The sequence below is a fragment of the Anopheles ziemanni genome, chromosome X (assembly GCF_943734765.1).
Source record: "Anopheles ziemanni chromosome X, idAnoZiCoDA_A2_x.2, whole genome shotgun sequence".
Classification (NCBI taxonomy): Eukaryota; Metazoa; Arthropoda; class Insecta; order Diptera; family Culicidae; genus Anopheles; species Anopheles ziemanni.
Window position 1 is genome coordinate 14,383,867 of NC_080707.1, and position 286,190 is coordinate 14,670,056.

The 286,190-nt window shown below is 45.6% G+C and overlaps 18 protein-coding genes and 1 long non-coding RNA gene across 22 annotated transcripts; 12 read left to right on the forward strand and 7 right to left on the reverse strand.

Moving 5' to 3' along the window:
- Positions 1 to 34,301: 34,301 nt before the first annotated feature.
- On the reverse strand, positions 34,302 to 34,756 carry LOC131291120 (uncharacterized). The gene is made up of 2 exons (XM_058320311.1): positions 34,703 to 34,756; positions 34,302 to 34,601 (listed from the first exon to the last, which is right to left on the reverse strand). Exons 1-2 carry the CDS (start codon positions 34,754 to 34,756, stop codon positions 34,302 to 34,304), a joined length of 354 nt encoding a protein of 117 aa, XP_058176294.1.
- A 1,271-nt stretch (positions 34,757 to 36,027) lies between these two features.
- LOC131291121 (uncharacterized) lies at positions 36,028 to 36,641 on the forward strand. The gene is made up of 2 exons (XM_058320312.1): positions 36,028 to 36,129; positions 36,201 to 36,641. The coding sequence occupies exons 1-2, from the start codon at positions 36,028 to 36,030 to the stop codon at positions 36,579 to 36,581; spliced, it is 483 nt and encodes a 160-aa protein (XP_058176295.1). The 3' UTR covers positions 36,582 to 36,641.
- A 1,624-nt stretch (positions 36,642 to 38,265) lies between these two features.
- LOC131290885 (phosphoinositide 3-kinase regulatory subunit 4) lies at positions 38,266 to 45,419 on the forward strand. The gene is made up of 7 exons (XM_058320071.1): positions 38,266 to 38,363; positions 38,426 to 38,606; positions 38,692 to 40,668; positions 40,729 to 40,954; positions 41,084 to 42,425; positions 44,973 to 45,020; positions 45,201 to 45,419. Exons 1-7 carry the CDS (start codon positions 38,266 to 38,268, stop codon positions 45,400 to 45,402), a joined length of 4,074 nt encoding a protein of 1,357 aa, XP_058176054.1. The 3' UTR covers positions 45,403 to 45,419.
- Positions 45,420 to 51,192: 5,773 nt separating this feature from the next.
- Positions 51,193 to 51,540, forward strand: LOC131291348 (uncharacterized). Its single transcript, XM_058320549.1, has one exon. The coding sequence runs from the start codon at positions 51,193 to 51,195 to the stop codon at positions 51,538 to 51,540; it is 348 nt and encodes a 115-aa protein (XP_058176532.1).
- Positions 51,541 to 52,349: 809 nt separating this feature from the next.
- Positions 52,350 to 53,490, reverse strand: LOC131291122 (vesicle transport protein SEC20-like). The gene is made up of 4 exons (XM_058320313.1): positions 53,442 to 53,490; positions 53,081 to 53,130; positions 52,836 to 53,008; positions 52,350 to 52,767 (listed from the first exon to the last, which is right to left on the reverse strand). Exons 1-4 carry the CDS (start codon positions 53,488 to 53,490, stop codon positions 52,350 to 52,352), a joined length of 690 nt encoding a protein of 229 aa, XP_058176296.1.
- A 1,582-nt stretch (positions 53,491 to 55,072) lies between these two features.
- LOC131290900 (vesicle transport protein SEC20-like) lies at positions 55,073 to 56,123 on the reverse strand. The gene is made up of 3 exons (XM_058320086.1): positions 55,872 to 56,123; positions 55,630 to 55,802; positions 55,073 to 55,566 (listed from the first exon to the last, which is right to left on the reverse strand). Exons 1-3 carry the CDS (start codon positions 55,974 to 55,976, stop codon positions 55,122 to 55,124), a joined length of 723 nt encoding a protein of 240 aa, XP_058176069.1. The 5' UTR covers positions 55,977 to 56,123; the 3' UTR covers positions 55,073 to 55,121.
- A 1,187-nt stretch (positions 56,124 to 57,310) lies between these two features.
- Positions 57,311 to 63,557, forward strand: LOC131290829 (N-acetyl-D-glucosamine kinase). The gene is made up of 3 exons (XM_058320009.1): positions 57,311 to 57,525; positions 61,987 to 62,423; positions 62,516 to 63,557. Exons 1-3 carry the CDS (start codon positions 57,503 to 57,505, stop codon positions 63,115 to 63,117), a joined length of 1,062 nt encoding a protein of 353 aa, XP_058175992.1. The 5' UTR covers positions 57,311 to 57,502; the 3' UTR covers positions 63,118 to 63,557.
- Positions 63,558 to 63,737: 180 nt separating this feature from the next.
- Positions 63,738 to 65,113, reverse strand: LOC131291123 (serine protease HTRA2, mitochondrial). The gene is made up of 2 exons (XM_058320314.1): positions 64,020 to 65,113; positions 63,738 to 63,943 (listed from the first exon to the last, which is right to left on the reverse strand). Exons 1-2 carry the CDS (start codon positions 65,111 to 65,113, stop codon positions 63,772 to 63,774), a joined length of 1,266 nt encoding a protein of 421 aa, XP_058176297.1. The 3' UTR covers positions 63,738 to 63,771.
- A 1,559-nt stretch (positions 65,114 to 66,672) lies between these two features.
- LOC131291124 (allantoinase) lies at positions 66,673 to 70,975 on the forward strand. Its single transcript, XM_058320315.1, has 4 exons — positions 66,673 to 66,843; positions 66,916 to 67,329; positions 67,398 to 68,221; positions 70,933 to 70,975. The coding sequence occupies exons 1-4, from the start codon at positions 66,673 to 66,675 to the stop codon at positions 70,973 to 70,975; spliced, it is 1,452 nt and encodes a 483-aa protein (XP_058176298.1).
- A 4,220-nt stretch (positions 70,976 to 75,195) lies between these two features.
- On the forward strand, positions 75,196 to 77,102 carry LOC131291125 (sarcoplasmic reticulum histidine-rich calcium-binding protein-like). The gene is made up of 4 exons (XM_058320316.1): positions 75,196 to 75,315; positions 75,426 to 75,650; positions 75,717 to 76,412; positions 76,476 to 77,102. The coding sequence occupies exons 1-4, from the start codon at positions 75,196 to 75,198 to the stop codon at positions 77,100 to 77,102; spliced, it is 1,668 nt and encodes a 555-aa protein (XP_058176299.1).
- Positions 77,103 to 80,855: 3,753 nt separating this feature from the next.
- Positions 80,856 to 87,446, forward strand: LOC131291308 (uncharacterized). The gene is made up of 3 exons (XR_009189298.1): positions 80,856 to 80,957; positions 81,897 to 82,416; positions 87,373 to 87,446. It is a non-coding gene; the product is annotated as an uncharacterized LOC131291308 (long non-coding RNA).
- Positions 87,447 to 88,211: 765 nt separating this feature from the next.
- LOC131291371 (cyclic AMP response element-binding protein B) lies at positions 88,212 to 94,849 on the forward strand. Of its 4 annotated transcripts, XM_058320570.1 has the most exons (5): positions 88,212 to 88,762; positions 88,844 to 88,987; positions 89,933 to 90,101; positions 91,641 to 91,739; positions 93,982 to 94,849. In XM_058320570.1, exons 1-5 carry the CDS (start codon positions 88,346 to 88,348, stop codon positions 94,212 to 94,214), a joined length of 1,062 nt encoding a protein of 353 aa, XP_058176553.1. In that variant the 5' UTR covers positions 88,212 to 88,345; the 3' UTR covers positions 94,215 to 94,849. The 4 variants fall into 4 exon arrangements, with proteins under 4 accessions (XP_058176553.1, XP_058176554.1, XP_058176555.1 ...); XM_058320571.1 differs by lacking the exon at positions 91,641 to 91,739; XM_058320572.1 differs by lacking the exon at positions 91,641 to 91,739 and having other exon boundaries at positions 94,000 to 94,849.
- A 7,595-nt stretch (positions 94,850 to 102,444) lies between these two features.
- Positions 102,445 to 124,833, reverse strand: LOC131291126 (cAMP-specific 3',5'-cyclic phosphodiesterase, isoforms N/G-like). Its single transcript, XM_058320318.1, is given in 10 exon segments — positions 102,445 to 102,516; positions 103,319 to 104,042; positions 104,113 to 104,227; positions 104,342 to 104,606; positions 104,667 to 105,007; positions 105,076 to 105,169; positions 105,243 to 105,642; positions 105,730 to 106,230; positions 113,227 to 114,624; positions 124,796 to 124,833. Coding segments are annotated over 10 exon segments (3,948 nt in total).
- Positions 124,834 to 125,275: 442 nt separating this feature from the next.
- LOC131291407 (thymosin beta) lies at positions 125,276 to 136,412 on the reverse strand. Its single transcript, XM_058320615.1, has 3 exons — positions 136,317 to 136,412; positions 127,911 to 128,309; positions 125,276 to 126,301 (listed from the first exon to the last, which is right to left on the reverse strand). Exons 2-3 carry the CDS (start codon positions 128,164 to 128,166, stop codon positions 126,162 to 126,164), a joined length of 396 nt encoding a protein of 131 aa, XP_058176598.1. The 5' UTR covers positions 128,167 to 128,309; positions 136,317 to 136,412; the 3' UTR covers positions 125,276 to 126,161.
- A 3,518-nt stretch (positions 136,413 to 139,930) lies between these two features.
- On the forward strand, positions 139,931 to 156,841 carry LOC131291127 (uncharacterized). The gene is made up of 11 exons (XM_058320319.1): positions 139,931 to 140,075; positions 141,252 to 141,576; positions 141,701 to 141,936; positions 142,020 to 142,263; positions 142,335 to 142,458; positions 143,277 to 143,375; positions 143,455 to 143,613; positions 147,896 to 147,984; positions 148,512 to 149,192; positions 156,423 to 156,683; positions 156,764 to 156,841. Exons 2-11 carry the CDS (start codon positions 141,364 to 141,366, stop codon positions 156,839 to 156,841), a joined length of 2,184 nt encoding a protein of 727 aa, XP_058176302.1. The 5' UTR covers positions 139,931 to 140,075; positions 141,252 to 141,363.
- Positions 143,991 to 146,077, forward strand: LOC131291384 (autophagy-related protein 101). The gene has a single exon (XM_058320585.1). The coding sequence runs from the start codon at positions 144,113 to 144,115 to the stop codon at positions 144,767 to 144,769; it is 657 nt and encodes a 218-aa protein (XP_058176568.1). The 5' UTR covers positions 143,991 to 144,112; the 3' UTR covers positions 144,770 to 146,077.
- Positions 156,842 to 160,560: 3,719 nt separating the features above from the next.
- Positions 160,561 to 167,046, forward strand: LOC131291239 (uncharacterized). Its single transcript, XM_058320424.1, has 10 exons — positions 160,561 to 160,602; positions 160,686 to 160,735; positions 160,823 to 161,273; positions 162,003 to 162,846; positions 162,915 to 163,049; positions 163,121 to 163,896; positions 164,383 to 164,442; positions 164,519 to 165,102; positions 166,450 to 166,774; positions 166,876 to 167,046. The coding sequence occupies exons 1-10, from the start codon at positions 160,561 to 160,563 to the stop codon at positions 167,044 to 167,046; spliced, it is 3,438 nt and encodes a 1,145-aa protein (XP_058176407.1).
- A 43,091-nt stretch (positions 167,047 to 210,137) lies between these two features.
- LOC131291128 (uncharacterized) lies at positions 210,138 to 219,785 on the forward strand. The gene is given in 10 exon segments (XM_058320320.1): positions 210,138 to 210,545; positions 213,463 to 213,565; positions 213,568 to 214,540; positions 214,779 to 215,246; positions 215,557 to 215,643; positions 217,375 to 217,563; positions 217,684 to 217,869; positions 217,942 to 219,038; positions 219,153 to 219,309; positions 219,722 to 219,785. Coding segments are annotated over 10 exon segments (3,732 nt in total).
- Positions 219,786 to 229,015: 9,230 nt separating this feature from the next.
- On the reverse strand, positions 229,016 to 245,420 carry LOC131291129 (regulator of G-protein signaling 9-like). Its single transcript, XM_058320321.1, has 8 exons — positions 244,998 to 245,420; positions 239,434 to 239,530; positions 238,443 to 239,352; positions 237,836 to 238,204; positions 233,643 to 233,831; positions 233,340 to 233,525; positions 229,561 to 229,842; positions 229,016 to 229,028 (listed from the first exon to the last, which is right to left on the reverse strand). Exons 1-8 carry the CDS (start codon positions 245,418 to 245,420, stop codon positions 229,016 to 229,018), a joined length of 2,469 nt encoding a protein of 822 aa, XP_058176304.1.
- Positions 245,421 to 286,190: the final 40,770 nt, after the last annotated feature.

The following is a 286,190-nucleotide window of genomic DNA, read 5'->3' on the forward strand; positions in this document are numbered from 1 at the left end:
ATAAAGCAGACACCCCGAATCGAACTCCGATATGTCCTGGGGCTTGTATAAGTGTGTGTGTGCCTCTGTGGTAGGACACTTTTTTTACACGGGGTCCAAATCTACTGGCCAGAGGAAAAAGATTAGCTGTTCCGGGATGCGGTTCGAATTTCGTCCGAGATCGATGTTCCCCTCCATTCAACTGGCGTGAGAAACTGGTAGGGGGTGGTGGTGGGGCATTTAAATAACGCACACAGACAGCAACAGTTTGCCAGCCTCACTTCAGCCTAAAGTTCGCCTCGGAAAATGAACGAACGGCGAGGTTATGTTTCTGACTTTTACACCAGAGGTTCCCGGTTGTTCGGTGTTTTCCACCCACGATGACACGGTGCGGGTGCCCTGACCTGACCCTTGAAGGCAAACATAGGACACGCGCACACGCACACACACACACACACCCAGGGTAGGTCAAGACAGTCCCCGTTTGCGTTGTCCTTTGCCGAATGATGTCCGAACAATAAAACTTTTGTGCCCTTAACGAGAGTGGGTCGGAAAATTTCATCATAATTATTCCCACCCTCCCCCACTACTCCCAAATCCGCCCCGGTTCTCGATGAGGCGGAGGGGGGTGGGAGGTAAATCTGGGATTGCCTTTTTGGCAACCACTTCAAATAAATGCTAATGTTATTAAAGTTACTTAAAAAAGTCCTCCTTCCACTCATACACATACACAAGCACACAGCACGGCCGACGAGAACTACTAGGACATCCTCCCCCCCCCCCCCCCCCCCCCCCCCGCTACCGAGCCTCCACTTACACCCTCGAGGGAAAATAACATCAACTTCAGACGATCAACTTCACACCAGGGGTCAACATTTGCGTGTACAGCTCCTCCGCAACGAAGGCTGCCGGGTCCAGAACATCCACCCCTCAACCCCCCCTACCCTCGTGTACCTACCAACCCAGTTTCTCGTTTCAATTCTGCATGTTTTCGAACTGTTCCATCGCTTTCTTGCGTTCTTTGCGATGTTATTTTTATTATCATATTCCCTTTTTCTTCCCCCTCCACCGTGCAGCAGCTGGCATGTTTGCACGCACCCACCCCCCGGCAAAACAGAGTGGGGACAGGGAAAGTTTTCCGGCCCCTAGCCCTTTTTCCCCGAACGGGACCGGGGGAAAAGAAATGCATTTGCTGCAAGAAAATGCACGATGCCATGGTGGGAAGGGGAACTAGGGGACCGTGGCGGTAAAAAAAACTTTGCAGCGTCTTTCGGGAAAAGCTGGCCAGCAAACGACGCCGGGACGCACACGATACGCCGTTTTCCCAGAACGTCTTCATCGGGTCAAACCAAAAGGGAGCGTGAGTAACGTAAAAGAAATATGCAACTCGGCCGTGGAAAACTCGCCCACAAGAACAGCGAGGTCAGTTTCGAAAGGGGGGGGGGGGGGGGGAACCCTCCAACCAACAGCGCGAGTTCTGAGGACCCCAAAAATACCGTACAACTATAAACAAATAATCCCCGGACAGGACCCGGGAGTGACAAGTTTTTCGGGGCTTTCGGATTCCCTCCGGATGGGTGGAGAGGGAGAGAGGGCGAGGGGAGAAACTAGTTTGAATTCCAATCAGGGACCTCTCTTCAAATCATTCGTTCGAAAAACGGGGCGAAAAAAATGAAAGATAGAGGCAAAGAAATAAACTAGCACAAGTAGGGAAAAGCTACACAAACTTCTGTCAAAGTGATTCAATTTCCATTGAGAGCTTCATCAACAAACTCTCTGTGTATGTGTGTGTTCGTTTGGTAAAGAAACTTGAGGAAGACGCTGCCTTTAGAATTTTTCGTTAAGTCTAGTTTAGAATTCTAGATATCCCATATCCTCCAACTGTCGGCCATGTTTCGATCAACTTCCCGAACCCTAGAGACTTCACGGCGAGAAGCCGGAGGAAAACGGGACGCTGGTTGCAATAATTTTCCCACATCCACGTCCGAGCCCATTCGCCATTATCGTAAAGCTTTCAGACTTTCTCCCCCCCCACCCCTCCTCCCTTCGACGAAAAGCGCACGGCGTGGAAAACTCCTGGTCCGCGAGAATCAAAAACCCCTAAGACTGCCTACTCTTTCCCTTTCCCAGCTAGAACTAGAGCCGCTTCCTGCAGCGTGCACATGTGTCCGCCTCTTTAATTTCGCCCGGACACTGTCCGGCCCGGCGAGCGTGACAGGTTACAGGTTACAGGGCCAGGTCTCGGATCCCGCTCGGAACCAAGAAACGAAAATTGAAAAGCTCGCCTCAGATATGTATAAGCCTTTGCAGCCGGCAGCAAAAAAAAAGGAGGGAAGAGTCTCTATCGCCGTGTCTGGAAATGTTCTGCCGACACACACACACCGATCAGCTACATTCCCAATCACGAACCACCGGGTACCCCCGGGTCCGGTACGGCCGTATCCGGGTGGCCGGACTATACGGACTACTGTCCGGTCGCGCGCCTGCTCTTAATTGAATTTTGTGTTTGATCCAAAATCGATCGACGAGAGAAGCGAAGGACGCAAAAAAAAAACGCAGAAAACGAAGCTGGATTAAGGGTGAAGTGTAACCGGGCTATATATTGCAAAGGTAACTCCAGAAGCGCCAGCATACACACACACACACTCGGTCGGCCTATCAACACACGCTTCGATTAGGTTTCCAGTATCTTTCACTCCCAAGAACACCCCTGCACCGTGGGCACTGTGCGGTAGGAAAGTCCAACTGTCAAAACGGTCCGGAAGGAAGGAGCTTGTTTTCTAACTGGACGCTGAACTTAATTCTAACTCCAGCGTAATTATCAAAAATCAACTTTTAAAGCGTGCCATTGAAGAGTTAATGTCAAAGAATTCATACTAATAATTAAAGTGTCATATCATCACTATCAAATGTTCGTTATGGCTGTATAATCACCTTCGTAGCTGAGGTACTAAAACTTGCTTATTTCTTATATAGCATATATGATTAATCTAGCCAGCAAATCAGGGGCGTCAATTCCTCCTACCAAAAGCTTACCTATGAATACGCATTGCGTAACTTTATGCCTGTGGTCAAGGGATCCTAATAACAAACATCGTGTGTGATAGTCAAGTCGATACGATACAAAACGATACATATAGACGAAACGATACAGAATTACATAAAACATTACCACAAAAGATTTATAATAAATAAATATAAATCGGGAATAAATTATCGTTCAGTTTGAAAAGGTATAAAATTTGGATGAAATGATTCATTTGCATGCCGACGAAAAGAAAAATGTTTAACTATAAAGCAAATAAATATATGTTTCACCGTTCTGCTAAAAGAAGCAAAAAGAACAGGTATATTAGCATGACAACTGACAGGAAATATCACCAAATATAAAGCACCACTGCTTGCAAGTTGAATCATTTGAATTTTACATTTACATTTGAACACTTCGAAGAATTAATGCGATTGAGTTAATACGTTTTATATGTTTATTTTACTTGATTATATCAAAGTATTAATAAAGCTGCAATGTTTCACTGCAATTAATTACAGGCGTTGCTAGCTAACTTTATTTCGAAAACGGTTGATTTTGTCTCCAACGCACTTTGTTTTGAAATAGCTCATTAACTCTTTGTATTTGACTTTGTCTCAAATGCATCTGGCTTTGTCTCAAGCTGAAAAACAAGGAATAAATAGAGTAATTGTGGTTATGCCACATTATGAATCCCCAGGAACAATAAATATTCTTATTTTTGTATTTTTTAAAGCTATTCTGTAAAATATGACACTTCTATTGAAAGTGATAGCCATTGCAATATTTCTGTGCGAATTTCATTGCAACATTGCAGTGATATTGCATTGAATTATCGAGATGGCTGCCATTTTCAGCAGAAGTGTTAAATAGTATTTCATTGCAGTGAAATTTATACTATAAATAAATAATAAAATAATGAATATTAAATGTTCGTCACATGAAAATGAGTAAAATAATGTTACTCAACAACAAATTACAAAAAAGTAACTTATAAAAGAACTTTTGGTGGGTAGAGATGAATTCCTCAACAAAAGTCCACGTTTAAGAACTAGACTACTCTTTAAACTGTTTTTCCCAGATAAAAACAAGTTAAACCGAACCATTTCACATAAACTAAACTTTAAGATATATGAAATTTTCCCAGTTTTAGTTACAAATTCAAAATAATCCAGTTTGTAATGTAGTTTGACAAAGCTAGATACACCATGACTTTCATCCCTACATGAGGCACCCGGTTAGCCCAGCGTGCAAAACCCTGCCCGTCGCTTGATGGGCCGTGGCACGAGTGCCGACCCTTTCCCGTTCACACCTTCTTCTCGCGCACGAATAGATTTATGTTTGCCCGGGTGTGAGTAACGCTTGTCGGCCAAGGAAAAGCCGCCAAATGGGGCGAAAAATGGTGCCAGCAGTGACAGCACCGAAAACTGGCCACTCCATCAGCAAAGGGAGAGCAAAGCCTGAAGTCAAAAAAGCACCGGAATCGAACAAAAAGTAGTAATTTGTGAAAATCTTTCGAAAACAACGGTAGGAAGTAGAAATCGTGTGAAACAGCTACGATGCGGTGGAAAAGCTAAAGTGGGAGGGGGGAAAAGAATTACTTTGACAGCAGAATGATTGGCTGCTAAATTACACCACCACCAAAGGTGAGTGGGAAAAGCGTGGGCGTTTTTTTGCTTTGTAGAACAAAACCCAAAAAACACAAAAATAACAAAACTGTGTTCGGAAAAATGAATTTGCTTATCAGTGTTTCTTTCTAATTTATATTAATCGCCATGCGGTTTGCCAGCTTCCCAGGACGAGGTTCACGAATTGGGTCAGCATCGGTGGAAACCAAAGCTAAACTAGCAGGCATCAATCGATTGTAAAATTTGTCGCGCGCCAATCGATGAGGGAAAAGTCGCAGTCGAAAGGAAACCCGCCCCGAAACCGAACCGGGGTGGCCCAATTGGGCACATAAAATGCTCCACTCGATTGCCTCAATTCAGTGAAACCAAGGCACACACACAAACGCATATATATACACACACAGAGCATACAAAAAGAAAGATAGAACCATCAAATGATCGAATGATAAGATGACATTTAAAAGACACCCCTTAAACCGAAACTCGTCCAAAAAACGCTCCGACTCGTCCGACTGCAATGGGGGGGGGGGGACGGTTCCCGTCAGCTTACACTGATATCCGTCCGATGTTTCGTTCAAAATCCCCCCCCTCCCCCCTCCCCACCACAACCACGGCTGGCAATCGGATATTATTTCCCGAACGCTCGGAAAGGATGAATAATAGGGAAGCGAAACTTTGTGGGGAGGAAACCACGGGGTGGGAAGGGACCGAGCGTGCCTGGCTGTAATTTCAGTACTCACCCGTCAACTTCCGACTTCCTCCCCCCCCCTCCCCATCCCCTTCCCTCCCTTCCATCCACTCCTGTAGCCCAGTGAAAATCCCAGTCCCCCAGTGTCTTTCGGAGCGCAAATAAACACAAACCGGCATATCCAGCCATTTGATCGAAGCGATGCCGGGGTTTCAGTGAAAATCATCTTAGATAAGCACTTATGAGAGCAATAAAAACGATGCCGATGGGCCACCCGGAGCTCGTTTTGCTTGGCCGGTCGGGTGCGGTAAAAGAAAAGGGAGCCGGAACGGAGATGGGATTTGTGTGCCTGTTGTATTTTTTTCCTTTTTTTGCGTTTGTTGCCATTTACTTCCGCTTTTCTTTTTTGTTTTTTTCTTTTTTTGTTTTTTTGTTGCAGGCTGCCATTTTCAGACTTTCCCTTTTTTTCGTTTTTAACGTTCCGCTCGGAGCCATCTTTCGGGTCCGCTTTAGAACCCAAGGCCCCGGGACCCGTTCACTCCGGCACCGTGAGTGCTCCCCAAGGGATGGTGGAAAGTACGAGGGTGGGGGGTGAGGGGGGGAGGAGAAACAAAAGCGTAGGGCACCAATTTTGTGCTGAACGAAGCTGAACTTTCGATGGTTTATTAATCGGGAAACCTTAGCCCGAGGGGAAAGTGGGGGGGGGGGAGAGACATTGAACCCAACCATTGGGAGGGAGAGCAGGGAAGTAAGTGCATCCATAGTTTTCGACATAGGTACTGCTCCATTCCCCTCCCCCACCCGAAGGGCAGGACATAAAAGCCGATTAGGGTAGTAAGGACCGAGGGTCCTTTTTTCTTGACCTTTGCAGAAAAAGGGGGGGGGGGGGGGGGAGCAGGGGGAAAGCGCTTTCCACGGTTGCGTTTCGATCGATCGATCCGGACACGGTGTCCGGAGTTCGATGTCGGACATTAGTCACAGTTTAGTTTTTATTTCTTTCGTAGCGTTAAAGACCGGTTGACGCCGAGCAAATAAATACTGAATTAAATTGAACAAATAGAATCAATAAGAGAAACATGACTTTAACAAAGCACAAATTAGTCAGAAACATTTTAACTTCTCTTCCTTCAGCAAGCAAATAAAAAAAGTAATCAATCAGGAAAAACTTGGGAAAAAAATGTATAAAGAGGATAATTGAACAGAACAGTTGTCAACTGTCATAAATTAAATTCAGGACTAAATGAAATTGAATCTTAGTCTGTTTTCACGATATGTTACTTAATGCAAGCAGTGGTAGAACTCGAACATATTCCAACAGAGTATATTAGAAAATGGTCTAAAAACTGGAATCCAAAATGTAATATGCATTTTTAGAAGGACACTTGCCCGATAGTATTAACAAAAATGTTGCATTCTAGAAGACCCGAGCAGCTATAAGTTGTAGGCCCCGACATCATGCAATACAATTTTCTATTTCAAAATTTATAAAACTTCAATTCCGATCAAACCACACATTTTAAACGAGGAAGCAAGTACGAATTAAACTACAAATTTCCTTAATGTTATTTCATTGTAAAAATTTACTTATTTACCTTTTTGGCGAAAGTGTTTTAAGTCGATTTAAAACTAACATTCGTAAAATGTTTGAAACTGAAAAAGTAAGAATAATGTTAGCAAAATAATTATTTTTAGAGATGTGCAGAACTTTTGCTAATCCATGCCCATTGTCCATGTGTCAATCTGTTTTGAGAATTTTCCTCATCTTTAATAAAATCTTTACACTGATGTCTTTTATTTATATTAGTACATGAATCTCATATTTTTACGTATTAAACACGGCACCTTTATTGCATCAAAGCACAATTCAAATGGGTTGAATCTTTATATTCTTCATATTCTTTTTTAATTTAATGCTAATGTTCATATTCTTTTTTAATTTAATGCTAAAGTAAGTTCACAAACTCATCACACATTTGATAAATCAAACAGCAATATTTTGACTGCCCCTATTCAATCTTGACCATTACTATGATTTTCATATATTTTGAGTATATTACATTATCCACATTAATTTTGTTTATGATACAAATAACACATAACCATTGAAGTTTTTATTCTAAATAACCTCAAACCTGTGTGTATATTAAATTTCCGTACAACGAGTTTCAGATTGATGTACTTTGTCTTTTTGACAATTGTTCGCTGCAACTCGTGTTTTGACTGTCAAACAGTTGATTATCAGTGTGGAGATTCGCTGCATGAGAATTTGGTTGTTTAACTTAAAAACTTTATCAAACTACTTTAATAGTTGTCGAGCAGTATCCTATCCTAATGGGAATACAACAATTAGCAGAAATAAATTTGTCGGGATGTTCAACAAAAAAAACTGCTGAAACGGAAACCAAAATTAAACAATCTTAATCTTTCAAATACGCTCGATTGAAACTGTAAGTTTTCTCCAGCAAAGAATGCTTCGGACGATAATGTCCGACGCCAAGTTCGCACGCTAGAAACCGTAACCCTGATTGATGATGCACTTGCAAATAAGACTTCGCCCGTGGGTTTCTTGCACGACAAAGCGTCGCTGTCGAACGCACTCGGAAAGACCGTTCGAGCTCGGGAAAACTTGTAGCAAACTTGCGGCTTGACCCGCCGAACGAAAGCAAATCACCCACCGGATTACTTTCTTATTGATTGCCTTTTTTCGGTCACGAAAGTCATGCTCATTAATTTAAAGTACAGCGAACTGTTTCACACAAAACTCACGACCCTTCGAAGCCAGTTCGATAAACACATCAAAGCGTAGCGTGGTTTTTCTCCCGCTGATTGATTTTCCAGTGAATGTCTTTCGCGGGTTTGCAACAAAATCAGGAAATCCGGAGCCGGGGGTGGGGACTTTCATCGGAATAATCGTGACACAATCGAACGAAATCACATTGCGATTCAATTGCGAAGCAAACGAGCGTCTTCAGTAGGTTTTTTTTCTGCCTTTTCGATCGATGCACTGCACTTCGGTGCTTTAGCAAGGCTTTCCGGGCCCCGGAGGCCGCTTTTCCGCTCGATTAATTTCCTTCAGTGGCTTCGCTTTAAATGGATTGCTCGAAACCACCACCACAAGGAGCCCCCTTTGCGCGAGGGGATTTTCCACCTTCCTTCGAAGTCCACACACGCTGGAACAACCGGGTTTTTCCGGGCACGGGAAAAAAGGCACCCAATTCGAACTGCCTAGAGGACGAAGGATCCCTTCTTCGGCAGTGAGCTCCGATCGTTCAATTTTGCATCTGACTAAACCCGGGCCGGGTTGGAAAATTATCGACATTTGTCAAAGGTGGTTGTTATCTTCCGTTTTCTGTTTCCCAACGTGGAAAAGTGCATTCTCCTTCCGCTTTCCATGCCACAATCAAACCAAGCAGGCAACGAGCCAGCTACCCGTACCACATTACCTCTTCAGGTCGCTTTTTTCCTTCGCCATTTTGAACGTAAGTAAGAGGAACGATAACAACCAACCATATTTTCCGCTGGAAACATAAGCATACCTTCATTTCTTCCCCCCCATTTCGATGCTTTTCATGTTTCTTCGGGAAACAGAAATCACACTCCATCAAGCGTGTGTATTGTAAACACACAGGCACACAATCGCAAGCACGAGAAACAAACAGCCAACCAAATGGTGCCGCCATCTGTCAGATGCCCGGCAGGCATGCGGCACGCTCTGCTCGTCAAGTTCCCTTTTCGGTTAATGTGATAAAGTGCCGGCTCGCAATTGCAGCGAGCGCTCCCGGTTTCCCGTACGTGTTTACATGTTACGCTGCGGTTTAATGAGGATACGATTCCAGTGACGCCGCGAAGTATCCGTACACGCCACAGTTGTTTACATTAAGCCACGCCTTCCGTTCGCCTCGTGATGTTTGACTTGACGACAAAAATATGAACCACACAGCGAAGGTGTGGTTCATTTAAACTTTTTTTTAATTTTATTCCTTCATGGCTTTCGTTAAAATTAAAAAAAAAAGATAATATTATTCATCTTAGTTCTTTCATTTTTCAAAATCAATACCGCTAAAGCTATTCGAGACATCAAAAAATCAAAAAGGATCTTGTTATGACCATCTTAGCATTACATTTATTAGTCAAAATCATGATCAACAGTGGTGAAGCTTGAAAGATTCTTAGCAAACGTGCGAATTTGAACACACATTTTACAGTCGTTGCCACCTATCTTTGCCTCTAACCCAACCATGATTGTCTGGTGTTCATCTGGTTTTGTTTTCTTGAATGTTTTTTTTGTTTCTATCAATCTAAAAATCTAAAAAATTAAGTTATTTAAAATGAATGTAAATATTTATGAAGATAATTGTTTGCTCTTAAAATTATCTAATAAAGCTGTCTACAAAACAAACAAAATTATTAACAAATTAAAAGAGTGAAAAATTTATGAACAGACGAAACATGTGACGTTTGGCAGCTATGAATATAAGGGTATAATCACGAATTCACGGAATTCACCGAATTCTCTGCGGATTACAAAATGCGCAAACAAAAATGTACTCCAAAATTCGGTAGTAATACTAGTAGTAAAGTAGTAGTAGTAGTAGTAGTTGTTGTTGTATTGCTTAGGACGATTGTAAAGTAGTTCTGATAATGGATAGGATACTAATGGGTTCGACTAACATCTTTCCACATTACAGTTGAGTTTTCTTTGCTTGGCAAACTTAATGTTGAATTCTTTATTAAGAGTCGATAGGTATGAGTGGGAATTTGTTTTTCAAAAACCCTCCTCAAGGCAAGAAAAAACTGTATAAGCGCTTAATTTAAGGGAGCTTTATTGAAAAAGAGAAAACTAACCTGATCTATCCAATTTGTAATCGTCTTATAAAATATGAAGATTGATTGATTTGGAAGTTCTACTCAACTTGTTCTCGGTTGACTAGTGAATTTATGGAGATATAGAGGGATTAATAAGAGTGGAGGAAATTTATTAATAGCAATAAAAACGTGTGAAAAATATTTGTAACGACGTGGGATTGTCCGATCAAGCGCGAAGGTAGCTTGACCGTGTGCGTTGGTCGTCTCCAACGCGAACACCTTTTAATGCACTCGACTCCTTCGGCTTTAGTATCAACGTGTTCGGTCCGGGCCGTGACTATGCCGACACCGGAGAAAACAACGTGTGATGCTAAAACCTGGACTTGACGATAACCGAGAATTCGGTCCGCGACGTGACTATGCCGCCAACGGAGAGAGATTCCAGCGAATTATCGTTAAGTCTTTCGGATAGGGTTAGGAAGTTGGCTTTCGGTACGATCGGTCCGCGCCGTGACTACGCCGACAACGGAGAAATCGCGACCGAGGATGGGATAGAACTTTGGATCTTTCGAGAGTTTGGTCCGTGCCGTGACTACGCCGACGCCGGAGGAGACGCTCTCGAATTTTCCTGAGTCTTTCGGACTGGGATAGAAAGGTTGATTTGGTACGATCGGTCCGCGCCGTGACTACGCCGACAACGGAGAAATCGTAACCGGATTGGAATTGGACTCGCGGATTTTTCGGGAGTTTGGTCCGTGCCGTGACTACGCCGACGCCGGAGGGGACGCTCTCGAAATTTCCTAAGCCCTTGGGGTAAGGAGGGAATTGAACTTGTGGATTTCCTGGGAGTTTGGTCCGTGCCGTGACTAGGCCGACACCGGAGGGGACGCTCTCAAGATTTCCTAAGTTCTTAGGGTAAGGTTGCTGAAAGGGTAAAAATAATTAGACCGGACTTCCTTTCCTCTAAAACGTCGAGGTTAAGATGATGGGAACATCCACGAGCCTCGTACCAAGACGGTCAAGGTGACCGCCTCAGATGGATTCCCATGAAAGTCTGATTTTATTCCAAATTTGTCCGTCTTATATACCTAAATGGTTTCTATGGACTAAAGAGCGCGAGCGAGTTAGAAGATCTCGCTCCAGAATCCAGATATGTTTGCATTTGCGTAGATTTAACGTGAATTCCTGTTCCAACTTGTTCATTCATGTTCGTTCGAACATATTCGCAGTTTTTTGTCGAACTTGAAATTGAACAGTGCTATTTGTAACTACATTGTTGTTTTGACTTAGATGCGTATGTTTTAGCCTGACTCACTGACTTTCGCATGATTTGGTCGTGCGTTACTATGTTTCAATTTGAATCTTATGCTGGCCATGTACTTGAACTTATGTCGATCGCGTAAACAATTGAAGATTGTTTACGAGGTCGATCGGAGCGCGACGATCGTCAACGCGCTCTTGCTACGTTCGATCGTTCGTTCTACAATGTTGTTTCGTTGGAATTCGGTTATCTGGATTTTGTACTGGATAAAACATTGTTAGATCGCGCACGCTCGCGATTCCTTCTACAATGTTGGAATTTGGTTAGCTGAATTTGTACTTGTTAAAACATGTTAGATCGCGCCCGCTCGCGATCGTTCGCTCTACAATGTTTTATTGTTGAAATTTGTTTATGTGAAATTTGTTTCGCGTACGCATACGTTCGGCGTCTTGACTTTGTAGCCTTAAGCGATCTCACTTTTCCTGTCTTTTGCTCCCACGCTTTGAGCAAGCCACGTTTTGATTTAATTACTTATGTTTGTCGCGCCATACGTTTAGCGCTGTCGTTGCACGCATGCTTACACATCTCGTTCCCGATGAATCGTATCCGGGAAGTCATGTGTATTTTGGTCCACGATTGTACTTGGTACCGAAAGTAACAATCGTTGCCTTTACCGTGATCTACATGCGCGTTTGCATTGGTGCAACGACAGCGGTAATCGCTGTTTCTATGCTTTGCGTTTATCCTAAACTTTACTCGTGGTTGTTCTGTGTTAGACCAACAACCTTTTCTGGCCAATCCAAGCATATTATGGCCATCTTTGTTGGCTATTTGTTCCTTCCTTTACTTTCATTTTCTTGTCTGTGAGTAAATTTTATATTTTGACATGCCAAATTGAGAACCGATTTTTTAACTCGAACGAGACCTATCGTCCGTCCATAACAATATTGCTTCAAATTTGTTTGGATTTATTTTTACTATAAAACTTAGTTAAAATTCATAGTAATAGACAAACGTTAATGCTAAAGCATACATTAAACAATCTGTTTTGTTGTATTTACACAACAATTACCTTTTTTATTTTCATATTTTCGACAAGAGACAAAAGCCGATGAGTTAGAGACGGAAGCTGATGATCTAATTCAAAGCTTGGTGGGTAATTAGAGACAACACCATCTGCCTTCGAGGTAAAGTTTAGTGGGAACAGCTTTATTACATGCTTGTTTGAATAGTTGCGTTACTGTTGTTTGTAAGTTCTTGTTACATAACGAGTATTTTATGGATTTATCGATCTAAACTTTTGTTACGCTAGTTTACACACTAATTAGACAGTTCTCACAGCTACTTGTAACGTTAAGTAAAGGCTTGCGTTTGCGTAGAAATCATGTGTTTTCTATTTTTTGTTCGAGTTCTTAATGAAGCAACTGTATTTTCATTCCTCGGTAGATCTTTATGGCAAAGCGACGCGAAAAGTTTGCTCGGAGACAATTTTCGTCCGATTGGGAGCGGAGGAGCGTGGGAGGTTCCCCGAATATCATCCGAGGAAAACAGAAAACAGGTTTCCCCCAACACCCACACAAACCAGTACGCGGGGAACAATTTGAAGGGCGAATAAACACTGTCGTGTACGAGCGTCTCGGAGGCTGCGTGCGTGGAAAACTCCAAAATTTCCCTGCGTTAGGGAAAACGCCTCAGTACACCCTGTTTCCTCTCCTCCCTTTCCCTTCCCGTTTGCCACGAGGGCCAGTTTTCCTCGACTGCTGACAGACAAACCGAGGATGATTAATTGCAACCCTTTCGAAAATGACCACGAGTCTGTGCGTCGGAATATGTGTGTGTGTATCTGTCACCGGTGGTAAAGCGCACCGGGCAGTCGCAGTAGCGTTCCCCCCTCTGGTCCCCCGGTTTTGGAGTTTCCCGGACGCTTCGGGGTCAACATGTATCATCCATTAAACCGTGCGTAACCGACATCTCATTTGGGCGTTCGTCCATTCATACCGTGTGCGTGTGTGCGTGTGTGTTGACTCTTTGTTTTTTTTGTGATGCAAAATAGGAAACGATTTCAACGAACCCCCGTCTGCCACTTCTTACCTCGCCCGACAACTCACTCGCTAATGTGCCTATTAGTCTCCGGAGATTTTCCTTTCCATGCATGTCTACTACCGTTCTGAGGGCTCCAAATCCCTCCAAGGTGGCTGTGCCGTGAGTATAGACACAGACACATACACACACACACGTCGAAATAGAGAAGTCAAAGCTACTAACTAAGTAACGTCAACGTAAGACAAACCTGGATAAGGTACGACTCACATCAAAAAGAATCTTCCATATGGAACCCTTTAGTTCTGCTGCTAACTTGTGAGTTCTGCGAAGCGCTATTGAGGTTTTTAGTTATGTAGTTACATCTAATCACCTTTAGAATCTCTGACTGACTTTGAATTCAATCGGATTTCGTTAGAAACCAAAGAGAAAGTGGGGAAAGGATGCAACAACATTTTGTTGGCAAAATTATGCCATTATAAAACATAAAAGTGATAGAGTATCTTCTTTTTGCCTACTTCATGTATGAGTGTTACTTCTTTACCTCTAAATTGAACTCAGAAAATGAAATGAAAGATGCTGAAGAATAGATGTCTCATTTTTCTAAGAAGCTGTATCTTTTATTTAACGTAACTTTCGGAATTAACAGTTGGATTTATTATTCTTGCATTTGCATTAATTTGTCGAATATTAGAACAGTATCTCCCAAAGTTACTATGATTCTGTCTTATGTCATGCAGTATACTTGTTAAACTAAACGCTCACCAAATTTCAAACTTAACTATTTAATTTTTCACAATTTTGCAAACATTTTTCACTATGCAAACTTAATCTACCCAAGATTTGACGTACTCTAAATCCAAAATAACAATTTTTTTTACGTGTTATAATATGATGAATCCTTCATTGAACCAACATGAGTATTTATACGTGCTTAGACCTCTAGTAGGTCATTAACAACTGTTTAGATAAATCTCTTGACCAGATGTCAAAAAATAACATGTTTTTTGTTAAGTTAGTTTTCGAAAACCGTTTTTTTTTATTTTTCAAAAGCATGACATTCACCGTGTTAAGACGTTCATATTTCCTCATCATACTTTACTGAGATGAGTTTTGAAACTTTGGAAGAAATGCGGCTTTCATTTGACACAGTTTTCATATAGGTCTAAAATATTTCCGACGTCCTTCCGATGAGCAAGGAAATAAAAACGGTGCTACATCCCTGCTCGCCGTGTACGAAGGTTTAATCCTTTAAACCAATCGGTTAAAGCGGAGTTTCTTTACACCGCTCGCCCCCACGTACCCTTCCTACTCCTTTCCGCTTTCCCCCCCTTTAAATTTATGCATCCAATCACCGCTTCCTTTAGAACGCACCGGAAGGCAAACTTATTTCACTACAAAATTTCACTCAAGCGCCCAATTTCCACACCGTTGCGAAAACTTGGCTGGAAAAGCTGGCAACGAGGCGGTGTGGAAGGAAGCACATAAGAAGAAAAAAAAAGAGAGCGCTCGCATCAGCACGTCGGTGCGCATTAGCATTTTAGTGCATTTTCCGAAACGAACGAACGAGCGGGGAGGGAAAACAAAAAAAAGCCTTCCACGGAAAACCGGGCAGCAAAACGCATTCGTCAGCTAGCGTCGGGCACTCGAAACACAGCTGGCTGGCCGGGGGCCTCTAAATATGATTTTCCTGAATCAAATGCAAAGTGCACCGGGGGTGGGCGGAAAAACGGGGGGGAGAGGGAAATCCTTACCAAGCGACGGAGGCAGCACGCGCGCGTCTTCGCCCATTTTTTTTTTCTTCTCTTTGTTAGTTTTACTTATTTCATTTTCAATCTCACTCCGTGTCTCGCTCTCGCTTGGATGACCCATTTATGAAAGGCCCGGCTGCGGAAAATAACTAGTACCGGCAGTGATTGCAGTCGGCAGCAGAGAAAAAGCAAAAGAGGGAAGGAAAATCTCGACTCGATATATATATCTTCGCAACTCGGAACGATGATAAAATAACTATGGCGGAACCGTTTTCAAACGATTGCGCCGCTGTGTCTTAATTGAAAATCTTCGAACGGAGAAAATACGAACATTCACACACCCACACACACACACACAATTTCCCAACACGTACAAGCTGTGCCTTTCGCAGGCTTTCAGTTACGAAAATCTTCTTAGCCGGCGGAAAAAGCGAATGCCGGAATGCGATCGGGCGGAAACTGGCCATTCAGCCGGAGCCCCCACACACCCATATATGAGACGATTTGGTTGGCTTGTTTCCACATTCCCCCCTCCCCAGAACTCCACCAAACCCTTCCCAACGTGTGTCTTGCCGTGCTTCGATTTTTCCGCCTAACGCAAACGACTTTCGTCTCACTTGCAACATATGCTGCCGTTCAGTTTTAAGCGCCTTCGATGGCTCGAGACGTCTGCCAAACTACTGTCCCTTCCACACACGTGTGTATCTGTGTACGTATGTGTGGCAAGAGGTTTGGTTATTCCATTCCGGCGCGGAAAAGTACGGTTCGGTTCTTACCCAAGTTCGCAGACGGAAGAGAAGAAAAGTTCGCTCGTAAGGAAAGAAGCAAAATCACATCGCAGGGCGGAAGGCCGGAATGGTGGTGAAACATTATTTGAACAATTTTCCGTTTTAATAATCCGACCACGTTATCCCGCTGTGCTGCGTGTATGTGCGTGGTTTAAGAAGTTATTTTATATGTTTATCTGTTTCACCGATGATAAATAGCTAATTTACATGTTCATTTATTTGCCTCACCCCGGCCAGCTGGGGGAAAACCCATTTTCCCGGTTCGATTTATTTCCGATCAGGGGCCGATTTTTATTGCTGCCCATCGATGTCCACCGTGCGCGAGTATCTGTAAACGATCTGTGCGAAATTGGGTGGGTTTTGTTTTTTTTCGGCCTCTTTCGGCGAACCTTCCTGCATAGAGTTTTGTCCTTCACCGCTCGAGCTCGATCGCTCGAGAAAGATTGTCAAGAAGGGGGACTTAACGATGACGAGATCAGGAACTCTCTCCCCATCATTAACATCATCATCAGCATCATCACACGGTACGGTTGGCTGGGTCAATGTCAGGGTAAACAGTAAAAGCAAACAGTAGGCTCAAACATGAGACTAGAGGCCAAAAAATCCAAGAAAAAATTGAATAACTAATTCATGTTTGCCTAAAAGGCATTTGAAAAGTTTCACAAATATCACAAAAATATGTGCAAAAACAAAAGGAAATCAAGAATTCCCACAAAGACATTCGAACAGAATCACAAATGTTACTAAAATATAAACAGAATTAAGGAAATCAATAACTTCCACAAGGACGTACGAAAAGATTTATAAATATTCCAACAATATGTGCAAATGCTTAAGGAAATTAAGAGTTTCCACAAAGACATTCGAAAAGAATCACAAATGTTTCAAAAATATGAGCAGAATCATAAGGAAATTGAGAACTTCCACAAAGACATCAAAAAAAAATCACAAATGTTACAAAAATATGTGCAAAAGGAAATCAAGTATTTCCACAAAGACATTCGCAAAGAATCACAAATGTTACAACAGTATTAACAGAATTGAGGAAATCAAGAACTTTCACAAAGATATTCGAAAAAAGTTACACCTTTTAAAACAAATGTACGGTAGATTAAAGAAAACAAGAATTTCCTCAATTACATTCGTAACAAATCAAATGAAATGTTAAAAAATATATTTTGGAACAAGTTTTAAGATTTCACACGTTGTACATCATTTTGGAAAGGTAAACCAAAAGCTGTTTTACAAAACTTTGCTGTAAAAAAACTGTTCTAAAAAAAATGAAAATGTTCCTTGTCTAGGAATGGGTTGCTTAGAATGGGAAATTCCCACTATGCAACCGGGAGGGGGGAAAACAAAACGGATACAGGAATCGTGGAACAAAGCAAAGAAGGTCTCGGACCCTCGGAGACTGCCCGACTGCCATCAGATATAACTCTCGGCCCCTCGCTGGGGGATTCACCTTCCGGTTCCGGGACAAGACAAGACATTTGCTGCTGCAGCAACCAAATATCGCAGCTTTAGCAGCAAATGATTACGGTTCCCGAAAAAAATAAACAGAGACAAAGAGAAAGCTAAGAGTGAGCGTAGCGCCAAACGGGAACGGTAAACACTAGAAAAGAAAATCTAACACACAACAACCAGCAAGGGTCACTTCCGGTTCGAACGCGTAGAAGAGTGTAGGAAAACAGGTTACAATAGAAAGAGAAAATGAGAGATAGAGAGAGAGAGAGAGAGTAATCAACAACAGCTCACATCTGCTGCTATATTGGTAGAATACTTTCTACACTTTTGTTTCACTTCGTTGGCGTTTATGCCTTTTTTCTTCACTTCTCTTCTCTATTTTACTTGTGTTTTTCTTACACTAAACCAAGCAGTGTGTCCGTAAGCGCGTTTTGAACCCTTTTTCTTCCCACCCTCACCCCCACCCCTCTCCTCTCCCCCTCACCGTATCGTGTATTATTGTTTGACCCATCGAATGTTGTAAACTTCGGTCGAAAGTCGTCGTCGGGAAAGTGGTGAATGAAAAATAGAAAATAATGGCTGCCAAATAAAATCGATACCGATCGCACAAGGCAGGAACCGGGGGGCAGGCGGAGAGGCGGGTTTGCGGAAAGCGAAGAAAAGCGAACCACACAAACGCCGCAACAAGGTTTAGGAAATTCAAAATCGTTTATCCAATTATTTTTTGCTCCCATTTTTTGCTCTTCTTCGAAGCGCGGTTCGTTCTTGGTGGGGGTGAAAAAAAATGTATTCCTTTACCTTACCCCCCCCCCCCCTCCCACCCCCCTCCCCTCAGCCACCGTCACATGGCGGGAGCGCTATCGGAAAGGAAGGAAATCCACATCCCATTTCGTCAATCGAATCAAATCCAGCACCATCCATTATCCCGATTTTTTTTTCCCCGAAGAACCGATGGTATCAGTCGCAGATAGAAAGGACGTCGACCGAACCGGACAACAATTAGGTGGAAAGCTGCGTGAACATGACGGGGTGCCATTAGGTTTCCTTTCTTTCCCGGTTTGCCAACGGCAAAAGAGTGAACCTTCGACTTTCGGGTTGGAAATTAAACGATTGTCATTGTGAGCATCAAGGAATACGATGGCGAGGGAGGGGGAGAGGGGGGAGAGGGGGGAGAGGAGGAGGGAATGATTGGAATCGGAAAGTATCACATTCTTTGGTGAAGAATAAAAAAAAACAACAAACAAAAAATGGTGTCGATTACAGTCCACTGGAAAATAAATCCCTGACGGGAAATGGTTTGGATTTCCCTTCTCAACCCAACCGAACGAATTGATGCGCGTTGACACACACACACAAACGCACACCTGTGCGGACCTGTAAATCTACGCTTTAAGGGAAGAAAAACGGGGTCCGGGTTTACATGCGGAAACTTTGTCAAACCTCGATGGACATTTTTTGAAAAATTGCGAACAATTGGAGAAAAAACACTCCGCGTTTTCCGACCGAAAAACAAAACACTCGTCATCGTCTCCTCGCTGCAGACACAGAGATTACGGTTTCGCGGATTTGGGTGGCGGGGAAAAAAACGGTATCTGGCTTTGGGTATTCTTTTCCGTTCTATTTAGTTCGTCGGTTTGTTGCGAAATTTCTAGATTGAGGATAGAAAAATACAAACAAACGAAAACAACAAAAAAAAATGAAAATAAAATAAACACCCAAAACGCAAGCCCTGTTGCTCGCCCAGCAAAGCCGAGCCGATGGTAATTAATTAAATTTATTCATTTCCATATTTTCACTGCCAACGTAATTTGGTTTTCCCGGAAAGGGGTCCGTCATAAATCACAAACGAGACGAATTGAAAACCCTTCGCCCTTTCGGTGCGGAAAGCCAAAAACACACCCCCTTTCGTGAGGAGATGTACGAGAGGAGGAGAGGGTGAGGAGGGGGAGCAAACGGAAAGAAGGGAACAATACACATCCAGCCAAGCCAGGTTTCCAGGGAAGGCAGGTTTCGCGCGAGCGAGTTGCGAGAAAGACAACAACGTGTTGCGAAATGTGCCGGGAAAAAATGGGTTTTCCCTGAGTGCCTGAGTGGACGGGGAAAATGGCGGGGAGCTAAGGTGGATTGGTGGATGGTGCCTGTTCCTCGAATTGCACAAACAAATGCGAAACAACGCATCCGCGAAGCCGAGCCAACGGTACAAGAGGAAGAGAACCCCCGAAGCACCGTAAGCAAGGGAGACATTTTCCTATTTCCCGCTGAAATGTTGTTAAAAGAGCAAATCCGAATGCAAGAAAACGAAAACGGTAATTTAAAAACAGCGCGCTCCTCAAGCCTTTTCCTGTCTCCTAAACCTTGTTTTTTTTTCGTTTCGTATTGTTTTCCGTGCACTCTCCTTCCTCCAGAATATAAATGAGTGGATAGGTGAACGACACAAAAAAAAAACGCTAAAGGGATGGAAAACGGGAAAATGGGAATGGAAAAGAAACCGGCACGTGAACCGGGCGACCACACGCGCCCGAGAAGATTAAAGCCGCGGAAAACAAAACAAAGCGCGATGGCAATGACAGCGAAGGAGAACGATCCAACGATGCAAAAATGCTCGACTCGGTACCGCTTCGCTCGGAGGTAGGGTAAAATGGGGCATGATGGCCCAGTAGCGTAATATGCACCTTCATTTTTTAAAGTATTTGCAAGTGCGATTTAAAAAAACACATGAACTGGTGGAACACTACTTTTCAAAGTCTTTCTAAACTAAATTTAAACTGTTCTAAAATTCTAGAAAAAGCGATTTAAAACAGTTAAAAATATATAAACGTTGAAAAGCATACATGAATATCTTAAATGTTCATCAAAAAAAGAAAACTAGCAGAAACGAATTACAATGACTTTACAGAAAATGAGATGTAACAAGTTGAGTTTAAACCTAGTAAAATTAGGCTAATAAACAAAGTTTAGTTTAAAAAGTAAAAACAAAAATTTGTTTAAAATCAATTAGCAAATATACTAGCTATCATAAGGATAAATTACTTCATCTTCTGTAGCCTTCTAATATATTAGTAGAATACTGAATTAGGTTCATGACAGGATCAGAATCATCTGTCATCCACTATGTGAGTCAATCGCAGTTAAAGTATTTGAGTAAACCAAGATATTTAATGGAACATTATATCCAAGCAAACGTTGATCAAATACCCAAATATGTTATTTATACTGAAAAGAGTTTTACTCATAATTCTTACAATTTTGCACCTGGCCTTAAAACATTTTAGAACATTGTTTGAGCACAATCGTCTTTGTTAAAATGTAGTAACATAATATATTAAATGAGAAATTCTCAAAAACCCAGCAAAAACAACACTTTCCAAAATGATACATTTTTTTATTACAAAAGTCCATTGAAAGGGCTAATGAGAATGTATGCTGTCACCCACAATTGTGATGTTCAGCTTGTTTGATGACACTTTTTAAATGAATTTAAGTCTATGTTGTACATGATCTGCCTCTAAGATTGAGCCATTTTGCTCCTCAATGTTCTACAACATGTTTCATGTCGATTCGATATTGAAATTGTTATATTTTTGATATTTTTATGGTTAGCTCTCCAATTATTTTAAGTTGTTCGGCAAGTAGAAGAATTGCCTCATCTTTCCTTACATTCTCAAGCTTCTTTCAACTTCCTTCGACTTCGATCTAGTGTTTTCTTTTCGGTTTATGTTTCCACATTTTACTGTTGACGCTGGCAGAGTGATAGAAGATTTTCTCTTCTTTCCCGTTTCGGTTCGTTTCACTTTTTTTCCACCGTAGTGTTACCACCCAAACCTCGGTGGTGCGAATCGGCGGAGGAGAACAAAAAAAATAATAACGGAACGGAAAAAAAATGGCCAAACGAGAACATCAAGGATTCATTTAAAATAATCAGCGAGACACAAGAAAAGGCTTGCTGCTGCTGCTGCTGAAAGCAATCACTCGGGCAGAATAAACACGCCAGTTGCTCCGCTGGCTGGCCGACAGGGGGGGGGGAGGGGGGTTCTGCGTCCGCTTTTTCGCTTTCGTTGGATTATTTTCTTCCGTACCGACAGGGCGCCGGCTCTAATGCGCTCCGATGGCAAGTAAGTGAAAAACAAACCGGAATCGAAACTCAATTGAATGAATAAGTAATCGCACATTTTCGTGGCTCCCGGACGATGGCAAAAAGAAAAAAACAACCGGCTTGCGACGAAAATGAAGCAAGGCACAACAACGGGGGCCGCATTTTCAGGAAGCAGAATCGGTGTCAAACAAAAAAACAAAGGCGTGAGCAAAACAGGGCAAGCGAAGCGCGGACCAAAAAACCCTCCGGAATAAAGAATCCATTCGTCGTTTTCCCCCCATTCTCAGTATCGGTGCTATTTTTCATCTCGAACCACGGAGGAATTTTAATCACACTTCATCCCAGCACGAAAAGGAGGGTGGTGGAAAATCCAAGCATAACTCGAAAATGGAAAGCTTGGGGGCGCAACGGTGTCAAGATTGCTGCCTGCACGCAAAACTTTCGTACCACACGCTCGGCGCAACCTGTTGGGCCGCCATTTCGGAGTAAGTTTCGGTCGGTTTTGCATTTCCGTTTTCTTTCTTTTTGTTTTGTTTTTGATGGGATTTCTCAATAATTTCACCTTCGATGGAGGCGCCCGGTGCCTTGTGAGCGATGGCGAGCCCCATTAAAGGCGGTCCAGCATGGTTTAATGGGCTCCCGTGCGCGTACACATGCTTTAAAGTGGAAATAAAGTACTGATAGGTGATTTGTTGTACGGTACTTTGTTCCCGTTGTCGGGAGGGAGAAGAAACAACGCACAGGGCAGAGGAGAGTTAGCTTTCGGTACGGCTAGTTGAAGGTGTTCTAATCACCTTCATTCGGTGCTTGGTTTCTTCGCTGCACGATGGATAAATAAAGCAATTTTTCAAGACCAAAATTAAAGGTGTTTTAAATTTATTTTAAGATATCTTTAAAATAAACTATTGGGTCATTTAAATTTAAATTATTACTTCTTATGTAAACCTCTGTGTAATATAGACCATGTTAAAGCGTTTCAAGGATAACGACACCTTTCTAAAAATTAGGTTGAACGCATTTTCATCCAATGTACGTTTAGAAATTTTTGCTCGCTTTTACAAATATTCCTTTGTTTTTACGGTGCTTTTTCCAGGTAGAATGTTTCTAGTGAAACGTTATCCAGTTTAGGACGAAAATTTTATCCTTTTAAGTAGGTTTTTTCCGATTTTTTCGGATATTTATTCTCTCCCCTCCATTTTAACACTTTGTTGAAGGGCATCTTTTACCTAAAAATAGCTGTTGTCACCGAGTTCAGCCACGGCGTGTACGATATACTTGTACCCACCTATTCCGCCAATTGTTTTTGTTTTCTTTATAAATCGGCAACGAACGAACGATCGAAACGGAAACGATGAATCGAACGATTGGACGAAAATGTCCGTCTTTTCGTCGGCAACGTTGAGTCAAAAATAGACGAAGATCTTCGTCTCCGTTCAACAAAGTGTTAATTTGACAACAGCGGATTCAACACGTACACAATTTATTGTGTGTATGTGTAATTCTAGTTTACTCACTACAAAATATAATGATCAATTCCTAATCAATAACATTGAACTACAATAAATCCAAAACAAATTCTGCTCATTGTCATCAGTTTTTGTAGCTTCTTTTTTATTTGATTCTTTAACAGGAATTTGAATCCCAAGTTGTGATTTTTTACTCACTAGCGACTCTTTAACTCACTCACTCACTCACTCACTGTTTTGGTGTTCGAATCTTTGTTGAGGATTCAAAGCTCTGTGACGACTAATAACTCATGCTTACGATTTAAATCGAAAAAGAGTGACTCAAAGATTCGAATCATTGTGAAGGTTGGTCAGTCTGATCTAAATCTCTAAGAAGAGTTGTTATTTTAATCACCATACCATAGCTTTCATTGCTATAAATGACCGAAGTGCCTTGACGGAGATGTACTATAAATTTACAATAATGTGGTCTAGTTTGTTTGCATTTTCAACTAAAAAAAGTGACAAGGAATACTACTTTGCATGTGAGTATTCATTGGAATAGGCTTTTCTACAATCTTTAACAATATCATAAGATTAAAAAGAAACCACTGATTCACTTATTCAGTTGTTTTTCAACATGTAACTTTACTTCTTAAAATATAATTTCAACTAAACAATCCTGTACATTCGTTTAAAGAATTATTACATACCTTTTCTGTACAAATCCGTACATCAAAATAAAATTTAAAAAATTTGAAACTTATCAGCCTTATTTACCAAGTTTATGCATACTATATTTGACGATGTTGTTACTTATATTTAAATAAATCTTGACGTTGATATATTTCATGATATCTTTGTTTTGTCCCATAGCTTGAAAAAACATGTTGTACTTTCGCACACGTGAAATCGATTTTTTTTTTCAATTTTATCCCTCGCCCGACCCATTGTGATGGAGCACAATTTATTCTTGGCAATGCATCCTTGGATTCCAAGGTAATTGGCTGGCCTTCAAGACACCTTCCCGGATGGATAGAACGAGTTAGTTCGCGGCCCAGTCCACCTCATTCCCCCTCCCCTCCCGATGCTTTCGAGACAACTTTCCATCAATACACCATACGATCGGCAGCAAAACTCATCGTCGTGTGGTGCAGCTATTCCTCCACTCCGTTCGTAGCTGACATTGTATTAGCTACCCCTGTTACAGCCCCTACCACACATCACTCCCTTCCTCCCCCGCCCTGAGGTCGATATAAAAAGGCCGAAAATTTATTGTCACACCCCGACGTGCGACACGTCTGAAGGAACGCATCGACCGCCCCCTGGGTTTGCCCGGGATGCAGCACGTACGCTTCCGGTTCCGGCTCGAGGGTGAAGTGTTATCGTGCACCGGCCAGCACCGGGCTACACTGTCCCCCGCATTAATGGCCACATAAATAATGAAAAAACCAGCACCGACCACACCTTGGCCCAGGCCCGTCGGGAAGCCGCTGTGGATTTTCTTTCGCTTCTCACCTGAAGCTGCTCTACTGATGCGCTCAATAGCTTATCCCAATGATTCGAGCGAAACCCCGTTCGCCAGCCGGAACGGAAGGACGTGTCACCTTCGATCATAAATTTGTTTCTAATGGACCACCCAACCACCACTTGTTTGGCGTAAAACCGGATGAAATTCGTTCTCCAGGGGTAACTAGTTGTGATACACGGTCTCTGCACTGACAAGCGACGTCGCGCTACGACGCGCGACCAAAGTAGCTCAGTTTCAGCAGGAAGCAGTTTGTTAAAAATACCGTTCAGAACGGAGCTTAATATCTCTAACTAGCCTGAAGCCGCGGCGAAGCTCGGGGAGGAAAAATATTAATGCTACTAAAGTTTTTATTTTCAGTTCATATTCTGTTGTGTATTCAGGATGCCCACAGACATATCAGTATTTTTTCGTTATTGATTTTACTAACCATTTTTTCATAACTGTTTTTAAAGATGTGGTGTAACTTTTCAAATTCGAGCATATTTTGATTCGTAGATTTCAAATTATCATAACCATTATTAAATCAAAAGCTTAGTGGTTCAGTTTTGTATTAACATAGTCACCCATTTATTTACAGTTTATTTATTATCTGAATCTGTGATTTTTCATTGCAATCGTATCTCACAAATGGTGTCAAGGTGCACGAGAGTTATGTTAGAGGTTTGCTGTTCTTTTAGTCTTTTATTGTGCGAAATAAAGTTTTTCTTCAAAACCAGCGTTTACCCTTCTAAGTAACGATATTTCCTCACGGTTTTCAACTTGTGCTATAGTTCCTCGGCGTCTCTCTTGGTAAACCAATGTTCGTTTCCACTTAGCGTCATTTATAAAAAATTACGTTCACTTTAAAAATGTAGGGTTTTATTGTCTTATCCTCATCACGGGACTTTGAAACTAATAATTACAAAAGTAAAGATTATTTTTGCGAAGAGTGGAAATAATTAGTCAAACGAATAATCTTTCGTTTCATAGTCTATATTACTCGTATCGTTAGCGTTCCTGTTTGGGTTTGTTTACATTTTGTGCAAATGTCGGTTTGTTTACGTTTCGAATATGACATTAACGCAGAGCTCAATAAGAGGAAATCGAGCTAAAACGAGATCGCATATGGCGACAGTTTGGCTGTTTCTACACCTGACATTGTCTAGCACGATTTTTGCGACATTTTTTCCGTATGGAGTTCAGGTCGCGCTTAACGACGCGATGTCGCTGATCAATGTAGAGCCCTCGATAGCGATTGGAAGAGAGAAGATGGCGAGTGAGGGATAGAAAAACTATACATATCCTATCCTCGAGTATATATCATCACGAATAGGAGGGTACTGGATTTTCCTCTACAGGTTCCCTCCCGTTGCTCCTTTCCCCCGCACCCCGATCGATGTTGGATCGGTGTCGGGCGCGAATTTCCACACGCGGTGCATTTTCGTCTTTGAATAATCTGTTTTATATGTACCTCAGTACCATCCTCCCTGGCTACGCCCCTCTCCCCACCAATGCCGACAGTTGTCTGTTGGTAAAACATTTAAAAGCGAAACAACATTACGCTGCCGGTTAAATTCCTGTGGAGGAGAAAAAAAAAATGGGGGCTTTCCAGCGAACGACGTTTGGCGAAACGGGAAAAGTTGAGCTATCGTGCGGGCGATACCGAGTACAGTGGGACAGAACAAACCAACCAAACATTGCAACAACAACAAAAAAAAACAGTAGCAAAAACACACAACCAAAAAAATCCCTACCGAAATACACGGTGGTTTTCCGACGGATTTTCCATCCCACCAGCTAAGCAGCTGTGCGAGCACCCGAAAAGCGTGTGTTTTAAAATCCAGCGCGTGACAAAAACCAGCCCTCCGGCGTTCGGTTTTCCCCGTAGCTAGCCCACCCACCTTTACCCACCTCACCGGTGAGGTAAAGTGGAAAAAGTGTACAATCAACCGAAAAAAGCGGCACAATGCGAAAATTTAATGACCGGTGTTGTTTCGGTATTTTTCCTAGTGAAAATTAGCTACCCGCTCAGCTTCCCCCTCCATCCCGACACGGACCTCACCACCCCCGCTCCGGTTCCGGCTGAAGCTTTTTGACGCGACGCGCAACACCCAAAAAAAACCCCGGTGGAAACGTGGTGGAAAATCCAAACCGAGTTCAGCAAATCCAAACTGTTACATTCGTTGAAATTACCCAAAAGGTGCCTGAAGACCGGGTGGGGTGGGGGGAGCACGGGATGGACACATCCGAATGGAAGTTAGAGAAATAAATTAAATCGCGACACAAACCGGGAGCAGGAGCGAGAGAGAGAGAGAGAGAGAGGATGTTAACACTAGAATCGGAATAGGGGTCATTTTGACCCCAACGCAATTTTCAAGTTTAATATTTTGGCTGAATATTTTTACAAAGCTTTTCTTAAAATTCAAAGTGACATCTAAAACAAAAATTTCAGATTGTTCTGTTCGACCACTTCCAAGAATTCACTATCATTAGAATGCTTTCAAGGGGTCATTTTGACCCCTATTTTTAAAACGCCATAACTTCCTCAATTTTGAAGATATTTCCAATCCACAAATTGGTACTTCTTAGTATATTTGTTGACTATCTTTTGACGTTTTTGGTTTTCCGATGTATTTCTTCATTATTCCGCTAGCTCGGTGTAAATTAAAAACGGATGAAACTGAGGTTTTTTCTGCTTTTATTTATTAAAAATCTATAATGTAAATTCAGATAAAAACAAAAGCAATAGAAAGTTAGAATGTTGAGGAAAATTTCAAAAATAAAGTCATATTTTTGCAAATACAAATAACGGCCTAAATTAGGCTCAAAGATCGGAAATAAAGCCAATTCCCATAGAAATGTATCCCGCGTAACGCTTCGAAATGCTCGAGAACAAAATAACGGAATAAAGCACAGGACGGAAAACCCTATAGGAAAATTTAAAATCAACATCTTTAAGGTCAATTTTTTGCGTCATTTTTTATCTTAAAATATGAAGTTATTTTATAAAGGTAGTCTAACATATAATCACTCTGAATTTACATGATACGTTTTAAAAAAATTGAAGTTGAAAAGGTTTTAAATTCGATTCATATCGATTTATTATATTTTACACCGAGGTACAAAATGGTGAAGTGGTACATCAAAAAATTAAAAACGCGAAAAGATAGTCAACAAATAACAAAACAAACAAAACAAACAAAAAAGTATAAATTTACAGATTTGAAAAAACTTCAAAAATAGTGAAGTTATAGCGTTTAAAAAATAGGTGTGGAAATGACCCCTAAAAAGCATTCGAACAAAGTTCCAAAGCTATATATTCTAGTGTTAAATAAAAAACCAACTTTCGGTGACAGCACACTGAGCCTCTTCGGGGGTGCGGACGAACGTAATAAATCTTGGGACCGTTTTACCACCACTACACCCCCGCGCCCCACCCAAAACCACCGCCCCTCCCGGGGGGCAGGGGCTTTTCCATTCATTCGCTTCCATCATTCGGCCTCGCGGATTTCTCGGTTTGCAAATAAATGGCGCACAATATGTTAACGTTGCCGTGCGCGTTTATTAACCTGACAACGGGGTTAATTTCTATGAGGAGCACAATAGCAGAGGAGACCTCTTTCCGCTTCCATGGTGGTGGAATGTAGTGACGTCACGCCCTTTCCCTTCGATGGTGCAACATTGCTAAAGTGAAGCATTTCCCTCGCTTTTCGCTCGCGCCATCAATATTTTCCCGCCGCTCGGGGCTTCGGTGTTCGTCAGGCGAGGAGGACTTGGCAGAAGGGGGGGCGAAGATGGCGATGCGAACGGGGTTTTTCCATTTCTTTTTGCGCGCAGTTGGCCATGAGATGGCCAAGTTCCAAAGTGCAGATAAAAACAATATTAAATTAACCCGAACCGCACCGAACGAAACTGGCACAGCACACTTTCAGCACGCGTTGATTACACTTAAGAGGCCATTGTTTCTTACACCCCTTCCCCCACTCGACACTGCGTCCCCCCGCCCCCCCTGTTGGCACAATGGCACCGTTCTACTTTTCGTATAAAATGCGGAAACTTTTAAGCGTAGCAAAAACCGCTTGCAACAAGACGCTCGCGGGCGAGATTCATTGACGCCTACCCTCTTACACAGATTTTCTTCCCACGGTTTTGAAGGACACCGAGCCAACAGGCGGGAGAGGAGTGGGAGGGTGGGTGGATAAAACCCACCCCAAAATAAAAGTAACGGAGGTTTATATTTCGGATCGGTTGCTATATTGCGTTTCCAACCCCGGCCTCGCCCGGCGGATGATGGACGCCACCACCACGGCGCATCATTATCATTAGCAGCTTTGTCGTTGTTTTATGTTCGACCAGGCTCTCCGCCCAAGGTTGTTGCCAACGGTGACGAACGTATCCCGCTCGGTCGTCGGTTGGAGGCGGCCGGAAATGGGCATCTCCTTCCGAGCCCATCATCATAATCTTCGGAATTACTCAAACCCTGCACGACCTCGCCCCACCATTTCATCGATGTTACACCTCGACCAACGCACAGCATGTCAGTGCTTTCCCTCATTTTTTGTTTTGTTTTTTTCTTTTTTTTTAATGCACCATCATACATTCATTTTTGGGTTTTCGGGTTTATCGTCGGTTCGTTTTACATTTAAAAAGGATTGGAAAAGGAAGCCACCACCGCACGGGCGCAAGTGTGCACAAAGGTACACTTGCAAAATCGCATCACGTACCCAATTGTCGTTACCGTGCGCACAGTGCGCCCCCCGGTGGAGAACTCGATGGGCAAAATGCATTCGTTTTTTATTGAACATTCATTGATTGGTTTCAATGTGATGTATTGATATTTTAAACTAAGCCATTTATTTCTTTCAAATTCCCTTTTGTTTTTTTTTTTAATGTGGGTATAGTAAGTGTGTGTGCTTCAATTTGAATATTTGACACAGAAGAAATTTGATGCTATATTTTGGACACTATATTTTGTACGCCATTAGTTCGTTTAACCCCTTCACTCGAACCAGGTTCGGGAATTTGTACTGCTTTGTTTATTGGGAAGTTTTTTTTTCGTACGTTTTGTCCGTTCCTTCGTTGCGCGGTGTTTATTTCGAGTGTACCTGCCGTTCTTATGTGTTTGGAAATATTCACTCATTTATTTGAGCCTAATAGATGCAGTTGAATTAAATTTTTGGTTATTATTGCCAAATTCTTGCCGATTTAATTCACAAATAACACCTATGGTAGAACAAAAATATTTTATTTAATCAATAAAATCCCAAAATAATTTAAAGAAGTTTTTCTAGTTAGGTTTTTGTCATAGTTATACCCTTTAAAAAGCGTTACTTTTAAATGTTTGTTATAACAGAAAGTTGGGTTCAACGTTTGCTGCGACAGTTGTTTAACTAATTTCAAATAATATTCATCCATAATTCCAAGAATCTGTAATTCAGTCATAAGCTTCTACTAAAAGTCGTTTGGACATTAAAAATAGGTTTCATAGAAGGGTCAAATTGACGGCTTTTGGCATCGAAAGGTATCTATACATCTTTCTCTCAGTGTTGAAGGGTTTGAAGGCAAAATTTGCAGATGGCTTGCTTTTTTATTGTTGTTCGAAAAATTCTCGCATAACTAATATGTCGCATAAAGGTTTTTTTTTCAAACAAGTAAGATTTATACTATTTCATACTCCGTATCATCCGTATTCAGATTCATAAATCTGAAAGACTCTTTGATTCAATTTTGAAATTGATGAATCTTTGAATGAGAGATTAATGAATCTCCAATATGCATGAAGGTTATAAGAACAGGGAAATTAAACCAAAAAATTCAGAAGCATTAGAAGAGAAGAAATTGGAATTAATATTTGGAAATATTCATCAATGTTATGACACTCGAATCCCAAACAAGTCTTGTATGAATCTGAATCTTGGCAAAAAGATTTATTTCAGTGAATCTCGCCTAAAGATCCATAACAAACTAGATCAAATTGGACGAAATGTCAAATTCGATATCCATGAAGGTTATAAGAACAGGGAAATTAAACCAAAAAATTCAGAAGCATTAGAAGAGAAGAAATTGGAATTAATATTTGGAAATATTCATCAATGTTATGACACTCGAATCCCAAACAAGTCTTGTATGAATCTGAATCTTGGCAAAAAGATTTATTTCAGTGAATCTCGCCTAAAGATCCATAACAAACTAGATCAAATTGGACGAAATGTCAAATTCGATATCCATGAAGGTTATAAGAACAGGGAAATTAAACCAAAAAATTCAGAAGCATTAGAAGAGAAGAAATTGGAATTAATATTTGGAAATATTCATCAATGTTATGACACTCGAATCCCAAACAAGTCTTGTATGAATCGGAATCTTGGCTAAGAGATTCATTTCAGTGAATCTCGCCTAAAGATCCATAACAAACTTGATCAAATCAATTCGACAAAATGTCAAACTCAATATCCACCATCTGGACCACTGTGCCGTACGACAGCAAATGGGAAACGAGTTGGGATTGCGAACATGATCGGTTTCCCGGATCCGGTACGACCGGTCCTGCCTGTGTGTATGTGTGATTCGGACACTCTAGGAGCTTCCGACGCAACGCATTGCCGTCATCGAATGGTCCTAGCGACCGAAAAATAGAGATAGATAGAGAAACAACTAGAACATATCTCTGCTTCACCGCAAGTGCAGTAACACCGATCGCATCGAATTAATGGGAGCAAAACGGCAGAAGCAAAATAAAGCACTGCGACACTCGACACCAAGGTAACGCGAAGCAAAAAGCCAAAAGACCAGCAGAGTGTTGTCGGGTGGGGAGAGTGTCATCTTTCGACGGCCATTTTAACTTGCCCGTTATCGTCGTCGTGGTCGTCGTCGTCGTTTGCGACCGAACTGCGGCGGTTTTTGGTGTTTCGACAGCCAAAAAGGGAAGGAAAAACCGCAGAAACCGCTCGCATCGAAGATAAAAACTGCCAGCATCGCCATCCGGACGCTGCATTTCCGGTTCCGCTGCGATGGATGCTTACTTTTAACTGCGATGCCACCGGCAAAGCGATTGCAAAAGCGCGAAAGTATAGCATTACTGTGGCCATATGTTGTTGCTGTTGTTGTTGTTGTATGTGTGCGTCCCTCCCACCCCGTCCTTTTTCATACACTTTACTTTTTACGATAATGTTTATCCCTTTTGGTCACGCGAGGTGGGAAGACAATCGGAGTCGCAGCCCGAACTGAGAGCATTTTCTCGCAAGTCGAAACACCCGTGACCCACATACACGGGATTGTTCATACCGTTGTGGGTGTGTGCATGTGTGGTATTCGGTTTACTCCACCGACAATGCGAAACGTGGTCCACTTACTCGCCTCCAGTGTATCATTTTATTTTTATTTAAACTCTTTGCCGGAAGCGGTTTCCTTAAGCGTTCTTTGTGAGCGGAGCTTTTAGTTTCGCAAACAACCGGTTCGATAACGGTTTATGCTAAACTGATCCCTTATCTGTCCGACCAAACTCTTCCGGCGTACCCCAACGCCACTGGGAAGCTGGACACAAAACCCGATTTGCACGGGAAGAAGTACAAAGAAAAAAGTTCGAATAATTGAGCGGAGCAGAAGAAAGAAGGGACAAGGGACACACATACACACGCACACCACATTATCCTAGGGTCGGCGAATATAAAATTCCTTCGGCCATTGGTGTGTGGTGTGGCGTGCAAATTTTAGATAATTCGTAAACATTCCACACGAGCCGACGCTGGTAAAGGGAAGCACACACAAAAAAAGCTCCACACACACACACACACACACACGCAGGCAACAAAGGGATGACTGACGTCGGTCTCAAGAACCACCGAGCAACAAGCGTTGGAGAAAGGTGGGGCGAAGGGGGGTGAGAAAAACCAGAAAAGTTGGGCCAGCAAACGGGACTATTAGGATCGCACCGAAGCGATTACGGAACAAATTCCTCCCGAAAAGGCGGGGAAGGGAGGGGGGGGGGGGGGGTTTCGGCCATTCTTGCAGCTGGTGACAGCCTTTGCGAAAAGCCAGCCTCCAAAGATTATTATTTTCGCCCGATCCCTCCCCCGAGGAGGGGTCAGGCAGGGCGCGGGTTCAGGACATTCCCGAAATAATTTCCACCATTGTTGCACACGGATAAACAGTTTTGGGTTTTTAAACTTTTCAAATCACTCTTCTCCAACCATTCGGCAAAAAAGTTAATACACACACACACACGCACGCCTGTGTTAAATCAATGAATGGAGTTCTGAACACACACACATCTTCTTGTAAGACGCGCAAGCATTCGGATGGAAGCTGTGTTGGTCCGCTGTCAATCCAGCTGGCGGACGTTATTAAACGAGTAACGTTTCCGAAGGGCGAGGCGGGAGGGGGATTTACCAGGGGCGGGGACGAACGTGTGAGTGAGTGTCCATAAAGCTTGCCATTGTTAAGTTAACTTTCGAACAGAAAACACATTTTTGACGTAAGTCCTGAAGAAACATAAAACCAGGAGGCGCATTGGTCCTTTCAATGTTCCCCAAAAAAAGGGGGGGAAAGGGGAATGACAGGGTAAGAAGGGGTAAGCGGCACACAAGCGCCAAGAAATAGCTACAACACGCACCGCTCCTGAGGATGGATACGAAGAAAGTAATTTATGTAACAAATGTCGTGCACGAAGGGAGTACTAACGGCGTCCCATCATGGCGTCCTAACCTCTTCCCGTGAGGCGCACCGTGGGAAACGAAGGAGTCGAGGCTTGGAATGAGCGATTGAACCAATTGGTCCCAGGTAATGGATGCAACCGAACCGGCTGCCCATTTATTCGCGACAAGTTATTGTCGACGAGCCCCAGGCAGGCGTTCCAGGTGCTGAAGATGTTAGGTGGCCGAAAACAATGGAGGAACCTGCCGGAAGTCAATCAGGTTCACCTGCGCGATCATAAGGCGATTGATCTTGTAGTGTTTGGAGGCAGGATTTATTTTCCTTCTTTCGCAGCTGGCAGTTGGGTCGAAGTGTTGCCAATTGCTGCAGTGAAAGATTGTCGATTTATTTTGGAAAAGGCCGTCGGTGAGGACTGGTACTGCCTTAGAAGTCTTCTGGCGCCGTTAGCTAGCTGAGCGTTGGTGTATATTTAACTGGTAAAGCCAACAAAGCTAGGGAAGTCTTTGACAGGAAGTAAATAACAATAACACCAAGGTGCTTCATAAGAATTGCTTTTCTAGCGATATCATCAATCCGCACGATCTAAGACGTTGCGAAACCTATCGATAACTTTTCTTTTTGAGGAACTATACTTTCCTAGAGGATGGAAATCGTCGTAGCCTCAACCAGAAGGCCTCTTTTAGGAGCAATGGAACGTTTGGTAAGCTATTGGCTAGCACTCCAGGCAGACTTCACAGAGACATTCCGTACCTGAATTCTCCCAGACGCCGTAGCGGAAGGGACTGTAAACATTTAGTGAGTTCGTGTGTTGGTAAAAACTCTTATAAATAGAGAGCCCAATATTGGGGACATGTGTCTCGTTTTCGAAGAACTGAAACTGCCCATATGATACTTAGACATATCCAATACTGGACCTAGTCGGAATTTGAAACGCTTAGTAGGTGTCTAAGTCCTGGACAGAAGATTGACGCGAAGGTTGCGGTACAAATGGAAGGTATTTTGGGATAGACACTCACAACGCAGATGTACTTTCGTAATGCTTTAAAGTCTTGGAGATTGTGACATGAGTACAACATCCCTACTACTAAGACCAGCTTTTTGTCGATAACAATGCTTTATTTGCCAACGTTTTATTTTCATGCTTCGCTACTCTCGATGCCTTTGCTCTTTATCTCGCCGCTGCACTGCTAGCCACCTGAAGAGCGTTCAGCCCGGCAAGCCCTTGCTGCAGGGCGCCCGAACCGCATACCTTGTACTGCCAGACCTGCTGGTGAACTTCCAGCGCCTCGGCACACGCGTCCAGCAGCTGGGCCGTTTCGGCCATGACGGCCGCCACTTCGGGAGCATTTTCCACCGGCACGCTGGTAGCTCGCTTCGCCAGCACCAACAGCACCGTCTCCTTGTACTGGGCCGCCTGATCCGCCAGCGTCAAGCCTCCAGGGCCTCCGGCCGGTACAGCATCCTGCGCCTAGAGTGGAGGAGCGCAAAGCGCAGGAAGCAAAAATTCAAATTCATCATTCAGATACCCAGCACCCTCCGTCTTCCCCGTCCACTCCCCGCCAAACTTACCGCGCAAACGGCGACGAAAACGCAAACGACGCAAACTACCGATTGGAGATTCATTATGCTGCCCGGTGGCTATATGGTCCGATAACTTTTCTGCTGACTGCTGGCGCTCCTAGCCGATATTCAATTAACACTTCGCCCGAAATCCCGCTGCGAAGCACCCGGTAAAAACTTCCGAACCGAAAGTTGCGCGAATGTAAAGTTTCAACGGAATCGCTCCGCGTCCCACTTTTGCGCTGGGTTTTATTATCAGCTGGCCTGCGTCGAGGTTCCTCCTGACTCTCCCGTACTTTGCCGGATGCGGAATGATATTTTTCGGGACCTGGGTCGGGATGGGATCGAAGATCCTCAAGATGGCACGTGAAGCGTCGTGAGCAAGTCGCTGAGAGCACTCAATTAAATGTTACGACTCCACTTCACTTCGGTTATATAGGAAACTTTCTTCCAATTTGTAAAAGTTCCGCCGCCCCGGGGGCACTCCTACCTACTGCCCGCGCACGTTTTGACTCACCCCGATTGCTGGTTTGTTGAATTTACGATAGTGCTAGTCAGCGTACTAGCAGCTCTCAAATCTGTTATTCGAACCGGAGGTGAGCCGCCTCCACACCGCGCTCCCAGTATCACCAAGCGCGGCTGAGACCGTGGCATTGGGCCGTGTTCCCGTTTTCCCCCTTAGGCACACAACGCATCCTCGCCACCAGGAAGTGCTGGTGTTCACCCTCCCACTGTTATCTTAATCTACTCATTATCGTTATAACTTAAAGTTTATCACTCGGAGACTCGACCCGAGCGGTTCGCCGGAGACGCCGGAGACGTCATTCGGATAGCAACCTATCAGCCATCCCAGGCGAACGAAAGATTTTTGCCTACCATTAATTGTAAAGTTCAATTTTGCGCCAATTTGGCAATCAAAAGTTGTTGGCGGTGTGGAAGCGAAAAAGGGACGGTTCAGGAATGACAAACGTACAGTTTAAGGTGGGCCAAGTCAAAACAGTCAGAGCTACCAGGTAAAGTTGTTCGCTAGAGAAAGCACACAACATGTTGACAACACGCGAAGAAAAACTATTAGCGCAATGAAGGAGAAAGTTTAATCCATCGCAAAGCTAGTGGAACAATGGGTATGTTGTTTACAATTGTAAGCCAGCATACTACACCGCCACACGATGAGATCACAGGAAAAACGGCGACGCTGGCAACAGGAAAAGAAAACGTCGTAAAGCCGATATACAGCAATTGGCTTTTGGTAAACAGGCTATTGTACAGCCCGGCGGGTTGTTTCCACGAGCTGAAGATAAACAAGCCCAAAGGTATATCTATCTCCGGATGTGATGAGCTCACGGTGCATTCTAGTTCAAGAGCCCGAAGGTGTGATGAAGTCTACGCTAGCCATTTTGTTGGTCACCGTCGCAGCCCTCGTCGTGGCACAGCAGGTAAGTTCAGTTTGGGACCTGTGTTCTCAGAAGTGTACAATAATTAGATAATTGTCTCGCGTCTCCATAAGAATGCACCCTACCAGAAGCCGGCATCTTCCAAACCATCGGCCGCTGCTAACCCCGCGTTGGAACAGCGTACAGTCGCACAGCAGAACCAGGCCCTGAACGTGTCCTTCGCCCAAGCCTTCGCGGAAGACACGCCGGAAGAGTTTCATCTGATGGTGGTGGAGCTGTACGTGCGGTGCCAGGCAGAGTTGGACAACTGTGCGGATCTCCTGTGGGAAACCCATCTGCTGCGTGAATATCGAAAGTGTGCCCTCACCCAGCGGCGATTTTGCACGCAAGAGATTCAAGAGCTGCAATCGATGCTGGAGGCACTAGTCGCTGCAGGTGATGAACAGGTGTCGTTGACCCCCGAGGAGGAGGAAGTTTTACGCGCTCTATACTAGTGGCAGTTCCCCATGAATCCTTTTGAATCTAAACATTAGGTATCAAAATTTGATAACATTCATGAGCATAAGGTTTCATCAAAAATAGTAACGAGCCGCAGAACCTGGACTCTGACTAACTCCAATTAATGGAAATAATCTGCACAAAAGCACAATCGTTTTGGAAAATAACAAACAATAAAATATTTAAAGGTAGAAAACCTACAGCAAACTAAAAGCAAAAAATCCTACAGTAAACTAAATTGATTGCAACATCATCAACATAACTGTACGCCGTCAATTGAAAGTTCACAGCAAAAGTAAAGATACGAATACCAGGCGAAAAAGGAGGAATTAAAATTAACTCTTATTAAATGTTGTTAACTGAAACGGTACTTCAAATTTTAAAACCATAGAAAAGAAATCAATAAAAACTAGCTTTTTTAAAAAACTGCCAACCGTCAATTCAGATCTCTAGTTGCTTCAACATCGCTGCAAGAGAAACTTTTTGAGGGTTTTGGCGAGTAAATTTACTTTATTTGCTATCAAATCTATTGTCTATTAATCTTTCCATTACAATACCCTAAGGAAACAAGTTTTCGATAGTTTGAAATGATTTATTAGGAGTACCGTATACCGTTGTTAGAACTGTTTGTACCCATTTTGGTAAATTATCATCTACGTACACATAGGATGCACCGTCAATCTTATCATCGAACCACAGTTAATGAAACAGCAAGGCATCTCTATTACTTCTGTTTCTCACTCGGTGAGAAGTATTCGTTTGAGCAAAGTCAGAGCTGTCAAACTTCTCACTCGTTAATTCTTGCAAACATGAATCAAACAGAAATATGAAGAAGTTAAACTTATCAATTGAGCAGCTGATAACATGTTTTAAACACACAGCAGGCACAAAGTTTTTGCTTTGCAGTTTTAGTTTATTTTCATTGCAAGTTGCGAGTGTAGTCTCGTTTTAGGAATGTATTAACATTTGTTTTATAATTCCTTTTGTAAAGGATGGCCGCAAAATTCACTTTAAAAAACTAAGCGATGAATGACCAAGAAGGTCAAAGTCTCTATAATTTAAATTAAAGAATAACACTTTCAAAAACCTTCTCAGAACTCACAACATCAGAATATCAGTAGGCGCCCGACTCGACTGATGGTTTAAACAGAAGTGATTTTTATTCATACACGAGTGACCACCTAGCTCGCCAAGTGAAATTCGGTGCCAACGTACTTAATTGTAAAAAAAATGTCACTGCATTTCACACGAATAACAACAGAATCCCGAGTTCTGACAGAATAATGAAGGATCCTCACTCGAGTGCCCAATCTCTCACTATTTGGCGCTTCTCACTTCTCACGTCCGTGAAGCTCTCACACCTCACCAGCGTGAAGTGTCAAAGGGCAAAGCAAAACAACCGATGTTACCTGGTATTGTTTAATCGCCTTGGAATGAATGGACAATTTACAAACAAAAACAAAAAGCAGATAAGTGCAGTGTGAGCAAACTCTGGCCCGTGTATCTTTGGGTCGCTCCGCTTTTGGTACGCTGCGTTGTCTCTGGTTAGTCACAGCAGAGCAACGTCTATTTTTCTATTTTTTAACATATTTCATCACATATGTGATACCTGGTTCGGTGGTGCGATTGAGTTGTTGGTGCGTGATTCGAACTTTGTGCGTGAGCCAACACAGCGACAAGATGGGCAATCAGCTGGTTGCGCTAGCACCATCGCAGATCTTCCCCGTCGAGCACTATCTAACGGGAACGTTCGAGTTTGATCTGAAGTTCGAGAAAAGGTAGGCCGGGTGCCCGTGTTTATGCGAATCGATTGCATTAATTTGTGCTTTTCGCTTTCCAGCATGGGCAGCACGCGCTTCATGAAGGTGGCCAAAGTGAAGGTAGACGAAGGGCCGGCCGTGGTGAAGGTGTTCGTGCGCCACGATCCATCGTTGCCGCTCGAGCAGCACCTGGAGCGGATCGAGTACATCCGAAAGCATCTCGCAAACGCGGTTAACTGTTTACCATTCCAAAAGGTTCTGGTAAGTCGCGCGTTAACCGAGGACCCGCACGTGGTGTGAGGGAGTAGAATAGCTGATGTTCATTTTGTTTGTTACTTGCTTCCAGACGATGGAGAAATCGTGTCTCATCATTCGGCAGTACGTGAAGCACAGCCTGTACGATCGCGTGTCGACGCGCCCCTTTCTGACGCTGATCGAGAAGAAGTGGATCACGTTTCAAATCCTGTGCGCCCTGCACCAGTGTCACAAGCAGAAGATTTGCCACGGTGACATCAAGCTCGAGAACATCACCATCACGTCGTGGAACTGGGTGCTGCTGTCGGACTTTGCCTCGTTCAAGCCCACCTACCTGCCGGAGGACAATCCGGCCGACTACAGCTACTTCTTCGACACGAGCCGGCGGCGCACGTGCTACATCGCACCGGAGCGCTTCGTGCGCTCGACGAGCGGCGAATCGATCCAGCCGAAGGATGGGCCGCTCGTCGGCGACGGTCAGTACTACGCCGGCCAGCTGCAGCCCGAGATGGACATCTTTTCCGTCGGTTGTGCGCTGCTTGAGCTGTGGACCGAGGGGACGGCACCGTTCGAGTTCTCGCAGCTGCTCGCCTACCGGCGCGGTGACGTCGACCTGGTCAGCAAGCACCTGGACGGGATCGAGTGCGAGCGGTTGCGCGAGCTGATCCGCTCGATGCTCAGTCTGGATCCGCGCGAGCGCAAGTCGGCCGAGCTGTACCTCGACCAGGAGCGCGGCCGCCTGTTCCCCGAGTACTTCTACTCGTTTCTGCAGTCGTACCTACAGATGTTCTCCACCGTGCCAGTCGTGCCGCCGGATGAAAAGATGGCCCGTCTGCACGGCGACATTGGGCAGATCATAAAGATACTGATAGCGCGGAACGAGAGCGACCCCGAGGGCGAGGAGGACGAGCGTACCGCGTCGGGCGCTTCGTGCGAGCTAGACGACGACGGGCTGATACTGATCACCGGCGTCGTGACGGCATGCATTCGCGGGCTGAGCTTCTGCAAGTCGAAGCTGCTGGCGATGGAAATCCTGCAGGCGCTAGCGGAAAACACCACCTCCGAGACGATACTCGATCGCATCCTGCCGTACATACTGCACCTGGCGCAGGATGCGGCACCCCGGGTGCGTGTGTGCGCCCTCAACACCCTCACGCACTGCCTGCGACTGGTGCGCCATCTACCGCGCAGCGATGCGAACGTTTTCCCCGAGTACATCCTCCCCTCGATTGCACCGCTCGCCGTCGACAGCAGCACCTTCGTGCGCATCACGTACGCCCGGAACGTGGCGATGCTGGCCGAGACGGCGGTCAGCTTTCTGGAGCAATCGCAACAGAACTGCTCGTCGGAGAACCTCCCGGTGCCGCACTACGACGCGGAGCTGAGCGCGCTGCACGAGATGCTGCACCAGACGGTGCTGTCGCTGCTCACCGACGCCCAGTCGGCCGTCAAGCAGACGCTCATGGTGTCGGACATCACGAAGCTGTGCGTGTTCTTCGGCCGGCAGAAGGCGAACGACGTCATCCTCTCGCACATGATCACGTTTCTCAACGACAAGGACGACCGGAACCTGCGCGGTGCGTTCTTCGACAGCATCGTCGGCGTGTCGTCGTACATCGGGTGGCACTGCGCACCGATGCTGCTGCCGCTGCTCCAGCAGGGTCTGACCGATCCGGAGGAGTTCGTCATCGCCAAGGCGATCCACGCGACGACCCTGCTGATCGAGCTCGGACTGATCCAAAAGCAGGCCACGATCGAGTTCATCGGCGAGGCGGCGTGCTACCTGAGCCACCCGAACCTCTGGATACGGCACGAGATCGTCGAGCTGATAGCGACGGCCGCCCGCATTCTCACCTCGATCGACGTCCAGTGCAAGGTGCGCCCCTGGATCGCCTACCACCTTCGCCAGCCGCTGATCGAAATCACCTGCCCGGAGCTACTCCACGACAGTCTGCTCCCGCCGGTACCGCGCAGCATCTACGAGACGGTGCTACGCTTCGGTCCCGACATCGCACCACTGTTCGAGGTGTTGCGCGAGCGCAAGGAAGCACGTCTTCAGCGACGAGACGCCACCGCCACTGCCGCCGCGGCCGCCGCTTCCGCCTCCGCCACCCCCACCGGCCTGCAGCAGCCGCTGCCTTCCGAGAAGGAAAAGTCCGCGACCGTGCAGCAACTGTTCCGGCGGCTGCAAACCGAACTGCTTACCGACGAGATCGAGGAGCAGCTGCTCGCGATGAGCGCCCACCTGGTGAAGCTGCACCGATACCGGCAGGCGGAAACCCGGGCCGCCCAGCAACCGTCCGGTCGCATCTCGCTCGACTACTTTCCCGACGTGATGGACGAGGTGCCGCTCGGTGTCGACCACGGCACGAAGGTGATCGCGGGCGGTGGCGATGCCGGCAGTGGAGGAACAATCAAGGGGGCTTCCCACGAGCCTGGGAAAGGTAGTGGTGGTGGTGGTGGGGGTGCTGGTGCTGTAGGAGTTGGTGGTGTTGGACGCCCGAGTACGAAAAGCGAATCGGATAGTGCACAGGACTGGCAACATATGCTGGGCGCGATCGATTCGCACTCGTCCTCGCCGGCTTCACCCGGCACCACCGTGGGCGAAATGGCGCAACCCCTGGCGTCCGCAGCCACCGTCCCCCCGACCCTTCTGACGCCCGCCACCGTGCCCAGCCTCAGTCTGGTCGAGTACAGTCTACCCGAGCGTGCCACCGGCAACCAGGAGCGGCTGTCCGACTGTCGCCTCGAAATGGACGCCCTCGTCACGAAGCTGCGCACCCGTTACGCCACCTTCCAGCGGCAACGGGAGCTGCGCGAATCGATTCACGCCTCGCCGGTGCTCGCGCCGAGCTGGCGTATGAACGGGACGGCGGTGGCGCACCTGCAGGAACACAAGGCGGCCGTTAGCCGGCTGGCGGCGCTGAAACCGCATGTCGGTGCGCTGTTCGCAAGCGCCTCCATCGACGGTACCGTGCGGCTGTGGGACTGCAACAAACTGGACGGCCAGCAGTCGGTGAACAAGTCGCGCCAGTCGTACCACGCCAACACGCCGCTACATGCGGTGGCCGCTTGTGATGCCGGCCAGTCGCTGGCGGTCGCCGGCAAGGACGGCACACTGCTGCTGCTGAAGATCGACACCAACTCGAGCAAGATGGCGCTGCAGCAGGCGCGCCACCTCGAGACGGACGGCGCCTGGGATGGCGCCCCCTGCCAGCCCGCGGACGACGGCCCCGTGGTGGAGATGCACCCGCTCGACCAAGGCGCCCAGAGCGTGATCGTGTACGCGACGCTGTACGGTGCGCTCGTCGGCTGGGACATCCGCATGCCCGACTGCGCCTGGCGCCTGCAGAGCGACCTGCGCAGCGGCGTCATCACCACGTTCTGCATCGATCCGACCAGCTCGTGGCTCACGGTCGGCACCAGCAGCGGCCGGCACATCTGCTGGGATCTGCGCTTCCAGCTGCCGATCGCCGAGATCAAGCACCCGCACGACGCCCGCATCCGGCGCGTCACGCACCACCCGACCGAATCGTCCTGGCTCGTGTCCGCCTCGCAGGGCAACAACGAGGTGTACGTGTGGAACATCGAAACCGGCCACCGGCAGCAGGCGTACTGGGCCAGCTCCAGCCCGCCCCTCTCCAACAGCAACGCCTCGTCGCACTCCGTCTGCGCCCTGCTGCCCGGCGTCGTCGACGGCAACCCGTTCCTGCTCACCGGCGGCACCGACCAGCGCCTGCGCTACTGGGACCCGGTGCACATCGAAAACTGCGCCCTCATCGTGCCTTCCGCCCGCGACTACACACCGATCAACGTCAGCTACGAGTAAGCTTCACCAACCTTCACTTCCAAACAAACCATTCCATGCCATTACCTTTTACCATCTCCCGGTACTCAAATGCACTTCTTCTAGGATTGCGATCTTGACATGCCTACAAAGAAAGAAAGCTGCTTATCTGTTCAGTTAAGAATGTTTATTTTTCTTAACTAACAGTTTATAATGAATCCCAATCGATAAACAACCATTTTGGATGTCAAAACAGTTTAATGTTCATTTATCTCGCGGTTTATTTGTCAACAATTTGTCAGCGGACTGCAGAACAGATCGAACGCAATTAGCGAAAAGAACTCTCAATCAAAACATACGAACTGATACGACGTTGTTTTGAGAGGAAACCAATTTTTCCTTTTACTGTTCGGTCATGCAATATCGAAATTGATGTTCATTGCTTTCGATGGGAACTTTTGCTCAAACACTTCTTATTAGCTTCAGCACAGACTGTTTGTCGAGGATTTTAGATACTTTTCTTCAGTAGTTTTGAAATGTTTTTATAGAGTCTGCTGCATTGACATGTTTTTGCAAATATGCCTTTGTCAGGGCTCTCAAAAAAACTCTTGCACACCTGAGCAATGCCTGCCAAGGTAATACCAAAGCAATACTTGACAACCTCTGTTTTTCTGTCAGAATAGCTTACCTTGGCATTGCTCATCGCAGTTCTAGTTCGGTAGTGCATCAGAGCGGATGTTAGCAGTGCATAAGTTTCCTGAAAGGGTTAGCGGAAAAGTAAGGTTACGGCACGACCGCGTGGTGACGCCGAGCTGGAGCTCAGGTCAGACAAATCCTAGCTGCCGCACATCTCGTGCCGTTTGAGACAATCAAGCGGACCACGAGTTCTTGTGTCCTGACAACGGAAGGAATTATCCCTCCCGTGGACGGCGGGTGGACATATGGCTATTATAGCCGGTCCTAAAGGACGAGCCCCTTCATAGGAGTTCGGACAGAGTTGGTACGCCTCTGATTACGTGTAAGGGAACAAATTGTTCGACTTAGCGTAGGAGGATATACCCCGACTCGCATATCGAAAGAAGAAGAAGAAGGCATTGCTCATGTGTGAAGTATCAGCGCAAGTTGTCGACAAGTTGGCGACGACAACATTGTTTTAAATTTCATTCTATACTCGTTTTTACATTAAAAATAAACAACACCAGTTGTGTTTGAATGCGAATGGTTGTTTATGCTTGGTATACTGGTTTGTTTACCATTTCTGTACTAGGTAATATTGAATTGTCAAACATTGGCGAGGTTGCAACCAAAATTTTTTGGTTGAGCAAGATTTGGTTGCAAACTTTTCCGACTGATGGCGATACTATAGAATCTGCATATTGGCAGTGAAAGTTGGCGCCAACATTGGCAATGTGTGCAAGAACTTAAAGATTTTGGTATGGGTTTCGCCTTGGGAACAGTTTATTGGAGCTCTTTGGGTACAGATTTTGCTGCAACAGTTTTCAGTCCGAGTTTCCTAAATTCTTTCTATTAGGACAATCAATACGATTTTTGAACACTTGACTTTTTTTTTTATTCTCTACTTGCGAGTGAACTCGAGCATTTAAAAATGTTCACATGTTTTCTCTACTTGTGTTCGGTATCGAAAAGAAAGTGTCCCGGATGGACTCCCCTTTTATCTTCCTTATCTGTCGTTGCAAGCATTCTCTAACGTAAATTGCTTGTCAAACTATTTCTTTTTTCATCTTGAATAATGTTTCCAGTACGAACCGTGTACAACTGTTCACCAGGAAGGGTCTTATAATCTAATTTAACGTATGTTTCAACGTCCATCATAACGTTGATACCCGCGCAATAGATCAGGGATCGGCAAAGTCCGGCCCGCTTACTGATTTTATCCGGTCCGTAAAAAAATTTTAGTGCTTCATACAAAAACCCATTTGAATTTTTTATTGGATTTGCTCGATGTCACGATGTCAGGTTTGTTTTTTCCCAAAACTGAAGATTAAAATTGTTGAACGAAGTGTTTCATATCTGGTGACTTCCTTGTGTACTTTTTGTCGGACTATTTGGCAATCACTTGTTTACTTTGCAGCCAAAATAGCTTAATTCAAGAAATACAGTTTTTATACTCAGTGCGATATAAAGCAAGACTCTCAACATTGAAAACTTCTCGTACCTGAGTTATTCTAACTACTGAGAGTCAGCAAAACCAAAATACTTGAACATTATTTAAGTAGAGAATTTATTTCAAGTACAATTAAAGAAATTAATTAACAGTACAACGAACCAAAATTTATATGTTGGAAAACATCAAAGTACAATGAAACTAAGTATGAAGATGTTTGCAACAGTTTAACGATAAAATTTCAAATATTTTATCTTATACTGCTTTTTAATGTATCTTTTCTATTTACAAAGATGATACTCCATTAAAAAGGGTTTAGTACTACTTTGAAAATATTAAATCATCTTTTGTGATATTTCACTCACGCTTTCGGTTTATTTCTTTATCGTTTTATCTGGCCCTTTTTGGGAAATGTATGCCGACCCCTTGTTTAATGTATGCTTTTCGCTTCATGCCAAAGGTCGAGACTGATAGACGGCACCAAGGTGATCTCGGAGATCCACTACAATCATCACGGCAACAGCAATCCTCTCAGCGCCAACAGTAACAACAATAACAACAACAACAACCATCCCAGTAGCAGCAGTCCCGGGAGCGGCAATGTCGGCAGTGCCGGAAGCAGTAACACCAGCACCAGCTGCCTCCCTGTAGGCCCCGGCAGTGGTGGTGGTGGTGGTGGTGGTGCCGGTTCCGGCGGTGGACCGGATCGGGTTTCAGGACGACCGGAGGGCGGCCTCGGTCGGGTGGATGACGAGTACCGGGTGGGCCCGGAGATGCCGAGCTACGGGCACAATGGCGTCATCAGCGATCTGCTGATGTGCCGCACCGCGTCCAAGCAAACGTTTGTCGTCTCGAGCAGCCGGGACGGAGTGATCAAACTGTGGAAGTGAGTGCTCTCCATAGCAAGTACAGGAAATTTACACCCCTTCAGGAGGATAGATCAAGCTACTCTCGTCATCAAATTTCCTATCACAATCAAAACCTCATCGAAGAAAGGAACGCTATTGCCGTAGATGTCAAACCTTCGCATCAAAGTTGTGTCCTAGACCATCAACCATTTTGCTTTCCATTTGAATTTAGTTAATTTCTCCGAACCAAAATGTTTGAAGTTGTTTTCTTATATATTTTATATTTTTATACACAAATATTGAGTTCAATATACACATGTTTAGCATAATTTAACCCTGTACCGGGTTGTAAACAGAAGAGACCTTAGAAACGAACTGTCTATCAGGTAACTAAAAGCGTACTTTATAAGCGTGTCGTTTACCCTTTATTGGAAAATAGTTAGGTTTAATTTTTTTCTCAACTCCACTAGAAAAAACGTACATGTTTTCAACCAAGTGCGTAAAGCAAACCCAACCCAAACACTCGAACTCGCCCCGTGGTTGTATTTGCTTTACCCAATCGTGCTGTAAAGGATGAACCTGATTCAGATACTGAATTTTGCCCCAACAACCGTTTAGTACATCTTTAGATACTGTGTATTGTTTACTCACCGTTTACGTTCTTAGCAGCTTAGAAGAGCAGTCCAAAGCAAAAAATCCACTAATCCAGATGCGATACAAGGATAGGGATGTTATATGTACTTTCTTTGCAGAAAAATGTATGCCCGCGGGGTTGAACTCATTCCCAGGTAGAAGCAGTTTGATGGCAGAAAGTAGGGCAATCGCTACGATAACCCCCGGAGTAGCTTCTGCAGCAGCCCCCCCATTTAGAGTATGCTTTGTGCGTTATGTTGTGATTTCGAATGCAGACGAAACGTTTACTTCCTTCCTGCGCGCTGGATGGATATCGATGACTGTGAACAAAAATCGAACGGATTAATAAAACCAAATGGTACCATTGTTAGAAAATGCTGTCTTTCCCAGCGAGTCACGCATCCTCCCTTCGAGCGAGAATACAAATTCTGCGCCGTTTGTGGCGCGATCAGTATGCAGCGAGGTGCGTGCCTTTCATTACTGTAAAAAAAAAAACACTAAAACCGCGTTGCGTCACACGGGTGTGTGGCCAGGTAGGGCGCGGGAAGTTCTCGGGAAGGCCCTACCCCGGGATTCCGAGCGCGCGTTTAGCGATTCCGGTATCATTCATTCTGCAGATGTGCCCCCAAAGGCACAGCATTTTCTTTGACATTCATACCTATCGTCCATCATTCTCGCGTGCCCGTGCGGTGGAGGGGAGGGGATGGAGCGAGGAGTCGGTGTCGTTTAAAGCCTACGAACGGATGGACGTGGCTGATGGATGCTCGAACAGTTTTATGGCCCGTCCGCCCCGGTTGATTAGTCAGGCGCAAGAATGAATCGTAATGGAGCACTGGGTTTGTTCTTTTCCCTCCGCCCGGGAAGTTTATGCTGCGACTTTTGCGGACAATCCACTCGCTTTACGGATGCGCCACGGGGGCGGGGGATTTCTCGGTGTTCTTCATCGGCAAACTCATCCCGGTCCTTCCGGTGACGGCCGGGTAAATTCCCCGTGCGGGTACGGTTTGTCACTTCACAGCGCGTGCTCCCGATTTTCGTTCTTGTTTTACGTGTGCTGCTTTTTTTTTGTGCCCAACCAACCTTCTAATATGCCTGCGCCAGACGAGACACCGGCTTCAGCTACGAAAGGAACCGGCGCGTTACGCTTTAGCTCGTTCCAACGACGACGAGTGGGCAGTTAAATGGCCATCGTTAACCTGGGCCAAAAACGAGATTAGTAATTACAATCGCGACGCCCTCGGTTCTGCGGCTCTGCGCTTAATTGGTGATTTGTTTCTTGTTTTTCTCGCTCTGCCTCTCCCTCGCGCTCGTGCGCCCTTTCCAGCTCTCTTGCTTGTGCTTCATTAATTCATTATTCCATGATGCAGTGCGTACCTGAACGCGCACAGTGTGACGGTGTGAACTATTCCGTCCATTTTGGTCTCCTGTACCGACACTCCACTCGTTAGCAAGTAGGGTTACAAGTTGATCCTACTTGTCGCGTACAGAAATAGTTCAAACGTACCGCGGTGGATGCATTTTGCAGACCAAGGCCCCCTCTCCCTTCCCTTTTGGAGATGGATCGTCGGTTAGGAAGTTAGGAGGGCTTACAAACACGCGCGCGCCAGATGGAAGCGTCCGCCAAACGGTGCCGAGCGGGCCCTCGCACTTGTAATCACCATTTACAACGCTTAATTTCGTTTTAATACGAGCCGGTCACTGGACTCGCAGTGGACCAGGCCGTGGCCGGGTACCGGTGGCTTTTCGCGGCCGGTTGTAAACTAACCAGTCCTGGTGGCTGAGGGCACGCAGGCCTTTTGTGCAACCGAACCGTCCGTACGGTGGTTCGATGTTGAGGACGAAAGGCGAAAGAAAAAGTAAAAAATGCCCCCCCCCCCCACCTGAGTGGGTAATCCGTAAGGCGGGCGGCGTGCGTTGGAAGGGGAGAGGTGGCAGCATTAGCTGGGAAATTGGGAACCGGTTTCCGATTTTCATTATTTTTTTTTTGCTCTATTCTTGTTCGGGCTTTTATTATTAGTTTACCACCATAATGCATATATCTCTCGGCCTGCGCAGCATAAGCGCGCCGAGGTGCGCGAGCCGCGACCCTTTCGCCAATCTATTGGCACGCTCTGGGCCATATGCGCTGTATCCGCTCCCCCCCCCCCCCCCCCCCCCCCCCTCCTCTTCTGCATATCCACCGAAAATGTTGACCCGTTATCCGAGGAATGCACGCAGCTGCACAACAGGCTGCACATTGGACCCGGGGGGTGGTAACAATGTCGGAAAATTCGCAATTTTTCCTGCTTTTCGCATACAAATTTGAAAGCTGAACCTATATCGAAGTATTTGATTATGTTTGATCCTCTTTGTGTGCTTTATAAATGTACCTCTTTTACCAACTTCAGCTATTGAAGTTTTCCTTTTTTTCTCGATGAAGATAGTAATGCGACAACCCTGATAATACCGTAATTAATGTGTAAGTAATTATAGTTACAATTAATTCCTCTTCAAATAAATTGAGTTCTGTTAACATTTTTTAAACCATTAAAAGTTGCTTCAAATATTTTAACTTTAAGATACGTTTCGTATGACTGCAAACATTTGGTTGTATCTCGTTTTTAACGATGCTAACGCTCATTATGGATCGAAATTTTATGTTTTGAGTACGTCCCACGAGATGCTTTGATATTGACATAATGAGAAAAGCGTATAGCTGTAGTTCACGTTCCATTTTACAATGGGAAAAAGACAAATGGTTTAAATAGATAGAATCCTTAGTGATAATTTTCTTGTCATTTTATTTTATTTTTTCAATTGATGATTGTAATGACAAGTATATAGTAAAATTCCTGTTTTCATCCCGTTACATGTGCGCATTGTTCCTATAGTGCAGTGTGTCGTACGAAGGGCTTGTTGACTAGGAAAACAATCTCTGCAGTCTGCTCCACTGCACACAGCAGACTTGTTCTTGAGGTGCAATGTTGAATCTTCTGTTTGTCTCCAATGCTAGCCTCCTAACCGAGACACTGGTTTAGAAAGGCGTTTTGCGAATTTAGCGTGCGCCAACCGCAGCAGCTGGATTTGATTGATTTTTTTCTTTTACTAAGATTTGTGAGCCTGACAAACAACATCGACAATCTGCTGGTTGCTCTCCGCGTGGTGGTGCATGGTGACCGTGAAAAGTCGGACAACAAGCGATCGTGAGCGCACGAACCTTATCAAACAAACCCCGAGACCGGAGATTGGAAACGGTCAACACCTCCGAGAGCGGATGATAGTAGGCCAGTCGTGCCTGCATTAGCGTCCTTCAACTCCCCCCCCCCCTCCCCCTTCTTCTCACTACACTGCCAACCCCTTCCTTCACCACGTGGCCATTGACGCTAGGGGGGTTGGGAAGTAAATATTTTGTTGTGAATTTCCGTTCGGGTTCCAAGATCAAGAGCGCCGTATTTTTCGGACGCGCAGAATTGAGGGCAGCCCGGAAACGATGGACCAAATGGTTGGCTTCAAGGGCACCGAACTGCGCGGCTGCTCGAAAACCAGCATGCAATACATACGTTTTTCCCCCATACGAAGCGATAGAATGGAGCTAGTAAATTTACGTTCAGCCCATTTTCCGGACCTAGCTTTCGATAACGCTCCCCCGGGGCTGGCAACGCTGGCTGGCCTGCCTGGTTTTGCCTTTTACTACCAGATTCAAATGAAAGGGAAGTTTGCTGCCGCCGGTTTGATTGCCAGTAGGGAAAGCGGAAGGCGCGAGGAGAAACGAACGTATCGTGAAATGGTATTGCACGAATGGTGAAGGTGGCCACGGTGCGCATTTCCTCGTGCCTGGAGCTCTCGTAGAATTCGGTTTCGAGTAGGAAAAGCTCCCACTCCTACTACTAATGCCTGCGTTTTGCCAGCCCTTTCCATCGGTACCATGATGTTTTTTTCCTCCTATGTTTCGCTTCCCTTTTTACCCCAGATGCGCTGGTTATGGTGGACCAGCATGCCCAACAGTGCCACATGGTAGTTCGTTTAGTGTAGCACCAGTCACAGTGCTGTCCGGTATTGGACCGCCAACTGGACCAAGCTGTCCCGCAAAGACCACAGTGCGTTTCATTTGGCAAAGCCCGAGGAGAGGTTCACATCTTAGCGCACGCACAGCCCGAAGCTACCAGCGATGATACGGCCACAGAAGTCAATATCCTCGTGCGCAACACACGCAACCGAACAGCTGTTCGCGTGGTGAAAGGGGGTGCGTTCAAGCAGGAACAAAACAAAAAGGTCGCGACGCTTCCCACTGTGCAGTGGGGCCTGTGTTCCGGTTTGCCTGGCGGGGTGACCCATCCAGCCGTGCGGTCAACGCACGGTCAAGCTTCAGGGTCAACGAATCCGGAGTAAGTTCATCCCCTTCCACCGTCCAATACCGATACCGTTGCGATTGACTCTTCGTGCGTCTGCACTCCGGCGGACGGCAGAATTGCCCACTGCACCACCTGATAACTGGACCCATTCTGGGGCCCGGAGCCGTTTACCTTCGGTTCCGATTCACACCGAACGCTCTCTGCTATTCTCTCTAGCCCTTCCCCATCGGTGCCTGCGTCGAACTCGTCTGCCGCCCTCGGACCCACAGGCACACGAAAATTACACAAAGAACAAGTGTCTGCGTCAGGAATCCCCGGAGCGCGGGAATGGCGGGACTTTCAGCAATTTGGCGCTAGGACGGCGGGCAAAGCGTACAGGATCAGGTTGGAGCGTCGATAGCGATAGCGCGAGCACGGTGAGCACGATCGCGCTTGCGAGAGAGATCAGCCGTCAGCGTCGCACAGCCATCAGCCGCGTGATCATCCCTATAAAAGCCGCCAACCCATACGGTACCATCGCACAGAGCGACGTCTATCCTTCGCGCGCTTAGAAGAACACGGCGCACGGTGTGCTCCAACACGCTGCCCAGGAGCAGAACTTTAACACGGCCAGCAGTGCAAACACGTTGTGAACAGCGGGGTCCAGCGACGGCAGCGACAACAATCAAACGTGAAAAAATAAACACACAGCCATTCGTTCACACCTTTGGTGCTGCGGTACGGTGTTATTCTTCAATCAGTCACGCCGGTGTCACATTCCAATTCCACACGAATTGCAGAGCGCAGGTGTGAAGCGGTGGCCGCTAACGATCGCCTTCCAGCCGCGCTAGCATCAATTAAAACGGTAACGCCACTCACGAGCACGACGATGTACACACTGCGCCGGTTAGTGATGATGGCGTTCGCCCTGCTGGTGACCATCCTGCAGTGCTTCCCGTGCGGCGCCTCGCCGGTGATGCTCGACAAGCTGTTCGGCTTTGCCGCCTACCAGCCGACCTACTCCGGCGGTGGCTACGGTAGCAACCAGTACGGCTATTACGGCGGTGGAAGCAGCAGTGGCGGCGGCTACGGAGGCCACCAACGCGCGCCAACCTCCTCGCACAAGCGGCAGGCCAAGGGGCGCGACTACAAGGACATCTGCAGGGTGGTGAATCCAGCACCGTATGCGCTACCGGGCCGCGCGCCCTATCCAGCAGCACCGTTCTGCCCGTACTAAGTGTGAATTTCTTGCAAGCTACCGTTTCGAACTACCATTTCCAAAACTTAGTCTTAGATCCGAAGCCTTTAATATAAGTTAAAAACCTATATAAATTAAACAACCGTTTTATTCGACCGGAAGCTTGACGATTTTCCGGTATGGTATTCGACCAGTTTCTCATAAGTTTGGAGCTATGAATCATTTAAAGCTTGAGAGGGCTATACATACTTTAACTAATCTTAGGAATCAATCTATCAAATGAATTAAGTAGCGTAGTAATTTTATTATAATTCATTAGTATAATAAGAGTAAGATTAAATAAAATATCAGTCGATTGCTTTCATGCATGTTTTCAAACATGACCGACGTTTAACAGTAGCGTAAGATCTTCTAACTCCTACCACAGCTACTTATCGAATACAATATGGCTATGATCACAGTCACATTTGATAACGTAGATTCGCATCAGGTACTTATGTTATTAAATTATGATTGATTAAAAATTCTCCTGTAAGTGAGACATATTTTTTAATTGCTTGCACACGCCCTATGTCTTCTAAGGTTCCCTATTCTTCGATTTATTGTATGCTTGAGACACCCTATATTTATTAATTGAAGGCCTTTTTTAACGAAAACGTAGTAAAATAAATAAGGAGTGTAGTCTTTCAATTCATCGAATGAGATCTAATTAAATGGATAGTTTGGAGGTTCACATTTTCATATAATCCCCCACATTCAAACAATTTGCTGGCAGACGTAGTAATCAAACTTAAAATCGTGGTAATCATGTCACAGCGAACACCCAATCCCCTGCTAAAACTTCACCTCTAGAACAATCGACGCGATAAAACATAAATAACGCTGACTAGGAAGAGTGTAAGTCCGAAAGCGGCCAATATTTTATCGGTGCACTCGCGACGACTGTGCTTCCACAGCAACCTTCGTGACAGGTCAATCATTTCGGCCAGATTCTCCTGCTCATTGGCCACGTCCTGGGCGTTCGGGAAATTGACGTGCAGCAAATGCAGCGTTTTCTTGTACTTTTGTATAATCTCGAATAGCTGCTGTGAGATCAAATGCATCCATTCTATGTTGCTTTCAAACAGCATCACTATCGCCGAGCGGCGTACCGTTTTCGACCGTACCTTACTCGTATCCGACCGCAAGGCGAACAGTTCCTCCTTGTTGGCCTTCGAGATCTCCACCAGCTTGGAAAGATTAGCATTCCAAAACGCATGCTGTGTACTTCAATAAAGGAAATAGTAACGATATTTTCAGCCGATATGCTTTCTTAACGTTGCTTCCACACTCACCTGAACAGATGGGAACGATGCTTCTCGACCTCTTGCAGCAAAGTTCTGTCATTTGCATCGTTTGCCAGATCTCCAAACTGCTCGATGCATTTTCGTAGTTCAGCAAGTTTTTCCCGGCCCGCTTCGTTTAACATTTCCAGTTCTTCGATGGTGCCTCGAAAATTGTGGATATCCTGCAACGAAATGGAAATAAGATGCCCATGTTTACAGCTGGATGCAAACTACCTTCCCAAATCGCAGCCTACCATGATGATCGCTTTTACACACAAATGTGTTTGAAGCAATTTCAGCCGCAAGGAATCTAGTATGGTGTTCTGGTTAGCTGACGACATTATTGTTCTGCTCAGATAATACAAAACACTCCACACACAAAAGTCTGCACAGCCCAATGGCACAAGTGAATTAAAGAAAATAGAACCCTAGCACCGCCAAGTTACACCGTTACCCTGTTTCAAAATTATATTCTACTCGCCGATGACACTGCACTGTTCCCTACGATACCAATAGATGGATTGTTTTTTTTGACAGCAAAACCGACAGCTTCAGCGTCAACACAGCCAAATGTCAACAATGATTTGGTTGAACAAATGGAAATTGAAACAACGGTTGACGATACGTTTGTATAATTTGCAATGATCACAAATGTTTTAGGCATTATCTTCATTTAAATAATATCTCGAATGCCCTGTTTATCGCGCAAGTGCTAAGAGATTAGAAATTTACTGTATAATTTTTTTATTTCCACATAGGAAATATTCTTAGCGAGGGAAAAGAAATCAATCATTTGTTTCTCGTGAGCATCCAATTTAGAATCGGTAAGGATAAAATTCCACCTACCTGCTTCAATATGATAGTTTGATGGCGCTCGATTGAAGCATGAAGCTTGAAATTCTTCTCTCTATCTAAATGAATTGAACTACCGTATAAGTTATCACAAATGTTTTATTGATTTTATCTGCATACATTTTTTACAATATCTCGAATGCTCTGCTTATCACGCACGTCGTGGAAATACCTGATAAATTACCAAGTGTTTTTGCTAGTTATACAAACTATATGTCATATATGTCTTTAATGAAAGAGTCTTAATGTTCATCCAGCATCGAATATAGAATCGGTACAAATTTCGAACAGAAAGAGTTTGATGGACCTCGATCAATGCATGAAACGTTACAACTTTAAACTCCAACACCAGCTAAGTATCCAATACAATTCGGTAATGTTAGGCAACGGACTATTGTACTGCTTTTCAAATGAAATACAATCATATTTGAATAAAGTGATAATGATGATGATAAGCCCCATCTTAAGATATTTCTGAGCAGTAAACTAAGCAAATCACGAAGTGATCAAAGACCAACAAGCTCTTTTTCCTTGCGTACAGCAGTACCACAATTTTCTAAAGAAAGAAATCGTGGAACCACTCTTCTGATTGCATGGTCAAACAATGCTCTGTGGCGTGCCTTGTCCAACATATTATTGTAGCCGGTATCTGCAAATTATGCAAACCTTATCCGTGAAACAGTTGGTCACTTCGAAAAAATCATCAATGGGTAAATTCGAGGCATCTACCACGTGATTGCACGAGAGCGACTGATGCAGTTCCCACAAAAAGATCAACTTCTTGATTTGAGTTAAGATACTTATCACCCTTATCCCCGTAATTGCATAATGGATGCTCTTGGTTTTCTTCTTCGTAGACCTAGAATTTACAAAACCTACTCTAGCTCCATGGTTTTGATTCCCTTTTTTTAACAACTGATATTACTAACTATCACGGTTTCTACAGAAAAGGGATCTCGCACAAAAGTATCTGGTGAAACCAACCCAGGTAATAGAAATGCTCTTTTGAACACAAAAACTTATCATTTTACATAGAAAATGTATAACACGCTGGTTGTAGATGTGCAAACATGATTTGGGCAATAAAAAAATAATAACAATAAAGTTTGGCGATTATTTCTCGCTTGGCCTTCTAGGGGCAAAACAATAGATTTTAAAGCTGTAAAAGATAGGACATTCTAGTTAAAATACGCCTGCTGTTTAATCGAGGTATAAGAAGACCTCGATGTAGAAGAGGAGTTATAGTTAACACCTTCAGGCTCAAGCAAAGCAGTACGAAAGCCATCCGCATGCATGGGCAAAACTGTGAAGAGGTTAATACAACAACTCGTAGAACTAGTGGACAAACTAATCGAAGCAGCGTGGCGAAAGATCCATCGGATCATATCGCAAAAAACTATGAATTAACCCACCCAATCCCTGAGGCTTACTAAACCTGCATCCCTAGAATAATCGACGCGATAAAACATAAATCACGCTGACTAGGAAGAGTGTGAGTCCGAAAGCTGCCAATATTTTATCGGTGCAGTCGCGGCGACTGTATTTTTCGAGCAATTTGTGCGACTGCTTTATCGTGCCAGCCGTTTGCAGCAGCTCATCGGCCGTACTCTGCACCGTCGCGCTGTTTGCGACCAGCAAATCCAGCGTTGCCGCGGACTTTTGTGTCGTCTCGAACAGCTGCTGCGAGATCGAGTGCATCCGTTCGGTGACACTTTCATGCTGCATCAGCAGCGCGGAGCTGCGAACCGCTTTCGAACCGAGTGAGCTGGTCGTGTGGCGCTTGCGAACCTCACTCGCATCCGGCCGCAACGCGAACAGTTCCTCCTTGTTGGCCTTCGAGATCTCCAGCATCGCGGTAATATTAGCTTTCCGGAACGCTTGCTGGGTGCTGCAATAGAGGACATCGTTTCGAAATTCCCATCCGAGGTGTTCCCGTATTGCCTGAACTTACCTGAACAGCTGTGCGCGATACTTCTCAACATCTTGCAGAATAGTGCCGTCATTTTCATCGTGTGCCAGATCTTCCAGCTGCTCGATGCATTTTCGTAGTTCAGCCAACTTTTCCCGGCCCGCTTCGTTCAATATTTCCAGTTCAACAATGGTGCCACGAAAATTGTTGATATCCTGCAACGAGGTGGAGATAAAGATGCCCCGTTTAACACTGCCTGCAAACTGGCTTCCCAAATATCATACCATGATGATCGCTTTCACTCGCAAGTCTGTCTCCAGCAATTTCAATCGCAAGGAGCCAAGCGTATAATCCTGATTCATCGCAGACGACATCTTTGTTGACGACATCACATCCGTAACACAAGCACAATTGGGGCACCATCAACAAACACAGTTCCTCGATTGTACCAATGTTCTTTTGCTATTCACTATATCCAGAAAATATACCAATTAGCAAATATGAAACTGTTTTCCACGACAGCAGTGGGGTCCAGCGATGGCTGGTGTTTTGACAGCCACACCGGCAGCTTTGGCGTTGACGAATGCTCGTCGGTAGCCAAATGTCAACAATTAACTGACTGTAAAAAATGGAAATTCGAATCAACCGTTGGCGATGTGTTTTCATCGGCAAAAATAAAGGAACGTGTTTGCTATCAATTACACGTAGCTTCCTAATCGCTTTGATTATGCTAACCTTGCAGCTGGACCAGAATTGGCAGACCGTTACTGACCTAGTTTAGTTGTGCGACGATGACATGCGCTTGACCTTTTCGATTAGGGTTTTTTTTTTCTATTTAGAAACATATTTCTGGGCACGCATAAGATTGTTTATGTTTTTACAGGAGTTTGAAGGATTCGTATTACGATTTGGTAAACAGAAACGTGTCCCCGTACGCGTCGATTACAACCCGTAGTAAAAGGGAAACAAACACAACCCGCACACACACACACGTAGGCATACCGATGGAACCAGCTGTTGCGAGCGGGTTGTGCTCGGAAGCTCAACAAGCAACCGTCAAGAAGACATTTCGCTCACTTCGCCGCGCGTGGAACGTCGATTGTTGTTTGCATTTGTGGCCAGGCGGCGGCAGTCACACTAATCGCCTACACACACCAGCTCGGGGCGCGGGTTTTGTTGCCATGACTAGTTGGGCACGGGCTCGTTCCGGCATCATTCAGTGGTCGGATTCCAGTCCATTCGGACCGTGCTTTCGTAAACAAAACCGAAAAAGAAAACCAAAAACCGTGCGTGCAGCAAGTCTCCCACCCTTGGCTTAGCGGGCTTAGGTAACGCATCGAGCGAAAGTAAACAAACGCCAGCGTGAAAAGCGGTCCAGCCAGACTCCGGCAACGGAAGAAGCGCCCCCCCGTCGGGAAGAAACCCCGCTCCACAGTGTCTGTGATGTTGTGACCCGTTGGCAAATATAGCTCTGCTCGTCCGCTTGACAGCTTTAACATTTGTGGACTGCCGTGGTGCATCGTTGCTATCCGGTTACCGGAGCACGCGTGGTTCCTGCCCGTGCACGGTTCAACGTGTTGTCGCCCTTTACTTCACCAGCGGTCCAGTATTCTGAAGGTGAACGAGAAAAACGAATTCCGGATTTCTTCACTCTCCTTCCCTCCACGCCCCCCTACTTCCCAACCGCACTCAACCGCTATCAACTTATCGAAGACGGTGGCTCGCGTGGCTGCACCAATTTTGCGACCACTACCGATCGGCAGACATCGGGAGAAAGTGCTTGTGAGGCGTGTTCTCCGGGCCAACGCTGCGCAGCGGATATCCGATCGCACATAGTGCGACAGTTGTACGCCAAACGAATCGTGTCGGTTCCAGTGTTCATTCGCAGCAACCAAACTCTTTCCCATCCCCGGCAATGTACATCGGTGGCGTTGAAGGGTAAGTCCCTCTTCCTTTACTAATCCCCTCATGGACAGACGATTTTCCCTTTCGATCGTTCAGCATCAATAAGAAATGTCTGTCCAGTCTTTCGCCTCCGTTTTTCACTTACCCAGCGGCTCAAAAACAAACCGTTTCCAGGGCACACGTTCACGTTGTCGGACAGGCCGCATGTGCATGCTTACGTGTTAACAAGTCTCTGTATTTTTTGTGTTTTGTATTGTGCTTGGCTTCCGTCTGAAAATCGTGCCGTTTTGTATAAGAGGGCGCACCCAGGCGAAAGGCCCACCCCGACGGCCATGTCCTAACGGTCTGCCAGTTTGAAGAATCCCACTGCCACCCGCTGTTTCGTCATACAACCGAAATGCAACCGAACGAGCGTTTCAAACGTCGAAAACTGAGGTGGAAGAAAAAAACAATATCCAACCCAAGCATTTGGAAATGGCGCAAAGCAGCCATAGGCAATAGGTAATGGATGGAAAACCAGCGGCACAGGAGGGAGAAAAGCTAACAGCTGAAGATGGAAAAAGAGTCGTTTCGTAAGCAAACGGCAGCGGTTTCGGTGGAAGAAATTGAACCACGAGGCAAAGCCTTCAATTATTAGAATGTAACGATCGCGGGCAGGCGTAATGTAGATGAAACCGCGAGACAGAACGTCGATGGTAGTCTCAAACAATTTTGAGCAGAGTTAATAAACTGGCGGAGGACCCCTCCTTCCCCGCGCGGCGGCGGATCCGTTACTATCCCTCCCCCTGAAAGTTGCCTTGCTTGGTGCTCGGTTTCAAGGTGCCCCGCTGAATTCCATTCACTTTCATTGTGCGGCCGCAAATTGTATCGCCAATATCGCGACAAAAATTGCCCGCCACAGGTTTGCGCGCTATCAGCGAAACCGGAAAAACGCACAAACGTGCGCGTGTTGGTGTGGTTTTGGCCTACGAACGAAGCGAACCATTTGGTAGACATTCTTTCCAATCTCGGCCACGCTCAGCTAGCCAATTGTAGGCAATTGTTGAACAATCCTTTACCTCGTCTTAGCCGGGGGCTTGGGGGTTTTTGATACGCAAACAAACTGGCCGCTAAGTTGATTGAGGCTGTCGGTATCTTGACCGAAAGGCGTCGCTTGCAAATCAAGGGGAAATTAAGGCTGATCGCACGGCAAGTGGCAAGTAAGCTACTCCATTGGATGAGAACTCGTGTAATTACAAGTTGTCAAATAAAAACTATTTCGTTTTCGTGATTTATTTATTAAACTTAGGACTTATGTTACGAAATTGTTATTCTGTTGCCTCAATGATCGATCTTTTTAATTATTGAAGATCAAACCATGGTAAATTAAATTTCATAACTTTCTGTGTACTTGTGTGAGTCGTTTACCGGAAAGTACTTGCCAATTGCACACCAATTCATCATCATCATCATTGCACTTGCCACTTGCACTTGCCGACGTGCGAATCAGCCTTTACTGCAAGAGCACGACGCGGATATGGTTACCTCGCAAGTAAAGCTACCATAAAGATAAGCCCTTCCTGTCACTACTTGAAGAGTACAAACCAAACAATTCACCCCCAGAAAGGGGAATAACATTAGGCAAAATCAATTAAAAATGCACCCCACCCTAATAATGCAAAGTTATGAAAACAAGGTACTTCAATGCTAATGATACTAATGCGCAGTAGTATCAGGAATATGTATTAGATAGGGTAACAGCGGCTATCGCACAGATTAGCAGGAAAACAAAGAACGTTTATACAGTAAGTCAATTAAGTATCCCGACAGTCACCAAGCTTAACTTTAAACCTTGCTATCTCAGCAAATTAACGATCCAGGACAAAACATTTCACAGATAAACCAACATGATGAGCAATTTGATATTCATTTCGCCAATATAGTGTATTTAATGTGGCCTTCATTTGACCTTTGATAATAGCTTCCGAGTACTCAGGCTTTATTTCTATCATAGTACTTCTACAGAGATCTGTTTAGCCCAAGGTTTTACCATCTACGGCCGGTTGTTCTTTACTTTACCGGGCCAATGTTCTTTACTTTGATCTCGCCAGTGTAAAGAACGTTGCACCAACACTCGGTTGGTCTCAAAATGTTTTGTTTTTCGATTTCCCGGCGTTTTCCCTGTTTGACTAAACAATCCAATAATCGCAAAGGGTAATTCTTACATGTAAATCTGTTTCCCGAAGAATCTCCACAGTTTCCGTCCCAACTAAATCACTGACGATCGAGACGCTCCATTAGCCAAGTTTGACAATTCTTAGAGTATAAAGCTGTTCGTGACTTTTCAAGCAAACTCCTTTAGATCGTAATTAGAAAAAAAAAAACAAATGTTAACGTAATTAGTTTCCTGACGTCAGCACTTGTTTACGTAGTTTTACTGGGCACGTTCATGATTTGCATTAAATCTTTTTTGACACCAGATAACTAGAAATAATTCCTGGTAAAACACTCGATGTATTGAGACTTCAAAAATCCGATATTTTTCCTCAATAGAATCAGGTGTTCGGATACTTTCTTGGTTTCGACTTCGGACCTTTGTGCAGTTTTCTTAAAAACCATGTGAACTTCAAGTAACCATCTCAACTTGTAAAGCGCTCAATAGGTATGCCCTTTACATGTTTGTCCTAGGTCATGTATTAGCTACATTAAGGAGGCTTAGAGGGAAATTTGATGACTGTTACGTTTATGACTGAATACTTGTTTGGCTAAGTGTATTTCCAATGCGCTTGATAAACGCGAGGCTTGATGTACTCCGGCTCGATGGCTATATTCATTAGACGAAAAAGTAACAATCCAATATGGCGTTGAGTGATAATTTACAGCCTGTCCTATCGCAGGCACATGGCGACCACTTGTTCTTTCTTTTCACCCACACCCTTTCGAATTTCGTTCCATATCACGCGAGCACAGAGCAACTTCCGCGTAATTGATGATACTCTCCCGAGCCCTTCCCCACACCAACCCTACCTCTTACGCTAGTATCCACGTCAGTGATAATGACCCGGTGCGAATCTCGTATGGTTTTAGGACCAACCGCGAACAGGGTCTTTCTAATCAACCCGGCTTCGACAATAGCATTGTTTTGCGAAAATCGATGTTGCCGCCAACAATCGATCTTGATGGGCTTAGTGCACCTACTGCACTACTTAGATAGTCGGCTTTGGCTTCCCGCCCTTATCGGGCCGACGGCGATAACCGCCCGGGCGACGATGTCGGGCCTGAATGTCAAGATCGGCTCGAATGACCGCCACGCGAAGAGGGGAAACACAAACGGGCAGAGCGGGTTGAAAGAGTTATGACTCTCCTTCGTGCAAGGAGGCATCATAAAACATGCACAGCGCGAGTCATTTAGATGCAACAACTCCGGGGAAGGGACAAACACTTCAAATACCGTGCGAACTACGACCAGATGGAGTTGCATTTACGTTGAGGCACTTAACGCACATTATTGGGCCCCATTCGCGAAAGTCCTGATTGATTGGATGCATATGCGTCAATCTGTCAAAGGTGTGGACATTAAGGGGAACGTTCCCAGGCAAAGGCCATGTTAACAAGAAGCATCTAAGTTTCAACCCTTCTCCTTAGATTTATCAATAGAAGTAAATATTTTATAGAATTTGGCATCATTCTTCTACGATCGACCGGCAATAAATTAAATGGGTAATTTTGCTGCTCACTATAAACATGAATGCCGAGAAACAGTCGCTCTAAACTAGGGGTCGGCACACGTTTTCGGGCCAGATACCTTAAAGGATAATGTGTTTAACACGTTCCGTACCAAGCGTTTTAGCACAATTTTTAGTACAATTTTTCAAATTACAATTTGTTTATAATTTAAAACTTAAACCGATTGTTTTCGAATGCCAAGCAAAATGTTAGCTTCCCAATAATTTATATAAAATATTACAATAATTTTTATGTTGCATTTTCATTTATTTATGGGTCAAAAACGTTTTAGAACTAGAACTGCTGTCACCCATATTTGGGTGACGCGGTACGGAACGTGTTAAATATTGTTATACTTATTTTCGTTGAATTTTAATCAACATATAAATTTTGGTTTATTGTAAAGTGAATTGATTTTTGATAAATTGTAGTTCAAATTAATCCTGTATACAAATTATTTTTAAAAAGCTGACGTATTCTCTAAGTAACTAAAATTACTCAGTTAACAGTGCAACGATTTCTTTTGTGGTGACTCTCTTCTATTTGGACCAAAAGTGAATTTAGATCAATTGAAAACAAGCAAACAACATCAACAAACATCGATGAGTCCGCGTGAAAGCTTATTGATTTTAGGAAAAAAGTGTTCAGCAACATGATTTTGTTGAAAAGCATAAAAAATGTACCATTGTTTATGGTTTTGCACAGGGGCCCCGCTCATTTCTCTGTTCCTTATTTCCTTTATTATACTGGTTTAACATTACTTTTTCTTTTCCGTTTCCCACTTTCCAGCGGTGCCACGCACTCCACGCTGGTGATCTGCGATGAAAGCGGCCGGATCGTGGGAAAGGCCAAGGGCCCGAGTACGAACCACTGGGCGGTGGGGATCCCGGGCGTGGCGGAGCGCATAGATGCGATGGCGCGGGCGGCCAAGGCGGAGGCCAACCTGCCCGCCGACCAGGAGCTGACGGCGATCGGGCTCTGCCTGAGCGGCGCCGAAGCGGAGGACACGAACCGCGAGCTGGAGAACTACCTGCGGACGCACTACCCGACCGTGGCGGAGCGGTACGTGGTGTGCAGCGACACCATCGGCAGCATCCACGCCGTGTCGAACCTGGGCGGCATGGTGATCATCGCCGGCACCGGCTCGAATACGCTGCTGCGCAATCCGGACGGAAGTGCGCACGGTTGCGGTGGCTGGGGTCACATGATCGGGGACGAGGGTGGTGGTAAGAGGGCCCGCACGAAGCACAGCACAACGGCTCGCGGTACTAATGTGGCTTTTCGTTTTGATTCCCATTCCATGTCGTCGCTCCGAAAGCCTGGTGGATTGCGCGGAACGCGATCAAGACCGTGTTCGACCATCGGGACAACCTGCGGTGCAGCAAGCTTCCGGTCGAGCGTGTCTGGGAGCTGATCCAGCAGCACTTCGGCGTGCGAACGCTGCACGATCTGCTCGACCACTGCTACGGGCGCTTCTGCAAGACGACGTACGCCGGTCTGTGCGCCCGGCTGGCCCGGGCGGCCGTCGAGGAGCGCGATCCGCTCTGCCTGAAGCTGTTCGACGAGGCCGGCCAGTGTCTGGCGCAGTCGGTGTGCGCACTGCAGGCCAAGATCTCGCCCGACCTGCTGCGTGACGCCACCGAGCTCGACATCGTGTGCGTCGGCTCGGTGTGGCTCAGCTGGGACCTGCTGCGGCACGGGTTTGTGCGCGAACTGCAAGCCCGCCACTTCCCGTACGATCTGCGCCTGCTGCGGCTGGCGACGACGATGGCGGTCGGTGCCGCCTACCTAGCGGCGGACACGTACAAGCTGAGCCTGCCGCGCGACTACACCCGCAACTACGACGTGTTCTACACCCACCGGGCGCTTGCCAACGGCAACGGAACCGGCAAGCCCAATGGCAACGGCGTCCCGCTGTAAACATTCCCAAGCCCGCCCTGCTTTCCTTCTTTCTGCACCTACCGTACCTACGTGGAATTTTTCGTTCCCTTGTTTTACCGTTACGCTACGGATGAGATTGATTGTGTGATAAGGAAGGAACTAATTACCGACAAGAAGTCTCCGGCGAGCCGCTTGATTTGTTTGTTTGCATCTTTTCATCTTAAATGTGCTTTCTTCCAACGAACGGGAAGCGCTACACTGTTGCAGTGTGTGCCTGTATGCTCGAAGCAGCTGTAAGAACCTCGAGAAAACCACCGAACTATAGTTCTGCGAGCGAGCCGTAAGCATGCCGAAGCACGTACTGCGCCTATAGAATTGGTTCCGGTTTCCTTTTTAGTACTAGTAGATTTAGTTGATTTGTTGAGATTGTTTTTCATCGATTATGAGTGAAGCAGTAGAATAGTTGAAGCATGATGAGAGAGCGAAAAAAAAGAAATCCCCAGCCCCACTTGGAATAAGTGTGACGATGTGATTTTAATAGAGGCAGTATTCGTTTTTAATGCAATTAAATAAAATCTATACGCAAAACGCACCACGAAGGATTTGCTAACAAACGATCCGATCGCGCGCGCACACATACACACGTACACACGGGGGCAAAAGGTATCCAAATCACAAGCAAACAATTGCCCTCTACTCCGACGCGTCTTCCGGGACTACTTTCACGGTGGTCAGCTGCTGTCCGCGGTGGATCGAGATGGTGAGCGATTTCGTGGTTCCCTGCAGGACGTCGTACACGTCCGAGCTGGTCTTCACATCCTTGCCGTTGATGTGCGTGATAATATCTCCCGGCTGCAGGCCGCCACTAGAAAGGAGAAAAAACGATGCGTCAGTAACGGGAATGCCTATTGATTAAAAACCCCGATCGTGCAAACACTCACACGTGCGCCGGCGACCCCTGGATCACTTTCCACACGAGCACCCCGCCCCGCACTTCGGTGGGGAAGTTGTGGCTGCGCTGCTGCAGCTCGCGCAGGATGTCCGGCGTGAGCGAAAGCATCGTGATGCCGAGGTAGCGCCGGAACGGGGGCCCATCGATGGAAGCGCGCCGACCGGACGGGCGATCCCTAATTTTGCCCAGGAACTCCTTCGCGTGGTCGATCGGTATGGCGAAGCTGATGCCGGGCGTCACCTTCATGCTGTTGATGCCGATCGCTTCCCCGTCGAGGTTGACCAGCGGGCCGCCCGAGTTGCCGAACGTGATGGCGGCATCGGTTTGGATGTAGTTGATGTCCTTGCCCCGCAGACCCAGCTCCTGCGAGGCCCGGTGCGTCGAGCTGACCACACCCGCCGTGACCGTGTTGTTCAGCGCTAGCGGGCTGCCGAGCGCGACCACCCACTCGCCCGGCCGCAGATCGCTCGAGTTGCCGAGCTTTAGCGTGGGCAGGTTGCTGCACTGGATGTGCACGGTAGCCAGATCGGACGCCGGATCGACGTGCTCGACCGTGCCGGGGAAGGTACGTCCGTCCGGCAGCCGCACGGTGACCATCGTGTGCGGCTTGCTGATGACGACGTGCGCGTTCGTGAGGATCAGCCCGTTCGAGTCGATGATAAACCCGGACCCGTTCGAGACGGTCAGCGGTTCGCGGGTGAAAAAGTCCACATGCTGCCGGTCGCGTATCTCAATGTAGACAACGGCCGGTGCGGACAGCTCCACGGCATCGGCGATGAAGTTAAATTCCTTCCGCCTACTCCCGGCGTTGCTCGCACTCGTGCGGGCGAACACCGCCGGCACCAAATCGCACCAGCTGGCCCGGGTTCCCTCCCGGTTTCGTGTTTGCGATAGTCCAAACAGTCCCACCAGCGCTACCGCCAATCCAATCGAATATCCATCGTACCGACCGCTCCTGTCCTCCTGCTCCCTGTGACCGCCTTGGCTGGTGCTCTGAACCGTACGTACGCCGGATTGTAATGGAATCCGGATCGCCGCCAGCACACTTCGCTGATAGTTCACCGCCCGAAGTACGCGAAACATCACAAACGTTTGTACATCTGAAAACACCACCAACAATTACTGTCTGCCGAACGGAGGGATTTTCTCGAACGAAAGGCTTCCTATTTACAAACTCCTGCCCGGATCAAAACACTCACTGACAATTGTTTACGTCAGCCGAACAGCTGGCTACGTGTACGGCTCTGCCTCACGCACACATGTGTGTGCAGCTAGTGTTTAAAGTACAGCATGTGTTCCAGCCAATGTCGATCGTGTTGTGGAGGGATCGTTTCAACACCGTCCGTGCAAATGTATCAATGAATTCATCATGACGATTTAGCATGGAAAAATATTGACACCAGCTCTTCCAGCACGTACAACAACAACGGTTTCACAACGTTTCGTCTATTGCAGCCGTTTAAACTGGTATAAGCGTTTACGTTTTGAAAAACCGAAACGGTAGTGAGCGGAAGGATCTGGTTAACGTATTTCTCAAGGTGATTCCTTTGAGATATAAACGAATGCTTTTACAGAAACGTACCTGTAAACAACAGATATATTTGTGCCTGCGTAAAGCTGCGCCAGTGTTGCATTTTCTAACATTTAAACAACTCAAAACCCATATGATTTTTCACATCCTAGAAAGTGGCCACCGTAGCCAATGGAATCTACCAAACAAAACGATTAAATTAATTATGAAAACATTTGGTCCTTTTCAGTACGTCGTACAGTAAAGATCAGTACTTGGATCAGCTTGCTATGTGCGTCACTACGAAATGCAATCGGAATTGGTCGGTGGTCAGTCAAATGGAACCAACATTCTCCGCCAAATGAAACCGACATGCAGATTTACTTCTACGTAGCGAAGCGTGTATCGGTAGGATGCTGGATGCATTCCAATCAGCGCAGTACTGGAACGTTGTCACGTGTTGCCATAGAACGTGATGAGGCGTTGGCTATATGGAAGCCTCCATGATAGTGTTTTTTGTGCTTCCCAGCCATTCCTTCGAGCGGTTGTTTAACTTTGCCTCTGTTTTGCGTTGTTTGTTAGGTGTATTGTTACAGTTTCGTTGTTGTTTGTTCAGCGTTCGATAGATTCGGTTGCTTCATCGTGCAGATTGGGTTTTTGGGGTGACACAAAACAACAATAAACCGTGACGCTGTAAACGGGACGGCCACGTTCGAAACGTTCAATCCCACCGCGCCGAGTCGGATTTACTCAGCTTGGGTGTTTGAATAAACAGAGTAGACTCTCCGTTGCGACGGAACTGTCGCTTTCCAGCCGCCAGATTCCGCGCCAAATCCTTGGGCGATCTTTTGGAAATTTTCCCTGCGATAATGGCGCATGCAGTCGCTACACGTAGCTGTAGCTACGTGGACCGTTAACAATGTGCGCGATATGGTGCGGTGCAATCCCCCCTTGGTTTCACCAACCCGGCAGCTCGCTGTTTTGCTAGTACACAAACATACTTCGCAGTCCGAAATACGTCGCCAGTTTGTTTTCCTTTGTGGTGTGTTTGCCCGCGGGATCGCAATATGGCGATCGCTTATAAGACTCGGTGGCGGCACGCGGCGATACCCATTCGGCAGTCGGACGTACCATGGAGACGGTGTTCACCAGCAAAAGAATATTCCTTAACAGTGCCAGCCGGGCGGCGGAGGTGTTCGCCGGCGGGTTGGTCATCTCCGCCATCGACGGCAAGGTGACGCGCGTCCTAGACACGTGGCCGGCCGCGGAAAGCTACCTGAGGGAGCACGAGGGCGAGCTGGAGGTAAGCTACTCCGGTTAAGGAGTTCCGGAATTTGGTTTTTGGGTTTCCAAGCTGACCCTCCGTTCCGATTAGCATTTCGACTTTGGTGACCTGCTGATCATGCCGGGCCTGGTCGACACGCACGTGCACATCAACGAGCCGGGCCGGACGGAGTGGGAGGGTTTTCACACGGCGACGAAGGCGGCCGCGGCCGGTGGCTTCACCACCGTCTGCGATATGCCGCTCAACTCGATCCCGCCGACGACGACCATCGCCAACCTGCGCACCAAAATCAACGCCGCCCGTGGCAAGATTTTCGTCGACGTGGCGTTCTGGGGTGGGCTGGTGCCGGGGAACGGGGGCGAGCTGCGGCGCATGATTGCGGCCGGTGTGATCGGGTTCAAGTGCTTCCTGTGTCCGAGCGGCGTGGACGAGTTCCCGCACGTCACCGAGGAGGACGTGCATGCGGCGGCGCGCATCATGGAGGGTAGCGGGGCGGTACTGGCGGTAGGTGCAGTCGGTGTGGAATACTCCCAGGTGTGCTTTATTGAATGTTGGACTTTCCTCCACTCCAGTTTCATGCGGAAATCGACTGCCAACAAGCGGGGACCGGCGCGGGTGAGGGTGAGGGCGATCCCTACAAGTACCGTACGTTCCTGGAGTCCCGGCCGGACAACATGGAGCAGCGGGCGATCGAGCTGGTGTCGCAGGTGGCCCGGCAGTACGACCTCCGGACGCACATCGTGCACCTCTCGACGGCGCAGGCCCTGCCGACCATCCGGGAGACGAGGCAGCACGGGGGCCGGCTGACGGTCGAGACCTGCCACCACTACCTGTCGCTGGCGGCTGAGGACGTGCCGGATGCGCGCACCGAGTTCAAGTGCTGCCCGCCGATACGCAGCGGCGCCAATCGGGAGCTGCTCTGGCGCGCCATCCAGACCGGCGACATCGATCTGGTCGTGTCGGACCACTCGCCGAGCACGCCCCAGATGAAGCTGCTCACCGAGGGCAAGCGGCAGGGGAACTTCCTCGAGGCTTGGGGTGGCATTTCCTCGCTCCAGCTCGGACTACCCCTGTTCTGGACCAGCTGCCAGCAGTACGGGCTGACGCTAGAGGACACGGTGCGGCTGCTCTGCACTGAGCCGGCCCGCCTCAGTGGGCTCGACGCGTGCAAAGGCCGGCTCGATCCGGGCTACGATGGCGACCTGTGCGTGTGGGACCCGGAGGGCACCTTCACCGTCACCGAGAGTATGATCGAGTTCCAGCACAAGGTGACACCGTACCTCAACCGGACGCTACGCGGCGTCATACACGGCACGTTCCTGCGCGGCTTCCCAATCTACCAGCGGTCCGAGCCGGTACCCACCTTCGGCCCCCCGCTGGGCAACATCCTACTCCGGTCCGACAAGACGACCGCCTCGCCCGAGGGACGCCATTCGCCGGAACACATCCACAAACCAAAGCCAACCGTCCGAGGGTCAGAGAACGAGCTGGAAGATACCATAGACCTATAGGTACTCCTAGGATTAATATAAGAATTCAAAAATAGGAATTGAAATACATGTATAATAAGGAACCCTTACCGAAAGATTCCTGCTGATAAATTCGCACACATCACTGCCAAAAACCAATAACGCGTTGGGTCAACGAACGAAGGTTATGGCGGTTATCGAATGGGAAGCTATCGGTCAAAGTTGGGACGTTTCGTTACACAATGAAACGAAACGAAAGAAGAACAAAGCCATCGATTGTAGACACAACACAGAATATATAAGAATGATATTCTAGGCACAGCAGAACAGGCCCCCATATGCCGCTTTATCGTCATCACCGCGTACATCACCGGTTCTCATACGATTAGTCAAGTTATCGCGTCTGGTTTGTACCGTACTTAGTCTATTTGGTCGGGCACCCAACGCTTGCTGGGGGCACCCGATAACCGTGGTGGGCTCGGCCCCGATTGGTCTAGTCACGTTGTTACTGTCGATCCAAAATCGCGAATGAATTTCGATTAATTACGAACCTAGATTACGGCTAACGTAGGGTGAGGCTGAGCAAAATGCACCACGCAACCAAAAATCTTTCTTTTTCTCGCAGTCAAATTAAAGAACAATGCTCGATAATGAATGACGATCGATCGATTCTCTTCCATTTCTTTGGTAACCAAAATTTGACCATGACGATATGAAAACTCTTAAAATATGGTGTGTCAAAACAGGATAATTTATTTCCGAAGGATTTTTTACTTTCTATCTCTGGAGGATTATGAATCGATTGCTTGCAGTATTCTTGAAGTTTGAAACACACTTTGAGGTACTAGATGAATCTCTACTTGATTTGTTCCTAACCGGTTGTTCCCACAATTGTGGTATGGTTCCAATAGTGGTATCGTGTGTCTATAATGGTGGTTGTACAGCAAACTCGGTAAACACTGAATATATTTTGACTGTAAATTATTTTTGAAGCATACTTCAAATATAACGTAAAATGACTAGAATGCATTGTCTTGGTCATAGACCAATGCATTGGAATCAAAGACCAATGAATTTTGCAGTGACTTGGAGCCTTAAGGAATTCGTAGCATACCTGATAAATTCTTAATATAAATTTTGGATCCCTAGTTTATCACGGAGTTTGAAGGTTTATTTTTTGAACACTCCGTAGAAGGTCAAATAAAATGTCATACTAGAACAAATATCGCTATAGTATGTACTTCGATGTAGAGCTAGGATTTACACTACAACCTCTATTGGTACTAATACCTCTATGGGAGAACTTACCCTTCATTTCGGTGTATATTTACCCAACCGGTGCATCTTGCTCCTCTTTCCCCTATATACTCGATAAACCCTCGCTAGTTCCTCGCATGGTCTACTCTCGTATGCTTTTAGCAACCGAGAAGCGGTGGATATTTTCGACGTAGCTGCCCACAGTGTGAAGAGTGTGCTCTCCGGTTTCCGATCACATTTGCATCTGGTAAAAGTGTTCAGAACAAGATTTTAAAGGTTACAGCGACAGCTGTGTTCGCCAACAATTCGATAAGCGGTGAGTAACTTCCAAACTTCCCCCTCAGTAAGTCGGTTCCTACAGGTGTCCATTCCTATGTTAAGCGTGAAGGACACGCATTTTATAGCGTTTCGAATTGCAAGCAACTGCACAGACATATAGATTGTTCTCTGCAGTTTTGTGGCAATAGTAAGGGGATATCGATGTTAATAAAATTTATCACCATCCACAATGAGTTCCTCCCTACAGCTGCAGGTTTGCAATAGTTATTTGATTATCATCTTGTGCGAATCCTACCTCCTACGAGGCTTCGACAGCTTCGTCCCAGCATCCACGCTTTCGCTGATCTTTCTCCTTTCTCCTCCCACTCACGCTCTCGCTCTTTCTCCTTCGCTTTCTTGCTCTTTCTCTCGCGCCTCACGTTCCCGTGCCCCCTCGCCTGCGCTACTGTTGCGTCCGCCCCGTTCCCCGCAAGTGCAAAACCCGTTTAAACACACTGAAACCGTGCCGCCGGGAATGCAGGGCCTTCCACGAGGAAGCCTTACGAATATGGAAGATATATTCATGTATTCACCGAGTCATTCAGCGAGTCGCGCGACATTGTTCCACCGCCATCGCCGCGGCTCGCCTCCCTCTCACCACCACCACCACTACCACCTGGTGGATCGGGCATCGGGCTTCATTCATCCTCCACCTTCACGCCCACGGGCATTAAAAGCACGGGAGACCACAATAACGAATGAAAAAAAAAACAACGCAAAACAACCCCGGCCCCGCGGGTTTGCCTGTCACCCACCACGGTAACGGGTTTCCGTGGTCTTCCCCGCACACCCCCAATAGCTTCCCACCACCACGTACCCCACTTTAAACCCACCCGCTCCAGCCCAAAACCCCCGAATGCGCGCACGGAAAGATCAAATGTCGAACAGTCGAATGATTTTCGCCATGAGCGCACGCCAGCGAGCTTCACTGTCGGTTGGCGGGCCAGCCAGGGGAAAGGGGACGGCAAGGGGGGCAGACATAAGTTAAAGAGGTGAAATAACAACAACAACAACAACAGCAACAACAACACGAATCTTCAAAACGCGAGACATAAATTTACAGTGACCAAGGGAGCCGGCGAAGGGGGAGATTATTCGCGTGGTGAAGCATTTGTAAAGTCATATGCGTTGCCCTACGGGGTGGAATGGGGTTGAAGAGGGGAGAGGGCAGGGGCACCCAGCGACGAAACACAATTTTTTGAGGCTTGACCGAATGACATCCGAGCAGTGGCCGCCGCTATCTGCTCGTATGGAAATGTTGTCAGTGGTCTGAGGTTCTCAGATGTCACCTGTAGGACACGCTGTTCTAATTCAATGAAACCACGAAACTACTTTTTAAGTCACAGAAGAGGATGATGATGCTTCAGATTGCCGATACTACCTGTTTTGGGGTAAAGCGCTAACTCCAGAATCTGGTGATGCCTCACTTTCTCTGCCTTCTTCTATTCGACAGTCTACGGTTTTTTTTTGGAAGAGAAATCTTGAATGAACAACACACGGTGAGCTCACACCATTCTTGACCAGTCTGGTAAGAAACTGTTTGAAACGAGAACTTGTGAGAAGGTGATAATTTAGACACTCCTGACAGGAGAACCTCCTCCGGTTTCGAAGGCTTCTGCTCGCTAAGGGACTCTACTTAAGGCTAATGTACTTGTCGAAGTGTTACTATACTCTACCTCTCGGGAAAACCTCTAGGGAGTTTGCATTATCAGGTCAGGGGGAAGTTTTGCGGTCGCGCAGATATCGCTACTATGCCTCCACTTTTTGCACCTTCTTACACCTCAAGGCACCCGTCGCACCTGCACCTCCTCCTTCTGCTCCTTGCGGGTTGTCCGATGCTCGATACACCGTACGAAAGCTCCTCTCTGCCACAAACCAGTGTTTAAAGGCAAGCTAAGGAGCTGCTCGGGTCCAGTCTAGCCTCGTCAGTGCCTATAGCTCCCTCTCTGTCTCCCTACCGCCCCTTCCACCGGCCAACGATTCCTCGAACCATCTTCCCCCGGGGCTTGCGGTGCTCGGTTTGTCACTCTGTCCTTATCGCTCCGCGAGGTCTCCGGTGTCGCGGATTCCACCCGCTCTTCACCTCCCCCCCCCCCCCCCCCCCCGTCCCTCGTCCTACCTTTCCTCATCCTTCCCGCAATCGTTCGTCCGCATGTTCTCGCGCGATCTTGCGCGATCTCTCCCTCTCCGCGCGCGCTCGCGTGTGTGTGTGTGTAAGACGATTCAAGACGATGTAAGGCTTATTGGCAGCAGCCAGAGGAGGCAGGCAAAACCAAACCAGCCACCGCAACGTTTTAGTGGGATGAAGTTTGCAAGCAAAAAAAACAAGGAAAAAAATATTAATAAATACAACAACAACCAGAAACGATCAGCAACCCTGCCGTAAAGTGACACCGTGCCACACCACCCTTGCGGTGCACCTCACACACACACACACACCCTGTGCGCCGTCGTGCTGGGCAGCAGAAGAAGAAAAAAGAAAGAAAACAACACAACAATAAAAAAAATGTGAAAAAATAAACGCCGTCAACAACCACAAACAGGCACGAGCGGCAGCTAAGTCAAACAACAAAAAAGCAACCTGGTCCCCGAGCCGTGCGCGAACGCGCGGGTATCGAGTATCTCGCGGCGATCCGAGCCTCGGCTCATTCAAATAGTTTACGTCGAACGGACCGGACCGGGTCCGATACGGATAGACACACGTTGCGCGCGCGCGCGCCCACTATTGCGCTAGTTCCCCTCGTGAGACGGTATCAGCCTGCCACCAACCACCACGCGCACACGTTTGGTGTTATCGTTTTAATTCGTCGGTTGGCCAGGTGCGTGTCTAGTAGCAAGCAACCGCTGCAACGAACCAGTGTTTGCAGGAGTAATAGTAACAGTAGAAGTAGTAGTAGTAGCAGAAGTAGTATCTGCAGCAGCCACAGAAGCCTAACAGGCAGCGGTCCTTTCAAGGTGCCGACCACCTGGCGCGCACTATCGATTTCGCGTTTCCTGGTGACGTTTGTGAGAGCTCTTTGCAGCCTGCATCGCCGCAGCTGACTAGTGTTGTTTGGATACCGCGTACATCCTCCCCTATCAGATTCACATCCGTCCCCCCCATAGTCTACGAGACTTGGTCACTGTCGTCGGTTCCGTTCCCCAACGGAGTAGCCATCCATTTTCTCTAACCTACCCGTGAACTTTAGTGAAACCCGCGACAGTAAAGTGGTTTTAAACCCTGCTACAAAGGTTAGTGCCAGAGGTTAGTCGAGGCGATCATGGAGCTACAATCAACAGAGCGCTGGCTTGAACCAAACCATCGGAACTACGCTGAGGGAGTATTCTTGGAACGGTCGGCTAGCTCATCAATAGCAAACAGCTATTTTGGACCGACCAGTCTATGACTAGTGTAGAAGTTACGGCGCATATTCCACGCGCCTCAGCCGCTAATCACAAAGCGCACTTGATACCGCAGTCTAACATAACAAGTATGTTTAGACATACCGACAGAGTCATTCAGCAAACACGACTCCTTGCGCGGCTCAGCAAAGCTGTGACTGAGGGTAGTTCATGTTTTGTATTTGGTCCATCAATGTCCGATTTAGTACTGATAAAGTCGTAACAGTACTATACGATTCTGAGATTGTCCAGAGTACGTTGTGGGTAATTAATCCCAAGCCGAGCCAGACAAGGAGCAGTTGCGCAACTGGGCCCAAGGCAGGATAACTATTCGAATCACTACTGGGGAGGGTGAATTCACTCCAGAATTTTAAGGTATCATATGATCCTCCAGCCTAAACTTCTTCTGTCCATAAGTCGAGGTTTTTTCTATTGAATTTTAAATGATCCTCTAAGTATACTGCCGAAGCGAAGCAACTGCCCCTCAGCAAAGGGGGTGATAAACTCGAATGCTGCGGCCACGCTTCCAGTCACGCAAATGCCACTCGGTAAAACTGGCGCGCTTGCGCCCGTGTCGGTGTTTGCATACTGCAATTAGGCGTACGCGCGCGAGCCACCAAGAAACCACTTTTCCACATTCCACAAGACGGAGATCTCCCTTTCGCGCGTGTGCACACACACACACACACGCACACATGGACGGGCTAGCAATCCTACGGCTCGATAGCACACAGCCCGGCCCCGGCCCTGCAAGTTCCCTGTTTTGTCTGCCCGGAAGGTGTGTAGCTGCAGGATATTCCGCGCACGGGGCAGGGCAGAAGCTGCGAAAACTAGGGAAATCGGCCCGCTGTTAGGTATCCCGCTTCTTCATTCTGTTTACCCCCGCTGGCGTAGACCGACACTCCCAGTTTTCCTGCTGCAATAGCGAAAATTTGCATCGAAAGCAACTTCTTGAGACGACGGCTTTCTTCGGTCCATGTAAAGTACCGAGCTGTTTTTTGTCGTCTCTTTCTCTAAACCTCTACCTCAGGGGGAAGGGGGGAGGTGACATTCGACGCGCTGTGTGTGTGGACAACGCCGTACACACCCAGTTTAATCATGCATTCAATCTGTTCTCGAAGTAAAATGTAAATCCGTGACAAGAGCTATTAAAGCCGTAGCCAGCTGTTTCTAAGCCACTCAGGCGAAGAGCGACTACATTGCAATTAATCACTAGTCTCCGCCGAGCTTGCTCTCCTGCCTGGCCCAACCTGAAGTCAAAACTGGTACTTTGCCCGTTATAGCCCCCCGTCCCCTTCCCCAATTCTTAACTACGTAGTAGCTTCCAGCCTATTTGCCTAATACCCCCCGGTCGGTCGGTCAGGGTATAGTCGGTTTGCTTCCAGACTTGTGCCAAATCTCCACCGCACAGCCATAGGCGCTCATACTGCCGCCTTTAAAACAGCCCAGGTTGCGTCGGGGTGTTGGTCCGAGCCACACTCACCGGTCTCGAATAGTCAGGTGTTCGTTGCGAACGGAGAGAGATAAAACATGCGACGCAATACATCGCAGCATTCAAAAAAGGAAACTTGTTTGGCGAAGGAGCTGGGAATTAAGAAATAGTTTCCCGGTGTGCCGCTGGCTAGGTGGCGTGGACAAGATCTGTGCTAGAACTAGTTTGAGCAAGATATACCCGAGCGAGCAAACGAAAGCAGGGGACGGTTGGGGGTGCAAGAGCGGCGGCTCCTTCGAATCGAGTGGGGCAAAAAAAAATCTGTGTGGACTGGAATCAGCTTTTAACTTCTTCTAACTTCGCTGCCGCCCGCCGAGCGTCCAGCACGCTCTCAGTGGATTCGAAGCGAAACTACCAAACTCCGTCACCTCGCTAATTATATTCAAATTAGTCACCTGCGGCTGCAGACACATTTTGACTATCGTATCTTCACCTTTCCCAGAGCCGGTTACGATGAAGTTCGCGAAGCTGTACAACATGAGGAAGGCACCGAACGTTTGGTGGGTGCCGGCGAAGCTGATGATCCTCGCTGCGGCCATTGTGGTGCCGGTAGCCGCAAATCGGGAGCATAAGGTAGGCAACGAGAAAGACCCTCGCTCGGGTGTAGCCAATGTCTAATGGCTGGAAAATAATAATAGGAACTAACCTAACCTGTGTCCATCGTTCCGTTCCCTTTTCCCCAGGTTCACAATATAGTCCTCTACCCGAACAAGCAGTCCTGGTGCACAACGCGCAACATCAGCCAGGTGATCACCGAACCGGGCTGCAAGCAGGTGACGATCGACAACAATGTGTGCGTTGGGGCCTGCTTCAGCTACTCCATCCCGCACACCGAACCGTCGGATCCGGGCGAAGTGATTGGCCCGTACTGTGACTCCTGTCAGCCATTGAACTATACGCATATATTCGTAAGTTGCTTGAGGAGCCTTCCCACCACCTGATGTTGGCATTAACGGTAGTTCCAATCTGCGCAGGTTAAAGTTGATTGCACCGAGAACCCGAACATGAAGACCCCGTACCTGTTCAAGCAGGTGGAGCTCATACACAACTGCTCGTGTACGGCCTGCGAGGAACAGTCGGCGCGGCGCAACGGCCACAACGGTGGTCACGACTCCGCCGATAGCTCGCAGGAGCACAAGTCGCAGCAAAGTCCGCTGGAATCGGGCGGTGTCCAGGAGCATCACCATCAGAGGGGATCGGCCCACGCGGGGCACACGGCGACCGGATCGGGCGAGTCCGACGCCCATCCCGACAGCGACATGATCCAGGACGACATCCCCGAGATACTGGAGGTGGTGCACTACAGCGAAAACGATACGGATCTGATCCGGCACACGCCGGTGCACGACTTCCAGTCGCATGACAGCGGCACGACGTACATGCAGCAGCAGCAGCTCAACCACTACGAGCACAACAGCCACACGGACAACGTGAAGAAGCTGCTGCATCAGAAGATCACCAAGCTGCTGCACTCGATCGAGGAGACGAACTCGCAGGCCGACCGGGAACAGCTGATCGAGATGATACGCCTCATCAAGGGTACCAGCGATCGCAACTGGGACGAGCTGGTGGACAGTCTGCAGTCGGAGAACTCCATCCTCGACTTTAACCGCCTGCGCTCCGAGCTGGTGGAGGACGAACCGTTGGGTGTGCCGTTTGGCGATCGCAGCGTTCCAGCTGCGTCGGGGGAGGACGCGCAGGATACCGCTAAGAACGGCGAAAGCCTCCAACAGCGGGACGATGCGCCGGCGCGCAAGCAGCACCACGCGCTGCCACCAGAGTACGAAGACCACCAGCGGTTGATGCAGCATCAGTACGACTCCCTGCGTCATCTGCACGAGCACAAGGTTGGCCGGGGTCAGGAGCATGCCGCTGCCGGTGATGCACCCGGCACCGCCTCGGTTGGCGAGGAGTCGTCCACAAAGCAGCAGCAGCAGCACCATCACGCCCATCACGTCGTCGGTGAGCGGGTCGACGCCCATCACCATCTGGAGCGTGGCCCACACGGTTCGCTCGTGATCCGGGCCAACGAGGAAGACCAGGAGATCCACCGAAGCCGTCAGAACGGCCACGACATCGAGGAGAAAATCAACATCCACGCACACGAGCTGAAGCCGAACCACGCCGGTACGGTCGTCACGTACGACAGCCACCATCCGGCGTCCTCGGGAGCGGGCGATGGCAGCAGCCGCCAGCACCACCAGCACACCCAGTCGCACCATCCGCACCACCCGCACCACCACGCCGGACACCATGCGCACGGACGCAGCCACGAACACCGAGGCGCACCGCAGGACCACGTCGACCACGGTCACCATCAACAACCGTCCCACCAGGCCACCGTCCCAGCCGATCCCTAGGCGCACACAAGCAAAATCCAACTCTATCCCTCGTTCAAAACCACCGTTCCTTCCCCCATTCTTCCACCTTTGCGCACCCACCTCTGATACCGCTTTATCTTTCTCGGCTACAGGAAAAGCTCACTGCTAGCATTATTAGGCATGGTTCGAACGTTCGCTTTACAATTACATTAATTTTTCTAGTCGGGGTTTGTTTTTTGTTTTCATAATAATATTAACAACGCGCGCAGTGGCACGCGAAGAAACGATGAGAGAAAAATGAGAGAAAAACAATCACAACGAAAGCGGGAAATGCATATTTTCGAACCCTTTCCGTAGCACACCCGCCCACCCCCACCCTCTTCCACCCAATCGGAACTGGTATTTTGCTTGACGAAACCGATTCGATTGGAAGCAAAAACTGAACGCGAAAATGTGGCTCAAAGCTATTAGGAGTATTTATTACAAAATTGAACAAACCAGAGCAAAAAAAAAGAACAAAAAACAAAAAACAAAAAGGCAAATCAACACAAAGAATCTGTACAGGCGAGGAGTTTTGCTGGAGCGTCGGAATTATATTGTACCCAGAACCAGTTTGTATACCATGTTTATGCTACGCCGAGCGTGCAATATCGATACGACGCTAAATAATTATTTATTACCGCCAACACGGGCACGCTGCTTTTTTTAACTTTATTTTTTCGTACATTTTTTTGTTTTTTTTTTTACTCTAGGGTTAGTCCGTTGGCACGCCGATGCATTTGCACACATTTTATGAAACGTTACTGTCTGACATACCTATTTAATTGACATTGCGCCAAAGGGCGCTCTACCAGCAAACGGGAAGTAAAACAGCATGGTTCGGTTAGTTTTTAGGTGGCACACGGTTCATGGAACCGGTGGAAGGTAGTAAAACACCTTATAACGTACTCGATACATTTGTGGCAATAATTGTCCTGTTTGGTATGAAGTAATAAACGAATTAAAATGAATTCCTTTTCAATTTACTAATTCTTCAAAGCTTTTTGATCTGAACGGTCATTTTGAACGTGCAACTGCTTCGCGCGTTTTGGTACCTCCAGTAAAACATAGATGGCGCCACCACGGATGGACGAAGAAAGTACAAAAAGATGGTGCCGCTACAGTTTATCCTTTCACATAACTCCTTGCTGGTGAAAAGAAACACCTTGATTCGCATGAACAAACATCGTATAAACGTCTCGATAAAGATTCGATAAGTATCTTCCTTATTTGCCCTAACCGGAGTAGATGATGCTTAAAACCTCGCCCTTCCTCGGCGGGACCCCCATGCGACTCTGTTTTAATTGGCTGAAATGGAGCGCAACCGACGATTGAATTTCGAAACCATATGGAAACAACATTGCGAACATTGCCAGGGATCGGGTGGAACCGGTATCCAAGCAGCTACAGCAGAACACGGCCACATTCTGCTGCTCGCGTCTGAGAGAGCGCGAAGGGCGACCGAAATGCTATAATATTGTTTAAAAATAACACAAACATTACGTCATGCTCTGTTGTGGATCGCTAATCAAGTGACCAATAGCGGTGATGTTTTCTTGTTTGACCCGCCGTGGTATGTGTGCTTGGCGTACAGGTGTGCACGGTCACAATGCTGTTCGCTCATCGGTAGTACCATGCGAGTAAGAAAAAATGTGTGCTTGTACTCCAGCTCCTACCATCACGTTCGCACGTGGGCCACATTTGTTGGCCCCCAAGAAAATAAAATAATCTTCATTGAATCTGTTTTATTTTATTTTTCTTGCATTTTAATTCAACTGATGAAAACATATTACCTTCCGCAGCATTCTTCCATTTAAATCCCCAAACCGAGAAGGATGACACATCCGCCGCTGAAATTCCCCACGCTGCACAGTGGGAAAAGGAGGCGCCCACAAGGCCTTCCCCTAAAATAAAATGATCATCTCGCACAACGTGCGCTTTCCTGAAAACCATCCCTCCACAAGCCAAGTGGGAAAACACGCTTGTTTTGTTTATTTTTATTTATTGGTTTTTCTCTTCAACCTAGACCGACCTCCGCCCATAGTGCAAGGTTGTGATAAGCTAAGTCTTGCACTGTCGATGGAGAGCGTACAGCGGTCGGTGGGGCCACCACTGCCTCCGTTGTGGCAAGCGCGCTTCCAGAAGATTCCGACCGAGCCGCGATACATCAACATCGCGTCCCTCAATCCCCAAACCCCATCCGGCCACCCACCGTTCCGAGTGCCGTCCCCATGCAACAGGCCGAAAACCGCAGGACGTGTATGAACACACCGATGATTAAAGGAACGTCTGATGTGTCTTGGAGGAGGAGAAGGAGGAGGGATAGAAACAGAAGAGGGAGAAGAAAAAGCATAATAACAATAAGCAGAAAAGAAAACAGCAAACCCGCTGCCAAGAAAACGCGGCCCGGAAAGCGAATGATCGGTACCGCTGGTGACGTAAGCCGTCGCCGGAGCTTTCACAGGCTTTCGCGGAAGGCACAGATGAAAATAAAGGATGACGTGATCCGCGGTATGCAACGCATGTGTTAATTTGTGCCTCAGACCCGACGCCGGGACCACAGTGTCGGATGGGATGTTTGAAACCATTTGGTAAAGCGATGGTGCGTCTTTGGGTGGCATCGGTTTGTTTGCTCCCATGTTCGACTTGTTGCAGATGTTTGCAGTCTTTGGGCGAGAACGACGCTGGTCACCGCATGTATGCGTTCCAGGGGGGGGTGAGCGGGGAGGGAATTTTGCTGAGGACGCGCATAAGTTGAGGGCGAAGGCTACAAAGGCAGGGATTGTTGAAGCGTTTTGCTAGCATGAAACACTGCTTTTTGCTGCATAAAACACAGCCACCACCGTCGGACGGGTGACTGGAAAGGTCGCTGGTGACGTCATCGGTGATTACGTTTAAACCACCATCCCAACACCACCACCACCACCACTGCCGTCATCGGTGCGGCTGCGTCACCGGGCTTCTCTATATGTTGATTGCCATTTTTTCATCGTCGTCGTCGACGACGATTTCTCAACCTTCGGAACGCGGCGTCGCGCTGCTGCTTCGCGAGCAATCGAAAACGTAGGCATTTTTCACCCCCGGGGTACGTAACGCCCTACTACGTACGCATATGTATGCCTACAGCGTCATGCGGTGCGAGAACCAATGGTAGGTGCCAAACCGGGAGGCGCTGCGTTTCCAGCGTTCCATCGTAAAACCCGTAGCGGGGCTTCCGTGCCAAACAACCGAGGGGTGTGCCGATTGGGCACCGCTGGAGAAAAGCCATGGCATGGCGCATCCGATCGCTGAAGCATTGCGGTGTCCCCCAGCGCTGCTGATGCTGCTGCTGCTGCTTGTAATGCTGCTGCTGCTGCTGCTGGTGATGTAAACGGTATCGATGGGACGTAGATGTACGCGTCAGCTTCGTATGCCGTATCTCGCGCCCGTGATTCCCATCGTGCGCACTCGCTCGCACTAGACAAGCCTGCCAGGGAATGTGCTGGCCACGGGTTTGCTTGCGGGTACGGAGCGAACGTGACGGAAGGTCGTGCGCTGCTGAGTCAAAATGCTGAGCCATCGAGAACACCGAACGCGGTGCGGGTAGAGCGAAACCGGTGGTTGTCTCGGTCGCACGCACGGTACCTGAGCCGACCAGCGGACCGTTCGGCGAGCGAAACGTCTCACTCGTGCGCTTGCTCGGCGCCATAGGCTCGCCGCGATGACGTTCGAGCGTACTGTCAAAAACAACGCCACTGTAGTTCCGTTTCGGTGTTCGCAACGAATATGACGAATTCTCCGGTTTCCTGCAAGCGTGAACCGTCGTCGTCGTCGTCGTCGTCGTCCGTCGTCAGCGTTGCCTGCAGCGTCGCCGTCGTAAGCATTCTCCCCGCAGCTCCTGTTGCTGTGTGTGTTTTATTGTTTTTTTTTGTGCTGCTGCTCCTCTCCTCGCTGCATTATTTGTATTATTATTGCAGCTGTTGGTGTGGTGGCGCCCGTCCCGTGGTACTAAAATCGCCGCGCACACTGCTTTTTTCCTTCCATTCCTGCCCTTTTTTTTATCAGTGCCCTTTCCCACCACAAACAGTGACCCTGTCCGTTCCGCACACTCCACACCCTTGTGTGGCACATACGAACGTACACACACACACATACACACGCGCAAACACTTGGTCGCACACGTACACGTACACACACACACATACAACCGTCCCGATTAAGTGCGCGCTCGCTCGCCACCCACCCAGCCATTTTGCCATTTGTGTGCGTGAACACGTGAAATCCCGCCCAACCACACCAAACTCGCGCGACCTGTCAGAGTTTGTGGTGGATTTTCGTTAACAGTTTGCTTTCGTTCAGGACACCTCCGAGAGGATCCCAAAACGGATCCCCACCCCGGTGCTGCCTTCCTACCTTCCTTCCGTTCCAGTCGTTCGCGTTCGGATGGGCTTTTCCTGTGTCGGTGAGGTTGTTGTCGTGCTTTGCACATCCTTGCCTGCTATGCGTCGGTCCAGCGGGAGGTCCTTTTGGGCTCCTTTTGGGTTGGAAATCAGTTCCGGCCTCGTGTGCGTGTGTGTGTGTGTGTAGTTCCGTCATGTGTTTATGTACCCTTTCGATGGTTCGATTTGTTGGCCCTGTGTCCTGAAGCCAAACAAAAGGACAACGTTGCTTACGAGCACGTGCAAATGTGTCCGTAACAAACAATTACCATTTGAATACCGCCGGAATCAACTACACTGGTGGAACATCAAATGAATTCTTTAACCTTATTCTCCTAGTTTATTTATCTCTTCTTTTTGTTGTTGTAATCCTCAGGTAGCGCACCGAGATCGCATCATCGTGTCGTGAAGTGAAGAATCGGTGAGAGCGAGCCGATAGGTGAGACAGTGACACGGCTCTAGTAGTTGGCAGTGAGGTGCTTACGCTTGCGTGCCCTTCGCAGGACGAACTGTGCACAACGATCCTTGACGTGAAGGTGGTGGTGGTGGTGTTGGTGCGTGACTATCGAAGCGATTAACGCACGCTAGCCGCGTGCAGTGCTAGGTGAATAGGTGTGCTCAATAAAAGGCGGGATTCAATGTCAGCCCCGTAAGCAGGACTTCCATCTATGAAGGATTGATCGAAAACAGCACGGGCAGAAGGGAAGCAACACAAAACACAGACCGTAACCAAGCGTGGTGCAGCTCGACATTCCGATGGCATGAGCCCGGAATCGCCTCCTGCAGTGAGTGTCCTGTGAGTGAGGTTGGTGCTGTTTATCGTGACCCAGTGAGCCTAAAACTTTGTGCTCACTGTATATCCCCGTGTTCCGTGTCAGCGATTTGTCTTTTCCTCGGTGAGTGTGTGTATGTGCATGTGTGTATGCGTGTGTGGCAATATTGTCGAAAATACACGCTCATGTTTATTAAATATACAACCATTTGATAAGATAGCAATGTTATCTGGCAGCAAGAAAAAAAAGGGTGGAACGTCGTGCGGCGAATGGCACAAAAAGGGTCCTCTTGTTTAAACAACTTTTGGCGACCACCGGGTGTCTTCGGACAGCAGAAAAGTCCATCCTGGCTGGACAGAGATACCTTCGAGGCGACTACAATCTACCGTTCAATCAGCCATCAAAGCCGTAATCAGCTAATCAAACACGCTATGTCAAACAATGTCCATCAACGAACGGAATCTAGAAGGGCACCCAACGTTTACTTCTAGCACCGAAAAATGCACATATATCACCATTCCATTGCCTCGTCCACGCAAAGGCGGAAAGGAGAATGAATGCGCTAGAATCGGGCGGTCTTCGTCTAGAACCGAAGCCTCGAAGGAACTTCCGTTAAAAATCATCCCCCACGGTCGACACGTAGCCAGATTCTCACCCCCCGGAGGCGGCTGTGTAGTGGTGTTGGATTGGACATTCCTTCCCAGTGAGATAAGGTTCCCTTAGTGGAGATAGAGACGAGATATGTATCCTCCGTGATTTCTCACGCAGTGCCGCTCAGCTCGCTCTGGTCCTTTTCTTGGTTCCTCACTATACATTGGCAGGACTTTTGGATCAACTTTCACCAGTCGGGTGTATCATTTGCTGCTTCAAACCATGGATCCCTGGGTTTATCATCTTCCAGGAAACCCCTTCAAGCACGGAGTGGAAATTGTCAATCCTATCTTTTTTCTATTTACACCAAACGTACCCCGTAACCCTCCCTAGGGAACAATCGGGAAATGTCAAATGGCTTTCGTTTGTATTTTGTTTGTAAACAAAACGTTAGGCAATAACAAAAAAACGTGTAGCTGCTTGCTGATTATAAGTCGATAAACTTTAATACAAACTAGTTTGGGTACATGGTGTTATGGTGTGTTCGCTAAAAAAAGTGCACCATACCATAAAATGTCCACTTAATTTGAGAGTAAACAAAAAAGTTATAAGAGGCTGTTGGTTTTTGCCTTCTTTTAACTAGTGTGGCATGTTGTGATAAGCAGGCACGTTGAAAATGAATTATGGTTGCACAATTAAGTGTCATACGCTCATAAGAACAAAGTGCATTACTCCTATTGACTGGTGAAAATTTTCCTGTCTTGTACCAAATACCAATTATACGCATGCCTTCCATATCGGCATATTCAAAATTTGGCGATGTAGAAACTAAAAAGAAAAATAGATTCCCAACTAGTAAAATAGTGAAACTATTATTCATCAAACATAATTTCGAGTAAATTTTAACACACTGAGTATGAGTTATGAGTATGTTTCGTGAGGACTACAAAAATGTATAGCGGATTCACTTAAACATTGTGCACTGAGTTTTTAATAATCATCAAAAAATGAACCTTTTAGTTGAAGTTAAACAATACAAGCATAGGTGAAATAGAATCATCTAAATTTGAAAGGTGTTACTGAGCAAATAGTGATGTTGCATGCCAGTTTACTGTGCTACCAGAAAAGCACAGTTGTGATGCTATCCACTTTATTTCAATGAAACGCGTGCGGCTTTCGAAACCCAAGATGCACGCCGCTGCGGTGGACCTATTTTTATTTGAGATCATCACTCCGTGAAGTTCAAGTAACATATTGCGAAGAAGAAAGGAAAAGTATGAATCATTTGAAAACAGACGGATACACACCAACACTTTCAGCTCCTGGCGCATACCGTTGCCGACTTTGTTTTCTTTGGCCGCCCTGGCTACCCTTTTCGGACATTATCCTGGCAGGCTGTAACTGGTGTCGGTTTGAAAGGGATGTTTCCATTGCACCTGAGTCATTCGGTTAAAAATCACCGCGTTTGGTCCAGCGATGGAAGTAAAAGTAAAACAAAAATCCCAAATGGTAACCGTGAGCTGATGAGATTGTCTTGTTTCCAAACCTGCTCTCACTGCTCATACAACTCATGACTCATCACGGTACCAGCACGGGGATTTCGTGCGTGTGTATGTGTGCACCGTGCCCTTGTCAGCTGGTCGGGGCGTGTGTGTGTGTACGAAATTCCACCATCACCGCGCACGGTGACGGAAGGCGGCCGTTGTTGTCGGTATTGGTTCGCTTCGCCCCGCTCGGGCAACTTTTCGAGCCACCACACCATGGGTTCCGGTTGAGGAGGAACGGAGGGCGGAAAAGGGCGAGCGCGGGAAGGTCCGCGCGCACGAGAAAAGCAAAATCTATTTTTCCGCGGTTGATGACGGTCGCAAGCGACCGCTAACTACGTAATAAGTGACTCCCGCGAAACGAAATTTACGAACCACGTATTTTAACGATCATGACCATGCGCTAAGTGGTGCTTCTTCTTTCGTCGGTGCGTTGGTTTTCTTCTTTTCCCCTCTCCTCTGACCTGTGTTACAACTAGATTTTTTTCTTCTTGGTTTCATTGGCATTTTCGTCGGTCGAAGTGCGTTTAGCTGAGTCTTAGTTGTGCCTGACTCGGAAAGGAAACATTTCGCGCTACAATTTCGCTTACCATAGCCAGCTTGGATGTTGTTAGCGAAGATGAAAACCTCTGCCAGGTCTGCTTGTACAGGAAACAGTTTTCTCCTCTCCATATGTCAGCGCAAATGTATCCTGCAATGTAGCTTGTTTTTGGAACTTAAGCTCAATCTGCCAACGTCTGGTTGAAAGGTTGCCCACGGTGTAATGTACTACATCGCACCATCAACGCCATTAGGCGCACCCATAGGGGAGGCTAGCCTACCGTGTGACGTTTCTTTCTGCCCGAGCTGGACTGGATTTTTCAAGGTTATCATCGGCAGGCTCTAACGGGGCGCCTCCGACATACGACGTACTCACAGCCGTACCGCGGATGTTCTCGCGGGTAGCGAGATGAGAGCCGACCAGGGCGCCGACGGCACCATATAGCCAAACCCCCCGTGTAACGCGTACTGCAATGCCAAATCATCTCACTTTCTCACTGGGATGGATTGTATTGTTTCTCCAACACCCAGCAGCAACCCACGTGTGGTGAGCATGGTGTAAATAACGTTGCGCCTCACAGTGGCTCGCATCGTGGACAAGCTTGCCAAGAACAATATGTGAATAATGTAGAACTATAAAGTCGTACCTGGAGCGAACTGTTTAATCCAAACCCTCTAGGGAGCTGTTCGGTTCGATTTGTAATTTTATTATAATTTGCTCGTCTTGCTGCATACTTAAGGATTGATCGTAAATAGGGAATATTTACTTGATGCGGGAGTGAATGAGATTTAAATATTATTTACAAATCTAGACTGCATGGAGTTCCAGGTTTAACTGGACGCTCCATACAGTATCGAATCCCTGGATTGGTTGGGAATTGACAGTCATTCGATCTGGGATCGCACAATTACCTTTTTAAAGCGCCCACTCTCTTCAATTCCCATCAGTGGTATAATACTTCGGATGTTCCTTTCTTCGTACTACTGAAATGAAATAATTCAGAGTCACGTTATTAATTTTAATTTTTTTTCTCAGCAATCAATCAAGCAGAAACATAACTTAAAAGACCTAATCTGATTCTGGTAGCCGATACTGTTGGTCACCCTATTCTGGCAGGGGTGGCTTCAATTTGCGATTGGCTTGTACCTCGATAAAGGGCCCGCATCCAGGAGTAATAGCTCACAGATATGGCCACATGTTTTACTCTCAGGACGAGAGTACCCACCGATAATCCAACCGAATACTCTGAGTTGAATATGGTTCATGGCTCTACAGCTTCCAATCGGGTTTCAGCTAGTGTTATGCCTTATGAATCTTTAATCTTTCACCTAAGATTTAAAACATTGCTGAATATCTCATTAAAAGATTAATGAACCTCGAAAACGAAGCAAAGAATTTGAATCGGAATTGCACAACTCTAGTTTCAGCGTATGCATGCATTCTTTGCTTTCATAGCAGCCAGCACATCCAAATGAAACTCCATCGTTTTATCACCAAAAGATAATACACGTTGCTGCACCATTTTTGATCTCTTTAGTTTTTCACGGGGATATCGGGAAGACAGATTAAACGGATGCCAAATGTGGTTAACTCAAATCGTTTTCCCCATGGAAGCGAAGGAGTATGGTTTATGGTGGTTTTTGCCATGGTAACCGTAATCCTCACCTTAGTACAATACCGCCCGATGCATCAGTCGTAGAGCTGTGCTGTCTTTTCCAAGTAAGGAAATAAAGGTGTTCATTCGGCGCTTACGAAACAAAATTTAATTACACCAGATATCCACTGTGATTTAACAAAACACATCTTTCACACTGGGATTAAATCTTGCACGTGTAGTCAAACCTGCTGTTCACCTATATTATAGGTGAGGTGCAATGTTTCTTTATTAGAAGGATTTTTTTTTCATTTCAATTTTCAAAAAAAGTTACCAATATGAGCCACTGTGCCGCCCGGTTCTAGCAAGATGTGTACTGTGCACAGAGAAATGCTCTGGTGTAGGTGAGAGCTCGAGCTACTGCTTAACGTCCGCGTGAGCTGCGCTCAAGGTCAGGCCCTCCGGTTTCCCCAGCGTCGGCGTGTGTACACAAGAGGCGGAAAATGCCGAGGGAAAGTTTGGGAAAAGCGAGCTGATCCTGACCTTCCCACTGGGCGTTCGGTTTTCTCGATAGTTTTTTTTTATTATGGTTTTCGCTAAGCAGTAAGACCTTGTCCAAGCGCATTGGAAAAGTGTCTTTTCTTATATGGCACCTGTAGCATTTGTGGGAGTAACAAGGCTGCAGGTTTATGTTTTGATGAGTTCATGAGTTTAATGTACTTGCTCCTTGCTGCTTTGACAATCATATTAATTCGTTTCCTTTTCTTTCTTTCATGTTGCCGGTTGCTGATCGTGATGATGATGATAAGGTGTAGCTGGTGCGGCAACCTCAACGACTGGAAAGGGAGCCACACTCCCCTACCAAGGAATTCGTAGCTTAAACCGTAAGCAATACAATCGTACTTTGCCCGAGAAATGGCGCCATTAACACCCGTCTTTGGTCGTATCTTTCCAGATTCGATTGCATCGCCACTCGTCGAACCAGGTGACCAGGGAATGCGCAGACTAGCGAGCAGGCCGGGCAGCACACGGAATGGAAAGCATTCCACCAACCGTCCACGCCAGATGCGCCAGTGTGCGGTGCTGCTGTAGCTGTGCCCGGGGGTAACGCGTATGCCATAGAGAGGACGGAACATCGCTGGACCGGGTTGGCCAGTTGACTGTTATTTTCTTTTCGTTTTTTAACCTCTTCCGTTTTTGGTCCGGTTACCTTTGTTTTTGTGTTTTTGTGTTTTTTTTTTTTGACTTGTGATGTGCCTGACGAGCCACCCTCACTTGCTTCCGTCCGCAGACGATCCGATTTGAAACAAATTTGCCTTAACACCGGGCTCAGTCCCGCTGATTGTGCCCCCTTCCCCTGGCCAGTGGAAGTGAGATGCGGGGGCATGTTGGCTCATAGTGCGTGGTAACCAATCGAGTAGTGGACGAATTATCGGTCCTTCCAGTAGAAGGTGAGAGAAAAAAACGAACAATTACAAACGTGATACAAGACTGTCTACATCAAAGGTTTTGGACAAGGAGTGCGTAAAAGTGCGTGGAAAATCATAAACGCGAGTGTGAGTGTGTGTAGTGGTTTTATTTTTTCTTGCGTTGGCGAACCGCGAAAGTAGTAGGAGAGGCTTTTCGCGAGCAAGCCCCCAAAAAAATACGATAGACTCATTCTCCATTCGTTACTTCAAAGTCGAAGGTGACCAGTTTAAAAACTATCGAAACACAAACGAAACAAACACGAAACGGCAACGAGGACGCCGCTCCAGCGCAGCCGCTACGGATAGGCGGAGTATGGACAGTAGTATGGTCGAGGAGAACGGTTCCTCGGCGATAGGCGATCCGCTAGGTGGTGCTGGTGGTGGTGGTGGTGGTACCGGTCCATCGGCTGGTGGTGAGGCGACCGGCGGCAGTGCTGGACGCGGCCCAGCTACGGGAGCGACGCAGCTGAACGAAAACAGCGGCACCTCCAGCAACGGTAACGGTAGCGGTGGTGCAGCGGTGGCGGCACCGACAGCAGGAGCAGCAGCCGGTGGTGGTGGAGGCGGTGGAGGTGGATCCGGTGGCACCGGATCGGCAGTGACAGCGCTGGGCGCACTTACCGGAGCAGCCGGTACGGCCCACTCCGAAGCGGTCCTAGTATCCGCGGCAACGGCTGGGGCGGGACCAAACATTGTTCAACTCATACCGGCATCGCAAACGGCCGGACAGGTTTGTTCTCGTGTCGTATGGCATCCTATCTGTGTACTTTGTTTTGCTAACGGTTCCCAATTTTCCGTCTGTTTCCCGTAGGCTCAATCCGTTATACAGCAGAACCAGCAGTCAGTTATACAAACGGCGGCTGGCAACGTGCCCATCACGCGGGGCGTCCTATTAGTCTGCAACAAACCGAACTCGGTGATTCACACGACGACGGGCAACTTGCAAACGATACACGTAAGTGTGGTCAGGTTACGCTGGACGCTGGCTAACCGGTTTACTAAGAGTGGCCAAGATAACATATATCCCACCGATTTCTTCTACCATACTAATAAGCAATGCAATACGAAAGCGGCAAACACAATTGTTGGAAATGTTATTGATGTGCAATTTCTTGCAATGTCATGCAAAGCATAGTTTAGGAATAGCATTTGGAGTGAGGATGTTTGGGTTTGCTTTTCCTCCGGCTGTCCGGAAACGTATGTTTACTTTAAATTTAGGTCTTGAAGCTGTTTAAAAAACTTTAGTTACCATGTAAAAGTAGCTACGGTTGTTTACATCTTACATGTACAGGTTCATGATTCCAAGTTTTTACAATTTTACATTACAAACCTAAAGAAAGTCGTATGGATTTGATCTGCGTATGGACGCTATAAAAATGTATAATGATGTATTTTTTAGATTCATTATATTTGAACACGGTTTTGCTGAATTGAAAAATCAAACTTGTTTAACAAACATGCACTAGTTCTAATGTGAGATACAAACCTAATGTTTCTGAACCTGAAATTACAACAATTTCCATAAATAACGTACGTGGATACCATGGGGATTAAGCAACTCTTTACGGAATACTTTCCTATATTGTAGCGCCTGTATATGCAATGAGTAATTGTTGTTTTTTGTAAATCTAGTTTTAATGAAAAGCGCGAAGTCATATGACTTCTCAATATTGCTTGACTTGTCACAAAACATACTGCATACTGCATTCTTCAACATGCTTCTCGAATTGAAGGCTGGCATTTGTTTGGTTTGCCTCTTATTGCAAAGAGTTGGTAACGAATGTTTATTTTTCGACCACGTCAAATTCCACAAATCCATGTTGTAACGATAACTTAAAATATTGATCGGAATACTAATGGTTTGTTTTCCTTTTTCGTGCACCGCAAATCGGGACTGCAGATCAAACCAGAACCGCACATCGGAACCGGATCCAGCGGTATCATGACCGACACGAACAGTGATGACACACTCTCGGACGAGGAGGCGTCCCCGAAGAAGCGGAGAGACCTGCTGACCAGGCGACCATCCTATCGTAAGATATTAAGCGATCTCGGCGGAGCGGAAATCGGTACGTTTCGTGCTCGTCTTTGTTCCACTCTCCGGGCGCGGGTGTGTTTGTGTTCTTCTGAGCCCCGACTCCGTTCACCTCACCGCGCACCAGTCCATATCCATCATCCTGTGTGTGTGTGTGAGAGTGTGTGTACCTGCGCGCTCGTCCTGTCATTTCACCTCGCCCTAGACTTTCTCTAGCCGCCACACTGTTCTTTCCATTTTTGAAATGCCCATACGTTTCCAGCGCCCACAATCGGCGCCCGACTGAAGCAACACGATCGATCACCACCGATTACTAAACCTCAAACACCCTTCCTCTCGTTACTCACACCAACTTCCCATCACTAGCCATCGGCTGTGCCCTGGCATATCTTACTAACACGGACCTCCGGTACGAATCACCACGTAGTCACTGTTAACATCTCATCCTATTTCAATGCAACGCTTCGGGAAGCGAAAAATGAAACTGTTGGTCTCTAGCCACACGCAGAAAACAATGTATATTCGTTTAAACATACGTCGATGGCCTCGACTCCTTGTATACTTCTTTACAACAGTCTGCCACTTCCTCAAAGTGTCGTTTAAATGAAATATTTTTTGTTATCGATTAATCTCGTATTCCATACTATTATTATTAATACTATTTTGTTCCTTTCGTCAAAACTACCTAAGTCCTGTAAGTTTGTTCCGCCTTTAGCAATGGCGATTTCGTATTTTGGTTCGTGCCTTGAGTAGTTTTTGATCTGTGACCTTTAACCATTGCATGCCTTTCTAGTAACTTACTTGGTTGTTCCAATTAGATACTTATTTTTCCATAGCCGTAGCTCGTAGTAGATTGGTTTTGAAAGTCGAACCTTTGCGGTATTCATTTCGATTTATTAGCAGTAGTAGATTCAATAGAAAATAATCTTCCTTATTGCATAACGGCAGAGTTGCATATTAGCGTCGTGCAGAGGTATTTTGACTGTTTTCCGTTTCCGGTCGTAGCAGTGTTGCAAGTATTGTGCCCTGCTGTAATCAATCACCTCATTCGAAAAACGCCTCGCCTCGAAGGACAACTCCAGCAGGCGATCGAAGCGTCGAAGTCATACTAAACCATCCCCTTCAGCATCATACTTTAGAAAATCAGCTAGGGTTCATAAAAATGGAACCATCGGTACGGATACAAGACATTGCCAAGTACAGTAACCGCACGGGGACGCGCGCATCCTCACCAAGGAGTGGACCATTATCCAGCACATCCTAACCTGCGCACCACCAACCGAAATCTGTGCAAGCAATTGCATCGTACGACATGCAGCACACATCGGTTCACATCTCATCCGGCATCTTTGATTTTTTTTCTTCTCCCGTTTTGTTTGTTTTTTTGGTATGCCCCCGGACGATCCTGAAATGCCTAAAAACCATCCCGCCTTGAAACACATCCCGTTACAATAATTGCCTGAAATTTCTATTACCACAAACTGCGATCCGCTACTACTACCACTACTACTTCTACTGCCCCAAACAACAACAACAACTACAACAACATCAACAACGACAACTACAACCACAGCCAACAACCCGAGCGATGGTCCCGGACTGCATACGATAACGACCCCCGGCGGCGGGGTCGTCCAATATTCCCAGCCCCAGGAGGGCATATACGTACCTCGTAAGTATGATGCCATAGCGTTAATTCGCCGACCCTCTGTTCCGCTTTTCCCCAACGTCAAACACACCCCTTTCCTTGCCACCACTCCTCGACCGAGTTTTGTCAGTCGTTGTTTTTTTTTCGGGCCAGTGCTTTAAGCCGGCACGGCCTCCGACCTCCCGAACCTGTTTGTGTTTGGTAGTTTGTCATCTTGTTAATAAAACGTTCTTGGTGTGCATCTGACGTTCCAGCTTTGACGATTACACATGGTACTGTACCGTATTTTAGCGAATTAGTTTCTATCAGTAACTTAGTGTGTAGCGCCTGTTGATAATTTATCTTAGCTATTACTACACTTTTACTTTAGACACGTCCGATTGGAAGGACGCTGAATGCACTTTATTACGTTAATCAAGCACTAGAATACAAAGGCGGATAATTTAAGTGGATAACATTTTCTTTTATGAATATTTCGAAAACAGGTGAATAATTTTTCAAACAAAAATTAGGCATTAGTTGGAATCCAAAACTCTCTACTCGTACGCCATAGATCGGCAAGTTTAACATATAATTTTCAAAACGCTATGACTTCATCCTTTTGATTAATTTAATAATTGAACATATTTATTTCTACGATTTTTCAGGTCTTTAAATAGACGTTGTTTCGTACACCAATTGGCATTACTATTTGTTTTTTGTTTTTACTACAACTCTGAATCACCCGCTGCTCGGAGTATAGGAAAAAAATATCGCACCGAATATAAGGTTTACCTTTATCCTCGAACTTAAAACCACAAACCGCGTAACGGAATAGACAAGCAGTACATAAAATGGAAAAGAACCCAACTAAACTGTTAAAGTTTAAAGATACATAACTTTAAGGACAAACTGTGGTTTTATTTTCCTTCGAAAAATATTATGTTATAATTTTTGCAACTTGTTTTTGCATACTTTTTGTCACAAGCATTATGTTATTTCGCAAGTTATTTATATTTTTTATATTCATTTGATTTGATATGACGAACGTTTTGGACTCAGTGCGTTATTTAAGTTAAAAAAAAATACGCTACTAAAAAAAATGAACACTAAATGCTAAAAGTAAGACAAGAAGTGTACGAAACAGCAGTCATTTAAAGGTTTGACAAATCTCCAAACAAGTCGATGTTTTAATGGTTCGAAAATGATCAGCCAAATTATGGTTCAAAGTAGTGTGTTCTAGTGCTAAGTGCAAGGTATTGCAATGTTTGTTTCTTCTTTGCACCGTTCAAACGATGTCCTTAGTTTACAAGTTGTTCGTATCAACTGAACAGTTTATAGTTTTCCTGTTGCAGTAGTTAGAGTTCTTTTGATAGTTCGTTTCCGAGGAATAAAAGAGCGAGGCAAACCTTGCTCTTCGATGTGGGCTTAAAACGTCCCAAAGCAGGATCAGTGATGGTGGCCCTACTACCTTCTGCTCCCCGACACACTCTCCCCAACCAACGGTCCTGCTTTAACACAGCGGAACTCATAGTCTGCTCCACGAGTTGTTTTTACTAGATGTTACGTATAATGCTGAGTTTGTTTTCTTTTCTTTTCTTTCTTTTTATTGTATTTTTTCTTTCTTTGAACCTTGTTTTTCCTTTAAACCATTCTGCATCTTCTACCTCCCGCCTCATGCACTTTTGTTATGGTGTCTACGCGCTTCTTCAAACCCTTCCCCGACTAATCGTACGCCCCTAACACACACGACACACTATCTACAAACACTGCACCCACCTTCTCGCCCCTTCCCCAACACTTCTACTTGGTGGTGACTTCGTCTCGTGCGGAAACCTTGTTGTTGCAAACATCCGCTGGGCTACACACTGGAACACAACTCGCGCCATCCATACCACAAACACGATGTGTCAATGTTGCTACCGCGCTCCACATCATCCGATCTGTCCGAAACCGCTCCACCGACGACCGCAATCGTACTGTTTCGTTTTCTATACATGCATATCATATACTCCGGTCCTTAACCTCCGATCCTTTCTCTCCTCGCAAAACTAATCCCCAACCGAATCTCATCGTCTTTCGGTTGCGTTTTCGTTTGTTGCATTTCCGTAAATCCGGCAAACAATCGAACGTCGTAACCATTGGGCGTGGTGAATGCGGTTTCCATCTGCACCTCATTCCGTTCTCGCGCTGCTTCTCCCCTCCCCCCCCCTTAACCTCCCCGTCCCCGTATCGCAATGCGCGATTTCGTGCTACCTCCGCTCGGCTCGGTTGTTGTCCTGAGAAGATATTTTTCCCAACACAGTCATGGGAGGTAACGTGCAGCTGGAGGACCAGTCCCGCAAGCGCGAGATGCGGTTGCAGAAGAACCGGGAGGCGGCCCGCGAGTGTCGGCGCAAGAAGAAGGAGTACATCAAGTGCCTAGAGAACCGGGTGGCTGTGCTGGAGAACCAGAACAAGGCCCTGATCGAGGAGCTGAAGTCGCTGAAGGAGCTGTACTGCCAGCAGAAGAGCGACTGAGCGGCGTCCGGCGGTACAGGGCGCCACCATGGCTAGCAGCAGCAGCAGCGGCAGCAGTAGCATTACCAGTAGTGAGGGCACCAGGCGCACCATCGGCTTAGATGGTACCGCGCCGGTGTCGGAGGTGCAAGGACATGGCGTTTCAACAGCGGCAGAGGAAAGGAAACCAAACCGGAGAAGCATGGGCGGTAGAATCGGTGGCGGGGCGTCGACGTTGAGTGAGCGGAACATACCCAGCGGAACCATCTCTTCCATTGACCATGGGACGGGACACGCCATGCGTCCTCCCGTGCCCGCCATACTTCGATACTAGTCAGTTCTGCAGCGACCAGCGAGAGTCTAAGTGACGGAACTCAGAGCCGACATCAAGTAGCGCGCGCAATGATCATGATTTTCGGATGGACCGTTTGCGGATAGGTTGGCTTCACAACAACACAACGACGACCCCTCCGGCATTTGCCAAAAGCCACATTAGTACAACGTCCAACACTTGAGATGTACAGTTGAGATACCCTCGATATAGTAGTACCGACGCTGCCCCCGAACTCTGCGGCGGTGCGGAATGGAATTGAGCGAACTGCTTTCCCAATTCTGGAACCATTTTGATTGACCTAATCACAGCACATATATACACACACACATGTCGATGTTTGTTCCGTTTCATTCGTCTCGGGCGGGGGATCAAAACGGATCATTTTCATCCTCCACAACCCGCGCCAGCGCGTAGGAAGAGAAGCGACGGTCGACGAAAGGCCCGAAAGGAATGGTACAGTTTTCACTCATTGTTGTGTCGTGCTCGTTGTTGTTAAAGAAGAAAAAAAAAGCAAAAACAAAACCCCGGATCTTCCTCTCGGTTGGGATCCACCCCCTGTTTTGCGACGTGTTTTTATATGTCCGATGTTTTATGTGTACATAGGTGATAAATCAAATGTTAAAAACAAAATGATAAACAAACAAACAAACAAAGCACCTGCGTGTGGTGGTGGTTTCGAGCTCGTCCAACCAGGATATGGCGAGTTATTGAAATTAAAGCGTCATTTAAGTTGTAGTTAAGCAGGAAAAAGGAGAATGAAAAACATACAAACAAAATCTTGAATTAACGAGGGAGGAAAATGATTCAACCATTCGGACAAGGTGAAGACTTTTACGTACAATTACCAATGACAGCTCCGCGAGCATGTTTCTTATCCGGTTTGCGTTCGAGCTGTGGTTTAACGCTGTTTGTTGGAAAAAGAAAACAAGGAAGGTCAATCGCTACTGCACGATGTACGCGCGTACTGCCGAGCTAATATTGTATATCGAGGGCTTATTTAATTACGTATTTTAGCGTACCACATCCAGAAGATGTTGCTTACCACTATGCTTACAAAGATCACTATGTTAATTTTTTACATTATAGTCTAGCTCTATATGATTACGACGATAAATTACTGTTCTTGTTAGTTTAGCCTCATGTCTAACGTTTATGGCGAGAGTTTTCTTTCCGTTCTTAATTTCTTATCTTTACCCGGTTCGCCCGAACAATCGTCCTGTGGGAAGGCAGTGTGCAGTGCGAGTAAAATTAGCTTACAAAAAAAAAAAAACAAAAAACAAACAAAGGGAACGAGGCAAAACAAGGTGTACAGCTTCACGTGGTTTTTGATATCAAACACTTTACCTTCTACACTTTCGTAGATCCTGGATTGTTGCCTTACGTTGTTTGCATTTTGGGTTTTCACCGAACGCATGTTGTGGAGGGAGGTCCCTTGGCGCTTTAGGGATCGTTTGACGCTAGTTTCTTGCGCCCTCTGCGTGAGACGATTTCGGCATTATTTAGGTAACGTTCTCTTGCATATAGAAAAGTATGGATTCGTTATTACCGTTGCGCCGGACGCGCACAGAGAAGGCACCTCATTACTTCGTTCATTGTACCAGGAACATGGGGCATAGCTCCACAGTGTGTACTGTGCGAGTGTGTGTGTGTCCTGAGTGTACCTCTCTACGCAATAAAGCACACTAACGCCGGCACTAATCCGAGGCCACAAGTGCGTACATTTTATCAGCAGCACCAGAACGTAAACGCTCGAGAATGGATGTATAGGAAAGTTTTCTACCGGAAGCGCCGTACTAGGAGAAAACCCGTGAGCACGTGTGAGAAGCAAAACGGAAAACAAACAAAAACAAAATCAAAAACTAAGCCCGTCAAGCGAGGTGGCGAGATATGAGGGTTAAGGTCCTTACGAATTGTAACGATAGAAACACTGCACCACGGGGAGAGTTGGTGGTGGGGGGGGGGGGGGTTCACATGGGTACCGGAAGCAGATAAAACCGCCCCATAGTACCCAATCCACCCCGCCTCCCACCCGTTCCTTTGTTGAATGGTAACTGGAAGGGTGTGTAAAACGTGTATAAAGTTAAGCAAAAGTTGTGTAACGACCGACGACGACCGACGCAAGAGCGGCGTTTGCCGTCTTGTTTGTTTGAGCTTAGGTGTCTCGTTGGCGAATCGCTGGCCGTGTAGCTGGAGCAGGAATATATTAGTAGGCCAAGGTCACGCGAATGTCCTCGTTCGGTGTGGTGGTAGTTTGCTCCATGCAGTTACCCTAGTATGTAACGAATGAAACGAAAATAATAAAAAAGAAGCAGCGATTTGATGGACAGCATAGCCATGGAAGCGGGATGAGCACACGAGGGCGAAGGAGTTGTTGTTTGATGGCAAGGTTAGGATCCCTCCCCCCAAAAAAGAGCCCCACTGTCAGTTTCTTCTTATTAATCTGCATGTGGTGTATGCAATCTTTGTTATCTTCTGTGTGTTTGTGTGTGGATGTGTGAAGTGTGTGTGTGCGTGCGTGCGTGTGTGTGCGCGTGTGTGTGTGGGTGTTTGTGCATCGTCCTTGAAGTAATGAAGGCGCACACCGTTTGTCTCAATCCTTTGCAAAGATGTAACGATAGTATCGTGGCGGTTACTTTAGACAGCCGATCCGATTTAGGGGTGTTTGAGTAGTCGAAGCCGACGTCGGACGATATTTGATTGGAGATGTATATTTATTTGCTATTGGCTGAGCAAGCAACCACAGACAACGGCACACAACAGCACATCTGCTGCGAACCCGGGCCCGGGCAGCACGAGTGTCGGAAGCAAGAGAATCAAACCAACCAACACTACTACAAGTACTGGCAAGCGCCCTATATTGTCACAGAGTTTTTTTGAACGCTTGGCGATGAACATGTCATATAATGTTTTCAGTGTTTCTGATATGTAGAAAAAATAAAAGAAAGGGATAAAAAGTACCACTTAAACAATAAAGAATAAACCAACTAACGAACGAACAGAGAAAACCCTATTTTGAAACGTTGGTAGCAGGTGACGGTTTAGAAATCAACTAAACTTCTAGCGCAGCGGTTCCGGCGATGGCCCCTTACCGCTGTGAGAAGCTAAAAGCGTCGTAGTAAACGGAGTCAAGAGGAGGTGTGCGTAATGCGTTTTTACACCATGTTTTAGCGAGGAATGCAAAAATCGAACCACAGCCCGTAAAGGGCGGAGATGAATGGGAAAACCAAAACAAAAACAAACTGAAACTCCCGCAACCACGCAACGGGCAAGGGGAGGACGAAGAAAATTAAACACAATTTGTACATCAGTTAATCTTGGTGTGGTGTCCACTTGGTGGGCGGTTCAAGTAAAAGATGCAAACATTAACAAACACAAAACTACCGTTTGGCGTCCTCCACAACACTTTTTAAGGTGGAAAACTGTACGTTTGCGATGGACGAGAAGTTAAGATATGAAAGCAAAAGAAGAAAAAAACCACGAGCTGAAAAATAGGGCACCACCCCCCCAGTAAAAGGAAAAATTGCTAGAGGAAATCGAGTCGGCGGAGGGGGGGGGCGATTGGAACTCGAAGCCCAGGAGTGCGTAAGCTGAAAATCACGAATTACCTTTATCTTTATTGCAGAAGCTAAAGTCTGGAATAAATAACGAAAGAAGCATTCAAATGTACTTACGCGTGTGTGGTTTTCACTAAATCCAGCGACCGGTCCGAAACCGTTGACCCGATTGTGTCAACGGATAGTGCTTTAAATCGTACATTTCTCAATGTAATTATTTGTTTCGTGTTGTCTTAATCGACTCGGCTTTAAAAGTAGATAAAAGGTACAACCTTTGACTTCTCGAAGAATGCTACGCTTGATTTACGCACATATTTTCTCATTTCATTGTGGTTTGTTTGATGTTTTACACAGAGTTTTTTTCTCATTTTAATAGAAATTCATGCTCTGTTCCATTTTTGACAGCGAAATGTTTCATGCACCTCCACTCGACGGTGCGAAATCATAAGCCGTTGGTGTGGTTGTGTTTTGTTTTCACCTGATCTTTATTTAGCTCAATTATGTAGTTTTATAGATCTCTCGTCGCGCTGTCCGCAGAGTAATGTTTCGATTTCATTTCTTCATGGATTATTTTATGCTCAGCACAACTTCTATTTCCTTTGTTATGGTGTCGTGTTTTTTTTTTCTTCATGTTTCAGCTAATGCTTCTTTTTCTTTCTTTCTTTTTTTTGGGGGATTCCTCCGCCAATCTCCATGTATATTCTTTGGTTCTTCGCGCGAAGATGACAGAAAAGGACTTGCAAACGGTAGGGCCGTGGCTCCAATACCAGGGATATACAGTGGAGTTAAGCGCGAATTGTTCAAAGGTCCTCGTTCGTTTAGTTTTTTTTTCTGTTTGCCTTTTTCGTTCTTATTAGGTTTACCCGGCCGTGCCTAAACGTTGTATTTCGCCTTGCGTGGCAATTCCAGTGTTCAACTGTGAGTATACGCGCGAGTTGGAAGGTGAGCCCCTCGGTCAAACTTCCGGCGATTTGCGATTTCGAGTTGGGTGGTTTTAGTTTGTCAAGTTCGAAGGGAAGGATAATGTGCATGAAACAGAGGAGGCCGAGACAGGGATGTAGTAGGTGCGGAGAGGATATTTGTCTTTCACATGTGTGTATGTGTGTATGTGTGTGTGTTTGTGTGTGTTTATGTGTTCGTGTACGTATGGTTCTGAGCTTTCGCTAACTCCCGGTTATTAGGACCTGCCTGATGGTGGGAGATCTTATAAATATTTTTATTTGAATAATTAACTTCTATGAATTTTCTTTTTTCACCATTCGCACACTCTCGGTTGTTTTCTCTCTCTTTCTCTCTCTCTCTCTCTCTCTCTATCTTTCTCTTCTCAGCAGCCTTCCCTCTGGGCCGTACTTAGATGTATTGATATTGTTTCCTTTTCTCTCACTCGGTCGCCTTTTCCAGCCGCGATTTGCGCTCCAACAAGTATACATTTACCCAACATCAGCTTCCAGTATTCCCTTTTTGCTTTATTGCCTCTCAACGTTCAGTGCAGCGAAAAGGACTTTTCTTCCGCTCTTGTGCTATGCTACTATTATGCAATGTTTGTATGTTTCTTTTTTTCGTCTTCCTCTTTTTTATGTTAGTCTCGATAATTGTTTCAATTTTCTTTTTCCATAGCATGTATATTTGTATATATATATATATATATAATATGTATATATATCGCCACAACCTCTGCTGCTCCATGTTGCTAGCTCTTTGTTTCTATGAGTGAGTGGGTAGATATGCCTTTAACAGCTTCTCATATATCCTTTTGTGTGTCAGGGTGTGTGTATGTGTGTGTAAGTGTGTATATATACATAAAAAAACACAAAACAAAACTCCGGCGTGTAACCTAGTCGCTTTCGGTAATACTTTGAATAACATGCTTAACTGAACCACCACTTTAACACAAACAACGGGTGATACAAACTGCTTTTTTTTATGCCTCTTTTCCATCTTGTGTTTTCTTGTTTCCGGTTTCGTAACGGTTTTCCCTCATCTTCTTCTTCTTCGCCTTCTCCTTCCACGTCTTAAAAAAACATAATTACACAAATCACAAATCTGGCGGTCGTCAGAAACGCGCCCTAGAAGGAAAGGTTTTCCTCTTCAAAATAGTATATTTTACATTTCCCTATTCTCTGCGTTCGTCTGCGTGTTTGCCTTCATTTTCCTTCACTGTGAATGTGTGGGGGGAAGGGGGAAGAAAGGATTTTGTATCAATCACGCTCTTTCCCAGCCCTGTTTCATTTCGTTTTTCCCAGCGACCGATTGTTTTAGCATAAGATTTTCCTTTTATTGTAGTGTTTCGTCTTAACGCGCCACTATTCCTCGTTTTCTCGTTATCGAAGCCTGTTTGTTTAAATGTTCTTTTTTTTATGTGTAGTATTCCGTTCTACCCAACTAACGTCCTGCATTGTCCCACTCTAGGGTCTATGATACAATGCTTCGCGCTAGACAACAATTGTGTTAGATATTTTCACCACACCGGACTTTTGGATTTACATTTATGTTTGGTATGGGGGGGTTTTCCCCACCCTCCCGTTCAGTGTTCGCTCCAATTTCACTAAGTATAGCTGCTCGCATGCATGTCGGAAGAATCGTAAGACAACCAACATTGATTTCCTGGAACTAGATGCAGATGTTTTGTTCTATACACATGTACCTATATACTATAGTCGACTCTGTGTAGAAGCGCTCGAACCTGCATGATTTGCGTCGTACTCAAGTAATATCCTGCGTCGGTACATAATCGGCTAGGGCTTGTTTGTTATTATTACTATTATTTTACTTTATTTACTTATTTGTTTTTTTGGTTTGTTTTGTATTTTGTTGTTTGTTTTATGGCTTTAGTTTCAGCTATGTTCTTTCCAGAAGAAGCAGCATGTTGTCGATTCTATTAAATATTTCTATTGACACAAATATAATGACCACTGTGTATAGCTTTGTCTGCTATCTGCCTGTTCCTACAGAATGTTCCTCAACGCCTAGTCTCAGCTAATGTGTTTGCTGCAGCTATCCACTTCCAAGTTAAATATCTCTGTTCCTCTGGCACAGTTCTGCTCTGTATGTTCCTGTTATTTGTTGGTTTTGTTTACTTGCTTTAACAAGTGAGGGTATTATAATTGGGAGCGCGGAAACGATACACTTCTCGACACTGCCCCATACAAAAGGTAAACAACACTTTGAAAAAAGCGAAAAAATGGCTGGCCGTCTCGACGATCCAAAACGACGCCACCTACGTGTCGAGACGATGCGCGGAAACGAAACGACGCGGCTAGCCATTTTTTCGCTTTTTTCAAAGGTGTTGTTTACCTTTTGTATGGGACCGCGACGAGAAATCTGACAGTTCGTATCGTTTCCGCGCTCCCAATTAAAATACCCTCAAAGGTTTACTAGAGTACGGTTTAACACCCATAGGAGCCTTCTTCTTTCCCGCAGAAGAAGGCTGTTTTGTATAACGATCTGTCAATTGCTCTTAGCCGCCGTACCCCGCGTCCTGTGTGCATCCGAATCTTTCCGTCGCGCTTTCTCCTTCGTCCGTACTCCATCATCGCCGCAGGGCCCACGCACTCAAGGTAAGCGTGTTGAAGGATTCAAAACCCAACGTTGTAATGTCCGAGTGGACGACAACCGCACATGCTCTTACCGTCCGGACTTCGCTCGCGTCTTACCAGCACATCTCCTTTTCCTTTTTTTTTTTTTGGTTTTTGGACGTTAACGTTCTTCTATCCAGCAGAAGACATCTTGAACTACATTAGTGATCTGTGATAGTGTATATGTGGATGTGTTTTTGTGTTTGTGTAGGTGTGTGTGTTTCCCTTTTTCTTTTCTTCTAAAGTAACTATAGTGCCTTGGTAACGGTAGTCGACCCTTCAAGGGCGCTGAGCATCACGGAGCTTCCTTCGGTTGTACTGTTTCTTTTACATGCCCTTGGCATTGTTTTGGTGGTGTTTCCGTCACCATCCTCATCTGTCACAGCTGCTGGGCCTCCAGTGCCAGCTCGATAGACCGTGGTCAGTACGACGGCAGGAGAAAAAAACCCTGTAACCAATAAGGGAGAGGGGGGGACCGATGCTGCACAGTTGGGAGTTTGGGGTTCGAGTACTACGAGGTATCGGAAAGCTAATCCTTAATCGAATAACAACAACGTAACGTAAAGTCGACAGCGCAGGGCCTCCTCTATTAGTTTGTCTGTCGAGTATCCCTGTACACTCTCCTCAGCCGTACCGCGAGCCGTCTGCCCGGCTGCAAGGATCGGACGAAGCGGCTGAGATGTTCAAGGTTGCATTCCATTCCTGGTGCATAAATTCGTATCGTTTTCGCTACGCAACAAACCATCAGGTGTGTGTGTGTGTGTTTTGTGTATGTGTAGGTGTGCTTGTTACTGAAGCTCCTGCTCCGAACCGGCGTTGTCGAATTCCATCTCGTCTTCATCGTTCTCTGCTAATGTCATCTGTGTAATCGAAAAGAGAATAAGAAAGTGAGTAATTGAAGTCAGTGAGTTGTACAGACCTTATCTAACTAGAGTTTAACATACATTGATAGTTAGCTTTGCACCTAGGTTGTGCCTTATGAATCTCCTGGCGAGATTAGTTCCTTCATTAGAGATTCAGCCGAATTGAATCAGGAATGTTTAAAGATTCGAATCACGAATCTCCAGATATCAAGCTCTAACTCAAAGATTCAGATTCATTTAATCTATGTAAGTGTAGTTCAACTTCATAAATCTGAATTAGAGTAAGGATCTTTGGATCAGATTCATTTCTGTGAATCTTTAACGAAATAATCTTTGAGGATTCATGATTCGTTGGGGATTCATAAACTGATGAATTCACGAAGATACCTATGTCGCCATGCTCCGAAGGTTTGCTCGCATTATAAATGACTAGGTTTAAGTTGTTTGTAGCATTTTGTATGAGATTTTGACAAATCGCGTCGAAGCAGGATTTATGATTCGCAGAAGATTCATTAACCTCTAAGGAATTATGAATCTCGTAAGATTAATGAATCCGGATGAATGCCGCAAAATTCATGAATATTTTAGACAAACATTCAAATGAATTTGGATTTGTCGAGAGATTTATTCTGATTCAGGAATCTGAATCTGTTTTACACAACTCTAATCGGAATCTGAATAACCGATACAATGTGCACACATTTAACCTGCCCTCTCGACTCTCTACCGGTTTGTACCTGACGTCCAGAGGATGTGAGCCGTGCTAATCTCTACGACATGACGGTGTCGGTGAACTCACCTGAAAGCGTAACCTTGCGGCGAGTGCCTGCGGATCGATAGGCATTGGTTCCTGCTCGGTCCTGACGTTGGCCTGTCCGCCGTCACCGTCGTCACCGCTGTTAGCGGCATCACCACTGTCCCCGCTTCCTCCCTGGTTGCCCGAGTGGGCCGCCGGTGCGTCTCCCGGTTCCGGGTCGGATTTTTCCTGCGATGGCGGCGACGGTGGTGGTATGAGCGCCTGGTAGTACGCCCGGTTCTCCTCCAGCCGGTCCAGAATGTCCTGCGCGTCCGGACGCACCAGCTCCGCCCAGGCCTCCCACAGCGGGTGCACGATGTAGTCGATGAAGCCGACCTGCGAGCTCTCGACGGTTGCGGAGCGGCGGTCGCACATCGGCGACACGTCCATGCCGGCCGCCCGCTCCCGGTCGCCCTGGCGGAAGAACTCCTCCATCAGGCGGCGCACCCAGCGCCGGTAGAGCGGCAGTGGCTTGGTGGGGTTGCTCAGGTCCGCACAGTGCACCAGGTTCTGCAGCACCTGGATGCGGTCGGTGTAGCTGTCCAGCAGGCGCAGCAGCACGCCGCCGCCACTGCCGCGCGACTCCGTCGGGCCCTGGTTGCCCGAGATGGCCACCTTCTTCGTCTCGACCATCGTCTTCAGGTCCGCCAGTAGCGTCATGTGCTTGGACATGTCGGTCGACAGCACCATGTCGATCACCATCTTGCGGAACGTGGCGCGCTGCTTCCTACGAGCAACCACAAAAGCGGGGGTTTAGGATTTTGGGGGGAAAGCAACCCTAGTTCCGGTCTACTTACTTCGGCAGGTTACGTAGGATGTTGCAGTCATCGTTCTGCATGAGCTTGAAGGCAACCGCCAGATGGTGATTCTCCAATACTGATTCATCGTTATACATAAGGGCCAGCTCGGAGCCTACGAGAGGAGGGTGAGAGACGAATAAGAATATACCAGGAAGGTGTATCTCCACCAAACACCCAAATCTCTGCCTCCGGACTGGACATAGAGGACTAAGACGCAAATACTCACTAGAGTTGATGAGAAACTGGTTCGTCAAGCCGGGATGGTCGACGTCGTGGATGCAGGCCGCAACGAGGGCGGCGCACACCTCCAGCGGTGTAAACACACCATCCAGCGCAGGACTGTGCAGCAGCGCGTGGGTGCTCTGCGTGACGTCGGCCGCGTGCAGCGAGTTGTGGAACGGGTTGTCGGCCACGTAGTGGTCCTCGACCGTGCTGACGAACGCCAGCAGCACCGTCGGTGGTATGGTGAGTGTGCGCGGTATGTTGCGATCCTAATCATCAAGGTACTCAGGTTAGTAGAGGTCGTAAGGCAATCCGCAGATCGAACCTACCTGAAACACCGTGTAGGCCACTGCGGTAAGCGGACGATTGCCGCTGAGCGTGCCGATGCGGAAGATGTCCACGCCCCACTGGTCCACCTGGCTGAGCAGGGCGCCCAGCTCGGCCTCGTCGGCCGCCGTTGCCGTCGGTACGCCGTACGGGGGCAGCCGCTCGGCCAGACTGCTCGCCCCAACGCCTCCGGCGGCCGCGCCCGAGAACGAGTTCGTGTGCTGCAGCGGGCGCTTGAAGCCGCTGATCTCCGACATCCGGCCGGCGACCCCTGCCTGGCGCCCAATCAAGGCACTTCCCATCGACATCGGGGCGGACGGCACATCCGGCTCCTGTTGCTTATCTGCAACAATCGAGGTGATAACGATAAGATTATGCCAGTGTTGTTCGCTTCCCGTGGTTCGAACCTACCTAAGAACGTTGTGCAGATGTACTCGCTGATCTGGTTGCCCGACTTGCTCGATTCGCTTAGATGTGACAGCTCCTTGTTTAGCAGTCGCTTGAACTGCAAACACACACACAGAAAACAAACCGCTTAGTGAGACCCTTGGATTAGGTAAGGAGTGAGCTGCGTGTACCTTTAGCGAGGCCATATCGGAGACGCTGCGGTGCGTCTGAACCGTTTCCAGCTGCTCCAGCGACCACTCGAGCTCGTCTATCGTCTCCGAGGTGAGCTGCCGCAGGTCGCTCTCTGCCTCCGTCTGATCCTCGCCGCCATTGCTGCAAAAAAAGGATCGTCCAACAAACAGTCCAGTGAAGGTATCTGTCTCCTGAGCTGACCGCACGGGAACTTACCCATCGGATGAGGTGCGTGGCGGTTGGTCGCTCTCAGCCTCAGCTGAATCTGGCAGCGCGGACGAGAGGGCGTACAGGTTGGCCCGCACCGTCCGCAGGCTGGCGAGAATTTGGGCGAACGGGGTGACGATCAGATCGTCGTGGTGTCCTCCCGAGCCTCCACCGCCCGATCCACTCATGACCCTATGGTAAGTGTAATAGGTGGACACACCGTGAGACGTCACTAGTGGAACAAGTGTGTGTGTGTGTGTGTGTTTGTGCTGGACTTACGTGGTTCGCTCGGTGCTGGTAGCTGTCACCATGGTGGTGGCGGACCCGATCACCGTGGTCGCACCGCTGGACGGAGACGAAGTAATCGACGTCTGGACGACGGACGGTTCCTCCAGCGTCGGTTCCTTCAGCTGCAACGAGCTGTCGCGTCCCATGTGCGCCCCGGAACCGCCGGACGCCCCAGTGTTGGTGTTAGCTCCCCCGCTGCCAGCACCGCTCGCTGCACTGGCGGCGTTCGAGGACGAGGCTCCGGATGTACAGCGCGCCGCCAGCAGCGACACCGACGACACCTTCGGCGAAATCTCGAAGTCCGAGTCCGAGCGGTACAGGAAAGACTCGCGCCGTTGGGGCAGGGCGGCGGACAGGAGCGATCCCGGACCGCCGGGACCACCATCGCCGGACGGCAGGAGCAGGGGCGAGCGGCGATTCGTGAACCCGCCCGCCACGCTCATCACCCCACTTGCCGGTCCACTGCCCGATCCGTCCGCATTGTCCATGAAGCTTCGGAGCGTAGGAGAAGAGCGAAGGAACGTTTATGTAACGCACGTAACATATCCCTTGCTTGCCCTCAAGAACCACAACCCACAAGAACTAACAAACAAGCATAACATCTCGGGTCAGGGAACATGCCCCGTATGCGCGACGGGTGTTTGTGTATGAGCGCGTTCCACCCAGTGAACCCGTCCCCCGATGCGAACCAAAGTTTATTTTAATAGATTTCGCTGTCGGATGCCCCCACTAGCCCCCCCCTCCTCCTCTTCCCTTCCCAAGAGTCATGGACGCCAAGGGCCGCGCGGGCTGGATTCATTCATTTATTTATATATATATACATGCATCATAGGACTCAGGCGCAGTACGTATGTGGCAGGGTGCAAAACAATGGCCGCAACCCGTCGCACAACGTATCAATTACCGAACGCGACGGAACGACGCAATAGGCGCCGCAGCCGCAGTGAGCGCAAACAAACATCGCCCCAGCGTCGACAACCGTCGGCGTGTGTCGACGACTGGCGATCCGCGACTCAGAAGATGCGGCAGGCCAATTCTGTTCTGTTTTTGGCGGCACGGAATACTTCAAAGATTTCAATTGTTGTCGTTCACCGGCCAGCAGCCGAGGAGCTTGAGCGCTCTTACATACCGTGGCTATATGGCTGATGATGATGATGCTGATGATTATTATTATGCCTGGTATTTGATGTAACTCGCTTGCTAAGAAGTTCTCAACTTCCCAGAATACCCAAAGGGGGTCGTCTAGTGTTGTGCCGTAAGTTTTTGACTTCTTCTCTGTAACTTCCAACCTCGAAACTTCAAAAGAAACCCTACGTCAGACGTTAGTACGGTTGGAGGTTCCTCAAAGTTTTGTTTCAAAAGTGTCGCGCAATCATATACCGCAAAGCGGGACGGTCGGCGACGACACAGTTATTCTTGCGCTTGCCATTTGGACGTAGTCCTCGCTGCAAGCGCGATACAGCTGTGCACAGAAACTGGGCAGCGTCCCCCCTTCCCTCCCTAGAAATAGCCTCAAGTTTTGACGAACAGTGCTAGAGGAACGCCCAGCAAGCGAACTATAATGATGCGAAACCTGTACGAAGGTAATTACGCTCGTTCCGAGCCGCACTCGAGTTTGCTCAAGCGGTCCAGACCGTGTTTAGGACGCTCGCTCGTTCGCTCGCCTGCTAGATTGCCTCGATAGAGAGCGGGCCACCGGATGCGGGCGTTTGATTGCCGGTTGTGCCCCGTAGCCGTAGCTTCCATTAAATGGCAATCAGCGTATCAATGAATTTTTCGACGCCGAACGAGGTTCCCGCCGGCACACGAAATTTGAAAATTAACTGGCACCGGCCCGACCGGCAATCGGTGTAGATGGGAATCGGTGTGAAGCGGAGACGCGTTCTACACAGTGTATAAGGCATCAGCTCGGCAGCTATTCTCGCCGAGCTGCGCTGGCTGTTTGATGGTTTTCACTCAACACAACTGTGCCCTCCCGTCCCTCCCACGGGCTGAGTGTGGCAACACTCCACACCCTGCCTTGGTCCCTGCCCCTCGCTCCCTCATCCCGGGTAGTAATTCTCACAGTTTAAACCGCTGATGGCCGGTAGGAACATGTCCAAGGAGCATAGCCGGCCCGGACCGGATCGACGACGATGTCGCCGCAATCATTCTTGACGCGCGCGCTGATGAGCTAAATTGCGCCACGCACGGTTGGTGCTGCTGATGACGCTGGTGTAGCTGCTGCTGCTGCTGCACCTGCTCCTCGAGCGTGGCGACACTGTCGCCGATAAAGCTGCATTCGTTGCGTGCTCTTGACATTGCGTTGCTCGCCGCCGTCGTGATGGACGACGAGGTCGACGACGCGCTGTAGTGCACCTGTTGGCGATGGTTCTGCTGAATGCGGATGGTGCGATATTCGCCACACTGTGGCCGGGCGGGCGGTTGAGAGCTGGGCTCCATGGGAGCTATCGGGATAGGCTGCTGTTGTACGTGGACGAGCTGCACCTTCGCTTCAGCTGGCTCGCACTAAGGGTCTCCAGGATCGATTCCTAGTGGTCCCCGAGAAGTACGGGCACATTTGTTAACAAACACGCACGTACACAAAACACACACACACACACACACACACACACACACACTTCTGAAATCTACGGACGAAACGAGTCCCGATATATCCCCGTCCCCCGGGGGAAAAAGGTTTGTTCTCTGCGACACTCTGCTTCTTAGTCCACTGTTGACTGAACTTTTCAGGAGAAGGCTGCTGCTTATGATAGGAGTACTCGACCGCTTTCCTGTGTACTATGGCGTATTGTTTCAGTGGCCAGCTAGCTCCTGATCTCTGGCACGACCTCAACGGCGGTCCTCTCTCGTCCGGCCGACGGACGGAACTCACGGCTCCCGTGATTACCGACCGGGGATGAACCGAACCAAAGAACCAGCGGGCGGTTCTGAACAAAAACCAAACCCGCGTCCATGTCTGTGTGCTTCGGTCGTTGTTGGTGTTCATGTCGCAAGCATCGGCGGTGCACAGCGGGACACGCGTGGCGTAGTTCTATCGAGTCCCGCGATCCTGCTCACATCCGCCCATCGCCACCTCCCCCATGTCTATGCTCCCCTCCCTCCCGGCTAGCCGGTGGTACCTTACGGATATACAGCTCCCCGCCTCAACTCGAGGCGAGCGCAACTACACACAGCGCAGCCAACACAACAGCTATATTTAGAAAAATTTTCGACTAACTAGCTGACGGAGTGTGCGTTCCCCCTGGTACCATCTTACCAACGACCCTATCCTGCTAGCCGGGCCCTGCGTGTAGCGACCACCGCTCCTGGGTGCGCTCCCGTCTGCGACATCCAGTCCGAGTATTCCGAGCAGTGTTTCGGATCGGTGTGTCACCATTCTACAGCATCCCATGCAGTATTGCTTCTTCATCGTGTATCTCTCTCTCTCTCTCCCTCTCTCAGCCTATTGGTTTACCCATGCGTCACTTAAGCTAATCGTAACCACGGACCCGGGACCAACGAGGGGTTCCAAAACGGTAAGACACATTCCACATCGGTCCATTTTTAAACGATCGCAAGTCATCAAACAAACGCGCGGCTTGCCGTCGGGACTATCTTCACGATCGTCCTGCCAGCCCCGGAGTTCCCTTTCCCCGCTCTCCACTACACAGCTGTGCTGTTCATATATCTGGCACGGGTTTCATCGGTACCATCTGTTTTCGTCTGCGCTCGTCACGCTTCCGGCGAGTTTGTAAACTCGTTGGACCTGCCAGCTTGTTATAGGACATTTTCGTAAACAGCAAAACTATTCCCACGTACGGATCAGGTATAAACCTCGTATGATACGAGCACGATCGTGTCGTTCGAGCTTCTGGCGAGTGGTTCATTGATTGCAGACGCCGTTTTCGGGGAGCTACCATGTGCAGGTAGTTTATGATGCTAACTAACGCTGATCGCAATGCACTGGTACCGCTGCTCATGATGATGATGCTGATGATGATGATGATGATGATGATGATGATGATGATGATGATGATGACGTACGTGCGTTGGAAGATTCTTCGAACGTGGAATTGATTAGCATAGTGTCCTCGTTGCTCGTCACCGCCACCGAAATGAGCTAAACATCGTGTCGTTTTGTGTGCACACGACACGCCAAACATACCAATGCAGTGGCTTGGCCGTGGATCCTCGGCGCTTGTTGCCTCCATTGCCGGCTCCACCAGCCCCTCCGCCTCCTCCACTGCTGAAGAAATATTTGTTACGAAACATGACACCAGGATGCCGTGCCGATGCTCAGCACGCAGAAGTACTCAGAAGTACTCAGTCCACTGCTACTTTGCGGTTATTTCAACGAACTTTTAAAGTCTTGCGCAATCTGATTTGGAGATAGACTCGAATGCTTCTCCATTAAGGACCATAGGTCCTGTGTCTATCCTCTTCCACACTTGACACCTGCTCCAAACTAGCTGTACATCGCACACACTTTTTTTTCGTTATCTTGGCACAAATTTTATTTCGAACGCACAGTTAGTCACAGAACTCCCGAAGCATTCGCCGCTGCGGCCAATTTGATGGACGATCAGGAATAGACTTTTGATTGCTGGCTAACAACGTCTCCTGGTTTGGGTACGGTCACTTTCTTTTTCACAAACGTTCCAACTGGATGTAGAATCTCACAAACACATGTGTACACTTTTTGCTGGGCATGTTGGTATTCTTCGGTTTTTTCTTATAGGATGGTACCGCAGAACGACACCTTTGGGGGTGGGAAAATATGGGTTTGCACGTCGACACTCTGATGTTCTCGGTTGAGAGCGGGATGATATCGGAAATTCTGTGTAGCCATCCGATTGGGTCCCGACCAACCAGACCCGCTGGTGTTGATGTCGAACTTCAAACGAGCCTCGCGTTGAAGCCTGACGCGAGTCGCCCCTCAGAGACGCACAAGATCCTGGTGCTCTAGCGCTCCGTGCGCACGGCTACAGCGTGGCGAGCCTGCGGCGTCTCCATCGTAATCGGAGCGTCTGAGCGCGGGACTGAGGCCTCCGCCAGCTCGGACCCGAAATCATCTAGAGCAGCTGCCAGCGACAAACAAGGCGTTGCTCCGGCCCCGCTCCAACTCCCCCCGGCACGCGGGAGTCCCACGGAAACGTAAGTGTCCAATTAAAACAGATCACCCGCGCTCGCACACGCCATCCAGCCGCCCGGTTAGGTTGTTTTGCGGGTGGGAAGCCCAGCGCCAGAACGAACACAAAAGGGTTCCCGAACTACTAATCGATAGCACCGCCGTCCCCCCCGTCCCCCGCCGTTGCCTGTTCCGGCGGCGACGCGGCGGCCTGTCCCGGGTTTCAGCTTTTTTTTTTCTTTCTGTTTTGTCGAATCCGAAAACTTCATCGACGCATCATCGATGATTGCGACGATTGTAATTCGCGCGCGCGGAACGTGTGTTTGTTGTGTTGCCTGAGAGCGTGAGCGCGCCCTCGCCATTGAAACCCAATGGCCGGCCAGCTGCTGCTAGCAGCTTCCCGCCTTTTGTTTCCCACGTGACGTCACCGAAATCCGTTCTGCTGGAAAAATGCTAAAACGCTCCGGCGGCTCTGGCGCAGGGGAGTGCCTTTTGTTTCGTGCGAGCACACGACCGAGCCCCGAACGTGCCAATTAGAGTCGCCCGAGATGCACCGAACGCTGTACTCACATGTGTACACGCTGTGTTTGAGAACGTTATCATTATCCACCGGCTGGAGGGTACTGCGGTTCAATCGTTCGCTTCCAAAACAGCGAAGCATTACCTCGCACACAGCGACGCCTCGCACTGCCTTTCACTAGCATTTCTTTTTTGCAAAACTTCTCTACTTATTAGATCGATGATTTAATTCCTTCTCCAATGCCTTGGATGCCTCAAAGCAGAGTGATTCGCGTCTTGCAGGCTATCTAGAAATGACGTCCCGTTTTACAATGATTTTGAAAATCTAATTCCTCCCCTGAATAATCTCTGGTCACTGATCCACCAAACGACTCTTCAGTTTAATCAACGCTCAAAACACGGGAACAGCATCCCTCAATTTACGATGCGAAACTCGCACGTACGGTAGGGTGGGGTAATATGCACCTCGAAAAGGGAAAAGGGCAAAATATTTCACAGGTTATCGGTGAGGGGTATCTGATGAGGAAAAATACCAAAACCAAATATTTTACTACCCAATTGATCCTTCAGCCAACATTTTGAAGTGCTCTATATTTCACGCGCCATTTTGAATTGTAGGGAAATATAGGTAAAGTAATACGGGCATAAAAAATATTTGATTGTTTTTGACTATCTCCAGAGAAGGTGGACCGTTTCAACAAATTTAGTAAAATTCGTTTACAAAACCTATTCTACACCCTTTTTGTTGCAATGAATCATTCATCGTATGACTCAATATAGGATGTCGACAGTTGAGCCTTTGTGAGCTTAGGATTGGCTTAATTTTAGAAAGTTAAAAAATTATTAAAAAGTTGGACAACCTAGAATGTTAAACCGTACACTTATACAGGTACAGGTGCATGCTACCCCACGCAAGCCGGTGCATATTACCCGAGGTTGAGCATGCTTTAGTTGCATCTTGACAATCAAACTGCAAAGATCATGAATCCATTTCATTTGAGTTCTTTTTAAAATAACATCTAGAGATGCTTCGAGCACCGGGGGTTACCACCTTGACGGCGTGGGTTCGAATCCCAATCGAGACCGGACGCTTCCCTGTATTTCATTGCAACATTCCAGTGATCCAACCAGGTTGGTTAAGCATCGAAATACTGCAACGACTGTCATTTTCAGCTGAAGCGTCAAAGGTTATTTCATTGCGGTGAAATATTGCATTCGACTTCTAACTTCATATAAAAACAAGCCGCGTGCATTTTGCCCCATGTTCCCCTAATTCGCATGGCAAAAAAAGATCTCCATTTCGAGCGTCGGTACAAGCTATATCAAAGGTGGAAACAAACTTCGTTGTAGCTGTATACGGTCAAAGAAACAATGGTAACATCTTACTAGTACTACTATAAAGGTTAGTGTTGTGCTTATGAATCTTTTGGCGAGATACATTCGTTTGAATCTTTCACCTAAGATTCATCCGGATGGATTCATGAATCTTTCGGGAATCGAATCTTCAAACCTTCATGAATCTTTCGAAACCTTAGTGAATGTTCATGAATCTTTCATGGATCGGTCATGAATCTGTTGTTCATCATCTTTGCAACGATACTTATCAAAATTGGTATTGCGCAGATGGTTCAAGTGATGCTGATGAACTTCCTCGTTCGATTGCTGTCAAACATCGGCTTTGTTTACTCGCGCGGTTAAGTGGCCTGCGAGTCACTATGCCATTTTGACAGCTGCCCGTTTCATCTACCCGAGTGGTGTTTGTATCTTAGTTCACCGATCGTGATTGGGGACGATCTTGTAGCGGTTCGATCTTGAGATTGTTGTGTGTGGAGCGGGGGGAGGGGGATTTGTTTACTTACCGAACGTTAGCTAGTGTATGCCGCCGGTTCCGGTGGTACTTGGGGTGGGCTGGCGGGGGTGGCTGAGGGTGGTGCTGTTTGCCACTGGCCGCCTGCTGGAGGTACTTGCCCGAACCGGGGGTCGTGGCCAGTGGCGTCAGTGGCACGGTGAGGGTCGCTTCGTCCGCACTATAAACGTCATCATGCTCCTCGTCGTCCTCGTCCTCCTCCTCTTCCTCCTCCTCGTCATCGTCGTCCACCTCCTCCTCCCTGCCCTCGCCGGTGAGCGTCCTGGAGGGGCGGCTATCCTCCTCGTCCTCCTCCTTCACCTCGCCACCGCTACCTCCGGACACCGTCCCGTAGCTGCCGTTCCGCTTCCTCTCCTCGCGGATGTGCGGCAACGATTGGGGATGTTGCTGCGCGGACCCTCCCCGGTGTCTCCCCGCTCGCCCCCGTCCCCCGAGCTGGTGACGTGCTGGCGGTCGACCACCGCTGGCCGCTCCAGCCCCCGCGTCGACGCCACCGACTACCAGCGGTACGCTGACCCGCTGCTGCTCGCTCCCGACCTCCAGCTCCTCTACGTCATCGCCCTCGTCGTCTTCCTCCTGCTTGGCGAGGGCAGCCTGCAGCCTCCGCCCTCCAGTGCCTGCCACCCTCTGGTGCTGCTCCTGCTGCTGTTGCTGTTGCTGCTGCTGCTGCTGGCCATCAGGCGTCACTGCCAGCGCCATGGCCACCGTGCGGCTCGCTCCCACTCCTCCTCCAGTGGCGTTCGACTTCCCGCGTTCCGCCAGCAACTCGCCTCCACTCCTACCACCGCCGCCGCCGCTACCGGCGCCGCCGCCACCGACGCCGTCGCCCCGGTTCCGGCCGCGGCCGACGCCGGCGCGCTCGTCCACCTCCCCCCGCGGCCCCCGGCTGCCGGTGAGTTCCTTCGCCTGTCCCTCCCGGCCGTCGCTGCCGCTCGCCCCACTACCACTACTGCGCGCGCTCCGTCCTCCTCCACCGCCCCCTCCGCCGCTGCTGCCGCTGGTTCCTCCGTCGCCTCGACACGGCAAACAGCAGCGGAACAGTCTGGCGCTGGCTTTGCGGCCGGGACTCGCTTTTCCGGCCGGCTGGCTCGGGCGCCGCTCGCTCGCTAGCGCGCGCGGCTCGTGGCGGGCAAGCAGCAGCTGCTTGCACTCCTCCTGCCCCGTCGCACCCTCCACCACCTTCCGCTCCTCCTCGTCCTCCTCTTCCCCTTCGTCGTCGTGGCGGCCTTGCGCGTCGAGAATGGCTACGTGCCCGTGGCGAACCGTGCGAACCGGACCACCGACGCCTAGGTCCAACGAATTGCTAGCGTGGATCGAGACCGATGTGCGCACCACACATGTGTGACCGGACCTCTTCGGCAGAGATGAGCGAGCAGCGACGCGGCGACAGCTGAAAGAAGGAAGAAAACAAACGTTCAACACACACCGTTCGAAACCAATACTCCGAGATTTAAAATGGTAAGCATTCAAGGCTGGATCTAATGCAGCTGTACTGGTGTATGTTCTCGCAGATTCAACAGCCCCATTTTGTCTCTAACCCACTCATTATTGAAATAGCGCATCAGCTTTTGTCCCTAAGGCGACCATTATTGTCGCTAGCGCAGTCAGTTTTGCTTCATAGGCATCTATTTTGGTTGTCTCAGATTTCAGTTTTGTTTTCCTATCTCAAATTATAGTTCTTTATCATGAACACTGTTGTTAATATATTAATCATGTTACAAGTGGCTTACGGAAATAAAATAATTGTTTAACTTTTACTTTAACTAGCATTTCTGACTAGTTTTAAAACACAGATAAACAGTACCAGGTAGTGAAAGTCCAACTCCTGATCATCATCCTTTACTCTAGAGCAGATAACAACACGAAGGTTAACAGAAGACTTTTTCCGCTTTTCCTCTTTACTTACTTAAGTGGAAGAACGATAAGTGAAAATGTTTGAACATATTTCAGACTATACAAAAAGTAGTTTGCTACCTATTTAATAACAAATGGCAGTTTGTACGCTACCAAATAGTAAAACAATTATTTCCTTGTGATTTATAACAAAAAAAAAACTTGTTGTAATCGCGTCCGAATATTTGTTTTCGAATGAAATGTTTCGAAATATGCCTAAATAAAAACACGGTCTAATTTGTAAGCATCCAACTTCGGTTGCCTACCACTGTATTAATATTAGTTAAACCTTAGAGCTTAATTATCTAGGAGGCAAAATTATATGCGCTAGCGACAAATGCTAGGTTGCGCTGTGCCAAAAGCAGATGCCATAGATGACAAAAATTGACGGATGGTGCTATAAAGTATTATCAAAAGTTTCTTTGAGGTAGAGTTTGCGAAACAGCTAGTACAATAATTAAGGCACCCCTACAGTTGCCACAGGACCAACAACTTGTCTCAATAAGAGAGGCGAAATTCAGTGCACCTAAACCGGCGCCCAACAACGCGGTGGAAGCGAGTTTCGGGGCACTAGGACATGCGAGAGTGTCCTTAATTCCAGTGGTGAAAAGGGTTACTTCACGGCACGGATTGCTCTTGGAGCGGCAAAATAAATAGCTTTAATCACGACGTTAATGCACGGCCATGCACCCATGCCGTGCAGAAGACTCCGACGATGTGAAGAAGACTCAGCCGCAGAAGACCTCAGAAAAGCGAGCGAGCGAAAAAATGGAACAACAAAACTGAGGAGCAAAACCGAAAGAACGAACACCGGCAAGGATGGCGGGATGGGAAAATCCCCAGCATGCAACACTGGTTGCACGGATCGTGCTCGCTTCACTGATTCACTTCTGACTGATATTGCCGAGGACAGATGCCATTACATTGAAAGCGTTGGAGCGGGGCTGAGGAGCGGGGGGAGCATGTGGTTGCCACAGAGGTGGTCCAATGGCAGATGGCTATAAACACGAGAGTGAGCGGAGGGAAAAAATGAACGAAACGTCCTAACTGTTGCGCTCTATAGGGGGGAACGCTGGTGGTTGATGAGCTCGATAGTATCGGAGATAGGTAGGAGGTTGAGACAGAGTGTCATCTCGGTTGCGGTGGGAGGCAGCGTTATTCGAGGCAACTAGGACGAGGTCGTGCAGGACAGAGGCAGACACTAGCGGTACGCCGGAAGAGGAAGCGAGTCGTTTGCCTTATCCCAAACGTGCCAAGAGTGTGACTCCTGTATGCGCGACGGTAGCAACAGGGGTTCGATCCTTTAACGGTAGCCAGTGTCAGCAATCTGCTGGACCCGCCACCTCGCACCTGATGCTATCACTTACGTAACGAAATTCCGTCTCGCGACTACGCGATAGGCCCCCCCAGTCGCGGGATATAGTCCCGGTATCCCGAAGGGCGAACAGGGCCAATCCCAAATCACACCGGACACCGGACACGTACGCTGCACGCACAGGCACTGATCACCACCACCTGAGATCACGCTCCGTCGCTCTGCTGAATCCTTTCCCGCTGGAATGTCGGACACGCAATGAGACGGTGCTGTGAGTTTCCCGGCCTCCCGAGCCCTGTCATAATAGTTCATCGGCTCAGCCGCCGATCCGATCCAGGCAGAGAGGGTCTGCTCGGGAGCAGGCGCAGGGGAGGGGAGGGGAAATGGCGAACGGTGAAAAGGTTATAAAAGTTGGGAAGATTCTGAAGGACGTCACTGCTTTTCCTTCGTGGGAACACGGTGGATTTCCCGAGAATGCAGGGGTGAGGGGGAGGGGTGTCACGGGAGGAACCGGAGGAAAACCGATGCGTTTGCGCGTGGACGGTGTACCACACGGTGTGTGCGTCTACTCCTCCGTTTCCTGTCCCGCTCGCTCTCCAGTGACACCTTCAAAATTTAGTCCGCTTTCTCTCTCTCTCTCTCTCTCTCTATCTCTATCTCTTAGACACACACACAGACACACACACACACGAACACACTCTCGCTCGCCTAGATGTTGTTATCGCTTTCCTTCTTCTGCGAACGGTAGTTTCTCCGACCGTACCTGCACCTGGCAGCTCGAGAGGGCAATAGAGGAAGGGGGGGAGGGGGGTGGGGGTTCCTTTTTTCCCTGGGACCGTGTCATGTCGCAACACCTTCGGAAGCCCCTAGCAGGGAAAATCCCGGCGTTGCCGCTTTGTTGCTGCCCTTTTTCCGAGTAACCAAACCCTGAGTCAGTTTCCAAGAACCTCCGGAGCCTGCAATCTCTGGCTTGCACTGGTGACGGTGACCCGTTACACCATTTGTTGTGCGCTAGCAGACGAAAGTTTGCCATCGGCAGGGCTTCCCAGGTGCAGCTGCTGCCAGTGTGTAACCACCGCACCAGGGAGGATCAAAAGTAATTCATGGCCAGCAACAATGGACGGGTTCCTGAGGGGGAATGTCGGTGACGGTTGTTGCGTAAACCACCAAACACCACCAACTTTGCTACGGGCTCTTCCATCTCTCCCTTCGAGGGTTGGCTCATCTGAAAACTTTTGCCTCGAAAACTTCGCGTGGCAGATTCGTTGCCGCGCGAAAGTCCAAAAGTCATCCAGAGACACGCGCAAAACTTTGTCGCCTATCCATCCAGCCAGTGTGTTCAGTGCTAACAGCTAGAGCGCCCCTACATGGACCTTCGCGAAGCGCGGCTCTTTTCGGTATCCTGTGTGGCACGTGGGCTCGTCCAAGGTACATCGTTATCGCGGAGAATCTCCTCCGAATTTCGAGACGCACGCTCGCTCTCTATCTCTCGCTGGTCGGAGGACTCTCCATGCTCAAACCGTGCCCATAGTCGCACACCTATCTTAGGCTGTTGCGAGCTATTCGCACCGTAGTACGTCTGACCAGCGAGTCACGTTCACGTGAAACCACGGCGGAAAGCGAAATCCGTAGTCCACCGAGCTCTCGAGCCAGGAGCGAGACCTCTCCAAGACTCCGGACGTACGCCAGTACATACCCATACCCCCGCCCCGCTAGCCAGCCATCGCGCCAGTGTGCCAATCGTTACGCAGTATCCTTTATTGCCATGAGCATGCAAAACCCCAACAAGGGTTACGTCCACCAGGCATTTGTTACTGTGACCTATTCGGTAACCTCGGGGCCAAAGTTCGTTCTAACAGTTTTGTCCTCGGTTTCAGCACACCACCCCCCCCAGGTCCACTTTCCCTGTTAGGGTCGCGTGCAATACAATGGACGGTGAGGGTGGGGTGTTGTGCTTGGTTCGTCTGTTATATGACACGCCAGCAAATTTGAGGGTTCAACCAGGTTCCTCCTTGATGTCTTGGAATTGTTGGTGGCTTTGCGAACGGGGTTTTCTGTTTGTTTCTTGTCTGGAAGAGGCTAAGGCTGTTGGGAAGCGACTCCCGGTTTCGGTATATCCAAGAGTACACACGGAGTTCAAAGGGTGCCTTCACAGCCATACCCCCGTCAGTATCTAGCTCTTTTCAACTCTACCCAACAGCCTCAGTTCAATCCCTTCCACACGTTCCGAAATGATTTGCATTCAGCAATTCGACACCCCTTAGTGGGAGTCGACCGGGGTCTGCCTACCTGCTCCCAGCGAGGCGGTGTGTGTAGCAGCACACGGTACGCCGAACGGGAATCGGAGCTGACGCTGATTTACACCTTGCTGCTGCCGTTGTTGGCCGTTCCGATTTGCATTGTTTGGGATTTGATTGCTTCGTGACGTAGTAGTAGTCTCTCCCGCTTCTTTCTCTCGCTCTCGCGCGCACTCTGCGTTCTCCCCACCCCCCCCCCAGGTCTACCTCTGGTGCTGGAGTGTGCGAGAGATTCCGGAGTTCGCTGCCTCTGCTAGAGTGGAGTGGCACCGCCGGTATGGTTGGATGGGTGTATGGTGTTGGAGGCTCGATCTTGTGAGCCGTTTGAAAGATGAATGACGGGGTGCTGGAGGGTCCTCCCAAATATATATGCACACAACACAAACACACACACACACACACACACACACACACACACACACACACGTCTCCAGTGAAACACTAACCTTGCCGAAGCGCCAAATGTCCTTTGGGAGAGAGCCGCCCGCTTGTCTAGCCCGCCCGTTCCGCAACTGCTCCGGTATGTGAGGGTCCGGACCTGGAGCGCCGCACCGGATCCAATCGGAGGAGGAGGTTCCGCAGGATCGCCAACTCAAGATCGTCAGCTCGGAAGCCGATTAGAGCCGATCGACAAACCGTTCCCGTCCCCGAGCCCCTACCCTCCGCCGCTGGATGGTTTGCACCCTCCCACACACACACACACACACACACTCCTTGCGTCTCCTCGGAGGAGGACCACTCTTCAGGTTGGGGTTCCGTTTTTTTTTTTTTGCGGATTGTTTCGGCCGGTTACCTGCTGAAGGTGAAGGTCTCTTCTTTTTTGTGGTGCTTCTTGATTGAGTATGGTGTGGGTGCCCGTCGCCTTTGTGTCACTGTTGGATCGCCCCGCTCGGTTGGCTCGGATCAGGTTGGATGCAGCGGTTCCGTTTCCTGCCCGCCCCGGAGCCCTTGTTGCTTTCTTTTCTTTTCTCTTCTGCGCGTTGTTTTTCTTTCGAGTTGAGATTTCGGTGTGGACCAGCCAAACCTAGCACACTCTGGCACCAAAAAAAAAAAAAAACACAAAAAAACACCGCACCGCACCACACCACACACAAACTGTTTACGCTTCCAGATAGGGTTTCGCCGATAGGGGGCGGCGGATGATGGCGGTGGTTGGTTTTCGTCCGGAAAAACACACTGGAACGGTGGTTCTTCTACCCGTGGTGGCCAGAACACCCTTGCCCACCCTTGTGGGGTGTGGGGGGACGGGGACGGGGTACGCGCCCTTCGGAGGGTAGGCTAGTGTCAGGCCGTCCAGGCCGATTGTTTGCTCCCGCGGGTTGCTCGGACCCGTACACCACAGCCGTGACGTGAAGCGCGTACACCTCAACAACCAGCACAAAGTCGAGCTCGAATGGAACGGATGGAAAATTTGTTGCTTCTTCGGTCGGGTGGAAAACGGGGCGCCTGCGCACTCGCCACCGAAATCGGGGCCTCGCTCGTTCCTCGTGTAGGTGTGTAGGTGTGTGTGTGTGTGGGGCGATTTTTTCCTCTCTCTCTCTCACTCTCTCTCCCGTCACTTGCTTTTCCGCTTGCCAGCCTTTTATCCTCCCCCCCCACCGCTCTCGTTATTTCCTTCGCTTCCGTTTGGTCAACCGAACGGTGTGGGTGGCCTCCGGTGGCGGAAATGACAGATATGGCGGGGGGGGAGGGAAGAGGAGAGGGAGGCGAACTGTGTGACACTCTGGAGTAAACGGGGTGTCCAAAAGGAGGGAGGAGGCAGAACTGGGAGTCCCCCCCCCCCCCCGCGCAACCCCCGTTCTAACTGGATCCGTTTCGGGTGGCCTATCCTACTTCCCTTCCCCCCTCCCTCCCCTCCCCGTCTTCACGCACCAGAAGTCCGCCGTGTCTCATCGGAGACAGTTCGTATTCCATTTTATAATTGATTTCACCTGCGTTTCAGCCGAAAGGGTGGGGAGCGGAGGGGACTGTGTGCGAGATGTATCCGGCAAGCGTGGGTGGGGAGGGAGGGAGAACGGGGAAAGGTCCTTGAGGCCTGCGAATGCGTGCGTACGAAGCGTGTAATCGGCTTCGATTTGTAAATCCCACCTCAAACGCAGGAGGAAAGCACCCGGGAAGAAACGGGTGGGATGGGGGGGGGGGGGGAGGGGAGGGCAGAGTCGCTTTCATTTCCAATGTCCAAACCACGGGTATGTGTGTCTCTATCTCCCCGTGTGTGTCTGTCGGTATGTGACCAAATAACCGAAAATCCCCCAAAAATAGAATCCCACCGCAACGGCGTCCTCTCCCCTTCCTCCTCCTCCTCCACCGTCCTTCCAAACCATGTTTCGTTCCAGGCCATCGGCACCCATCAAACCCCTCCGGCGGCACGGGGAGACGTTTATATTTAAATAGACAGATGAAAAACGAGCGTTATGAGTTACGTTACCCGAAACGATGAAGCGACCGGGTTTAGCAAACGAGCTCCGTTTAAGAATTTTAATCAACCGAAATGGTGCGCAAATGAGCGCCAAATCGCCTGCGGGGGGGGGGGGGGGGGGGGGGGAATCGAACGATGTCCACCGTCACCGAACCGAACCAGGTCCGGTCGGAAAGGCGGGGGGGGGGGGGGGGGACGATGTGTTCTGGTGACACCCGACCAAAAACCTGTTGGTCCATTTCGTTTCACAGCTCTGGTGGATGGGGAGAAGGGGGAGGGGAGGGGAGGGGATGGTGCCTTGCTTTGGCGGGAAACCGACCGACCGACCGATCCGTTCTTCGGGGTACTTTCCACTTGCTGCCGGTTAATTTTCCTGGCATCGATCCAATCAGTCCGCAGCCTCCTCGTCTTGTCTTCCGCAGGTGTCGTGCGAGAGGGGGGAAGGGAGCTAAGGGGGGTAATTGTTACCATTTTCCGTCTTTTCCACCCAAAGGCCAATAAATCCGTTTCCAAATTTTTCCAGTAACCTCCCAACGAGAAATTTTTGCGTTATTTTGGCGTAAAAGAATTCTCTTTACACTTGACACTTTGACAGCAGTCAAATGTCATTTTTCTCAGGAGCACTTCCGGGAAAACTTGTATGCAACTTGCACGCAAGTTTTCCCGGATGTTTTGTCTGGGGCACTTCCGGGAAAAATCTAATTTTTTCAGGATTTTTCCGGAATAAAAACCTGAAAACGATGGTGATATCATTGTATTTAAAAATGCTAAAATATAATTTCAAAAAATATATTTTCGGATAATTTAATTCGTTTTACTTACCTACTTCCCATATATTTTCGGATTGAAGTCGATTTTTCGAGCGAAAAAATTCAATTTCCCTCAAAATTTTCGCAAGTTGCATGCAATTTTCACGAAAATTACACCGTAAAAAACACGAACAAAAATTTGCGGTTTTTTTGGCTAAATTGTATGCAAGTTACACGAATTTTTTCCGATTTTTTTAAAACTTGCATGTTAGGTTTTTCAAATTTTTAAACAAAAATCTTCGGTTTTCTTTACAAACTTGCATGGAAAGGACACGCAATTTTTCCGATTTTTTTAAAACTTCTATGCACGCTTAATACAAGTACTTGCATGGAAGACTTGTGTCCGTGACTTTCCATACAAGTGTCCAAGACTTGTGTCCGAGACTTGTATCCGAGACTTCCCAAGGAGAACCGTGCTGCACTTTCCTACCAAAACGTACATGCCTACCAAAAAAACACCGTGTTTTCGGCACAATCGCCGTCCGAAACGTCATGTGCCTTCGATTGTCAACATTTGTTTGGTTTGTAATGAAATCGAAGCAACTTGTTCGGGAACGCGAGTTAAGAATAACGCTTGCGCGGGTTTTTGGGTGTCGGAATCGGAGTGAAGTTTATTGAACAATGTTTTAAACATCATGGAACATGGTAGGAAAAGGGCAGGAAAGGAAACAGGAAGAGACGATGACCCTGTCGAGGCACCCAAACTGCAACGCAGCGTTAATAGTTGGTCGGTGGTGGTTGGACATCGCGGCGATCATCGGTTGTTACGATGTAAAGAGAATTGTTTTACACTTCTTTTCAGAAGTCGGTTTTCACCTAGACTGCATATTAAATCTGCTGCAAAAGAAGGGGTAAAGGAATTCTCAAAAGAAGAGCGGGCAGTTGTTGAAGAGAATTCTTTTACGCCAAAATAACGCCAAAATTTCTCGTTGGAGTGTCAAACGGGAGCACCGAGAAGCTCAACTGTCAACTCAAATCGTACGATCGGTGATTTGACATCCAGATGGCGCTAGTTGTACGAAGCTCCATGCGGTATGCTTTTGAAAACAACATTTAACAACACTTCTGCGTCCGGTACTCTTCCGTTTTTCAACTTCCGTTCTTTCACCCGCCACCAAATGAATAATTCCGCTTTTTGTTTTTGTTTACAGAATGTTTATTTCATCAGTAAGGTAGAAGTGATAGTTTTTAGCAGTAGTACATATATTTGCGCCGTTTTTTGCCGCTTCCGCGTCGTTTGCAAAAGGGGGGTTTTGTTGTTCTCGTTTTTCCTTGTGGGGTGTTTTAGAATTTTCGCGCGCGCATACACATCGACAAACCCGCAGCGGGACATACACACACACACACACACACACACATATGGGGTGAGGGGAAAGCGCTAGTTTGTTTTTCCACGCGCGCCGTTCGCAAACCAAAAAAAAGCTGAGTGTGTGTGTATCTGAGGGGTAGGTGTCGGCTTGTTTTTCCTCACTTTTCGTTACGAAATACTAGCACATAATAATACTTTCCAAAATTTATATAAAAAAAAAACACAAAAAAACAAAAAAAAACAGTACACACGCACACTTTTACTGTGTCATGGGCAAAGCGCAAATCTAGCGGAAGAAAGTGTTTTGGGAAACGATTGAATCTGCTCTCGGGCGTTTTTGACGAAGCGGTAAGATACCGGAAACACACAACTCCGATAGCAAACAACCGTTTGGTATGCCTCGCACTGAACAATATAGGCAAACCGAAAAGCTAACTAAATAAACCCTACTTTTCCCTACGAACCTCTGTGTAGTAAACGCACGCTAGTAGTTCTTTGGAAAGTCGCCAAAAAAAAACGGAGGGGAAACAAAACAATACATAATGCCAAAAAGAAAATACTAACATCAAAATACTGCAATAGTTTACATTATCATCATCATTGTGATTGAGAGAGCGAAGTAAAGGAGAAAACAAAATTACTACCTACAAAACCTACTTCATCTTTGCTCGAGAATGGAAACGTGATGTTAAGTAGAGAGAGGAGAAAAAAAAAAAGCATTCGTCTCTAAATGCGGAATGCCGAAGGTTCTATTCCCGGGGTGTATCGGGAAGGAACAACAAAGCAGGGGAAAACGCAAAAGGGTGGTTCGCGCGCAAAAACATAAATGAATAGCCACAAAGGAGGCTGCTGCTTGAGAGAGGCCCAACCGTATTTTTGTATCGCTTTTCTATAAAATGCCCTTCTTGTTCTCAGTCTACTACCTTAAATAGTTTCGTGTTCCTTCGGTTACTATTTCTCTCCCTTCCTTATTAAATGCACACGGACGCAACACCCCGTCCCTACTGAGGACGGCATTATCCGTTTTCAACGCCTTTCTGTGTTTGTTTCAATCGCGTTTACGCTTCCGCTACCTTCTCAACCTACAACGGATTTTTCGATGGACTGGCGGTTTTCCACATTCTGTTTTTCCTTTTTTCTTTTTAATCTTTGCTCCCTACATAAGTAGCTGTTTTGACCGATAGTCTTTTGAAGACGATGTTCGTTCTTGTGTCCTGTATTCGTGGTATATGTATATGCATCTCTCTCTTCATCTCTCTCGCAAGCTGTGAGCTTCTTCCCTAGTAATTGCGGCGATTGGACAATGCGGATTTGTGTGTGGGGGGTGGGCGGCGGGTGGTGCTGGTGCCTCTGGCCCCCAAAAAACCCCCCTCTTCCGCACCAACCACACATTCGTTTGATTTTCATCATTGTTTTTCATTTTTAGGCGATCTGTGATAAAATTATTCCATTTTTGTATCCCTTATTATTTGATAATGTTTCTCATATCCTCATTTTAAAATTCGCTCGCCAATCCTACCTCTCCGGTTTTTCCACCGTTCCACGATCAAAATGCATGTTCACGTACTCTCGTTTCCTGATCTATCTTCCTTTTGTTTTTTTAGTACGAGGAGAAGTAGTATAGCTTTATCACTCCTTACATATTAATATCTGCTTCGTTGAAGAAAATTGCATAGTATCAAACATCCCTGCCCTCTCACTCTACCTTCCCAGTTGCTCGCCCGCCTTCCTCCTCCGGCCCATTCGGTTTTGCTCATTCGCTTTCTTATTATGTTATGCGGTAGAAAATATATGCTGGTTGTTCCTTAGTTCACTACTTCTTTTCTTGTTGCCATGGTTCGTTTCGTAATGTGTGCTCCTTTGTTTCGCATTACCTCTGCTTGCTCTACAAAGCAATCAAAACAGTCTTTTTTTCTTCATTTTAATTCGTGTAAACGTGCTCAATAATAACTCGTCGGCTCGAAATCGCCTCCCGAACGCGCCATGGCTCCCTCCTCCCTTTCTCGAGTGGAAGTGAAATTTAGGAATTTTTGGCCCTTTATAAGTTTATGCCACCGATTTCACCGGGTAAGCCACAACATTATATCGTACATCGCCGAACTTTCGCCGCGATATATTTTAGGTAAAGTTTAAGATAAAAAAAAACAGTGTTTGCAAGGCGTTCAACCTTTGAGGTCTTCGCGGTACATGGTCTTGGCAGGTTTTCGCTAGATGAGGAAAGAAAATGGAAGTTGAGTTTTGATTTCTTACAATCCGTACCGATAGGATAAGTCTATATACGTTGCTTCTTCCTGCACGTGTGTTTCACAACTGGTTATTCGATTACGGCTAGCATAACACCGTTGAATGAGCTTTTTTGAAGTGATGTTCGGTTTGAAGTAGTGATGGACCCTCCTTCTTCTATTCTGCTACCTTCAGTACCGGTCGCGCTTGTGCTTTTGCGACCGTCCACAACCTTTTCATTCAACACATACGTTTTAGTCTTTTTCGATTCGATAAAAAAATTGGTAAAGATTGGTTTTCAATGTTACACACCGCAAGTGTTTGATTACTCTCGTTTTTTTCTTTGTATCGGTTGTTGTTCGGCAACCAAGGAACCGCGATTTCGGGATTGACTTCTGCTTCTCGGCCATCATCTTTCGCTACTGCTGCTGCTGCTGCTTCTGCTGCTGGTTATAATTTTATTTTCCTGTTTTGCTGCTGGTGCTTTGGCTGTGGCGCTGCCCAGCCCCCGTTCCTCTTCCTACCGCCACCACTGGTGTGTTGTTGTGGCCGCCTTACACGGTTGGAGCTTCGGCCAAGCGTTGGCAAAGCTCCGGAACGAGACGCGGGCCTGGTGGGGCGTGCTGCTGTGTGGAGGGGTTTTTTTGGCGTGCGGGAAAACTTTAGGCGCGCTTCTCCTCCGCGATGATTTCGGCCGTCGGGAGCGGATTCTTCTCGAGCGTCTCGGCGTGCTTCAGGCGCGACGTGTCGAACGACTCGATGCCCTCAATGAAGCGCTGCACACCCTTTTCCGCTTGGATCGCTGGAAGAAAACGAAGAGCGAGCATGAAAACAACACGCGGGAAAGGTGAAAATCTATCGGTATCGTAAGCAAACGAACCGGTACGAAACGTCGGTGCTACAAGAACGTGTATGGAAAAAGAAGCGGTTAGCGCGAGCTGAAATTCGCAACCGAATTTTCCCTCTCCCCCCATCCCCTAACGAACGTCCCGAGGGGAACCATACCGGAAGATACGAGAAGGAGTAGTGTGCGTGTTCATAACTCAAAGAAAAAAAGAAAGAAAGAAAGAAAGAAGGAAAAACGGCCGAGAAGCGTACAGGAACAGGTGCCGGTGAGGTTTGCGATCGGTTTGCGAAAAATGCGAAGAAGACAAACACCAATCGAAGCTTGCACTGCACGGTGGCAATGACCGCACCGGTTGTCTAGCTTCATCAAATTTCAACATCTTAGCGAGCGTCAGCGAAGTGAAACCAATGCGAGAATTAGTTCGCAGTGAGCAGGAGGGAACGTAACCAAAATAAAATATTCATCTACTTCTAAAACGCGCCACGTGTTTCCTCAATACTAACTATTTTTTGACTGTATCAAACATTACAGGAAGCGGTAGAGCATGTGCTATAACTTTTACAACCCGGTCCTGGAGGGCACAATATTCATTCCATGCAGCTTCCAATAAAGAATTGAAACATATGAAGGTTCCAATTTAGTCATCCAATTTGCACGCTCTCTTAAATTTTAAAACGTACCTCATCCGACCATCAAACAAAACTATGTTTTTATGACATTATAATTTTTAATGCCCAGTCAGTCTTGTTTTGAAATAGCACGGAAAGCAAGATAAGTATATGCTTGGAGTTAGTACAGCATACTGTAAACAAGAAATTTTATTCCTTATAGGCAAATGTGTTTTTTGCTAGAATCATCTGCAAGCTTAATTATTTGACTTTCGATAAAATTGTTTGTTTTACAAGGTTGAAGCGTGTTTCGATGCTGCTTTAATATCGCACGAGGTGTTAATAGAGGTAAGATCCATAGACGAGCCAGCTCTCTTTGTTGACATAGTTCAAGGTCCAAAGACCCGGGACGGGGTTGTCCGGCATATTTTTCCTAACTCGTCAAACATCTGCCCCGGGTGGATCAATCAACGACTCGGCGAACAACGAAGATACATTCTGCTGGTGCACGTGGATCGGCAGCTAAGCAGATGTAGATAAGAAACGTTCGCATACCCGAAGGTGAGGGATCGTGCATATTGCTCTTACTATCAGCATACAGCAAGAGTTCATGTCGACCATCGAGTAGTGTGCATTCCGTGCCGCAGCACTGCGGGATCTTCAATAGCAACACGTCCCATGATGATGGGTCTTAATCAGCGCGCTCTGCAACAACTCATTGGCATTGGAGCACGTCTGCGTCGCGAACGAGATGAGCAACGTTAGTTCGAAGCAGAACGAAGAAGCAACACTGTGTGTTGTCGCAGCAGCGCAGCAGCAGCATTCCATTCCGGTGACGCTTTGCGCCTGAAATATAGCCTCCCTCTCCCCGCTTTTTTTCCCAGTGTCACATCGTGACGTGCCTTGCACGCCCTCCCCTCTCCAACCCTTTAGGTTGCGAGCTTCCCCCTCATTACCTTCCTGGTCCGGTAGCGGGTTCTTCTCCTTGGTCTCGGCGTGCTTCAGGCGGGACGCGTCGAATCCCTCGATGCCCTCGATGACGCTGCGCTGCGCCTTCTCGCACTTGACGTCGGCGGCGGTCGGCAGCACGTTCTTCTCCTGTGTGTCCGCCTTCGCCAGCGTTTCCGGGCGGAACGACTCGAGCTCGCTCTTGAAGTCGGCTCCGACGCGCGGGTACGAGGCGGGTGCGGCTTCCTGTCCGGCGGATTCCATCGTGTTTTGCTTGGTTGGCTGGGTACGAGAGGTTGGTGGTATATGCGTTTTTTTTTTGCGAAACACGCGTGGAAGAGCTCGGTTTGGCTACAGGTCTTTCGTCTCTCGTTCGCTGGATAACCCCACGACGCTATTTGGTGTCTCTGTTGGATTTTAGGGGAATAAAGCGAAAGAAGGGGAAAAAAGGAAACAAAACTGTTATTAGAGATCTTTGTGGCTGGCTGACGGTGCGATATACATGTTTGGATGTTTGCTTCCTTTCGTAACCTCGAAAGGGACGCGGACACAAAAAAGGCAGCAAAGAGGCAAGGCGAACAACTTGACAGCCCTAACGAACGCGCGCAGCAATGGCAAAGTGCGCACAATGCTCTAATACTAGGCAATCGGTCTCCAAAAAGGCAAAGCCATCACATTTTACATTCCCCAAGACCGGTTTTCTCCAAAACTGCCACTCCGAGGGCTCTCGGTGCTGCTGTTAGAGGGTACCATACTTCAAAAACGCTGCCCAGGACCCCTAGCAGTTCCCTCGACGATGTTGGTCAAGGTCCATCCGACCATCGCTTTCTCCTCCCATCACGCGTCCTCTCCACCGTCGTCATTGCACAGTGGCGTCGTGGACGTTACCGTCGTGCAGTGCGCGCCAATTGAGGGAAGAAATAAAACGTTAAGTATCAGCGCGATCAGCACCAACTGCTGAAGCAACGCACATATATGGCAAGTGGCGGGACCACTGTTGTGTCCGATGGACCGGACGGACGGACAAACGACGTCAAGCTTTTGTAGTGGGGTCCATAATAGTGATGTGCGTACTGAGTAAGAATGAGGGAGTGAGCAGAACTCTTATTATTGAATCTATAGATTTAATTCCCAACGGACGGTTTTTATATCGAAATCACAAAGTAGTGAATAAGTTAAGTAAAAAAGTTAATAGTTGCCACAGCGATTCTAATTCAAACTTAAGAGTGGTTAAAGAGTTTAAATCGGCACAGGATCGAATCCCAATCAAGGCTTCAAAAATCCCAAACTGCGGTTTGAATTTCAACCAGAGTCTTGGACCCATAAGAGTAATTTAAAGAGTAAAAACTACCTAGCCTAGTAAGAAAGTATGTTCATGATGTCTTTGGCAAAAAAAAAAAGTATCAAAATGTATTTGTACTCATTCATCACGCATTTTCCGTTGATATACATTGTTTTAGTACACCTGGTTAGGATTCGAATTCCTGATAGGGATTCCAATCCCTGTTTGGGGTTTCGATTTTTTATTACGGATTCAGATCTCTATGGCGACTAGTACCTCTTGTACTCACTCTTGAAATTCGAATCGCGATGGCGACTTGCAATTGTTTTACACACCGATTCATTCGTTTGGGATGTGAATCCCTGCTAAAAATTCGTGCCCCTGTTACGTGTAACTGAAAGGTTGGAATCATCGCGATGACTGTTCAGTGTGATTCAAATCTCGAAAAAGAGTTGTTATTCTCATCACTAGTCCATAGCACAGTCGTATTCGTTGCGCCCAAACATCGCCATCGGTGCGCCGCAGCAGTGTCGCATTTAATTGCAATCTGGTGACGAACAGCGTGTGTGTGTGTATTCGGATTCGTCTGGGACATGGTGGAGAATGTGGTTAGGTGATTCACCCAGCCCTTGTCCTCCGTTCCACCGTGGTCGTCGTCGTTGTCCGATGGACATGCTGGCAACACACCGCTGCTTTTCACTGATTTATGCCATTTATGGACATCTCCAACCTCTAGGTTGTTTTCGAACCGTCTCCCCAAACCCCCCCTCCTGCCCCCGTCTCCTCTCACTCGATCATTCTCTCTCTCGATCCTCGTCCTCCTCCAGGTGGTCTTGCCTTTTGCGGCGCACGCACATATGTACGTGAAATTGAGGCTTGTCCCCTCCGCGAGGCCTTGCGTCGCGTTTTCGAGGGACGCCACTCGTCGTCGCGCTCGTTTGCCCATTCCGGGAAACTGGGGCCTTCACAGTCCTGCCCGCCGCACCGACACCGATCTCTGCGGCGCTTGTCCGCGGCTCGGCGGCGGCTCGATTCGGCAAAAGGTGTATCCGCGAGAAACGGGTCGAAAAGACCGGAGGGTTTTGCTCGCGTGTGTGCACGACGGTGTGGCCGTTTCGTTTTGTACACTCCCACACGGGGATTGTGTGACCCCACGGGGAGGGGACAAGCGACGGGGACGAGAACGACAGACTGTGTGAATGGGGTGTCCTTTTTGGAAGGCGAAGTTTGGGCACACGGGAGAGAGTCCCAACAGCAGCAAGCGCGGGAGACCTTTAGCCTTTCAATTCCCAAAACCGTGAACTTTCGCTAGAGACACACAAGAAGATCGACCTCACACCGAAATGGTCGGGTACATCACACACACACACAACGAAAAGAGAACGGGCTATCAAAATACCTTACCATAATGGACGGAAGAGGACTCTTGGCGATGGTTTTCTCGCTCGATGCGTGAAGCGAGCTTCGAGAAAGAGATCTGAACGTGTCATTGGGATGCGATCAAACGATGACACACATTACACGAGATAAAAACCCGACGTTTGCCCAATCAGTTACATCAGAGCAGCATCCCCAAGGTATCCTAAACAGTAGTGACCCTAAAACGACCGGGTGGTTGTTAGTCTCGCTCTAAGACCTGGCGCAACGTTTAAGGCGACGGTATTTTACCAGATTTCCATTCGAGTACCACATGCCGACCGGACCCATCTAAGGCTGGGCAGTCAACATGGTGTCGTTCACGGACAACCGGTGTACAAGTCACAGACCCCGGGAGATGGAGCTAACGGGCCGCGTTGGATCAACAACACGCACATTGGATGCGTTAAGCCGTTCGCCAAAGCGGCGATCCATGAAGAACGCTTCGGCTCTATATGTCGGAGAAAAGGCAGCCAATTTTATTGCACAAAACCGACGACGACGACGACGATGACCCCATTTTTTTCTGCCTGTGTGTTTGGTCGACCGAAGGCGCCAGGAGGCACCACCTTTTATCATCACCACGGGTGAGAGAGGGGGGACAGGGCAGGTGCAGTGCAACCCGGAGAATACCGGTTATTTTTGTGGGCTCCGCCCGCGCCCTTCCCGTCTGCAAGCATATCTCTCCCCCGCGCGCGTCCACAAACCAGTGCGGAAGAGAAACGAAAGAAAGAAAGCGGAGCCCTCAGCACCCCAATCGCGGGTTCTAATTTATGACCAATTACCGGGACCTTCGCCTTCTTCCTTCCGATCGATTGCATTTTCGCTGCCTTTTTTAAAAAACGTTGGTAATTAGGCATGGCGATTGACTGTGGCGCTGTGGATGCTTCATTGTTAACTGATTTTGTGTGTGCTTGTGTCCCTTTTACAATGGATTCTTCTCACATTTTCTAAACCCATCGCTTTCAATTGATTCTTTTTAGCGTTATACGACTCACTACGGCGATAGGGGAGATATCGAATCTGGATTCAAACCGGTGCTGACGCGGTGACACAGAATGTCCTGTGAAATATGCATATGCCTTTACCCGCTCCACCAAACGGCACTACTTCGTACTCGATGGCGTATGATCGATTTGATGATCTCTCGAGATTGTGATTGGCCCGGTTCGCTTTGAAGAAGTTTTGCCTTATTCTGTTTCCCTTCTTCACGTCGCCACGCAACAGGGAACGAACAACCGAAGCACAAGAAGCAACTGGAACCTCGGTACAGCGAGTACAAGTAGCCGTTAAAAATGGGCATTGCTAATGAAGCCCGAATCTTGATCGCGGTGCGCACACGAAGAGAACCGACCGGTGTATAGCTGAAAAATTAATGCAACACTGTACACCAGGCGAGTCCAGCGGGCAGAGAATGTCCATCATCATCATCATCATCGGAGCATCCGAAAAAAAAATGGGAAGAAGAACCAGGGGGTGTTGCCCGGGAGAGGGTGGGAATGGCGAAAAACGGAAAATTAATCCGAATAATAATCGGTAAGCACGCTTGAAAGAGCTGAGAAGAGAGAGAGAGAGAGGGAGAGAGGCCCAACTATCACTGTACATATAAAAATATATAAAAATAAATATATATATACACCTTTACACATCGATCGTGTTCCTTTTTGCTGCACTCTTTCCCTACCCCCACCCTTTGCCGCCACAAGCAACCGTTTTCCATCTTTTCCTCTAGGTTTTTATTGCCTACGTCTATCTCTCAGCTTCCCCTTTCGCGTCGGGCGAATCGTGATGCGAAACGGACCAGAACAGCGCGAACCAACAGCGAAAGGCTTTTTGGACGAGATGGACACGCCGGGGGGGCAGGGACGAGTTGCTGCTAGCCGAGTGTCCACCCTCCCTCCCTCCCTTGCTGCATCCATTAAAACCCCTTTTGCGAACCCTGGGATGTTGCGGGATTCCAACAACAGCCGCGCGTCCGGTCAACGTGTGGTTCCTTACTTTCTTCTCTCCCATATTCGTGGGCGCCCAATGCGTTCCACCCCCCCCCCCCCTCCCACTGCTGGAGAAGTCACATCCGAAAAACGGCGGCCCGCGTGACTCATCAGCAGGAAAAGGGCATCGACGCATTGAATAACAATCCTAGGGCTCGAAAACGTGATTTGTGTGCCTTGCTGCTGCCTCCACCGGGAAAGAAAGCAAGCAAGAAAGGGCAGCAAACGTAAAAAAAAGACCCCCGTTACATGTGGCGCAACCGTATAGGCCCGAGTAATCAACACACGCAGCTTGGAAAAAGAAAATCGTAAAGCGGACAAGAAAACACAGTGGATAAAAAAATATGCTGACGGGGAACTGTACCATATAAGAAGGGAGGAAGAAAAAAAACGCACAACATTGGGCCGCAAAAGAACACAAACATGCTTCGCCTGTTCGCATGACCGAACCCTTGCTTCTTATCGTCGCATACACCACCCCATTCACCGCTCCCTCCCTCGCATGGCCACAAAATAGTTCAAACGAACGAAGCAACGTTGGAAGCGGTCCCTTTATGTTACATGATGTTTTTAATTTTTATATTATTAATTGTTATTTTAATTTACAAAATTAACTATGTGCCGCCACCGGTGGTGGGGGAGTTGTGAACGTAAGGTTCGCGGGTGTTGCCAACGAGAACCAATTTCATTTTCTCATTTGCAAGATAAGGGAAAAGAAAAGAACGTCCCGTTTGGCGTTCTCTTATAACCCAAGCGGGGATGTTGAAAGCATATATTTCATTTGAAAAAAAAAAAACACAAAAAATACTCGGCCGACTATTTGGACTGGAACTTATATTGACCAAACATGCACGGCCCGTGAATCAATCATCCGGAAAGGAAAACAAACTGAAACCGACTTGAAATGGGGACGGATGTATGCGGGGCTTGCCTCGCCGATCGACAAAATATATGCCCTCGCGAAACGAACTTCCAAACCCTCGTCGGCTCGTGGGCGCGGTTCAAAAAAACACACCTTCCGATAATTTCGCTTGTTCCGTTTGGCGGATGGCGGTGGAATCAACTGGCTAACCGACCCCGAGAACACGTCATCCCCGTTTCGCAGTTCAGCCTGATAACAACCTCCCTTTTCGCTGTGCAATGATAGGGCGCAGTGATTCGAAAATGCAGCTGATGATCGTGTTCCATCATTTTACTTCGTGGTGGAAAGGGGAATAAAACAAAGTGTCCCAACCACTGGAATAGAACAGAGAAAAGTGTGTTTTAAATAAGTAATGTTGTTCTTTTTTTTTGTCGCCGAGCGCAAGGCCTTCAACATCACATAGTCTCGCCCGTTTCCGGTGCGGGAAGATCACGTCGTTCGCGGTTGCCTCTTGCAATCCGATTCCGCCGAAGCGGCCGGAGGGCACAGGTGCATCCGAGACAAGGAAGACACACGGGATATTGCTCGCTGCGTGAGTGTGTATGTGTCGCCTTCCTGTACTCCAAGATGGTCTTGTGTTTTCGGCACGGGGGGGTGGAGATGGGAGATGGGGGTGTCGATTTTGCCGTCTCGAGTTCCACAAGCTCGGTGCAGTATGTATCTCTGCTGCGGTTTGTTCGTGCATCGTACTTTGCCTTTTCCTTTTCATCTTAGCTCGTTCTCATTCTCACTCGCTCACACACACGCTTACCTTCTCTCTTTGCGACCAACGCCCTAAAATGGCTTGAAGGAAACACATGTGTTATAAGAAGGACCTACATTAGTCACAACCATACTGGACACTGGAGTGAAGTGTGTTTCGACGACAGTGGGACGAACGAAACCCAAAATGCCAGTAAGAACGGGGTGATGATATTTTTCCTTGTTTTCTTCGCAATCGGACATGGAACCATGTGTGCAAACGGATGTTGTGTTTCCATGGCCGTTCGCCATTATTTTTGTTTGCTTTGCTGAACCATATGGGGCGGCTCCGGCAAAAGGGTTTTCCCTCTTTCGATGTGGCAACGATATATGCAACTTGTAGCCAAACGCGTCCCGAACGGTGGAAAACCCTATAGAACCGGGGGCGGCTAGGGCTTGGTGTGTTGTATGTTCGTGCAAACTGAAACACATGCATCCCGAGCTGCATGCAGGAGGAGACATCGAGACACATGCCCGGTTTCCGGGCAATGCCTTTGGCGGAGGTTAAAAGGAAAAAGAGAGGAAACATAAACCCACCACTACTTGCCAGTGCAAGTGTGGAAATGGAAATCTGGACATTCCACGAACTGTATGCACTGTGTATGCTATTGCGTAGTGGTGAGACCGTGGTGGTTGCAAATGAAAATGTCGAGTTGCTTGACTTCGGGAAAAGCGCATTTGCCCAAGAAGAGTGCAGGGAGTGCAGGGAGTGCAGGGAGTGCAGGGAGTGCAGGGAGTGCAGGGAGTGCAATGCGCGCGCGCTTGCGTGTGTGTGGGAGTGTATGTGATGCACGGAAGCACCAGTTGCAAGCCCACCAACTCGCCGGAAGGACCGGGAGACACAATGCGATTGTCCTCTGGTTCAAAATCAATAAACGCAATCCACTTTCACTCGCCATTGATCGTTTCAGGGCGGGAGGGGGGTTTTGGCAAGCAGACTAGCTTGAATTTGATGTGAATGGATTTTCATCGGGTGGCGCACAACATTCGCAGCGAAACGGTTGGTTCGTCTTGTTATTTGTTTAATTGTCAGAAAGCACAAAATGAAGCACAAAGAGGGCCCCTCTTCCAATATGACTCACTCCAGCCCCGACCAAGAAACGGGCACACAAACACACATGTGGCGGAAAGAAAGGGGCGGGAGGGACAATGAGGCCAGTTGATGAGTCACCCTATATGCACTCCAGCACCAAAATTACACCCCACCCAGTGCTGGGGAAAGTTAGGGTGGAAAAGTAGGCAATGAAGAAAGACGATCCTCGCAAAAAAGACACCGACACACACAAACATAAAATCATACTTATGTGGCGCGCGGTGATGGGCGAAGGGGCGGAGGGCAAGTAGAACATAAAAAAGTAGAATAAAGAGAAAAGAGAGTAGTTACATTTTGTTCTTCTTTTGCCATCGTTCATGCTTTTCACGATTTTTTCCATAAATTTTACATCGTTTTCGCTCCGCTACGCCCGGAATGCATGGACGGCGTGTGGGTGCCGGCCATTGCCGGAATAAACCAAGGGTCTCCCCCCTGCACCCTCATTTCTTTCCCCATTCCGGAATAGGATGGTTTTCCATCGTTCTGCCGGAGAACACGCCATTGCGTTATTTATCCTTCCTTTGTGTGTTGCCGGCATATGCGCAAACTCTCCGATCAAATTCGCACATCTGCACGCGCAAATAAAAAAGCCGGCTCGCCGGTTTGGAAAAAAGCGGAAACTAAAGGAAGATAGTAAAAAAAAATAACAATGGAACACTCCAGGTTGCGTTGGCGTGTCCGGCAGACTTTTTCTTGGCCCGCGGGCGATGTTCAAGTAAAGAGTACTGCTTTAGCTCCACACAGCAAAGCTACAAAAATGGATCGTTCCATGCACATGAAACTTCAACTGAAGCACCAAAGAAACCGGCGAAATTAAATGAGTACTTATTTGCTTCCCCCTCGAAGCAAGATGTCTCCAAACGGTGAACAAGTGGAGATCCAAAAGAAAGATAAAAAACATACTAATCCATCCAACGTACTGGTATACAAGTGAAAATGATAAAAATTGAGAAAGTATAATTTGCTTACATGGTAACTTCGAGTTCCGGGCTGGCGAAACTAAAAAAGGATGCGTCGCTTGATGAAGGGTTCTTTTAACGTTTATATCACAAATGCTTCACTGCACTGGGGAACACAGAGTAGATTAAAAAAATGGATTGAATAATTGACAAGAAAAAAAAAGATGCACTTTCTAAAGGGAAAATAGACTGATCGAATGTGGCTGGTTAATTTGAACTGAGACTGAGAACACTGACTCGAAAGCAAGCTCTATCTACCGGGGGAAAACACTTAACGATTTGTTGAGAAGACAAATGCACTAACGGGTGTGGAAAAGCTAGGTTTTCGGTTGAATGTTGGCTGGCTCTTCTGCTGTTGCTGCTGCTGCTGCTGCTCGCCGTACTAGTCCGGATGGAAGCACAATTGCAAATGGTAAGCTGACGAAGCCGGCCGTTGAATACATAGCAGCGGGCGAGGACACCAATACCGGCGCAGAGCCATTGGTTCTTACACTGCAGGGCACGCATCCCTTTGGCGGCCGCTAGGCTGCGGTGTGCGTGCAAACGGTCCGCTCGACGGCGCGTGCTGGTGTACGTATGACCCCTAGTCGTTGGGTAACGTTTTCAGACGTGGATCGAATGGCTGGACAAACATGGCGACCGCCGAGCGACTTCGAGCATAAATTTACGTTGCTGGAGTGCTACCGGTGCGCTTGTTTCATTTTTTCCTTCCTCCTTTGGGCCCTCCCGATGTGTCACGGCTGGGTCCGATTGATGGCAATTTAGGGCATCGCGCCGAGCGCGGCGAGGCCAACGTTTTTTGATCATGCATCGAACTGGATGTGGATGGAGGTTTCGTTTTCGCCACCGGTGAATGCATCCGCCAAAAACCAGTGCATCGATTGACGGAGAAAAATTTGGTTTCTGCCCAAATGCATCTACGGGACTGTACGCCTTCAAGGACGCAGGATGGTATGTATTTAGAATTTATTTTTTCAGCAACTTGCTTGAAGCATATCGGCTAGCATTACGGAAACAAATCTACACCATCTTTTCGGCTGGGAAGAATAGGAAAAACCTTCCATTTGCGCCGAAGTTTCCATTCCGGGAGCCGAATAGAGTATTCCACGGTCCATGTGGTCGCACACACTGTGGGCACCGAAGGGGCAATGGAATTATTAGAATTGCAATAAAACGCCTTTTGCTCATTGCCTTCAAATTACGAGCCATATCCATCCGGTCGAGGTAGCGCTGCCCAAAAACCAAAAAGAACAGAAAAGCCCCGTTCGTTCGGGCGCCGATGGAGGTAAAAAACCACGGACAATAAAAAAAAAAGAGCGCCCAGGGCTGGTGGACGCAGGAGTTGTTAAAACTATCGATGCCTTTTCGACGGAAAATAGATACAACATACAGGCCGAGGCACAGGCGCGCAGGGCAGGTTACCTTTCGCTTTCTTCTTATTCTCAGCCATTGGTCAGCTTTCTTGCTGGACCCGGCAGTGCAGACTTTCTTTCCCCCCCGTAAAATTCTAAGCTCGCCTTGAGCGATGCATTCATGCGAAACGCGATATGGACGAAGGAACTACGGTGCGTTGCGAGTGGTTGAGCTTATTTGAGTCAGTTTTCGGGGGGGTTGTTTTCGTTTCCAATTCTTCTGCTTCAATTCTGGTGGCATTAATGATGCTTATCGGCAATACACTTTGCTATGCGCTACAACTAAACTAACCGTTAGAACGAAACATTTAGCACCATTATGTCCCTATTTTTCTATAGAAACTTACTTGTCCTCGTTCAACTTGTTAAAAGTTAAGAAAGAGTTGCCCAAAATAGGGAAGAACTTATAATTGCACCTCAAAGGCATTGATAATGCGATGTGCTTTAGGATAGTTCGTTCTGTTGCTCTTTTATAGCCGCTACATTGACTCATTGGCCCGACTAGCAGCTGCATTAGGAATAATATTTTGTCCATAAAAAGAAGAAAGGTCAATGCAATCATGCTCGGCACATTTTCCCACATGGTCAGCGTTCGCTATTGGTGAATAGTTTAGCAAGACTTGCTATCGGCAACTTGCGGTCTAGATGGCGATATGTCAAACATTTATCCAACGTTTAATCCAACAGAATCAATAACACCAAATATTGGCATCCTATTTGGGGAAAAAAAGGAAAATATCTAACTGTCCTTTACGACAAAATTAGAATTCGCAAACATTTCTAAGCAGCTAAAAGAGTTCGTTTTGCTTAATGCATATTTCGTAATATGCTGTTTTAGTTTGTTTTGCTGTGATAATACGAGAATTCGAAGGTAGTGCAGATTTGGTAACGGCCACAGCTCCACTGCGTCTGTAACGGCTTAAATAATGCCCATCGAGTTATCATTGTAAAATTTAATCAAAAAGGTTGCTTTAAAACTACTCATTCTTTTCAATGTAGTTTTCCGAATAATTAAATGTTCAATGATTTTTGTTACACCAGGTTTGTAGTTTCTTCCTATTGAATTGCACAACAACAGAATAAACACGTGCCAAGTAGAAATATGTAAAATAGATAATATATACTCACGGAGTGGCTCATATACTTATGCAGTATTTCTGATAAGAAATAAAAATTATACATTGAACATTGATGTATGGTGAAGGTTCTTTACTCATTTTTACTTTGTTTCCATCGTTTCTTAAAGTTATACCCAATATTAATTTCGAATTAAAAGCTCAACAAACAAACAGCTTGACAGATTCATGAATCTTTAGAGAATCGGAAAGATTAATAAAAATTTGCTAAATCGTCAATGTCTAAAGAATTGAATATTGCAAGATTCATGAATGCTCGTCGATGTCAAATTTGCACGCTATGTGCTATGAAGGTATTTAATGCTCGAGAGGACTCAAATCATGATGTTCTAATTCTTATAAACTTTTCATAACTTACAACATACTATTATGCAGATGTTTGATTTACACAGTTACCTATGTATGTTATGCCTAGTTATTTTATGTTAATTATGATATGGTAAGTTTCGCGATTGTTAATAGTTGGTAGACCACATGGTGAAGAGGGCTTTTTCTGTTTAACAAAATTTACGTACACCGTTCACACGTCGGCATAATTTTGTTTTAGTCCGTGCCAATATGCATATTGGCGACGTAGATATATTTTTTGGTGGCATGATTTTGTATTTCGTGCGCGAGAAAAGCAACACTGGTGTCTCAAGGACAAAGTAGAAAATCATACCGCCGACGAAGAAATTTGCGAGGTCAATTCCGATGATTTGCTCATGTAGACGGTGTGTAGCTTTTAGAAGAGTTGTTGAAAGTATACGTAATATTCAAGAAAGAAAATATAGCAGTAAAAGCTACCAGAAAACGGTGATCATTGCTCGGTGCAGGATGTTTGAGTGTTTCAATGTTTTGCATTGTTGCCCGGAAGCTGGTGGGCTTTGCATTGAGCATGTGTCTGTTTCCACGTGATGTGCGTAGGGAACTAGAGCTCGTGTGTCAGTGACATGAAAAGCGGGGCCCGTACGCGTTCGGGCAGTGTTCGAGCAGTTTCGGCAGGCGCGCTGGTCAGGTAATCGAGTAGTTTCGTACCCGACTATCCGACAGCCGTTTCGGACTGTGTGGCCTATAGCCTAGAGCTGGTTGGTTGTCAGACGGGTATGTGGTCGCGTGTAATAACATAAAGGCAGCGCTAGCCCAGGAAGGACCACCGAGAATACCCGCGGCCACCTGTCCGGATAGGTCTGACGGACCGTGCGTTGAAAGTGCATCGTGGTGTGGTGTCGTTTTTAAAAGGTAGCCGATTAAATGTGCCATCAATCAAATGCAGAAAACGATGAGATTAACGGCGAATAACAAAGCGCGCTAGAAAAGGAAATAAGGAGAAAAAAAACAACACGCTGCCCATATCTATTTTGATCCAGGTGTCACAGACCGTTTCCCGTAGTTTGGTAGGGTAATGCTGTTCGATGCTGAATGGTAAACAGTATAAATACGACTTAAATCAGCCAAAACGGACAAAGGTGCGGTTGGCTCGTGCCGTGAATCCTTGGTGAGTTGCGATAACCTTCACCTTTTTTGTGTTCTCCGCCTCATCGCAGATTGGTTTCAGGGGTTAGATATTGTTGTTACGATCGACAGTGACAGTGTACTTTCGGTGCTGCTTTCTGTTCCTTCGCCTAGGCGCGCACGTTGTGTGTGTGCTTGTAGGTGTGTGTGAGCTCGTGCGTGGTACACAATAGATATCTCGAGACGTTATCCGTAATGTTTAAAAAAATGCTCTTACTAAGTCCTAGAATACCGAGCGAAATATCCTAACCGCACCATGCTGTTGTAAAACGCGTTAAATTCACGTGAAATGATAAACTTTTCCATACATTGACATGGGATTTGCCAGTAAGCTTTTTCTCGCACAGTGTGATTATGACAGTAAAGGGAAAGGTGCCTGTCTCATAAACGGCCAGTAAATGTTAATGTTTTATGGCTTGTGATTGAAATAACTACCCGTTATCGGCAGCATGTTTCAGCCATAGGCTTGCATCAGCATTTAAGGCTGATAATGTTGCAAAACTACCCATTTAAGAAGAAATCCGTCACAGTACCGTGTCTGATGGCGTTGTAGCCCCGTACGTGTGTAGGTTAGCACCTCCCCGGGGGTAACGTTTTGCAAAATACGCTGTGAAATGTGTGTTGGTGCGCTCGAGCTAGTTGATGACTTTTTTTTTTGGGTTGTAAAAATCGGCTGACAAACAAACAGTAGGCGAATGGGAATATAAACATTATACTTTCTCGGGTCAGCACTTTATTTGCGAATGAAATGCTTTCAATGAAACAAAGATGGCTTAGATGAGAGGGATAAATGGAAAGAAAGCTTCAACAACCCTAGCACTACAATCAAACTTCCTTTATCTGCCGTTTGGCATTGAGTGTTACGAATTTCACAATCAATCCGTCAATTATACCACCGTACAGGAAACCATCAGGATTATCCCTATCGGTCAATGAGATAAAGCAGGTGCGAGTGCTTTCTCCTCCAGCCCAGGCGGACCACCCCAGCTAGGGAAGTAGCGACGGTCGGGCCTGTATGGGCAACGTGGGCATCCGGTCAACGGGGCCTGCGACAAGCTGCGACCGCAACGACGACACTGTAACACCAGCACCACCGGAGTCGCACGGTACGAACCGGACCTCGGAATGCGATAGAGCCGACCACACAGGGAGGGATACGGTATCGGCATCGGAACAACACCCCGACCAGGCAGGGCAGACGGCAAAGAGAAAGGCTGTGACGTTCCAGGTACGGTGTTAATGTTCCCTCTGCTTTTCATTTTATTGCTCAATTTCACGGGGATGCTGCTGAGGGTTGGTTTATTTTAATGGTTTACAATCGGCTTAACATGTCAATGTTGTTCACCTTTTAGCTGCCCCCATCAGCTGACGACGCGCACGTGAGTTGGCTCCGGTTGCGGTACCATGAGGCAGTAGCCCGTCTTGCTCGCACCGAGTGGCTTCGACGCACCGTACCGGTTCTGGCCAATGCACTGCACGCTGCCGGTGAGGTCACACCGTCCAACCGAACGTGCAGCGAGCGAGGAGAACGCTCCCGTCGAAGGGCCCCGTACCGGGTGCGCCCATTGGCACGTATTTCCCGTCGCCGGTACGCTGGATCCTCCGAACTTTTCTCCTTTTGCTATTTGTGTTTCTTGTTAACGCGTCTGTCTGGTGTCGTTTTACTTTCAGCTGGCACCAGAAGACGCTGGTCAGTGAAACGCAGCTTCTTAAAACCAGCTGGCCGGTACGACAGACGGAACAGCTCTTTCTACCCGCCTTTCCGGTGGACGAACGGCGTGACCGTCGCTACGGAAACCGCGTGCACGTGGCGAACGGTGCGTTCGGGCGTGTGTTTCAAGTTTGCGAAAGTGCGGCCGCGGAGCAGACCACCCGTCCGTCGCAGTATGCACTAAAGGTGTATCGCAAGTCGGATGTATGTAGCACATGATTTTATTCAGCTCGTTTTGTGTAAGCGATTGTTAAGACGTTTTTTTTTGGTTTTAGATTGTTTTCTCCGACGCGGTACAACAGCTCGTAGATGAGGTGAACATACAGACGATCTGCGGTCATCATCCTTTCATTGTGCGCTGCGTTGATTTCTGGCAAAGTCGAACGCACATTTTTCTACGTAAGTCGGGTGGAGCTCGATTCATGAGCAATCTTTTTCTATCCCTATTGCTTTTCCATATTAGATCGGAAAACTGTCAAATCATCTATTTCGAAACATGTTCAAACAAACGTGCTACACACAACCAAAAGACCTAAGTATGATTTTGTAAATAACACCTTTTTAAAGCTTTAAAATAACTTCCGATTAATCTGGATTAACTATAAACTAATTCGATTCACGAGCAATCTGTTTCCACCCTTACTGCTTCTTGATATTAGATCGAAAAGCTACCAAATTATAGGTTTTGAATCTTGTTGCAAATGTCTTTAAACAAACATTATGTTTTTGCAACAGGTGTGACTCTCAACAAAAAAAGTTTATTATGATGTTATTAAATGGCATCTTTTCAAAACTTTAAAATAACTTTTTCGGAATAGAATGTGCTAGCTGGAAAATGTGTATGAAAATCTCATTTTGTATTGTTTTTTTAGGCAATATGAATATACATTTTGATAATTACTTGTATCGTTCAAAAATGGCGTACACATATAAAAAATTGAAACAGATACAGATACTGCTTATACTTTAAGTCTTAGAGTAATCTTACAAAGTCCATATTCATATTTGCCTCTTCATAAAATTTTATACCCGTGATATGTCAGAACTTCTTCAGGACAAAATCAATCATCATATCCATATTTGCCTCTTCATAAAGTTTTATACTCATGATATGTCAGAACTTCTTCAGGACAAAATCAAAGGAGAGAAAAAGAGAAACAAAAATAAGTTACGATTGCAACACTTAACTTTGTTTTTCCTTTGATTTTTGCTTACAGTTTCCAATTATTACGGCAATGGAGAGTTATTTCAGCGGCTGAAAATATTTTGTTCCGAGCTCAGTCGGCTGTATGTAGCAGAGTTGGCGCTAGCGATCGGTAAGAGGCGTGCTTTGCCATTCACAGAGGTGGTAAGGAGACTAATATACAGTTTCTAAACACACCTAATTTATCGTAGATTTTCTCCACAACGCTGGTATTATCTACCGCGACCTAAAGCCGGAAAATATACTGCTCGACGACGACTATCACATCAAGCTGATCGACTTTGGGCTGAGCAAGTGGCTTCGCATCGGCAGCCGCACTTCGACGCTCTGCGGCACTGTACAGTACATGGGTAAAGGAGGCTCCCCCAAAAATACGACGGCATAAGGCTATCGTCATAGGCTTAGGCATTTTTGCTATTATCACCACCACCACCACCACCACCACCACCAACGTCGGTGCACAAAGTTCTACAATCCGTCGTTTTCTTGTGTTGTGTACCGCTAGCGAACCGGCAAATACCCCGAGCCGGTTGTCATTCAATAATTAATTTCGACGTTCCGATTGCTTGGTGCACTGTTGAACGACGTTTTCGAACGTCTTTAAATCGAATCGTCTTCATTTCGTCGTGTAGATAAGGTGCTGCAACGAATTCGCAGAGTTGTTTTTTTGTGTTTGAACGGCATGTTCGAATGTCGACAAAGGCAAGCATTTTGGTTTAAAAGCTATTGCCTAGCATTTCTTGGAACTTGTTGCAAAAATCAAGGTAAAGATAATTTTTGAGTTGATTTCGCATTTTGCTAAATCGACCTGGTGGTGATTGACGGAAGGCATTGGGCCACGATTGCACCATGAACGCGCGCTCGCAGACGTTCGACCTGCGCATGGAGGGTCGCCAGGTGGATGAGGCGGTGTCGAGCATCTTCCACACGATCCTGTTCCACCGCAGCTTGGGCAAGTTTATGTACACCGGCGAGGCGATGTACTCGATCGGTACGATCGGCTACCGGGATGTGGACTGCGACTTCATCGACTTTACGTACGTTTGCTGCATGTCGCCGCTGCTCGAGCAGAAGCTGCGGCACGAGATCGGCAACTTCAGCCGGCAGCTGCGCAGCAACGACAGCGGCGGCACCGGCCAGATCAGCCTGGAGTTTTTCCAGCGCAAGAAAACGCGCTGGCCGTTCCAGACCGACTGCATCCCGTGGGAGGTGTGGACGATACGGCTCGAGCTGATGACGCTCACGAACGAGGACGATCGGCTGGTGTGCCGGGAGCGCGTCAGCGACATGCTCACCGACAAGATCTTCTGCATCACCGAGATCATGAACCGGCACGACTACGTGCCAAAGATACCGAACCAGGCCGAGCTGGATATGGTGTTCGACACGAGCTACCCGGACGTGCAGCCGTACCTGTTTCAGTTCAAATTCAGCACCGCCGGTCCGACCGCGACGTCCGTTAGCAGCACCATGAAGAAGTTGATAAAGGAAACGCTCTCGTTGTGACTAACACGCCGACGCTCTCTCGTCCGGCGGCGGCGATTCGTCCCTCGAACTGTCTCCATCGAACGATCGCTCGCGGGCCTTCCGATCGCGCCACCGTCGCAAACGCTATCCGTGCGTTCGACGTTCCGAAGCAGAGGCTAAGCGTAGCTACGGCCTTGGCGTTGCTTTGCTAGACGCTGCATGTACCACAAACTTCGACAACAACCATAGCATAGCGCTAGCCACACATAGCGAACTTCTTGAACGGCGCTATGTAAAGTGATTCAGAAAGTGATACATTGTCGAACATAACTGTTACAACACAAATGGCAGGACTGCCCCGTGGGAGAGCTAGTTGTTCGTGTCCGCCTGCCGACTGTCTTACTCAGCTGGCAGATTTTCTTTTTTTATTTCTGAGCAAAACAAAACCATAATACTGATACGTTTAGCAAGCGGACTCAATCAAGCGACTCACTTTTTCGTTACTGCTTTTGTCGGCCTTACATTACGGTTTTATCTTAAGCACACTTAAGTACGAAGGCTTTGTCTAGGAATACTAAGTAGAAACCACAACTTTACAACAACCAACACGAACCATAGGTGAGACTAGATGTTAAATGTTTATCCAAAGATTTTTTCAATCACTTCATCCAGCCCTTGAAGGTGCAGCGTTAAACGTGAACCGAAAAGAAGGGAAAGGGTGAGATGAAAAAAGATTAGTAAAGCGCGATGATGAACAGAGGGTGAACGCTAAACACACTCTTTCTCACAAATCAGTGGGTACTGCCCCGGGTTTACAATATTGGTAGCTTTAGTGTTGAAAACAAAAGAAAACAAAAAACACAAAAAAAACAACATAAAAAAACGAACTCACAGTCAGGCCAAGGCAAATTTAGTCCCATTAGGCATTATTTTAGTTCTAGTAAGTGTATCTGTATATGTTGGCCGTGTTCGGCAGCAGCATTATTCGGCTTCATGTCGTCCCACCTGCAAGCATACATAAAAAAAAAAAACATATTAACCATACAGTAACAAGATGCCCCGTATCTGTAGAAATTTAAGGAAACAAGGATGTGAAACCCGAAGCTAAAGGCTCCCCACCCCCTCCATATGGGGAAGAGCCGGGAATGCTTTCGAAAGCAAACGAATGCCCCAACTCCAAATCCCAAACGCTACGGCTTAATGGATCACGACGCAACACAATGCCCCATTTTTACGTTGTACTACGTCTGCTTTTTTAAGCAAAGCATCTTATATCAATCAAATTAGCTTTAGATGTTTTTTTTTTAGTTTTAATTGTTTCAATCTCGGTGAATTTACTGTTAATAGTTTGCTTGGGTGTTAGTATACGCAGAAAAGATCATAAAACATAAAGGAAATACGTTTTCCGGTCGAATTAACCAAGAGCTGTATAACATTGAAGTAACAAACGTACCCGACTACTTTATCGTCGTCGGGCAGGCTGTATCCACACTATCTGTAAAAAAAAGTAATGATGTAAATAGTTCGTAAGTAGTACTGCACATTCTGTAGGCAATGAGGAGGGAGGGTACAGGTGAGCAGCCCCTTTGCTCTGCCCATCGGAAGTGAGTTGAATTGCGAAAGGTCCTCAATGTGAAGACGGCCCCCTTAATAGAAATAATCGTTGACAAAGGAAATAAAAGTGATGCCTCAACACATGATGATGAAACTGGAAACCTTAAACCCGACGTCACGTTTTCTTTCTCCAATGCCACGCGTTGTTGCTTCAAGTCACTGCAAAGGGCGCACCACGTAGATTGGGAGTGTTAGGATTTTGGTTATCCTTGAGGCACCGTTTTACGACAAATGGTCATAGTAAACAGATGTCGTGGGAGTATGCGTTAACCAATGGAACGTTCTGCGCGCCAAACGCGGATTATTAGTGCAACTCATCCAGTGTGTTTGTGGGCTGTGTATATAGAATAGTTACGCGTTTGAAAGGAATGAAAAAGATCGCACCGTGCAAACACTTGGAAATGTGCCGTGTTATATTAGTTTCTTTCCGGACGATGGAGATCTTACAAATTTGTTATGGTTCACTTATTAAAAGTCAGCGGGTTTCATCGACTAACTATAAACTAGGGAGACGAGTTACAACATTACGGAAAAAGTGTATGTGAATGCAAACGAGACCACAGCACATCTAGTTCCAATTTATTCTACGCATAAACCATCACTAGACAATAAGCAAGCTTCTGAAAAGGATAAGCGGTTTGATTCAGTGTGCATCTGTGGAAAAGAAAAACAGCCATCCGTAGGGCTTACGTTGATTCCAATACATCTAATGTTACTAGCATCATGAAAGCATTCAATTCGAGGCTTGTAGACACATGAAATGTTCCACATGTTTTTTTGTTTGTTATTTGAATTTATGTTTATTGCTTTAGCCTAGGGCACGCTGTTGAATATTCAGATTGACTTTACCATTTAGTTTTTATTGCTACAGACAAGTGATATAGTGATGATTTGCTTTTATCGGAAATTGCGGAACATCTTATTTGGTTTTTGTATTGTTGGTCAGTCAAACAATTGGATAACAAAGCAATAGGTTAGCTTACACAGCGGTGGTGGGGATTGTTTCTAACCACAGTTTAAACATGCGATCCACTAGGGCTAAGAAGACTGTGAACGGGTGGAAATATGATATGCACCTAAAGAAACCGGATCATCGCTTGCAACTCCATGCAAGCAAACTGATATACAGGAAACAAAGAAAAGAGAAATATGCGAAACTGAAAACGATTCCCGCCTGTGTAGGTTTAATGAAACCCTGCCGAATAGTCCCCGTCCGGTCCTTGACTTTCTCGTGTGGCACGTCGGTAGTAAATGTTCCGAACATTCACCTCCCACCTTGGTGGGGACTTTGCCCGACATCGGTGGGTGGATGGTGCACCGTTCTATTCTCACTCCGTATTATCCCGTCGGTGCGGATCAGTTACTACTCTGGCCTGACGACTTTTCTGTTTTCAGGTAAGTAACTGCCAGTACTTGTTGATTTCTAATTCTTTTCATTATGTTTGTTTCTTTCGTTTTACCCCAACCCTCCCACTATTGCGGCACATTTGGCGACGGACGGGTCGCATCCTGTTTACTGATCCCCCCCCTCCTCCCCTGGTGGCAAACCAGCGCCGGAAATAATACGCGGTGAACCGTACGGGCATGCGGTCGACTGGTGGGCGCTGGGCGTACTGGCGTGCCGGATGTTCACCGGGCAGGTAAGCTGTGTTTCCACTGGACGTTGGAGAATAAACTCCAAAAATAACCTAATCCTATATTTTGCCTATATTGAACTTTATAATTTCCATATTTAACACCAGGTCGTTCGGGTGATTTAAAATTTTTGCAACGTTCCCTTGCCACAGCATTTGTTCTGACAGATGTTTGTAAGTTTTACAAACAGTTTCACAAGTTATCTGGCCGTATTTATGTGGTCTATCAATATTAAAGCCGAACTTTATTTCGCACCGTTTTTTAGGAAATATTCGTCTTAAATGCTACTGGTCCATCCACTGAAAAGTTGCGAAACTGATTGTAATACCATCCCAAACTGGAAAAAGCTTGGTAACCGACGATGTTAGTGGTAGGAACGAAAAACAAGGCTGGCCGCTGTTATGCCGTTCGCCGGAATATCTCGGAACGAAAACATTTATTGGAAACCATTCTGGGTGTATTCGAAAACAGGGGGAGGAGGGGGGGAGAGATACCGGCTTTCCGGTCAGTCCGTCTGTTAAACCGATAAAAGATCTTCGCCTATCGGAGTTCGTTCGTTACACCGAGCCGCGTGCAGAAGCTCGCGGTTCGCACAGATTTAAGTGGGTCGTTTCTAGCCACTCCCAAAATGATACGCCTTCGTCCAACGAACTATTGGCTCTCCACCCGGTTGGACGCACCGTCGGCTGCTACCGGTTCCGGGGTGGATGAAACGGGCGTGACGTTTTCCACGGCTGGGGCGGCACTGTTGGGGGAGGTTTCCACGCTGGTCGTGCTTTCCGGGGCGGGGGCGGCGGAGGTGGTGGTGGTGGCGTTATCCACAGCTTGTACCGCGGCCGAAGAGGATGTTTCAACAGCAACAGCAGGGGCAGCGGTGGTGGCCGGGCTTTCCACAGCGGGGGCAGCGGCGGTGGTGACGGCGGGGCTCTCAACAGCAGGAGCCGCGGTGGTAGTGGGATTTTCCACGAGGGGCACGGCGGTGGTAACGGGGCTATCTGCAGCAGGAGCAACGGTGGTTACGGGATTCTCAACTGCAAGGGCAGCCGTGGTGGTAGGGTTTTCCAAGGCCGGGGCAGCGGTCGTGGTGGGATTATCCAGGGCAGGGGCGGCCGGGGTAGAGGTGCTCTCTACCACTGGAGCAGCGGCGGTGGATGAGGCTTCCAAGGCAGGCGCAGCGCTGCTCGCGGGGCTCTCCGAAGCAGGGGCTACGGTGGTAGTGGTGGGGTTTTCCACAGCAAGGCCAACGGTCACGGCTGCAGTTGCATTTTCCAGTGCAGGAGCCACCGTGGTGGCGTTGCTCTCACTATCGTCTTCCTCCTCCTCCTCCTGCGGGGCCGCCTGTTCCTGAGCCTGTTCTTCGGTGTCGCGCGAAACATCCGACTCCGAATCCGTCGTGTTGGCCGACTCCGGCTCGGCAGCGGTCACGTCCAGCATCAGACCCGTTCCGGCTGGCAACGATGGCCTCATAGTGCCGAGCTCCATAACGGGCCCTTCCTGCGGCATCGGTTTTGCCCGACAGGTTTCTATTACCACCAGCGTCGCGAGTAATAACTGTAACATCTTCATGTTTGAGCAAAGGCTGCAATAGCAGATGGGAAAACAATGGATGTTTAGATGTAACTTGAACCGGAGAAATGTCAAAAAAGATCCCGTGACAATGGGAGAGTGATAATTGCAATGAACCATTCGGGACGTTTTGCTTCAATTAAAACGTGAAATGAAACCGTATTATTTCTTCGCTGGCGCTTAAAGCCACACACACACACACGCACACAAGCAAATTTGCGAATTATCAAACGTTTAGTTTAATTTTTAACACACGCCGTACAAAATACTAAGCACACGGTAGGAATGAACTTTCTATAAAGGCGTTCGAGTACGGCATTCCTGGGACACATTTGATTGAAACGGGACAAAAGCCAACCGACACAGATGGACAGATCCTAATTGATAAAAAAAAAAGTGGAACAAATCTCTTCTCTGCCCGGAAGGCGGACGGGAATCGCGACTCTCGGCGACAAACAGTGTGGAGGTTCTATTGGCATTTTTCGACACACGCAAACACAATGCACACACCATGAACACTGTTTTGTGGTTGATCGTTGATCGAGCCTGGCCGTTTGGTGGTGTGGTTGCTGGACGTGGAGTGCTGGAGTTGCGCACCAACTCCTGGAAACAATCGGGAATGCTATCACGCGGGATGCTGCTACCATCTATTGCTTACCTTGTATTAACTTTTTTCACTGTCTGGGTTTTCGCTGGTGGCTCTCCGCGGTTTTGCAGCTCTTTTCGGCTCGATCGCTCGCGGACGTATTGAGTTCCAGCCAGCTGGCCACCACCGTATTTATACCTTTTCTCCGCCCGATCGGGACGGGCCGCGAGCGAGACGGCTAGCGGTTGCGCGCGTACAGAAGTGTGCAGCGGGTCGGCGGGGTTTTCGGTACCGGTCGGTGCGGTGCAGACCAAATTAGCGCCGAGTGCAGCTTTCGTGAATGGGCTTCGCGGTGAGAAGGGCAAAGGACTAAACCGAATGAATTAGGAGTGTTCTGTGATGTGTGTGTGTTCCGGGCGGCGTTCGAAATGCTGGATGTGGGTTCAATGGTTTCAGGCGGGTGTGAAAAGTGAAAACTCCAGCGAGTTTGTTCCGTACGCACTTAAGCTACCCGCAGTTGCGTCGTCCTTTCCGGGGCAATTTGTGACAATGGAATCTCACTACCTAGGGAGAGCCAGCCTGCTTTGTCTAGGTTCCGTCCGGGTTGATGGCACCCTCACTTCCTTGATTTTGGTCTCGGTGTGCGTTTTCTAACCTAACCTCCTTTTTTTTCTTCTTGCGATAGGGAAACGTTGGATCTCGATAAGGCTTTCAAGGATGGGAAATGTGTTGATTTGAAGGAAAACTATCGCCGGATGAACATTTCCCAACCGAGAGGGAGTGATGTTTTTTTCCCACTCAACCGACCGATCAGTGACCGGCAATCTCCATCGGGATTAAATTGAGCGCCAGGAGTATTTACCGTGCGCAAACGCTCGATGGAATTTTCCCACCCATCAAACAAGCAAACAACCAACATTTGTCCACCGAATGACGAGCCGTTGTCCAGCGTGGGTGTTTGGTCGTCAAATAAGGGAAGGTGTCCGGGAATAGATTGTTGAGACAACCGCGCCTTATTATTGTTAGATTGGCCTTATCGGTGGCATTCCGGGTTTCTCTTCGGGTAGCGAAGGCGCACAGCAACGCAACCGAAATCGCCACCGAAGGTCGACCGAGCACGGACGAGATCGGACAAGATGCTGCTGCTGAAGATGCGAGCAGCACGCAAGCAACAACCATACACACACACACACACACACACACACACACACACGCGTGCCGCTCGTGAGCTCGTCTTTATCTTCGATCTCTGGCAGGCCTTCGGATCGCGGGCTAATATTGTTGCATTATTAGCTTCATGCTGCGGTACGCGAACCGCCGCCTGTGTGTCGCTCGGTGGAAGAGGTTAAACGGGAGGTTGCCCACCACCGCACGATTAGCTCGCGCTGGTTGTGTGGGATTGTGTGGCTCGTTTGTAATGTTTTTTTTTTCTCTTTTCCCTCTTTTCCATCTCAAATAATTTGTTCGATTGCGTACCGCCGTATCTTGCTTCCCCGCCCAGGGCCGATGCACCGCCCCTCCTCCCAGCTGCATTAGAAGTCCGAAGGTCTTCACACTGTTAGGAAAAACGAGCGCGAGCGCGCGCGCGCGATCGAAAAAAGGGCGCAAATCGTGAAATATCGAATGGTCGTGGCTCACGCGGTGGTCAAACACGTGTCAATGGTGATTATTACGGGCACATCATGGGCTTCTGAGGGGTTGTTTTATTTAATTCTTTCTTGCCTCCTTTCTTGTCATTGTCGTCCCCGCTGATGGGTAAATAATTATTCCTTCCTCCCTCCTCCGATTGCATTTGGTTGGCGCAGGAGGGCTATCCTAAGATGAGGCGGTGTTACGCAAGCCGCCAAGAAGCCGCCGTTCGCCATAGCTCGGTCTGACCGAGCTGGGCACCTTCGGCTCTGAAGGAATTTTCCAACCAAACCTAACTCAAGCTATTGCTTAGATTATTTGTATCTATACAATGCTCAAGTTCCACCCGAATTCATCGGGGGTTTGCGTTGTTGCGACCAAATTCCGTTTGTGTATCCGGAACTCCTGGAAGAGACTACTCCCGGGTGAGTAATGTGAGATCTATTTGCTTTGTGCTTTTGAAACTAGCTAGTATTTAACGCCTAATGAAATCTACACCTCCATCTAGTGATTTTTGAGGAGGAACAACGACCAATTCACCCGGTGAGGAATTAGAGTACCAGTATCGTTCCAGATCACGAGCTGACCAGTGCCTGCATCGTCAATTCCCTGGCATAGACCTCATTTGAGCTAATTGATGATGGCATTTTATCACCGGGACTTGGATGGCGCTTGTCGCTGCTGCTGCCCGAGAGTTGCCCCGCCGACGAAATCCAAGCCCAGGATGGCCTGGAACTCGGCGGAACTGCACCGCCAGTGTCCGCCGTTGGCCCGGATGTAGCCACGGCGTCGAACGGCAATTGACGAACGATGCGGGGCCGTACAGCGCTCCGTGTCTACCCGTGTGTGTGTGTGGAAGGGGGTAGGAGAGAAAAGGCACACACGGACACGGAATTGAATTTAATAATAATAAAAATTTCCGGTCGTTATTGAATTATTTTGCGTCGTTGGAGTACGGGCCCCGGCCGGGCGATGCCGGTGTCTAGTGCCTATATGTGCATTCTTCGGCGCTCGTTTTCGTTTGATGCCTGCGATGCTGGGGGTGGAGAGTGGCTAGCGTGGCAACGGGGGATGTGTGTCTGGTCAGTGACCAACCCCAGTCCCCCGAAAGAGGATCCGGAGCGGGTGCGTTTAGGGCTGGTTGTTGTGTGTGGCAGTTCCTGCCGTATGCCGCTTGGCCCCGTGCAAACCCTCCTCTTTTTCTCCGTTTCGCTCTCCGTCGGTCAAGAATGTAAGCCGAGGTTCGAGATCGCGCGTCTTCTTTGCCACTCGTCTATGACCTTCTCTCGTGACGGACACGCACGCACGTACCGAAGCACGTCGCTTCCGGAAGCTGGCAGCTGTAATTACCCACCGAGAGCCCCCGCTCCCCCCGTTCGGAAACCCGGGTGACCTTGGCCAAGCGGTACTCTTCGGAACCGTTCCGCCGAGAGGTAGGTGTGGGCTTCGGGAGGGGGGGGGGGGGGGGGGGTTGGGTTGGTGGATAGGGTCAAGAAAAGGCTTTTAAAGATGAAAAGGGGAGAACGCAAACGGCCACAATTACGGCGATTTCCCATCACCGATCCGGGTCTTGCATGTGATTTTCCACTCATCAGCATCGCTGCACCATCATCATCTCCTATCCACATCTCGCCCTGCACAAGAGTGCTCATTGATCGATCGGTTGATCATTCCCAGCCCCCCGACCCGCCCGAGCGGGAAATTAATCACCATCCTCTTCGCACCCCGATCGAAATCTTTGCCCCGGATGAATCATGCAAAACCGGCATCAAATCGGCGCTCATCAGCTGGCGGTTCAACACTCGTCGCTCCCTTCGACTTTGGCCCCGTTCTGTCTGCATGTGAATACAGATGCATATATATTAGATTAGCCAGGGCGTCAGGGCCGGGCCCTCATCGAGCAGCAGAAGTTTCGTTCAACTTTGGAGCAAAAGTTGCGGCACCTCCCGAATATAGGGGAAGTCGAAGCAATACGCACCTTCTAAATGTCAGTTTTTATTGAAATTGTAACAGCATTTCTTTTATCACGAAATCAAAATCAAAACCACTGTTGAAACATCCAATGGTTACTAAAGCAAACCTTAACAAGGTTTTATTTTATAACTCACACTTTGCAGCAAATGATTAAGCATGTTAACCCAAACAGGGGGAGGAGAGACTTGAGTATTCATTTTACTTTCTAATGGGACTATTTTTTGTATCATTTTCTCTTTTTATGGTTTTAAATGTTTGCAAATTACTTTTAGTATTTTTCGTAATTTTATTGGATGAATTTGGGGATCAGTTAGATGGCAATACTTGTGTTTTTCAATGTGTTCAATAACCAAGTACCAGTGGTTTTGCAGCGCACTGTATACCAACATATTCTTGTTGTTCATTAGCCAACGAAAAACACAGACATCTTTTTTAAACCACATGAATAACTTCAACCGTGGATCAAATATTTTTAGAAGTAATTCAGACAAACTATAGTAAAGCCTATTATACAAAATAGATTGCAAAGCGTATGGACAAATTTGTTGTGAACTTTAAAGGGACCTGGGAAGAATTTGATCGTACACACTTTTAAAAAAACTGGTTTACAGTGCACGAAAGCGCATTCAGCAGATTCTGAAAGTCATTGGAGGACACATTAAAGTTAAAAACACGTTTATTATAATTTATCGTTTTGTTTACTTTAGAAAAACTAAAGAAGTCATTTCATCTTGTCACTATATTTGTCGATACATACTTTTATCTTTTTTCATTAAATGTTAAACTGTTTGTTTTCTGTCTGATTCGTTAGTGTCATATGCGATATCAACAATATGCGAAAAATAATCACAATCGTCGAGGTGACCACTTAATCACGTCGGTCACTGTAAGTTGTAAACTTCAAAAGTTGACAAAACACACAAACGAACGAGCTTTAGTTAGTTAATTATGCATTATTGTGTCCGACATGGCAAGAGACACGAGCAAATGCGAGTGCATGTTGGCCCCCTCCGGTCCGTAGCGCCCCAGCTTCCCCCTACAGAGATGAGATTTCCCGATGCTCAATGAAGGCTTTGTTAAACTGCTGCTCAATGAACTCGCGCCCGCCAGCAGCTCGCGTAAGTGGCTGATACCGTGGCCTCCCGGGGAGGACGAATCCATCGAACCCGGGTGTTAGGGCATTCGTTTCGCTTCCCTCCTCCTTCCCCACCGCCTCGCCACATGATGCACCCTTCCACTCCCTGTCGCACCGCGTGACGTACGCTCATGGAGACGTGTCGTGTTCGATGTGTGTTTGTACCGTTTCATAATTCTCGTTCAAGTGCATTCGTTCCCCCTGAAGAGCGTCGGTGGTGTGTTGCACTTCGTTGCCGTTCGCTCTTGCTGCAGCAGCCCGCCGCCAAAGGTCAGCGCTTGCCATGGGCTTGCCCTCACGATGGCCCCCCGCTCGGGAGCGGCTCGTTAGGCGGCAGGATTTATGTGACCGAACGGATTTATGCTGGCTTGCAACGACGCCGACGACGGCTATGCTGCCTGCATCGCGCTCGAGCTGTGGATGGAACGGTTCGAGCGATTGCTAACACGCTCCGCGCTCTTCCGCGCCAAGTCAAGTCATGATTTTGGCCCCAATTTGATGAAGAGTTTAAGGTGCGGAGAGATCGCCGACTGACCACTTCGGCGATTGCGGTTCCTCCTTGCATCTTTGAGGCCAATATTTTTCCTAATAATTTTCAATGCTCTAACAGCATATGAAGTAAAGTAAAAAACACGAGTTTTTTGTTGGCGGGAGTGGCCAAATTGTTACTCAAAACAAGAGTACGCTAAATTGCTGCTTCACTTTAAATACAATTCTTTATCATTACCTCTTCAATTTTATAATTTTAGAGTGGTAAACTTTCCATAAACAATGATGTAGACCAGGGGTCGGCATACATTTCCTTAAAAAAGGCCAAATGATTAGAAAGATACCGAAAGCGCAGGGTCGGGATACCTTAAATGATGAGTTAATATGTCAAAGTAATATTTAACCCTTTTGAATAGAGTATCAGCTTTTAAATAGTAAACTTTTATTAAAAAAAATGGTGTAAGATGAAATATAAGAAATTTCGAAAACGATCAAAAATCAACGAAATGTAGTATGATTCATTTAGTTGAATTTGGATCGTTTTTAGCAAATGTATTTTGGTTCGTTGTAGTGTTAATTAATTTGTTTGCAACCGATTCTCTACTCAAATTATTTCAAAGAGTTTGGTTTGGAATATATCGCATATGACTACAATAATGCGATAAAAAACTTTCATCTAACTGATATCGAGCAATGCGTTTTTGATATATCATGTTAGACGTTGCCATTCATTTGAAAAAGCTGCACACCTTTTTCTTTATAAAAATCATTATTCCTTCTAAAACGAGGTACGTGTTTAAACGAAACGAATTAATAGAATAAAAATTTACGCACATTATTGGATAAGGTGTATGTACTGCTTTTGGCTGTCAGATAAATGTTGTGATTCGCCATAAGAAACCCTAATTTTTGTAGTGTTTTGATGCATCATACCCTTTCATAGTTTTTACAAATACTGCGTCACTCTGAGCCTGTTTGAATAGTTGAACAAAGTTTCGTCTTTATGATTTCCAGACAGTGTTGTGGTCAGCTTCTCACTCGCTTTACTTCCGTCTTCTTTGCAGTATCCTTTTGACAATCTGTCGCGGTACTTGTTGGAACGTCCCGGTGACGGAGCAGCCCAAGAATCGGCGACTACCTCAACGGAGCGACCAGAGCCCGCTTGGATACTACCGGAAGCCGTCGAGCGACTTCCGCCAGCCGAGCGGGATCTGCTTCAGCGGCTGCTGCAACCAGCGCCAGAGAAGCGACTCCGGTCGCTGCTGCAGCTGCAGCGTATCGCCATATACCAGCACTACCGCTGGGATGACGTGCGCAACTTTAAGGTAGGAACATTAAAACCATCCTACCGGAAGCCTGTTTAATCGATTGCTTTTCGTTTCTTCCCTCACCTTCCTGTTTGTAGATGAAGCCGCAGTCGTACATGCAACAGAGCTGTGGAGAATACGAGACGATGCAGGAGATGTTTCCGGAGTTCCAATGAGACACACCGGCCATCAGTATCGACGCGTGTATAGAGAAGTGAAATAAACCGATTTGCAAGCAGAAAGCGAACGATGGTGTTGATGTTTGTTGTCGTTGGCGGTGAAAGATGTACCGAGCCGGTTCCTCCGGAGCAGTCCGGAGCAAGTGCGCCTATTGCGAAGACACAAGATGACGCGTGCGCATTCACCTGGTTGGACTTCGGTCCGGAGGCTGCGCAATATGGAGCCGGCAGCGCCGTAACACAACGCATTGCTTCTCGCGAGCGCGGATATTATTGAGGCTACAGGTTTAATTGTCTCTCGAGTGCGCGCCGTGCAGAAGTTGAAGGTGATGGTGCCGTCTCTCGATGCGCTGCGTTGTGCTATGATCGTCGATGCGCGATTACGCTCGAGAGGCGCGTGCGTCGAAGAAGGACGTCGCTCGAGTGCTCGAGAGGTCGCTTTCTTACGACGCCGTCTGGCGGATTGCAGTACCCGCCGTTGTGTTGTGTGTTGGCCCGTGCCCAATTCAAGTGTGAACGGAAGCAATTTGGCGCGAGTTTCCTCCGGTGGTTTGGTTTTGTTGTTTGAGGTTGAGCACGATTGCTGAGCTTTGGGTTTTTGGCGGTCATGGGCGCACTCGAAAGAATGCCACGATGGAAATTTGGCAATCCAACTTCCGCGTCTCGAGCTCACCGGCTGGCCTTTCGCTGAAGGCAGCGACAGTCCGCCGAGCGGTCTTGGTATTTTTTCAAACTTGCCGATACATTTGATCGAGCTTTTTTTTTGGGGGCAGAATTTTCTTCATCAACTCATTCGGAGCCATCAGAACCGAACGTCAATAATGGGAAGCTGTCTCCAAATATATTGCGCCTAGTTTCTATAGCCACACGTTTATGGTGAAGCTTGTAAACTTGGGGGATAAAACTTCATTTCTCTTGATAAAACGTTTAAATTAGATTTATTTAAGAATAGAATTCAAATCTTAATTGACAACTTGCAACAAACAGTCCATAATTAATCCAAATTCATGAAGTGTCTATTCGACTCTAAGTCTATAATAGTCTTAGTGACTATTTAGTATAGCCGCACTTATGGTGTTTATTGGATACATGTCAAAATATTCATTTTTCTGAAGACTTTCTGTATTTTAATAATCAATGGCTCATCTAGCAATGCTCGATAACCTGGAAAATCCTTTTAGGCATACATCCAACCAAGTTCTTTAAAATCTCTCTCTACTCCCATCCTTAAACTGCCACTTTAAGATCAGTAGTACTATTTTACTGCTTTTTGTTGGCGTAGATTCCGCCGAACAATGATTCCCCAGATGTTTTCCACTGGATTTTGATCCAGTCATAAGAGGTATAAATTCAACTCTTTTCCGAAGCACTTGATGAATATCTGTTTGATTAGTACTTATTTATTTCATTTTTATTTTATTGTTGTTTCCTTAAGCTTTCGGAAGGAATTCTTACACGATTTCAGGCATAATATACTCTGTTTTGATATATTAGACACGCCAATGAAGATATTCTATTACCTCATTTTGTTTTAAATAGCTTGTTTTAGCTTAAAAGAGCGGCGATGGACCAGGCTTTCGCCTTTATATTTCCTTCAACGTATCTTCTAGACTAGTCTAGAGCCATTTGTGTGTTTTGTTGAAAAATAGATTTGTTTTCATAAGTTCTTTACCATTTCAATGTGTGTCTTTAATTGTATGTTTGCACCTTTAGTTTGAAACCTTTTCGATATGTATGATATAAGTGTGTAATGGAGAGATTTTCAAACGTTTCTTAAGGTTCTCACTACTTAGCAGAAATGGAAAGTTGCATCCGAAAGCTTTTTGTGCGAGCAAGTGTCGGTCGGTCTCTTGTATGCCAGTCTTGTTACCCGTTAAGCTTTTCCGATTTCCTTTTTCGGTCCTATGCTCCGGGAAAAGGGATTTTAGGCAAGTGGTATCATATTTCCGTTGGCCTTGATTGACCAATTTCGATAAATTGCATATGTTGTCCATCGTTTGTCTTGTTTGGATGTGTTTTTCCCTTTGTTTTCGATTTTTTTTACGGTTGTTTGTTCCGTAAATTAAGGGAAAACAAGGTTTCGTTCTCTAGAATCATTTAGATTAGTTGTCCAGGTAAACATTTATGCCACAAAATCTTTCTGATACGGTACAGGGTATAGATGTAACTCCTTGCCACTCTCTTCTCACACACACACACTCTCTCTTTCTCGTTTATTTGCCCCCAAAGTTCCACTGGATTCCGTTCCTCTCTCGCGGATTTGCCCGGAAAATCATCCCTCCGCCTCCGGTAGTTTCCCCCCCTCCCCTACTTCCCTTTCTCTTTAACGTCAGGAAAGCTGTCAAATACTGTTTGATTGATGTCTGGCGTCTTTTCGGCCCAGGGAAATTTGTTTACGTTTTTTTCTGCCTCACAGCTTCTGTCTGTTTTTTTCTCTTCTCCCTCTTCTTCGCCACCTCCGACGCAGTCGCGAGAACAAAAAAAAAAGCTGAAAAGGGGGAAGAAAAACCCCGTCACCCAACGCGGGTGGGAAAACCCTTCACCAACACCGACGCGTGCGGGTGTGTGGAACGTAAATAAATCCCACAAGTGTCGCTCGTGGGTTTAGGCTGTACCGAGGGTCGCGTCTCTGCCAGCTCTCTGGCGTTACGAGGCTGGACGCTTCCTTAGTGCATTTTCCCGAGTCGTTGTCTTTTTTCGCATAAGCAAAGCAAAGTGGTGGTGTGGTGAGGCCATTTTAATGGCGCCCAAAGAAAATTGTTGACGCTCCTGGTGCGGAGGTAGGCAGCTCGAACGAATCGATCTGCTGCGTGCAGTTTCATGCGTTTTCCATGCTGCTGCAATGGCCGAGCTGAGGCTTGCATCCTTCGTTTTCCTGTGTGCTGTCTGTGCGCGCGCGCGCACGTGTGTGTGAGTGAGGGAAAACTGACAGAAACGGACGGCGGCCGTGCCGCGAGTGGTAGTGCGAGAGGCATGGCAGTCTCAACAGGGTGGTAGCAGCAGCAGCAGCAGCAGCAGCGTTTTGGCAGTGCACCAGAGTGCAGTGGCTCTTTCCCCCGTTCGGTGCCACATCCCCAGTGGAAAAATTTGCATACTTTCCATTTTCCGCCACGCACGGGCACAGGGGGGGAAGGTCCGGACGTCGCGTCCTGGTGGGGTGGAAAATCGCTCCGCCTCGCGCAACACCGTGTCTCCACCGTGACAGCCGTTTTTCTTTGTTCTGGTAGTGGGACGCCAACAAGACTCCAGTCCGCGCAGTCCGGAGTGCCAAAACACCTGCCAGCTTCAGAGCTTCGTCCATCAAGCAGGTGCGATCCCGTAAGGTGAACTCCATTAGACCCCCGTTTTCGGCGACGAACAGAGGGTCCAGCTCATATCCCGTTCCTGGATCCCGCGAACCCGATTAGTATTGATTTTGGCGAACGTCAGACGACCGGAGCAGCGAATAAAATAAGAGAAAGAAAAAAAAAACACACACACAGTGCGAGATGCGTCCCAGCTTCAGCAGGCGTCAGTGAGAAGTCCCTTTTGCCAGTGGGTGGGCAAACAGTGACAGTGTGTGACAAGGACGGAAAGAAAGAATGGATGCTGCGAAAGGCACTCGGTGTCCGTGCGGGGGGGTGTGAGTGAAGACAGAACGGCGTTTTGGAGTACCTTCGTATGAGTTCGGTAGCGAGACGAGGGAGCGGGGAATCAACCAAACCGGAGCGGAGACGATGGCAGGCCAGGACTCGTACGGCTTCGTTGGGACGTGGGAGGTAAGAGCGTTTGCCATGCGGATTCCTCGAACGTCAACATGCAGCCTACGACTCACCAACAACGCGCTACCTCTTTGTTTCAGATACTGGAGTCGCATCTCGACGGCACCGGGGAGAAGCTAGGTCTCGAAGGGTAAGGCTAGACCTCCATATGGCTACGGATTGTTTGTGCGTGAGTGCGTGTGTGTAAGTATGTGTTTTTTTTCCTCCAACTCCACAGCATCAAGTTCCGCCTGGACGAGATGGGAGATATCATATGGTACAACGATCTGATCAACACGAACAGCCGGAATGGTGGTGGTGGTAGCGGTGGTGGTGAACCGGACGGTCAGCACCGGTGGAGCTCGGCGCTGGACGGGTCCGCCTTCTGCCCGATCAACGACTCGGCGGCGGTACTGTTCAGCTGCGAGACGTTCGAGATCGTGGAGCTGTCGTCGAACGGGCCCGGGCTCATCTTTGGCGCGTACACCGGCCACAGCATCGAGTTCCGGACGAACCTGTACAACCCGGGCGAGCGGATGTCGCTGCGGTGCGACGGCTGGTGCGAGCTGCTCTGCCAGCGGGTGAAGGACGACCAGTCCGTCGGCCAGGAGGAACCGTTCACCCTCATATCCGTGCTCGACGACGGCAACTTCTGTGATGTGACTCTCAAGAGTTGTGATAACATGATCGTAAGTTCCCTCAGACGTCCTCCTCGTCTGATTCAAGAGACGTAGAATTAAGTCTCTTACACATGTTCACCATTCTGGCATCTTCTGAACATATTCTGCGTACAGTGATAGCGCGAGGATAAACCATACCGGAACTCCTGAGTTCGTATCTAGAGTCCGCAACCTCGCGGTATTTCTTCTCCTCGGTTGATAGGTTTCAGTAGTTCTCATTTAGAGGCAAGTCCCTCTAGCTCTTCTATGAAGTTATCTCATAGCTTCAACGAAAGGCGGAACTCTTTGTCCGTGACACAATTCTAATACAGTCCAAACCTGACCTTGCTTAAGTAGTACCAGTTTAAGCATCAGAACTCCGGTTTATCGAAACTAACTGACGCGGCAAAGTCAAAAGTGTAGCTCTATTTGTCTGATACCTCAATGAAAGACAAAATTATTTGCTCGTGACACAATTCTATTCCTCTCAAAAGCTGAACGTGCTAATGAAGAACCATTCTAAGTCTTAGAACTTTGGTTTATCGGATCTAACTGACGCCGCAAAGCCAAAAGTGTAGCTCTATTTCTCTGACACTTCAATGATAGGAAGAACTCTTTGTCCGTGACACAATTCTATTCCTCTCGAAAGCTGATCGTGCTCAAGAAGAACTATTTGAAGTCTCAGAACTCTAGTTTATCGGATCTAAATGAGGCTCTGATATCGCTTATTCATATCTTCCTCCTCGTTTGACGTTCCAGTACAATGTTCACTCGCCGATACTGCGTCTGAATGGGTTCGACTGTAGTAGTATGACAGCCGCCTCGACCTACCAGCATCTGGCCAGTCGTTTTGAGTGTGCGGAGCAGGCGCAGGCACTCGCCGCCGCCCATCCGCCACTGATGAAGATGTCGTCGGTGCCGTGTGCCCGGACTGCGCGCACTAACAGCAGCGCCGCCAGCCCGTCCCGTGCGTCCGTGCTCGGCCTTGCGCCCACGTTCAGCGTCAGCGCGAGCGCCACCCCGAGCATGCACGCGACCGGTGGCGGCTCGATGACGATCCTCAATCCCAACTTCCTGCTGCCGCCGACGCTCGAGCCGTACAACCTGTCGCCGAAGCAGCTGACCCACATATCCAACTCCTTCAACTGTTTGGCACCGAGCGCCGGGGGAGGAGACGGTAGCGGCAGCGCTGGATCAATCTTCCTGGACGTACCGAAGCGTCACCAGCAGGCATCCTGCTCCGACTCGAATCTGAACGTCGACCGGAACGTGTTCTACTTTCCGGACGCGGTGCCAGTTTGCCGGGGCGTCAAGTTTAAGCCGCCACCGTCATCGCCGTTTCGGGCACGGAGCCCGTCGCCATTTCCGATAACGTCGTTGGAAACGCCACCCTCGTCACCGCTCACTCCACTGTCGGTGCTGGGCAACATTCCCTCGAAGCTGCTGGCGACGATCCTCCACTGGCTGTACTGCGAGTGTCTGCCGGAGCAGCTCGACGAGGACTCATGCATACAGCTGATAAACATGTGCGAAAGCACGACACCGCTGAGCCGCATGATCGAACCGTGCAAGAACTACCTGAGGAACATCCAGCTCAAGAAGTGTAAGTGCTGGTATCATGCTACCCTTGCCTGTTGCCACTAGTTCATCCCCTCACATTGCTCCCATTAGTTGTCATCGACATCATCAACGATCTGCACGACAGTCTGAACCACCTGATCCAGATGGTGAATCCGGGTACCATTTCCCACAGTCCCTGCGTCCTCTGCCAGGTGTTCAAGGAGGGCGTTAAAGAGTGTCTCACTGGTGAGTATTGCTACCTATTACCGAGTGGCATAAGAGATTTGACCTACTGGTTTTGGATATCCTCACCGCAGCGATCGTAAAGCTGCTGCAGTTCTGTAACATCTTCACCAAGGACGCGACGACCTTCACGCGGCAACAGCGACACGAAATCATCAAGTACGTACGCACCCGCATGCCGATCTATCTGTCGCAGGTGCACCAGCTGCTGCAGAACGTCAACCTGGTGCTGGGCAGTCTCACGCAGGAGGACCGCAACGACCTGGTGTCTTACCTGGTGCCGGAAATAACGGGCGCACTGGAAGTCCTCAGTGCGGCCGTGTCCGAGATTAAACTGTCGCTCGAGAAGGTGTGCAAGGATTTGAAGAGCTCACAGCAGCAGCAACAGCAGCTTTCGGACGGCGGAGCCCAATGTCGGCCACCACCATCCGGAGGTCGAATTGGTGGTGGTGGTGGTGGTGGTCGCACTGGCCAACAGGGAACTCGGTCGGCGGAGCGTACGGCTGCGAGCAGGGCGCGTACGCGTAGTGCCGCCACCGACCAGACCCGCCTCGGTCAGAGCTCTTCCGAGTCCGACCTGAAGTTCTTCCTGTACATGTACGAGGTGAAAAAGATGCGCGACATCTATGGGCGGGTGACGAGCACGCTCGAGGTGCTGCTGCACAAGAAGAGCACGTTCAACGAGATGAACCTGCTGGACCAGCATCAAACGGTGCGGCGCAACCTGGAGCAGCTGGCGGTGGAAGTACCGGCCGCCATCGGGCAGCTCGAGGAGCTGTGCGACACGATCGACGAGAAGATCGGCTGGAAGGAGTTTAAGTTTTGCTTCAAGTTTCTCACCAGCCAAGTGGTAATGTCTCCAAAACCCGGAACAGGAGCTAGCTTGAATGCGTATATAGATTCGGTAACGTGAGTCAATCCAGTGTGAGTGAGGTGTAGTGGAGAGTCAATTCTTTCATTTACCCAGGATGGATTTGTTCACTTAGAATGATTTAGCTCACTTAGATCCATTGGCTCACTTAGAATGGTTTGACTCACAGGACTGATTTGACTCACTGAGAGCGATGTGCCTCATTTAGAATGGTTTGACTCACAGGACTGATTTGACTCACTGAGAGCGATGTGCCTCATTTAGAATGGTTTGACTCACAGGACTGATTTGACTCACTGAGAGCGATGTGCCTCATTTAGAATGGTTTGACTCACAGGACTGATTTGACTCAGAGTGCAACAGTTAAAGAGTTAACCTACCCCTCACCAACTCTTGATTAGTTTGCACTTTACTTGTTGGAAGGAGTTACTCTAAAAACTGAGCGCCTATTTTCCGCTTTCACAGAATGGTATTGTCTCGAAGCTGTTGGAGCATAAATCTGCCTTAAACGATGCGATGCTATACGTGAGTTGTGGCGGCTGGAGGTATTCCCGTAGCTCGTACCTAACCAACCGTGCCCTGGTTCCTATTTCTCTCGCAGATCTCCAACCTGGTGCAGAAGGAACAGTTCACCGGTGCGCTGGTCGAGCTGGGCTTGCTCGATAAGCGCAGCGTGGAACCGGCAATACTGCACGAGTGCGCCAAGAGACGCTGCACGGTTCGGTCGAGCGGCCAGCGGCAGCTGGAGTACGCGACGGTCAAGGTGAACCTGGTGCAGAACCTCTGCGAGCCACCGACGGCATCGCACAGCAGCCTCTCGAAGAACGCGCTCAAGCTGCTCCACTCGGGCCAGCTGGCGGACATGGAGTTCGAGGTGATAGTGTCGCTGGCGGACCATCAGAACGAGAACGTCGCCTCCACGTTCGACTTCAGCCCGGACGATAGTCTGCCGCTGAACGGGGCTGGTGGTCAGTCCGGGTCGGGTGGTCGCACTGGCCGCGCGATCCTGGCGGACAACAGCAACACGGCGGTCGAAATGGACGTCGGCGGCAGCGGCACGAGAAGCACCGGCATCGTCAAGGGCTCGCAGTCGCACTGCTTTAAGGCGCACCGTGTGATAGTGGCAGCCCGGTGTGACTGGTTCAAGAAGGCGCTCATATCCGGCATGCAGGAGGATATTAATCGGTACGTACGATGGTGTTACGCGTCAAACTCCCAACCAACTCTAATACTCCTCTGGCACAAACAACACGAGTAGTTGATAAGCTTGGCCTAACGCACTTTGAAGACTATCCGTGGAGACCTTATGTTTGGAAAAGTTATCTCGTGGCTCGGTTAGTCCTATACTATAATATGCTTGGTGTCCAAATGAGTACCCTGAATTGTCACGATCAAAAGTAAGGCAACTCGTACATGCCTGTTCGATCCTATAAGGGTCTCCCACCAAGCCAGCTTCTAGGTCTTACTTCGTTCGAGATAACGATCAGCCTATTAGTAATAAACAAAACGGCTCCAAAACCCGGAACAGGTTCTGATCAACTCCAGACATTTTTGGAGCCAGCTCCGGAGCTGTTGGAGCGCCCCGTAGCATCATTCACTAGTACCTATGTTCTGGATAAATGTGACGGCTGATTGGCTACTGATGGGCTACGATCCCCTGCTTGGGAGTCTTTGATATTTCAACACTTTCGCTGGCCGATTTGACTCCCAGAAGAGTTGAGTTTTATGAAGCATTAGGCAAGATTTACTCATTTGAATCTTTAAAAAAAAAATTCATTCTGATTAATTTTTAAATCTTCATTCAAAGATCACTGAATCTCAAGATTCGTTCAGATCCATTAATCGGAATCTCAATAACCCAACTCTAGTTTCCAATCTTTTTCTTTCACTCATTTTCTAGGAGTTTTCCTTTCCTATTCTAACCATGAATTTATTGAGCAGCCTGGCCCCATTTCAGCTATCTCGCCAATCTGCTTGTGTTTATTATAGCTAAGATTATATTATAGGGGTTCCTGGGGTAATACGCTCCCCTTAAGGAAAATTATTGAATTTACAATTAAGTGATTGTTGATTTTATAAATTTGTTTGGTTCATTAAGGTTAAACCTAACAACCTGTTAGGGAATGTTTGCCTTTTTTTGCTAAAACAAAGGTAAATCTCTGATTTCAGTAAACAGAATTAAGCTGGCCATGTATAAAACCAACGATTTTTGCACAATTTATTCCTTCGCGGAATGGTTAGTGGTTTCATTAACCCCTTCATAGGCGGATGGAATTTGTACTGCTTTGCCTTTTGCTTTTGTTTCTACTTTCGTACGTTTCGTTTCAAACACGTTCTGGTGTGTTTGTGAACTTTTATTCACATATTTGACCCTAAACGATGCGATTGAACCAAATTGCTAATCCCAATAACAAATAATACATGAGCCACCGCTAGTTTGCGTTAGTTGCTAAGCTGTATTGCATATAGCCTAAGAGATCCATTAGTAAAATCAATTAGGTAATCAACTAACACGGCTTCCAATCTTTGCAGCAAGATCATCATCTACGACACCTCGCCTGTGATATTCCGGCGGCTGCTGCTGTACTTGTACGGCGCCCCGGTCGACAAGTCGGTCGGCGTCGACCAGCTGTGCGAGCTGATGCTGCTGGCCGACCGCTACTCGGTCGACAATCTGAAGGCGATCTGCGAGGAAACGCTGGTCGCCTCGATCGACAGCGACTCGGTCATCTGCCTGTACGGCATCTCGGATCGGTTCAACGCGGGCACGCTCAAGGCCCGCTGCCTGTCGTACCTTTCGCAGCACAACGAGCTGACGCAGCGCGACATCTTCCAGGAGCTTCCGTTGTATCTGCAGGTACACGCGCGCGCGAGAGAGATAGAGCAAGACCGAATCCAAAACAAACCTTCACGCCGCTCAACGTCGTTTGCGTTTTTTTTCCTTTTTCTATTCTGCAGAACGAAGTGCAAGAGCTGATCCGCTGGTGTGGCCGGGCTCCGGAGCCATGGTGCGATCGGCTGGAGCGCTCCCGGTCGGAGCGGACGCGCCACTGCCTGAAGAGCCCCTCCAAGGCATCGAAGTCGTCGTCGTCATCGAGGTCGCGCAAATCCTCCCCGTCGTTCATGTGACCGTGATCGCGCAGACGATACGGTGCGGCGGCGGCTGTGGTGCCCTCTGGGGTCGGCAACCCCAGCGCGGCCGCATGAACCGAACAAACCATTACATTTACAACCAGCTGGACAAGGGATTAACTTTAAGTATTTTATTGTTACCGTAGGTAGAGATTAAAATTTTGCGCGAACGGACTGCAATCGGTAGCTATTCACAATATTTTTCGAACGGAAGTGTACACACACACAAAGACACACACACACACACAGCGAACTGGGAGAGCGTTAGTGATTATCCTTCAGGAGTTCTTCTTTGTTTGTTTTTCCTATTCCAAGCCAACATTGGCAGACTTCTTCTTCTTCTTCTTCTTGGCGTAACGACCTCTTGGTCATGCCTGCCCGTTAAGGGCTTACGAGACTTGTTTCCCTGTTGTACGTGGATAGTCAGTCCTCTCGTACAGGGGAGGGTCCGGTCTCGGTTGGGATTCGAACCCTTGCCGTCGAGGTGCTGAGCCTCGGCGCTCATGGGCCGATTTTCTAACCGGCGCTACCGCTCGGCTGTCGCGGACCCCTGGCAGACTGCTCGAACGAAATACTAAGCTACACTCTTTTTACAAATCTTAGTGTAATTGTGTAATTCACCTCCAATCCCCTACATTCCACTTACCACTATCGAGATGCATCAATGGAAACTGATATCCGGCTAAAAAGCTGACGTCTGCAGATCGTAGCACCACGCAACACACACGCGCGCTTTAACACTAGTTGTACCAGCGCATCAGTTTGTTCCAAATCTGGTTTCCAACGCATTGATTTATCGAAAAAAAAAACTAAACAAAAAAGCTCTTGTCTATTTAGGTCAACGTGTGCATTTTGCAAATTTTTGAAAAGTCGTTTGAAAGATACATTTGTACTCTTTCATATGATGTTTCCATTGTGGCTTTTCTCACCGCGCTAACTCGGTGTAAAGAGAAAAAGATCGTGTGTTTTTCACTTCCGAAGGAAAACCGATAGCTTAGAATAAAAACAGTACACTAAACTTCCATTTCGAACTTTTTTGCACGTAAAATGACGCGTAAATGTCCCAAATGTTGTCTGAAAATAAAAACTATCTTGATTAGACACAAAGTTAAGAAAGGCCCAAAAATACTTGCGTCAAATTGACAAACGTGGTATGATTAGGCATGTACTTTTGCTTGGTGTAATTAGTGTTAAAGGCACTTTGAGCAGAGTACGGAGTTAGTAAAACATAAGGTAAACTTTAGAACACCTTTGCATTCCGTTTATCAAACGAGATTGTGGTCGGTTTCGGCTGTTCTAGGGCAAAGGGCATTGTATAGATTAAACTTGAACTGATACGTTAAGTGAACAGACAGCCAGCCGACAGTCCAGGATCCTTCTTAAAAACTGTTTGTTTGTGGGATCATGTCTGTTTGTCGTGCGTTTGTGTGTGTGTGTGTGTGTACGTTTTCCAGCCATTCTGAGGCCCTGAAAGTCGATTGGTGGGGTAAGGGTAAGGTTTGTTCGACGATTTACTTCGACCTTTTGTTGCTCGCCGTAGCGCCCTATTTCCTTCGCGTTGTAGCCGTGGAAATTTGGTTCCGGCAGTACCGATTGTACCGATCGATCGATCAGATGCTAAAGATTCATTGACGAGATAATTCTGTACCGAATAATAAAATGTTTTCCAATACTGTACGTTGCGTGTTCACTGTGATTGACATCGTAGGCATTTTTCTATGTTGAGCGCGGAGTTTTAAAAAACCAAAAAGGCAAAGGGTGGCTTAGCGAAAAAGAATTGCCGACCCCCGAGATTTGTCGATTCCGTTTGTATTGAACTTCCAAAATATACGTGTCATATACACCCACAGCGTTTCTGGCGTTTCGTATCATTGCTCCAGCAATCTCGGTCCGGTTATTATGATGAGTGATGAGATTAACAATTCTTTTTACCAAAGATTTAATACTAAATATGACTATAATTTATGATTAATCATTAATATTGATAACAACTTTTTACAACTAATGAAAGGTAATGATAGCCGTGGCAGTTCACGTGTCAAAGATTTGAATCAGAGTGAGCAATGATGATTCACTCTTTTATAATTTAAAACGTATAAAATGATTTAATTGTCGTCGAGGAGATTTGAATCTTTAACAGGGATTCGAATCCCAAAAAGAAAGAATGAGTGAGTAAAAGAGTTGCTAGTCATCCTAGAGATTCTTATCCCAAGTAGAGATTCGAATCCCAAATAAGGATTCCTAAATAAGGATTCGAATCTCAAGAGTGAGTAAAAGAGTTGCTAGTCGCCATAGAGAGTTGAAACCGTATTTGGGATTCGAATCACAAATAGGGATTCGAACCACAAATTGTATGTGTATTCATATATAGTTCGTATATTAAACCCCAGTTTGGGATTCGAATCCCAGTTTAAGATTCGAATCTCAATGGCGACTAGCAACTCTTTTACTCACTCTTGGGATTCGAAACCTTATTCGGGATTTAAATCACTACTTGGGATTCAAATCTTCACTTGGGATTCGAATCTCTATGACAACTAGCTACTCTTTTACTCACTCATTCACTCTTTTAGGATTCGAATCCCTGTAACAAAAACTATTCATTAGGATTTAAATCAATCATTCATTAGTAAGATTCAACTCAATCATTCATTCTTACTCAGTGCGCACATCACTAACAGATGCTGTAAAAGTTTCAAACAAACACAAACCCATCGAGAAGCAGAACCCCGGTCAGCGAACCATCGATTAAACAGATGGAGACGCAAGCAATGGTGCGCTACAGCCAACCTCAACAACGATCTGACTTAAGGGTTGCCAAATAGAGGCAACTAGAGTTCGCCGATGTGGTGGAGAACATGCCAGAATAGAGCAAAAACCTATATAACGCTGTCCAAGCGATGGAACGTCTGGGTGGAACTAGGCGCCTCCATCGTAGTCGCATGTAAACGACACTCTTTGCAGCTGAGTGTAACCCTTTTGGAAGATGCTTTAGCGTAAGCAAGGGTTTCCCCGGGGTAGGTGAGGGAAAATTGCGGGACAGTCGGACGAAACACTCCATTGGGAACCTAAAAACATTCACGATCACGTTGCATCGGAAAAGCAAGACGCGTAGGTCCAAAAAAGAGATGGGAGAGCTCGGGAGAGTCTGAGATCTTGGAGATGGAAATGTGCATACGGAGCTGATAAACTTTTTGGTCTTGGGCACGGGATGTGGAGGAGTGCGCGAAGTGAGATGCACCTAGCGGATTGAAATCCATCCAGAGAAGCCCGTTATCTTGATCTTGGTTGCGCTCTCGTGACCGGTTTTATCTAACACAGCTCCGAATGCGAGATAACGCTGGGGGGTGGCGAGCATCTTCCACGAGATAAAAGTGTTGTTGTTGTTGGCGAGCGGACTGACTGCGCATGGGCGTAACCTACTTGTTCCCGGTTCGGAGGTAGATAGTGTGGAGCTCGGGCTGAGGGGGAGTTAGGGCATGCCAAAACCGGACCTATGGCTGTGGTAGACTTGACGTTTATGGTGCTGGAGTTGAGGTGCCGTCTGACACGAACGGAACGCCACTCCACACGGGTGATGTCTTAAATTCCCCAATATTTCTGATGAACTCCCTGGTGAGATGTACCAGACGGTGGTTTTGGGGAAAAACCTGTGCCAAGCGTAAGGACTTGTGCTTGGAGGGGCACATCCGATGGCCGTATACCTATTCGTGGCCAGCCGTCGCTGGAATCCACTTAGGTATCCTACCCAGGCCTACTCAGAACAGACATACCAGACCCTGCATAGGTAGGGGTGGCCCTTTTTAAGGGTTTTTTTTTGTGCTCAGAACTCGCCGCTCGGAAGACGGGACCTTCGCTCCCTTCTTGGGTGAGAGTCCACTCTCTCTCTCTCTCTCTCTCCCTCTCTCGCTCTCTTCCGGCCAACCGCAGATACTGGAAGATGAAGACACACACCGTTTCGCTCGCGTGAGAGTGACTGTCAAAAGGAATGAAAAATAAGACAGAGCAGCGGACACACACAGACACACACAGCGGCGTGCCGTTGCGCACACGAAGCACGAAGACACACAGGCACGGCCACAGCCGCACACGGTCGGCTGTCGGTGTAGAGAAGGGCCGCGCACTCGAAAAGGGCCAAGCCAAGGCAGCGGAAGCCAGTCAACCAAACCAAAACCAGTCAGTCAGTCAGCCAGCCAGCCAGCCAGCTAGGCCAGTCCAGCAGTGCAAACCCGCGCCAGTCGGTCGGTCCACACTCCCGGGAGGGTTGACAACGCGTACCGCGGGTGTTCTCCCCAAACAGCAAAAAAAAAAACCCCCCCAGTCGCGACTTCCAGCTCCAGAGCTCGGGACGTTTACATAATCCGCGATCCGTCGGTTTCCGTGCGCTTCGGTGCGCCGCGGGTTAGTGTTTGTCAGACGGGGTGCGGGGGTGGGGGAGGGGAAGAGGAGCCTCATTGTTGTTGTTGTTGTTGTTGTTGTTGTTGTTGTTGTTGTGGTCGTTATTTGTGCGTGTTTCTCCCCTTCCAAAAACGCGTGTGGTGTTCCGTTTCCGGCGATTTCCTCAAAAACAGCATTCAGTGTCCAACACAAGCAGAAGGGGGGGCAGGCAAGGACAAGGCTCGTTTTGCGGACATTGTGTACGTGTGTGTGTATGTGTGTGTGCCCATCCATCGGTGCATCCGGACGACGTTTCCGCAACCAACCTCCGAACTTTGTGTACGGGAATGTGAGCTGCTGCACCAACCTCAATCTCTCCCTGTGTGCGTGTGCGTGTGTATGTGTACCCTATGTATGTGAGCATCCAGCTCGCCCTGTGCGCACAATGACAAAATGGTGAGGGAGCTGGCCTGCCTTATTGTTTCTAGGAAACCTCTCTCTCTCTCTCTCTTTCCTTCTCTCTAACACACACTCTTCGCTTTACGATGGTAACCAAGGGGGGCTCCAAGGGGGGGGGGGGGGGGGGGGGTGAATCCTTGCGGAATGCCCGGTACCCGGAACGGTACCGGAACGATGGGGCCAGATGATGACGCACGCATGTGTGTATGCGTTTTTTTTTTTTGCGTGCGGCGCGTTTGGAGAAAAGTATGTTCGGAAAATCTACCAACCGGAGAGAGGGGGGGGGGGCGGGTTTTCGCATTTCTTACACGACGAAGACGGACGGGGGTGGGGGGTTGTTGTTTGCGTAAGCGCGTGGTCTTCCCTCCCCCTCCTTCCTCCTGTCCACCCTGCCTTCAGTGACGTCCCACAGTTTGGTGGAAATGACGGTCGGACGACGGAAAAGCTGCAGCTTCTCAAACCCCCGGTTTTGGAAAACCCATCGAACACAACCAACGGGGGGGGGAGCTTGCCTCGTTCGAGCTGGGTACGAAGTTTTTCCCGGCTAGAATAACCATAAGAATCCTCCTCCGAAGGAAATCCGGTGGTCAAAGCGAACGATGCGACCAACTTTGGAACAACCACCCTTTCTACGGCGAATCGGACCAGCTTCTTCTTCCTCCTTCTTTTGTTTTCAAGGAAAACGGTTCCGTTGGAAGGCTTTTCTCCCCGTTGGAAAAACCCAGCGCCATCTGTGTCGCTCGACAGTTCGCTGCAATCTCGGCGCGGGTTCCGGTTTTTCCTCGCTGTCAAGGAGCACAGGTTTCGAGCCGATCAAAGATTAACCATTAAGCAGCATTTCCCTCCACCCCCCCCCCCTCCCATCCCTGCCTTGTTTGTTCAAACCCCCTTTGCGAGCCGCTTTCCTCGCCATAAAACATGCAATTCGATCCAACAAGCTGCTCCTTCGCTCTTTGCGTGCTCGTGGTGCACGTATTTATTCATGTCCAGATCGATGCGGCCACTCTCGGGCCCGCACGTCAAGGACGAACCCCGTTTGCCATTTGGAAAATCTGTCTACAACGTTTTTCGTCCCCTCCCTCCCTCCCTCGTGGGTTTTCTTCCCTGCCTTACTGTCCCCAACAAAACAAAACAAGAAAAATAAAAGGGGAGGAAATATGTTATGAAATAAGAAACAGAATGGGATGACTTAGGGGGGACAGGAAACGGAGAAAGAGAAAGAGAGAGAGGGAGAGAAACTGAGATAGAAAGTGTTCAATGGGAGAGGTTCCGTGAAGGCGAAAGAGGATCCGCCTGCGGCTCGGGGGCGATCTTATAGGTCATGTAAGATTGCAAGCAGGTAATTCGGGAATCGGTGCATGTGAAAAAAATATATGTGTGTTTGAGTTTGTGTGTGTGTATGTGTGTGTTTGTCATGTGCAAATGGCGTGCAGCGTTCGTCTTTTCAATCATCCGATCAACCCTCGACGCGATGGAGGCGCATGGTGCCTCTCGCAAACCCTCCGCCACACACTCGCGCACGCACACACACACACACACGCAACTTCAATCAACCATTTTTCGAAACGTCAAAAAATAAGAAAGCAACAGCAACAACAAAAAAAACATACCTTCGATGCGCCTTCACGATAAGTGACTTCTCCTTGACGCTGGGGATATATACCGTATGCGTCATAATGTTGTAAGCACCATTTAGCAATAACAAAATTTTCAAAATATTCTCAACAATTATAAGATGACTTGATGTGAGTTTGAATTTGAGTTTTAAGATGTTTTCGTCTTAGGAAATTCAACATCAATTCTTACATCGTTCAACCCGTAGCTCCCGAAAGCGGTTGGTAATTATATGAGGATGTTTTTTTTCGAGTCCTTGACTTCATCCCACAATCTGGCTTTATGATCCTCCTTCTCGTAAAGGGATTGACATTGAGTTCCTTTCCCATTTTCCTCATCGAACGAACTAAATTCCGTTTTCGATTTTCTTTTCTACTGATGCGATAACCATTAGAGTCCAAACTGACCACGGATGCCCAGTAGATACATTGGTACGAGTTAAAGATTAAGCGAATGCAAAGAAAGTCAAGGATCTGTATGCCCAGGTCAAACAGGAACCATACAAAGTTTCGATCTACATAACGGAATGTTTCAAGGGGTAAACAGAAAGTTTCATTGACACAGGGGATGGTTGAAGACGCATCGGGGACTTTGCAACCACCCTGGGGAATGTTTCAGACAGCTAGGGGACTCGTGCAAACCCACCGGGGAACTTTGCAATCGATTAAGGGAGTAGCTCATCGTTTTTGTAAGTCAATGATCTTCCAATCGTTAGTAAGACATTTGAAAAGCGTTTTTAAGCGTTATTTTCAACTGAAATACTAAAACATTTTCTTATTGTTTACCCTTTTTATTGGGGGATGTTATGGTATTTGTGCAAACAAAAGATCCGTAGTAGCAATCATGAAATGCCACACTGATGGGTAGCATTCGATGCAAGGTTCTCCATGTTTACCGTACCGAATCCGTTACTTGACAAACGAGTGTAAACAAATGGATGTAAAAACCGAAGATACCAATTTTAATTGAATTAATAGATGAGTAAAAATACACAGTAATTATATTTTCTTGTGTGAACGTACCGGTGCGGATCAAAGTAAACAAATTACAACAAATGAGGGCTTTTGTGAGAACTTTTACCCTATGTGTACGTGGATCGTCATTCCTCTCGTAAAGGCATCTGAATTTTACTGTTGACATAAAGATGCTATCCGCTCTTGTAATAACGCAAAGTTTTACCAAATTAGAGTAATGAACATCACTTGTTGCAACTAACTGAGCAAAAAGTAAACAAACAAATCTCATATTTGACATAAAAATATCAGTCGAAAGCAAATCGTAGCCTGGTGCCGATTTTCTGACAGCAATAGTTCTGTCAAACGCGATTTGACAATATCCTCAAAAATCTAAAGACAGTAATACTGGTCAACTAACCGGTTGCAAAGCTCCCTGGTGGGTTTGTACGATTCCCCTAGCTGTCTGACGTATTCCCCTATATGATTGCAATCTTCTCTCTTCCGGTTGAAAATATTCCCTATGCTTAAAAACAAAAGAAACAAGCTTGCAAGCAACAACCAGTCCATTACACAATCTTTAATCATCTCTTTGAGAGATGTAAGTTAATTTTCTAGTAGCTGTCATCCTGTGAAGGAAAATCTCTACGCATATAAATATTGTTATCACAATAAAGCTTCAATTTCCTTAAAAAAAGAAATCCTCTATGTTTTAAAATGTTATAGATAGAAAACCTCTGTGTTAGTACGATGGTGCAAACATCATTACGCGCACGGTAGAAAGGATGTTTCGAATTTCTTGAGACAAAAATTATGGAAAGAGAGCGACCATATCCGGTGAGACCGGCAGAGAGAGAGAGAGAGAGAGAGAGAGAGAGAGAGCTGGGAGAGAGAGAGAGAGATGAGAAGTGGTAGATGGCGAGAGAGCGCAGTATCCAGGATACAGCCGATGATGGGAAAAGATGAGAAACTGACAGAGAGTGAAAGAAAATTGCAAAGCAAATGCAGCGGGAACAGGGGGCAGGTGGGAGGAAAGAGCCAGACAGAGGGGTGGAGATAGGTGAAGGGGTAGTGGTGTGGAGGTTAGAGCCTTGGTTTGACATTGGAGTCCTATGTCGAGGCGACGTCCCGAGCTAGCTGAAATGAAACCAGATTCGAAAGGACCTCAGGACCTTTCTCGAGCCCACGTTCACTCATAAAGAAGGGAAGAGACCTGGGAGCCTGATTACCGGACGAATTGCTTAACGCTTGGTCCAACCGAGGGATGTTTACATTTCCGGTCTCTCCGGACGTTTCCAGCAGTTCGTCCTGGACGCGCTGACCTTGGCCATTATCCTTTCGCCCTTTCCCACTGCTAACTGCCTCACCGCACTCGGCGCTCGGAGCCTTCATCAGTCCCGGCACCAGTGTGGCCATTTTGTGGCCGCCGGAAAACTTGTGCAAGTGATAAAACCGGAAACTAATAACATAACGCCAAGGCGAGCGCAAGCGAACCGGAAAAGTGGCCACCCCGCGAGCCCGGGGGAAAACTTTCAAGTTCATCCGACCGCATTGTCATCCATTGCCATTTCGAGTTCGATCACACACACCCACACACACACACACGCAGCACTCGCACGCATTTAATCGAACTAAACAGAACTATAAAACAATTGCAAACCGAGCGAGATGTCGAATGAAGTGGAAAGCGGAAGATAAACATAAAGTAGAATAAAATAATAAAAGCAAGCGAAACGGAACGGACCGGGGGGAGCTATATAATGAGCTGGCTGTCGGGAAAATGCTCCAATGTGTGTGTGTGTATGTGCCCGACTATCGATGCGGAAAATCTTTCAAAGTTCTAATGAGCGTTTCGTCGTCGAGCGTCGTCGAGCGTTCAGACCGGGTTGCCTAGGACCGTCTAATCCTGGCGAACAGCAAACACACTCACACACACACAGTTCAATCGAGTGACAAGAGCTCACTTTTCAAATTAGTTTTGAGCTTGAAGGCCCCCTCAAACCGCCAACCGGGCGGTTTTGAATTGAACCATCCAATCGTTGCACCGGAAACGGAACGAAAGTCCGTTCGTTTTCGGTTTTGCGAAATGTTTTCCACACGTTTTTCCCCCCGCCCCCAAACCTCCCTTCTCGATGCATCAAACCACAGCACATATAGCAATCGAAAGATGCTCCGAATCCGTAGGCGATCGCACCGAGTTTTGCAATATTGATTCGTCGAAGTAGCGGTTCCCGGTCGGTTTCCCCGAGCGACTCGCTTTTCCATTTTGCCAACTGGCCAACCGGAAAAATTGGCCAAAAATATACCGCCGATCGGGGGAGAGAGAGAGAGAGAGAGAGAGAGGGGAAAGGTAAATGGGAATAAGATGGGTAGATGATTGCGACCGAGCAGTGGAAAACGATAAACATCCATTAGCTGGGCAGGCGGAGAGTGCGCTCGGAAAAGCTGGTTCATTAGCAGGCAGCAGGCGGCATTGATTGATTCATTGCATGTTTGCCCGGTTTGGGTACCGACTAACGAGTCGGAAATCGACAAGCTGTTGCGCTTTTCATAAACACATCCACACCTCTCCCCACCATCGCGCGGCAGGTGCATCAAAGGTGTTGGTGGTGAAAACGGGTTTTTTTTTTATCGCACCAAGAATCGTCTAAGGCAGGGGTCGGCATACATTTCCCAAAAAAAAGGGCCAGAGACGATGAAAAAGATACCGAAAGCGCGGGCCGGATACCTTAAATGGTGATTTAATAGTTTCAAAGTAATACTTAACCATTTTAAAGTTACATTTAAAAGTGGTTTACGATAAAATATAAGACATTTAATCACTAAACTTTTTAAAACATGTTGATACTTCTTTTAGCTGAATTTTGATCGTTTTTAGCCAATACATTTTGGTTCGTTGTAGCTTTAATTTATTTGTTTGTTTACGTTTCATTATTTGTTTATTGAGTTTTAAATTATTATTATAAACTAATTTGTGTTAATTAATTGTTTTAGCTCAACTTAAATTATTTCAAAGTTTTTTTTATTTTGGCTTACTCTCAGTAGTGAAAATAACTGAACTACGAGAAGTTTTCAAAGTTGTGCGTCTTATTTTATATTGGTATCGGTATAAACACTGTATTTGTTGATTGTAGTTTTTTAGGATGCAAAGTAACGTTTGCATCAAAAATCAAGGGACACATTTTGATAAGTTACATCTTTGAAGTACTTTACAAAAAATATTCCGAAACATTAGCCATAGATCGTAACTTTTTTTGAATTCAAAGTAAACGAGTTTTTGGTGCCGGATTGTAGATAAAACTTATGAGATTAGATTGGATACAATAGAAAAAGTCTATTAAAAAGTATAGGTGGAACTCACTTGATATTGAACACCTCGCCAAACACTTGTTATTGTCATTTTTGGGGGAAAAAAAAGAAAACTGGCCTCATGACAACAAACCAACCCGATAAAAGTTGAAATGGGTTTTTGTATGAAGCACTAAAGTTTTATTACTGCCTGAATAAAATCAGTTGGCGGGCCAGACTTTGCCGACCCCTGGCCGACCCCACACGCACATGTGGCATTACAACCGAAGTGCGCGTCTACTAAGCGGCTACGCGCTTTGCCCGACCTCGCTTTGATCTGTCACCACGGAGCTGTCAAAAGTAAGAACGATTGTTGAAGGCGAGCAAATGCCACCTAATGGTGGAACATCACCCAGGAAGGATTAGTTGGTGCATCTTCTGCCCATTGTGAACCTATCGGTACATCTTCGAGGAAAAGAATCTTAACGCGTACATGAAGCAGTTTGTTTAGGAATGAATGTGCTTTACAGGAGGGTGGGTGGACTAGTTCTTTTTCAAAGTACACACGTTGCCAACATCACGTCAAGAGCAGTTGATGTTGTGTCTAAGGTATCAAGTTTTGAAACAGCGGATCAGCTTTTGTTTCTAACGCATCTGAATTTGTCTCTAACTCATTTGCTTTTATCTCTTATCGAAAACGTGAAAATGTTTTTTGATACGGACAAAATGCAAATCAGGAGGCAAAACCAAATGGAAACGAGACAAACTCAGATGCGTTAGAGACAGAAGTTGAGTACAGAAAAAGATAGGCGGTAACGACTGTGGTTTTTCTGTGTGCGCTTTTAATTGCTTCATACTTTCATTTGCCACCAATCAAATTGTTCTCTGTATTGTTGTACAGTTTTGATAATTTCGTTTAAAATTGAATTGAGATTAACATTTGTTAACATTCTCATTTTTGTGTACACGTTTTATCAGCGAACAATCTATTTTTCATTGACGTTATTCAGGTGAGGACATTCCCGATCCCTCTATTACGAAGTAGATGTTTTTAGCGTTTCATACGCTTTGTTTGATTGTGCAAGCTAATTGAAATCGATGTATTTTCAGTTTTGGATACATATAATAAACAAAAAATTAACAAATCAAATCACAATCGTTGCTGGTTGTTCAACTTGGTTTGATTTGATTCGTTTTTGGTGGTTTTTCTCGGTTTGAAAATAGAGCAAAACTTATCACCAATTGTTGAAAGTGTTTCCACGGAGTAATTTTCACAAATGCAGCCGGAAATACCACAACAATGTGCTGCACTTTTGCCTGAGTGTTGGGCACTTTCGTATATTGGTGGTTTTGGTGCCAATCGAAGCTGGTGAGTTCCGGAAAATGGTGCATGCCCTCGGCCATTTCATTTTCCCATCACTGCTACTGTGACATAACAACATTTTCAGACAAAAGTGAGATCGTTAGTAATTAGTTTGAAGCATTTAGCAGTTGTTATTTAAACCTTTTGATGAATTTCTAATTTTCCAGTCAGTTTAATATGAATTTATGAGGTTTCTAAGGGTGTAATCTAGTTTTGAAACTCATCTGCGGTCCACTAAATATTTAAACTTTAAATTCTGTCCATAAACTAGAGCAAGTGAAGCAAAGGAACGAAGAAGCAATAAAACTTTGTTGGAAACTTACCACTTTTATTCCTAAGGCAGTAGGAATAAACAACTTTATTGATCAATCAAGCGAGTAGAGCCGCTGTGATAAAAATCGTGTTTTGAAATAGATCGTTTGAAAAGTATGTGTGGAGGAACTGGACTATTTCAAAACGAAGGATTTACTGAGGGTTCTTGTTCAAATTGCCGTGTTTGTTTTGGTTGGTATTCTAAAGAACAGCATGCAAGAAGTGTGGTAACTAGATGATTTAGTAACCATGAACAGTATAAAACTTATTTTGATTGGTTCAGTAACGTGTATTTACAAGGAAACGATGATTGTTAAACATATATAAAGACTTTTGGTGTTTGATTTGGAGATGTAACATGCCAAAGAAAGAGTAATAATGTTAACCCTTTGCGCTCGAGAGCGTTTTCGCCTAAGCCCACCAGCAACTCGTGGGGAATTTGACCAAATTTCGGCGGATTTAACGGTGCGCGGACTGAGCCGCCGCGGTGGGCCCCGATCCCGCAACGGGGCCTGAATCTTCAAGGTTTCCCTTCATATTTAAACAAAAATTATATAGACTTCATCATTTTTTTTAAAAGATCGACAAGTACTCAATTGTAACCGGCCAATTACGGATATGTTTACTGCATCTTATAACAATTTTTGCCAAAAACCATGACGAAATAATCGAAGGATGGTGCGGTATATAATCAGAGTTGAATAGTATCAATTGTAAAAAAGCAAACATTTGCATAAAACCCACAGAATTTTGGAATATGTCAAGCATAGGCAGTTTCAATGCAAGCAATGCGTTTTTGACATGTCCTTTTAGATGTTGCCATACATTTGAAAAAGCTGCAAATAGCGTAGAAAAAGTTTACAGTTATGTAGTTTATTCATGAATTAATCGTAAATATAAAAATGTCACTTTGAACGATGAAGCGCGTGGATCAAGAACTGCAAATTGAGTAAGACTTGATCGGCTCACCAGCTTCAACCGGCTTGGCGCCGTAGCAGCGCCGCTCGAGTTGGTGCTACGCTACTGTTGGGCGCCGTATCGGCGCCGCTCGAGTGGAAAGGGTTAAAAAAGAATGTAAACTGTCGGGAATAAAAGAAACGAAGATTCAAATCGTAATAAAAAGGAAGCTAAGCTACCGAAGCAGATGATTCATCAATTGAAGTTACACCCCTTATAGTCCAGGCCACTCTTAGCGTGGGAGGAAAACAAAAACCCTTATCCAGTCATTCTTATTTTCCCGGTTTTTCCAAAGTCAACCAAGCCGGGCGAAGGAACCGTGATTGAGCTTGTAAGCACTATAGTTTCTTCGTTGTTTACGTAACCTGCTCTAACGCGCGAACTACAGCCATCCCGCGGGTCGGTTAAGTGCCATTTGGTTCTCGACCACCCTAATCCTCCCACTCACCTCCGTTTCCTCCACCCTCAGTTGACGGGGGTGGGTTGGTGGATTTGTTTACGCGAGCCAAGCGAAAACCTCGTGTGGAAATCGCGTTTGCGCGCCCAGTATAGCTCATGCCAACATGTCAGCATACCGTGCTATGTGTGTGTATGTGTGTGTGTGAGTCTTTTATTTCGCTAGCATTGGCAAACAAATCGAATGATGGTCGGAAAATCATCAGCAAAGAATTTCTCATCGCGTTCTGTTTTTTTTTTCGACACATCTCATCCACCCCTTGGCGGGGGTAGGGGGGGGGGGGCTCGGAAAAACACGCGTTTTCTTTTGTACACACTTATGCTGTTTGTCGTGCCGTGCCGGTGCGCTCTCGGAAAAGCGTCTTATTTTTGCCGTGAATACACGTTGATTTGCATCCTTTGCCGCGCTTTTCCTGCGCAAGGGAATGTTTTGTTTTTCTTTTCAAGTTTTTTGTTTTATTTTTCCAACCACTTCTGGCAATACGGTCCGTAGTCTCAATAATTTTCAAATCATGAACGGATCGTAAACAAAGGATTACTGTGTAGTTAACGGGTAAAAAAATGAAATACACAAAAACTATATAAAGGTTTCTTGTAAATAGCTAACGTCGCTGTTAAAAGCGATTGATTTCAAAATGGCGGCTATGCTGCATTTGTGCAATGACGCTTTTTTGTTCAAGGTCAGGTGGCCAAACAAACGATTTCAGTTGTGTTGAAGTTACAGCAGCCTGTTTTCTACGCGTTAGAATTATTGCAAGAGGTTTGGTAGAAGGTTATCAAATAAACAAATAAATAAAGTTAAAAAATAACAGTTTAAAATAACATTTGATAAGGGACACACATTTTGTGAAGTTAAAAGACTAATTTATCAGTGGGAACATTTATTCGACAAAGGAGAAATCAACATCTTTCTTTAAAAATTGTTATTTTCATCATACACCAAATAGATGTTTGGTTTCAATTTTCCAGAGTGGAATCAACAAGAAAATTTTTGTTGATTTAATAGCATGGCAAAATCACAAGATTTATTTCTACACATAACTTTGACAAACTGCTGCTTAGTTTTCCATGTTTCAACTAGGCTAGAGTCTAAATCAATTAGCTGAATACAATTTCGGCTGTTGTTGTTTGAAATGGCAATTAAGGTAAATTACAATAAAATACTTTTTAGACAAAATGAAAATTAAATTGGAATAAGAAGTAAGTGAACGATTTCGATCAAATATTTTGTGTAAATGCCGTTTTGAAACATTTTGGTTATCCAATAAAAAAAAAGCTTCTAAAACCTGGAGTTTATTTCAACAAATTGGTTCGTACTTTAAACAAAATAAAAAGTAGAACACGAAGGTTCTATTTTTATACGAGCTAAAATCCAGGGCCCAAGTTTGGTAAAACCGGTTGGAAATGTGTAGTCTCTTTTTATTAAATGCGAACCACAAAAAGATGGATTACCAGACGAACATTTGCAAATGATTCCGCAAGTTCGAGTGCAAAGGACGCTTTTTCCGTGCAAATGTTTTGTGATTTTGCGTTTTAGATTCCGCTTTTTTCAACATGCTTGCCATCTTCACCTGACATGTTTCAATCACGAGGCCCATAAAATGCATCGGGATTTGTAGTGTGATGGAGAGGGGTGGTTGAAGGGAGGGGGGAGGGGGGGGGGGTTGTTTGCACACAAAAAAAGCACCTAGCAGGAAGAGAGGAAGAAGTAAAGCAAAATAGAAAAAGACTCGCCAATGCTAACAATAATCGGCTCCGCATCTCGGAAGGAAAACCATGAATAGCGCAGGCGAAGAGCCGGGGGGGGGGAAAGGGGGATGGAAGGTTGAAGATGTTTGCCGAGGGGAAGTAGGGGCGGGGGTGTGGCGTTCATTTTCTCGAAGCTCGAAGCGTCGGGGCGAATAATTATCACCATCGGTTTGGTGGAGCGAGAGAGAAATAGAGAAGAGAAGAACTGGAGACGGTGGTAGTTGTTACTTCGGCAACATGATGTTAGTTTTCCACCCCCTTTTTCCTCTATTTTTTTCTCTCCGGGAGTTAGTTTCTTTTTTGTTTTGTTTTTTTTTCTCGTGTTTTTTTTCCTTCTCGTTTCGTTTGTTTGTGCGTCCATTGCGTTGTGCGATGTTTTGAAAATCGGTAACGAGTGTGTGTGAGTGTGTGAGAGAGAGAGACAGATATAAAGAAAAAGAGGGAGAGAGTGTGTGTTAGAAGGTGTTAAGAACCAGCGACCATCACACAGGCGTCGTGTGCTGGATGGAAAGCAATTTTCCCTTCCGTGTCGTGTGTTGGTTGTTTGGAACGGAAAACTGTGTTGCATGTTGTGCAGCCTGCATGCAGTGAGTGATCGCGAAACGGAACGAGATACCCAAGAACGGTGTGCGTGTGTGTGTGTGTATATGTTCCCGATTTGCATCGGACCGAGCAGATAACGAGAGCTTCGCTTTTTGTTCCGATCCCGGGCGTCTGCGTGGCGAAATGCAATGAAGGGGGTGGAGGGGGGAGGTGTTAGTGTGGTGCGATGCGCGCAAGTGCACCTTAGCGAACTCTGTAAATCTCTGCGGACCACCACTCCCCATCCTCCACCCCCCCCGGCTAGTCCCGTCTCCTTCAGCGGGAAGGCGAATCCTGACGGTTTCGAAAAGCGGAAGCGACCACCACTACAAGCAAAAGGAGAGGGGGCCGGGCGTCCAGGGGGCGAAACAACAATGCGCCCGACTCCGGCGCACGACGACAGCTATCAACACACACTCGGCACACGGGGGCGTCGGACCAACACCAGCACGGCTCCGGATGCTTCAAAACGCGGCGCATCGAGCGGGAAAAGTGTCATTCCAGTGCAGTGTGCCGTGCGGTGTATACAGTTGCAGTGCTAGTTGCAGTCGCTGGTTGCAGAGCTATTGGTCGGTTCCCTTTTGGTGCCTTAGGGCCCGGGAGGAGACCCGAATCCCCCGCCCATTTACGCTTTTCGACCACATTTTCCCTTTACACTGTTTTACGTTGCGATTTTACCCTAAGTGAAACTGCCTGAGTTGCGCCTAGGCGTTGTAAGTGCATAGGGCACACATACAGTCTCCCCCCGAAATGGCCACCCACCTGCATCAATCAAACAAACCCGCTGCGGCTTCGGGAAAGCCTTAAACCCGCAACAATCAATTTTGTGCAGCACTTCAACAAACACCACAACAGTTCTTCTCCATTTTCCCGCTCGATCGCGATCGCTTTTCCGAGTGTCTGCCCCCGTTTGACACCCTAAGTGCCCTAACAGCCACTTCGATTTCCTTCTACTTTCTTCCACGGTGTTTAGCGTTTTTTTGTTTTTTTGAAAAGGAAAAGTTTGAAAAAGAAATTAATCACCATCGCTCAGCAACAGAAAATTGAAAGGAAAAACCCTCAATTCCAAACCCAACAAACGTCCCCTTAACCCCTCCCCCCCATCTCATCCTTCTCACGCAAGCAACGAAGAACGCTCGATCGTTGTGTTGTTTGGTTTGGCGGGAAAACAAGGCTCCCGAACTCCGTTTTCCTCGCGAAAACAAAACTCCCAACCTTTTTTCCCTACCCCGAAGAGTGGTTGCCTGCGCCAGCCTTGCTAGGTAGTGTGCCCGTGTAGGTGTGTACCGGTGGATGGTGTAGAGACGACGACGTTCAGGACGGGCGGCGATATGCAGTACGCTTGAATAAGTCGGTAAGTAAGATTGCAATGTTTTCCGCGAGTTTTCCCTCATTCGCACGATCCGTTGCGATTTTTTTTTCCCACGAGTTCCAGTAATTTTTTCCCAAACCGGAACCGAAAACTCAAATCGCTTGCCGATGATAATATCCTCGGATAGGGTGATATTGTTTTCCTTTCAAAAAAGGATATGTTTTGTATAATTACCTTAAGTTTGATCGGGTTTCGTCATCTACCTGGTTGAAAATCTGCAAAGGAAAAACCAACAACTAGAATTATTTATCACATAAACAAGTATTATTTAATTTTACTGCAAGTATATTTGGTATACTCTGATATTGCTCCATAATTCCTAATTTTCAAAATTAAAGCTTTGGTAGAATATGTTTTCATTTGCATTCAAATCATTCTCCTAAAATTGAGCAGAGAATTTAATTATTGAATGTCCAGTTTAAATACATAAACGACCATGAAAAATCAAAATATCACAAGCTAATTTACTTCATAGAAAAGATCGTAATAATAGAAAAGATTTGAATTTGTTTAAAGAAGCAATTGAATGAAGAAGTAGTAGAGTAGTTTCCAATGCTTGCTCCGTTTTTGAATTTGATTCCATAATGAAAAGGAAGAATTTAAAGATTGTTGAGTTTCTAAAGCTGTATTTACAAAACGTTGCAAATAAGTGAAATGTGAATGGCGTGTCACATTATATTGTTGATGGATTTTAAATAGAAATAATTGAAAATCCTCTTCTTTATATTTCCCATATCATTTAACAGTTGCTATTAGATATTTAACGTAGCTAGAAAAAACATCGAAAAATATATAGAATTTATACCTATCGAATAACATAAAGACCATGCAAACATGTGGGAAGCATTATAAAAAAACGCCCAACTTTGGGCATTAGAAAGCAAACAAACAGTTTACTTTTACATTATATAAGAACAGTTTACTTCAACAGTTTATAAGAAAATGTTTACTCTTACTTTTACATCTCGACTTATCGACTCAATTGTATTACACAAAAGTAGAAAAGATACATTAGATTTTATTGGTAGATAGTGCTTATATTAAATATCACTGTCAGAACCAGAACGATTTTTGATAATGATAATGAATCAAACAAATTTGGTAAATAACGAACGAAGCCAATCACATTGGATGTATTTTATTTAAACGGCGAAATAATTTTCTTGAATGAAAAAAAAAAACCAACAAGCTAAACCATAAGATGGTCATAAAATATCAAATATTTTATACTACCAGTTAAAACTTGAATTTTTTGCTGTCTTGTTTTGATGATATTTTACAAACTCTTCGTTCAATTTGACGCGAAGTTGGAAAACATTTATTTTCACATAAAAGCACTTTGTCCTTTTTCGAGCAGTTGCCTAAACAAATGTATAGATAACTTTCTTTCAGAGCTTTGAAACAAAATTTCTCCTTTTTCAATCAAATAGTTTTAATTTCTGTTTGCTTTCCTGATATTTTTAAAAAATATTTAATAGTTAATGGTTTCAAATTTAAAAGTATTCCGATTCTTCTGATTTTCTTTGCCCGAGGATGGTCATTTTCAATTCTGTAGAAAATGTTGCTTTTCCCCATTAACTTCAGTTGTTCTTTCGTCAGAAGCCAAATGTTTTCATTTCCCTTAACCTGAAACATATAAGCTAATAAATTATAATAAAACTGGTCCTATTTGCTCGTACCGTGTAAAATAATTAGTTATCTATCCTGAAATGAGAACGTTAATGGAATGTCTCCTCAACTTGTACGACGCGCGTGGAAGAACGCTTTCATAGGGAGGCTTTTCCGTTCTTTCCGGGAGGCCACCCCAATCAATAGCCTTTCCGGCGAGCGGCACTTTGCCGATGATGCCATTAGAGCGGTCCATGTTTGCTTCCCGGACATCTCCGATCAATGAGGCGTCGTGGTGCGGGAAGCGAAACAAATTAAAAGGCTACAATGAAGTCGAGGGGTGTGTGCCGAGGGGCTGTGTCGGGAGCACAACATCCGTTTCCTCCTGGCGGTAAAAGCAACCCGCCGGCCAGCGAGTCGCGCCCGTACCCGCGACAGCTTGTCGGATGACAAGCCCCGAAAGAATCTGTCACCGTCGCCGCAAAGATGGCCACCGACGGGTGTGGGGGTTGGGGGAAAAAATGGTGCCAACATCTCGCACCTCATTGTTCACGGTGGTGTACGGTCTACGCCACGCGCCGTTTGTTCGATTTTCGCGTTTTGCACCGAAAGAGCTAAGGCGTAGTATAGGAGACGAACCTGTCTCGAGCGAGTCGCGCGGGTTTTTGGGAAAAAATGGCCGGAAAACCACCCCCTGTCCGGTCACGTTTCCCTCAGCACTTCATTCTCTACCGACACTTTTGGTGTGTCACTTTTGGGGGAAAAAAAAAAACCCATGAGTTGCAGAGGAGATAATGGATGTTCGCCATCGCCATACGAGGATCGGGTTTCCCCAAAACCGGGACGTGGAAGCGCTCTAGCGTTCTATGCTCTCCCTATTTACCAGCTAGCACCGAACCGAAGAGTTCAATGTCAGCGTTGTTATTTTTTCTGGGTTTTATTTTGTTTTTTGCAAGACCCTATAACCAAGGACACTGTTCGTCGCATTGTAACTGAGGCGGAGGAGGGGAAAAGGATGGTAGGGAAAATGGACCGCACGTGTCACTCTCTATCTCTCTCTCTGTATGAGTGTTGCGGTGCACAATAGCGCATAACGTCCATCATCCGTCGTCCATTTGAGCCGGGAAATCAGAGAGGAGACACAATCCTGGAGGCCGAGCGTTGTCAGCAGAGGCTGCCTCGGGTGCCAGGGTTTCGTCCTGTTCCCAAATTTCTGCCAGAAAACACCAAAACACCCGAATTGACCGCAAAGACCAGTTCTTGGTAGTTTACCAACGAGAAGCTAGAAGATAAATTTGAAACAACACCGTTGACGTCCAATAGTTGGGTACTCTGGAGACCAGATTTAAAATAATATAACTTAAAATGGTATAAACATTATTTGTTAATGCAAAAACGTCAGAAACAATTTCGAAATGAAACCGATGTGTCCGACTAGGAACAAATGATTGTTCGGGCATAAATTGAAGAGGTTAAAACTCAAAAGGAAAATTTTCTCCTGGAAATGGTTTAGTATTTGCACTGGGAAAACTGATCTTTGTTGAGTGAATAGATATAAGAATGGAGTATGAAATGGTTTCGAAACTAATTGATGTTTAACCAATGTTGCAAGAATTACATTCGTTCTAAAATGTTTTAATAGTATTTGTAACAGGTATAATATTCTTCAGACAATGTTTTAAAGTATTCGTTTGATAAATTATTTTTTATATTAGCTGAATCATATCTCAATTAACAATCTTAAATGAATCAATAAATCAATAAGTTAATCATGCATCTCAATTAACAAATTCACATAAACAATTTGTTAAAACGTTGAGCAATTTTTTTTATGTTTTCAAATAACACAACTAGCCTAAAATAACGTTAAGAGCCACGTCACCCATTTTGCGGGTGACAGCATCGCTTCTCTTTTCTAATGTTGATTCTTTTCTTCCTCTATTCCTGTTTTGCTATTACGATGCCTTATTTTTGCTTCCTGTCAGCAATGCCCTTTTCTTCCCTGCATGCCTCTTGTTTATAGATTTGTTTTTAAATGCGTAGTTTTTGTAATTTCATTTTATGTTTTCCGTACGTGTGGACAAAATAAAATAAATAAAATAATTAAAGTTAAATCAATCCTCATCAGATACATAACAGTTTTAGCTTGTTCATAAATTGCATAAAACAATCATCAAATTTATTCAAAAGAATTGATAGTTTTTATTTTATTTATTTTATTTATTCAAAAGCATTGATAGGTAACGTGTTAACGTTGAGTAATTAGTTATTAAACATTTCTGACCCATAAATAAATGAAAATACAAAATAAAAACTAGCAAAACAAAACAAGTTCTTTGGGAAGCTAAGTCATTACTTGGCCTTCGAAAACTGTCGGGTTATTAAATGTTATAAACAAATTTTATTAAAAAAGATTGTACTGAAACAGTATGTAAAAACGCTTGTCGGTCAACGTGTCCTATTAAAAACTGCTCAACTTTCATGGAAAACGCTTGTCAGTCAACGTTTTAAAAGCAAACGCTAACGAACTGCAAGCTCTTGGATACGATTTGATGAGTGCAGATTTCATTTTTAGTACATTTTTAGCACAATGAAGTTACGTGCCGGGTCGGGATGCGTTGCTAGAGCGCTTGGTTCAATCGCTTTCCCAACGCCGTTTCGGTTTTTCTTTATCCACTCCGTTACGACGCAATATCTCCAATTGCGCCGTAGACGCTTCCTGCTTTGGTGCTGGTTTTCGAACAGCGCGTTCAAGAAATCAGCCCACATTTACTGCCAGGAAAGCTCTCTGCATCTTGCTATTTTATCGCATTACGATGCAGTTGAATAGGTTTGTTTGTTCTTTTTATATTTTCTCTCCTCAGCATCGGGTGTTCGATTTGATGCGCAGAAAGGAGGGATGGGCTGGATGAGTTGCATCGCAAAACGCCATAAATAGTTCGCCCCATCTCGACAAAGGCGAAGGCGGAGGGCTTCTGAAGGATTTCGGATCAAAAATGGCTTCCTTCGTCCTCTCAGCAGATCCTCCGCCTTTGCTTCGGTCCTTCAGCTGCACTCGAAAGAGCGATGAGCTGCCTCTAGTGGTCTGTTTTTATTAGCTCCCGGGCCGGTTGACGAGCGATTTTAATGCTGCACATTTGCATGGCACCTCGTTTATGGTACCTTCTTGCGAACCGATCGTTCCCTCGTGGCTCGTCAAGAAACGGCTGCAACCGGAGCGTATCGAATCGAAGCCACAAACCGCTTCCGGTTGCGCCTCATTACCCGCCGCAATTTCGATTCGCTTCGGTTTAACGTGCGTGTTTTAAAACGTCACCATGGATTGCCTTGCCTCGTCAACATAAAGAACCTTATCGTTGGAAACACCTTGGTCACAATCAACTTAGCAGGTCTAGAAGTAAAGAATGAAGAGGAAAAATGAACTTTTAACGCTTGACAGGATTAGAATTGAGCTATCCTAACCCTAGCGCGTTCTGTTCTTAATTGATTTGGTGCAAAATCTCACATTTTTGGGTGCTTGATGATTAAGTATTACGTGCAAAATTTATAAAAAAATTCAGAATATCAGAGATTATTATAATTAATATAACATTGCGAGTAGGCGGTTCTGAAAAATTTGCTGCTTGATCTTGCGTTGAGAAGAAATAAAGGTGGTTTTAGTTGTATCTTCAATTTCAACGCATAAAATGAGCCTGATACTGATTACAAGTGGGTAGCATCTCGCATATAACACGTATTATTAGCTAAAAAGTAGGTACCTAGAACATCTAAACATGTAAGCGATGCTATACGAAGGATTTACTTGATCTGCACAGATTTATATTTTTTTTGGCACCGTTCATTTGTTTTCCCTTTTGATATTTACAATTTATTGTTCTAAGACTATTTCTACTTCTTGTTCATCTGACTCTTGTTCTCTTGTTTTGGATCATACTTGCTCTTTGATGTCTTTGACAGTTAACTCATATTATGTTATTATTAAATATAAAAGCAAACTGAATGAAGCAAACCAGCCGACAGTTCTTTTAACACGTTCAACGCCGATTGCTTTTAGAACATCATTTTTGATGAAATTTGGTTTGTAAAACAAATACTGCGATTTGTTTTTAATGCGAGACCAAGCTTTCCTAAGGATAAATTTGTACTTTTACCATAACCTCAGTTTTGTTTAAATTTGGTAGTAAAATTTATGAAACCTACGTATGAAAGACCTTTCCAAAAAAATATATGTTTGTCATTGCTGTTGTCTGCTACGATATAAGTCCAATATTAGGCCTGATGTTGGTTGCTACTGTCACCCGCAAAATGGCTGACAATGGCAGTCAATGTTTTGAACAATAACAAATTTCTAGATAACTGTTGGAATGTTTATCAAAAAGGTAATCAATATTTTCACCATTCTGTATGAACTATTAGAATGATTTCATCCTTCCTCGCAAAAAGGTGTACTAATAATTTAGTGTAATGTATTTATGTAACGTTATTAAGCTTCCGGAAAACAATTTGGAAGTTCGTTGAATTGTTTTTGAATGAAAAACTAACTTGTTTATTTTGAACCAGTTTAGAAACAATGAAACAACTAGCATAATTTCCTGTTAAAAACGCTGCACTCGCCTAAAATTGCAATCTACGAAACTGAAAACAAACAGTTGACTCTAACTCTTCTGCGGATAGCAGCGATTTGTTTACCTTCCGTGAAGTTGTATTGCACCGATCTGCGAGTGACTTTGGCGGAAACTTTGCGCACGAAACTTTCCCAAAAGCTTGTCCATATTTACGGCTCACCGTGAGACCGTGTCGACAAAATTTTCCGAACCCAAAAGTCGCGCTTTGGATACTCACTGCTTCGCTGGAAGATTGATTCGTGCGTGACGGTTCGATTGCGGGTCAAACACGTGGCACGCAACCGAAAGGTGGCGGGGGTTTTAAGCTCGTTTTCCTATGCAATTATTTGGGAAAACTGTAGCCTGTATGAGTAGAAAACTGTTCCGCTAATGATCAACTCGAACCCGGAGAGTTTCATAAAACTGAAAACCACAAACAATGCTGTTTTTAGACACAGAAACAGATTCGTTTTGTTCACTTGATCATTATGTGTGCTACCCATGTGCCTTTGTTAAGGAAAATGCAGCGGAAAATAATAATTTTCCATCTATGCTGCACCGTGGAGGCGAATGTAACATTATCGTTTTATCTGTGGTTTTATTAACAACAAAGTTGGCTGTTGCATGTTGTTGTATGTTTGGTTTTCGTTTAACCATTTCAAATTATCAACTGATCAAGTATCACCGATGCGTTGCCGACATTATCACGTTGTGCCTACGTATAGTGAATATAATAGAACCGCGTCGGAAAAATCCAGCATTCATTCTCACACCTTGCAAGCGGAAAATGCAGCGACGATGGTGGTGGTGTTGGGGTGGGCAGATGGAAAAGCTTGCGTTGTCCGTGGTTGCGGGATCCGCAGCAGCTTAATAATAGGCGCTTTTCCGCTCGTGTGGCGAATGTTGCTAATTATCAACTTTTAATGCGCAACTTTTTGCGCGTTCGAAAAAGAAAATGAAAATAAATAATAACCATGCATCAACGCGTACTAATGAGCACAGCAGCATACAGGGTGAGATTCTGATACTGCGGCCTATGTAATGTGAGAATACGAAAGCCGCTCGCCGACCGCTTTCCAGTCCAGTTTTCCACCGCAAATCCCACGCACGGAAAAGGAAATAGCATTTGTACCGTTCGACCTGCGTTGCGTTTTTCGATTCGGACGCATTTTCCTTCCAATTAGCCCAAGGGTGGTTTATATTTTACCGTTGTTATGTACCAACTTTGTGGAAAATGGTGTCCAAGCGTTCACATGTTGGCTGGAAAAATGGAAGAGTTGAACGCCGGACCACCACGCGAACACCAAAACTAGTTTTCCGTTCCTTCTCGAGTGGTTTCCACCGAATGCAAACGTGTTTCCTCGTTTTGAAAGCGGTTTTAGTTGTTGGTTTTTCTCACTTACGGTAGTTTTTCTGGTTTCAATTCGGGGAGTGGGCTTTCGGGGTTTTTATAAAGCACTTAGATGCGTGTTTCAATACTCTTCCTTCGGAAAAGTGAATCATTTCATGATGTTTCATGTGAAATAGGATGGAAGAAATAAAGCAGTAAATGCATTTCAAAACAAAACCAAACAAATTTACATCCATCAAGTCAGCCATTTTCTACATTTCCTTCAACTTTCCGAACAATTAAGATAGTAACTGCATTGACTGTTGCATCAATTTACCTTATTACACATGAAACATGCGGTTAAATCTAATTCATTTTAAAATAAGGACAACATTTTCAGGTATAAGTAGTCCTTTAGGTAAAACAACTGAAGCAGTGATAATTAAATTTAACTAAATTAGTTTAGCATTTGCATCAACTTCAAAAAATGATGCATATTTAAAAACATTTAAAGTATTGATTGGAAGCGACAAGAACTATGTGGGAATTTAAGCAACAACATTTTGATTTAGATTAACTGAAGAGGTTTTTAACTTGAGAACTCTGTGAAATTGCGGTATTATTTGATTATTATACATAAAATAAAAGGTTGAGCTGAATAAGGTATTTATAAAGAGTTAAATGAAATGTTCTCTATTCAATCAGCCTTTGACTCTGATACACGTATTGGGTGTTATCTTATCACTACTTCTCACTTTTACTATCAATTACTACTACTATTTGTACTACTCGTATTGATTACATCTCTTTAACTTACAATTACTACAATTAGTATATTAAAACAGTTTTGCTATTATTCACACTTCTACTAGGAAACGAAAATTAATACTTAACCAAAAGTAATAAGCCTCTTTCGACTTAAAAACTTACTGAACATTTAGAGAGATAAAACCTTTCACAGTACGCAAACCGAAGACGGTGAGAGTTTTTGAAACTAAGTTCTGAACCTTCTGTTGAGAAATTTTCCTGGCACCCTCACGATTTAATTGACGCTCCATCCATTGGAAAAACAGCTTGCCCCCGCGGGCAGGCAGGCGTCGATGTTTTTATGGTGATTGTTACGATTATGGTTATGATTATGATCGCACCACCCCCGTCGCCGTGAGGAAGGGGTGGGGGGGGGTAATGGAAAATTCGTACATTCATTGAGTGACGAAAAACACGCAACTGGTCCCGAAAATTGCATTCCCAGAACACCGCCATTGGCGAGGGTGGGTGAAACACCAGGCGCTTCCATCGAAAATGACCAGGCGCCTCCATCGAAAATGACCAGGCGCCTCCATTGCAGTACGCGAGGAATACGAAACACTCGCGTCAACATTCGAAATGGAGTTTGTGCATTTCGTTTCACTTTCGGCAGAACATCGCCATTCCGCAACAGCTTAGCTTTTGTTTACTTTAAAATTTTTAAACTTATCGTTAGTTTATATGCTAGCTTTTAGTGACGCACCACACTTTGACGATTGTTTTACCGTGTGTGAGGACTTGTGTGTGTGTATTCTACATTACGAACTTCTCACAATATTATTATATCCATCATCTTGCCAATGAATGCTTTCCAGCCCGTTGCGGTCACTCAGGGAAATTAAATCAAATCCAGAGCAATCATTTCCTTCCCCTCTCTGCCCTGCCCCCGACCGACTGTGGCAAATGTGTGTGTGTGGGCACACTGCACTTCGGTGCAACATTTAACTGGATCAATTCCGATGATTGGGAATTCCAAATGGCACCACGTGGGAACGGGAGACGGTGGATGCGGTGCTGCATTCGATGTATTAATTACCGACAGCACGGTTCCTTAAGCCGGGGCAAGCTTTTGTGTGTGTGTGTGTAAGTGTGTGTGTCAAGGCTTGGAATATTACTTTCGCGTTGCAAAACTGGGGCCCGAGCCAGCCTCGATGAGGTATATTTTTATCCCTAGAGCCCGTGGCATGAAGAGGTGTGACGAAGGGGAAAGAGAGGAGCGGTGTGGTAGGGGGGGGGGGGGGGGATGTTTCAATCGTCATCCCGTTTGCCAATTTTCCGATGGCGACGTCCGATGTACGCGGGTGTTTCGATGAGAAGCTTGCGTGCCGTTCGCATCATCGAACGGGTTGTGGATGCAATCTTATATCAGACGGTACGACGATGTGGTTGCAGGCTAGGGGATTGGCACTGGCAGGGGGGGGGGGGGGGGGGGGGGGGAGCGAGGTGGAAAGAAATATGAACTCTTCGCCAAACCAAACAGTGATGCCCACGTTCGCCAGGAAAGTGCTTTTCGTTCGCGGACGTGTTGTCGCCGCCATCTCCGTCCATGTTCTCAAGCCGGGGGATGAAGGTGGGCGAGAGTGAGCGAGAGAGAGAGAGAGAAAGAGAAAAAGAAGAAAAAAGAAAAGTTTTGTAGAACGTTGCTCGTGCGGAAGGATTCTTTTCCTTCCGATGATCGCGATGCGAATTGCAACGGTATCCTTCTCCAGGCTCCGTTTTTGCTGGAAAATTAGTGCGTGTGAGTGTATGTGTGAGAATGTGTGTGTTCGTGGATTGCGTCGCTTTTCTCTGTACCTTTTTTCTTTTTTTTCCATTTACTTTCCTTTCCATTCCACGCAGATGCATTTCTCCACGGCGCTCCATCGACGTCCCGTCGAGAGGTGTTTTGGTTTTTCCGTTCGCAAATGTGATGTTTGGACGCCGGACCATCACACCTGTTGCATTTTAGAGAGTGTCTATGAGCCTAAGAGCGCACGTTTGTTTGTGTTTGCTTTCGTTTTATTTAGTTTTTTTTTCCTTTTTTCAATAAGGTGGTAAAAACAAACCCCTTGTTATTAACAAGTGTTTTAATGTTCGTCTCTAAAAACAAAACTAGCGAAGATTTTAGAACGTTTCTTATACGTGTTACAAGTCTGTATCGTAGTAATCATGTATTATACTTGTGGGGATATACTCTTATTTTCATAGGTAGCTGATTTCTTAATAGATTTCCTAATACTTCAACGAGTTTTACTATTAAATGCACCAAGTATTTGTTTTTGTGTGATGCCTAATCATTGCTTAAACGTAAGTTGAATTTTTTTTTTATGTATAAGTTGAAACAAAAACAGCTACACCTCTCGCGGCTCTAGTTCGGGTTGAAATCAGACATTTTCAAGAAATAAAAGCTTCTACTGGCACGAAATAATCACTCATCTTGATTATGTCATTCTCGAACTTGATTTATGACATTTTGAAAACGTCATAATTGTACCACAGTTCTGATTTCAAAACGTCAGTTATTTATTGACCTAATATATAATTGCAAACCTCCTTATTACACCATTATTTCTTCTATGTAATGGTAAACTTTTTTTTCCGAGTAGATAGTTTTAAGCAACACACAAATAATAGTTAAGTATAAATAAAAAAATGATTTAATTTTTCATCAAACAAGTTCGATTGCTTAATTGTGGCATTTCTTTGAAAAGTTAGAAATTACTTGTTCCAGAATTTTATACATTTTCTCGTTATCCACCGTCTTATTTGTTTTCCGTCGAACATCAAACCTTCTTTCTTTTTAAATGCTTTAAAAAAATTCACTCAAGTGAAATTGCTCCCAATTTCTAGGGTTTATAACTCTGACAGTTAGTTCTTCAGTTTAAGCAACAAGTCAAAGCTCCGGTGTTTTAAAATCTGCTTACTTGCCAATAGTTTCATGCCAACAGTTAGTTCACTATTTGTTGCTTTATACTCAACACAAATGTTCTTTTGTTTTATTTTAGTTTTGTTTCGCGTTCGAGAATCAATTGGTACGAATTAAGATAAGAAAACAAACGTATTCTTAATTCTGCAAGAAACATACCGCGTGGGTAATTGAAAAGCATGCACGCACGGCTGTGATTTAAGCACACACACATACACACACACACCTTTGTTTGCAAAATTAGAGGAGAAGTGTGCTTCGGAGTGCTTTTTGTTTGTTGACGATGTGCTTCTGCTTCTGCGATTGTTTTTTTCTCCTATCGTTGTCGGTATGATTTGCGCATTTAGCGACAAACTCTTCCCTGTCGGACTGCACGTGCCCGGCCTTAGTTAGCCGTCGTTTTAGCGTGGTGTTGGTGTTGGTGGGAGGGGGGATGAAAAAAATGGTGACGGAAGAAAAAATCCATCCCGAACGTTCGCGCCATCGATCGAACAAGTGCGTGCAGTGGCGGCCGTTTCCGGTCGCCTTCCAATGCAATTATTAGAACTTCTCAAACCCCCGTCCAGACACCCCCTCCCCCCCCCCCCCCACAGCTCCTTTGGCACGACGGAGGGCCGTCCGAATCCTTGTGTGCGCTTTTCCACGAGGCGATCGGTATTGCGTTCCTATTTATTTTCACGCTCGAACGGCCACCGCTCAATCAATTACCTGGCGCGTCCCTCGCCAGCTCTGATTGGCTCGTTAGGATGGAGGAGCAAGTAAGGGAAACAAAGAGAGAGTGAGAGAAAGAAAAAGAAAAAAAAAAGAAAGTGCAACAGAAAGTCCTCTCCAAGCGCGGAACCATTCCGAAAATAACATCGGGGTGGTAATTTAGCAAATAAGCGTGAACAGCACACAACCCCCCGCCCCCGTTGCCATATCGATGGAGTCCATTAAGGCGGGGACGCTTTTCCGCCTGCTTGTTTTTCCTCCTCTAAGGCTGGGACTAGTTTACCTCACTCTCGTCCGACAATGAATCAATTTATTTTATACTTATATTCATACCCAGAAACAACAAACTCTCGATGATGATGATGATGATGATGATGGGATGCTTGGAACGGGATGAGAAGAGAGCTCAGCGGGAAAACACTAACAGCATTTAATTCGTTGCATTCAAGGGGAGCGGGGTCAAGGGGCGGGTGGGGTGGCAAGGGTATTTAATTTGCCATTTTAATGGTCTATAAAGTTGGTACGTTCCGTGGTTCAACCGAGACAAGGCTCGACCAGCAAACAGAAGCAGCGGAGGGAAAGAGGGAGCGATACACGTCATCATTGTTTTATCATGCCTGCGTCGGTCCATCTTCCTTGGGTTTAGAATAGGGGATGGAAATGCAACTAAAGGGTTGGTTCCTTATTGTGTGGCGGTTATCGGTGCAATCGCTCACTTCGCTTTGTCTAAGGTTTGTCTTCTGTTTTTTTTATTGTTGTTTTTGTTTATGAAATATGATAGGATAAGGAGTTGGCTTTAGCTAGAGGGACTTGTGTGTCCACTCTTTAGTGCCTTCGTTGGTATATTTTACAGCTTTCGGATTAAAATTACACCATTACGGTTGCTTGATCTCATTCCGCTTGAGACAATGTGAGTGTGTGTGTGTGTGTGAGTAAAGGATAAGACGTTATGACACGCAACCTCCTCTGCGGTGGACTACGTCATCCTTGTCCACTGCTTGCCTTCTGGTGGTGTTCGTTTCCCTCAACTCGTTCTCTTCAGCGTCGTGGACAAGAATTGTTCGAATGACATTTTCAAGGTCACTGTTTACGGGAATGAAAAAAGGCATTACTTCCTATGTGCAACTGCGCTGGAGTGCAACACCGTCGATGGGAAGCTGGTCGAATCCATCTCCCACGACCTGCAGTCCGCCATTAATCGGTACTAGCTTTTGATGCCGGCCATGAGCGGACGTAAGGATATACCAGCACCCGTCACCATCACCAGCATCGTTTGATGCTCGGAACGTAAACAAAAGCGTAAAGGTTTGATCCCAATTTGAACGGTCCCGGGACAAATGGCACAGTGTGCCCACCCGTTGCCATTCGGTGGACAATTGACGGTGCTCGATTTTGGGAAGCACCAACCCAAGTCAAGTGTTTGCGATAATCGAGTTTTCAAGACAAAGTTATTTTGACCAAACAACGGCAATCTTGGCCGGTAATTAAACGTCAAAATACAGAAACGTCATTCTCAAGTTTCTTTCCGCTAGACATTTCCTCCTCATTTTTGTATGAGCCTCCAAAACCTCCTCATTTTTGTATGAGCTGAGACAGGTTGACAAAAATTAGAAGCTTGAAAAAAACAAATCTGCTCGAAAAACTGCTCGAGAGCTCGAAAAATCTCATAATCCAGTATCAGCTGGCCTCGACCCTTACAAAAAATTAGGAGTTCTTCGCGTTGAGAGGTTTTGAAGGGAAAGCGTGGGTTGGCAATGCACCCTTTCGACATATTCCTTCCATTCGAAGCACGTTATCATGTTGTTTTTTTCAATCGATCGAGCACAAGGAAACTGTCAAATGGAATCAAATTTGTTGAGGAAGGAACGGTTGTTTTCATCCTTTCACTAATTCCGTCCCCGATTTTTGGACGGTCTGGAATTGATTTCATTATTGTTCTGCTTTAGAAAAGTCACTTCCACAAGTGACTGGACATCGTCACGATGTGGAATAATGAAGTGATAACGTCTGTTTAACATACACAATAACCCAGTTTTGGAGGGAAACAAATCACTAGTAAAAGAAACGACTGAATTCTACAAGCCTGTTTCAAACTGTCCAATAAAAACCTTTAAACCAGTAAGTCGGAAATCTACGAACCTGCAAAACGCTCCTCTTAGTCTTGTCAATATAGGTAAATCAGCTTTATATTTCATAATTTAAGTAATGCTAGCTGTAGGTATTTACATAGTCAAAACAAAGACAGTAAACTAAATCGAACCTCTAATGACGTTCTGGAATGAGGTGCAGTGAGTCAGAGGGGTGGTGAAAAATAACGCTTACACCTTAACAAGCTGACTGCCGTACTATGTTGGTACATTTGCTTAGAACAATCATATTTGATAAAATTTGGTTATAAAATTTATCAAAGAGGATACATTTTTGTAGTTACCATAGCCTTATGTTATATAGATCTTACTGCTATATTAGTGTAAAGGGCGGATGTTGATTGCTACTGTCAGCCACGTACCGGGTGACATGGCAAGCGACCTGTTAAACGGCTTTGAACAGTTTGGCTTCATTTGCCGATTAGTGTCGCCGGGTTTTTTTATATTTTCTAGGTCCACTTCTCAGTATTTAATAATTTTTAAAAGTTTATCCATGAACGCTAAGATTCTTCCAGAGAACTAACTCCACTTCAGAAGAGTTTGATTTGGCGAATAAGATGAACTTGTCATAGCCAATGGTCCACCGTTCGAACCATTGTGCGCGTCGGAGCGGGAAGTGATTGCATCATCGCATCATCGCGCCTGGATGCAGCTGATCCGTCAAAGTTTTTAATAAACCTCAAGCGGCACATATATCTTACGTCAGTTAATAACGTTGATGTAGCGGTAGTTTGATGAGCGCCGCTCAACGCCTTGACGAGGGAAGCGAGGACAATATTTTATATATTTAGATATAAAATGCCGTCGGATGCGATGCGTAGGAGCGTTTCTCGGAGGGATCGTTAACCGAAGCTAGTGAAGCACGCGCTTATCGAGTTGCATTGGGTTGTCGTTAGCGAGTCGGCAGGCAGGAGCTAGTTAACCGAGCACCGAGACGCTAGTTATTAGGCGCAGTGAAGCGAACGTTTATAGCCTCTCGTCATACAAAAGCAAAAGCACGGCCCGGAACACGGACGTACACACAGTGGCCTAATGGGAGCGTTGCCGCCTTGCTTCCACCTGACCGCACCGCACGTCTGCTGTCTTTGCTATCTTTAGAAAACCCCGGAGCAGACCCGGGTTTCTTTTTCCGAACTTCTTTCGATCGAGCGGTCCGATTGTCTGTTGGGGACACGTTCTGCCAGTGACAGGCGCACACCGACCGAACAGAATTACCCACCACCGTATAGCCGGTTGGGTTTGTTTTCCCAGAATTGCACCGAGCAAGTGCCAAAGGAGCTAACGGGTTTCTGGAACCCGATGGATCTTTCACACCTGCTCTCACCATGTGTGTGGTGTTCCAGGAAGTAATCATCGGACACCAGAAGCCGGCGATGATGTGTTGTTCGGGCAGTTTACCAGCTTCCCCCTCAAGCTCGTGCGAGCGGGCGGTGCAGCAACAGGTGCGGTAAATTCCTGGAGCTGCCCCGGGTACGCCGGTAAACCAGCTCAGCGGAAAATCGTTGCATAGCCATGGTGATGGAAACGCAACGCAAGAATCATCCGAACTCTCTGCGGGAATTACCACAGCCTCGAGTTATGCCACAGCCACACCGTCGTTTGCTTCACTTCCCGGAAAGCTGGCTACATTCCATTCCATTGCCCCGATTGGGTTGAACTTTGCCGCACTAATCTGAACATCTACCGGATGACTAGTTCTTGCTAACCTTTCTTTCATTAAGTTTTACGTTCTTCTGATTCAGGTTCATCTGGCAGGAAGATCTATTAATATTAAGCTCTAACACGCTGATTACCACACTGTTTTCGTACAGCTTTTTAGTTTAACACGTTGACTGTCAAATGTTTTAAGCACAATTTTTTAGCACAATCTTGTTGTGTGTATTACATTTATTAAACCAACGATTTTTGAAGCCTAGGCAAGGACTTAGCTCCCCAAAGAATTGATATTAAGTAATACTATAATCGTTGTGTTGCTTTTTCACTTTGTTATGGGACAAAATCTTTTTAGAACTAATGACAGCAGGCTATCAAAAATTATGGCTATGCCATTCAACGTATTTGTCAAAATTTAGTGGTAACATTTATCAAACCAACGGTTTTAGGAAACCAAGCAAAGACTCTGCTTACCAACGGATTTTTGTTTGTGATAACCATAGCTCACTTTTGCTTTAGTCCACTACTATTTCAGTGCAAAGGACTGATAAGTACTGCTGTTACCCCAATTTGAAACTTTCCACGAAACTCATATAGTATTGCACTAATTTAGCGGTAGGCTATAAGAAATGCAAAAGCATACGCTTATAAAAGTTTCGTCGTTATTTGTTTAAAACGTAGCCTACCAAGCGTGTTTAGCACACTGTTTTAGTACAAGCTTCTTTTTTTTAATAAAATTTGTTTGTATCATTTATTAAACATAGCTTAACTTATTTATTAAAGACTTAGCTTCCCAAAGAACTTGTTCTGAACATTACTAGAGTTTTTATGTTGCATTTTCATTTATTCATGGGTCAAAATCGTTTTAGAACTAATTGGTGCTGTCACCCGCTATACTACTTTAATGAAAATACTTGATGAGGATAGCTGTTGTCACCCACAGTATGAGTGACGAATCAGTCAACGTGTTAAAAATCATTGGACCTTCCTCCTTTTTCGCATTGTCTCACAACGGATAAAACTTTTCATTGTGTTCTAGTTTGTTTACCAAGTGTGCGTTTTTAGCGAAAGCTATAAAGTTAATTCACTCAATACTTACAATGACAGTTCGCTTGCGTGATTTAGCAAGTCTTACATTCTAGAGTCATTTTAAATTGGGAGACTTCTAAGCCCAATTGTTTCTTGTTCCATCTGGCAAACAAGACCGAACCGTCTCGTCTTCTAACATACAGTTTGTTGTCAACTCAACTTTCAAAAGCAGATACAAACAATACTGCGTTAAGATGTCTATCATAGGCCAGAACTGGAGGAGTTGCGATTATTTACCTCATACGCTAGGATTGAATACAAACGGACGTAAATAATTGTTTTGTCGAGCCTATTTAAGCTTACAAATCTTTCAATCTCCGAGTAGATGAACCTCATAGTTATTTGATTATTCTGAATGTAGTTTTCGATAGAGCAGTTAATTTTTGTTCAAAAAGAATCTATCTCCAAATAGAACCTGACACTTATGTAGAGCTAACCACCAGGAATATCCTTGTTCAAAGACCATGGCTCATTTTGGTAACGAACTGTATAACCATTTACCTTTTGCTCCTTTGTCCTGTAGAGTTTTGATCTGAACACAAACAAGCGTAACAGAAACCGCTATATATTATTTCCATATCAACTGGTTTCTATTATCAACGAATAAAGATCGATTTGCAGGTCGGGAAATCAGCTTTACAAACCGAAGCCTGAACAACGTTAGTGTTTCAAGTCCATGCTGAGACTATTATTCGATTTGTTTATTGTCTCTAATCTCCCAAAGGATTTCGAATCTCAAACGAAGCTCGTAGGATTTGGTTGTATCTTAAGAGGAAGAGCAAGCGAGTGTTGATGAAATATACCGCGATATACTACACTCGATATTCTGGTTGAGGGTCTAGCTGTCTGCAATCTGCCCATAACTGAGTAAATATGTAGCTGGCGTTGGCGAGTAGGTTTTGCGGACATTAATGTTTCATCGGAGCTGGTATCCGTCCAGGGTACAGGTCTTTCGTGAAAAGAATAGAACATTTTCATTACGTCAAGCAGGGGCGGAAAAACGTTGCCAAACACACACAAACACACACGGGGAAAGCAATCTCAGAGCGGCCAGGAAAACAAGGGAAAATGGGAAAAGACATATCACGCTCACGAATCTATCGATTGCTGCTATCCCTGTGCAGGCTGGTTGTTTGCAATTCGCTTCGCCTTCCAATTTGCTGCCCAACTGCCTCGCCCCTTCCCGCCCCTTCATCCACCACCACCCACCACCGTCAGTCAGCCGGTTCGGTTCGGTTTGGTGGAAAATGAATCCCGGCTTTGGCGAGCGTAATGGGACCATGAATATTTTACAACCATCCATTTTGTTTCCATTCCACGCTCCGCGTGTTTGGCGGTTCTGGCCTGAAAGAAAGTGGACCGAGGGTGAAAACCGAAAGACACACACACACATCCCGCTGTTTCATTACTTATTGTCTTGTATCAGCACGGCGGTTTGCTTCCTTCCCGAAAAGCGCTTCCGTTCTCGAGTGGGCTGAGTGGGGGGAGGGGAGGAATAGGCTTCTCGCCCCGGGGCACGGTGCATTCCAGCCCTTAACTCATTTTTCTCCGAAAGAAGCCGATTGGAGATACGCCCCTACTCACGGTGGGGATCTTTTTTTCGTTTCAACCCGCGAACGAAAGAAAACGGTAGCCAAAAAGCCAGTCAAAACCTTGAAGTCGCCTTTCTTCAAATGGAATTCACTACTCGAAAGCTGCTCGCTTACATTACCGATTTTATTTCCCTGGGTTTTCCGCAGGTTGGGTGTTTGGCGAGTGATTATATATTTCTGGCCGTTTGTAATGGACCACCTTTAGCTTTGCACTGGCTGAAAAAGAAGCAAAAGAGGTTTGCTCGTAGGTTCAACAATAGTGGGTTTAGATAACAAACAAACAAACAAACAAAATTACTCGACAGTGGTGAAGATACTTTAAAATGGTGATATGTGGGAGGAGATTACAATTAAAAATAAAAGATCAAAACGGTTTGAATGAAAAGCAAAGGCGGATCATAGAGTTAGCAAACTAAGGAACTGCTTGAGAATATACTTTTGAATGAAATAAAGAATGGGAAAATGCGCGAATGATCGAACTTATCTTGATTGTGCTTTTATGCATAAAAGGTACAGTGGTTTTTGGATGAAAATATGTGAATGATGCACAAACGTAAATTAAGAGATCAGTGCAAAAATTTCCAAGCATAACAAGTTAGTGGAACGATTTTCAATTGTCAATTTTAAGTGGAATAAAAAAAGGCAATACATAAAGAAAAAATATAAATTGCTTGTCAATTTGGTTCACAGAAAATGATATTGAGGGAAAATGATTCTCTCGAAAAGTTATTGATGGTTTCCTATGAAATAAAGCTGTGCAAATGAGGCTTTTGGCAATGATTTTTTTTCAATGCAATAACAAGAAGAAAAAATTGTAGACGCATGGAGGCGCCCAGTAGTTTGTACGAAAAATACGTTTTATATTAAAAACAAAAATCGAGGCCATTAATGGCGGGTTGTTTATGTGCACCTTATCTTATAAAAACTAGTTGGAAAATACTTTTGGCACACAAAACTAAACTATTCGTAGGATAACTTTTAACTGGTGACAATTTGCCGATAATACAAGAATATACAATAGATAACAATATACAACAAAAATTAATCAATTGTTCACCATCGTCATTTTGAAATAATAAGGTTTCAGAATAGAAAAGTGAGGCTGTCTCATAGCTTGAAATTGAGTTAGACCCATTGCTATATAATTTTAGTATTTGCAGAGGTGGATATACCTACGAGCGGACTGAGCAGCCTAACTGGTTTCTTACGATATTATTTTTCACTTATGGGCTTCACTTTTGGATATGGACAGCGAGCGAGATCAAATATATTTTTTCTAGTTTTGATTTTAGTTTGCTTTGCTATGGCATTATTAATTTCCTTCTTTAAAGCTTTTTCAGAATACATTTTCTTTTGCCTTGTTTCAGTGTAATCTTTCCGTTTCAAGTGCCTTTCTGCTCAATGCAATCCAAATTGATCAATGGAAATCGATTTCAAATGTGTTGTGCAAAGATGACAAATTAAAGTACCAATGAAAGCTACTTATTTTTTACAAAAAATGCACCCTTTTAACAAGAGAACAAATTTAAAAGTAAAATTATTTTGATTTCATATGGATTGAATATTAAACTATTCTATACCTTCCTTATACTTTTTCAAGTTAATTTCTGACGGTTAAATGAATCATCAATCATCATAGAAGCAAAATTAAAGAAGGGTGTTGTCTATCGATGGTCTATTTCGTGAGTATATTTAACGATAATTATCTTTCATTACGTCCGTTGGAAATGTGTTGGGAATTCATCAGATGAAGAATTGAAATATTACTCGAGTTTGAAATGTTTTAAAAGTACAACAAAATATCATTTTCAACTGATAATTGCGAAGGTTTGAAGGAAGAAAAAGACAATTTCATCAAAATCCCCTCAAAATAGATGTTTGTGAGGTTTTGTAAAGGCTTCGAAATCAACTAGCATGGTTGGTCTGGAAAACATTGTATCGGTTCTGATTCTGACAATGAGAAGCTATTAGAGTGTGCCGTTGTGTGTCCAACTCATTGACATTTTGCGCCCTTAGGCGTCCAGTTTTCCCGCAAGCCGCTAGGAATTTGATTAGCGCGTGCGAAGGAAATGCAATACCGCACATGGTGAAGTTGTGCATTTCGCCCTTTTGGGGCCTTTGGGCCATTGTTTTGGACCGCGTGGCCTTTCGCGTGGAAAATGATGGACGTGGGTGACGTCCGCAGTCGGCTCGGGAAACACACTGACGCCCACGAAATGGTTTGACCAGGAAACGTGCCCGGAGCCCGTTCGGATATGAGTTCAAGGCCTCCGAAACTCTGGCGATGACAAATCGGATCCATCACACGGTAAATGTAGCGAAACGTCCGTGTTGATTTTGACTGCAAACAAAGCGCTGCAACTGCAACTTTGTGTGCAACATCCTCCAACGCAGATCCCGCGAACCGGGGCGTCGAGCACTCTCCGGGCATTCCGGGCTGGCTAAAAATAAACTCCATCCGTTTCGCGTCGACCTCGGCATCGACAGGTACGACTTTCCCCTGCTCGGTGGAAAACATCAGTAGCGATCGTAATCAAATTAATCGGAGTTGCCCTTGACAGCGCCCAGAGTGGACCATCATTTGCTATATCCAATTCAATACTCATCCATCAGCTGCAGCCTTTTTCCCGAGCTGGCGCAGGACTGCACCGAAAGCCAATTATCTACCACGTTCGAAGCAGCGGAGAACCATTCCCGGGAGCCTGTTGCATGTCATTACGGTATGCCTCGGTTGTTCCGGCACATTAGGCTCGTATGGTTGAGCTTGATTGCGTTTTACTCGATGTTGAAACGCGATAAGAATTGTTTCCTTTTATTTCAACGTAATGCGAGGCTTCTAACCTTCCAATAAAACCTGTTTGTGGTTTGATTTGAGCACGGCTTTCAGCTCAATTCTACAGCTTTGACACACGTATTTCTTGTCAAGGGAAGGTCTTGTTTGTGCCTGACTATAAGAAAAGGGGGAAATTGAAAAGCCCTAGAGAAGAAACAGGTTGCCTACCTCAGAGATAAACATCCAAGGGAACACCTGCGAGAATTGATTCATATCAGTTTAATTGTTTATTTCGAGCTGTCAATGGTTTTCGATGAGTCCACTGTAGTTGCATTGTACAGCATCCAGTGTTTTGTTCTCGTGGAAAGCTACCAGAGGTAAACATCACTCATGGTAAACCAATTTCAAATGTGTTTACTTGTACAAATACCTTGATGCTTTCAATAAGTATTGCACAGCGGTACTTCTATAGAGAGGGTGGCGGGTTAAAAAAATTAGGCTTTTATTTGTTTCACATTGTCGTTACTCTATACGCAAGCTATTCGTAAACACAGATTTCAAACATTATCTTATGTTGTTCGTTCGTGACGTTCCGTCTATATATATATGACATTTATTCATATAAATATACTATGGAATTTTATGTTTTAGTGACGATTGATTTTTGCAAGGAAACATTTGGTAGACCAAAAGGCATTACCATTAATAACAAATAAAAAAAAGCTTCAAAGGGGTTTGACATGGAAGTGCACATGGGATAAATACGCACTTGTTTTTCGACAAAATGTGACAATTTATAAAAAAAATGAGCTTTTTCTTTTCCATACTGCAGGTAATTAAAAAACAGCTGGTGCTTCTGGCCGTCAGAATCAAACGGTATTACATACACCATGAAATAATAGTAATATGAAGTAAATAAACTAATGTTAGGCAGTAGAAATAAAGTGAGTAGTAAACAAACAAGTGAAATGTTGGGACTTATTTGTGCTTCCGGATACGAAATTGTGTCGAGCTGAAGGGAGGTTTTGTTTCAAAATACAAATCGACGATGATTAATACATTGTTTACATTTTGTATGGGGGTTTGACAGGTCGCATCGAGAAATTTGACAGATCACGTCGTTGTCTCATGATAACCACAATAGTTTGCTTGTGCGACTTGCATCCCGACCAGCGCCCATTGTGCATTGTTCAATGTACGTTCTGGCTAGGCAACAGGTGTTTATTAAACATCGACGTACGTTCCCATGTGTCGCTGCCCTCATTCACGATTACTCAGTGAGTGATCGCAGTCGCATTCATTTCATATATCGATCCGCACGGGGACTTTCCCGCAAACGTGCCGAGGTTCCGGCTTTTTCGCCGTCATCAATCAGCGTGCGTTTAAATTTCCCAAAGGCAGCGTAAACATAAACACCGACGCCGGGAAGGGGTGACCGGCCAAAATGGCGTGGCGATTGATCCGAGACGTTGCCTGGCGCTGTGTCGACAGTGACACGTCTGACGTCTTTGGCGGAAGAGCGCGCCCGAACGAAGTGACGTGCTCAACGTAAGTGGGTTGAACCTCGCGCTTCTCGTGCCATGTTTATACAGTGTCGCTGGCGATGGATGACGGCCCGGGCGGAACGGGAAGATCTGCAAATAAATGAAAACGGCCTAGCTCAGGGTGCGAATCAAAGTTGAAAAGATCCATAAATAAATATCGCCCAGGCATTGACAGAAATGCACTATGTCTGCACGTCAATGACAGAAATAGTGCCGAATTTGTGTCTAAAGTCCTTCGCCGTATTTCATAGTCAGTTCTAAATAAGCTTAGCAAGTGTTTACTCGAGGAAAGTGCGAAGGAGCAGGTGGTATAAAACTTGAACTAGAGAGAGGAATCTTCTTTTCCAATCATCTGACAGTTTAAACTTGATAAAACACTGACATCAAGTTTATTCCTTCACGGATAAACTGTGTTTCTGACAGTAATTTGTTTCTGAGTTCAATTGATCCTTTAATTCAGCTCAATCGAAAATCAGAAGGTATTCGGTAAAGGTGATACAAGATAAACCGACACATTTTTGACAGAACAGGGCAATTTTAAAACACATGAACTAAAAGAATACATTTATTATGTCCCCTATCCTATGTGATACATCGGATTTACAGGAAAATCACAAAGAACAAAACAGAGAAACAAAAAGATAAAACATAGCAAACCGAAAATAGTCAAAGACATGGTAGGAAAGTTTTTCTGGGTGTAGAATAATAGATACTGCAAAAACATAAAATAATAATAAAACCGTATAAGTATCTCTAATCAATAAATAACTGACTTAGTGCATTCTGCCCCATGATTTTAAATAACATGTGCAAAGAATTTTCTTAAAGCTAACAAATAGGTTTTACAAATAATTTAGATGTTTAGTTTCATTTTCGTATGTTTTGTTTATAGAAGAGTTTTGTCGCTTCACGGGTGTAAAAGACAAATTACTCTTATTTTGTAACTGGTAATAGTAATTAACCCTTCCACGACCAAGGGAAATATTTTTCCCATCTACAAAACTCGTTACTGTTTGTTCAACTATTATCAAAATGATACTTTTGAAACGAAACATCAAAGAAAACATTATGTCAAAGGCCTCAAATGTCTCTCTGAACGAATAATCAAAAATGAACTATTAAAATTAATTGCCCAAAAACCAAACCATTCGTGCGTTCAACCAACAACAAAAACTTTGTATTTGGCAAGTTGATGAATTTATTATTTTTTAATAGAAATGGCTAAGATCTTTTTCTTAGAATTTTTATCATGTAATTTGTAGTGGAAAGCAAACAAAAGAAATTCCGATATCATAATTATACTGGTAATTTAATTACTTTTATGGTTTATAGGGTAACATATTTCCCATGAAATTATAAAAAACCTACACATACTGCATGGTTTTTTTAGTTGATATTCTCTTATTTTACACCCCAAATAGCCAAAATATTTTGTTGTATTGACAATTTTAGGCTTGAATAGCTTACGGTCGTGAAAGGGTTAATATCCAATTGGATATACTCATTCTGTTAGAACCTCCACCTAAGAATTTAACTCACTTTATTTGATGACTTTTTGTTGGTTTATTCGGGTTCTAGGTTCAATTTTCTGGTTATCAAATGAGACTTTTTGTTTTAAACATAGATTTTTGCACCTGTCAGACGTTTTAAGTATTGAGCTTTGCATACCTTCAGGCGGAAATGTGAACCAGGAATAGAAAGACGAGGACCTTGGCCGGGACCTCATTTACCCTTTGATTGAAACCTTTTAAACAACATTGGTTAACTTGTTGAGTGCCTTTTTTAATGTGTTGTTTCCTTCTGTGTGTTTTTCTCCCTTTTTTTCGCCAACAGATACATGTGGGGGTGACATCGAGATGGGCCAGGGGCTCGTACCGTCAACTGCAGATCTCTTTCTGTTCTCCCGGTCGCAGCCCTCCCCGCTTCCGTGTCGTACTGACCTCGCCTGCCAGCGGTCGAAGCGGCGAGCGCGCACCAGCAGCGAGGGCAGCAACGTCGGCAGCCGGCGCCAGCGGCGGTCACCAGCGTCGGGGCGAGCGACCAAGAAGGCGGAAGGCAGCTACGGTGCTCCGGTGCGAACGCCTACCGCCCGTCGAGGCGGCAGCCCCACAGCCAACCTACCGCAACTACAACTACTACAGCTACAACTACTGACAGCAGCGCGTGCAGCTGCTCAGCACCAGCGCCGGTGGCGAACGCCACCACGTTTGACGTTTCCCTCCCGGCTACACGGTAGGATCGGCGGGTCGACGGGCACAGGGACGGGACTCACTCAACGCTGCCCTCCCGGTTTCAGATTTCTCCTCTAACGCACACACCATGGAGTTTGGCTAGGAACGTGATGCGGACTCTGACCAGCGCTTAGGTGACATCTCGTGTTTTTCGGAAGAGAGGAAGGCGCTCAAGGCGGCAAGATAAAGAAGAACTAACAAAACCAACCAACCAGCAGACACACGCAGACAAAGTACACCTTCCAATAGACACACAAACACATATACACACACAAACAAATACTCTTCAACGAAGCCAAACACTCCGTTTCAGCGACGAATTACAATCACACAATCAGATAGAACGTCCTTGCCGGAAGCCAGCAAACCACTTCGAATTCCCATCCGCTGCTTTTGACTTCCGCTGTCGACATTCCACTGTCGACATTCCCTATCCTCCAAACGATAGCCGTTGATTGGCCGTGTTCGGCCTCGGCGGCCCCCTCAGCAATAGCTGCGCAACAGCAACTGCCACAGCGAGCACCACCACTGTACCACTGAGAACAACAACACCACCAGAGGAACTCCCTCTTTAGGACCTCCTCGTTTTTGTGTCCGAGAGCGGGCGGCGTAATGACGATGGAACCGCCGGACGTCGTCCTGTCCCCGGAGCGTCCGGAGCCCAGTGCCAACGCCAGCGCCACCACGACCACGACAGCCCTGCTGCAGCTCCAACATCGACCGCACGCCCAGACCCCGCCGGCCGCGTTCCATCTGGCGGCGGCGGCGGCGGGGGGCGGTCAGGGCGCCGGTGGCCAGGGGGCGGGCGGTAGTCGGACCAGCGTCCTGCAGCCGGCCCAGCTGACCAGCATCGCCGTTCCGACGGCGCTCCTGGCCTCGACCGGCCAGCTGCAGGCCGCCGCTTCCAGCTCCACCTCGCACACTCCGGCGACGCTCGCGCCCTCCAGCGCATCCATGTCGAGCGTCACGCAGCCAACACCACCCATCGAGCGACTATCGCGGCCAATGGCCTTCGATAAGGTAAGGTGGCTCTGCCTATCAGTATTCTAATGATTCGATCCGCCAAGTAATATTTTAAGTTTTGTCGTGGTTCTAACGATATGTTTTACGTGGCACCAGTGGTGCAGCGGTAGCGCGATGAAACACCACGCCACAGGTGTGGGATCGAATCTCGAGACTGACACCCTCTGTCACCGATCTATAATATACCGTCTTTTGGTCTCAGTAACTCTCTTCGGAGAGAGGCCTTGTCTCACGACAACTCACGAGGTTGTTGTGCCTCATAAAAAAACGATAATGTTAGTGTAGCCATCATAGAGTCTCATCTCAAGAGTAAAACTTCTTAAATGCTGTGAAAAAACCTTTATAAAACCGTTTTAACACTCAAATCTAGAGTTGTGTAGTTCGGATTCAGATTCATGAGTTTGAATGATCCTTTGCATCGTTTTAGAGATTCATGAATCTTTTGTTTCATGAAAAGAGTTTGATTGATCCTTTGCATCGTTTTAGAGATTCATGAATGGTCATAGAACAGAAAACAGATGCGCATACACTGGCTAGAGAGACTCCTTTTTTTTGATCGCATGATCCACGCCAATTAAAGAATCATGAAGATTCGTGAAAGATCCTTGAAAGATTCATGAAGATTCATCAACGTTTGAAGACTCGAATATCAAAATCATGAATCAATCTGAACGAATCTCGGCTAAAGATCCATTAGGCACAACTTAGGGTATTTTCAAGATGCTATAACTCTTTCAGTTTTGAGGATATTTCAAATCTGTAAACGGCTGCTTTTAAGAATTTGTTGATCATATTTTAGCGTTTTGTTCTTTTTTAATGCACCTCTCCATCATTCCACTATCTCGGTGTAAAGCGAAAAAGAGTGAATTTGAGTTCTTTTCAACTATTAAATTTACCAAATGTATAATATAAACTAAAACAAGTGTGCTCTAGAGATCAAATACACAAAGCAACATTTCAAAAATAAAGTCGTATTTTTGCGATTACAAATGATGTTGTAAATTGTCCTCACGGATTGAAAGTAACCCCAAATTCAAAATAAAATTTCAATGATGAAATGTAATATTGTTCTTTGAAACATGCTGAAGCGCCACACAAATACGAAAACATTTGTAATGTTGTTTATGAGATTTCATTAATCAATTTGGTTGAATATTCCAAACCAAATCGAATAATTATGTGAGTAAGAATGGATTAACGGATTTGTTCACGATGTTAGGGTTGTTTTCTTCCTAAAAACGAAGATTCAAATTGTTGAACGAGGTGTTCCTTTTATATGATCGTTTCAGTTTATTTTTCGTTCTCTTGCACACCCCTGCTTATCGTGAAAATCTATGCTGAGGTAAAATTATCAGCAGTTGTTAGGTTTCATCTCTTCCACAAGCTGATTTCTCTAATTTACAGGTGATCACAATCCTCTTCTTTGGACGAAGCAAAAAGGATTGCGTTCGAACCCTTTTTCATCCATTTTACCAGCTTTACAAAAAAAGGGTTAAGTGCCAATCGATCCACACGGCGGCAAAAAAGATTTCCCAGTTAAGCTCGTAACGGTTACGCGTGCTATGAATATCCATCAATTTACGGACGTATTGCGCGACGTTGTGGCCCGTGTCCTGTTAAGGACATCGGTTTGGTCAACATGCGTTAGGGAAAAAGGCTGCCGATGCTCGACTCGAAAACTTTTTGCTCGGATCAAATTTTTGTGTGACAAAAATCGAAGCAAAAGAAATCAAATTTCGGTAATTCAAATTCAATTTCAACGTTCTGAATCCTGTATGGAATGAATGCATCTTCGAATGACGGATTCATGAATCTGTACTCTTGCTGGTTTAATTGTTTTTCGGAATTGGTTCTGTGGCCAAATGCAGTTGGAGGTTCGTGATTTTTTGGCGAACCATGAAGGCTTAAATGAATTAATTTCTAGAGATTCCATCGCTCTTCATCAAGTTTTTTTTTAATTTCTAGCAAAACTGGGATTGTCCTTCCATTCATTTGAACGCTTAGTGAACGTCAATCTACTGTTGACAGCTTCATAATTCCGGGGATGCTTGTCAATAATGGCGCAGCAAATGGTGACGAAAACTTCGCTTGCGCGTGCCAAACGACATACCGAGCATTCCGGCCTAATCATCCACATACATCCATACACACACACACACGCCTGGGAGATTGTGATTAATTGGATTTCCAACGGGTTCCATTTACGTGCAAATGTGCATCAATGAAACATGGACGTCGGCCGTCGAAAGCAAGCAGAACGTGTATTTGGTAGTGTGTGAGCAAATCATGGATTGGATTTTCTCCAATTTCTGACGGTTCTAGACATACTTCCAACCTCAACACGCTCTTCTACTCCTACCCACAAACATCGATTGGTATTTGCGTGAATTAAAATGCAAAGATACTGAGTGGTATTTTGTTTTGTCCTATTTTGTTGGATCGCAACTGAACCTGCCTGGAAAAGGTTGTTCTCGAAAGTCGGTGACAATAACATCATCTGCATGATTTAAACATGATTAATTCGATCGATGCAAAGCCAAGCGCCCGCAGGAGGAGTCGATGTGAGGATCTTGAAGGCTTCACTTTATTTCTCCTACATCGGCTGTGAGGCGCCAGTGTGCGTAGAAAGAAAACAATTTGTCAGTCGCCATATTCAGTCCAGCGTCAAGAAGGGAATATGCAAAAGGCAAATCCTGCATTGACACTTCATTATACGTGCATCACATTAATCATGTTTAATGAAGACAAAAGGCAAATGGAGTGTCGTACGGCTAGAACCGTCTCCTAATGCATTAAACAAGCACTCTGATCGGCGTTCGGCGTTGTTTAGACACGCAGAGTCGTGTTGGGATCCCGATTTAATCGCCGTAAATGATAACTTCTACTTCTTTTGTGTTGTGTCTTTCGTCCGTAGATGGAATCGTTGGTGCGAGAGATGCAAGACCCCGAAGCCGGCGTCCCAGTAAGAAGCCAGAAGCTGTTTCTAACATCTATCCCGTCTGCGTTCATGGGTAAGTACCCATGGCAATGGTGGGTTTCATCTGTGTTAATCGTTCCCGCCCTTGTTTGTCTCCCTCGTTAGGGTACGATCTGATCGAGTGGCTGATGGAGCGACTCAGTATCGAGGAGTCGGAGGCCCTGAACATCAGTAACCAGTTGTGCCAGCACGGTTACTTCTTCCCGGTGTCCGACTCGAAGACGCTGATGGTGAAGGACGACTCGTCGCTGTACCGCTTCCAGACGCCGTACTACTGGCCGTGGCAGCAGAAGGCACCCGACCAGATCGAGTACGCCATCTACCTGGCGAAGCGGTCGCTGCGCAACAAGCAGCGGCACGGCCTGGAGGACTACGAGACGGAGGCGCTGGCGAGCCTGCACAAGAACCTGAAGGGCAAGTGGGACTTCATCATGATGCAGGCGGAGGAGCAGGTGCGGCTGGCGAAGGAGCGCAAGAAGGGCGACAAGATCGTCGGGGACTCGCAGGAGCGCGCCTACTGGCGCGTCCACCGGCCACCACCCGGCCAGTTTACGCCGCTAGAGCCCTGCCCCATACCGTCCCGCGACCGGCAGGGCAAGCCGCGCAAGCGCACGGTCGAGGACTGGCAGCGGGAGGTGGACATCCTGAAGGCGTCGCTCGGGCGCAACCGGGTGAAGATGTCGCAGGCGTGCGAGAGCCTCGCGTCGTACTACGAGACGTTCAGTGAGTACGATCCGATGATGCAGCCGCCGCTGCCATCGAACCCGTGGGTCACCGAGGACGTGAGCTTCTGGCAGCTGAACAACCCGGTGGTGGAGGTGCCGACCGAGAAGCGCGTCAAGCGCTGGGGCATCTCCATCGAGGAGGTCGTCTCCGACCCGACCGGCCTGCAGGAGTTCACGCACTACCTGAAGAAGGAGTACTCGCACGAGAACATTCGCTTCTGGATGGCCGTCAACGATCTGAGACGTTCGTCGCACTCGCAGATACCGCGCAAGGTGAAGGAAATCTACGAGTAAGTGTCGACGACGCACCCCAAAACAGTGCCGCTCTATCAGAGTTGGGTAGCTCCGATTTAGATACGTAAATCTGAATTACTCTTTGTAATGAAATGTTTCAATAGGCGGAGGGAACATTTCCAAAGTGTAGGGAATATTTCCAATCGGTAGAGAGAACATTGCTATCATATAGGGGAATGTATCAGATAGCTTCAATGCTGAACCGGTCTCATTTGCGGTTTACTTTCTCCCTAGGGAGTTCCTGGAGCCGGGTGCGCCCTGCGAGATCAACATCGACGGCAAAACCATGGAGAAAGTCCAGCAAGGGCTGAAGAATCCGTCCCGCTTCGCGTTCGATTCGGCCGCGGAACACATCTACATGCTGCTGCTGAAGAAGGACTGCTACCCGCGGTTCGTGCGCTCGGAGCACTACAAGAGCCTGATGGCGAACGCGATCCAGCCGTCGCACAAGAAGCGCTTCTTCGGCTTCGGCGGCGGCGCGAAGAAGAAGGGCTCGACGTCGGCCGCGCCGAACCCGTCGCTGCTGACCCAGCTCTCCACCGGGCAGGGCGCGGGCGGCAACGTCAACAGCCTGTCCAAGCGGCGCGGTAGCGACCGCAGCCTGTCCGGTTCGGCGCACGAGCTGGCCATCTCCGGCGTGAAGGACTGTACCAAAGTGCCACATTCTCACAGCCAAAGCAACCTGAGCGACATTCCGTACAGGTGAGGGGAGGCGCGGGCCCTTGCCACGGGGAAGGGGGTTTGTCTGCTGCTCCACTCGACACACAAACACATACACGCGTACTCTTAAGCTCTGGCGGAAAAGGGGTCCACCATTGGAACCGGAAGTTCACCTCAACCCCTTACGGACATACACCATCCATAACGTACACTCTTTTCTCTTTCTCTCTTTCTCGCTCTCTTTTTCTCTGATGTTTGATTTCTTGTACACGGGTGTTCCACGCGTTTGTGTGTGTGTGTGTGTGTCTGATTGAATGTGTGCGTGTGTGTTTGCGTGAATGGTTCCTCACAGCGTATCGATCTACCGTGGTGATATGCCATCCGGGGTGTACGAGGGTACCTGCGCACCCGTCAGAGGCTGCGAGCGTGGCAGGAAACAGTAAGGAAAACCACATACACTCCCCCTCCAAACATTCACACACACACACTCACTTCTCTCCTGTTCGGTATCTGTATCTCTATCCCCAAGTCTCCTCTCCTATCCGGCTAGGGTCAAGACTTCTCTCAATCTCCTATACTCAATTCCTTACTGCTGTGAGCGAATCCTCTTGAAAAAACAGCAAACCTAAGCTTTGATATGAGTTCGACTCCATGCGCTTCAGACGAACGCATCTCGCGATCGTTTTCCATCGTCTCTGTATCCGCTTTTCCAACACTTTTGCCACCTTTGTACTGTGCCTTTCCTCACCCTGTTCTTCTGTGGTGTTTGCTGCTTTCGTTAGTATTATGCTTAGTCTACCGAGAAGCTCCCCCGTTAATCCCTACTCAACAATACCAGCTTTCTGTTGACACATTGACTCATCAATCAAAACAAGATCGGATAGAGTAACTTTGTAAGCTTCTACTACTCCCGGGGGAAGCCACTTACTTTCTTCTAGAACTAAATGTGTGTCAACTTCAAGCTCCACGTTAGGATGGTTTTGTTGTTTGTTGTGTCGTTCCTGTTTTCCTCTACTGTGATGCACCGTTACTGTTTGACAGCCCAGCAATGAAACAAGAAAACATCAACGGCGCAAACGGAACTACTTTGTAAATACATTTCTCTACTCATCTATCGACGATGTGTACGTTCTATCTTCACCTCATGGCTATCAAACAAAAACAAAACTAACAGAACATAGACTAAAGCTCTCGAAAAGAGAGACACCCTTTGGAATGAAATATAACTTGAATCTGCAGCGAATAACAACCTATCGGTTTGGATTTAGAGTTCTGAACCCGTTACTTTTCGGTAAACTCATCTATTCCAGTTCGGTTAGTTTTCTATGTTCGGTGTAAATATGTGTTGTACATATCGGAGACCGCGTTTCGTGACCCTTTCCACCTTCATTTCTCTGTTGGTCTCCCAAGTCAAAGTCGGTCATTGTGGATATCCTGGTACATGCGTGTTCATCCCACAAAGTAACGTGCGCACTCTTTACCATATGCTTTTTGTTACATACTGCTTCTTCTACCGCTCATCGAAGTACCCTACCAATCCAACGTATGTCGAGCGTTTGGTTTTTGTGTTGGTTTTTAAGTTATTTCCCCCGTCCTTCAATCCAAAAGCATCTCCTAGTCAGGTCCCATCAAGGGTTTGTACCTTCCGGCTTTGTTTGAGGATAATCCACATTTGTTTGATTTGTTTCTGAAGTTAGCAACGCAAAACCAACCCGACACTTAGTACATCACTGGTCATAACTGAATGTTTCCGTTACTCCTGTGAACTTGGTGTGCCCTCTTAGTATGTTCAAAGGTTCAAGCATCTGGATGTCCTCTAGTCTACCACACATTGTACTGGCTATCCTGGCTCCCTCAACCACCATCTCTCTATCTTTGTCCCTCTGTATCTTTCTCGGTGTGTGCGTGTGTGTGTGTGTGTGTGACTCTCTCTTTCTCTGTCTCAGCGTAGTTAAGCGATGTTTCGTTCCGTGTGGGTTGATGTAATGGTGTCTCCTCCTCAGTTAGTTACGTTGTGAAAAGTAATTGTGTTTCTTCTGCCACGGTGGCGAGCGATCTTTTCAACTTCCTTTCGACTCTCACTGTTCTCTATCTCTCTTTCTCTCTATCTCTCTTCCTGTGTGTGTTTCTATCTTTCTCTCTCTCCTCCTACTCGTTCCGGTAACTCCAGGGAGGTGGGTAAAGCCCTCGGAACGACCTTAGAGGTAACACTGGAGGGTGCCGTGTCGGGCGGTGGGACCGCCTGCTCGGTGTGTCCGTGGGAGACGGTGGTCCCGGACAAGCCCGGCACGGAGTCGTCCGTGTCGGTGTCCGTGTGCCCGTGGGACGACAGCGACATCAAACCGCCGGCGAAGACCGAGTAAGCAGTGGCTGGAAGAATGGTGGACGCGGCAGTCCGGATGAGAGCATTCGCACACTAACTGTGAGTTTTTGTTTGTCACTTTTTGTCCCTCTGATTGTTAAGCGCCAGCAACAGCAGCAGCAGCAAGTTGAAGCAGTTCAGTGAATCCACGCACGGCGCGACGGAAATCACGGAGGTGTCCGAGCGGATGAAGCGGTCGTGTGGACTGCGCCAAAACACGCTGGACAGCGACTTCCACAGCACCAAGCGGCTGGCTCCGGTGGTCACCGAGCAACGGAGGGCTTCCATGACGATGGCTCCGAGGTGCGATATCCTCCAGGTAGCTCGTGTGTGTACTCTCTCTCTAATCGTTACCTCTTTCGCTCCATTCCGCAGACTATCCGATCTGCAGTTCTGCCTGCGAGCCAACTCGGCGGGCGACGGCGCGACACCACCGGATACTGCCGGGCCACACCTGTCGTCGTCGTCGTCCGTGCGCGTATCGCAGGGATCGCTGTCGACGAGCTTCGAGGAGAAGGAGGAAGGATCCGAGCCTGCCGGGGGTCTGGTGCCGCCCTGCCCGGAGGCCACCATCGCTGAGGAGTGCCTCGGTGCGCCCGGAATGGTCGACGCACCAGGCGATCCGGCAAGCGAACGCCATCCGGAGCGGTACCGGCAGGCCTCGGAGGAGGAAGATTGGAAGCCGGTGGCGCTGGGAGGTGGGGGAAATCGCGACCAGGACCGCCCCCAGCGCGCACGGCCCCGAGCGTCTCAGCTCGCTACTGCATCGTCTATACAGAATACTACTATTACTACTACTACTACAACTACTACTACTACTATTACTTCTGCTAATAATACTACCGCTACTACTACTACCACTATTGAGCCTACTACCGCTTCTAGTTGTACCCATAATAGCCATAGTCTGTCGTACAGCGGTGGGGAAGATGGAGGCACCGCACAGGTGGCTGCATGTTCCGCCACCCACACAACCATGACGCCGAGCGGTTCCGGTGCGCCGGCCTCCGTAGCGGTTGTCGCGAGGCGCCCGCAGTACGACTCCGGATCGGCCGGCGGAACGCCGAGAATCAGTGTGATCTACGCCAACTCGCTCGAGCGCGACGAACCGAACGCTCCGGAGCCGGAGGAGTGGGAAGTGCGGGAGGGGCAGCAGACCGAGCCCGGGACGGCGGCCAGCGTAGCCACGCAAACGATGGACGTCGGGTCGGTCGGCGGCGGGCAGGCAGACATGTCGCCGCTCAACGAGGTGGAGGACGATCACTTCTTCTCGGAGTCGCTCCGGCCGCAGGAACCGTGCGAGTACGATCTCATCAGCGGCGATGGGCTGCTGCCGGGGTGTGTTGCGCCAGCACCAACACCGGCCCCGTCCATTGCACCGCTGGCCGAGGTCGAGATGGATCCGCCGGACGACGAGCCGGAGGATGGCGAGGAAGAGGTACCACCGCCGGAGCAGGAGGAGTCGACCGAGGTGCGCAAACCACAGCCGGCGGTGGAGGAGCAGCGGGAAGGGGAGGCGGAGGAGCATAGGCATGACCGGCCGTCGGATGCGGGGGAGCCGCCCGCCCTCGCCACTACCTCCTGCACGGCGGTCGTCTACATCGACGATCCGTTTCGGCGCCGGAAGCGCAAGGAGCGCACCAAGGATCGCCCGTCCGAGCTAGAACTGATACGCGCCCAGAAGAGCGAGGAGGAGAACAGCGAACGGAAGGGCGGTAACGCCGTCTGTCCCTGGGATGACGAGTAAGTGTGACACCTACGTGCTGATCCAATCACTCTACACGATTCAATCCGCTCCGATTGCTCCGAGTCACGCTTGGCGCGAGTAGTGTTTAGTCAACTTCTCCTGAATCCTGTCCTATACTTTAGAGCGTTAAAGCTGTTCGGCATCTGAATACATTTAGGCCTAGCTTTAGCTTAACACAGAAACATTTCGTATCTTATTTGAATGTAATGTTGTTCAAAACACAATAAGCCAAAATGTTGACAAACATTTTATATCCTGGTTGTCTTCAGAGATCTGATTTCCATCAGAATAATTATTCAGCTCGTCACATTGCATTTGATTTACACTCAAGATTTCTATCCCTCGATATTTATGACATATGACTGGAATCGCACGTACCTCAATATCTGTTCTTTCTCCCCGCGACAGAGACGAATCGGCTGCGGACGATGCACCGTACGTCAAGACGTACTCCACGCTCGGCTACCTGTAGGGCCTCCATTGGAGCCCCCGGGGAAGGCCCGACGGGAGGATCCAGCCGCGCAGCAACCATATCCAGATGTCACCCCGGAGTTCGTCAAGGAACAACGCTTTCGAGACACAACAGCAGCGGCAACGGGAAACGTGGCACGTTGTCACCACGCGGTGGACTGAGCCAAACTCACCGCAGGGCAGCGTCGTCGAGCCCTTGGTCGTATTCTGCTGCACCGTTGTGCCCTCAAAGAGGTGTTTCTGTAAAACTGGCGACAAGCGGTGGCTCTGCAGAACGCTCGTTCGGGAGATCCTTCTCAGTGGGGGGAGAAAGATGATTGCACTTCACTATTTAGGTTCACTTGTGTTGGTTTAATCGGTTGTCTTACAATTGGTTAAGGTCTTGTTTATCATTTTCTGAGCTTTTAGTACACAGCTTAAACGTAACTGATTCCCATCGGTCACGTCATTCGTGAACTCTTGTCTGCTTGATGGTGAGCCCCATGAAAAGGACGATTGTTTGCGGATGGCAACGATGGTTGGGATGAGAGCGAGGAGTTGGCCCGTAGGTTATGACAATGTTTGTGCGTGTGGCTGGCCTTACGTCTGAAGCGAGGCGAAGCGTATCGATTCCTGAGAGCCAGCAGAAATGGCGACGCGCGAGGACGGTCACGACAGACGGCACCACTGCTGGGAAACGAACGTCGATGCATACAAACCGTGTTGCCGAACGGGGAAGGAGGGAAGGTTAGGGAGAGGTGTAGGTCTGCCCTCTCCGCCTGGACTCTACAGACGGCCTGCTAGACCTTTGGAGCGTCGAGCCCATACACCATCAATGGCCGTTCTGTTGCGGGAGAAGATCACCCATCCACAGCTCAGGTCTGGAAGATTGGCGGAACCAACCTCCCGATACCGTTCTGAACTCCTCCAAGCTCAGAGCCCCAGGGGTTTTGGGGCTTGACAGCTGGAGCCGTGAGGCAGCCGGTGTCCGGAACCGAACACGGTTGGCCAGTCTTGTGTGGACTGTCCACGCCAGCGGGCCATTTCGATCGGCGGTGGAAAGCACTCGCGGGGCTGTTTGTGACAGTTGACAACACTGATCCTTAGTGGAGTGTGTGACTGACACCAGTATCAGTAGCACCAGGCAAGGCAGCAGCAGCAGCAGCAATAACCCTACCAAACAGTAACATCAGTCTTCCGAGCCGGGTGGTCGGTCGCTAGGTCGAAAAGGTAGGGGAAAGGGTGTCAGAACGTACGAAACGACACCGGCCACCCCGCGCCCGTGCCATTCCCCCACCCAACGCGGTCGGTTTGGCAGGAGTGCAATAAATTCTATATCTCAAAACGTAGTGAGCTCAGCAACTAAAAGGCAATTCTTCGAAACCAATCTCAAGGAGGCATACACACGTAGATGTTAGGGAATAGGAGACATGTTCGACGCTGTAGTCACCTTGGTTAGCGTCCTATCCTGGACAGTGTTTTGTGTGTGCGTGCGCGCAAGTCCGGCGAGAAGTATGGCGGCTCGTCAAAGGATGGATACTTGACTAAGGGAAAGTTGACAGCTGTCGAGTTTGACAGGCAATGTCAACCGCGGGGAGTGACAAGTGCAAGCGAAAGAGGAGAACGTGCGCCCGTCAGCAGTCATGCCTGCGCTACAGCAGAACAGTGTAACTCTACCAACATCAAGCTCCCACCCACACACACGCACACAGCAGTAAAAAACGTCAAAATTCGTGGTCGAGAGGTGTATTGTTTGCCGACGGGCGCCATGGAGAGGATCCTCGAAAGCAGGAAGGAAAGAAGGCATTGCGGGCACGATTCTGTTTGCAGTTAGCTGTTCTTTTCCCAAAAACCAAAACACTAGCCAAGTAAGCGAAAACCCGCAACGCAATAAATGTCGAATATCGAATGCACCGAACACTACCAGCGCTAGGCTAAAACGTAAATCCAAACACCTGAACAATCGTTGACAAACGTTCGCTTGGTACCTGTAGGAGTATGTAGCTGTACATATAGGCAGTAGGGTTGAACTACTTTTGGGCAAACGGTTGGCAAAAACGACCCCAATGTACATATAGCTAACTGAAGAGCCCTCTAAAGCAGCTTCCAACATACGGTGATACACACACACACACGGTCGGCTTAATGCAGACCCCTCTCGACCTCTCCAGCTTCTTTTTGACGGCTCGGGGAAACCCATTGAGTCGCTAACGAGGAAGGAGTAGGAACTCAAAATATAACAAACAAACACATAAACTACTTGCATAAAGTAATAAGTAAATTAATCCAGCATAGGCTTAGTATTAAACATAAAGGTATGTGACTAGAGACATGCGCAGACTCGTGTTCAGCCTATTAGAGCCGATCGCGCACTTCTACTACTGTCTCCCCCAACCCCGACACCATCTTCCACTCGTCTCCTCTAGCATATCAATATAATCACAACCACTACAAATTCGAAGTTAGCATTAGAGTAAAGAAACACAGGATTCCTTCGAATACCTGGTGTTATTTCCCCACTTAAAACCGATCCTCTCCCTCCCCTTTATCACCCTTTTAACTTCATTGTTCTTATCCCTACTTTAACACAACGTTGTAACGCACACACTTACTCGTAGGTTGTAAGCTAGGTACCTTAATATTACCGGATGCCTCATGAAATAACCGAAATGCAATAGCGACCGGGGTCGAGGGGTCGGGTGAAACTATCTCAAGTACATAAGCTTATACGAGGTAAATAGCTAAGTCCAGCAGTCAGCAAGCATTAGTACAGTTAGTGTATGATGTTATCAAGTTATAAAGATTTTAGGCAAAATTAAGAATAATAATCATAAAACTTCCCACAAACGCACGCACACTTCAAAAGCAAATGCAAAGTAAAAGCGAATACGAGGCAATGTAATACAATCACTTTAGCGGTCCGCCTAGTTAACGTAGTAGTTTAGGGATCCCTGAAGGGATCTTATACGATATATACTTAGATTAGGTGCTACTGAGATCTCAGGGTCGTTTAGCCTGGATTAGCCGCGCGAGTCGGAAGAGGGGGTGGAATCGATGTTGCGCCTGCTTTGGGCACCCAAGATCCAACGCCGCCGCACGCCAAACTGAGCCCCATGGCCGAGGGCGAAGAACACTTCCTCCAGCCGGGTGTAAGATGTTTAATTTACCGTGGTATACGTTTTTAAAATGGCGGAACGGTCTTCGGGATGTTTCGATTCCGTAGAAGACCTACATCTGCGCTATTTGTTCTTCACTTATATTATGTTTTTCGTTCAGTTGTCAGACACCTTCAGAATACCTACTTTCCTCGGAGGAACCCTAGCGAGCGTCAGAAAGAAACGCTCGTAACGTCGCCAGTAATCGGTTTGCCGCTCACATTGAATGGTCAGAGCATGGTAAACCATCGGAATCAACGCAGAAAGACCCAACTTCGGGGTAAGTGACACTGGAAAGCTGGTGATTGAGCTGCAGGTGGTGCGCTCACATACTCAGAAGTGGCCAGCTTCCGCCACGTGGAGAATCTCAAGCAACAGAGAACGTCTGGGATGATAATAAACCCAGACGAATTACTTGGATAAGCAGGAAACGAAAAAAAAGGTTACAGTCCGAACAGGGCGGCAAGGACGGGAAAGAAAAGAAAACCAAAACACACCACATATATTAATGTAAATGGTCGTTGTTTTAGATATAGAACTTAATGCCGCCAAGAAAGCAAGAAACGCAGCAGCGCAAGAGAGGATGAAATGAATACCTAGTAGAGAATACTGTTTTCTAAACTCCCCTGATAGCAAAACTCTTTGCAGCCAATCATGCACGGTCTGATGGCCAGAATACTGCGCAATGCTAAGTGGCGCTTCTATGCCGATAATAATGCTAACAAACGAATAATTATAATATTGAAGAGTTAAGAAAACAAAACAACCAAAACAAACAAAACAACACAATAGCAACAGCGATCGGAGCACGATCAGGACTTAAAAATAGAAACAATACCACGCGTACAATAGATCACCGATGATGGCTCAACTGGCACTGCTTGAGGGTGGAACAAACTTAGAATGTTTAAGGGAAGTGAAAGAAGGTAGATTTATTTGCCAAAAAAACATTTCTACTAATCTGTTATTCAGTTTGGCAGCTCCGTATGTGTTATCTTGTAGTTGTACGGAGCGATTTTCCTTTCGTTTATGGCAGTTTAGTTTAGAATTTTCACTTCGCAAATTCAACTGTAAGTTCATTGGTTCGACCATTCTCTCTACACTAAGTATCTTAAGTCAACCTGAAAACCTACCATAAACGCAACCTACCCAATCAGCTTTGGATATTCACGCTGATAAAAACGATTAATTCCGCACAAGAAAAAAAGAAAATATAATAAACCTTCCATGTAACCGAATATAACTAGAAGAAAGTGGAAGCGAGAAAACAAATACAAAATGTACCGATCATGACAAATTCTCCCCACGGTAGAAGAAAACAATCGCACACACAATCAGTTTGACAGATAAATTAATCCTGCTTATCTAAAGATCCGATGCGCATTTTATTCCGTACAGAAGTTTCGTTACGAAGCGTGGAAAGTTGTTTTAGGAAAGTAGAATGAAAGAGAGAGGCAGAGGAGATGAAAAGCGTCTTAGCTGTGTATGTCCTTACGCTCTCCAGCTGAGCCAGATTTGTGCATTCGAAACGCTTTTACCATACGCACAATGGAGGGACACTGTGAATTTATAACGGCAAACTAACGAACACACACACACACACACACAGAACATACGCAGCCTAGATATAACAAACCCTTGCAGAGCTAGCCCATAAGCATGGCGAAAGCTATATTGTTCTGTTATAAGTAAATGAAAATATTTATAAATATATGAAAAGCGATGAAGAAAGTAACAAATAAACGAAAAAAGAAAACAAGACACGAAGTACTCAGCTGAATGATAAGAAATGAACTGGAAGGAAAGCCAGGGTTGGGTCCCGCCAAGCAGCATAATGTTTTTCGTTACAGTATCAAATAAGTAGAAAAACAGAATACAAATAAACACAAAGACAAGAAGGAAATAAAAAGGATACATTGTCGAGAAGTAAATCATCAACAATAGTGACGAAACGTGTAAAACCGAAAAAATGAGGAATAGTAAACAAACAAAAAACACACGAAGAAAGTAAAATTAGCCACCGGATAGGATGTTACTAATTGATACACTTACAGACAAGCATACTCAGTTAATCTTTGAAAGTAAAACAAACGAAGAAAATAATAGCAAATAATAGCGGAATGATAACATTTCACACCAAACAGGTGACCGAGCCTTCTCCCCCGCACTCCCGCCCCATGTCATATGTTTCTGAAGTAGCAGACAAACAACTCACAGCTTCCCTGTTAAGACAAGACACCCACCTGTTTGAACTACACAAAAAAGAAACACTTCCATGCGACAGCAAGTAAAGTGGTAACTGAAGGGAAAACCATGTTCAACGCCTTGTCCCCAATTCTTTACCATTTGTGTTTTCTTCTGCAACGTCCGTCTTGTCCCTCTATGAAACACCATGGGGGAGGGGAGAGGGTGTCGGTCGCGACGACGGGTGGATCGATTTGAAACTTTTCATGTCTAGCTGACAGTTCGTATTCGTAAAAGAGTATTAGTAAACTTAGAGAAACATGTGGGACACGTGAGGCGATGACCGGTAGAGCAGAAGCTGCATGCCTAATTGTCAAAGAGGAGGTCATAGGGGTACGCTCGGGTGGACCATGTGATTGCGATTGTATTTTGTGGCTGCATGTGTGCGAACTGAAGACGGTAAAGGGCGGAAAATGGCCAGAGAGCTCGGTGTTGGTGGGCGATGTGATTAGAATTAATGGATTGTTTTGGAAAATGTATCTTTCGATCATGGCGAGAAGGAGTAAGTGGTAGGCGATTGGTAGGGGGAGAATATTGACAAAACGAGGGTATAGGGCAGGCAGCAGGAGGCGGAAAAAGTTTTAATAGTGAGAAACAAAAAACCGAAGAAACCTACCCGCTAGGAATCAAATATATAAATTAATGAAAAGCATAAAGATATATATTAAAGAAATAATAATGTATGTACATATATACAATTTAAAAGAAGAAAAAGAAGAAAAAAGCTATAGAAGAAAGCGACATGAAAGACAGTCACACTTAAAAATGAGAACACAGAAGACAAGGCGTACAGTCTCCCGTGGGTCTTTTTCCAGAGCATCAAGCGATTGTTTCAACACTAACTAAGCCTCACCACTTGGTCACAGTACGGAATAGGTTTAATCTTTCTCTTTCTGATTGATATTCGCAAAAGTTTCCCTATCTTTTGAAGATTAACCCAACTTTAAATCATCAATGAAACCTTAATTGTGTTTGATGTAATATGTGTTGCCTTTCCGGTGGCCAAATTTTGGTGGAAGCTTTTTTGTTTGGTATAATTATTGAAAAATTATGCTAAAGAGCTGAAGGACTCACGGGAGATTTGTGGGCCTGCTCAAAATTATAGATACAACTCCACAGACCACAGCTCATACTGCAGATAGTGAATTACTGGAGCAAATAATACGCCACACGCTACCAGACTACAGACAAACACCCGATCAGATATACAAACTCACACACAGAAACACATTGGATTGATGTTAAAAAGCAAATTTAAAACTTACCGCTGTGAATGTTACAACACAACAACACTACAAAAACGAAAACAAAACAAAGATGTAAATTTGATTAAAAATCAAACGTCGTGACGCGCGGCGCACGCCAGGTGAAGGTTGCAGCGGAAGGGATGAGGTAAGGGGAACGGCGACTCTGGCCTCGTCGTGCAGAGGCATCAAGGTGCAGTGTACAGCGTGGTATCTATAAGAGAAAAGGAAGGAGGGAAAGCAGCCAGTGAAAAACAGCAAAATCAAAACGAAGAATTGAAACCAAACACTCCAACAAACCCTTGTATCTTGAAGTGAAAAAAATACAAAAAAAATTCATTCCCAAGTACTACTGAAGGATCCCCGCGGATAATGGAAAACAATTGAAACGCAATTGGCAAATCAGATTGGAACGTACACCGAACGAGGCAAGCATGTAAACAACTCATAACACATAAACCTAATTGGACATTGGACTTATTGGACGCGCGGAAAGTATACGACGCGTATACTGCGAATCGAGGTTAAATGGGCGAAGGTAAACGGACGCGAACGGAGTGAAGGCGGACAGCCATGGTTTGAGCAGAAAGAAACGGAAAAGATGTGACTATTCCAACGTACAAAGTTAATTGGAGACGAGAAAGAGAGAGAGAGAAAGAGAGAGAGACAGAGCGAAAAAGAAAGAAAGAAAGAGAGAGAAAGAGAAGGAGCGTGTAGGAAAATAGAAACGAAAAATCAATATATCATCATGTTGTAGAAAGAAATCGAATAAAAGATACAAGAGAAATGTAAAAACCGGAGCAATTTATCAATTTACCGGAGCGGGCTACGGTATGGAAAGATTTGTATGGTGGATTTGGGAACCCGATCTGACTCAACAATCAAGCACAGTGGACATTTACAAACATTTCCCCCTCTTAACCATCACTCCTTACATCTGTATACCTTTTTGGGAACTTCAGCATAGGAGTAAGAAAAAATGAGCTACTGTATCTGATCAGTTCTACAGTTCATAACTACCGTCAGGATTGGACCACGTCCAGTCTTCTTTGACTGTCCTGACCCCGCACTGTCAATCTGACCACCGGCGCTCCAGTTCCTTGTGCGGGGTCAATTCTGGCCGTTCAATTGCAATTGTACGGCATTTAGCGAAAAAAGTGCACATCTAAAATGTTCGTGATTTGATCCGAACACCAGAGGCGCCACAGTAGCGTGCTTTCCTTGGCCCAATTTACTTATGGACAGACTTTAGGTGGAATTTCCAAAAAAAGCGCTCACACACTTGTACGCCATCCCCACGGAGGCTTTCGGAAGTCATTGCCAGGGCCGCTGAGGGTGCCACCAAGATCGTGGATTTTCTTTCGTTTATCTGTAGTTCTATGTCCAAAAGTAAGCAACAGTAACTGGGTCGTTTGTTGTTTTTTTAAATGTATATCTTGTTGTGTCTGATCCTTCTTAGATTCAGGATGTGGCGGTGCGTAAGCGTTAGAGAAGGCGCAAATTATACGTAACACTCCAATAGGTACAGCTACTACCAAAGGAAGGCGGAGTCAACATCAGAGCAGACGAACAGAGAATGTGTGCTTGCTCGCGCACACAACTACTTTTTGTCATCCGAACCGGGAGTCACTCGAGTGATATAAAAGGCTGCTTGTAACTGCAGTTGCGCATTGCAATGGTCCGATCAAACTTGGTACCAAAGATGACAAAAAGAGGCCGTTGCGGGATCGCCGCCATATAGTCGGTGCAGCCGCACGCAAAATATATTAGTGCGAGTGGGCTGCCAATCGATCGATGTGATCATAAATAAAGAGTTCAAGAAACATGTAAAAAGTGTCTTCTTTCTTGCAGGCAAAAAACAAGGCGCTGCGTTTCAATAACTCCACAACAAACAGGCATTCATTTTTCATAAAAAGAATGCACTCCTGTCATGGATGGGTAATCGAATTTCACTAGTTTATCAAATGGGCATACCTTTGGGGTGAAGTAGATCTTAATAGTTGAAAAGTGAATTTAAACTACTTAGATATAAATATGTAATACCACATGAGAGAAATGAGAATTGAAATGTGATAATAAGAGATTTATTTAAATTTTTTTTCAGAAGCGACGGTAGAAATACTTAAAGAAAAACAGTTATATATGGAATATATTTTCTCGATGGAGACGTCCAATATTTCGCGAGTTGCCATGCCGGTTTAATATTTTTTTTTAAATTTTCGACTCCGTGCGTACCGGCAAGTAAACTTTGCATACCATCATAAAACACATCTTATAGTCTGGTAGACACATTCACATATGGTACACCTGGTACACACATATCTTATAACCCGGTACATACATACTCATATTTTATATTGACACCTGTTAACTCTCAAGATGTGAAAGTTCAATTTATCTTATCGTCGAGCAGTTATTTTTTACGTTTCATAGAATCTTTTGAAATCTACATGCTTCCGAACATGCTACAAAGGTATAGCTGTTCGAGCCAGTCCGGAACTGCTAGTCCGGACTTGCTCTAACAGCACCTGATAAAGGAACTAGGAAGTAGATAAGAGAGAGGAAATATATAAAATAGGAGAAAAGTGAGAAAACGGTCTTTTTTTCTGTTACAAACGAATTCTGGAAATAAAAAAGAGAAATTTTGGGTTGTTTAGCCACCAAAGAGCAATTTGCGAAGATTTTGCTTGAGTGAACCGAACGTTTGTAACAGAATAGCAAAACCGAAGCAACACCAACAAAAATAAAAAAGGATAGCTCTGTTGAGGCTCTTTCTCTCATCAGGCTGAGATCTAAATGGATGCGCGGTGCAGGTGTTAAGCTTGGAGGAGACTTTTTCGTTTTTGTTAGTGTTGCTTCGGTTCTCTCTATCGGTTCGGGACAACTCTTTCGGTTTATTTTTAACTTTTAATTTTTAATATTTTTATGCTTTTGCTCTCCTTAGAGCCATGGTATAGGGATATTGTGTATAGAAGAAGTGGAGATCGCTCGTGACGCGGTCTATGTCGTGTTTTTCCTACTCCAATTTCCGGCGACAGCGCACTTGAAACAGCGCGTTGCCCGAATTGCCTGGTTTATCCATGTTGACCTTCCTGGATGACAATCTTCGGCAATGTTGGGCTGCTGACAAGTTGAGACAGGAGCAGATTCGGACCTTTCCTCGTCTTTCTCATAGATTATCGAGAGACGTCGCTGCGAAACGCGCTCGGATGACCAAGATGGCTGGTCAACGATAGCTGGTGGGGACGCGACCACCACCGGAGTAACTCGCAAGCGCAACTCCGATCCTTCCTCTTCCTCCTCCTCCAAGATCGTAGGCAGCAAAGTGTGCGACACGTTCTCGAGCGACGACGACAGACACAACCCGGCAGTAGCTAGTGGCATCGCTCCGCCGATCGGTGGGTTAGCTCGCAGCCAAACCTGGAGATCAGACAGCCTGCAACAAATACGAAAAAAATAAATTCTTCTTCTTCTTCATCTTCTTCTTCTTTGGAAACTTCGTATATGACACATCTTCTATGTTATTATATCTTCTATCTTCTTTTATATATAGTTACGTTGGGCCACACATGCCAAACGACACCGCCAAACGCCACGTGTATCACCGGAAAGCACCACGCGCTTCACCGGTTCCCACGAGTAAGCAGCTAGGCTCAGTGTTCAAGCTAGGATCAACATAGCTTGAGCGAGTCTAGCGTTTATGGCACTCGCTTCTATTCTGCGACGCATAGGACAGCAGGAGTGCAGAAACGAAATTATTATTATTATTATTATTATTTATTTAATTATTTCATCTGCCACCTATTGGGTAAACAAAACTTAAAATTAAGATACAAGAAACAGGGCCTTAAGCACTACAACCCTAGCTCAGACTAACAAACAAAGGACATGCGAGGACCAGAAAAGATGCTGCTGCAACCAGAAGCAGAAAAAAGGCATAGAAAAATTAAGGCAAAGCAGGAGTAGAGGATATTGAAGAGCGGAAATTGGAGAGGGACGAGTTGAAATCGAAGTGATCGGAAAGATGGTTGAAGTGACGCATAGACATCAGCAAAGGGTCGTTATTACCGACACCAGTGCGACGGGCATGAACAATAAATTAAATGAAAAAATAAATTTTCAAAACAACAGTTTTTCCTTAAACGTACTAAAAAATAAAAAATAATGTAAGTTAAATGACATATGTATTTATGTATCAGTTTTTTGTTTTTGATCATTATTCGCATTGCATCGAGATTGCTCTCAGTTCGATCGCCATCTACGATGCTATGCGAATAATGACAAAAACAAAAAACTGATACATAAATACATATGTCATTTAACTTACATTATTTTTTATTTTTTAGTACGTTTAAGGAAAAACTGTTGTTTTGAAAATTTATTTTTTCATTTAATTTATTTTATACTTTTACGTATGACATGAACAGAGAAAACAGGATTTATTCTTTTATATGAAAATTGTCATTAAGTTAGTTGAGTCGGAGTGTACTTAAGGAAGGAGTAGAAATCCACTGCCTGTTACTGCAGGATCTGGCGCAACTCGTTTTGCTTTGCAGTGAACAGGATCGCGATGTCCGAGTACCACCCCGGTGGCAAAATCAGCATACTTTCTCATTCTGTTCAATTGACAATTGATTCCGCCAGAATGAGAAAGCATGCTGATTTTGCCACCGGGGCAATTTGATAATCCTTGATAGGAGTAAGAGTAGGGCTGCATTCTGTTTTAACGTTTGCTATGAGCACTGAGGAAGTGCTCTCGTTCTTCAGCACTGCTGCGAGTGAACACAACATGCGATCTCTCAATGTCACACAGCGCTCTCCCGGGAGAGCTGCTGAAGGAGACCAGCACGCTATCTGTTCAAGTGGGCCAGAACGGGATCGCCAACGCACAGTCATAATCTGGGAGCGAAATATGCTGGTGTTGCTGGCACACTCTTTCATTACTGATCTCCTGTCTTTTATCTCTGTCCGATTCAATTTTTGCGACATCCGGGAAGGTGAATGCAAGAAAACTGTTTAATTAAAAAGAGGAGCACGCGGTCGAAGGGATCGGGAAGGCACGTAAAAGTCGACGCAGACAAGCAGCGCTGGGGCATCAATCTCGCCCAGGATAACTCCAGCAATGAAGGAGGCCTGAGTGGAGACACGCCTATGTTCCAAAGAGGGAAGACCCAGTAGCTGACACCGGGACGTGTACGAAGGCATCTGCTGGACAGAACCCCCGTACAAACGAGCAACAGCAAAACGGTTAAATGTCCTTTGGATCCTCTCGAACCTGGCGCACCAACCAGCACCCGCAGGGTTCCAAACAACACAAGCATACTCAACAATGGGTCGAACGAGGGCACAATACAGGGCTTTTAAACAAAGAGGAACATGGAAGCCTTGAGACAGATGTCTTATCAGGCCTAAAGTTTAGAAACATTTACTTAGGACCGCTTCATAGTGCAGGTTGAAAGTAAGCCTGGAGTCAAGAATGACACCAAGGTCACGAATGGACTCTACACGTTGAAGGTGGTAACCATACACAGAATAAATCGCACAAAAAGGAGATTGGGAACGGGAGAAAGAAATGACAGAACATTTCTCAGGACGCAGGGATAAAAAGTTGGCGGAACACCACAAGTAAAATTCGTTCAAGAAATCTTGAATAACAATGCAGTCAGAGAGATTGGCAACAGGAAAAAAAATTTTGAGGTCATCTGCATAGAGAAGATGACCAACATGGGGAAGTATAGGACAAAAATCATTGATAAACAGAAGGAAAAGGAGAGGACTCAAAACACTACCCTGGGGAACCCCAGAAGTACAAGCAATAACACTAGAGCGGGAGTCGACAAGTTTAACCCTGCAGGACCGATCAGACAGATAAGAACAAAACCAGGCAAGCAGGGAGGAAGAGAAACCAAGTTTGTCAAGCTTAGCTAATAACAATGAATGACAAACATGGATTATATGTATGGTATAGTTATATGGACGGCAAAGCTACATACCAACTGAGAGTGGTAGTGTAGCGAGCGATCGGTTCTACTATAAGTTGCAATTTAAGTATAAAACCGACTGTAATCGTGTAATAAATGCATAACGAGCTAAACTTCTAAACACAAAGTTTGTTCACTCGTAACTGGCGCAGCTTGCGAACTACAAAAATGAATACAAGCTACAGTGAGTGGTTCCCGCATTTTGCATCAGCGACTTAAGGAGATATCCACAGCTTGATTTGGGGATCCTACAGGATCGCAAAAATCGCTCCAGCAAGACAGCAGATACAGCAGATGGGCAAAATAGCTTAAATAGTATGTATCAAGAAATCGCAGTTGAACAATTGGTTGTGCACGGCCGAAAAAAGATTGAATTTGTTTTAGAGCCGCGAGGGCACAGATGTGCTAGAAATGTACACGAATGCTATTATTGATAAAATTCAGGGCCAGCCAAAAGATTTGCTCTGCATGAGTCGTAGTTTCTAACACGGGAGTGCAGTATGTTTCGACGAGATAAAACAGATGCTTCTTAACGCTCTATCGGCAACAAACGATATTTTATCGTTGAATACGCGACTTTGGAATAACAACATGGACGTGGCATCAATGTTGCTAGTGAAGAGGCCGATCTTGCACTTATCACGTATGAACAGGTTAATACGGATGGATTAACGGATGGCCCTGGAAACAGTGTAAAACAAAAATCATCTAAACCCAGAGGGTTTACCTAAAACTCGTTGGATTACAGGATCAATTTGAGGTTATCCTCCCAAAGGCTACGGGCTGGTGAAATCAAATGGTAACCATTAAAAAATTAATAACAAAGAAAATATTTATATCTCATTCCCTCAGAGAACATTTCAGCTCCCAAAGCCTAAGGAACGGCAAAACACAGAAGTACCAGCGAGCAGAACACATCAGGATCCCTGTTGAGTCGCTTTCCGACACTCACCTCGGAGCCATCACGGAAGCCCTCCGATGCTCAGTGACCGCTGGAGCCAGCCGCTTGGTGCTGTGGAAGTCGCTGTCCAGCGTGTTCTGGCGCAGTCCACACGACCGCTTCATCCGCTCGGACACCTCCGTGATTTCCGTCGCGCCGTGCGTGGATTCACTGAACTGCTTCAACTTGCTGCTGCTGCTGTTGCTGGCGCTTAACAATCAGAGTGACAAGAAGTGACAAACAAAAACTCACAGTTAGTGTGCGAATGCTCTCATCCGGACTGCCGCGTCCACCATTCTTCCAGCCACTGCTTACGCGGTCTTCGCCGGCGGTTTGATGTCGCTGTCGTCCCACGGGCACACGGACACCGACACGGACGACTCCGTGCCGGGCTTGTCCGGGACCACCGTCTCCCACGGACACACCGCCCAGGCGGTCCCACCGCCCGACGCGGCACCCTCCAGTGTTACCTCTAAGGTCGTTCCGAAGGCTTTATCCGCCATCCTGAAGAAGAAGAACAGGCTAGAGGCACCCGGATGTCTTGATCTTTTGAACACACTCAGGCACACCGGGTTCACAACAGTGGCAAAACATTCAGTCTTGTGTTTATGACGATGCCCATGAAAACTCCTTCGATGATACTTTTCTTCTCCCCAACGGTACATCGTAGGGTACGACGGAGATGAAGGTGAGACGACACTTGAGATGCTTTCGGCTTAATGGCAGGGAAATGAACACAAAAATTATGGTTCAGCACACGTTGGAATCTATGAGATGTTGATGAAACAGAACACAAGCAGACAGACTTCCCCAATAACCACCGACTTCGATTCGGCAGACCAACTGTTAGATGAAGATGGGAAATGTCATGCAACGGTATGTCATGCAACACATATGCACTGAAGATAAAAATATAACCACCCCGGTGGCAAAATCAGCATGCTTTCTCATTCTGGCGGTATCAATTGTCAATTGGACAGAACGAGAAAGCATGCTGATTTTGCCACTAGGGCAAACTGGAATGTGTTGCCAAGGAGTAACAATTCAGAAGTCTGAATCCAATCCGACAGGATGTTAGGATCTGAAGTTCAAGTTCTGTCGTTTTAAAGGTTGTTTAATTCCAAATCTTTGTATTTATTGCTAAAGATTAGCAGAAGTAGATAAAAGATACATACCGTCGGTAATTAATGTATGTATGAAATGCATGAAAAGAAATTCAATTTTCTTTCTCGAAATTCTCGAAACACTCATCCCATTGCATTGCACTGATCGCCATAGCAATCAGCTTCCTTGGGGAAAATGGAAGGATCGCTATAACAACCACAGTTAACGTGGGGAAACCAGCTCAATTGGAGAAAAGGAAAACTGGGTTTTCGAAACCGTTTTAAATTTCGGGAAATGAAAAGGATAACAAAGAACGACGTTGGTCCCGGGCATTATGCGTTCGGTTGAGCAGGCATATCAAGGAAACACCAGAATGATAATGTATCACGGGTATATGCACGGGTAAGCTGCTTAGTTTGATCGAATCACTTTTGCTGTGTGTTTTCGGGTAAAACACCAAAAACACAATTCAAAGTGGCCTGGAACTTCACACAATAACGAAAGATGCTATACGTAGACAATTTTAAGCAAAATTTTTTTAAAACTTTAGATGCTTTGTTATGGGACAGTGCCTTTGCCTTTCAGGTTCTATGGTTTGATTAGTACCATATTATTACATAACAACTAGTGTTGTGTGAAACAGATTCAGATTCATGAATCTTCATGAATCTTTGAAAAGAATCAATGAATCTGAATCTCCATGTTAGAGATTCATGAATCTCCAAGATTAATGAATCTCCACGATTCACGAATCTCCAAGATTCACGAATCTCCAAGATACACGAATCTCAACGATTCACGAATCTTCAAGATTCATGAAACCCGTCTTGGCTAGAGCTTGAACAGAAGCAGCAAGAGAGTTTGTGTGTGAGACTGTTCTAGGTGCGGCTTTTGCTTGTACACTGGAAATGAATTTCGTCTGTTGCGCCCGAGCATCGGCTGCGAACCCATACGGTCAGCTTCTGCTCCGCTTGCCTTGTCTTGTTCGGTGCTGAACAAGGTGCTTACACCAAACTAAACAAGTGGCGAAGGTTCATAGAGCATCGAAGTCGAGGTGTATAGTTGTGATGTCAAACACCTGATAGGCCGGGAATACCAAATAAAGTTTGGAAACGCCTTGTCAAATCCGGTCAAATCCGTGCACGTCAGGCGTTCCACAAGGCAGTAACCTGGGCCCGTTACTATTCCTTCTCTTCGTTAACGATTGGGCTATGCCCTACCGAAGGGCCGTTTCCTGAAGTTTGCGGACGATATAAAAATGTTTTCGCCGGTTCGCGACTATGGCGAGTGTTCAGCCCTGCAGTCATCTCTTATCTCCTTCTCAAAATGGTGCCACCTTAACGCGCTAGTCATATGCGCCGAAAAATGCTGCGTTATTTCTTTCACTAGAAGCTATAACCCGATCATAACTGACTATACTATAAATGGAACGCTAATTAATAGGGTTGACGAGGTTCGCGACTTAGGTGTTTTACTAGATGCTCGTCTTACTTTTAACTCCCACTATGAGGATACCATCAAACGCGCCAATAGAACTTTAGGGCTAGTATTTAAAATCACCAAAGAGTTTGACGATCCTATGTGTCTGAAAGCAATCTTCTGTTCCCTATTCAGGTCCATCCTAGAGTATAATAGCGTTGTGTGGTCTCCATATGCCGAGACCTGGAAGACTCGGCTCGAAGCGATCCAGCGTAAATTTAGCAGAGTTGCGTTATGCCCGTTAAGATGGACCAGCAAACCAGACTATCATACTCGTTGTTTGTTATTAGGATTAGAAACTCTCGAGAAACGCCGCAACGATGCTCAGACTATGTTCATAACCGGTCTTTTCCTTGGTAACATTGACGCTCCAAAAATCCTCGATCAATTATCGATTTACATTCCACGGCCTAGTCTTAGACAGTGCCCCTTTCTGCTGGTCGATACTACAAATTCTCTATATGCCTACAACAGCCCAATTTTACGCATGATGAGACAATTTAATACTGACTATAGTTTCATAGACTTCGACTTACCGCTAAGAACCATTAAAAACCAGCTCAGGTATAGATATGTTATGCGTTCGTCCTAAAACTGTTAAATGTGCACTAATGTAATATCTCACCCGGACATGTTAAGCCAACAATGGCGGACATGTACTAACAAAATAAATAAATAAATAAATAAATAAATAAATAAATTAAGCACAACACAACACGCACAATAACAACATATGTTATAAGTATGACTGCAGGTCATCTCACACAGGCAAATCAAGCCGGGTAAGACAAATGAAGAAGAGTGTCCTTTTCCAAACCAAAACAGGGCCATTTGTGTTTTGCATTCTATGTATGTTATTGAGTGTCCAAATCAACCGTTTAAATTGAATTGGGTAAATACTGGAACAGCTATTGAGCCAGGTGTTTGAACTTCATGGGCAATCTACCGGAATTTTCTGAAAACGTTATTTAGTAGCTATCTAAAACCAGGCAGGTTTTTTGACATATTAACCAATTCCCGATGGGTACTAAATTATTATTGCGTATAGCTTGACGGTAGTTACGGAATGTTGACCAAGTTCTAATTTATGAGAAATTTTGAATGTTCTTTTGCAATTAACCTGTTTTATCGGGCACCACACTTAGAAGGCACAAAAAAACCGGAATTATTTGTCAACATATTAGTTAATTAATGGTGCTTGACAAATGACGAGTATTGTCTCTGATGATAGTTAGGAAATTATATCCAGCCAATGTAAAACACATCTATCAGGTAAAGCCTTCAGTGACCTACAATTCCTCTTATTGGTCCGATAAATGTTTCATTACATTCAACCATGAGCATGTAATAAGCCAGCCAGTGAACCAATATCATATTAGAATAACCGGGATTTGGATTTGGCCTCTGATTAGGGGGGCTTTGGTTAACTGAATTTGCCACAATTTTACTAGATATTAATGCAAAGTTTTTCTTCAACATGGGCGCGTGTAACCGGGCCTTTATACCTAGTGTTCTGTAAAATTATCGTTATATACGAGACGAATGTTTTGTTGTTCAATATGCTTTCTTTTGTATGGAAATTGCAAGTTATTTTATTCAAAACAAACTCCTAACTCTTGGATAACTCTTTCGAGACTCTTCCGGAAACTTATGCACGTTTTCTCCAAATTGAATTCCAAATCAACAAACATCGAATCTAACACAATGAGGAGCTGTATGTTGAATGCATTTTGAGCCTAGTTGGACAAGAAAAGGTTAGTGGGAAGCAGCTCTAGAGCGTTCTAAGAACTCTACTGATGTAAGATGATTCACAGAAAAATGCTGAACAACAAGAAAGGTATAGAACATAATGATTGCATAAAAGAAAGAGACAACATTGTGGTGGCTTAGGTGACCCACATAATTTTTTTAAAGGAAATTCGCACATAAATAGGGATGTTCCGTGTCTTTTGGACAGGCTGTTGACGTTGCCGCCCGCGCCCTGCCCGGTGGAGAGCTGGGTCAGCAGCGACGGGTTCGGCGCGGCCGACGTCGAGCCCTTCTTCTTCGCGCCGCCGCCGAAGCCGAAGAAGCGCTTCTTGTGCGACGGCTGGATCGCGTTCGCCATCAGGCTCTTGTAGTGCTCCGAGCGCACGAACCGCGGGTAGCAGTCCTTCTTCAGCAGCAGCATGTAGATGTGTTCCGCGGCCGAATCGAACGCGAAGCGGGACGGATTCTTCAGCCCTTGCTGGACCTTCTCCATGGTTTTGCCGTCGATGTTGATCTCGCAGGGCGCACCCGGCTCCAGGAACTCCCTAGGGAGAAAGTAAACCGCAAATGAGACCGGTTCAGCATTGAAGCTATCTGATACATTCCCCTATATGATAGCAATGTTCTCTCTACCGATTGGAAATATTCCCTACACTTTGGAAATGTTCCCTCCGCCTATTGAAACATTTCATTACAAAGAGTAATTCAGATTTACGTATCTAAATCGGAGCTACCCAACTCTGATAGAGCGGCACTGTTTTGGGGTGCGTCGTCGACACTTACTCGTAGATTTCCTTCACCTTGCGCGGTATCTGCGAGTGCGACGAACGTCTCAGATCGTTGACGGCCATCCAGAAGCGAATGTTCTCGTGCGAGTACTCCTTCTTCAGGTAGTGCGTGAACTCCTGCAGGCCGGTCGGGTCGGAGACGACCTCCTCGATGGAGATGCCCCAGCGCTTGACGCGCTTCTCGGTCGGCACCTCCACCACCGGGTTGTTCAGCTGCCAGAAGCTCACGTCCTCGGTGACCCACGGGTTCGATGGCAGCGGCGGCTGCATCATCGGATCGTACTCACTGAACGTCTCGTAGTACGACGCGAGGCTCTCGCACGCCTGCGACATCTTCACCCGGTTGCGCCCGAGCGACGCCTTCAGGATGTCCACCTCCCGCTCCCAGTCCTCGACCGTGCGCTTGCGCGGCTTGCCCTGCCGGTCGCGCGACGGTATGGGGCAGGGCTCTAGCGGCGTAAACTGGCCGGGTGGCGGCCGGTGGACGCGCCAGTAGGCGCGCTCCTGCGAGTCCCCGACGATCTTGTCGCCCTTCTTGCGCTCCTTCGCCAGCCGCACCTGCTCCTCCGCCTGCATCATGATGAAGTCCCACTTGCCCTTCAGGTTCTTATGCAGGCTCGCCAGCGCCTCCGTCTCGTAGTCCTCCAGGCCGTGCCGCTGCTTGTTGCGCAGCGACCGCTTCGCCAGGTAGATGGCGTACTCGATCTGGTCGGGTGCCTTCTGCTGCCACGGCCAGTAGTACGGCGTCTGGAAGCGGTACAGCGACGAGTCGTCCTTCACCATCAGCGTCTTCGAGTCGGACACCGGGAAGAAGTAACCGTGCTGGCACAACTGGTTACTGATGTTCAGGGCCTCCGACTCCTCGATACTGAGTCGCTCCATCAGCCACTCGATCAGATCGTTCCCTGAAGAACCAAGGAAACATAGAAAATGAAAGGAGAAGAGAGAGAATTCGGAGTGGAGAAAGAATCCTTTTCAGTACCTACCGGTAAACGCTGCCGAAACAGTGGTCAGACACATCTTCTGGTTCCGCTCTGGAACCCCCGTTTCGGGGTGAAGCAACTCTCGCACCAAGGTCTCCATCTACGAGTACACAAAGCAAACACCACGCTAAAGCTGATGTCCTCGTTTCAACGCCCGAATAACGGATGTCATTATTACACCCTCTATCATTGCCACTGTTAGCACGACAGTTGTTTACTAACACACAGTGCAGAATATTCCGAATCACCAAAGACCAAAGGACTGCAGCCAAGAACAACTCTAATTACCCTGTTATGGAGTCTCTGCAACTTGGCTATATGTGTCGCCATATCCAAAAACAGGCTAGTTCTACAGAAGTCATTATCTTCTCAACGACTATTAAAAAATTGTATTAAAAATTATTGTTCTGAACCAAACATGTTCATAGTGTTCTTGAGAGGTATAGCTTGAATAATTTGTTTTAAAAATAAGCGATGATTATACATGAATCGCATCTTTTCAAATGCATACCGCCATGGTATGGTGTGTTAGAATTTATTTAAGTTGTACACCCAATAACTTGTATCTTAAAGGCTGCTCCGCACGCTCCGTTTGCATACCATTTTCAGTTTGCGCAGTTTTAAGACGGAATGGAAATGTTGCAATTGTGAGGGTCCAGACGGTACAGACTTATTGGTGTTTTCACTCAGTTTTTGGTGATATCGCAATGGAGGAGGTTTTCCTGTGGTCGACTTTTGTACAACAACTCAGAAGAATCGGAAGTTCACAGTGGTCGCAGAAACGGCTTCTAAAAAGGCGGGACTTTTCCCATACTAGATTATTGTGTGAATTACGCGATGAACCTAATGACTGGCGGAACTACTTGGAATGTACATAGACAGGTATTCTTACTATAATCAAACAAAGTATTTGTATGAGAGCAGCAATATCACCACATGAAAGGCTTTAACTTTAACATTTTTAGAAACCGAAAGAAGTTATAAAGACAATGAATTCACAACTATTATATCGAAACAATCGTTGAGTGAAATCATACCCGAAACATGTGAAGCTCTCTTCAAGGTGCTGAAAAGAAATTGATTACTCGATAGTAAGTATAACTACTATTGTCTAAGACGATTCAAGATCTTATTGACTTTATTAACTTTATAATTCCAGTTTTTATTGTTATGAGCAAAAATGCAAAAGAAACTTTAGTTGAGGTCCTCCCACATTGGTTGGAAAGTAGATATGTAGTTTGAAGCAGTTTGTTTGTGAGTTAGTGTTTCTGGGATATAGTTATGTGGCATAGGCTGAGTTTGTGGCATTCTCAATAGATGCGGCATATTTTGTTGGCGACCATACTGTCCATGCATTGAACTAAAGCTATCCTGTCGGTGGCAAGTCATGTCAACCATTTGAAAATTTTTGGTTAGCGTACCCATCTCTGCTTCGAATAAAACGTCAGAAATAAGTTTCTGAGCGATTGCGTTTTGTGTACTTGGGACGGCTCTTAGTTTATTTCCCACATGTTTTCCGAACACCTGAAATGTATCCTCTGCCTGTAGTGCTTCCAGTTTCTCTCCTACCAATTGCATTGCCTCAGTTGTACTATCACTATTCTGAACCTTCTTTCTCTTATAAGTTGACTTGTATGAGTTGTTGTCAGAATAGGGAGTTGATTTTTCAGTTAATGGAGTAGTAGCAGTCAAGAAACTGGGCTCACTATCAACACAAGTTTCATGCACATCTCCATCCACCTGGAAATATTAAACAAGTATTATAGTTTATTGACGTTATTTAATAACCAGATTAGTAATAACAATTATTAGGGCGTATTCCGAACGAAGTCGTCAAAGGTAATTACCTTTGGACAGAAGCGAGATAGTGCCATACAAAGTGCTTGAGGTAACTCAATCTTGCGGGCTGGGAAACGATCATTAAGCCAAACATAAACAATCGTTTTGAGTGAAACCTGTTGCAAACCTATAACATCCGTCCAAATAGACGATCGTCAAAGTAATAGTCAGTAAAATCGTTTGAGCTCTGCCATCTGTGAGTAAATTTGTCGAGCAGTTGAGTTAACGATCGTTATAGGTATCACATAAACTTAATCTACAGCAATGACGACCGTTTAGTTATCGATGACAAAAGAGTAGTCGATAACGCCAACCTAGCGATGAGAGAGCGTCCGATTTGATCATTGATCTACCTACACAAACAAGTTGAATCGCGCGACGAAAAATCTAATGAACATACACTAGTGCCAACCGGTATTTTTGCCTACTATAATAGTAGTACTAAGGCTGGTATTTTATTTTGAGGTAGTGGTATAGGTAAATATAGTTGAATCGTACGTACGAATAATACCAGCTTATGTAAAACAATCCCGGAACTTTTGACAAGAGAGAACGCGACCTTTTTTCGGCGCGCCAATGTTGCTACCGATAACGGCGAAGTTAAACTTAACAAGCCCAAAGTGCTTCCTAACGATGCCAAACAAAAGCCTTTCGCGTGCAATTGACTGCCTACTACCGGCAAAGAGCAGCTTCATACGGACGAACTGGCCCTGAAAACAGTGTAACACAGATCTGGTCAAACGATCCTGTAGTCGATGTATAGTTTACGCATTTTGTTCTCAAAATAAAAAAAAATCTAATATTTGTCAACACTGCTTTTGGTTTTGGTTGGCATTGCTATGAAGCTCTTTGGGATTGTTAAGTACAACTTTGGTGTTTTCTGTAGCAACATTGCTTGTCGAACGTTCCGGGATGTTTTAAAATTAGCCATTACAGGTGAACGTCGATTATCCGGGGGTGTCGGGACCGGGAGGTCCCCGGATAATCGAATTCCATTGATAATCGAACATATACTAAAATACGCTTATAATACCTGGTTTGAGTCTTGCCTAGTTCACTTTTGACCAGTTCCAGTTAGGCAGCGCTCTGTGAACAGCCCAACAAACCAGACAAACACGACACTGTTCGAAGGGTGCTCTGCGAATTGTCGTGAAGAACTGTCACTCATCCAAGCAGCAAGGTAGCACAATACACAAGGTTTAACATTTCACAGTGGGATACAGCCCTGCACGACAAAATCAAACTGTTTTGTTCTGTGTCGTGTTTGTCTGACATGTTCGATGCAGGTTGACAGAGCACCTCCATATGATTGCATGGGTTTGTTCGTTTTTTTTGTCGTGTTTGTCGTGTTTGTCTTGTTCGATAGCCTTAGTTGATTAATCATAAAACATGTTTGAATTAATTTTTTATGGTAATTTTTAATGCTAATTTCGATCAGACAAATTTTATTTGACACTATTCCTAAAAAAAGTTGTGAACCAACCTGATATTCATGGAAACAATTCAACCCGGTTGTGCAGATGTCAGTTGCAAGACACCCGGATAATCCGCCCCCCGGATAATCCGCCCCCCGGTTAATCCGGCCCCGGATAATCGACATCCGACTGTATTATATTATAAGGAAAGCAAATACTGGAAAATACATTTTAAAAGATTTCCTGTGATTGTAAATTATATTTCAGGGATTTTTGTCCATTACAAAAAGCGTTCCTTTAAAATATAGTAACGGCTCATTCAAAACTATTCCAGTTCACTGCCTACTACCGGCAAAGAATAACTTGATACGGACGAACTGTGGAACTAGATACGGAAACAGTGTATAGAGTTAAGGTTGGAGGAGTTCTTTCTGGTCCATTTGTCGGGTGTACCTCATGGGACCGTCTTGAGTCCCCTCTTTTTCTCATTTTTCATCGTCGACTGTCCTGGAGTTCTACCAACTTCTGCTGGTTGCCTGCTGTATGCGGATGATGTAAAGTTCCATCTTCCTGTATCCTCGTCTAATGTTGATACAAATTTTCAAGGATGTTTTTTCTACTGAGTGTGCCACCAACGGCCGTGTTCTGTGCGTGTCTAAATGTTGTGCTATCTCGTTTAGTCGTTCCTCGGATAGACTGATACACAACTATTATATGAATGGTTTGCCGATTTGCGAGTGTCATTTGTTAAACATCTTGTGGTGTGGCTTGATGACAGCCTATCTTTTGGGTCACATTTCAAATGGGTTATTGGGCCTGAAAGCCCGAATGGCTTTCGAGATTCGATCCTCTGTACCGTGACCAGCGCTGTACTACTGCTGAGTGCATCCCATCCTGGCGATTGGTTGCGTCATCTGGTCTCCCGCTGGTGTCATTCCACTGAATAGGTTGGAGAGGGTGCAGAGGAAGTTCACTCGTTTCGCCGTGAGGCGGCTTTAGAACCACACCAGCGCTACCTTACCTCCCTACCGCGCGATTCCAACTTCTAGGGCTAGACAGTCTCAGCTAACATCCACTCTTTAACATTGAATCCTCTTCGCTGTTTGCGGCTATTCCTCTTTATGTACCGTTCTATCGACTCTATCGTTACTTATCCTCACCCACCGTACACTATTCGCTCGACCCACGGCGGTGAGTCCTGTCCATCCAACACAGCGCTTCGCAAAGTGAGTGCTTCTTTCCTGTGTAACCATGGTCTAATGTAATACTCTGGTCTGATCGTCTAGAGCATTTTGACAAATCGTCGATAGAAAAATAAAAGAAATTGTTGACAGTCCAGTTACTTTTGTTTACTTTTTGATTGGCCGTGTGTTGTGTGGAGTGCTGTTGCGGTTGTGGTAATTGTGTCGGTTGTAAGTAAAATTTTGCGTATTTTGAGCGCACACAAAGGCAGATTTGCAAGGATGCTGCTCACTGCCACGGTTATCTGGCCGTCGGCGATCGGGAGTACTACGTCCGGAAGATGCTGTCTTGGTTTCTTAGGCTACTGAATATGACCAAAGATCCCGCGTTGCATATTGCTATTGGTGAGGTGTTTGCGTACACGTTGAAGGGTCTTCCAAAGTGCGAAATGGTCAACGGAACAGTAGGCAATGTGGACGACGAAACGCTGTCTTGCTTTTTGATAAAGCTAGTGAAGCAAGTGAATGAAGCACATGCCTATCTGAAGCAGGCTTGTGCTATCTGGTTGCCGCCGAAAAGTGCAGAAAGTTGCTGCCGATACGTAGTTGTCCGAGAAAGGCGTTCTCATCAAGATACCGGATGAGTAAGGCTGGGTCCTCCAGAAAAGGGAAAAATTTTCGTCAGTGCTCGTCGTTTTCCCTTTGTTTATAAACAATATTTGACACTTGAGTATAATCAATATGGTGGACATGAAATCCCCTATTCGATAACCGTATTCATTAACCGTGTGTGTAACGTTCAGCAAGAAATTTTAAAGTTTATTGCTTCATTTCAAAACGGAAGATTGAACCTCAAAATAATTAAAGAAAAGGTATCGCAGAGTTTTTACTGTGTGTCACGGGTTTTGTTGTCTGTTTGGCGTAATGGTCGTTTTGTAATGGTGTAATGCCACACAATTATATAGCTCTGGCAAATATTTGATTGACGGAAAACGCGTAGTTCAACGTAAATGTTTTATTAGGACAAATTTATAGGGATGAAATCTCGCGTAATTTGATTACTCCGTCAGAACTATGACTTCACCTAGCACAACCAGCTCTAAGTTCAAGGCTTACCTTGACTGTGTCTTACCTTATTGAAGGCCATTGGCCGCGATAGTCGCTCGATGGGTGGTGTCGGCTGCGCGACATTCGAAATGGATGCGCTGGAGGAAGCGAGTGTCTCCGGAGTATGCGAGATCGAGCTGGAACCGGCGGCCTGCAGCAGGCCGGTCGAGGCTAGGAGCGCCGTCGGTACGGCAATGCTGGTCAGCTGGGCCGGCTGCAGGGCGCTCCGGCTGTCGCTCGCTTCCTGTCCACAGGCCACTCCACCTCCGGCGCCATGACTCTCTCCCGCCGCCGCCGCCATATTGAACCCGACTGGAGAGGTCTGGGCGTGTGCTCGATGTTGTATCTGCCGCAGAGTTACGGCGGTGCTAGTGCCGCTCCAGCCGGCAGCAGAGTCGGCACTGGGTTCAGGACCTTTTGGTGAAAGGATGACGTCCGGCGATTCCATTGCCAACACTTACGCTCTTCGGGGTCGCAGACGTCGCTCACTCTAACTAGGCCCGACAATTTGTCCAGCTGCTACCCCGAGAGATGTAGCTCCTGGTGCTGTTGTTGTTCTCAGTAGTGCAGAAGTTTGCTGTAGAGAGTAATTATAAATCAATTTGCTCGGTCATTGTCTCTATCTAGCATCCTCCCACCATGTAACCTGAATATAAATGTTGCAATTGCAAGTAAGAATATACAGACAAACAAAATGCAATGCCTCATTGACAAACCCCCATTTCAATAGACGAATAAAAGCCAAAACAACAGCGCGCCAAACGACGCGCGCCGTAATAGTCTTGCGAGTAAACGAAATCAATCTGCACCGATGTCATATACGGTACGAGAAAGCGTGCAACTTATAAACAGTTCTGTTTTGTTATGAAATTCCGTGTCCGATGACCTGCAAGTCATATGTCAGAACGAGATCTATCCGCGCCGACCCCGGTGGCAAAATCATCATGCTTTCTCGTTCTGTCGGTATCTATTGTCAATTAAGAGAATGAGAAAGCATGCTTATTTTGCCACCAGGGGAGACGTCATTACGCTGAGCGGAGCTTGCCAGTCGTTGTTCACTGTCAAATATATTTGAGCGAAAACGTTCAAGTGGTGTTCGCGAGCGTTAAACGATGTCGTTTCCTGTAGAGCAGGGGTCGGCAAAGTGCGGCCCGCGGGCCAAATCCGGCCCCCCAAATGATTTTATCCGGCCCGTAAGAATATTTTAGTGCTTCATACAAAAACCCATCCCACTTTTTATCGGATTTGCCAGGTTTGTTTTTGTTGTGCTTCTATGTGGGTGTACTTTATTATAATTAACGTTAGCTTATACTTATGGTAGTGGTGGCTGCGGAGTGGTACGTGCGTTCGCCTTGAGTGTCGCTGGTGAAAAGGGGCGAACGACCACGCTATCTCCAGCTCGTGTCATCTCGCTGATGACGTATGATCGGCATGCATTTATACCTAGAGGTACACTGCTCCAGCCTCCAACAGTTTTCTTCCCAAAAATGGAGATAAAAATTGTTTAACGAGGTGTTCCTGTTATATGTTTACCGATAACATTTTAAATACTTTATCTTTTCCCACTTTTTATGTAATTTTGCTATTTAGAAAGTTCCTCCCTCCTTTACAAAGGGTTTGAAAACATTAACGCATCGTTTAAAGTATCCGGCCCGCGCCTTCGGTTTCTCTTAGATTATCTGGCCCTTTTTGGAAAACGTGTGCCGATCCCTGCTGTAGAGGACTGTAATCAGGAGGAGTATAGAACGGTTGGGTAACATACATGGCATTTGCGAGTTCATATTGCGTTGAAGATGCCCTAGGACGTATAGTGCTCGGCCTGATGTTCGAGTGCAACGAATGATCAGCTTCCAATGTAGGATAAGAGGGAAGAGTTGTTTTGGACGATAACTATTTCCCGCTGAGAACTGATTTATGTTTTGTGGGGAAGAAAATCTTGAATCTAAGAGGATTCTCCAGACCTCTGAAAAAGTTATCCAAAGCGTTTTTCCTAAAATTGTTTATATGCACCGTGTAGTTAGTGGAATATTTTGGATTGGATTGGATTTGCATGATTATTGCCGTTTGTAAATCATTCACCCTGCTAAAGTCGCAACTTAATGATTCTGATGGTTTTTTTTCCGAATCATGGTTTATTCGTTATCCAATATTTTATGATTTCTTTTGCCCTTAGAGTAACGGAGAAGAGTTTTTTTAATTGTGTTCCAATTAACGGCAACCCCATTCGAATCCAACATCGCTTCAGCATTAATTTTCCTTCGAATTGTACCCTAAGTGATATGATACTCGACGGAATCGAGAGGGAAGCGTTCGTACATTTTCAGTCCATTTTCCAATTGTAGGAACGAGTCGGGCTAGAAATGGCACCGAGGCACCGTTTAAAAGGGGCTCATTTTGTATGCCGAAATGTTCATTTTGTGTTACCTGGTTAACACCGTAGACATCGTGGGGTGACGGTAAGGGTGGCTCCCATTCAACACCAAATTTCAACAGTGGTAAAACTACCTAACAAGTATCAGTTTCGTAGCAGTTGTGCTTTAAAAAACGATTGGCCTTAATCACAATATGCAATTTTACAATAAAATAATGATGTTGCTTGACTCAAAAAGTACGCATACAACTACATGCATACATACAGTGGCGGATCTAGCTCTTTGGAGGCCCTGAGCGGAATTGTAGTAGGGGCCCTGCAAAGAATAACTCATTGTAAAAATTCAGACTACCGAGTACCAAAGGGATGGAGGGGGGGAAGGGAGATGGTCCACAAACCCGCTTCATCGATCACGATTAAAAATGAAAAATAAAATGTTACGATAACGCAATAAGCATTTCTTTTTTGTAAGAAAATGTTTAACTTGATTTAATTCATGTTGTATTTTTCTCTTTATGCATGTTATGATGAATAACATTTTTATAAATTTCAGTCAAAAGTTCAGGGGACATATTCCATATAATATTTTAAAGAGTTTTAACACTGGCTCGTATTCCTTAGCCCTTTGTTATGATATAGATTTTACATTATCACTAACGACATAGAATGTGTGAATTACGAATTCTTCTTTGATTGAAAAATTGTGTTCACTGTTTCGTGTCGCTTACGCACACGATTTTCTTCTGAAATAACTGAACTAAAAGATCACTCGTTAGCTGTTATTTCTACATTTGCGAAATCTGCGCGAAAACTCTGGATGAACGTTTCTAACGATTGCAAAAATACTGATCCTTGCAATAGTTCACATTCAACTGTTTGAAGCGACTTCCTTGTAGCATTTATTTTCTGAAGCAGGGTGTTCCAAATTACGGTTATGAAAACAACCTCATATTTACTCATTTGTTGGAGAAGCGCGTTTGTTTCATTTATTGTTATTGCTTTTTCAGCTCTATGGTTTAAAATTTCTTGCAATGCATTTTTGATTTCTCCATACCCGGTTTTTAAAGCTAAGACCGCATCGCCTCTAGCTGACCACCGAGTCAGAGAGCACCTTTCCAAAAACTATTATTGAATGATTGTGTTCTTTTTCTCAATTTTTTCTGTTAAAACTTTCCAACGATGGGTTGAAGAGGAAAAACTGCGTTTTTAGCTGGAAAACTTACATTGTTGCCTTAAAATTGTTGGCTGTAAAGTTAACAATTGAATTTTATGAGTGATTTGCATATGATATATTCCACTGACATACATAGTAGCACCTGCGCTATTCCGCTTAATGCTTGCGAGTAGACTCAAGTATTTACCAGACATATTTGATGCAACGTCAAATGACTGTCATCTACAATTTGCAATAATTTTTTTTTTATTTAACACTTCTTGTTTTAAGTAAGACGAATTATGTTTATCGGTCGGAATAAATCTCTAAATAACTTGATAATTTAATAGTACTGAATAACATATTTGCTTTAGCACTTCTCTTCAATAATTGTGTTCCTTTCCCCTTTCTTTTATTAACTCCCTTTCTCGGTAGACCTAGCCCAGTCACGCTGCGCTCGCTGCGGGCGCGCCGCCGTTTCATACTCAATTCTTCAGTCGAACTCATTGGTTTATGCTGTCCATCTTGCCTAGTTTAACCGATTAGTTCAAACCATTACAGCTTCTAACGCAAATTCAACGATTTCAAATATTCAAACTGAACTGATGTACCACCTATCGCATAATTTTCAGGCGCAAACATGGGAAAAATGGCGACGATGCGGCGAGTAGGGGGCCACTTTGGGTTTTTACCAGAGTTATTTACTTAACATCTTTAACTACAACGAACTAAAGTTGTGTCGAAAGCCGTTGTTCTAAGCACTTCCGTCACCTTTTTTTCTTTTCTGGTTAGGTTCCTCGTTGCGACTGGCATTGCAGTTACTATTCGAACTCCACAAATGATGGGCAGTTGCCATGGCTATGTAATGGGCGTCTTTGCATGTGTTGGAACAGAAAAGATTTCGAGCCAGAGTTTGCCTTCTAGTATCGCTCTTGTTTATAGTTTTCGTTCATCCCATGTTGTCTATTTTTGTGCTATTCGCAACCGTAGACAATCCGAATACACTCCAGTTAAACGTTGTTACCAGAGAAACTAAGCGAAAACTTTGGCCACAAATATAGTAATGTCCGAATACAACGTACTGAACGTGGGAAACATTCAACTAATCTAGGGTACGAACACTGTCACACGGATCACGCTTCACAAACTTGAGATCATTATTTATGCTGCAATATGTTTTTTTTACTGGATCTGAATGACCCGGTTTGAATCAATAGTTTATAGTTGATCAACATTGTACGAAGGAGGGTGATTTCTATCGAAAAATGGATCAAAATGAGAAATGTATGCTACAAGCCTTTCGATAACATCGATTCGATTTCAAATTTCCTAATCCTGCATTCGAAATTAACTCGCATGATACAAGCTAAGATATCCGAACTATTTTCAAAACCACACAAGTGGTAAACAATACATAGAAACCATTCTCATTCTTCTCCGGGTAAACTGGGGGCTTCGGCTAACCTTCGACGGTAAATAGATATTACTTCACTACACAACTATTTCCGCATAAGCCACTTGGTGTTACCAGTTGTTTTTACGTTTCCACTGCAATGAAATATATTATCCTCTTGAGGGATTCAATTCCACTTCGTTACGGCTTTTGGCCTTCTGCACACGCGCTTATGACCGATTTTTTATATGTTGGTTTTCCTTATCTCATCCGTGCTCGCGAATTAACAACATCTTGTTAACGGCAGACTCAATATTTTTTACTGGAAAAAACGCAAAAGTTCATATCCCCCAATGTTTAACGCAAAACACGTCAATGCTTACTAAACCCCCTTTTTTGTATAATTGATATTAGCCAATTAATAATAAAAAACTTGGCGAAAAATCTATGTAATTACTAGAAAAATCCTTATGCCATTCTCCACAATTTTGCTAAATGTTGCATATTACAAATGTGAACGCTCATAACTTTTCACCAATGTCAGGTCAAGACAACTTCCAAGATTCTACGTATGATTCGGCATAAAAACAAATGCAAAACCAAACACAACACAAACAAACGTAATGGAAAATTCCCTTCACATTGGTTTCTCGAATAACACGATACTCGGTTTTTTAAAGTGTTTTGAAACACATACAAAACGCGTACTCATTTTAATCACAGTCAGTCACAAACAAAAAATCGAAGTCCCAGATGCACTTAACAATCAAAACACAATGCACGGTTCACTCATTTTCTAGCAAAAATTTGTTTCCTAGCTGGCAAAGATTGATTTGACTTCTGACAGTATCGACATCAATAATTTGAAAAGTGACACTAGCTATCTAATTGAATTTGAAAAAAATGCGAATGATTGTTAAATTTAACCGTAATCCTATTTCTTTGAAAACTAAAACAAACCCGTCCTCAAAACGGTTTTGGTGTGAAATGTTTCAGTTTAGATCGACGTTTTAAAATTGTCCGATTCTTAGAACGATTTAACGATTCACTATTGCAAAAGATTCACTAGCGCAGTGGAACAATGTGCTCAACCCAACCTGTTGAACGTTCCATTCAGATGTATCTAACTAAGTCTAAGCTTCGTAAAACCAACCCAACAGCGTCTGCACCGACCTTTGCGTCAAAGTGAGCCGCGTAGACTCCAGGACACCAGCAGTGAGCACCAAGTCAACTGTACAATGCACTTCCGAGCTGCACGGCAAGCTACACAGGAATGACACTTATGCCGCTCGCTGCATCGCGTTTTGAGCATCCGGAACACTCATCGTGTTGAGCCGAGTTCCCATTGTCTACGAAACGTAACCGATTCCTCTCAACCGCTTTGTATGAAGCCATCTCACTTCTGTTCGGACTTTTCCTCTTCACTGCGCTTGATTTCTCTAGTCTACGAACTATTTCGAATCGCTCATTTTTGCATGCACCCCTACTCGTTGCATTACCGCTCCTATCAACGTGCTCGGTCCGATCGGAGGAAGGAGTTCTGTGTTAGCGGATTGTTCGATTCTCGCGCTCGACTCCAAACTCGGGTACACGAAATCTCGGTCCGATGATTCTCTGTCATCGAATGGAAAAATGATTGAATTTTTACGACTCCTATGCTATGCCCCTCATGCATTGTCATTTCACCGCATCGTCAAAGTAATTGATTAATTGTGCCTCAACCAGTTGCAAGCAATAAATGAAGAAAACGACAGTTAACGCGATTTCCACGGTTTTGAAAAAACGATTCCTACGAGTAGTCTTTTTTCCGATACATATCACAAAGTGTCATATACACTGCGTCCCAAAATGATAGCCTCACCCAGTTTTTTCGCTCATAAGCTATTTTAAATGATCGCAAGGTAAAATAAACGACAGAAACATATTCCTTAATCTAAAAGAAATGTGTTTCACTTCTAATTTATCAGAAAAAAAAAATTAATTATAACATTTTGGTCAAAAATTTAAAAAATGGAGTGTCCCATAATGATAGCCTCACTTCAAAAATCATTCAAATTAACAAAGCAATCCAGTTCCTAGCTACGTTATCAGTTGCCAAAAGTAATTTTTAAGTTCTCTTACTTTAATTTGTAATTTAATTTGAACATTGGAAGCAGAAAACAACTCTAGGAACGAGAAAAAAGTCAAATTGATGCTTATCGCTTTAATGGCAAGTCAAATCATGAGATTGTTGTGCTAATAAATAGATTCACAAACGTCATTAACGATTATGTAAAAGATTCCAGTTAATATGGGCTTCAGAAGTCTCCTGGTCGTCTTCAAAATCTTTCCTCGCGTGATAATCGGAGGATTTTTTAAGTTGCTTTCAATGCAACCAAAGGTTGCCGTAGGACAAAACACGATTTCTGGTTGAATGTGCACAAAAATGCTGTGTTGCGAGCTTTGAATTCATGTTCTAATATTGTAAGAGAGTCCATGAAGAAAGTTTCTGCCCTCAAACTTCACCAAAAAGTCGCGAGATTGGAGTTTGCTACAGAACAAATGACATGGAAGAATGAGTGGAGAAACGTAAGTTATCACTTTGTAGTCTTGTTCAAATTTTAAATTATTAATTCATGTTGGGTGGATTATATTGATGAAAAAAAGTTAAATATTGATGGATCGGATGGTTACATCCATTACCGGCGAGATTTGAGACGAAAGCACGATTTTTCTACCGTCGCAATTTTGAAGGTGAATCGGTGATGATTTGAGCTGCGTTCAGCGGTCTTAGTAGAAGTGAATTGGCCTTTATACCAACACATATGAACAGCGATATGTTTATCGACATCCTGGACAATCATTTAAAGCCTTATCTGGAAAATCACAACACTCAACAGCTCATTTTTGAGCAAGAAAATGCTGCCGTGCACGCAAGCAAGACAACAAGAACTCACCATGCACGATCTAGTATCGAAACAATGTCTTAGCCAGTCGTTTCCCCAGACCTTAATCCAATAGAGAATGTTTGTGGAAGGCTAGTTCAAGAGATTTATGAAGATGGGAGACATTACGAGACCCTAAAGGACCTTAAACTTGCTATCCGAAATGCTTGGCGCTCCTGATCAGTAAATACGTTGGAAAAATTATCGAAGAGCATGCCATCACGAATTTTCCAAGCAATAAATCGTAATGGGGGACCCACTGATTAATAAATCATGATTTTTGAATCCATTTATGCTATTTTTGTTGATAATTTAATCAAAATCCTAAGTGAGGCTATCATTTTGGGACACCACTGATTTGAGTTTCTTGGCGCTAAAGGGGTTTTTCTCTCGTTTTCTTCAACAATATTTATGCAAAGTAGTCGTTTTATACTTACAAATATTTGTGATTTTTTTGGAAAAATTTATATGCTCGGTATTCGCCCTGCACAGAAAAAACTAGGTGAGGCTATCATTTTGGGACGCAGTGTACTAATGATAATTGACGTACTCAGATGATGGGAGGCCCAATGAATCAATGATTGGAGTTGAGCGAGACACATGCAAAAGAATGTCCTTTTCTGCGCCAAAACAAGGGTAACCAAAAAACCCTCCTAGAGCCATTGAGCGAAAAACACTTCTTTGAACAGATATTTCAATTGAGAGGCTAATTAGTTTCCAAACACTACGAAACATGCGCATGCATAATAAAAACCTACTCTTACAAGGAAGCCCATTTAGTAGGTATCTAAAACCATTGAAAATGTAAAAATGTGTTAGCAGCATGGAACTCATATCACATTTTATGATCATGTGTTTATTCATTAGCAGCATGTAGAGCTAAATGAAATAAAAAAATATGGAATTGAAACCACATAAAATTTATCACTCCGATGCCTGCTCATGCATTGTCAGATCACCCTTTCGTCAAGATAATTGATAAAGTGTACCTCAATCAGTTGAAACCAATTAATGCAAGTGTAAAAAACGACAGTTAACACGATTTCCACGGCTTTGACATTTCCTATGAGTTATCTTTTTTTCGAAGCACATATCAGAGACTGGCATGCACTAACGCTAATTGATGAATTAAATATCCGGAGGCGCCATGAAACAATAAATGGTCTACTCGATTTCAAACCTTCCAGAAGTGGTTGGGAGGTGGAGAACTAAGTAACCTTCGTCAAATTGACGATTTTAATTCACTCAGCACTTGTACAATAAGCTCTTTATTTAGAGTGAATGATTTCATAACCCCATGTGATGGATAGAGTATCCTTTACTGTGTGAAAATTGAAACTATATTTGTTTCTTTATTGTAGCACCGGAAATGTCCGAGAAAGTAATTTTTTAACCATTTATAAGGTAACGTGACAAATGATGCAACCCTATAGGGATAAACCTTGATTTTTTGCAGTCCATTGCAGGTAAATATCAAATGATCCTCTATTCTCTTTTCTAATTGTTAAAAACTAAAAACGACATCAAAAGTCTTAGATTACTGTTAACAAAAATTATATATTTAAGTTTAAATAAATGTGCTGCTAATTAAAATGTGTTTTGTTACAGTAAATTTCACAACATCTGTTTCAATATTAAATATCTAAAATTAATCATTTGTGTGTTGCAGATGCAGAATATGTGAAAACTTGAGTTAATTTAGCTAGAACAGTGCACTACTACATACATTTGCGCGAGGCCAAGCCACGCGAAAACTATACCAATAACGCGACCTACCGCAGAAACGAAACGAAAGTTAAAGCAGAAAAGGACACAAGTAACGAGCTGCAACACGTTTATTTCGATTGTGTATTGCAAATGCAGCTATGTGCGAGCACTAGCCAAGCCGTCGAAGACTGCTCGAGTTCGCTCCTCCTCATCTGCTACAGATAGTCGGTGACGAGTTGTTTTTATTTTTGCCAATCAAAACACCTAACATTCATAACGAGAGGAAGTGAACCTTTTCTGCTTCCTTGGAATATGAGTCCTTGCAAGGTTACACTGTGCAAAAAGTTAGCTGCTAGGTAATGCACATGCCTACCATGTAGAAAATAGAAAAACCGGAGCGAGGCAAATCAGGATAAAAAAAAGCAACTGCGACTGCTCATTATTGACATTCGAAATGCACGGCGAAAGATGAACCTGTTCGAACTTTTTAATTAGACGAGTTATCAAGGGATGTATCATAGGTGACGTTGCATTGATTTACAAGCCAATGTTTCTGACACTGATTTTCAACTAGCTTGACCTCCCGGCGATGCTCGGATAAGAAGGAGGTGAGAAAAGAGATTCGGTTTTTACTCTTTACTTAAGAGTTATGTTTGAATTTTATAGTTAAAATAACGGCATAAATAAAAAGGTTGATATTTCATCGATTTCCCCGTGTTGAATAACGCCTGCTGTACAACTTTGGTGGATACGCCTTGACATATCGGCACATGCTTGTTTTGTTTGTGACAGTAAAAATTAGTCTCAATTGTACAATTTTGGAACAGTTCTAATAGCCAAACAGCATAAGCAGATCACGATCTCCCATCATTGCTTGAATCTCCTCGATACAGGAATTTAAGTCATCCCAAACGGTTTCAGACGAACTGAGGTTGGTCCACCAAGCTTTATTTGCTCCCATAAAAGCTCGAGTGATGCAAACGTGTGCGTATGCGGACGAACAGGCGATAAGGACACCACCACAATCCATGTAGGCATCATGGAAAAAGCGATGATGGTACCGTGTTAGCGAGCCCGGTCTCGATTACCACGCGAATGTCGAATGCTGGTGCCGTTGAAGTCGTGTTGGCTTTAAGCAAATTTTAGGCCTATCTTAAGCCTACGTGCGATGCTACTTCGTCTAACATCCATTCACATTAGGGCCTATTACGTTTCTCGAACAATTATGGTCACTTGATCGAGTCGACGAAAGTTTCATCGATTTTTTTCCAAGCGCAACTGTCAAACTGGTGTAAATCTACTGTTGCATTTTGTAAACAATGAAAAATCTGTGAAGAGTTTGGTGTGTGTTTTTTCTCCAATTTAAAGCGAAAAGATGTCTTCGCATTACGAAAACGCTATAGTTGACTTCGAATGTGTTTTATGTATCGGAATTTACTATTGGAACTCCCGTGTTTCCTAAATTTTTAGACAGATTGCTTTGATCGACAAAAAAGTTCTCGAACGGAAGCCGAACGAAAACTCGAAGATGATTCTCAAACGTTTGAGTTTCGTAAGGCCCTATTATAGCAGTATCTGTTCAATTGACATTTGCTATCAACAAAACGAGAAAGCGTGATGATTCTGCCCGCCGGGTATAACCCTACATGTAGTTGTTGATTTTAAATTTGTCCACGCCATCAAGGAAAGAGCGCCTATACACCCAGGACGCATCGGTGTTTTTCATAATACATTTACCATATGTCTCATTTAGCATGATGTCTAATGTATTCGAAACGTCTAAATCTTGCCCCTTTTTTCAACAGCCTGGTAATAGTTAAAAGGAAGACGAAAATTCAAAGAGCAAGAAAATACGCGTCTGTTTATGTCAGCTTCTACAAATGTTGTTGGCGCGTGCGAAGGAAATGCCGCAGGTCATAGCCTGATTGAATGTTTTGATTTGCAGCACTACGTTTTGCCACCGTCTACCCACCAAGGCGAATCTTGGGGTTGCCGAGAAACGGGACTAGTGTTTGAAAATAAACTACATCCGTTAACGAGACACTCGACAATCATGCTACATTCGCAGATGGACTTTCTTACTAGGCGGAAAAGCATTAGTAGCGATCGTAATCCAATTATTTTGACCTGACCATGACTTCTTATCAGGTAAAGGTGAAGTTGGCGGGTATGGGAAACAAGGACCAACCTGGGTGAACCTTATGGTTGCTAAACTCAACTCGTTCAAATCGAAATGCACGTCCGTCAGATCCACGATTTCAAGGGCACTATGCGCAGAAAGCCAATTATCTACCATCGCGGAAGAGTCTCTTAGCCAGCCTGCTCCGCAGAGCATTTCTAAAAGCCTGTTGCATTTCATTACGGGATCCAGGTGCGATTTGACCGACTTTCACACGAAACGTATGCCTCGGATGCCCAAACGCGTAAGCCTCTTACGGATGAGCTTGATTGACGGGTAGCAACCTAAAAACAAGTATTGCTTGCGCCTACACGCTCGCGCTCAATACCAGGTGCGTTAGTTTTTGTGAATCTATTTTCACTCGCCAGCCGAAAAACACATTTTCACACACTTTGACAGTTGAGTAACCAACTGACAGCATTTTACCGTTTGCAATGGCTGCTTTGCACTTCATGTAAATTAGTTATTGGCCATTGCTATTGCCTTTTTCAAAAGGGATATTGAGGGCATGTTGGGTTGAGATGTGCGTGGAGGCGTCGAGTTTTATTTTATCCTAAGATTTTTAGCGGATTTACACGTCTGTTTGCTGAATAATGTAAGGTTTCAACATAATGGCTGAAATTATGATGTTTATGTTCCTTGCATCATGTTTAGAATATTTTAATTACTTTCTTAAGCCAACTGCTGCGGACGTGAGTTCGATTTCTAAGGAGTAGGAATCTCCGTCACACAAACAACAGTACTCACGCAGTCGTCATATCAAAACAACCCACTTTTTCCACTTTTCCGGATGCTAATGAAATACGACTCCCCTGACAAGATACGAAGTCATGCTTGTTTACAACGCAGTTCTCCTTTAATCTTCATTTTTCAAATTATCGAGCATCGAGTTTGACTCTACGCTAGTTGAGCTCTACGAGTTATACGGAGACCCCACTGGCGAACAGTGGATTAGACTCGCCAGGCTCCGGCGCAGTTCAGGCAGCCCTTTCCTTTTAGGCTGCTTCTAAGGCCAGAGCAGGCGTGGTAGGCCTGAATTGAGGTGACAAGATGAAGTAGACGAAGCCGCCAGGGCAGCCGCGATACGTAATTGGAGCAGTTTGGCGCGCGAACATGGGCGAAGAAATTTTCTTGACTTGAATATCTCTTATAACAATTTTTACAATTTTGGAAGGCAACTGCCGGCAGCTGTTCTTTGGCGCCGTGCTGTCCCGGATGACTCTCAACCGCTGCAGCCGATAGAGAATGCATCGTCCGTATCACATATCCCAGCATTCTGGCGCTGTGCAGAGCAAGAGGCCTCTCAACAGATGCAGCCAAGAAGCCATACCCCGAATCATCTATCCCGGCATTCTGACGTTGAGCTGATCCGGACGCAGAGCGGTACAGTCGATGGAAAAGGCATCTCCCGGATTTTACACGGAGACAGGACGGACATCTTAAGCTTAAACATATTGTTATCGTAACGAATAGTAATTTTGTAATAGTAATTATTGTAATTTGTAATTCAATGTATATTTATTGAAATAAACGAATATGTGCATTGAAATTATGAATTTATTATTGACATTATTTGAATAATAATTAAATAACAAAAATGGCTGCCTCTACTGCTTATGTGTGCGTGAAGCAGGTGTTTACATGTGTGCGTGCACCCATCGGCTTGTACTGACGGTCTTTCGTGCTTCCGTTAGACCCGATTGCGGACCGTCACCAAACATTGACAGATTTTGCTGGTTGAGTATGTCCGAACTGACTTAGCGATTATGTGAGAGAGGGGTCTGAACAACTACTTTCGCATAGCTCGCGCATAGCAGGACTAGCTTACAACGCATCCAGTCAATTAGAACTCGAATCTCATTGCTAGTGTTTACGGATCTACCACTACAAGGAAACAAAACAAAACATACAGTGGCAAGTGGGGATCGTTATCCGAGGCAGAGCTGGTACTGCGCCTTTCACGAATCGTCGCACGCATGAAAGGGTTCTGCAGTACAAACGAAAGAAAGAAGAAACCTACACGTGGGGAATAGTGATCCGCAGAATGTGCAGCGAGTGCGGCACGGATGGCATGGGGAGAGAAGGCATGTGTGCCGGACATATGCGTTTTTCTGTAAGCTCAGGTAGCGAGTAATCAATGCAGTACTCTCGGCTTCTCTGAATTGTTTTATTCCTGTTTGAGGGGATTTTTCCTATTGGTCGAAACAGTGCCCAATTCGCATGACAATAATGTGGTAACATTTTGCGATATAAAAGTGCTTTTGCATTTATGTCGAGGTGGGCTTCAGTTAAAGGGAAAAATCCTGTGCGCCAAGATCAGGCACTGGCCGAACAGGGAGAGGGGCAGATTATATCGTTTCCAATTTTGAACTTTCAATTCGTATTTGTATTTTAACCCGCTCGTTCGACAATTTGCCGACACAATAGGTCTACTACAGAAAGACCTAGAAACTGTAATGGGGACGGTATGGAACATTCAATAGGGTGGTAGGGGAACCAGGGACTGTCGACGGGCCAGGTACCTGGCCTAAAAAACCTAGTTTGTGATAGTAAAAATTAGTCTCAATTGTACAATTTCGGAACATTTCTAATAGCCAAACAGCATAAGCAGAATCACGATGTCCCATCATTGTTTGAATCTTCTCGATACAGGAATTTAAGTCATCCCAAACGGTTTCAGACGAACTGAGGTTGGGTGCGGATGTAAACAACCCCAAGGTAAAGGCATGGTGCACGTGTACTGGGGCAGTGGTCAGCCGTTCGTAATACCGTAGGGTACTGGACTCGAGATTCGATCCCACACCTGTGGTGTGGTTTTTCCTCGCCCTACCGCTGCGCCATGGGCACCGCCATGGGCACCCATTGTAAAGTTTGGTGTATAGAAATAATTGGATACTCAGATAAAATTGATTTCAGTACCTTCGGGCACTAACCACCTTGTCTTTTCTCGAAACAGCTATTGGAAAGTGTTTGGATTCGCGAACATTTTCATCAGAAAAACCATGCAATCATTCTGCTGTTGGAATGTGCTAGAAGAACTAGAATTATGAAACACCACTCTGACGATTTACAATGATACATGCATTTATTGTTTCATAGTTGTATGGAAGTTTATAGTATTTATTAATCTGAGTAAGTAATTTCAATAAAAAACGCCTGTGATAAAATTATGCATACATCTACTTTTGCTTCATTACATATGCCATCTGGCTAAAAACACTTGTTCAATCCAACGGTTCGGGGAGCTCGACAAGAAATATACAGTCGCTAGTTCCATATACATCGAGGTATGTAAGAAACATTTACTAATACTGATATGAAAATCTCCATGCTTTCAGAAAAGGGAAAATCTACCGCAATGCGTAGCAACCACTGCAATGACGCAGCATAGAGGCGTTGGTGTTTGAAAGAGCAAGAAAAAATTGGACGTCAACAATTAAAAAGACGTCTTTTGTCGTGACGTTTACAGCATGTAATTGAATGTCTAGAATCATTACATGTATACATCAACCTTTATGGCAGTGGTGTCAAACTCAGTTGACCCCGCGGGCCGCATTTTCTCCCAAAATAGGGGTACGGGCCAAAACGTAACATTGCATTCACGGATTCGTTGGATTTATGAAAATGGGTTCTTATCTGTGTGCACTTAACTAAAGAATTATAATTTACACTTTTACATTTTTGGTGAATTATAATACTTCTTATAAATTTTCTGTGAATCATATCCAACTTTTTAATTTCACGCCTATTTATGCCGTTGGTAAAGATCAACGATTTTACACAGATTTTTCGAGACAAGCAAATAACTCATGTGAAGAACAAATTAAATTATACATAGATGTTCAGCAATCAGTTGGCTGTAATAATTATGCACTTTTACTTATCTGAACTCTCTACCAAAAAGCACAATATTGTTTAATTGCAAAATATATTTTAAAAAATTAAAAAACGATTGCATTCCTTGAATGCGCTTCCAACAGAGTTCTTGCAGCTCACCGTTTCTAATGAATGAAAATGCTTTCTAAAACAAATCTTAAGGAGAAGCATACATAAGCTGGTTGAAATGCATTCTTGGAAAAAAAAAAATTATTATAAATTATTTAAAATTTAATTCAATTGCAACCATGTTACCGATTTGTGGGAAATAGCTTTTAATCCTGAATAACTTGTTTTCTAAATGAATCAAAATTAAGATCACAGACAACAAACGATCATATTTGTTGTATCGAACTCAGATCGAATATAAAAAGAGAACTCTGATTTGATAAAAAAGAAACAGTTTCCTCTGCGAACTTCAATTCATTAATTCATAAAAAATATCTGTTCTATTCGTTTTTTCCGGTTTGAGCAATTCAAAAAAAAATTCTCTCGATCTCGGCGATTCAGGTTTTTACATTGTTGCTGATTGTCACAGTAAACCCCGTTGCTTTGTTTATTATTATAAACACTGCTACACATCTATAATTTCATTGCAAAAGCTCTTGTAATTCATCTGTAATTTCATTGCGAAAGCTCTTGTAATTCATCTTAAAAGTAAGTTTATTTAAGTATTTAAGTATTTAATCTGTAATCTGTATTTCAGCATGATGTGAATCTATGGTGAGTATCCCTTTCTTATAGAAATTGATTAAAATGTACGGTGGTTTAGTCCTCTTGCTCGAATTCAAAGTTAGTGAAACCACGTACACAAAAGATTTTTCCATTCAAACGAAAGCCAATACTAAAGGTTCAAAACTTTCCATGTATTGTTTCAAAGGGGTCGCGGGTCGCATCCAACGTTCTCGCGGGCCGCATGTTTGACACCTCTGCTATATGGCCTGTAGGAGTTCACACATAGGATACTATAACCACCATAGAGGAGTTGAAATTCCATGCTTACTTCTTGTATCAAGTAATTTATATGTTACATCCACCAGGTGTACCTGCATCTACTACGGGCTACCAGTATTGTTGTCGTCAAACTTAAGTGGCTCAGACACCAAAGAGGAGAAATAGTTCATCAGCTTGTTCTTTAAACCCATCGAAATGCTGCCAACTGTTGGCTGATCGGCAAATACGATCCAGCTTAAGATTCTTCCAGCAAACGTGATCCGGGTAATAACGCTTGTACATCGCGATGAAAGCCTTCAAATGCCAACAAACAAATCCTCCGGTCGTGAACGCTTGACGTACTGGTCTGAACGATTTGGTTTGTAGTTGCATCCAAGTGAGATCTGTATCAGGAGAAATAACATGGCGTTAGTATCAGTTTCATTGTAACTTACCATTCCTCTAATCCTGACTCCAGCGATCGCATGGATGAAGAATGTTTTCAAATCGAGAACGGTTTCGAGTCAGATCACGTTTGGTTAGTCACTTTTTGTGAAAGTAGGAAAATAGAGAATGGAACAATGTTATTTTAGGGTAGGCAAAGCAAAATGGTGGTAAAAAGTAAAAAGGCCCTGGCCTTTGTTTTTTCGATCGTGGTTACTCCTCTTATGCGACAATATACCTACATGTTTTTCACAAAAGTATAACAAACTTCCTTCGACAGACCTAGCTCATATACCTGTTCCCTTTTGAGGCTCTCTACACAGTCAAATTCTCCTTCCTACAATAGTAATAAAAGTCAGCGATCATATCACATTCAATTTAGAAACTTGACTCCGTTCCAGTGTGCTGTTAAGTGACATACCTCCCACTCTGCTCACCATTTGCTATTTCAGGCCATTGTCATTATTGAATTACTTGTTTAGTGCTTGTTTTCATTAAAAATTCACCACAGTTTAAATTTAAAGTTTAGTTAAAATTTTAGCAGCTCAATATTCATTTCATCTAGGCACTCATAACTTTCTATTTGTGTTTAATTTTATCAATCGATTGTACTTACAATAAGTATATCCGAAATTGTGTTCGATCGTGCAAGCTCAGCATCTTGATCATTTATTTATAAAGTATGGTATTTCACGATTTCCACAGATTTTTGTTCAATCATATCTTGTTTTTTTACCAGCCTTCTCAATGCAGTAATTAGTCTTAATATTTTTATAAGTAACTCCTTAAAAACTTCATCATTTTCCCAATAAATATTCGCGACATCTTGAATTAGCACAAGGGTCATTTGTGTAAGAGTCTTGTACTCCGACGATTTAAGTTTTTCTGCATACATTTTGACAACACCCATCAGCCAGTCGAAAGATTCATGCATGCAATCTGGCATGATTATATCCACTCGATGGGAGACACTAGCGGATTAGAAAAACTATAAATTATTAAAATATGATCACGCACACTTAGACACCATTTGAACAGCTCCTTTCATTTAGTCCCAATGAAAACCGTGGATGTTTACCCACGTACTGTATTATATTCACTTAACATGTATCTTTAGTTTCAAAAGAGTTGTCCGATTTGTTTTAACATTATTTGAAATCTAATGTATGATGATCAAATGAACAATCAATCTTTGAAAAACTAAGAATTTTATGCGTTCCTAATTTGTAGTTTTAATAATTTTTTTTAAAATATATGCCACTAAACGAACGGTAACTTTGTAGAGCGAAATGTTGCAGCACTCCAAAACACCAAGTCCTGACAACGGTTGATCATGAAATGCTATGAAATGTAGGAAACAATTTCAAGGGCAATGGTGCCAAGTTCCGTTTTTTTTTTATTTTACAGTTCGGCAACTGCGCCCTCGTTTCTACAGGCAGGACATGCAAATGCACATTGGAATGAGAGTGCGCACTAGGTCAAAGCAGATGCACCACGAATTACCGCGAGGGAGAGAGTAGTGATACTTGTACTATGTTCTTTACCAATTAACCATTAACGTGTATGGTATGTATGTTGGAAAAGCGAAATATATGATCGGTGGAGCAATATTCGATTGTCAAACATTGCTTTCGTGTAACCTTTAATGGGAAACTATGATCCGTAATAGTATCTAGGATATGGTTGAGTAAACCATTCAAAGCCATTGTTAAGCAAGGAGGACATTCATTGTCTCATGGCGTCACCGAAATTTGAGTACGTCATCCGTCATTAGTATAGTAGGAGGAGCAACTCCATGATATGCCTTCGGGTATGCTCGTGTTTTTCAAGGCCATAGTAATGCCATTGGGGCAAAATTATTCCCCTCGTCTATTTTATATTTGTTCATGCTGGAGCACTTCGGCAGCAATGGCTAAATGTTATTTTTATCTAGCAGGACATGCAAATGCACATTGGAATGAGAGTGCGCACTTGCACGATGGAGCGAAGCCGGGATAAAAATCAAAAATTCATTTTTGGATTTCAGCAAAATGAAATATGTTTTCTTAAACTACAAGATGAAACTAAGAAATGACGCAAAAACTAGAGCCTCTGTTCTTCCAGGTTCTGAGAAACAGCCCGTCAAAGTCAAGATTTGTGAAAATATTGCGTGAAAAATTGAAAAAAATTCACCAAATTTGAAGGTCTGTAACTCTTATAATAATGGCCGGAATTGAATTTCAAGCACAGTTTTGGAAAGGTATATTATCATACTTTAAAATTGTTGACAGTTTAAGTAAACTGGAATTGAATGTCACAAAATATTAAGCATTGTTTCGCAAAACTCCTGGAAATTTTTTCATTTTTCTGTTTTTAACCTTACGCCATCGCTAAGGATTGTGAAAGATTGTAATATGATGCATACCCACTTATAGTCTAGAATGTTTTGTAACAATAATTGATAGTTTTTTTTGCGCATACGCGCGCATCTTTACGTTATTCTGTACTTTATATGTGATGCTTATAGTTTATCACCTACTAGGCGTCTCCATCATGCAATATGCAGCATCATGTGTGGCAAGAAATATTTGAAATTCTCATTCAATGAAACATATGAAGTAGGGTAATGGTTGAACATCATGTAAAAGGGGAAAGACAAGCCAAGTCACCGGCATAGAATGAAATTTGGTTTGGTTTGCTTTGAATGTATCAGGTCGCTTTTACTTGTTCTGCAGCTCACAAACCCATCATGTTATACCCAAAGTTCCTCGGACTAATGTACCCTACACTAACATTTTGTTTTGTTTGTACCCTTACCTGTAAAAGTTGAAGTTAATCTTCAAGAGTTGGTGAATCACACTGCGTGTAGAATAATTGAAATGAAAAAGCAGAAATCTTGCGGCACCTTTCATCTTCTTTGTGTGATTCACTAAGCGTCGTAATATTGCGCTCGTGAGGCATTGACGGATCTAGTGAACACAGCATTTACAATCAACTGTTTCATGGTTCCGGAGAAAATACTGCATCAGACAGTGATTTACTAGTATCGGCATTAACGCCTATCCGTCTTTCGTTCATTAGTGATGATTCAGACATCATCTGGATGAAATTGATGTCCCAAAGTGTTTAGCTTTGGATTTCGTCTACTGTTTGTATAACTTTATCTTTTGACTCTTTCGCAAACTCGATAACAATTGGCCGGCAAAACCTAATAACCTAAATAACCAGGTTAGTTCCTCATACAATTCAGCTAAATGAAACAAGTTATGTGGCAGCAAACTATTCATATTACATGAGTTTAATGATGGAACAATTTTGGCATATTTAACCGACACTCTGTCTATGAACAGTGTAGAGCACTTAGAAAATGGATTTCTTGCAAATCCTGAGAATTTATCTTATGGAATATCTCCACTGCACTGTTGGATGAGATTTTTCGAATGCTTGCTACACATTTCGTACAGCATTGAATTTAATAAATAAATGAATGAACATTATAAAAACATGTAAAATGATCGAAAAATTTGTATTGGAAAAGATGTACAAGGAATTTGGTGTTAAAGTAGATGAACCAAGGCAAATGGGTGGAAATAGTACGACGGGAAATGTTTGTCGTCGGGCTTTTTCAAACATAGAAAAATTGAGCGATATTTTGCAAATAGAAACACAACTTATAGAAAGGTTTCGAAATATTTTAATAGCCATCAACTGTTCACAGTCTTTAAACCCAAAAAATATAGTCTTTATTCTATATTGTCTAAAGTCTATATTGCAAAGACACATACATGTTTTACATACATCATTACAATTGGTACAAAATGCCTTCTACTGTCCATAAAGTTCTTGCGCATGTAGGTGAAATCATTGTAAATGCCCCAGCTCCATTGGGATCCTTAGCAGAGGAAGCAGCAGACGGTACAAATAAAATATACAGAAGGGATAGAAGAAAACACGCCCGTAAAATGTCACGAGAATTCAATATTAACCACATGTTTTGGAGAGCATTACAATCATCCGATCCATACATTTCAACAATATCTCTGGCTAAACCGTTGAAAAGTAAAAAAACAAATCCCATACCCAGACGCAGTAACAACATTCTTCGTAGATTACAGCTCCTCAAATAGTAACAGACCCTTGCCAATTCAAAACCAAGAAGACGATGGTACAAGTTCAGAATATCCAGATAGTATCTCTTCGTTAGGAGACATTATGTCCGCGTTAGATGCCTTAAATATCAATTATTTTCCAGATAACAATATTTTGAATGAAAGTTTGTTGTAAATGTAGTTTGTTTTAAATCGAACTAAAAAAATCTTTAAGTTAATATTTAAAAAAAATTGAAAAAATAATGCACCCATCGAAAATACCAAAAATATATGGTTTTTGCAGCGCCACCTGGCGGGATTGTCCAGGAACATCATAATTTCGTGTAATATAATAGTATTACACGATATTACAAAGAAAAAATTGCAAAACATTTGATTCCGAATTTTATCCCGGCAATTTGCTCTTTTCGCTCCATAGTGACTTGGCCAGTGCAGATGGACCCCGAATAATCGCGGAGGACAGAGTAGTTACACTATAACTATGTCCTTTACCAATTCGTCATCAACGTACAACGCATTCGGTATGTCTATAAGTGACTCAATATGTTACATATGAACATTTTAATTTATCTAACAATTATAAAATAATATAACTACCATCTCAATTGCTACTTCTTCCTAACGAGCATTCACGTCATAATTTATAGTGCGTTTATTGTTTTTTTTTCGTTGTAAACAAGCGGTATGCCTCAGAGATGACTAATTTTTTATTCGTAGCGTCTCCGGGCAGTTAAGTACGCCATTCAATTATAATTAATACGTTTCGCTCTATGGTTTGACTGTGTGTGAAAACCAAAACTGCTAGGAAGCGTATTTCAATACCTCGGTGTTCAATTTACAATTATTGTCAAGATATACTTCACCAAATACACCCGAAGGGTGATATGGCATGCATCAGACAATGGGGCGAATCATAGGGTAATCAAATTAGGCAGGTGCTTGGGACCCAAGCTTTCAAGGGCCAAAACTTTTAAAAATATAATTTTTGGTGAAATTATTTTTATTTTTGCTTGCAAAAAACTTGCTTCTCTTATCAAATGCGTGATAAGTTTGTGAATTAACTTTTGAATAAACAATATGAAAATGTGAAAACTTATCAGAGTTGTGTTTTGGTGCAGAAAAGGTGCGGTGTTGTTATGGGAAAAATATGAGATTGAAGCACTAACGTGAATTAAAGAGATCACAAAAAAGGTTTTATTAAAAGCGAGGAACAAGCACATGGGGAGCTTTTTTTAATTCGTTGTAAAACATACTAACGAAGTGGGATTGTAGAGTCCGCAGGCTCCATGGACCATTAGAACAGAAATTTCTGCAATTTGATCTGATGGAAGCATCTTCCACCTTTCGTAAAAATATGTGTGCGTGTAGCAATCCTGGTTGATTAACCAACATGTAATAATTCGATGATCCGTGATTTCGGACTCGTTATTCATCACAATGTTAAACGCTACACGAAAAAAGTGATGGTAGTGATGATGTTTTTAATTAAATAAGTTGATAGTGTAAGTCGAATATCATTCTTAGGACAAAAGTGTAATATTGATAGATTATATGCAAAAAACGCTATGTCTTCCAATTTTCCCATTTTCCGGCATTTCATTTATAATTTTCAAACTGTTCATCTTCCCCAAATCTTGTTTGGGAACAGCAAGGAACAAATCATCCCTAAACGTCGTTAAGATTGGCCAAGCAGTTACTTAGTTTTAGTTGTAAATTGTAACTTTGATTTTATTATATTGAAAAAAAACCATTTTAACGAATTCACCTTTCCGGATTTTCCTTTGGGAATTTCTAATGCTGTTTCTAATGTTTTTTTTCTAATTCTTTCGTCGATAAAAAGAAAGAAATCATCCACAGGCATCTTCAAGATTGGCTCAGCCGATTTTGAGTTCTAGCGTTCCAATTAAACATTATTTATTGTATAAAAGCGAGTTTTCTGGGTTCCAGGATTTCGCTTGGAAATCTTAAAACATTAAATTTTTATCAAACAGTAAATTTTTTTATATGGAAAAAGCCGTTTTGACGAATTTTAAAATTTTCTGGCGTTTCCTTGGGAATTTTTAAGTTTAGTGTTTTCCTAAACCTTCCTTGGGTTGAAAGGAACAAATCACTCGAAGACATCGACAAGCATCCCAAACAAACAAACATTCATTTTTATAGATTTAGATTTATCGGTTCAAGATAGAGAAGTAGCCCAACCATAATTAAGTGCACATTTCCGATTTCAAGAGTTGTATTGAAGACATTCGTGATGAAAATTCGATCGATCTTTGATTTATTCAGCGTCGGGATGTGCATTACCTAGCAGCTAACTTTTTACACAGTGTAACCTTGCAAGGACTTATATTCCAAGGAAGCAGAAAAGGTTCACTTCCTCTCGTTATGAATGTTAGGTTGTGCTGTACCAAGCATACACGCAGGCGCAATTACCAAAGTGCAGATTAAAATAAGCTTAAAACAATTAACATTTCAAGCTCCATTGCAGAACTTAATCTTCCAAGCAAGTTCTAAGTAGAATACAATGTAGAATGCAATATGGCATGCAACACAATTGCAAGGCAAGATAAAACGCAACGATGCAACGTAATCACAATCAAAGCCAAACGGTCATGTACGCATATTGTAACCTGATATTGTTTACCGATAACAAATTCAACCACGAAAAACCAAAATAACTTTACACAGTAAACCAAATGTTAAAGAAGCAATGCATGCGTAGTTGGGAATGCGTGTTCCCACGCTTTCAAGTGCATACGCCCTTAGGTAGCATACGACTCGTCTCAAAATGACACCGCGAGATAATTCTCACGATTTCGGGTGCACATGCAATCGCGCCAATAAACAACATACAGTCGACTCTCGATAATTCAAACGTTCGATAATTCGAAACTCTCGATAATTCGAAGTATATCAGTAGTCCCTTGGAAAACTCTCACTATTTCGAATAAAAACAATACGATTTGGTACACTCGATAATTCGAAGTAAAATTCAAAGCTAGTTTGCTCTCTTCACGCGGTAATTCGAAGCTGTACCCACTCAACTCGCAACAATTCGAAGTTCTGAGCAAGTTGAAACGTGGTAGAACGCGTCACATTGTGGGTGCCCTGTAACACTCTGTTGAATGGATACGAAAATGTTCGTCCGAATCAGACTACATGGTGTAGACGGGCGGACGGACATATTTGGGGCACAACTGATTTGTAGGAAGGTGCACAAAGAAAAGTAAAGAAAAAACAGTTAGCGAAAACGGTGGGTAAAGACATAGCGTAAATCAATACACGCATACTTATATCCAGTTCATAACTCAGCCACCGTAGCTGCTTATTTCCTACCACTCTTGATAATTCGAACTCTCGATAAATCGAACTTTTTTCTGGGTCCCTCCAACTTCGAATTATCGAGAGTCGACTGTATTTAGTTCAAGGGCAAAAGAACGTTTAGAAACGCATTCAAATACAATGTATGGATTCCCACACTTTCAGGTAAAATAATGAACCCCAAATTAGGCGAACGAACATGTTCGATCATGATAGGCACGTGTAAGATCATATTAACCAAACTAACCAATCATAATTAAGTAAACAGGAAGTTAGCCAGACAGTAAATCGATATCAAATCTATAAACGACCAATCAAAATTCAGACAAACAAAAGTGTTAAATTCATTATTATTTTCTTTATCAAAATTCTTAGAAATTCAGAACATGACCCGTGGGAACCCATTAGAAGTAATCCAAAAAGAAATGTTAAACTTAAGGAAGAAATTGTACTATAAATAAAGGGCCAAAGAATGATCGAACAGGTCTCAGTTCAGTACAAGTCTCAGTTGAGCAGAAGTCTCAGTTGAGCAGAAGCCTCGAGGCACTGCAGTTCACGACACTCAGTTCCGCAGAAACCTTGATATAGTGAAATCTCCCCAGCCCGCAAGATTGAGTTACCTCAAGCACCCCAGCCCGAAAAATTGAGAGAATTTGTATGGGGATTCTCCGTCTCAGATCGGCTGCGATCGTCGGTTCCGGATAGCTCGCTTGTAAGCGGGAAGTCAGCACTTCAGCACCCGAAGCAGATTGATAAAAAAAAAACAAAAAGCTACACCCACACCCACCCACACCCACACGCTTTGCTATCGTTCATATTTTTCCCTGTTTCTTATCACACGTTTCTACTTCCAGAACGGATGGTCAGCTGTAGGGTTCTGAATGAATGCTTTGACTGGCCAGTTCATTTCTATTTTTGGATACGAATCGAGTGATAGAACCAGGGAAGGTATGAAAAGTTCTAGAGTAAAGCGCGCTACCGGTTAGGCTATTTGATAGTGGATTCCTCCCGCCGTTAAAACTGCAACATAAACAATGGCCAGCGGGCGTGCGGTTTTGCTTTTGCCTGTTCGCTTTTCTTTCGCTTTCTTCGCAGTGGTTGCAGCGTTTTGTTCGCAACAGCTTTTTATCGAACCTCCGCATCGGTTTTGTTTTACCCACCGATACGGCGTGCGTTTTGATTAGATGTTCGTTGACCATGTGAATCGAACTATTTCGGATTGATTACTTTATGAAATTATGAATATTAAATCGATCAGGTATTTGGCAAAATGGTGAGAATTTTTTTTTGTGTGATTTTGTGACGCGATATGAACTGTAAAAAAAAGTAATTTTCCGCTCATTCAAATAAGAAGGTTAACTTTCCAGTGAATAAAATGGATCTTGTAGCGACAAGTTCAAGTTATGTTTCTTACTCTACGAAGCAAATGTATTTCATGTTAGATTTCTTATTGTCTGATCTGCGAGCAAACATTTTCCGCATCACGATAAATTCAACAAGAAGACAGAATCATATTTCATGTTGAATTATCAGTTGGAAATCAATCAATTGATTTGAAAAATCGATCGCTGCCGTTGGCAAAATTTTCAAATCTAGAAAGCGATCGGCAGTTCGAACTGCCGGAGCGAACATTCAATGGACCGGGTGTGTGGAACCTGAAGCGGCGGTGTTGGGACGAGGTGGGGAATCGGAAGCTTTAAAACGACGAAAATTCTTCAACCTCGCTGGCCCGACTGCGTTGATAGACGCGGTAATGGAAGGAGGTGGAGAGGAGGATCCTCTATCGGGTCTGGCGAAGTAAAAATGGGTGACTCGGAAGAATTGATGGACGAGGGAAATGGAGCACGGCGAAGAGGGGTAAAAACCGAAGGTTCGTAGGCTGCTTTCTAGTGGGCAGAAGCGAGATAGCGCCATACAAAGTCCCAGCCCGCAAGATTGAGTTACCTCAAGCACTTTGTATGGCGCTATCTCGCTTCTGTCCACTAGAAAGCAGCCTACGAAACTTCGGTTTTTACCCCTCTTCGCCGTGCTCCATTTCCCTCGTCCATCAATTCTTCCGAGTCACCCATTTTTACTTCGCCAGACCCGATAGAGGATCCTCCTCTCCACCTCCTTCCATTACCGCGTCTATCAACGCAGTCGGGCCAGCGAGGTTGAAGAATTTTCGTCGTTTTAAAGCTTCCGATTCCCCACCTCGTCCCAACACCGCCGCTTCAGGTTCCACACACCCGGTCCATTGAATGTTCGCTCCGGCAGTTCGAACTGCCGATCGCTTTCTAGATTTGAAAATTTTGCCAACGGCAGCGATCGATTTTTCAAATCAATTGATTGATTTCCAACTGATAATTCAACATGAAATATGATTCTGTCTTCTTGTTGAATTTATCGTGATGCGGAAAATGTTTGCTCGCAGATCAGACAATAATAAATCTAACATGAAATACATTTCCTTCGTAGAGTAAGAAACATAACTTGAACTTGTCGCTACAAGATCCATTTTATTCACTGGAAAGTTAACCTTCTTATTTGAATGAGCGGAAAATTACTTTTTTTTACAGTTCATATCGCGTCACAAAATCACACAAAAAAAAATTCTCACCATTTTGCCAAATACCTGATCGATTTAATATTCATAATTTCATAAAGTAATCAATCCGAAATAGTTCGATTCACATGGTCAACGAACATCTAATCAAAACGCACGCCGTATCGGTGGGTAAAACAAAACCGATGCGGAGGTTCGATAAAAAGCTGTTGCGAACAAAACGCTGCAACCACTGCGAAGAAAGCGAAAGAAAAGCGAACAGGCAAAAGCAAAACCGCACGCCCGCTGGCCATTGTTTATGTTGCAGTTTTAACGGCGGGAGGAATCCACTATCAAATAGCCTAACCGGTAGCGCGCTTTACTCTAGAACTTTTCATACCTTCCCTGGTTCTATCACTCGATTCGTATCCAAAAATAGAAATGAACTGGCCAGTCAAAGCATTCATTCAGAACCCTACAGCTGACCATCCGTTCTGGAAGTAGAAACGTGTGATAAGAAACAGGGAAAAATATGAACGATAGCAAAGCGTGTGGGTGTGGGTGGGTGTGGGTGTAGCTTTTTGTTTTTTTTATCAATCTGCTTCGGGTGCTGAAGTGCTGACTTCCCGCTTACAAGCGAGCTATCCGGAACCGACGATCGCAGCCGATCTGAGACGGAGAATCCCCATACAAATTCTCTCAATTTTTCGGTCTGGGTCAGTTTAGAACTGAGCTCAGGCTCAGTTCCGTCCCCGTTCAAGGACAGCAAAGAAGTTATAGTGAAGAATAGACAAAAGGCACAGTTCGATCAGTTTAGGCAACTATAGAAACGAAACCACACTTGTGTTTTATTTCGGGACAAAGTCTCGAGAAGGAGGAAGGATGGGTTTCTTACAGGTGCATAGTGATCAGTGAATTCCACCACGAGTAAAGGGGCATTCTACAGTCAGCAGTGAAGCTGCTAAGAAAGTGATGTGAAGAAGAATATGAAATATATCATGGCAACCGTGATGCCGAAAGTTCACGTGTAGATATATTATCATAAGAAATAGGAGTGAAGAAAATATGTAATATATCAGGGCAACCGTGATGCCGGAAGTTCACGCGTAGATATATTATAATATTACAAGGTGTTTTGATTGGCAAAAATAAAAACAACTCGTCACCGACTATCTGTAGCAGATGAGGAGGAGCGAACTCGAGCAGTCTTCGACGGCTTGGCTAGTGCTCGCACATAGCTGCATTTGCAATACACAATCGAAATAAACGTGTTGCAGCTCGTTACTTGTGTCCTTTTCTGCTTTAACTTTCGTTTCGTTTCTGCGGTAGGTCGCGTTATTGGTATAGTTTTCGCGTGGCTTGGCCTCGCGCAAATGTATGTAGTAGTGCACTGTTCTAGCTAAATTAACTCAAGTTTTCACATATTCTGCATCTGCAACACACAAATGATTAATTTTAGATATTTAATATTGAAACAGATGTTGTGAAATTTACTGTAACAAAACACATTTTAATTAGCAGCACATTTATTTAAACTTAAATATATAATACCTTGTGTTAGAATTGCACATACTCTACAACTATCAAGTGTCGATAAATAGCTCTAATCAGATAGTGATGAACGAAGTGTGTTCTGCTCCACTATCTACAGATCTCCTCAATTTTAAATGCCGCGTGTGTCCTCGAACTTATTTTTGTTAACAGTAATCTAAGACTTTTGATGTCGTTTTTAGTTTTTAACAATTAGAAAAGAGAATAGAGGATCATTTGATATTTACCTGCAATGGACTGCAAAAAATCAAGGTTTATCCCTATAGGGTTGCATCATTTGTCACGTTACCTTATAAATGGTTAAAAAATTACTTTCTCGGACATTTCCGGTGCTACAATAAAGAAACAAATATAGTTTCAATTTTCACACAGTAAAGGAAACTCTATCCATCACATGGGGTTATGAAATCATTCACTCTAAATAAAGAGCTTATTGTACAAGTGCTGAGTGAATTAAAATCGTCAATTTGACGAAGGTTACTTTGTTCTCCCCCTCCCAAACACTTCTAGAAAGTTTGAAATCGAGTAGACCATTTATTGTTTCATGGCGCCTCCGGATATTTAATTCATCAATTAGCGTTTGTGCATGCCAGTCTCTGATATGTGCTTCGAAAAAAAGATAACTTATAAGATGTCAAAGCCGTGGAAATCGTGTTAACTGTCGTTTTTTACACTTGCATTAATTGGTTTCAACTGATTGAGGTACACTTTATCAATAATCTTGACGAAAGGGTGATCTGACAATGCATGAGCAGGCATCGGAGTGATAATTTTTATGTGGTTTCAATTCCATATTTTTTTATTTCATTTAGCTCTACATGCTGCTAATGAATGAACACATGATCATAAAATGTGATATGAGTTCTATGCTGCTGACACATTTTTACATTTTCAATGGTTTTAGATACCTACTAAATGGGCTTCCTTCCTTTCGTAGTGTTTGGAACCTAATTAGCCTGTCAATTGAAATATCTTTTCAAAGAAGTGTTTTTCGCTCAATGGCTCTAGGAGGGTTGTTTTGATTACCCTTGTTTTGGCGCAGAAAAGGACATTCTTTTGCATGTGTCTTGCCCGACTCCAATCATCGATTCATTGGGCCTCCCACCATCTGAGTACGTCAATTATCATTAGTATATGACACTTTGTGATATGTATCGGAAAAAAGACTACTCGTAGGAATCGTTTTTTCAAAACCGTGGAAATCGCGTTAACTGTCGTTTTCTTCATTTATTGCTTGCAACTGGTTGAGGCACAATTAATCAATTACTTTGACGATGCGGTGAAATGACAATGCATGAGGGGCATAGCATAGGAGTCGTAAAAATTCAATCATTTTTCCATTCGATGACAGAGAATCATCGGACCGAGATTTCGTGTACCCGAGTTTGGAGTCGAGCGCGAGAATCGAACAATCCGCTAACACAGAACTCCTTCCTCCGATCGGACCGAGCACGTTGATAGGAGCGGTAATGCAACGAGTAGGGGTGCATGCAAAAATGAGCGATTCGAAATAGTTCGTAGACTAGAGAAATCAAGCGCAGTGAAGAGGAAAAGTCCGAACAGAAGTGAGATGGCTTCATACAAAGCGGTTGAGAGGAATCGGTTACGTTTCGTAGACAATGGGAACTCGGCTCAACACGATGAGTGTTCCGGATGCTCAAAACGCGATGCAGCGAGCGGCATAAGTGTCATTCCTGTGTAGTTTGCCGTGCAGCTCGGAAGTGCATTGTACAGTTGACTTGGTGCTCACTGCTGGTGTCCTGGAGTCTAGGCGGCTCACTTTGACGCAAAGGTCGGTGCAGACGCTGTTGGGTTGGTTTTACGAAGCTTAGACTTAGTTAGATACATCTGAATGGAACGTTCAACAGGTTGGGTTGAGCACATTGTTCCACTGCGCTAGTGAATCTTTTGCAATCGTTAAATCGTTCTAAGAATCGGACAATTTTAAAACGTCGATCTAAACTGAAACATTTCACACCAAAACCGTTTTGAGGACGGGTTTGTTTTAGTTTTCAAAGAAATAGGATTACGGTTAAATTTAACAATCATTCACATTTTTTTCAAATTCAATTAGATAGCAAGTGTCACTTTTCAAATTATTGATATCGATACTGTCAGAAGTCAAATCAATCTTTGCCAGCTAGGAAACAAATTTTTGCTAGAAAATGAGTGAACCGTGCATTGTGTTTTGATTGTTAAGTGCATCTGGGACTTCGATTTTTTGTTTGTGGCTGACTGCGTTTAAAATGAATACGCGTTTTGTATGTGTTTCAAAACACTTTAAAAAACGGAGTATCGTTTTATTCGAGAAACCAATGTGAAGGGAATTTGTCATTACTTTTGTTTGTGTTGTGTTTGGTTTTGCATTTGTTTTTATGTCGAATCATACGTAGAATCTTGGAAGTTGTCTTGACCTGACATTGGTGAAAAGTTATGAGCGTTCACATTTGTAATATGCAACATTTGGCAAAATTGTGGAGCATGGCATAAGGACTGTTCTAGTAATTACATAGATTTTTAGCCAAGTTTTTTATTATTAATTGGCTAATATCAATTATACTAAAAAGGGTTTAGCAAGCATTGACGTATTTTGCGTTAAACATTGGGGGATATGAACTTTTGCGTTTTTTCCAGTAAAAAACATTGAGTCTGCCGTTAACAAGATGTTGTTAATTCGCGAGCACGGATGAGATAAGGAAAACCAACATATAAAAAATCGGTCATAAGCGCGTGTGCAGAAGGCCAAAAGCCGTAACGAAGTGGAATTGAATCCCTCAAGAGGATAATATATTTCATTGCAGTGGAAACGTAAAAACAACTGGTAACACCAAGTGGCTTATGCGGAAATAGTTGTGTAGTGAAGTAATATCTGTTTACCGTCGAAGGTTAGCTGAAGCCCCCAGTTTACCCGGAGAAGAATAAGAATGGTTTCTATGTATTGTTTACCACTTGTGTGGTTTTGAAAATAGTTCGGATATCTTAGCTTGTATCATGCGAGTTAATTTCGAATGCAGGATTAGGAAATTTGAAATCGAATCGATGTTATCGAAAGGCTTGTAGCATACATTTCTCATTTTGATCCATTTTTCGATAGAAATCACCCTCCTTCGTACATTGTTGATCAACTATAAACTATTGATTCAAACCGGGTCATTCAGATCCAGTAAAAAAAACATATTGCAGCATAAATAATGATCTCAAGTTTGTGAAGCGTGATCCGTGTGACAGTGTTCGTACCCTAGATTAGTTGAATGTTTCCCACGTTCAGTACGTTGTATTCGGACATTACTATCTTTGTGGCCAAAGTTTTCGCTTAGTTTCTCTGGTAACAACGTTTAACTGGAGTGTATTCGGATTGTCTACGGTTGCGAATAGCACAAAAATAGACAACATGGGATGAACGAAAACTATAAACAAGAGCGATACTAGAAGGCAAACTCTGGCTCGAAATCTTTTCTGTTCCAACACATGCAAAGACGCCCATTACATAGCCATGGCAACTGCCCATCATTTGTGGAGTTCGAATAGTAACTGCAATGCCAGTCGCAACGAGGAACCTAACCAGAAAAGAAAAAAAGGTGACGGAAGTGCTTAGAACAACGGCTTTCGACACAACTTTAGTTCGTTGTAGTTAAAGATGTTAAGTAAATAACTCTGGTAAAAACCCAAAGTGGCCCCCTACTCGCCGCATCGTCGCCATTTTTCCCATGTTTGCGCCTGAAAATTATGCGATAGGTGGTACATCAGTTCAGTTTGAATATTTGAAATCGTTGAATTTGCGTTAGAAGCTGTAATGGTTTGAACTAATCGGTTAAACTAGGCAAGATGGACAGCATAAACCAATGAGTTCGACTGAAGAATTGAGTATGAAACGGCGGCGCGCCCGCAGCGAGCGCAGCGTGACTGGGCTAGGTCTACCGAGAAAGGGAGTTAATAAAAGAAAGGGGAAAGGAACACAATTATTGAAGAGAAGTGCTAAAGCAAATATGTTATTCAGTACTATTAAATTATCAAGTTATTTAGAGATTTATTCCGACCGATAAACATAATTCGTCTTACTTAAAACAAGAAGTGTTAAATAAAAAAAAAATTATTGCAAATTGTAGATGACAGTCATTTGACGTTGCATCAAATATGTCTGGTAAATACTTGAGTCTACTCGCAAGCATTAAGCGGAATAGCGCAGGTGCTACTATGTATCTCAGTGGAATATATCATATGCAAATCACTCATAAAATTCAATTGTTAACTTTACAGCCAACAATTTTAAGGCAACAATGTAAGTTTTCCAGCTAAAAACGCAGTTTTTCCTCTTCAACCCATCGTTGGAAAGTTATAACAGAAAAAATTGAGAAAAAGAACACAATCATTCAATAATAGTTTTTGGAAAGGTGCTCTCTGACTCGGTGGTCAGCTAGAGGCGATGCGGTCTTAGCTTTAAAAACCGGGTATGGAGAAATCAAAAATGCATTGCAAGAAATTTTAAACCATAGAGACGAAAAAGCAATAACAATAAATGAAACAAACGCGCTTCTCCAACAAATGAGTAAATATGAGGTTGTTTTCATGACCGTAATTTGGAACACGCTGCTTCAGAAAATAAGTGCTACAAGGAAGTCGCTTCAAACAGTTGAATGTGAACTATTGCAAGGATCAGTATTTTTGCAATCGTTAGAAACGTTCATCCAGAGTTTTCGCGCAGATTTCGCAAATGTAGAAATAACAGCTAACGAGTGATCTTTTAGTTCAGTTATTTCAGAAGAAAATCGTGAGCGTAAGCGACACGAAACAGTGAACACAATTTTTCAATCAAAGAAGAATTCGTAATTCACACATTCTATGTAGGTAGTGATAATGTAAAATCTATATCATAACAAAGGGCTAAGGAATACGAGCCAGTGTTAAAACCCTTTAAAATATTATATGGAATATGTCCCCTGAACTTTTGACTGAAATTTATAAAAATGTCATTAATCATAACATGCATAAAAAGAAAAATACAACATGAATTAAATCAAGTTAAACATTTTCTTACAAAAACGAAATGCTTATTGCGTTATCGTAACATTTTATTTTTCATTTTTAATCGTGATCGATGAAGTGGGTTTGTGGACCATCTCCCTTCCCCCCCTCCATCCCTTTGACTCGGTAGTCTGAATTTTTACAATGAGTTATTCTTTGCAGGGCCTCTACTACAATTCCGCTCAGGGCCTCCAAAGAGCTAGATCCGCCACTGTATGTATGCATGTAGTTGTATGCGTACTTTTTGAGTCAAGCAACATCATTATTTTATTGTAAAATTGCATATTGTGATTAAGGCCAATCGTTTTTTAAAGCACAACTGCTACGAAACTGATACTTGTTAGGTAGTTTTACCACTGTTGAAATTTGGTATTGAATGGGAGCCACCCTTACCGTCACCCCACGATGTCTACGGTGTTAACCAGGTAACACAAAATGAACATTTCGGCATACAAAATGAGCCCCTTTTAAACGGTGCCTCGATGATGAACCCTCCTAAAGCCATGTTTGCCGCACCGGCCAATGATTGACGCTGCGTTGCAGTTTCGACGCCCGTCGTCAAGGGTCACGTTCCTTCCCGTTCCCTTTCCTGCATTAGCCTTCCATGTTTCATGTTACATTGCCTGCTCTGCAGTTCTCGACAACTGTGCAATAAACTCACTCGTAGGCCGATGTAGGCCGACTCGTTCCTACAATTGGAAAATGGACTGAAAATGTACGAACGCTTCCCTCTCGATTCCGTCGAGTATCATATCACTTAGGGTACAATTCGAAGGAAAATTAATGCTGAAGCGATGTTGGATTCGAATGGGGTTGCCGTTAATTGGAACACAATTCAAAAAACTCTTCTCCGTTACTCTAAGGGCAAAAAAAATCATAAAATATTGGATAACGAATAAACCATGATTCGGAAAAAAACCATCAGAATCATTAAGTTGCGACTTTAGCAGGGTGAATGATTTACAAACGGCAATAATCATGCAAATCCAATCCAATCCAAAATATTCCACTAACTACACGGTGCATATAAACAATTTTAGGAAAAACGCTTTGGATAACTTTTTCAGAGGTCTGGAGAATCCTCTTAGATTCAAGATTTTCTTCCCCACAAAACATAAATCAGTTCTCAGCGGGAAATAGTTATCGTCCAAAACAACTCTTCCCTCTTATCCTACATTGGAAGCTGATCATTCGTTGCACTCGAACATCAGGCCGAGCACTATACGTCCTAGGGCATCTTCAACGCAATATGAACTCGCAAATGCCATGTATGTTACCCAACCGTTCTATACTCCTCCTGATTACAGTCCTCTACAGCAGGGATCGGCACACGTTTTCCAAAAAGGGCCAGATAATCTAAGAGAAACCGAAGGCGCGGGCCGGATACTTTAAACGATGCGTTAATGTTTTCAAACCCTTTGTAAAGGAGGGAGGAACTTTCTAAATAGCAAAATTACATAAAAAGTGGGAAAAGATAAAGTATTTAAAATGTTATCGGTAAACATATAACAGGAACACCTGGTTAAACAATTTTTATCTCCATTTTTGGGAAGAAAACTGTTGGAGGCTGGAGCAGTGTACCTCTAGGTATAAATGCATGCCGATCATACGTCATCAGCGAGATGACACGAGCTGGAGATAGCGTGGTCGTTCGCCCCTTTTCACCAGCGACACTCAAGGCGAACGCACGTACCACTCCGCAGCCACCACTACCATAAGTATAAGCTAACGTTAATTATAATAAAGTACACCCACATAGAAGCACAACAAAAACAAACCTGGCAAATCCGATAAAAAGTGGGATGGGTTTTTGTATGAAGCACTAAAATATTCTTACGGGCCGGATAAAATCATTTGGGGGGCCGGATTTGGCCCGCGGGCCGCACTTTGCCGACCCCTGCTCTACAGGAAACGACATCGTTTAACGCTCGCGAACACCACTTGAACGTTTTCGCTCAAATATATTTGACAGTGAACAACGACTGGCAAGCTCCGCTCAGCGTAATGACGTCTCGGCGCGGATAGATCTCGTTCTGACATATGACTTGCAGGTCATCGGACACGGAATTTCATTACAAAACAGAACTGTTTATAAGTTGCACGCTTTCTCGTACCGTATATGACATCGGTGCAGATTGATTTCGTTTACTCGCAAGACTATTACGGCGCGCGTCGTTTGGCGCGCTGTTGTTTTGGCTTTTATTCGTCTATTGAAATGGGGGTTTGTTAATGAGGCATTGCATTTTGTTTGTCTGTATATTCTTACTTGCAATTGCAACATTTATATTCAGGTTACATGGTGGGAGGATGCTAGATAGAGACAATGACCGAGCAAATTAATTTATAATTACTCTCTACAGCAAACTTCTGCACTACTGAGAACAACAACAGCACCAGGAGCTACATCTCTCGGGGTAGCAGCTGGACAAATTGTCGGGCCTAGTTAGAGTGAGCGACGTCTGCGACCCCGAAGAGCGTAAGTGTTGGCAATGGAATCGCCGGACGTCATCCTTTCACCAAAAGGTCCTGAACCCAGTGCCGACTCTGCTGCCGGCTGGAGCGGCACTAGCACCGCCGTAACTCTGCGGCAGATACAACATCGAGCACACGCCCAGACCTCTCCAGTCGGGTTCAATATGGCGGCGGCGGCGGGAGAGAGTCATGGCGCCGGAGGTGGAGTGGCCTGTGGACAGGAAGCGAGCGACAGCCGGAGCGCCCTGCAGCCGGCCCAGCTGACCAGCATTGCCGTACCGACGGCGCTCCTAGCCTCGACCGGCCTGCTGCAGGCCGCCGGTTCCAGCTCGATCTCGCATACTCCGGAGACACTCGCTTCCTCGCATCCATTTCGGATGTCGCGCAGCCGACACCACCCAGACCTCACCGCCGTGGGTCGAGCGAATAGTGTACGGCGGGTGAGGATAAGTAACGATAGAGTTGATAGAACGGTACATAAAGAGGAATAGCCGCAAACAGCGAAGAGGATTCAATGTTAAAGAGTGGATGTTAGCTGAGACTGTCTAGCCCTAGAAGTTGGAATCGCGCGGTAGGGAGGTAAGGTAGCGCTGGTGTGGTTCTAAAGCCGCCTCACGGCGAAACGAGTGAACTTCCTCTGCACCCTCTCTAACCTATTCAGTGGAATGACACCAGCGGGAGACCAGATGACGCAACCAATCGCCAGGATGGGATGCACTCAGCAGTAGTACAGCGCTGGTCACGGTACAGAGGATCGAATCTCGAAAGCCATTCGGGCTTTCAGGCCCAATAACCCATTTGAGATGTGACCCAAAAGATAGGCTGTCATCAAGCCACACCACAAGATGTTTAACAAATGACACTCGCAAATCGGCAAACCATTCATAGAATAGTTGTGTATCAGTCTATCCGAGGAACGACTAAACGAGATAGCACAACATTTAGACACGCACAGAACACGGCCGTTGGTGACACACTCAGTAGAAAAAACATCCTTGAAAATTTGTATCAACATTAGACGAGGATACAGGAAGATGGAACTTTACATCATCCGCATACAGCAAGCAACCAGCAGAAGTTGGTAGAACTCCAGGACAGTCGACGATGAAAAATGAGAAAAAGAGGGGACTCAAGACGCTCCCATGAGGTACACCCGACGAATGGACCAGAAAGAACTCCTCCAACCTTAACTCTACCCTAATAGCAATTTTGAGTGGCAAATGTATTTCCGTCTCACTCCTTCTCACGGCCGAGCCTACAGCGCTACCTATCGTCGCTACCGCGACTCGTCTCCCTCGTCCATCAATTGGCCCGAAGTACGAAACGTTATTGCCCCCTACGATTCCTCCATATCCCGCGCCTATCGATGAGATCGGCCTTCTTCTCATCGTTTATAAACTACTAGGTAAAACGGCCCGGTTACACGGGCCCGTGTAGAGTATATTGGGGCTGAAGTAATTTAAATCATAATAAATTGCAATTTTCGGAAATCTTTGATCGGTTAGTACCACGGTAATTGTTTCGATCTGCTCATGGCTAGCCGTGTCGATAATACAGTGCTGCTACAGTAAATATGATGGATGTAAACATATCTCCTTCATTAGAAACGCAACATAAATGATGTAGTAAATTTTATCTTAAAAAAATATCAGTAATGTCCTCTGAAATTCTATTTTGTTGGCCTATCAGGTGGACTTTTTGATGTTTGCATGTTTATCAGTTCTTTTATGTGCTACATAATCAACTACTGCGCTATTCCAACTTCAAAGTGACTGGAATATATCGTGTGTGATAGAGTTATCCAGAAATTTTGAAAGCATATTACTCGGTAGAGCGCTGCGGAGCGATTGGGGCTAGCGCTCGGCAGTGCTCTACGTTGCGAAAATCGCTCGCCAAAGAGGTACCTCTTTGTCCAACTAAGAGCGCAAGAGCGCGCTCAGTTAAGTGAGCGGAGCACTGGAGGTACCTCTTTCACTCTCTACACAACACTAACGTTGTGTTTGCTTTATGTACTCGTAGATGGAGACGTTGGTGCGAGAGTTGCTTCACCCCGAAACGGGAGTTCCAGAGCGGAACCAGAAGATGTGTCTGACCACTGTTTCGGCAGCGTTTACCGGTAGGTACTGAAAAGGATTCTTTCTCCACTCCGAATTCTCTCTCTTCTCCTTTCATTTTCTATGTTTCCTTGGTTCTTCAGGGAACGATCTGATCAAGTGGTTGCTAAAGCGGCTAAGTATCGAGAAGTCGGAGGCCCTGAACATCAGAAACCAGTTGTGCCAGCACGGTTACTTCTTCCCGGTATCCGACTCGAAGACGCTGATGGTGAAGGACGACTCGTCGCTGTACCGCTTCCAGACGCCGTACTACTGGCCGTGGCAGCAGAAGGCACCCGACCAGATCGAGTACGCCATCTACCTGGCGAAGCGGTCGCTGCGCAACAAGCAGCGGCACGGCCTGGAGGACTACGAGACGGAGGCGCTGGCGAGCCTGCACAAGAACCTGAAGGGCAAGTGGGACTTCATCATGATGCAGGCGGAGGAGCAGGTGCGGCTGGCGAAGGGGCGCAAGAAGGGCGACAAGATCGTCGGGGACTCGCAGGAGCGCGCCTACTGGCGCGTCCACCGGCCGCCACCCCGCCAGTTTACGCCGCTAGAGCCCTGCCCCATACCGTCGCGCGACCGGCAGGGTAAGCCGCGCAAGCGCACGGTCGAGGACTGGCAGCGGGAGGTGGACATCCTGAAGGCGTCGCTCGGGCGCAACCGGGTGAAGATGTCGCAGGCGTGCGAGAGCCTCGCGTCGTACTACGAGACGTTCAGCGAGTACGATCCGATGATGTAGCCGTCGCTGCCGTCGAACCCGTGGGTCACCGAGGACGTGAGCTGCTGGCAGCTGAACGACTCGCAGATTCCGCGTAAGGTGAAGGAAATCTGCGTGTAAGTGTGGACAACGGAAACCCTACGCCGTTGTCAAAAGATTTCGTATCCTATTTGAATGTAATGTTCGAGTATTTATGTTGTTCATAGCACAATGAGCAAAATTATGAATAACATTTTATATCCAGGTTATCTTCAGTGATCTGATTTCCATCAGAATGATTATTCAGATCGTTTACATTTAATCTAAATTCAAGATTTCTATTCCTTAACAATATCAATGTATGAAATATGACTGGAATCCCACGTACCTTAATATCTGTTCTTTCTTCCCGCGACAGAGAGAAATCGGCTGCGGACGATGCACCGTACGTCAAGACGTACTCCACGCTCGGCTACCTGTAGGGCCTCCATTGGAGCCCCCGGGGAAGGCCCGACGGGAGGATCCAGCCGCGCAGCAACCATATCCAGATGTCACCCCGGAGTTCGTCAAGGAACAACGCTTTCGAGCCACAACAGCAGCGGCAACGAGAAACGTGGCACGTTGTCACCACGCGGTGGACTGAGCCAAACTCACCGCAGGGCAGCGTCGTCGAGCCCTTGGTCGTATTCTGCTGCACCGTTGTGCCCTCAAAGAGGTGTTTCTGTAAAACTGGCGACAAGCGGCGGCTCTGCAGAACGCTCGTTCGGGAGATCCTTCATAGTGGGGGGAGAGAAGATGATTGCACTTCACTATTTAGGTTCACTTGTGTTGGTTTAATCGGTTGTCTTACAGTTGGTTAAGGTCTTGTTTATCATTTTCTGAGCTTTAAGTACACAGCTTAAACGTAACTGATTCCCATAGGTCACGTCATTCGTGAACTCTTGTCTGCTTGATGGTGAGCCCCATGAAAAGGACGATTGTTTGCGGATGGCAACGATGGTTGGGACGAGAGCGAGGAGTTGGCCCGTAGGTTATGAAAATGATTGTGCGTGTGGCTGGCCTTACGTCTGAAGCGAGGCGAAGCGTATCGATTCCCGAGAGCCAGCAGAAATGGCGACGCGCGAGGACGGTCACGACAGACGGCACCACTGCTGGGAAACGAACGTCGATGCATACAAACCGTGTTGCCGAACGGGGAAGGAGGGAAGGTTAGGGAGAGGTGTCGGTCTGCCTTCTCCACCTGGTCTCTACAGACGCCCTGCTACACCTTTGGAGCCTATACACCATCACTGGCCGTTCTGTTGCGGGAGAAGATCACCCATCCACAGCTCAGGTCTGGAAGATTGGCGGAACCAACCTCCCGATACCGTTCTGAACTCCTCCAAGCTCAGAGCCCCAGGGGTTTTGGGGCTTGACAGCTGGAGCCGTGAGGCAGCCGGTGTCCGGAACCGAACACGGTTGGCCAGTCTTGTGTGGACTGTCCACGCCAGCGGGCCATTTCGATCGGCGGTGGAAAGCACTCGCGGGGCTGTTTGTGACAGTTGACAACACTGATCCTTAGTGGAGTGTGTGACTGACACCAGTATCAGTAGCACCAGGCAAGGCAGCAGCAGCAGCAGCAATAACCCTACCAAACAGTAACATCAGTCTTCCGAGCCGGGTGGTCGGTCGCTAGGTCGAAAAGGTAGGGGAAAGGGTGTCAGAACGTACGAAACGACACCGGCCACCCCGCGCCCGTGCCATTCCCCCACCCAACGCGGTCGGTTTGGCAGGAGTGCAATAAATTCTATATCTCAAAACGTAGTGAGCTCAGCAACTAAAAGGCAATTCTTCGAAACCAATCTCAAGGAGGCATACACACGTAGATGTTAGGGAATAGGAGACATGTTCGACGCTGTAGTCACCTTGGTTAGCGTCCTATCCTGGACAGTGTTTTGTGTGTGCGTGCGCGCAAGTCCGGCGAGAAGTATGGCGGCTCGTCAAAGGATGGATACTTGACTAAGGGAAAGTTGACAGCTGTCGAGTTTGACAGGCAATGTCAACCGCGGGGAGTGACAAGTGCAAGCGAAAGAGGAGAACGTGCGCCCGTCAGCAGTCATGCCTGCGCTACAGCAGAACAGTGTAACTCTACCAACATCAAGCTCCCACCCACACACACGCACACAGCAGTAAAAAACGTCAAAATTCGTGGTCGAGAGGTGTATTGTTTGCCGACGGGCGCCATGGAGAGGATCCTCGAAAGCAGGAAGGAAAGAAGGCATTGCGGGCACGATTCTGTTTGCAGTTAGCTGTTCTTTTCCCAAAAACCAAAACACTAGCCAAGTAAGCGAAAACCCGCAACGCAATAAATGTCGAATATCGAATGCACCGAACACTACCAGCGCTAGGCTAAAACGTAAATCCAAACACCTGAACAATCGTTGACAAACGTTCGCTTGGTACCTGTAAGAGTATGTAGCTGTACATA

Excerpts from the sequence above, each read along its gene's own strand:
- LOC131291239 (XM_058320424.1), top strand. The coding sequence starts at position 160,561 with ATGGCAGGCCAGGACTCGTACGGCTTCGTTGGGACGTGGGAG. Across the intron at positions 164,443-164,518 it reads TAAACGATGCGATGCTATAC|ATCTCCAACCTGGTGCAGAA; the intron begins GTGAGTTGTGGC and ends TTTCTCTCGCAG. Across the intron at positions 165,103-166,449 it reads ATGCAGGAGGATATTAATCG|CAAGATCATCATCTACGACA; the intron begins GTACGTACGATG and ends CAATCTTTGCAG.
- LOC131291125 (XM_058320316.1), top strand. The coding sequence starts at position 75,196 with ATGAAGTTCGCGAAGCTGTACAACATGAGGAAGGCACCGAACGTTTGG. Across the intron at positions 75,316-75,425 it reads CCGCAAATCGGGAGCATAAG|GTTCACAATATAGTCCTCTA; the intron begins GTAGGCAACGAG and ends CCTTTTCCCCAG. Across the intron at positions 76,413-76,475 it reads TGCCGTTTGGCGATCGCAGC|CGGGACGATGCGCCGGCGCG; the intron begins GTTCCAGCTGCG and ends AGCCTCCAACAG.
- LOC131291123 (XM_058320314.1), bottom strand. The coding sequence starts at position 65,113 with ATGTTTCGCGTACTTCGGGCGGTGAACTATCAGCGAAGTGTGCTGGCG. Across the intron at positions 63,944-64,019 it reads CAGGGGTCGCCGGCGCACGT|TGGCGGCCTGCAGCCGGGAG; the intron begins GTGAGTGTTTGC and ends TCTCCTTTCTAG.
- LOC131291120 (XM_058320311.1), bottom strand. The coding sequence starts at position 34,756 with ATGAATCTCCAATCGGTAGTTTGCGTCGTTTGCGTTTTCGTCGCCGTT. Across the intron at positions 34,602-34,702 it reads TTTTCGTCGCCGTTTGCGCG|GCGCAGGATGCTGTACCGGC; the intron begins GTAAGTTTGGCG and ends CCTCCACTCTAG.
- LOC131290900 (XM_058320086.1), bottom strand. The coding sequence starts at position 55,976 with ATGTCGTCAACAAAGATGTCGTCTGCGATGAATCAGGATTATACGCTT. Across the intron at positions 55,803-55,871 it reads GAGTGAAAGCGATCATCATG|GATATCAACAATTTTCGTGG; the intron begins GTATGATATTTG and ends ACCTCGTTGCAG. Across the intron at positions 55,567-55,629 it reads TATCGCGCACAGCTGTTCAG|CACCCAGCAAGCGTTCCGGA; the intron begins GTAAGTTCAGGC and ends CCTCTATTGCAG.
- LOC131291122 (XM_058320313.1), bottom strand. The coding sequence starts at position 53,490 with ATGCCTAAAACATTTGTGATCATTGCAAATTATACAAACGTATCGTCA. Across the intron at positions 53,131-53,441 it reads TTATACAAACGTATCGTCAA|TGCGGCTGAAATTGCTTCAA; the intron begins CCGTTGTTTCAA and ends TACTAGATTCCT. Across the intron at positions 53,009-53,080 it reads GTGTAAAAGCGATCATCATG|GATATCCACAATTTTCGAGG; the intron begins GTAGGCTGCGAT and ends ATTTCGTTGCAG.
- LOC131291407 (XM_058320615.1), bottom strand. The coding sequence starts at position 128,166 with ATGGAATCCGCCGGACAGGAAGCCGCACCCGCCTCGTACCCGCGCGTC. Across the intron at positions 126,302-127,910 it reads CCCGCTACCGGACCAGGAAG|CGATCCAAGCGGAAAAGGGT; the intron begins GTAATGAGGGGG and ends GTTTTCTTCCAG.
- LOC131291348 (XM_058320549.1), top strand. The coding sequence starts at position 51,193 with ATGTACACACTGCGCCGGTTAGTGATGATGGCGTTCGCCCTGCTGGTG.
- LOC131291124 (XM_058320315.1), top strand. The coding sequence starts at position 66,673 with ATGGAGACGGTGTTCACCAGCAAAAGAATATTCCTTAACAGTGCCAGC. Across the intron at positions 66,844-66,915 it reads AGCACGAGGGCGAGCTGGAG|CATTTCGACTTTGGTGACCT; the intron begins GTAAGCTACTCC and ends CGTTCCGATTAG. Across the intron at positions 68,222-70,932 it reads CTGGGCAACATCCTACTCCG|TGACCAAGGGAGCCGGCGAA; the intron begins GTCCGACAAGAC and ends ATAAATTTACAG.
- LOC131290885 (XM_058320071.1), top strand. The coding sequence starts at position 38,266 with ATGGGCAATCAGCTGGTTGCGCTAGCACCATCGCAGATCTTCCCCGTC. Across the intron at positions 40,669-40,728 it reads CACGTCTTCAGCGACGAGAC|CAGCCGCTGCCTTCCGAGAA; the intron begins GCCACCGCCACT and ends ACCGGCCTGCAG. Across the intron at positions 42,426-44,972 it reads CCGATCAACGTCAGCTACGA|GTCGAGACTGATAGACGGCA; the intron begins GTAAGCTTCACC and ends TTCATGCCAAAG.
- LOC131291127 (XM_058320319.1), top strand. The coding sequence starts at position 141,364 with ATGGGCAACGTGGGCATCCGGTCAACGGGGCCTGCGACAAGCTGCGAC. Across the intron at positions 141,937-142,019 it reads GCACGTATTTCCCGTCGCCG|CTGGCACCAGAAGACGCTGG; the intron begins GTACGCTGGATC and ends TTTTACTTTCAG. Across the intron at positions 142,459-143,276 it reads TCGAACGCACATTTTTCTAC|TTTCCAATTATTACGGCAAT; the intron begins GTAAGTCGGGTG and ends TTTTGCTTACAG.
- LOC131291371 (XM_058320570.1), top strand. The coding sequence starts at position 88,346 with ATGGACAGTAGTATGGTCGAGGAGAACGGTTCCTCGGCGATAGGCGAT. Across the intron at positions 88,988-89,932 it reads GCAACTTGCAAACGATACAC|ATCAAACCAGAACCGCACAT; the intron begins GTAAGTGTGGTC and ends TCGGGACTGCAG. Across the intron at positions 91,740-93,981 it reads GGAGGGCATATACGTACCTC|ATATTTTTCCCAACACAGTC; the intron begins GTAAGTATGATG and ends TGTCCTGAGAAG.
- LOC131291384 (XM_058320585.1), top strand. The coding sequence starts at position 144,113 with ATGAACGCGCGCTCGCAGACGTTCGACCTGCGCATGGAGGGTCGCCAG.
- LOC131291121 (XM_058320312.1), top strand. The coding sequence starts at position 36,028 with ATGAGCTCACGGTGCATTCTAGTTCAAGAGCCCGAAGGTGTGATGAAG. Across the intron at positions 36,130-36,200 it reads CCCTCGTCGTGGCACAGCAG|AATGCACCCTACCAGAAGCC; the intron begins GTAAGTTCAGTT and ends CGTCTCCATAAG.
- LOC131290829 (XM_058320009.1), top strand. The coding sequence starts at position 57,503 with ATGTACATCGGTGGCGTTGAAGG. Across the intron at positions 57,526-61,986 it reads TACATCGGTGGCGTTGAAGG|CGGTGCCACGCACTCCACGC; the intron begins GTAAGTCCCTCT and ends CCCACTTTCCAG. Across the intron at positions 62,424-62,515 it reads GATCGGGGACGAGGGTGGTG|CCTGGTGGATTGCGCGGAAC; the intron begins GTAAGAGGGCCC and ends TCGCTCCGAAAG.
- LOC131291129 (XM_058320321.1), bottom strand. The coding sequence starts at position 245,420 with ATGGAATCGCCGGACGTCATCCTTTCACCAAAAGGTCCTGAACCCAGT. Across the intron at positions 239,353-239,433 it reads TGTTTCGGCAGCGTTTACCG|GGAACGATCTGATCGAGTGG; the intron begins GTAGGTACTGAA and ends TTGGTTCTTCAG. Across the intron at positions 229,843-233,339 it reads GCTTCCGTGATGGCTCCGAG|GCTGTCTGATCTCCAGGTTT; the intron begins GTGAGTGTCGGA and ends TATTTGTTGCAG.